The 243,793-nt window shown below is 41.6% G+C and overlaps 13 protein-coding genes across 17 annotated transcripts; 8 read left to right on the forward strand and 5 right to left on the reverse strand.

The window, feature by feature from the left end:
- Window positions 1-21,123: 21,123 nt before the first annotated feature.
- On the reverse strand, window positions 21,124-80,773 carry uvrag (UV radiation resistance associated gene). Its single transcript, XM_079565791.1, has 15 exons — window positions 80,631-80,773; window positions 78,705-78,822; window positions 78,587-78,621; window positions 77,681-77,842; window positions 77,503-77,577; window positions 77,259-77,344; window positions 72,576-72,681; window positions 70,899-71,025; window positions 66,573-66,657; window positions 66,094-66,181; window positions 65,922-65,982; window positions 63,632-63,797; window positions 53,628-53,703; window positions 30,821-30,912; window positions 21,124-23,591 (listed from the first exon to the last, which is right to left on the reverse strand). Exons 1-15 carry the CDS (start codon window positions 80,733-80,735, stop codon window positions 22,781-22,783), a joined length of 2,193 nt encoding a protein of 730 aa, XP_079421917.1. The 5' UTR covers window positions 80,736-80,773; the 3' UTR covers window positions 21,124-22,780.
- A 1,583-nt stretch (window positions 80,774-82,356) lies between these two features.
- dgat2 (diacylglycerol O-acyltransferase 2) lies at window positions 82,357-87,816 on the reverse strand (the record flags this gene model as incomplete). The annotated part of the gene is made up of 8 exons (XM_079566493.1): window positions 87,678-87,816; window positions 86,687-86,815; window positions 86,412-86,519; window positions 85,896-85,966; window positions 83,970-84,174; window positions 83,465-83,639; window positions 82,585-82,787; window positions 82,357-82,511 (listed from the first exon to the last, which is right to left on the reverse strand). Exons 1-8 carry the CDS (start codon window positions 87,715-87,717, stop codon window positions 82,357-82,359), a joined length of 1,086 nt encoding a protein of 361 aa, XP_079422619.1. The 5' UTR covers window positions 87,718-87,816.
- A 2,766-nt stretch (window positions 87,817-90,582) lies between these two features.
- On the reverse strand, window positions 90,583-99,102 carry mogat2 (monoacylglycerol O-acyltransferase 2). 2 transcript variants are annotated; one of them, XM_079566491.1, is made up of 6 exons: window positions 99,040-99,102; window positions 96,070-96,248; window positions 91,750-91,954; window positions 91,505-91,682; window positions 91,034-91,233; window positions 90,583-90,812 (listed from the first exon to the last, which is right to left on the reverse strand). In XM_079566491.1, exons 2-6 carry the CDS (start codon window positions 96,091-96,093, stop codon window positions 90,658-90,660), a joined length of 762 nt encoding a protein of 253 aa, XP_079422617.1. In that variant the 5' UTR covers window positions 96,094-96,248; window positions 99,040-99,102; the 3' UTR covers window positions 90,583-90,657. The 2 variants fall into 2 exon arrangements, with proteins under 2 accessions (XP_079422617.1, XP_079422618.1); XM_079566492.1 differs by lacking the exon at window positions 99,040-99,102 and adding an exon at window positions 98,374-98,620.
- A 303-nt stretch (window positions 99,103-99,405) lies between these two features.
- On the forward strand, window positions 99,406-115,998 carry map6a (microtubule-associated protein 6a). Of its 3 annotated transcripts, XM_079566261.1 has the most exons (5): window positions 99,407-100,443; window positions 109,401-109,611; window positions 110,152-110,366; window positions 114,735-114,845; window positions 115,775-115,998. In XM_079566261.1, exons 1-5 carry the CDS (start codon window positions 99,728-99,730, stop codon window positions 115,917-115,919), a joined length of 1,398 nt encoding a protein of 465 aa, XP_079422387.1. In that variant the 5' UTR covers window positions 99,407-99,727; the 3' UTR covers window positions 115,920-115,998. The 3 variants fall into 3 exon arrangements, with proteins under 3 accessions (XP_079422389.1, XP_079422387.1, XP_079422388.1); XM_079566263.1 differs by lacking the exon at window positions 114,735-114,845 and having other exon boundaries at window positions 99,406-100,443; window positions 110,152-110,329; XM_079566262.1 differs by lacking the exon at window positions 114,735-114,845.
- Window positions 115,999-121,159: 5,161 nt separating this feature from the next.
- Window positions 121,160-136,185, reverse strand: umodl1 (uromodulin-like 1; the record flags this gene model as incomplete). The annotated part of the gene is made up of 16 exons (XM_079566766.1): window positions 121,160-121,353; window positions 122,109-122,199; window positions 122,319-122,475; window positions 124,069-124,305; window positions 125,525-125,673; window positions 125,758-126,023; window positions 126,127-127,397; window positions 127,460-127,877; window positions 128,624-128,761; window positions 128,865-129,084; window positions 129,189-129,301; window positions 131,145-131,442; window positions 132,860-133,002; window positions 134,773-134,956; window positions 135,718-136,043; window positions 136,176-136,185. The coding sequence occupies 16 exons, from the start codon at window positions 136,183-136,185 to the stop codon at window positions 121,160-121,162; spliced, it is 4,215 nt and encodes a 1,404-aa protein (XP_079422892.1).
- A 3,178-nt stretch (window positions 136,186-139,363) lies between these two features.
- On the forward strand, window positions 139,364-144,977 carry zbtb21 (zinc finger and BTB domain containing 21). The gene is made up of 2 exons (XM_079565822.1): window positions 139,364-139,508; window positions 141,281-144,977. The coding sequence occupies exon 2, from the start codon at window positions 141,283-141,285 to the stop codon at window positions 144,310-144,312; it is 3,030 nt and encodes a 1,009-aa protein (XP_079421948.1). The 5' UTR covers window positions 139,364-139,508; window positions 141,281-141,282; the 3' UTR covers window positions 144,313-144,977.
- Window positions 144,978-145,007: 30 nt separating this feature from the next.
- atg101 (autophagy related 101) lies at window positions 145,008-147,480 on the reverse strand. The gene is made up of 2 exons (XM_079565823.1): window positions 146,789-147,480; window positions 145,008-146,716 (listed from the first exon to the last, which is right to left on the reverse strand). Exons 1-2 carry the CDS (start codon window positions 147,038-147,040, stop codon window positions 146,312-146,314), a joined length of 657 nt encoding a protein of 218 aa, XP_079421949.1. The 5' UTR covers window positions 147,041-147,480; the 3' UTR covers window positions 145,008-146,311.
- A 1,973-nt stretch (window positions 147,481-149,453) lies between these two features.
- On the forward strand, window positions 149,454-158,334 carry c2cd2 (C2 calcium dependent domain containing 2). Of its 2 annotated transcripts, XM_079565889.1 has the most exons (14): window positions 149,454-150,279; window positions 150,531-150,626; window positions 151,437-151,556; window positions 153,754-153,855; window positions 153,941-154,057; window positions 154,171-154,279; window positions 154,402-154,510; window positions 154,579-154,643; window positions 154,820-154,935; window positions 155,017-155,185; window positions 155,301-155,542; window positions 155,616-155,883; window positions 156,106-156,142; window positions 156,650-158,334. In XM_079565889.1, exons 1-14 carry the CDS (start codon window positions 149,992-149,994, stop codon window positions 156,816-156,818), a joined length of 2,007 nt encoding a protein of 668 aa, XP_079422015.1. In that variant the 5' UTR covers window positions 149,454-149,991; the 3' UTR covers window positions 156,819-158,334. The 2 variants fall into 2 exon arrangements, with proteins under 2 accessions (XP_079422015.1, XP_079422014.1); XM_079565888.1 differs by lacking the exon at window positions 156,106-156,142 and having other exon boundaries at window positions 156,650-158,332.
- A 430-nt stretch (window positions 158,335-158,764) lies between these two features.
- Window positions 158,765-170,387, forward strand: prdm15 (PR domain containing 15; the record flags this gene model as incomplete). Its single annotated transcript, XM_079566767.1, has 23 exons — window positions 158,765-158,863; window positions 159,391-159,430; window positions 159,499-159,592; window positions 159,931-160,084; window positions 160,164-160,316; window positions 162,397-162,505; window positions 162,699-162,875; window positions 163,927-164,136; window positions 164,209-164,303; window positions 164,373-164,460; window positions 165,422-165,589; window positions 166,809-166,903; window positions 167,006-167,137; window positions 167,500-167,640; window positions 167,712-167,875; window positions 167,949-168,028; window positions 168,108-168,227; window positions 168,306-168,437; window positions 168,614-168,697; window positions 168,775-168,950; window positions 169,027-169,119; window positions 169,193-169,405; window positions 169,549-170,387. 23 exons carry the CDS (start codon window positions 158,765-158,767, stop codon window positions 170,071-170,073), a joined length of 3,342 nt encoding a protein of 1,113 aa, XP_079422893.1. The 3' UTR covers window positions 170,074-170,387.
- A 4,421-nt stretch (window positions 170,388-174,808) lies between these two features.
- ripk4 (receptor-interacting serine-threonine kinase 4) lies at window positions 174,809-181,628 on the forward strand (the record flags this gene model as incomplete). The annotated part of the gene is made up of 8 exons (XM_079566464.1): window positions 174,809-175,081; window positions 176,930-177,221; window positions 177,763-177,911; window positions 177,992-178,041; window positions 178,711-178,869; window positions 179,418-179,533; window positions 180,058-180,298; window positions 180,382-181,628. Exons 1-8 carry the CDS (start codon window positions 174,900-174,902, stop codon window positions 181,626-181,628), a joined length of 2,436 nt encoding a protein of 811 aa, XP_079422590.1. The 5' UTR covers window positions 174,809-174,899.
- A 9,512-nt stretch (window positions 181,629-191,140) lies between these two features.
- Window positions 191,141-202,979, forward strand: cUnh21orf91 (chromosome Un C21orf91 homolog). Its single transcript, XM_079565855.1, has 5 exons — window positions 191,141-191,148; window positions 192,434-192,567; window positions 199,540-200,016; window positions 201,197-201,259; window positions 201,445-202,979. Exons 2-5 carry the CDS (start codon window positions 192,441-192,443, stop codon window positions 201,612-201,614), a joined length of 837 nt encoding a protein of 278 aa, XP_079421981.1. The 5' UTR covers window positions 191,141-191,148; window positions 192,434-192,440; the 3' UTR covers window positions 201,615-202,979.
- A 568-nt stretch (window positions 202,980-203,547) lies between these two features.
- On the forward strand, window positions 203,548-205,763 carry btg3 (B-cell translocation gene 3). The gene is made up of 5 exons (XM_079566885.1): window positions 203,548-203,607; window positions 204,389-204,594; window positions 204,672-204,809; window positions 204,899-205,091; window positions 205,186-205,763. The coding sequence occupies exons 2-5, from the start codon at window positions 204,422-204,424 to the stop codon at window positions 205,384-205,386; spliced, it is 705 nt and encodes a 234-aa protein (XP_079423011.1). The 5' UTR covers window positions 203,548-203,607; window positions 204,389-204,421; the 3' UTR covers window positions 205,387-205,763.
- Window positions 205,764-207,087: 1,324 nt separating this feature from the next.
- Window positions 207,088-243,416, forward strand: cxadr (CXADR Ig-like cell adhesion molecule). The gene is made up of 7 exons (XM_079565850.1): window positions 207,088-207,276; window positions 226,918-227,087; window positions 231,524-231,728; window positions 238,676-238,831; window positions 240,008-240,130; window positions 240,553-240,691; window positions 241,466-243,416. Exons 1-7 carry the CDS (start codon window positions 207,228-207,230, stop codon window positions 241,770-241,772), a joined length of 1,149 nt encoding a protein of 382 aa, XP_079421976.1. The 5' UTR covers window positions 207,088-207,227; the 3' UTR covers window positions 241,773-243,416.
- The last annotated feature ends 377 nt before the right edge of the window (window positions 243,417-243,793 follow it).

The following is a 243,793-nucleotide window of genomic DNA, read 5'->3' on the forward strand; positions in this document are numbered from 1 at the left end:
TATTGTTTTCTTTTTTTTTTTCCATTTTGTCAAAGCACTGCTGCGAGTCAATCTGAGTCAGTGGGGGCCAGATGGGCCAGACCCAGTCCTCTGCTTCCTGTGCTCCGCCCATGCTCTTAACTTCATTTCTGACTGTGAGACGCAGCCTTACACCGGTTTTTACAAACACGCGTGTGTTGGTAAATATAAACTATATACAGGCACTTTTATCATTTGATGCCAAAGATACTTTTGGGAAATGCCCCCCAAAAATATGACAGAACCTCCAGTACTACAGGAGGTAAAAAAGCATGTGCCTGATGATTACTGAGGATGGAAAATCCACTTGGCACAAAAACCTGATCTGATATAGAAAAATGAATGTCATTTTCAGATTCTTGCTTGTCATACTGCACAATGAATATAAACAAGACCATTTTAATGTGATATTGTTTTGCACACACTTACCATAGTCCAGCTGTTACAATTTTAGCATTTCAGTGGCAAGATGGACAAGTTGAAAGCTAGCTTGGAACATTAAAAAATGTTGACAAAGAAAATACTTTAGTTGTTCAAGACAACTAGAGCTGCACGTGTTTGTAAAGAATCCCTTCCCTGGTAGAAAAATGATGATGTTCAGTTTGCTAATGCTAATTACTGTGCGCTTTACGCATGGCTTTACTTCCGGTCTCATCGCCCCTAGTGGACACGTTCAGACACTACGCCACTACCCGTAGATACTACAACTACACCCACTGCAGATAATAGGCCTCTGTTTACAAGTATTCTAATAACAGGCTATATTTGGCTGACTGAGTTTGAGATTTCTATGAAGATTGGGCAACACTCGGTAAACCAAACCATTTTGGCCCTTTATTTTCTGTCTGTGTTTGGGGTTTGTGTGTCTCGAACCAGAAATGCAAAGTGACAGTCAGGATGTTGGCTGGCTTCAGGTTGTCATAGCCATTTTTCAACAGAACCACTAATATCCTACTGTAAATCTAACCCTAAAATGCAAAAACTAGCTTAGGCTGCAGTCATTTCCTTTTCACCAAAAGATGATTATGGAAATACTATCTGGCATCCGCTATATAATATAATAAGACCTGAGAGGGGTTTGTTATGGGCTTTCCTTAAGCTTAGGGGAAATGATATTGTTGAAGGCTTTGATGGTGTATCCAGTTGCAGGGCTAAATCGATAATAAGAGTAACATTAATAGTGTAATGCCACCATTTTCTGATAAAGTGGCAGTATCCATTTCAAGGGCCACTAATGGACCTCTGGTGTGACGATGCCGAGGAAAGTGCCTGGTATCTCTTTACAAAGACAACATACAAATGCAGAGGCCACACAATGGCCATAGTGACATCTGTGGTCTTCGTGGCTATTGAAAATAAAACACCTTCTTGATAAATTGCAAGAGAATAACCACACGAGGTCAGGACTCATAATAACTGACAGCCGCTGGACGGTTTGTGGACATGTGATACAGAGGAAACACACTCCCACTCCCACCATCTCACGCCTCAGTGTGTCTCTGCGATCACGGTGGCCAGCTCTGTACGTTACATGCCTCCAAACGCCTTTTACCGTACTACAGAACATCTGGATCTTTAACATTTGGCCCACCAAGCACAACATAAATAATTTATGAGAAATCTCAAAATCTTGGTGTGTACACATCGCTCCGACTGCCAAACGTTCGGAGGTTTGGGTTTGATTGTTGTCTCCACAGTAAAAACCGGGCCAAATGATTGCTGAAACAATCTGAACCTGTTTGGCAAAAAGTATTAAATATCAGCCCGTATCTGCAGCAAAAATGCGTGTTAAAGTTTAATAGTACAACTGATGCAGGTTTTTCATTTTCATCCCAGATATTATTAGAGCCTGAATAACAACATTTGGGTTGCTCTGCAGAGGAAGTTGGTCAGGGAAGGTCAGAGTGGTTCTGGCACTAAGTCAGTGCAGCCGCAGTTCTCCAGTCCTGGAACACATTTGCGAAAGGGTCTTCAAAACACACGGCTGCCATGTTTCTGTCCCTCGGTGAAAAAAGCACGAGACCAGGAGGCCCTCTAGAATAACACGGGATGCCTGGAGCAAAAATAATCCTCCCTGTATCACACAATGGGAGTATGTGGACTTTGTCTCCAGCGCCGCTCTGAAAAATGTGCACATTGATAAGAACAGTGCCGTCTTTATCATTAAAAACAAAGTTGCACTGAGCTGCATACACTGCCATCCATCTGACTCCCAGGCAGCCATGTCTCAAACTGCATTCATCACACATAGAGGTAACTGGAACCATATTGGATTGGAGGCACCAGGCACTCAGCTATGCACCATGAAACGCATCAGTGGATATTCACACTCACTTTTTATTATAATACAGGCGGATGGATATTTGCTGAATTCATAAAAAAAGAAAGACCGGATAATCACATCCACATGTTGGATTTTTTTATTGTACCGGACTGTCTTCTGAGAGATAATTGCCATGTCTTTCTAAATTATGTTTACAGTGGAGGAAAGCAGTTTCACATGTACTGCCTTATGGCTTAAAATGACGTTATAACTCAGATGAGAGAGAATGAAAACCCAAAATCAATGCTGACTACTGCAGTATTGACATTTTAGTGCACAGATAATAAAGAGTGACGTGAAGCTTCAACTGGAACTGAAAACGTAGACTGAAGGGAAATACAACTGGGAGTCCAGAGATCAACTCACAGGTTCACAATCTACAAATCCCAAGTTAGAAATGGGGTTTGTTTGACAGAAAAGGAGAACAATGGTATTTCAACCGAGTGCAGTATAAGACACTGAGCCAAGTTGGCATTGCACGTATCACTGGACGCTTAACCATAATAAACGCACGAGTGGAAGTGGAATATTAAATCCTTAATTGCGCCAATCTCATAAGTTTTTCCAATCATAAATTAATAAAAAGTCTCTTGTAAAAAGTCTTGGCATATTATGGACATATTTATTTTTACCAAATCATCCAGAAATATGGCTAATGCTCCGCCCGTTAAATCATGTAACCTTTGGAAAGTTTCTTGCATCCAGATATTTTTTAATAAACGTGGCTAGTTAAATTTTTATTTTTAAGTGACAACATTAACAGAGCAAAGCTGTGTGATCTATAAAACAGGTGAAGGATTTAGTCATATAATTGTCAAGTGTAAGCGCTGACTTGAGCGGCTCATTTTTAGCCTGTGGTAAGTCTTCAGTGATGCGGGTTTCAGTCCGCTGAGCCATGTTTGTCTGTAATAAGACTCCACGGAGACATTATATTTTGTATTATATTTTGTGGATATTAGATATATTAGATATATTGACCGCCTAAATAAAAGCGATCAAAACCGATTTGTTATAGTTGGAACCATTCATGGTGTGACCTTCTTCAACCTGGATAGACTCAAACAGACAAAAGCAGTGATTAGGAAGATTTATTGACATGTACATTAGTTTTGGCAATCAGACCCCAGCGGTATAGACATCGATGTATGAATAGAAGTCAGTATGTTTGAACAGCTTGGAGTTAGGGATGTCCCCCCGGAGCCTGGACACTGGGGGTGGCATGGAAGACCTGTGAAGATGCAGCAGGAAGAAGCCGTGTACGGAAGAGGTGGAGATGGGGTGGAGGTGGGTCGCAACGCAGCTGGGAAGCGAACAAACTATGATTTGCTGGGGCTTAAAAGCGGGACCGAGGGCGATGATTGGCGGCTACAGAGGTGCGGCTCTTACGTTGATGGGCTGAGGTGGAGGTGTGGGCCTCACGGAAGCAATCATTGGCTGGAGGAAGGTGATGCTGAAATTAGTCTACTAGGTTGAATTAAAGGAACTATACAGAGTTTAAAAATGTTAAAACTAAGTATTTTCATCCCCTACATGTTCCAGCCAAGTCCTAATATGTAGAATGAGCTCAGACCTGTTCACCACAACTGCCTCTAAAATCCTGCACTGTCACTCAAAAAGGTGTTAATTCAGGTCCGAAGTGCCTTCATGCACAAACTTAATATAGAAGCTGCAGTTACGCATAAGACCTGAGGTGGCAGTAGTGAGCATAAAATTACTAACTTGCATCTAGCCCCTTTAACGCCTAGGCTTCATTTTGATTTGATTGAAACTCATTTTATCATAAATGATTCAAAAAAATTATTGTGAAAAAAACTATCTCTCTGAACAGTGGCTCAGATGGCAGAACGGGTCATAACCATAAGGTTGGCGGTTCAAATCCCAGCTCCCGCAGGTGCAAACTGTCATTGTGTCTATGGGCAAGAAAGGGCAGCCTCACTTCTGCCAGCAGTGGTTACACTGAGTATGGAGTGAATAAGAATTGTATTTCTGATATATCATGAAACTATCAATAAACTGTTAAAACACTGTATTATCCCACAAGTGAAAGTTAGATAAGCATGAAATCAACCCGTAAAGTTATGACCAAAACAAGTCAGTTACAGTAATTTCTATGCTTTCATTGAAGATAAATATGGAAAGAAATGTTCCCTGGGAAAGACCATTGACCCAATGAAAACAGTTCTGTGACCCACTTTTGGGTTTTGACCCACCAGTTGAGAACCACTGATGTACCACTGTCAATAAAGCTTTATTAAGGACACAGAATCCTGCATAGTATTAAAAGAAAAAGAATTATGCAAATAAAAACAACAGACAGCTACATCATCATTATTTACACATATAGGCAGGAGCGCCAGCGCTTCCAAATTCTTGAAGCAAACCTTGCTTTTCCTCAGACAGACCAAAGCTTGTATAATACAGTTAGACTGATTCTGGACACATAAATGTATAGATACAATGCTTTTTGCCAGGTGCACAAGATCTTATTCCGCAGTTAGCAAACATCGCACTGCTGTGCCTTAGTACTTTCAATAGCATTCTCAAAGTATCGCATGTCCAAAAAAGCACTCTATAAAACTGATGAATTATCATTTTTCCACCAAAATAAAAAACTGGAGCTTCACAACTACAGAGCCCAGGGTTCATTTAAAGTAGAAAAGTATATTTAGGGAGCATGAATTAAAGGTATTACTGCATATCAGACATTTAAATAATGAAAGCCTATAAAAGTTTGGCACTTTTATTTCATACGATGTGTAGCCTCAATATAATTCTAGCACTCTTTATTCAGTGGGGTGACATTTCATTCCTACCCTTTGAATGAAGCGACAGGCAGCCAAACGACAGCATAAGTGGTCAGGTTAAAAAGTAACCCAGAATGCATTGTTCTCGGTCTCCAGGCAACACACTCGCGCATACCTCCTCTTTGAGCCTGATCAAACCATCTGCTCCGCTAAACAAAGATAGCAGCCATTAGTCACTAAACATTAACATTCATGGCTTTAATGACTTAGCCTGCTGCATGTTTAGCCATCCGACAGAGTCCAAAACCCACAGTTCTTATGAGTGATTGTGCTAAAGTACAGCTGGCACAGTTTTATTTGGATGGAGTAACAAGCAGCATGTGGAGACGAGTGACCAGTAACGGGGCAGAGGAGGAAGCGGAACCCCGGGCCACGTTTGTCGTCAAAACCACAGAATTAGGAAGGTTTCTGATCAAAATCTCATCAGCGGGAAAAAAGAAAAGAAAAAAAGGGAGAGGAGTGAGGGAGTTTCTCAGAGTGCACCAGCAGACATGGGCTCCAGCGCTCCATACGTTCTCATGATAGATGTTTTTTAAGATATAAAGGGAAAGCAAAAATATGAACCACAATGCACCTGTACAAAGCTATTTTTCATGTGGATGATAAATTGAATTACAAGTTTTATCAAGTTAGACTGTCCATTGCTAATGAAAAAGAAACCAAGCCTTTCTTTTGTAGGCATTACTTGAGTGGTGAGTATTTGCTTGGACTGGAAAAGGAAGAGCAACTGCAGCATCAGTAACATAAACGTTGGGTCTATAAGCCCAAAGAATGAGACCAGCTTACTCCCTGAACTTCCTGAATGACCAGATTATTCCATCAATGGATTTCTTCTTCCCTGATGGCACGGGCATACTCCAAGATGGCGAGCCCAGGATTCATCGCACTCACAAGGAGCATGATATCATTTTCACACATGGATTGACCACCACAGAGTCCAAATTTAACCCCATTGAGAATCTTTGGGATGTGCTGGAGGAGGCTTTGCACTGTGGACACGCTCTCCCATCATCAATACAAGATCTTGGGAAATCGAGACATTGAAGAAGCTTATTGAAGCAATGCCACAGCGACAGTGTGCTGTAAGTAAGGGATAATGAATAGAACGCTGGTCATTATCGGGAAAATAAGGATCTGCAGGGCGAACCGGTCTTGTTTTGTCCTTGTTTCGCCCTGAATTATCCCGCTTATTATACGGCTATTTGCCAACTGAACACACACAAATAAACTTCATACACGTCTATGAAGGCCGAAAGGTTTAGTTCATGATGATCCGCAGCAAATAGTTCCCAAAAGTTGTGATTCCAGGCAGTGTGGCTAGGCTGGTAGCAGCAAGGCTAGCTACTTATTGCTAGCCTAGCTATTTAGTTGAAGGTGCAGTTGGAGAGGAATGGTGGTGAATCTCTGGGTAAGTTGAAAGTCAGACTTCCGTTAACTTCACGGTCACTGCTGCAGTCTTTTTTTTTTCAGAGGTTCTTGAGAGCATAAAATAATGACTGATAGTACGTTGGAAAATCCCATTCAAGTCAATGGAGCATTTTACTTGCGCCGTATAATAATCCAAGTTTACAGGAATCCAACCAAATAATAGATTTTTTGTGGTACCTTTTTATTTGGTCAGGCAGAGTATAGTGGGATTATAGAGAAGCAGCAAATCATCATGTAGCAATAGTACAGTGCATTATTAAGAATTGCATTTCCAACCAGTAGTTCTATATTTGACAGTAAAGTCATATATATTTCTATGATTTGGACACGTATTTTGTTGGACTGCCTTTATAAATACACAGACAGAATGTATTTTTCTAAATCATCTCGATGAGACCCGATGCTGATGACAGTAAAGGCTACTTCTTTGCTTCGATAAGATTTATAGAAAAGCAAAACAAGGTCAACAATTAATCTGTTCAAGGACTTTTCCTAAAAGGTACAGCTAATAGCAGTCTTGGCAGATTGCAGTGCTTTGGGAGTGATGGAGGAGCAGCCACGATGACGTTAAGAGGCAATTTTACAGAGAAATAATATTAATGTCGATAAAATGTGACTAAAATGAGAATTATTCCACTCTACACCCAAACAGACAAATGTGCACAGCCATGAAATCCAACATTTTGTTTTACTAACTGCAAATCCACCTTGATTTATTGTTACGAATCTCCCTCAAAAGCCAAAGCAGTTCATCTGGAATGCTCCGCTGCAGCGCTTCCTCCTCTGTGTGAAAACGAATAACCAATGGCAGGTTAAGTGACGTTTTTATAGGACGCGACGCACTTTCCAAGATTTTTATGCATTCATTAAAAATGTTTCGGACGGAATCTGACAAATGAGGAGCGAGGCCAGTGCCATACAGCGACCAAAAGCCTCTATTAGTGGAGCCAGCCAACGTGTGCTTGTTGGAGTGCGGTCGGGGAATGATGCCGTCCTCATGCCAGTGGATAAAACAATGGCTTTCCGACAGCCAGCAAAGAAAAAAAAAACTACTGTTATGTGACACAGAGTAAATTCATTGAAGGTCTCTGACTGTTGGCGCGGAGCAGAGCCATACTTTCCCCCTGCAGCTCATTAGGGCCGGTGTTTACAGCAGAACGTATGGGCCGCGGCAGATATGAGTCACTAAATCCAGATATATATAAGCACTTTGGACTCTCACTTCATGCGTCTCGAAATGCAAGGGGCTTTTCAAACACTATTGAATAAACAACGCCACATGGCTAAAATAACACAGAAGCTGATGCATCCCATACTTTGTACAACTTAAAGCAGCATGGAAAGCCGGGTATGCCATTCTAATACTTCGCCGAGTCCTTACAACGAATCCCGTGGGGTCTCGATAATTAGATACAGACTAAATGAAGGCAAGTGGGTTTGTCTGCCTCTGAGCCAATCAGGAAACAGCGAGCCCAGTCTGACAAATAACTAACCTATGAAGCAAAGAAAGCACAGCATGTCCCACCCCTATGGTAGATAAGTAGTCTGATTGGACTGTAGCATTGTTTGAAAGGGAGTGCCAAACCCACCAGTGGACAAAGGTGAAGAGTCTGGCTTTTAATCAATACAGTGATGATTGGCACTGTTTCAATAACCGTCATATCATTTTTTTTCTTGTATAGTTTCCTTCTGGGTTGAAATAAGATGTTCTTTAAAGTTGCAAAAGAGTTCCGCCACATTGGATGCTTGCAAACTAGCACATAGTTAAAGTAGAAGTCCATAAGATTGCAAAATGAGGAGAGAGAAGCAAGGGTGTAGGTTTTGGGGTCAATATTATATACATATTTTTTGTAACTAAGTCAGTCTCCTCCCCCCTGCGGCCCCTCATTGCTGCACTCTTCACTCTCCTTGAATTGCTTTACTAAGAGCAATTCACAAGCCCCTTATGAGAGACCAACAGACCCAGTTAGAATCGTGAGGCCGTCCTTCTGTGGACCCACCACCTGCAGGAGGAGCCATAAGGGGCTGGTGCAATGTGAAACAGCTCCAACAACTGCCCCCACGACCCGGCAACGGACAAGTGGAAGAAAATGGATGGATGGATGCAAGATAGAAGTTGGTTTGACTACTGTAGTTTCAGCAACTCCTGTAATGTTAAATATTATAAATAATATATAGATAATCAAGTTACGGTAAGTGTTGTGTTCGGTCTGTTGTTGAGGCGATCCTTCTGCCAGTGCTTCTTGTTGATGCCTGTGGGATGTTTTATCTGTATTTTATATTTTATGTGGACTTTAGTTAGAATGCTCATTGTGCACTGTATAAACCTGCTGTCACTGCCTCTGGTCTGGGCAACCACACTGTGCAACCTGTCAAATAAATAAACAAGGCTGCTTACATGGATTTGTCAGTAGGGAAAGGGAAAGTCTTCATCGATGTCGGTGCAGGTTTCCTGATCTCGATGGCCTCTCTGATTCACTGTTACTTTCAGCACAGATGATGATATTGTTCCAGTCCATGATGTGATTCTCTTCTTGCGATGGCCATTCCTAATGGTGGATCTAAACAATAATAAATAATAACAAATAACATGTGCTATTGTGTTGCTTTTGGCAGATTCAATAATACAAAATCCACATTTGTTTTCATTCCCCCCCAAAGATCTCACTGCAAACAAATCATTTGCTTTTAATTATGCAGTATCTTGCCTTCCCTACGAGCCCCTATCTATTAGGAACAGGCAAAAGGTGCAATAGTCTTTTACCACTAAAGGATGGAAGACTATAAATAGCAGAAAAAAGTTATTGTTTAACAGCTTTTGTAAGTTACTAAGGCCACTATTCTTATTTGTGGACCTTGTGACTGCGCAGAGTGTGGTTTCGAAAGCAATACTTCATGAAGACTTACGGCTAAATTATAGAAAACACATTCGATTTCATTGCTTTGGTATTTACTATTCCGTTGTATTTGACAAATGGCAAGTTTAAGCTTTTCAGTCAAATGTTTTCCTTACGCTTTCTTTTGTAAGACAATTATAAATCTTCTTCACCAATCCAGTGGAAAACAGAAAAAGATGCTGGTCTGCACTCCATGGAGCCTTCCCCTGCAGTTCTTCAGAGGAACATAAAAGACGCTGTTGAAATAAGCTGGAGTTGGCTGTGAGAAGTAGACCAAGGTGTAAAGCCTTTGATGAGGTTTGATCACTCGTGGGGTTTCCTATTCCTTCTGGCTCCTTTTTTTGAGTCCTAACACTGTAATTCTGGGAGTTGGCCCAAAAAGCAAATATATAAAACCCTATTACGGAGGAAGTCCGGGGATGGCTTGTCAGAAATTAACTTGACACACTGATAAATGGTCTTGCTGAATTCGAGTAACCACAAGATGTGTATCGGAGGAGGGAGTAAGTGTCGGCGGTCAGATGGAGGCTGGATAACGTTAACCGTGAACAGCGCTCGAACAGGCGGGAGGTGAGAATGTGGGAGAGACGGTGCCAGCGTTCCCACGTGCTGCCAGGGAGACATTCCTAGTTCTGACAGAAGAGGCCTTTTATTCCTCATCCAGACAGCTGGACTTTGTAAATCTCCGCACTGGACTGTCCGACCCGCTGCGTCGCCTTGAGGTGAAGAAACCAGGGCCCCAAACGTCATCCATGCTATTTAACGCCAAGTCACTCTCACTCATAACACAGCGTAAAACGAGAAAATTGTCTGAACCGGGATTTTTTCTTTTAAATATTGTGAGATGAATATACAATCATATTTTTGGTGTATTAATTCATGAAATTCCAGAAGTTATATTTCAGAAGTTATGTAAAAGTACACATTTTAAAGCAGAGGGTCCTGTGTTTGCAGATTACAAATAATGGCAGCAGTTACATTATCTACTGGTTATCTGGGGTTGAGTTGCAGAAGTGTTGGCTGAAATTCCCAGACTTCTCTCAACCCACACATTTCCCCCAGTTTTTCTAAGGGGATCCCAAAGTGTGCCCAGGAGGAAAATACTTAATTTTAACTTTTTAAACTCCCTATAGTCCCTTTTATGTATTGGACGGACATGCGCCCGAACATGACGATGAGATGATGATGAGAAGAAAAGAGAGACTACTCTCGTGATTTACATTTATCTAAAGAACCATTTTGTAATTGGGGCAAATTTGGATGGGTGCTCAAGGATTTGGGGGGGCTCAAACACCCCCCAGCAGCACCCATGAGATCGGCATCCCAATCTCCACAGGGGACATGTACGAAACATCTCCTTAAAGGTACTATCCCTTATTTTTTTTCTTTTCTAGTGGATGGATGGAACAACATTTGCTTTGTCCTCCACAAACTCAGACATTTGTGGGGAAAAACTCTACCTCTAATTATAAAGCATTTGGAACAATTTTATGAAGTGGCAAGCTAGTTTTCTAGCATTTCTGAGAAAGTGACCCTGAAAAGTGACCTTGCAAGTTGTGAAATGTGACTATAAACTATATCCCTGTGAAGAATTGGGATGTTGCCAACATCAGTCAGGAATGAGTTTGGACCATAACTAAGATTTTATTTTGTGGCTTCCTCTTTTATTGTTTGCAATCAAACACATCATGTTCAGTATAGGGCCTTTAACAGGGGGGCATCAAGGTGGTCTATGGAACTTATGTCTGAGCGACCTCAGCACCACACCGAGCTCCTCCGGGCTGAGCCGCTCACCTTATCTTTAAAGAAGCACCTAGCCACTGAGGAGGAAACTGATCTTGGTAATCGAAAGCGGTGCTCGAGTATTTTGGAGTAAATATTCTAAATCAAAGTTACAGATTCTATTCACACATATATGTTAAAACCTTAGCTTTCTTCAGGCTTTCTTTGTCAGGGTGTTTTAGGGTGTTTTGATGCGGATACTAATAAGAGAAAGATAACTTTGCAATAGCCTGAATTATGAGGCCCCTTCTCACACTCACTTGCACTTTTCATTCCTGTGCCGTTCCTTCACTTCCCGTTAAGCCCCCTCTCACTAGGAGACAATGAGCATCAGATGTGTGTAATCGCCACCGGGATCTGAGGGCCCGCCTGCACCTGTGTTGTGTAAGAGGCGCAGAATTGCACACATGACAAGGTAATTAGCGCGCGGAACATCGACTCGATTCAACAGCCTTGAAGATTTCCTCATAAAATGGTGGTACCGTCGCGATTATCGGTGACAGTGGCCATGTGTCTCCCATTCCCAGATGAATCGCTCCGAACTGTTAAGATGTGGCTTGGCTCCTGGTTCGAATCCACAATCCTCTCGTGCAGGACGTGAACCTAAACCGCCCTCGTGGGATGTCCCGAAGCAGAGCGAAAAGGTACAGTGCATAACAGAACAAATCTCTCTATTAATCTTATTATACCGCGCGTTAAATGATACCATAATTACCACGTCATAAAGGCCGGTCTGCTTCCCATCACCGCATTGCCTACGTGTGAAATTATGATTAGCCGTTTCATATCTCCAACACAAACGCACGCCTTTCGTTACTTTTTTCAATGTGACTTTTGAGCACAGCATGTGTTATTAATACGAACCATGCAAAAGTTACATTAAAGCACCAAAGAGGACAAGAAGACAGTTAAACAGACACCGAGACTGACAGCGCGGTGACGCAATGTGTCAAAGAGCTGCCACGGAAATAATGAGGGGACAGATGAGCCCATGTGTTTCATTTAGCGAACCCAAACCCGAAACGGACGGATATGTGACAAAAAATGGACATTGTGTGGTTTTGTTTTTGTGTATTTGTATAAAACTATGATGTAATAGCATATTGTAATACTAATGCACTCCTATATAGACGGACAGCATGGCACCTTCAAAGCTAGAAGGTCCCAGGTTCGATTTCCACCTGGACGGGGCGTTTCTGTGTGGAGTTTGTTCTCCCTGTGTCTGCGTAAGGTGCTGCGGTTTCTCCTACCACTAAAAACATGTACAATAGGCCAGGATGAATGAGAGTGTGTTTGTGAGTGCGAGTGTGGGACAACGGATGCAAATCAGCCAAAAGCTGCAATCCAGCCGGTGTGGTGTGTTTACATGCATGAGTTTCTCCAGTTCGGCCTTACCCGAATCTAAAAGCTTCTTGAAAAAAGCGACAAGAACGAGAAGAAAACGAGGATAAAAACTCAACAAAAAAGTGACAACAAAAGCGATGAAAGTGCAACAAAAAAGCGGCAAAAATGTGATGGAAAAAGAACGGGTGAAAAAAGTGACAACATTGCGAGGAAAAACATCCTTTTAGATCAGTTTCGTAGGTCTTAGCTTTCAAATGAGCGCTGGCCTACAGGCTGTGAGCTCCTGTCAAGAAGCTTCTAGATTTGGGTGAAGCCGAACTGGAGAAAATGCACTTGGTTAAAGCACGCGATTTTTTTTACTGATTAATTATCCGTGAGAGTAAATACTACGCTGACAGAAATGAAAAATGGAGAGAGGGATATTGTACATCCAATTACACGATGAACATATTTTTTTTCACTCAAACTTAGCTGTAAACACTGTTTAAGTGACGCTAGCCCGCAGTTAGCTTTGCCCGTTAGCCTGTTAGCCTCTTCTTCGTGATTCTATTAGTGTGTATTGGTGGCTCCGGTCAGGTGGCAGTCAAGTTGCAATTGTGGTTTTCTGGCCAGAGACACCAGGAGGAGGCGAAAGACCCTCCAATCATCCCATTAACACTTGTATTACCTCAGAGGGTCAACGAAAATGATTTATTAAGGTAAACAAGTAACTTAGTATTGCTTTAAGGAGAGGGTTAACAAAGAAAAAACAAAAAAAGTGGTACTTGAGCTTTTTTTCCAGCAATTTTAGCCATAAGAAAGCGTTTAAGACCCGGTTTCATCCAGCCTGGCCAGTCAGATACTCTTTGTTTCTGTTCAAAAGCAGGACACGCCTTTGCAGAAAACAGGAAAAGTGTTTTGTGAGGCTGGCAAGACAAGGTTTAGTCCTGATTTGAACTTGATCTAGGCCTGGTGGTACTTAGCGGGTCAAATATTTTATGAGTTAGCGTGAAAAGTTTGTGACCCAGCAGTTAACCGCGTTGTTCCGCTGATGTTTTGTTTGCTTTTTCAATATTGTTTTGGCTAACGTTACTCGAACTTTGCACCGGGATTCGTCAAAGGAGCAGGTCGAGCTCGCTCCCTGTTGCGCTACAATATTCACATGCACAATGTAAACCCAAATTGCTCTATCTAACAGCTTGATCTGTTCTCTATTGGTGCAGGAGAAATTTGGAAAGCCAAAATAACGTGGAAATAAAGCAGAACTCCAGTGGTGCAGAAAAATGAATAGACCAGTATGTGGCTCCGTTCAATTGTCAGGCCCCTTTCCAAAGTAGGCTCTTTACAAAGACCAGTTTCACGCCACAGCAGCGCGCCCGGCCCATAATGTTCCTGCGAGATGAGAGCCGGTCAGCCAAAGGATGAGCTGTGTCATGTTGAAACAATCTCTCCCCGATGTTTGCGAACATGCAGCCGACACCACTGGTATTTGTTGTTGGTCTTAACTCATGCCATGGTAGCAGCTCCGCGGGATGCTCTTGTTTTGTTTGGGACGCCTGCTGCTCGGACCAGGCCTGTAGTCACGAGATGGAGATGACTGATGGCAAAAAGAGAAAATCAAAACCTTTCTCCAACATTAATAAACATCACTACACAGCGTTACCTTATATTTACAGAGGGGGATGAAATAATAAACTTTCGTGATTTTTGCAAAACACTGAGCGGGTTTGCGTACAGTACAGGTTCAATGAAATATAATGTTAATTTAAAGATAGTTTTTTTACTGACAGATGTAATTACATGTACTTTTGGAGCAGTTAGCGCTCTTGCCTCATAACAACAAGGTCTTGGGCCTTTCTGTGTGGAATTTGCATCATGTGTTCTATCCATGTCTGCAGAGATTTCCTTGGGTGCTGCAGTTTCCCTTGAACTACGAAAAACATGTATAATAAGGTCCCTATGGAGCCAGGTTAAATGAGAATGTGTGGGGCAAGTGCAGCAAATTGATATAAATACTACAATCCGGTGGTGACGATTTGTGTATTGTGTACAGCATGCACTGTCCCAACATTTTTATGAGGCTAAAACTATGACCAAAATGTCTGGATATTTTGTCGACCAAAATTTGACTAAATATAAATGAAAGAGACTAAAATCATCCAAACATCCAATGACAGTTTGAAAGAGCCTCATATCATTTGCATTCACTGCCAAATAAACAGTTCTGTGCTTTATGTGGGAGGAGCTCCATAAAGCTGAGGCTCTTAATTAAATATGATTATAATAAATATTATAATACAGTTTTCTAAATCAAAATCTTAAATTTAGTCGACTACATTTACATCCAATTTTAGTCGACTAAAACTTGACTAAAATTGAAGAGAACTTTTTGAAAAAATCTTGACAAATTAAATTTTCTCAGAGTAAAACTTAATTAAAATATGAGAAAAAGAGAGTAATATATTGTCAAAATTAAAGGGGGGGTATTATGCAAAATCGACTTTTTCAAGCTTTACATCATGTTATTATGTCATTCCCTCATTAAAAACATACCTGAAGTGTTGCCTTAGCACATTCACGTATTTTCGAGTAATCTGTAAAAATTCTGATGGCGGCCATTTTAGGGATAAAACGCCTGATTCCTTCTGGGAACGCCTTGACCGCCTGGAGACGCCCCGATCCTTTCGTCACCAGCCGAGTAACCAACCACTGCTCCTCAGCAGAACCCCCTCCCCGCAGTGCCTAGCCCTAAGACGTAAACAGAGTCATCATGGAGGATTAGCTTCATGTGTTGTGAACCGGAGCAGTGTTTCTGTTACTGAAACACCCAGGATTTAAACCGGTGACAAGAACGCTTATTTCATTGTCTGGTTCTGCGCTGGGAATGTCTTAGGGCCTTGATGATGCACAGAGCCTTCGGAGAAAGCCAATGCTAAGCTAAACCTCGAGTCATCACGTGAAAACGAGAAATATGCACAAATAAAGTCAATAAAACCACCACACACATAAAGAACAGTTTGACAATGATCACACACGGAGCCTGGCTTGTTGAATTATTTCAGATAAAATAAGGTGAAACTGAATAGTATTTAAAAATGACTTTGAAAGGAAAGAGAGTTCAACTATGGGGGTTATTTACCAAACTTGTGCAAAGCGAGTAGCACGTGCAAAGGTGGATCAGCAGCAGACTCGTTTACCCCTTATTTACTCACGCTGCATGGTCTTATTTACATTTCAGATTTGTGGGCCTGATACTCCAATACAGGCAACATCAAGTGGTGGATTAAGCGCAACATGTCCACAAAATAGCAGATTTAAATTTTCAGCTTTTTAGTACCTGCCTTGATAAATGACCCCCTATGAATTTAATCGGGGGTACTTAGAAATAAATAAAAGACTCAAGGGGAAAAGAAAGAGAAAAAGACGGTTAAAACTACTGCACGAGGCCAAGGGTAGGCAAGTTTGCTCGATGGAAGGTCGATTTTCTTCATTGTCAAAAGATTTGTGTAACGCCTCCCCCTGCACAAGGCTCTCTGGGCCTGGGACTGGGCGCTATTGTTGATGACAAAACCCTAACTGGACCACAACAACAGATGAAACCATTTCTCTCAAACTTGCAGTAAAATAATCTTTTTTTTTTCAACAAACCAAACCTATGAAAATCCACATTATGTTCTGAATTCACTCTGATTGGAGTTTTAGCTTAGAACTGTTTGCTCCATTTTAATCCCTTATTTCTCTCTCCGTAATCTCGTCTACTTATCCAGTAAAGATACACGGCCAAAAAACGTTGCAATCCCACGTTACTTTCTGTGTCTATAAAAAGAGGAGGAAAGAACATGATGTTATCCGAGAACAAGCACCTACTTCAAAACATCTTGAAGCGCACAATAGTTACAACATCCGGCCAAAATCTGATCTTACTTTTCTCATTGTGCGTCTTTGTTACCTTAAGGGGGTCGTCTGTTATGCCACTACATGTATACCGTATTTCAGGTGTCGTCATCTGGAGTCACTGAACGGTAACTATAGAAAGCCACAGCGTCTCTGAGCGCAGCATCGAGTCCTCGTATGAATGGGATGACATCAGCCTTGAATTGCCCAAAGCCTGCCCAATAAAACTGTCATCATTTTTTACCCAGATATACCACACGTCCGAGCTCAATATCAATGCGCCGGACGCCACAACTTTTTTATTACAGTGCAACTCGAGCGTGTGAAGAAGAAGGGCTGTAACATTTGGAATTGGCGCAGAAATATTTTAATAAAGAAGACATTGACTGACAGAAAGAGTGAGATTTTACTGTGTTTGTGGAGGTGACCGAAATTGGGCCGGGGAATGAGTTTAACAGCTGAGAGAGGATGACCAGAGCGGCCCGGGAGCAGAACGGTGTCTACTCACTGCAGCAGCCACATCTCCCTCCAGGCTCGTAACACAGTCCCACAATCCCCGTATTATGACTATAATCCAGCCGTAAAGAGTGAGAGTCAACAGTATGAGGTCTCCGCGCGCTAATGAAAGAGCGAGTACTTGGTGTCTTTGTGTTGACTTTAAACCGCACCGTTGAACGCGGGCCAAGGCGGATACCTGAGGCTCAGCCTCCACTTGTCCCGCTGTGACGGGACCTGGAGAGGGACCGTTCATGTTACAGATGCTGGGGAGAGATACCCTGACAAAAACTGAGAAGATAAATGAATAATAATAATGAATGAATTCGTTTAAAAGACTGTACAGTCATTTCATTCAGATAAAATCTCCCACTGAACCACACTCTCAAACTGTTTTTGTTTTGTTTTACACTTGATCCGCAAACTGTGCAGAGTTAAAGAGTTCCTTCCTCAAAAGAGCTTAATATTGGCTTATTCAGTTACACTTTGTGTTAGAGAATGAAATTAAATTCAGAAACAGATCATTTAAAGCGGGCAGGCAAGTCGATTCCGACCCCGACAAGATCGGGTCTGGCAGAGCAAAAGCAGTTCCTCCTTCGCTCTGCTTGACCCGACAGACCTCGGATGCTAAGCAGGGAAGGGCCTGGCTACTTGGATGGGAGACCGTTAAGAAGCCTGGGTGAATGTGATGAGTGAGGTGTTGGTGGTGGTGGTGGTACAGACTGGTTGCTTTGCTTCTGTTATTCTACCCCAGGGCAGCTGTGGCTACATTAGAAGCTTACTACCACCATGTATGGAGTGAATAAATAATGCAACGTAAAGCGTCTTTGCGCGTCCAGAAAAACGCTATATATAAATCCAATGCATTATTTATTTTTATTATGGAGGGCTAAGCCTTCACACATTATCCCAAACTCAAGTTTTGCTCTGTACAAATAGTAAAACAGTAACATTGTTCCTCACATAGACCAAACAGGGTGGTCTTGTGGTCTCCCAAAGAAATCGTTTCTAAGAAGTTGACAATATTTTATGAAGCACATTCCGAACATCCCAATTCTTTACAGTCAGGGACATGTTTATAAGCACATTTCACATCTTTTAGGGACTAAAGTGGAGCTTCACATAAAAATGAGGCACAGGACCTTTAAGGAATAGGCCACTGTTTCTAAATACTGAGTTATGTTCTGACCTTAGCTTAGACGAGTTGATGCAAGACGAGAAAATCGACATGTTTAACTTTGTGTAACTATACTTGGATCGTGTAACTACTCATGTAACCGTATTTAAATAGGGGAAACGTGGAAGAGCTCGGTCGCTTCGAACTTCACTCCCGTGTGGGTCCATAGAGGAGAGAAGGAGAGGCTAAAAGCTAACAACATCTTTGGTACACATCAACTCGTCTAAGCTCAGGTAAGAACATATCTCAGTATGGAAAAACAGTGGCCTATTCCTTTAAGTGTCTTGCCCGAGGACACAGCAGCAACATGGAGCACCAAAGCAGGGTTGAATCATCAGCTTTTGGGTCATTGACCGAGTATCTCCACCAGCAGAGCAACAGATGCCCCTTTGTATATTGATGATAAGAAATAACAGAAATACTTCGGATCGGATCCAATTGGAGGGTAAAGTAGCATGTGGCGACTTGGATGAGTGGATTGTTAATGTTCAAAACATGTTTGACCTCACATTACTTAATGCCTGTGTAGTTGCTTTCAGATGACTAAAAGTGGATGGATTTGATCTGGACCAAACGGCCATGGGGGACGAGATACCGTTTTCAGTTACATTTCATCAACTTATTTTGTTAAGAAAGTTAATTTATTTTTTAACAGGCTAAGTATTTAAAGCCCCTATAATCTCCAGAGACCTCAGGTGTAACTTTAACCACTCGGCCACTGTGCGCCCCAGGTTTAGAGTTCATTAGAATAAGCGGAGGTGGTCTTAATATGAAAGTGCGGGCTCATCCTGTGCAGGTTAGAACGATTTCCCAGCAAGCCCCTGTTTAAATTGAATGTAGGTCGCCATGGTCTATAGCTTTGTTGATTTATGATGTCGAGGCATTAAATAGAGCTGCCTTCCTAAAGCTGGAGGTGCTTTCGGACACCTGATAGCCATTATTCCTGACACCAATGTAATCTAACCATGACATACTCATTGCTTTTTGTCCCCCATTTGTTCACACATTTCTAAAAATAAATCTACATACAGGGTTTGCAGAGGACATGGTGGTGACAGGATTTGGCGGTGAACTGTAGAGGTGGCCGGGTTTAGGTGGACGACAGTATCGGGTGTCTTTGGGTGTCAAGCGGGTGCTCAATGGCTTTGACCCGGTACTCACTGTCAGGCGATACAGCTGCTGCAGAGGTGTTGATGGACCAAGGCTGCTCCGCTCCTCTGTTTACCCTTTCCACACAGTATCTATTCGTTTGGGATTAGGAGGACAGGGCGACTTGGCAGGATGCCTATTAATAAACAACCAGAGTTAATGAGAACAATGGTGCGAGGGTGGAGACAGGGGAAAGATTGATATGTGAATATACATACCGTCACTGTGGAGCTCAGCCAAAGGGCCGGGCCTCCATAGGCAGCAGCACAGATTTGACCGTTGTATTGTACATATGTGAGGTGCCTGTGATGATGAACAGTCCTTCAGCTATACATCTCTGCGCTGGTGAACTCCTTAAACTCAGAATATGAAGACATCTGAGAGAGAGCGAAGCGAGAGACAGGCGAAGTAAGACTGCTCACCCTCACCCATTCAGACATGGTGCAGGAACTACAGAATACAATGGCGTTCAGGCAGGGGCTTGAGCAGACTTTTTCACTGGGGTGGTCCAGTGGGGGCACTTAGCAAGGGTGGGACCCAAGTCAGTCAGAACATTTAAAACAGAAGAAAAGGATAATATCCTGGTAGACTTGCACGCACAATTTGCACATATTTCCTCATAATATGGTGATTGATTATAAGTAAATGACTTTGAGTCCCTCAGTCCCTGGCAGCATTGCACCTCAATGCCATAAAATTATTCAGTGCTTTTAGTGAACGCAGCTTATCCATAGAGAAGTCATCATCACGCTGAACGGCTATGGATTTGATACAAAGCAGTTTTTGTCAAAAGTAATAACTTCAAAGTTCACAGATGTGAGCCATGGCTACAAGCTGCTAAAGTAGATTTATAAGGTATACTAATGGGTACATTGCGCACAGTAAAAGGCTCTGTGCATGAACATCAGGGCACATTCTGTACATTGTGGAGGAGACAACGGCTTCCTGTACACATTTTTCACATAAATCAAAAAATTATATAAGATTAAAAAACTTTAAAGAGTCAACTTGATTGTTTTTCAAGCACATTCGTTTAGATGGCAACTAAAAATAAGCCTAAACACAGATTTCTCCTCCGGTGAAGTGCTTAATCTTTCAAAAAGTTTATCTGCCACGTAGTGATTTAATATGTATTTATTTTGTTAAGGCATGGCTAACTCCCCGTAGGAGTAAGACAAGAACAGGTTTGTTAACACAGCGCAGTATCAGCAGAATGTAAATGAAACAATGTGCATTTATAACCTGCTTAAATAACGTAGAGGCAGAACATAAGACATTCCTATCTTCTTACCACGTTCCTTGAAAGCTCTTAAAATGTAGCACTTTCTTTTTCCATTGCGGAAACGTAACATGCCTCTGTAAGATTTAGTGAAGGACATGTGTCCAGTCGGAGTCTACTGTGGAAATGTTAAAAGTTGTTCCAAGTCGATATAAAACTTCCACGTCAAAAGACCCATCTCACTGTTCTTCTCTGTCCTCAAAGGACGTCTGAAGTGAAATATGTTGTTATAAATCATAAGCACATCAGATTTGACAGAGATAAACGTGTCAGAGTCACCTTCACCTTGAAGCCAAGTTACGTATGTATTGTATGTTTTTGTATTGTATGACCCAAACCCTTACAGCCTTGAGCGAATGAGCCACTCCAATTAAGTATTTAAAAAGCAGTGGACTGAAAGGTTTAATTATTGCTCAATTTGAGCTAAACTTCATGAGCCTGAGTGAGTCACAACACTAAGCACTGATTTGAGTGGTGTAGTGTGACCTAACAGTCAATGTATTACAAACAGCATAAAAAAACAACTTCTCGAGCTCCTTCCACCCTGAGACTGACAGAAACGTGGCTGACTAAAGCTTTACCAAGGAATAATGTGAAAGTAAATCCATTCTTGCTCCATAAAACATTTCTGTGAAACACTATAAAACCCCTCTAAAGCCTTTAAATCCTTAATCGTCCATAGCAAATCAAAAGTATGTTTTACACACAAACGCAGGAAAACCACATCTTCAACAGGACGACATACATTCATGCCATTGGACAGTCTTTAATAAGAAAAGAAACCTCCATACAAAAGTATATTTACATGGTCAATTGTTGGACCGTGTAGCAGTTTATGGAAATGATCTGACAGAGCTAAACTTTTAGACATAACGTTGCACACAGTAGAGATCAGAAGGTCCGTGGAGGGAAAGCCCATCTCAGTCGTGGCAGCTGATGCAACACTACTGTCAGCGCAGAGACCACGCAGACAGGAGACGAACATCGCTGTGACAGTCCGTTTGAAATATCGCGTGATGGAGCAGAAATAAAATTATTGATCCTCTTTCAACCCAAAGAGCGGTGTCTTTTGGGAAATATAAATAATGCATAAATCCAACACCGGTGCAAGAAAGCATTTGGAGCGGAGATACAGGGAAGTTACGTGACGTGGGCCTCTAGACAAACACAGTGATACAGCCTGAGTGACATTTCAACAAAATACAAGTACAGAATTTAATTACTTTTATACAATGATCATATGTCGACATTGAGGTTTACAACGCTGGACTTGAAAACATAAAACCAAAATGGAGATGAATCACGATTGCACAGTAGCCCTGCCATGTGACACTCACATAATCTTCAACTTAAGAACAACCTGTGCGGAGAAAAGGGCTTTTCTGAATCGGCTGAAACTCCCACCTCGCGAGTGCAACAGGCTGATACTCAAGGTCATTGGTGAGATTCGTCAAATTGGTGGTGCCTGCATGCCACCACACTCACAGTCCACAGAAACTCTCTCGCACCATGAGTGGAAGCTGGAAACGTGGATAAAGGCAGCTCAAGTATGGCAGCGGGTAATGAATTATGTTTGGTTTTAGATTGTGGGAATTTTTTTTTAAAGTTTTACTCTTAAGTGCATTGACTGCTGCAAAAATAGGCCTTGGAAACATGGATGTCGATTTAGATACGTACTGCATTGAAGGTTTGTGAACAAAAGTGCTACTCTTATTGGAAGCTCAGCGGCTGAGCGACATGACCATTGTTTATTTAATGGGAATCTTCTTTGGGCCTTGATAATCAAATCTCTGACAATAATTTTAAAATGATTAAATGCTTTAGGCCAGTGGTTCTCAACTGGCATGGTGTCGGGAACCACCATCTCCCTTTATTCAAACCCATAAAACACTTAAATAGTGTGAAATATTGTACTGTATTGTCCTATGTATTATTGTTAAGTTAAACAAAGATCACAGATTCAAGTTGTGTTGTTTTACTTTTTCAGTTGAAAAATGTCAAAAGAAATGGTCTCTGGTAAAATCCCCGACCCACCAGTTGAGAAACACTGCTTTAGGCTGTCCTTATACTTGATTTATTTTAAAGATTACAATAGAAATGTTAATGGTAAGTGCAAATTGGTCACAGTTCCAGAAGAGCTCCTATGTTTTCTGACACCTGCACATACTGTAGGTCCACATTGCTGAGCGGGACGTGCCATCAGTCTGTGCTTCATTTGTCAGAGTTCTTGCGAGGTCGCCTGAAGCTGGACATGTTCTCATTAAGAGCATAGATGCGCCTTGAGAACTCCTCAAACCCCGCCACGTCAAGCTCTCCCAGCACCTGTTCGTCGCACTCCACAGCCACAGCCTGGTCCACGGGGATACAGCGGTAATCCTCCAGTTGGGCCTGGTCCACCAGCCCCACGCCCAGCCCAGTGGCCTCTGTGCCCATGATCTCCTCTGCCTGCTCCACAGAGCAGCGCAGCTCTATGGGCCCTGCAGCAGCCTGTCCTGCCACCAGGGACCCGTTCATAGCACCTGAGTGTTGCGCATCGGACACAGATTTGTCCTCAGGATCCACAGTGTTAGATGAGGCTGGTGGGGACGAGCTGCTGGGAGGGTGAATATCCTGTTCTTCAACTTCACTAATCACTTTTTCAGCACCGCGCTCCACCTCCTCTGGTGTCTCCTCAGATTGCTCTATCTCAGCTTCTTCCTTTTCTGCCATCTCTCCCTCCAGGGCACTCTCTGTGGGCTTGCCCAAGTTTAATGAGGCCATACCAGCATCAAGAGAGGAGTGGTGCTTTGGAGAAGCTGAAGGTGATGCCAGAGCAGGTGGGTGCGGCTCTGCGCACACAGCAGTGCTGTAACTCGGTGGGGGAGTAGCTTTACCCTTCTGCTTGTCAGCTTCAGAGCTGGCACGCTTCCTCAGGGCACGGTCTGGAGAGCCTGTGTGGCCGGAGTACCCGGACTCTGAGGCCGGACCAACACTGAGCTGGGACTTGACGGGCACAGAGATGGAACTGGACACTGGCCGGTCACTGTGTGCAGAAAGAAAGGAAATGTCAGACAACACTTAATGTTTCATTGTGGTTTCCTTGTATTTGCAGCTTGATGTCATCTCAACACCTCCACCCATTCAAAGCCTCATCCTGATAAAGGGAAAGGACAGCTGCAACTCTTTGTAAATCACTACATCTTACGACATTCAGAAAACATTTGTGCAGCCTTTGAGACTACGCTCTCAAACTGCTGAGTGCAACAGCGCAGCAGGCGTCTGCCCAAGTATGTCAGACATTTTTGTCCATAACAGATAACAGACTTGGAATATGGGACACCCCGCTCCACCCTCTATTCAAGCCATAAATTTATTTAAATGGGGGCCTCACCGCCTGCTCCAATAGCCAAGGCCAAGTGTAATTCACCACTCTGCCTTCTCAGGAGTAGACACACTGTTCCCCTGAGGTCCAAGGTTAAGAAGGGTCTCACTGTACCCTCTAGGGATTCACATGTCAGTTAGCACTCGAGGACAAATCTCTACTTGATCGGTTACGCGTGCAGCATAGTAGATGTCCCAGTAAATTTTCCAGTCAGAGGATGGTTTTGCTGCATAGACTGCTAAGACAAATTATTATAGACAGTCGACGCTCCGACAGCCTTTTCAGAGAGCCATGACCTTGGCATCGGCAGGCGCCCTGCTGAGGTGGTCCGAGCAGCTAACTGGGTTAAGAAGGGTCCTGTATAGGTTAAAAAGACTCGTCAAACTTCAAAGTGCTGTGCTACAGTAAATGAGAACCATGCATGCTTGGGTACAATACGTACTAATGGTCACAACCTGTAAATACAAGACCTTGAGTCAAAGATTTAAGCTAATGGTGGTAAATCAGTGATAAAAGCTGTACTGGTCATTTATGGTCAAGGGTAAGAAAATAGTGAACACCTAATTCTCAGTGTCTTTTAAACACTGGGTATCGTTGGCCGTGAACATCCATCACCACCAAAGTCACCACTGCAATAAACTTAATAGTAACGACAACCCATCCATCCATCCATCCATTTTCTTCCGCTTTATCCGGGGCCGGGTCGCGGGGGCAGCAGTCTCAGCAGAGATGCCCAAACTTCCCGATCCACACACACCTCCTCCAGCTGTTCTGGGGGGACCCCGAGGCGACACCAGGCCAGCTCGGAGACATAGTCCCACCACCGTGTCCTGGGCCTTCCACGAGGCCTTGTCCCACTAGGACATGCCTGGAACACCTCCCGCGGGAGGCGACCAGGAGGCATCCGAAACAGATGCCCGAGCCACCTCAGCTGGCTCCTTTCGACGTGAAGGAGCAGCGACTCTACTCTGAGCTCCTCCCGGGTAACTGAGCTCCTCACCCGATCTCGGAGGGTGCGCCCAGCCACCCTGCGAAGGAAACTCATTTCGGCCGCTTGTATTCGCGATCTTGTCCTTTCGGTCATTACCCAAATCTCATGACCATAGGTGAGGGTGGGAACGTAGATCGATCGGTAAATCGAGAGCTTTGCCCCCCGACTCAGCTCCCTCTTCACCACGACAGACCGATACAGCGACCGCATCACTGCTGACGCCGCACCGATCCGTCTATCGATCTCACGCTCCATCCGTCCCTCACTCGTGAACAAGACCCCGAGATACTTGAACTCCTCCACTTGAGGCAAGGACTCCCCACCGACCTGCAGAGGGGAAGCCACCTTTTTCCGGTGGAGAACCATGGCCTCGGATTTGGAGGTGCTGATCCTCATCCCGGCCGCTACACACTCGGCTGCAAACCGCCCCAGTGCGTGCTGAAGGTCCTGGTTCGTTGAAGCCATCAGAACAACATCGTCCGCAAACAGCAGAGATGAGACTCTGAGGCTCCCAAACCGGACACCCTCCGGCCCCTGGCTGCGCCTAGAAATTCTGTCCATAAAAGTAATGAACAGAACCGGTGACAAAGGGCAGCCCTGGCGGAGACCAACACGCACCGGGAACAGGTCTGACTTACTGCCGGCAATGCGAACCAAGCTCCTGCTGCGGTCATACAGGGAACGGACAGCCCTTAGCAGAGGGCCCCGGACCCCATACTCCCGGAGCACCCCCCACAGGGCACCACGAGGGACGCGGTCGAACGCTTTCTCCAGATCCACAAAACACATGTGGACTGGTTGGGCGAACTCCCACGAACCCTCGAGTACCCGATGAAGGGTATAGAGTTGGTCCAGTGTGCCACGACCAGGACGAAAACCGCATTGTTCCTCCTGGATCCGAGGTTCAACTATCGGCCGGATCCTCCTCTCCAGCACCCCGGAATAGACCTTACCGGGGAGGCTAAGGAGGGTGATTCCTCTGTAATTGGAACACACCCTCCGATCCCCCTTTTTAAAGAGAGGGACCACCACCCCGGTCTGCCAATCCAGAGGCACTGTCCCCGACCGCCACGCGATGTTGCAGAGACGTGTCAGCCAAGACAGTCCTACAACATCCAGAGACTTAAGGTACTCAGGGCGAATCTCATCCACCCCCGGAGCCTTGCCACCAAGGAGCTTTCTCACCACCTTGGTGACTTCAGCCCCGGTGATGGGCGAGCCCACCCCCGAGTCCTCAGCCTCTGCTTCCTCATTGGAAGACGTGACGACGGGATTGAGGAGGTCCTCGAAGTACTCCTTCCACCGCCCGACGACATCCCCAGTCGAGGTCAGCAGCCCCCCACCCGCACTGTACACAGTGTTGGTGAAGCACTGCTTCCCCCTCCTGAGGCGCCGGATGGTTTGCCAGAATCTCTTCGAGGCCGACCGATAGTCTTCCTCCATGGCCTCCCCGAACTCCTCCCAGACCCGAGTTTTTGCCTCCGCAACCGCACGAGCCGCAGCACGCTTGGCCTGCCGGTACCTCTCAGCTGCCTCAGGAGTCCCACAAGCCAACAAGGCCAGGTAGGACTCCTTCTTCAGCTTGACGGCATCCCTTACTTCCGGGCGCCACCACCGGGTTCGGGGATTGCCGCCGCGACAGGCACCAGAGACCTTACGGCCACAACTACGAGCAGCCGCATCGACAATGGAGGAGGAGAACAGAGTCCACTCTGACTCCATGTCCCCCGCCTCCCCCGGAATCTGGGTGAAGCTCTTCCGGAGGTGGGAGTTGAAGACCCCACTGACAGAGGGATCCACCAGACGTTCCCAGCAGACCCTCACAACACGCTTGGGCCTGCCAGGTCTGACCGGCTTCCTCCCCTGCCAGCGGATCCAGCTCACCACCAGGTGGTGATCGGTTGACAGCTCAGCCCCTCTCTTCACCCGAGTGTCCGAGACACGCGGCCGGAGGTCAGATGACACAACTACAAAGTCGATCATCGACCTCCTGCCTAGGGTGTCCTGGTGCCACGTGCACTTATGGACACCCTTGTGCTCGAACATGGTGTTCGTTATGGACAAACTGTGACTAGCACAGAAGTCCAACAACAGAACACCACTCGGGTTCAGATCGGGGAGGCCGTTCTTCCCAATCACCCCCTCCCAGGTCTCACTGTCGTTACCCACATGGGCGTTGAAGTCCCCCAGCAGAACAATGGAGTCCCCAGTCGGAGCACTATCTAGTACCCCTCCCAGGGACTCCAAGAAGGCCGGGTACTCTGCACCGATGTTGGGCCCGTAGGCCGAAACAACGGTGAGAGACCTGTCCCCGACCCGAAGGCGTAGGGACGCGACCCTCTCGTCCACCGGGGTGAACTCCAACACGTGGCGGCTGAGCTGGGGGGATATGAGCAAACCCACCCCAGCCCGCCGCCTCTCCCCGCGGGCAACTCCAGAAAAATGGAGAGTCCAGCCTCTCTCCAGGAGTTGGGATCCGGAACCCAAGCTGTGCGTGGAGGTGAGCCCGACTATATCTAGTCGGTATCTCTCCACCTCCCGCACAAGCTCAGGCTCCTTCCCCCCCAGCGAGGTGACGTTCCATGTCCCGAACGCCAGAAGCTGTGCATGTGGACCAGGTCGTCGAGGCACCCGGCCTCGACTGCCACCCAGTCCTCTCCGCACCCGACCCCTACGGATCCCTCTGCGGGTGGTGGGTCCACAGGAGGGCGGGCCCACGTCGTCCCTTCGGGCTGGGCCCGGCCGGGCCCCGTGGGCAGAGACCCGGCCACCAGACGCTCGCGTTCGGGCCCCAACCCCAGGTCTGGCTCCAGGGTGGGGCCCCGGCTGCGCCATGCCGGGCGACGTCACGGTCCTTGTATAGTGTACGTCCATGGGGGTCTTTTGAACTGCTCTTCGTCTGACCCGTCACCTCGGACCTGTTTGCCATGGGAGACCCTACCAGGGGCATAAAGCCCCAGACAACATAGCTCCTCGGATCATTCGGGCGCTCAAACAACCCCACCACGTTAAGGTAGCAGTTCATGGGGTTGGCAGTAACGACAACCACAAAATGTTTTTGGCAATTCCCATCTGTGAATCTGAAAATGGAATCATCTGAAAGTGTTTTGGGGGATAATAAATAATGCAGCCATGATGAGTGGCAAGTGGATATGCTTCTTCCTCTTGAAACAAAACAAAGATTAGCAAATAACTACATACTAATGTTGCTTCATTGAACACAAATATAAATAAAAGTGAGAAAACTGAGAGGACAAATCAACTTTAATGATCAGACTCAGTCGGATGTCATTTTGCATCATGTCAACAGAGAAGCCACTGTGTGCTGACAGCCCTGTGCCGCAAACAAATATTTGTTTGATAATCTGTCAGTGACTGAACGAACACACCAAATCAATAACCCCATGATGCACTGGTGTACGTCATGTAACATACCGTGTATTACAAAAATAACAAAACTCACAAATCAAGCATTACCGTTTATTTCAGACGGGGTTTCAGGTCATAAAAAACAGCAGCCACTCTTGAGCTAATACAAATAAGTGTGCCATTGTTTAAAAAGGAGAGGCTTTCTCAGCAGCACATGGCTCTGGTTTGAGTGGTACAGCAGCTTCACATACCACAGCGATGGGAAAAAGGCCTGTTGTAGTGAGAGGTTACCTCCATTTACCCACGTGTGTCTTTAGGTTTCACTGGGCCCCAGTCTCTGGTGTGCTCCACTGACAGCACTCCGCTGCTCTCAGTAAAGCGACTGGGAGACCGCTGCCTAAATCATCAAGCAGAAAACCTGACAACCCAAGGCAGAAAAAGGCCTCACTCCTTCACATTATTTTGCCTGCTATCCTCCTTTCCACAGCTGATGTCAAAGCTGGCATATTTCAGGCACACTAAGGAATTCACATCGCTAAACCTCTACTCCATCCAGTCCCAGACAAACTTCACAGCATGCTCTTGTTCCTACCCAAACTTTCTAAGAGACGCCACTTTCAGGCCAAAACAAATAATGCCAGATAAGACTTGGACGTTTGATGTGGGCTACGACAATCCCTGTGGAACCACTAAAGCAAATATCACTAAAAACCTGATATGCTCAACTGAGGAAGTGAAGCTGAACAGTGAACACTGCTATCCTTTTCACCGTCTAGACTGAAAAAAGTACATCAACACAGTGCAGAGGGAGCCATAGAGAAGCTGCCCCTCAACAACACATATAAAAAAGATGACCAAACATGACCAAAACCGACCATTTTTCAGGTGAAAACTATTGGACACATTGGACACCTTTTAGCTCAAAGTTGTGAATAATATATGACATTTTCATTGCATAAACTTAAGCCCTGTATATTGGGAATATTGTCATTGTTAAGTGCACTGTGACATCATGCACCTCCTGAAATACCCGATTTCAGGTACACATCTGTAGTGAGGTGTATCCTCAAATTCAGAGACTATGAAGTTATAAATAAAAAGTTACAATTGTGCTCAAAAGTAGCCTGGAAGTCCCACATGGGATGTACTTTAACGTTCCAACATGACAATGATCCAAAGCACAAGGCCATGTCGACCTCTCATTGGCTAAAGCAGAATAAAGTGAGGGTTCTGAAGTGGCCATCTCAGTCTCGTGACCTCAATATCATTGAACTCCTGTTTGGAGATCTCAAACGTGCAGTTCATGCAAGACAACCCAGGAATTTACAGGAACTGGAGGCTTTTTGCCAAAAAGAATGGGGCGCTTTACCATCCGAGGAAATAAAGAGGCCCATCCAGAGCTACCATAAAAGACTCCAAGCTATCATTGATGTTAAAGGGGGCAATACAGAGTATTAAGAATGTAAACTTTTGATCAATGTCATTTTGGCCATTTCAATTATCATTATGATTTAAAAAGAGCAAACTCAGTTGTTTGGCTTTGCACAACCACGAACTATGAGTGAAAAAAAACACCTTTTGTGTTATCTTTCATATTCCCTGGAAATCAGTAAAAGAAAAATCAAAAATTCTGCCAGGGTATGTAAACTTTTGAGCACAACTGTATGTCTCGATATTTGTCCTTTTGTCCAAAATTATTTCAACATAGGATTGAATGTCAAGCAGCGCCTGTGGATTTCCAGGCTGTGGACCTGAGGCTTAAACACAAATCTTCAGAAAACGAAGCTTGCAGATTATGGGGTGGACAATATGTCAAAAACTATCATGAGCTCTTCGTATCTTTATGCTGCTGAAAGTTCACACTTCACTGTCGTGGTTAAATTGGCGTCACTCAAAGCATCACAAGACTGAATAATAGGAGGCGAAAAAGAAATAATAATAAAATAAATATGTAATATATAATATTTTTCCTGTTGAAACTGTGAAATTTTTAGTTTTGGTCCAAACTGTCACAATCCTTCCTGCACAGTGAAGCAGGGGGACCGACCACAAAATAAAATGCACTTATTTAGATTCTGCTTCCGTCTTCCTTCTGCTTCCGTCTTCCTTGGCAAAAAGACATTTACTCTCCAACAACCAAAAGGTGCCCCAGCTTTAAGTCCTAGTGCGCCTTACTTTCATCTCATCTATCTGGAGGCATTTCCATTCCTCATTACGGGATTGTGGGTGTGGAGAAACCAAAGCTTTTCATGGTTTCTTTTCTTTCAAAACAAAAGGTTATTCAATTAATGTGTGTAATAAACATTATCCCCTCAGCTGACCCTGGAACAGAAAAAGCGATCAAAGCCAGGGCAGAGTCTTCTGAAGCAGACCGGCTCAAGGGTCACTCACAGGACAGACAGTGGACATAGAGGCGCACAGATGTTCCCTGAAGTGGACACATCTCAATGGTAATTGTCACGTAGGCCAGTGCTGTGCTGCTGACACCGCATGTTCTGTATGAGGTTTGACCGTGTGTGCTGCCTCTCACCATCGGACCATCAGGCCATGCTCCAGGAAGTTCTTCAGGTTGGGCAGAGTTTGTTGCAGGTCTGGGGTGGTCAGGCCATGTTGATATCTCAGCTGCAGAGAAGAGAGCACACAGTATATTATTAACCTCAGAACAGCCTACCACCATGGGCTGTACGTTAAGGTGCGGTGGCGGACATCTCCATGTTTGGATGTCCTCTGCAGAAGAAATACCACCTACAGAAGCGGCCTGAGGTCTGAATTCTTTCCCCGTGATCTATTTCTGCACTCCCTATTGGACAATCACTCTTTCGGACACACAATGAGCATCTCTCCCTGATAACAGCCATGTGTTCTCATGTGGTAAGTGCGTGGAAAGGCGAGGTATGAGACGCTGGCGGTGGCTGGAGAAAACTCAACACGTTTCAGAATAAACAGGGCAAAAAAGATTATGTTAGAAACACTGTGACATTTTTCCTCTCCTCGCTCTGGACCCACTTCTAAATTTGGCCTTCCATGTTTCCTTCCTTCTCCCACAGTACTCTAATTCATGACGACAGAATTAAACCCACAGGAAAAAAAACTAAAAATCAACACAGCCACCTTTAAACCCAGATGCCAGGAATAGCTTTAGAGTTCAGCCGACTCAAGACGCAGATAAGTTCAATTAAGTCATTCTCTTGAGCAGCAGAGGAGCATCACGCCGCACGTCCAGCGTTTATCTGCCGCCCCCCTGTCACACAGGCCGCCAGCACCCGCGCACATCTGTTTTATTTCCACAGGGGCGTTGGCAACACCCCTTACAACAAATACTCCGGTAGAAAGGATGAGGCACGTCTGACCCCGACGTATCAGTCACCTGCGCTCGAGCAGTTATAAAGACATAATGGATGGACGGCATGTTCATAAAAAGTACTACACGTGTTTAAAAGTACAGGTGAAGGGTCAGGGAGCCGCTCTGTCTTCTTGTAGTTTTGTATAACAGTGAAAAAAAGGGATGGTTAAGTGCCAGGATGCTTCCTTGCCAATGAACTTCATGACCTTGCGCTTCAAGCTGGATTGTTTTTGACTTTGCGTTGGCCCTGCTGGTGGGATGCCCTCATGAGGTGGCAGTTTAGCAGTGCTTGAGGGTAATTCATATTTTTACTTGTTGACGTAGTTGGAAAAATGTAATGTATGCGGGTACATATTTACAAACGCAATCAAACTACTAAACCCTGTGCTTTGAAAAGACTGCACTTTGCCCAGCCCCTGGTAGGATGTGGGGTCGATTTCATAATCACCAGGCTTTACGGACATTTTTTTTGGCAGAGTTTGGATGAGACAAAGTAATTATTTTTTTTTGCTGAGGATTGTATAAAAGGGTATGTATAAGTTAATGAATCAGCTACATTTATATACTTTTATAGCCCAGCCCTAATACCTCACTGCAAATATGCTCTATATCAGAGAGTGATATTACTATATTAGATTTTGTATACTTGAGATTGAACCTCCCGCCTTAACCAAGTTCATTTTCTCCAGTTCAGCTTTACCCAACTCTACGAAACTCATCTAAACGGATACATTTCCTCACGTTGTTGCCACATTTTCATCTCTTTTTGTTGTGTTTTTGTCATTTTTCTGTTGCTTCTTTGCCACATTTTCCTGTTACTTTTTGATCCTCATTTACTTCTCATAGTTGTTGCCGTTTTGACACTGTTTTCAAGAGGCTTTTAGATTTGGGTAAAGCCAAACTGGAGAAAATGTGCTCGATTCAGGTGGGGGTTAAGAGGTTAAATGTTGTACCTAGTACCTAGAATTTATTCCTAAGAGGTTCTGCTTTGGGTGATGTCATTTTTGTGTACAGACATCACATATTTTAAATTGTAAAGCGAGTTTTTCATGTAAAAAAAAAAAAAAGGCTTATTTTTTCTGACCAAAAGAAGACAGTTTCCAATTCTAATCTCACAGTAGACTCTTCTACAACATTCAGCGGTGTATTCCTTACTCACAATCAAAACTATGCAGTGCACTCTATGTATAGAATATCAGAGGAGGTCTTTATCAGAAGAAAGGCGCGTCTGCCAACGAAAAGAGACGAATTCTGTGTGAACATAGAAATTCATTCAGGTCAGACAGCAAACCTCCGCCGCTGACCGAATGACGGTGATGTGCTGTCCACAGAGCTGGTTAACGGAACTGGCTCTGACACTGCAGGCCAAGATCAATATCCCCACAAACCCAAAGCACGTGCAGCCAGCTCCTTCAGACATGAAAATGCCCAGCTTCACGGAAATCAGGCCATATGAATCACTTCATCAGATACGAGTGGAGAAATACTTCAACTTCAGCAAAGAATACAACACAACGTATGCTTTCTCTGATGAATACCAAAATAAATAACGAGAGCTATTCCTGAGCACCATTTGTCACCCTGAGGTCTCAAGCGTTTGGAATAATAAATGCACCACGTGTCGGACAAGAGCCGTAAGTCAAATTATCCTCAGAGCAAGAAAGAATTCAAGAGTGCACTCGCCTGTTATTATGCATATCTTACCAAGTGTGTGGAGTGCTAGAAACTCAATATGGTGCAGACAGGCTGTGATGGCTGAGGTCACTCACTTGCTTGAAGCGAGAGTTCTTTAATGACAAATGCATTTGAGAAGCATATTCGATGAGCCAGGGGTGTGAGGCAAGTGCGTTAAAACAGTGACCTAAGTTTGCCTAAAAGATAGTCATGAAAGATCTTTGTAAAAATGTTACAAACTTGACATATCTGTGTCCCGAGATACAGTATGACGACGTGTTTAAATCAAATACTGGTTTCACTGATAACAATTGTAATGTTGATTTATTCACAATAGGTTCAGTGCGCGGAACAATAGGTTCAGTGCGCGGAATGTTTTTGGCAAACTTCCTGTTGGCCAGTGTAGGAAAACGACTACTTCCTGTCCATATTTTAAATTAAAAAGAAAATAATACCAGAATACAGCTACATTGTGTCCGCTACTGACGGTTTAAATATTGATTTATTTCAACAAGACATGGCTAACTCTCCATAGTAACCATGAAGAACGGGAAGCAGCCATTAACCCCTTAACCCCCAACTGAACAGAGCACATTTTCTTCATTTTGGCTTTACCCAAATCTAAAAGCTACTTTAAAAAAAAGCATTGAAATAGCGATGAAAACGAGGATGAAAACACAACAAAAACACAATGAAAATGTGATTAAAAAAAAAGCGATGAAAAAGGAACTCAGAAAGCCACAAAAATGTGACAAATGTATGCGACAAAAGAGCGTGAAAGAAAAAAAGCTTCAAAAACGTGACAAAAATGGGTAAATGTGCTTGGTTCAGGCGGGGGGTAAGAGGTTAATCTAGGAAGTCTTGGAAGCTAGGCAGGGCAATGCAAGTCTATTTATACCGTGCATTTCACACACAAGGCAACTCAATGCGCCATCATCATGTTGCTATGGAGTTCGGGGCAGAAACATGCAACTGTTGGATAATCACTTACAACAAATCAAAAATTTAAATTGTAAATACTTCACCGGAGGAGACTGGGTTTATAAATGTAGATGTTTTAGCTAAAAATATCAGCATCAAGGCTAAAACTCAAGCGTCACACTTGGCGTGATACTTGCGCTTTCTGCTGTTTCTAATTTTCATTTTCATTTAAAAGTGTGAACCCAAGGATCTCGGGTCAAAATGGCGTCATGCAGCAAACACTGAGCAGTACTTGTACTTTATTGTCTGTGTGCTGAAGTAAGTGGAATACATTAACGCTGCTCGAGCAGGTCTGCAGTTGACCCAAAGCCCAGCCGCCAGACCATCAATATTCATAAACTGGTCTGGCACTCCCCCGTTGGAAGCCACATTCAGTTTGCTCTCTATGTACTGCATGTGAATATAGTATGTGTTGCTCGTGGCCTGGGAAGCCGTATATTCTTGGACGCGACCTGTCAAAACGTTCAAACATGAATTCCCTCCTTTCTTCTCAGCTGGTTTAAACCAAATAGAAAAATATTAGTGACCCCACGGTGTCTTGTGGAGGGGGAAAAAAAGGACAGGAACGCTATGAGGAGAAAAACGTGTGAGTCAACTTAACGATGTAAAACTGAGTATGATTTCCAACAGTCGGCGCCGCTGAAAGCCTTTGGATGTCAGCTGGAAACAAACAGAGCAGTGGGAAGGTTTAGATTCTGGTCTGTAAACCTAAACGGTTCCTGGGGAGAGTGTTGCAACTCGCATGAGACAGTCTGTTGCAACGGACACGATGTAAAACACACCGACGGTTGATTTTTGTACAGGAAAGTGAATTAGCACATGGAGCCGGGTAGAAATCGAACTTTAATCTTTGCACAAACACCGCGAACAATCCGAGTGTGTGTCTATGTCAACAGCGTCGGAGCAGGGTCACACAAATCGCTAAAACTCTGTCCACGGGAGAGCGCTTGTCAGTCCTCGTTTCCCTTTCAGACCGGCCGTTGATGAATGCAGCTCTAGTCTCTTTTTATTTTTTTGCGCTTGTGCGTGTGCTCGGCCTGGCCACGGGGTTCTTTGTAATGGGGCTAACCAGATCGTGGTGAGAAATTCCCAGAGCCCATTGAGGAGGGCTGAAAGGTGAGAGGAGCGGGCTGCAGGGGAGGGGTGATGACATCGTGAAATGGATCGGGCCGGCGCTGCAACTCGCTGCTCACACCTTTGTGCCTGGACACTCCCTGCTTACACTCTGCGCCTCCTGGACAACGGGGTTCTCCTGTGCATTTCGTAGTGGTCAATCAGCTGCTCTGACTGGGGATGGCGTGTGAGAGCATGAGCTTTGGGTCAGACGCGTGTGTTGCAATATAGGGCTGTGCAATTAATCGAAATCGCAATGGTAACTTGGTCAATGGTAAATGATCTCAACTACTGTACATGTTGTCCACCTACAGAAGTCACTTTACGGAAGGAACCACTCACTCTCATTCATACACCAATGTACGCAGACACTGGAGGAAAGGTGGGTGAAGTGTCTTGCCCAAAGACAAAATGGCAGTATACACTTCGAGCACCCGACCTTCCGATCATGAGACGACCAGCTACACCATCTGCGCCACTGTCGCCCCTCTCAGTTATTGTATTGGGCCTTTTTATGAGTCAGGTTTACAGCCAATTCAGTGGCAGTAACAGCACCTGCTTTGGAGTTTGGAGGACTATAACTACATTTTATTTGTTTGTTAAATCAATAGTTCTCAGCATTTCCATGGAAATATTTCTTTCGAAATGTATCCGCTTACAAGGCACACACACTTTCCTGAGCTTGTTAACATTAGTTCTTAATGCCTATTCAACAACACACAGGTTAACACAGTATTTCACATTATTCATACATCAATTCTTATTTAGGTCACAGGTTGTCGTAATAAATTGATGGTGGGTCATTGCCAATAGAAACCATACTGGAAAGCTTTTATTTTCTGATTGAGATAACATTTCAAAAGGCCTATCTTGTCTATGTCCATGAATTATCATAGCTATATATTTGTTTGTTTTTGCAACAATCAAATCAAAAGTGCAGGATGGATTAATATAGGGATTGCCAAACCCCTTTTGCAATAAGGCAGCGAGTTTAAGCACAATTACAATTTGAATGGCCACATCCTCCAGTCTCATGTGTCTCACTTTGTGTGAAATCTGCTAATCCTGTGGTTGAGCTACAGTCATGTTCTAATCCCTGTGCAATTCAAGCATAACTTTGCTCTTCACTCAAAAACTGATGCGCCAGGATGTTTTCTATTGAGCACTGTGAACTGAATTTGGATTTTAAGAACAAAAATTCAAATCTAGTCCCAAATGCATTACTGGAATTAGATATTTCTCCAAAGGTTTTCCGCTCTGGTGCAATAAATCTATGACTGTGCATAAACAAAGACATGTCAGGAGCGCCAACAGGGACAGGTCCGTTTACAGAACACGCCATCCATCATTTACCAAAACCGTCTTGTTTGCCCGGAGCTCCGTGCAGCGGCTAAACAAACACAGTCTGGCTTATGCCATGTATTACCGTTTCCCTGCATTTGTCAGTACCAATCACCCTCAGATGGGATCGCTAATGTGGGCGGGCTGTGCTCACTTTTTGAGCTTGATTGCTGGTGATTGTGGTGCGGGAGGGTGGGCCAGGTAACAAAGCACGCCTTCCCCCTGAGCGCCTTTTATGCAATGAGTTCAGTATAAGTAGACATCAGTACAGTTCAGCCGGTGCGGAGACCTAGCGTTGTTTGACAGGTGAGCCCCCATCTTCAGCAGAGACGTGCAGCGGAGCAAAACGGGGACGCAGGATATTTTCATCAAACATCATGGGGTTTTGTGTGTCAGGAGGTTAAGAGTCTCTTTTCTCAAACTCGGGGCCATCTCAAGCATGTCCGACCCGTATCACGCACAATTATCCTGTGATTAATAATGAGCTGGGGTTTGTCCGCTGGGGTAAAAATAGAAATACTTACCTCTACAGCACACAAAGCTACATAGAGCCCCCTTTGGGAGACAATCAGGAGCTCGTTAGGCTCTATGACGACTTAGGTTCGATGGCTAACCAGGTGTACTCCCCCCCCCCTCCACGACATAACGGCAAAACTGCCAAGACCAACACAGGCAGCGACCAACAAAGCTTGACCACGAGGTAAATGGAGCACCCAACAAAGCGTCTCCAAACCAGTGGCAGAGAGCGCCAGTCCAAAAGAGTTGCTATTTTTCATGTTTTTTGTCAACTGGTCCACTACACGCAAGGGAATGAGGTATGAACAGGGTTTGAACAAAAATGCATATCAAGACTTTTACATCATTAACATGTTTTCCAGTGGTTGTCTGTACTCTGCTAATGTATAAAAGCTAATTTTGTCCACACAATAGAACAAGGGTCTACAAAGTCAGGTCTAAGGTCCCCGATGATATTGATAAATGTAATGGAATTGAATGAATTGAATAAAGGCAAGGGCAAGGCATGTTTATTTACTCTCAATGCCTTGGACTGACCTAAGGTAGACCCTAACTAATTACTATTATATATACTGTACCTACTCTATTGCTCTAAGCACCTGTAAAATTACACCAAAATAACGCCTGAAACGAGCACATTTTCTCCAGTTTGGCTTTACCCAAATCTAAAAGCTTCTCCACTGGAGCTTGCAGCCCATAAGCAACGCCTCATTTGAAAGCTAAGACCTACAAAACTGATCGTGACTTTTTTGTTGCCACGTCATATTTTTTACTTTTTTTGTATTTTTTTTTGTCTTGTTCTCCTCCATTTTTGTTGCTTTCTTCATTGCTTTTATTCCTCGCTTGTTGACTCTTTTTTCGCTTCACTTTTTAATCGTGTTTTTGTTTCTTTTTTGGTTGTATTTTCATCCTTGTTTTCGTCTCTGTTTTGACATTTTGTTGAAGAAGCTTTTAGATTTGGGTGAAGCCAAACTGTAGAAAATATGCTCGGTTCTGGTGGGGGTTAAGAGGTTAAAACAGTGGTTCTCAACTGGTGGGTCGGGAGCCAAATGTGGGCCGCCGGACCGTTTTTAGTGTGAGCCTTTCCAGATTTAATTTAATATATGTTTAGAATCACTATTTGAGTCTGTGAAAATGACTGTTATCTGGTTGTTTTTTTATTATAATTTCAGACTATTTGAAGTTATATTTTACAAGTCTAAATCATATTTTGGTCACAGATTGTCCTCCTAGGATGATTGTGGGTCCCGACGCTAAAACCAGTTGAGAACCACTGCTAGGACAACTATACCCCGGTCCCATTATGTACAAGATTTTGCAATTAAGATGGTTAAGAGTTTCAGTACGCTGATACTTCTAAAACCACCACTAAACACAGGTATAAAGCTACACCTGAAAAATTAGCTCTTTCATACAAGTAAAAAAAAAGAAAAGTTATAAATTCACATATACAACATTGTTCACTGAGAGTAAAAATGAGCACTATAGTGTTATATGGGGTTAGACACATTGTATGCACAGGAGTAATTGTAATATTTGTTTATACTGATCAAGAACGTATGTTGGCCATTTTCGGAAATATTAGTATGTCTTGCCAAGTGAAACAAGCAGACCTAATGAAATGAAAAATTCTGTTGGCTTATGAGAACAGCCCTGGGGCATCGACGTCCTCTGTAAACTGCATAAAAACCACACATCAATACAAAGGTCAGATTGTGTCCATGACTCAGGCGACACAGCCAAATACTTCAGCCAAGACCGCTGCATGATGCTTCGCAGAGGCCAGAATCGCCCACAGCGGTACATTAAGTTTTCATTGTGTTGCCTAGTCATACATTTGTTTGTCCCAATTTGTATCTCACACAGTGGCATATCAATCAGCATTTTAAATTGGTGTTTACAATCTGAGAGCCCAATAAAAGTTTGTCAACTTTTGATCGACATCACCGTTTGTTGGCCAATAGGGCGGTGTTTGGCCAATAATTCAAAAATTTGTTGCAGTTTTGCTAAATAAACATCACCCTCGACCGATACAGAGCACACATTTGACGGTTATATTTACATGCACTGGCATCCGCTCTGATCTTCTGTTATGACTGCGCCATAAACAGTTTAGCTCATCCAACAGACTACAGCATTACCTTTTGCAGCCAAAGTGCAAATTCAGCCAGAGTGCATGACTTTCTTGTTTATGGCACAGTAATCATGTCTATAACACAACAAACCAAACCAGAACAAAGCCTCACTTAAAAATGAAAACGATAGCGGCTCATTACCTTCTCACGATAACTGTGCGTTCTCCGTTTTACCAGAAACATCTCCGTTTTGTGGGCTACATCGCATGCTTCAAACTAACACCAGTTCACCACAGTGTCATGTATCCGGTACACAAGATTGTCAAATTAATAATGTCTGTGATGTAATGGTTTGCAGTCCCAAAACTTTATCAACCTTTCACTGGAAATCACAAACGAGAGCTTTGGAACAATTAACTAAATAAAGTCTGACAAACCCTCCCCAAAAGCGATCATTTACGTAGATGAGAGAAAAGCAACAATACACGTGGGCTTTGGCTAGATTTTACACAAATGTTACTACACAGAGGATACATCACCCAATAAAAGACAAATGCTTGATACTTTGCCATGGAAGTGACAAAAAAATGAAGAACTTACTCACTACTTGTGGGGAAACAGACCAAATCCATAGAAAGTGGATTGAAACATAGGATATGTTTGTTTGTGAGATGGTGTATAAGGGAGAAACAATCAAATGGTCAATTTATGGCAGTAAATCAGAAGGTGGGATTATGGCGAGTTAAACTTTGTGGATTTGTAAAGTAAAGCAGAGAACATATAATCCTACTTGATTAGTCAAGGAAAAAACATGTCTCAATAATTGAACACTGAGCCTCGACTTTGTATACGCTTCATGTTCATCATCGTGATCATCATCTGGTCCCTCAGCTTCACACAAAATCAGGATACATAAACAGCAAACGCATCTGTTTACAGCAGACAAGACTCCCACACACCCACAGTGAAGCGTCAGCAGACAGGCTGTGAAGGTCAGCATGGGATCGATTCCTAGCATTAGTTAAAAGCTTTGCAATCAATTCATTAGCTTCCTCCACCTCTTACCCACCGCCTTTAACCAAGCACATTTTTTCCGGTTTGGCTTTACTCAAATCTAAAAGCTTCTTGAGTGGAGTTTGCTGCTGACTGTTGCTTTTCCGGCACTTTTCTGTAGGGCTGGGATGATCCACTTTTGTCACGATCCGATACGTATTGCGATACAATAAGTAATTATGATTTGTAATACGTTTACCTTAAAATTTGTGAAAAGAAAACAGTCATAAGTCCAAAGTTTATAAAGCCAATGCCATTTGTTTTTGAAGTGTTAGATCGAAAGCGCATTAACATAAAATGCACAAAGAACTGCAGGATAAAAAGGCCTGCAAACACAAGTATTGAAAGCATCGATACTTTGTATTGCAGCATAAAGTATTGCGATCCAAATCCGATCCGATATTTTATCCCAGCCCTACTTTTTTGTCACTCTTTTGACTCTTTTTTCAAGAGGCTCTTAGTCTCTTACCTCTCGCGTGAACCGAGAGCTGTTTCTCCAGTTCAGCTTTACCCAAACCTAAAAACGACAATGATCGCCGCGTTCTCTCTTTTTTGTCACTTTTTGTTGCATTTTCATGAAGTTTTTGTTAGTTTTTTGTCATGTTTTTGTTTTTTTGTTTTATTTGTTGTTTTTTCGTTGTGTTTTTGCCACGTTGTCGTTACATTATTGACACAGTTTTGTTGCTTTTGCGGCACATTTTGAAGCCTTTGTGTTGCATTTGTTTTCATCCTCGTTCTCATTGTTTTTTTGTTTTTTTAAGCTTTAAGATTCGGGTAAAGCCAAACTGGAGAAAATGTGCTCGGTTAAGGCGGGGCATAAGTTCATTGTTTATTGGTGATTATTATGTGTTTTATTGCAACACAGATTTCCTTTTAACAGTTGAATCAATTTGCATTCAACATTAGACATTACGTAGCACTGCATCTGCCTCATATACACAAACGGTACGACCCTGAAACTGAAATATTCCTCTGAATGAGTCATCAGCAGTGACTTGAAAGGAACCACTTGTGGGCCCAACAGAAGTTACAGGTTAATCATCCGGAGTCAGCTTCTGTCATCCAAAGCTCTCCAGCAAAGCGTAGAAATGTAAATGTGGTTTGGGTAAAAAGTACAGAAGCTTTCCATGTCTCCAATTTATGATGCCTTTTAAGGTGCTTTGAAATGTACTATACGCTACTTTTCAGTTTACCTTTGACTTGCCGTCTTCTGTCAAGAAACTCGGGCATTTCGCTCTCATAAACAGATCCATACAGCGAGCCCATCAGATAAGAGACGTTGAAAAGGTATGTTTAAGATTATGGTGTTTGACCGTAATCTTAAGTTAAGTTATTGACTTTAGCAGAGGCCATTGCTGCCTTTAGAACCGAAGCAAAGCCAACCCTCACGTGGCTTTGAGAACAGGCTCACAGCTCACTCCACACGTTAAGGCACTTCCTTCACAGGTGAAATGTAATATACCATGTACTTCCTCTCTCTGTTGCCATTTCAAACAAGCAAGTCGTAAAAGTGTTTTAATATTGCATACTATGACTTTCCTCACTTCATTTACCATCCCTAACCTGCGCTCGCTCTGTCCGCTTAGCCCCCGTCCCGTCTCCTCCGCACTGTGCTAATGTAATACAGGTGTGGCGTGGACCGGCGCATGAGCCCGCCATTCAAAAGCGGCCCTAACTCAAACCAGACTCTTCCGTCGCTTTTACTTGTTGTTACACTTTGCTGAGTATCGTATTGCCGCCAAATTCAGTCAACAGATTTACATAATTACGGGAAAAGCTGTGTGAGGGGAATAGGAAATTCAGTTAGGAAGACCACCGGTGCCAGAGGACCCGTGTTACTCTCCTCTGACCCCCATCACCGCGCGGAGCCTCCGGGGTGGGTGCCGCCATGCTTACACTCTTTAGCACATGCGTGAGATTTGGTCTGTGCACGGCAAAGCGAGAAGCCGGAGGTGGAAAAAGGACAAATTGTCACATGTCCATTTATTAAAAGCAGGAATATATTATGTGTGCGAGTAAATAAACGGAAATGCATTGGATTCTTGTATTGTTTCGCAGCTGTCTTCTTTCCATGATGTGTTTAAAAAATTCCCTTAATTGTAAAAGTCCAACTGTATCGATTGATTACTTCATAAATCTACCTGGATGTTAGAGGATTTCTGCTCGTTTAAGATAGTAATTGCAAATCTAAACCAAAAACTTGTCTGACTAGTCATAATCAGACATTTTTCCAAAACACTGCAGCCCAATTTTAGGGAGAGACCTCCTTTCACTGAGTAGAGGAAGCAGCAGTGACACCTATTGGAGAGGAATGCCCGTACCCCAGGGCTACTGACCCTCTGTACAATTACACTGTAGCCGGGTAACCCAATCCCTGCACAGGCTGTACCCCATTTGTGAAGACTAAATGCAGGGATCCACTTCCTGTTGGTAGCACTGGCCTGCTCAGACGTCATTAGTCCTTTCAAGTGGCTTCTGTTTGAAAACACACCTGCAGAAAACAGCATGTGCATTTGAACCTCTGTGGTGTTTCCATAAGATCCATGTGTAAAGATTAAAAAGATGAATGTGTGTACCCCAGGCACGTGCCTAAAGCCTTGGATGAAGCTGGCGACAACTTCTCCCTAATCCCTTCCTCTATTTCCGAATAGAAAAAAGAGGGGAGGGTTGCAGCTGCGTTGTTGGCCTCAGTACAACAAGAAGGCCAGTTTATCTTTTTACTCTTTTCCTCACACAAAGTCTTTGTCTTATGTCAACATGAAGCAAGTCTGAACTTCAGTATGCTACATCTGCGCCTTACGACTAAAAATAAACTTCCAACACTTTGATCAGCTGCTCGACTCTTCTTTGGATCAGTTCACAAAAGGAGCTGTGGGGGTGAAAAGTCGCGGGTTGGGGGAATCACATGGGTACTGATAAGTGCTTGGTCACTTATCAGTACCCATGTGTGGACTCGAGAGCACACACAGTCAGAAGCACGTGGCGGGTCCTGCAGACGGTGATGATGAAGGGTTGTGTCACCGTCTCCACTGTTGAGGCAGCGTACAGGCTCTCACTCTTTTGCAAAAGCTGAATTTATTTATTTATTTATTTGGTCGGGACAGTGCATGTTAATGAACATACATGGGTCTATCTCAGGCATGTATACACGACACGCCGGATTGTAGCTTTAGGCTAAACTGCATCTGTTGTCCCCCACACACTCTCATTCATTCTGGCCTATTTAGTGGTAGAGGATAGAGGAAGAGGTAGAGGAAACCTACGCAGACAGGGGGAAAACATACAAACTCCACACAGAAACGCCCCATCCAGGTGGGAATCGAACCCGGGACCTTCTAGCTTTGAAGCACGAGCTCTAACCAATGAATGATGTGGTCCTGATCGCCAGGGCAACAGACAAGAGCCCACTCCAGACGCAGCGTATGAATCAGGTTCATGTGATTGATCCCAAGGTCTGTAGCAAATATAAACTTAACTTTAGACACAATAATGCTACTAAATGCTGATTTTCATTCGTCTTCCGTTGCTATGTTGTGACACCATCTGCATACCCTCTATATAGCATTGCTACACTTACACCATACATATGAATGGGGCATTGGGGGTCATCAAAGTCGTCTGAAATGGCATTCCTTCCCTCTTTGGTCTACCCACTTCTGAGTGCACTGCTTATTTGAACTACCTTTTAGAAGGTACACAGCCATCATAAAACAAAGGAATAAAATAATATTTAATTTTGGGACCCTATAATGTTTCATTGCCCAACGATAAAATGTCGGCATCTGGCAGAAAGTGTAAATCTTTTTTTTTTTAAGTTTCCTGCGTTATAACAGTTTGTCAAGAGCGAACACAACACTGATGACAGTAAAATGACAACATCTGGCATCTGGCGAAGCTAACGGGCCAACTACATGTCCTATCAAAACAGTAAGCAGAGGGCCCAAGATTAAAGCTCGCTCGTACAATATTTCACAGAGTTCAAAAGGATTTTCAGACAGATCCCGCTGCTATTCCACTGGATAAAATATGCTGCGTTAAGCTGCTCCACGGAAGAATCTGGTTTGCCGGGGATAAATGTAGAAAAGGCAAACAAAGATGTCTGCTCTATAGATCCACATTAACCTGATGTGTTATATGGATAAGAAACAATATCCTGCACCATATGTGTCCATACATTGAGTGCCCTGTGAATTGTGTGGTTTGAAATTCCTCTTTGAAAACATAAATTATCACCAAGTGTCAGAGCTGCGAGATGCTTTCCTTTACCTCCTACGGTGGTTTGTTTTATAAAGTTATAGAAAAAAGGTATAGATTAAGCCTGATTAGTTTTCTTTTATTGAAAGTGTAAGCACTCAGTAGTAAAGTAACAGCAGTGGAAGATTTTTCTTAAGCAGTCATCTGGAAACGTATTCTCCTTCTGACAAAAAAGTTAAGTGATTGAAATCTAAGAATATTGAGCTGTGGTGCGTCTCTGGTGGTGCATGAAATGATTTCTGGGCTGAGGATGAAAAAATTCAAAACAGCGTGACTGTGGAATATACAAGAAGAACCAAAACACTTGGCCCCTTCGCTGTTGGCAGCTCGTACCACATTAAGAATCTCCACGGTATGGGAAGAGTATGGGCTCATGTCCGGTTTGCTTTGGAAAGCCTGGAGCATTCTCTGGTCATCTGGGTTCATTCAGCTGTGACCCTGCACAGTGTTAAGGAAGTTTAAACCTTTTGGGCAGCGGGTCGAAACACTTTTGATGAAGAAAACTACATTTTCTTTGGCTGTTTGGTTGATATGTGGCTGGAAGATATTTAAGTTGGTAAACAGGACAATCTTGATCATAATACAATACTTTATAAGCCTTTGATTTAGTCATTTTATTATATTTTTCATATACAATGACAATATTTTCTACCTGTGACCTAGACTGTTCCTCTCAGTTGAAAATGTCCCTCTAAAATATTTGTTCCACTGTATATTTTCAGAGGCGTTGCTATGTCTCCAAGGCAAATCGAAAACATCCCATGAAAATGTTATTCCAAAAACACCTGATTATTGGGTCAGGTCAAAGAGCGCCAATGTATACATTTCATTCTTTCTCATATATTTCAGACAATATGAATAAATACACACCAGACTGCAGGGATTTTCCAAAATTGCACCCTAATTCTCAGGGTTCTAAATCGGATTAGGACTTAAATCGAGGCAGAGACAGAATTGTCAAGAAGAAACAAATAGCTATTGTGTGGTCAAGTTTTTTTCCTATGCACTTTTGGTGGGCAGCTATGCGGAATGTTCCATTAATTTGGTGCAAGGGAAAGAGTACGAGGCGGTGCTTGCGGTTTGAGAGTCTTTAATGAGCTGGAAATAAGCCATGCTTGAATTTTAAGTAACACTGAGCCAATGCACAAGTGCAGCCGGCAACAGTCAGTACAAAGCAGGCTGACACAATTCAATCCGACTGTGATACAGTGGCCTCTTGAACCTGGAGAACCAAAACTGATGTCTGTGGCACAGCGACAGTACAGATGGTGAGGACTTTGAGGAAAAGCACACTTTCCTGTCAACAGAGGTGAAGAAGATAACCTGCGACAGAGTTGCTGACAGTGAGCTTTACAGACGGCCCTCCTCCTCTCTCCAAAAATCCTCCAGAAGTGCTCCCACTGTGTCTGTACGCTCTCCAAACGCATAAAATCTATACACGTGCACCATCTAAACGTGATTACAACATGTGTGCTTGTATTTGCACTTGGCTACAGAGGCAGGGTGCAGTTTTTTTGTGGACAGCAGCCTAATTACTATAAAAAGCAACTCCACAACTTGGCCGAGACATGATGTAGGCTAAAAGGGGTAGTTTCCTTGGAAACATAAACAGTATTGGCAATAATTTCAGCACTAAAACTTTAAGGATGTCCACGAGGCGTCATCACGGGTGAGTGGCAACTGGAGAGCAACAACAAACAAAAGCTTTTGGTATGCTGAGAGTGACACGCGCAAATACATGCATGATATACATACACGGGAAAGAAATTAGCACCATCTGCTCGCTCCATACACCGGGATTTACATCAGCCAAATTATCCGTCATTATTATAAATAGTATGTGCAGTTTGCACTTTTATTTTATTGGCATGTCTGAACCTAAGCAGCTATGACACACAGCTAGTAGCATTGTAATATTCAACATACATGCGGTAGAAGGGTCATAACATTTTTATGGTTTCTTGGAAAATGGGTATTTTTTTCATTTTAAAAGGCTGAGAAACGAATGGTGACGTTTGATTAAGTTTACAGAAGAAGGAAATTATTTTGATAGCTTGATTCATTCATTTGGGTTTTTTGGAAGAAGCTTTATTGTTGGCAGGAGAGTTCTTGAGGTCTGTGCTTTCATAAAAAAAAAAAAATCAAAAACGTCTATTCCAGTGTAACAATCACAGCAGCGTCATCCCAACAACGCTATTCTCTCTAGTGGGAGTAAAGGCTTAATGGAGGACATTTTAAGTGCTATTACGACTTAAGACAAACAAAACTGAACCACCACAACCACAGCCCCGGCCGTTTACTTAAGAGCCGCTTTCCGGACCCACTAACCCACTTCTTTAAATGATTAGACAACCTGAGTTCATCACAGACGCTTCATTAATAAAGACAAAGCTGTGGCGGGACGACAGAGGGCATGAGGCTCACGTGCCGACGGTGTAAAACAGCCTGACATCAGGGCTTTCGCACACACTGGTCTAATGAGGTGAGGGAGAGGAGCGCCTGACTGACATGCACAATAGAGATACCAGAATAGAAGAAAATTAGGAGTTTTGATAAGCACATCTAAAAGTTGTTAGTGCAAAGCTGCGCTGCTAATCCTGATTAAAAGCTGCCGATTGGCTGGAGTGCAGTGGAAGGATCTGAAATAGAAAGCACATGTGCTGGATGGAGGAACTATCCGATATTTTACTGACCAGATGAGGCCGGCGTTGTTTTATAGAAGGGCTGTTTAATGTCAATGAGCAGCTATAAAGGCCCGTGCAAATGATGGAATGGCTCTAGAACCAAATAATCCAATAAAAGCTTTTGATGAATTAATAAGAAAAACAATTTTATAAACTTGCTAACATGGAGGGTGGCTGCTCTTTAATATTTGACAAAGAGGCCTAACAACTAAATATAAGAAGCGGAAAAAGACATAAAAAACTAATAATACTTAGGTTGAAATGTTAAAGCTACAAACAGCAGAGACAGACTGTAGTAATTTTACGCATGTAGAACTAAAAAGTAATAGTTCAAATATTAACTCAAGTAGGAGTACAGAAAGAACTTCATAGTGTCGCAACTTGAGGACTGGGTAATTGTTTGAGCGCAAAAGTCTTTTAATATATTATAGTATACGTATATTTTAGTAGTGACGTAATATGACTGATGTATCAACAGGAAGCTTTGTCACTTACAGATTTACTTATGGTGGAAAAAGTAGATTATTACTTGTAAAGCTAGCAAACTAACAAAACACGTAAATAAAACAAAAGTCTGGTGTTTAGCCTAAACAAAAATATAACCTCTGGAATACCTCTACTCTGAACAATAGCCACGGTTTACTTAAGCTATAAAAATGTAATAGCCTCCATATACATTTCTCCCTCTCTCACAGAAGTGCCATCATTGACTTTAGCCGTACACTCGGACTGCTCTCTCCTCTGGTGCCTCTTTGTGGTGATGGACAAACCTGAAACTACCAACCGCAAAATGTGGAAATTCAATTAGATGAATTTAAGTGTTTCATAAAGTCATAGGTGGCTGTCCAGAGGAATGCCCATAAAAGCTCAGAAATCGGCTTCGCTGCTGACACTCACGCCCCGTAACAGTACGCCGCACAACAAGGACCTAAACTTACAACAGTGTGAGGCCTTGCTTATAAATTTCAACTCGTGCCGGACAGAAAGTGGAAGCTTCCTCTCTTTGAAACTATAGTCTTTGCATTGGTGAGCTCTGTAGTTTGCATTAGACGTCGTGCTATCAAAAACAGACCCTGGTTCTGGGCAGCACAGCAAACAGACGCAGCTCGCCAGCTAATCTGTCTGATAAAAAGCTAATAAAAACTACACAAAAAAAACACAAGCTGTATCCAACAACACGACGCTGTGATGGAAAACAGCGGCCACACAGTCAACTCGGAAGAAAACTAAAAGGTGCACATAATGGTTTGGCTTTGGTTAATAGCTAGCTTGTACAAGGAGTTTTGGGGACCACAGGATGACTAAACCACTGGGTGTTACTTTCCATTTTACCGAGACGCTTTTTTCTTTCTTAAAAGCAATACACAGTAAATTAAACTAATTGAGAGCTTTCAGAACACACAGAACTTCCTCCCCAGCGGAACATACAAAGTTAAAGATCCTGTGCCTATTTTTTCCTCATTTCCCAACGGAAAAAGGGAACTACTTACGTTTAACCTCCTCCCAACATTTCCTAACATCTTGATTCTTGCCATGGATTAGTTTATAGCACTTTTCACTACTTTCAGGAAGCAAAGAAGTGCAGTACAACAATAACTATCTTTTTTTTTTAAGCATGGGTGCAACTTTTGGCTTTACAAAAGATAAAAATAGTTCATACACTTGCACACAGATTTTTTTTCTATAATCATCGGCAAATACGATTTACTCCAAGGAGATCATTTGGAGTACAACGAGTGGAAAGGAAAAGAAGCCTTTAAAATACTACACTATATACAATAGCTGTGAATTTCTCCCCAATCCGCAAGTCTTATCTTATCAAATACAGCTTGAAAAACTATCTTTAGGGAGGATTCTCTTTCGGACAGTCTGACAGGTCAACCAGCAACTTCCATGCAGGAGGTAAGTCTATAATATCCTGAAATTATACACTAACAAATAGTCGTCTTGTATAACATTCGATAAATGGAGTGCAGGATATTTCACTGGTCAAAGTAGATAACAGGCTGCAAACTGTAAGATTATTATGACAGGGGCAACCTTTTCCACTCAGTCACTTGCAGAAGTAAGTGGAGTCAAGCAAGAATTTTATCATGCCTTCAGGTCAAATAACTGTTTTACCCTGCCATATTTCAAGCTGTTAAAGCTGAAATATGTGACCGAAAGAAGTGTCAGTGAGAGAGGGAACATTTTTTTCCAGATGATAAAGACAAAGTTGATGGGGTTGGTGTTCTCGCCTCACAACAAGATGCAGAGTTTACGTTCAGGACCAATGTGTGGAACTTTCTCGTTGGAGTTTCCATGTTCTCCCAGTGCATGGCGTTCCTGAATCAGACCAAAGCCGCCTCAAGATCGGAGATGGGTCGCCTGCTGCTTCTGACAGGTTGCCCCGGTGAAGGAGGGGTCAAATACACTGAATAAACTTCCCTATGTGGACAATACCTTAACCCTTATTGAAACCTGGACCTTTAGGAAAGACTAACATGGCCAAGCAGACATCTTTCAGACAAAGCAAGCATTGAATTAAATATTGATCTTTCCTGCTCTAGAACAAACCAAGAACAGATATGTTTATGACTCAGCCTGAATGTGAACTTCTCTTGGCGCCTTTATTTATAACTCCCTAGTTCCTGTTGAGGGTGAAAGTGCGGTACGTTTTGGGACTGGGTGCCTGTCTTGCCCATTGCGTATTTTATCATATCAATCCCTGTAAATGCAGAACGGATGTGGTTGTTATGGAAGCATGAAGACAATGAGTGGCAGCAGGCAGCAGAGGCGGCTGATTAATTCCAGGCCGCGTCTGTCTTTGGGTAGAGGTAGTGGCAGAGCCCGGAGAGTCGTGGTCCAGGGTTCAGGCAAACAAACAGTGTACAGTGGGCTGCATGACAATTTCTTAACAGAGGAGTCTGTTGGCAAAGTAGGTGTTTACACACGGACACAAGAATCTCTGCAGCTATTGAGAAGGGACTTCTTAATCACAAACAGGGAACTGAAAAGTAAAAAAGTAACAGGGAACTGAAAAGTAGCATGGGCCATACCATTTTTCGTGGCGTTTATAAAGTCAGTGATGAGCAGTGTATCAACTCAAATAACAGGAATCAGGAATTAGTTTGTTTAACAAATCAGACTGAAGTTAGGCTGGAGAAGCTGAAAATAAAACTGCAAAAAACGTACTCCAAGACAAAGATGTTGCTCTTGAGTGAAACGAACAGCACAGAACCGAGTCTACCCTCTTATTCACCCCTCACTCCCTTCACACAGGAATCCCTCCAGTGGACCAGCTCCCGTTCCACTTATTGCCACCTTCAAATACCACTAAACATAGAAGGTTCAAATACCACTAAACATAGAAGGTTCCCCAGTGAATCATAGCTGTGTTTTATAGAGCCGCAGTCTGCAGGGTATGGCAGTCAGCTCTCTGACGTCTGCAGCAGACCACCACTGTGGCACTGTGCCTGCACATCACTGGGAAAGGGCTCAGAGATTTGGAAGGTGGGACACTAAAGCCAACATTGAGGCAACACAGGCAAACAAAAGTGAACCCGGCGCTGACCTGCTCAAGCCAAAACACGTTTGTGTCCATTAATTCCCAATAGTGAGTTTCCTGTGCCTGAGGCGCACTAAATATGATACACCTTGTTCTGTGGCTCAGAGCTAATTGTTGTACCCTTGGCCTTAAAGAAAAGATTTTTTGTAGAGTCAGTTGTCATATAATCATCCCCACATGCTTCTTTCACAACAGTGATGGCCGAACGCAGAGAGTTTGCGCAGAGCAAATATAACCCATGGCAACTCTCCAGACTAAAAATGACTGCCTTTTCTTTGGAGTCAGACACACAGGAAGGGGGCAGGTTAAAGTGTCTGTGCCCCCCTGTGGACGGACTTTAAAATGGCATTAGCCAAATGTACCTTACTTTTATCATCAGAGTTTATTTGTCAAATCTTCCTCAGAGAATAAAAATCATTACACCAAAAAAAATAAAAACTATGCAGATGATTTACTCATTCATCTTTTGGGCATATTCTTGTGAGGAGTTAAGTCCAGGTTGTGTTTGCATCTCTGGCCTACAAAGCCTTAGTCACTTGGGTGATGGTTTACCATCTGCCATCTCAGGCGCTGCACACTCTGGCCTCATGACAAAGGGCCAAATTAAAGCAAACTAGTCCCCTCCACATCAAAGCAGAGTCGACCCGCCGCTGTCCTGATCTCTCGCCAGCTTCCCTGTATCACTTTCAAACACAGCCTCGCAGGACAATTTAATAAGGGATGGACAGCTAATGTCTCCCACCCAGGTTCCTGTTAGCAAGCGGCCAATCAGCCAGTCAGGCGGGTCAGCTGTGAAACCCGATCTCCCGCTTTCTATTCCCCCGCAGACACCAGACTAGCACTGCTGGGAGCACATAACCAGGCAGGCTTAAGCACACAAAGGAAAATATTCACAACCACAAACAAGAGAAGAAGAGTCAATACTAATTTAAACACAAATCACAACAATGACCCTCGCACAGGTCACGCGAATGCTGAGCAATGACCTACAGAAAAATATATGAAGCAGCACAAAGAGAACCACCTTTTTACCAATAAAATTAGATAAAAGCTACCGAGATTTACTGGACATTCATGAGGAAGATAAAAGCGCTCCACTGCTTTTGTACTTCCCCGTGTTTTTATCCTCAAAATACAAGCATGTGTGAAGTGTAATTCAAGAAACGCAGCGATCCGCCACGCAGGAGTACACAGCATCGTGCGGCGCGCAGGAATCGCCAAACAAGGTTGAGGAAGCTCAGTTTGCGGCGGGTTCCATTTTATCGACTGTGACATGTTTACCACTTTTGCAGTTCTTCAAACAATGCTCTATTATCACAATCATATGGAAATGGACTATTCCTGTTGTACTGTCGGGAGGTTTTCAAGTCGACCTGATAACTCTTCCCCAGTATGGACGCATTAAGCCATAAAAAAGAAATAAACCATAGAGCCATAGAAATAAACAGGACTTTGAATATATAACTTCTCACCCCTATTTACCTATTCATACCGAAGCTAGGACTCAAACCTGCAACAGTGTTTCATAAATTTGCAGCTCCTTAACTACGAGACTATAGGCTGAAAGAATCAAAACTTGTAATACAGTTTTCATGGAAGTAATCTAGTTTCAAATTGATGTCTCTAAATTATTTTCTTTTACAATTTACATAAGCAAAGGCTCAAATCTTTAGGACCCGAGTTAAATTGGCATTCAGTATTTTGAGCAAGTGCCTAATATAAATGTTCATTGATATTGCATGTTCTCTAATATATATACCTAATTTATGGAGGAATCATGTCCTGCCTTTCAGATGTCAAACCTATGCCCTGTCTACAGGTACATGAAAACGCCCAACCTACATTATAGTTCCTCATGTGTAAGGAGTTGAAATTGCATATTCTCTTTATGGAACAAGCTGCATCTGTCTTCTATCAGAGGTCAAATTAAACTTTCAGCAGTGTGTCTGTGCAGAGCGCAACTTCTGATAGCATGTGGTTCGGACTGTATAAAACAGAAATCTCACAAGGCTTAGATCATAATGGGAGCCTTTGATAAAATGACAATGGGTGGGGATTATGTAAGTTTATAGGTAGGCATATGAATTCCCTGTGTGATGCTTACCAAATGTTCAACAGAGGAAAGACATTTGCTGTTGTCAGACTGGGATATACAGTGTCTCTGGGCCAAATAAAGCATGTTTTTAGAGTGATTATATGCTAATTGCTAGGTTTTCCATCCCATTTTGGTAAATTCAATTCCAATCCCAACAATGCGTGATTACGTTTTTTTCTAAGATGTTGTCAGACTTACAAGTAGTAAAACGTACATAGTCTCCCTAATGCAATGCATTGACGTCAACCACCTGTTAGCGCTAATTGCTAAGTGTTATCCAGAAAAGCCCTACTTTTGCTTCCTGGAAGAAGTGGAACAGGGACTGGAATGCAAATTGTTAACTGTTGGAGCTAAATGTCTTGGGGATGAATGGAGGGAGTCACCCAGGTCAACACATTAGGTGTACTTTAATAAGCACGGATAGGTCGAGAGTTCAACCCTCCCCTGAGGTGAGAGCCATGGAAGAGAAGGAGAATCTGCCTCCTAGCATTAATAACTCAGAGCCGAGTGTGACACTACTTTTCTCCCTATCAGCTGGGATATGTAGGCTCTGACAGACAAATGCTTTTTGCTTCCTTTAGTCACATCTTTTTCATGGTCAAAAAGACACAAGATGTTTTAAAGGGCTCTAAAATTTATGTGACACGTGCTGATTTATTACCTGAGCAATGTTCTTGTTCAGCAGGTAGACGCCGTATTCGAAATGAAATCGCTCGCCCCTCGGGTATAATGGGAATCTGCAAGAAACAAAAAGATCACTTTGTTACGTGAAAACAAATGTGTGGGATATAACAGACACAAGCTAGAAAAAATGAAACACAATTTAGTCTGTGATAATATAATAACATATTATACATATGTAATCCCTTGATATGAAGTTTCTAATAAAGAGAGTATGGATAAAAAGCTGTTACTTTAACTTACACATGTTTAGGCTGCTACTGCTTTGTAATAGTTGATACAGACATTTTATCGTCAAAGCTGGTCGCTGCATACTCTCGCTAAAACTGCAGATGCCGACAGAAAGTAGAGCAGATTAATGATCCCACTCTGCGGCCGTCTCCTGATTTTTGTAAACTAAAATATTAAACACCGTGAAACAAAACATTTCCTAGCTTCAAAGTAGAACAAAGTTTTATCCTGCTGGCACGAAGAGGAAATCCCATCAATGCCCTTCAGGTGTTTAGGTCAGAAAAACTATAGGAGGAGATCTTAGCGACGGACAGCCCCAGGTGTTGAATCTATTCCGATGCAGAATCAAAGCTGCATGATTGTTTTCTTTGATAAGCTGCTGGTAATATGGATTCTGAATTTGATGACCACAAACTTCTTACTTTATGAAAAAGGGATCTTTAATAAATTCCTTCCAGCCAAACCCCTAACTCCATCTCAATCCACTGTGCATGTTTAAGCAATCCCGCTCAATTTCTTTAAAGAAACACAGTTAAACACAAACACAACTCTAAAAATGCAAGTGGAACAAGCTAAATGGTGTGTGACCGAAGTATGACCAATCCTCTAAGCTGCGTGCTTCTGTTATTACATGACGGCACTGCCAGAAGCAACAGATGCACTCAGGAGCGGACTGGGCCGAGTTTGCAGACATGTGTGTTGGACTCTTTGAACATGTTTTGTGTGTGTGTGGAACTGTACATCCGGCATACATCCTTCCTGAGTGTGTTTGCCCCCCGGGGACTAGGTCATGGTCTCCCTTTAATCCTGGGTGAGAGTAGATACGGGAGCCTTTATCCTCTCTGACTCTGACCTGCAGGTGCCTGAAGCAACCAGACACTGCGGCAGAAAAAGCACCTCCTTAAAACACTGACAATTCGCTGGCCGCGGCTGCCACTTGGAATCATTACTGCCATCCAGAGCTGCCTCGCTGGCCGGAGCAGCAGAAAACGCTAAACGTTTCAGAGAGCAATTGATTTAAAGGCTTGATATGTCAGGAATAAAAAGCAAAGCCTGACACGAGTTTTGAGTATTTTGAGCAGTAATACAGGCCAGAGTTTGGTCACACAGTCATCCTCTGTATCATATTAGTTTCATCTTACACAAATGTAATGGGCTGCCTGGAAAACAGAGATGTATTGTTTTTGAAATTGTGCAGCTCTCTCTTGACAAATCTGCAAACTAAAAGCATTACAAGAATATGACCCTAAAGATTTATAGCAACAAAATATGCTCTGGATTTTGAGTTTTCCGATGAAGAGAAGAGTTTAAGAAGTATGATGGATGCTAATCGGCTAAGTAGTAATTTATGACAATAAAACACACAATTTAAGGTAATAATAATAATAATAATTATTATTATTATAAGTAGAGTATTAATAGGAATAAAAAATGTTATAAAAGCATTTGGAATTTTGATTTTCTTAGATGAATTACACAAAGATGAGAAGTCAACACAGCTAGCCAGTTCTCTGTATATTTGATTGGGAATTAGGGCTGTGCTCAATATATCATATACGCAAAATATCATGACCGCTTTTCAGAATAATAAAAACCTTCATTTTGTGCACCTATAAGATCTTTTTTTCTTTAAATTGGGAATATATCTCGTATTATGCACATTTTCGAAATACACTTCAATTGTAATACTTTACATATCGTATTGTGAAGTTTTTGGCAATAATGTGAATTTTACCATTGAGGTGGCCAGGACTGTGGAGCTCCAGAGACAAAGTCAGGGTGTGAAATTATGCCACAAATATTAGCCCAGATTTTTTTCTCCAATTAAAGCCTAACACAGACTGAATCGCCATGACACGCGGCCTCCTTTATTTTCTATGACAGAACGCACACTAGGCTGCCGTGACGCGTGGGACGCTCAACCCGGCGCCACAATTCAGATCTGTTGAATACAGATGCGGCGCCGCGGAGGAAAACACAGGCTTTAACCTCCTGCAGAGGCACAGACACGGGTCTGGCCTGTGACAGACAGGGAGACCACCGTAAACTTTGTTTGGAGGGACGAGAGAAGCCGCGGAGACAAAGAAGCCATCACCAGGGCTAATGCTAATTCAGGGGAAGCATGTTAAACTTGTGTCTGTCGCCGTTTGCACTCTCTCTTACAACACGGACATACGAGTCTTCTTTTCTTTATGCCAAATGTATAAATCACGTGTTTAAAGCCCCGCACGGTTTGAGAAAAGCCTCTGAAGAGCCGTGACGTGGTGTGCTCCGGTGTGTGTTGAAATCCCACATGGATGCGCGTCAGAAGACGTGCCGCGGCGCGCTGCGTTCTGGTGTGTGTTGGCCTTAAGCAATCTCAATTTTCAGGTGATTTTTTAACCTCTGTTACACTGGCCTATAGGCTGTAAGCTCCAGTCCAGAAGCGTTTAGATTTGGGTAAAGCCGAATTGGAGAAAAGGCGCTCGATTCAGCTGGGGGTTATGGGGTTAATAAAGAAATACATACCATAATCGAGACGGACCTTTTAGCTCAAACAAAATCAACACATAAATCTTCCATTGCGCTCATCCAAACTCCAAAACTAGGTGCTGTTACTGCCAAGTCCTATGACAGTGAGTGAGATTGACCAACATTGATATTTCAATTCAATTTTGATGAATTGCTCAGGCCTAGACAAAGCTACTAACCAATGCTCGTTGTCCTGAGAAAACGGCGTGCCAGAGAACACATCTGAGCACATGGAAACCGAGAGTGAAACAACAACACAAACGCCTTTTCCTACACAACCCTAATATTTCCTCTTGAACAGATAGGACGGCCTTTTTTTGTTGTTTTGTCGATGACCGTGAACGAAGAGGGAAACAGAGCCACTTCCAAAACACACACACAAACACATGAGCACGCACCGGCTCCGTCACAGCGCCGTGATTAATGACCGCTGTCCACCACCTCCGAAATCTCACTGAGAGACTCTGGTTCACCAAACATGTGGAATTCCTCCCGGGGAACGTCCAGTAAAGTCAAATATTTTATTACACTGCAGCGGGGAGGACAGGGGAGGAGGTCTAGGAAGGAGGTCCCGCTGGAGTGGGCTTCAGGGGGTATTATCTAATCAGACCAGCTTTGTGACCGATCCATCACGCATTCCTCGTCAATGTCAGAGCACGGAGTCACCTTGAGTAGAATATGTTAAGATGTAAAAGGATTTGGAGAATGCTCAACATAAAATACAAAACTAAGAAAGAAAAACAATAGGACTTGGTATGAGAAATATGTAAATTAGAATTATCAAAAAATTTCATCGTTATTGGATTCTCTCGCACACTGCCTACTGCAACACCAGTGTTCTTTTATTTAAGGCTTTCGTCAGGTAAAATGTTTTTTATGATTTGTATTTTTGTCAATGGAACACCATTTTTTTTATGATTTGTGTTTCATTCGAATGGAACATATTGTGTTGAAATGGTTTAGTGAAATATCGCAATAACATGGTTATCGCAATATTGGACAGCCGCATCACATATCGCAAGTTACTTACTAAATCAAACTTCAAATGCGGCCTCCTCCTCATTCAAATCAAACTTCATTTATAAGCGCTTTTCATATCAAAAGTATCACAAAGTGCTTTACAGTTTACATTACACACACACATTCAAACTACACACACCCCCTCACTCACTAACTCACACACACACAGAACAAAATAAATAGATATATGAGGCTGGGTACAGATGGGATTCGAACCCCCAACCTTCCGATAAGACGACCCACTCTACCATCTGCGCCACTGTCACTCCCAAATAGATGTCAGTTAAAAGCTAAGCTAAAAAGGTGGGTCTTGAGCCTGCTCTTCGAAATCTGAATGAAACTTCCGTATCATTCAGATACAAGGAGTGAACTCTGTTTGTGTAACGGCTGTTTGGATCAATGCACGTTTGGAACGGGAGAAAAAACTTTGGATAAACTGCAACAAGAAGAAAATCCTCAACGTCTACACAGGTACAGTCATGTTAAGTACATTTAAGAAAATATTTTAGTGTTTAATGAAGCTCCTGTCGTGACAGTGTGCTCTGTGATTGGATCAATATGAAACTTTTCAGAATTCAAATCTGATTGGCTGTTAGCAAAGTTGGCCTGCCTGGCCTGGCAATAAAACGACTTGGCATCCACAGCTTTCCTTTTTGCATTATTACTCAGCCAGCAGCAGTACCATAACTCAAAATGTAAAATAGTGTAGAAATCGTTGACATAAAACCATTTGGACACTACAGTTTGTTAGATGTGTTTATCAGCAGTTAAATACATATGTTCTGCAGTTCTATTCTCTCGCTAATGTCAGTCTACAGTAGGGCTGCAACTAACGATTATTCTGTAATCGATTAATCTATCGATATTTTTACGATTAATCGATTAGTCGCTTGGCTATGAATGGTGTAGGAAAATTTTTATTTTTTCTATTTTTTATTCACATAAAGCTAAAGTGGATCTAAAGTTAAAGCTAAAGTGGACGTGTTGATGGAGTAAACGTAAAGTAAATGTTTGTTGGAGGCTCTTGGTGCTAATTCTGCTTCTGATTGGATGAGACACAAACAGATGAACATGAAATTTACAAAGTACAAAGTGTACTACATACACTTACTATAAAAACAAAGTAGGTTTTCACCAAAAATACTACATTTTCATGTAATTTTTGTTCTATTTGAGTCTGTGTGAACCAGAAAACGATTAATCGATTACTAAAAGAGTTGTCGACTATTTCAATAATCGATTAGTCGTCGATTAATCGATTAGTTGTTTCAGCCCTAGTCTACAGACAATACAGCAGAGTTGAAATCATAATAATATATCGTATTAGAGCTGATATGATTCGTGTTATGGTACAATAACTATTGCAACTATTTTTATCTTCAAATGAATTGAGAGGAAAGTACAAGTTTCCAAGTTACAAACCAGATGTTGATTTGCCATTTGGTAAAGTATTTTTCCTGGTATAAATCAAGACCACGTTTGGCCCACTCAATAGTAAAATCTGTGAAATCAGTGGAGTAGAACTCTTTCTTATTAAAAATCGGTGATTTTTAAGATAACTTTCTGTTTATACCATGCGATTCCAATAAGTTTCCCTCCAGTTGGAAAATGCTCTGTATCCGTTTGTCAGTCAGCGTGTAGGGCAGGGGTGTCAAACATACGATTTAATCCGGCCCTGCCCTGTAGAGCATAAATTCCAGAGTATGTCAAAAAAGAAAGTAAGTCTCTAGCCCATTCCTGTGCGGAGTTATGCATTTTTAAAGAATAACCAGAATGCTCATTCTAGCCACTAGGGGGCATTAAATAAATAAAAAAAGGATAGAGTTCCACACGTGTCCAGCAGAGGGCACTGACATAATAAGAGCTCAGGATATGAACAACACATTATATAGCCATGTGGTAAATGGACAGTCTGCCCCAGGGCGGCTGTGGCTTCAATAACAGTTTACCACCACCAAGTGAATGAATAATGACTACTGCACTTTCAGGAACTTGTGACACAGGCTTGTAAAGTGCAATACAAGTGTGAGCCGTTGTCATTAATGAAGCTACAGTCAAGTTGGGCCTTTGATCAAATCACAGCTGATTATTATTCATTTATTGGAAACATTTTCTCTATTATATGTGGCCCACGACCCGCCGTGGGAGCTGAATTTCGGCCCGCGACCCAAAATGAGTTTGACACCCCTGGTGTAGGGTATGGAAATACGACCAAATACAATTAAGTTTATATTGCATTGAAATGACTTTGGCAGTTGGGCCGTCCCTTTCCCACACTTCTTTGTTTAATTTTGCTGTACTCTTCTATCTAGTCAAATCTCCATCCCAGCAGCCTCCCTCTCATTTTTCACTTTGCCTAATCAAGATGTTTCTTCCGTCCGCACATCCCGCTCACGTAAGTGGCAGATCCGTCGAAGGGTCGTGTCCGTGAATTGACAAACACCGAAAACTCAATATGACAGGCTGCGTAATCAACACACAGACTCACGCTCACATCCATTTACGTAAAAAACGGATTACTTAAACTTGAAGTCTGCTTCCATTTAACCAATCTTCCTCACAGCAGGCTCCGAACAGAAAGATGAACTTGAAATGACAGAGAAGTGACAGGACGAGTAAATCTTATGCATTCTTTTACGCTCATAAAAAAATTACTTCTTTCATTTCTTCTCATCGCGGTTCAGAGCGCCACAGGACATCTTAGCGTGCCAGCAGTTAGGGCCATGTGGCAATGCGAAAATATGTAATCAATAAACAAGGAAACATTATAATGATGCATTTTGCAAAAGTCCCTCATTTTATGAGGCAGTGCATCGAGACCCGGAGCTACAAAGGGCTGGCAGCTGGTGCACATTCAGGTGTAGGCACCGCTTCACCAGCAGCTATAAAACAAAACGCTTATAAAAAAGGGACTTTTGAGATCAGCGACTACGATGAGATGAGGTAATAGGAAGTCCACCACCCACACTTTCTTTAATAAAGCCACTCCCGGCCCGGCCTCTTCCTGCTGAAGGACCTGTGAATAGTAGTTTGATATTCTTTCATGTCTGATCATCAGGCATCTCTGTGCACTGTTCTGCACAGTCATAGCCTCCGAACAGGTGTCACATCACTTCTCCCACAGTCAATGGCTGAGACAGCACAAATGCTGTTACTATGGGGTTATAGTCTTTTAAGGATGCACACAACCAATTTGCATTTTCTTCTTAGTTAAAGTGGCCGTTGTCTCTGCAGGAATCCTCGTTAAAGCCGACTGATACATGGCAAGGACACAAAGGTCAGAGCGACGTCTGTTGTGCAAACCATTACAGGCAGGTACTGTATGTTAAGCACTTTATAGTTTATTCAACACACTCAATTTCCACTGGGTCCATTGTGCTGCACAATGTTAAGGAGGACACAGCTGTGTGGGTGGGTGGTCGAGCTCGGCTTTATTAGCTTTGTAAAAATATGGTGACTCCTGAAAACGGGCTAAGCTCGTGCAATGTACACACAGATCCGAGGCTATGTGTGTTGCTGCCTGTTCTGACGTCCTAATTAAGAGTCGGCCTGGTCAGAGCCTTCACCACTGTTTTATGATGAGTGGTGCTGTTGAAATGCCTTTAATGAGCAATTTCAACAACATAAAACAATAAATGATTAGGTTTTATTGTTAAAACACCGGCTTATTTTAATGATGATTGTGCACTTGACCCCAGTGCGACCATTCCACCATTTTTGTCTTAGCTTTAAAAGTGTCTCTCGAGTAATGTTGACAATTGTGAACTGTCACACGTAGTTTTCATCACAGCTCTTAAGGATATCCAGGAGTGTGCATTCTCTCTCATGTTGCCATTTGTTTTTCACATTGTTTTAGTCAAAATGAAAAAGCAGAACACAATATGACCTGCTTCTCACCCAACTCTAAAACAAATATATTTTTCCCACAAAATAAACTAATACAAATCATTAAAAAAAACTCTAACAGGAAACATGGTTGTATTTACTTGATAAACAATATTGAAACTTGAAACTGAAAATGCATATATTATTATCTCAATTATTTGTAACCTAAGACCACGTTATTACTGTTCAAACTCAGGCATACCCGCTTCGTTTCAGCACCGCTATGTTTTGCCATGTTATTTTGTGCAGTACAAGAAAATCCTCGTCATAGGTCGTACAACGCCATGTCTCCAGCTGGGTCACTTATGAGGCTCACCTGTTAACCTCCAACAGGCCAGGTCTTCGGTTTTTCTGGAGATATTCCAAACATACCCTCCCTGCTATTGTCTGTGAGTGATCTGGATTAGAACCTCAAAAGACAAGTAAACATTCTGTCCCGTCCTGACGGGCCTTTGAAGTCTGACATACAGGCTTAAATAATGACCTATTTGCTCAAATGTGATTCCATCTCGGGGGCCCAGGATAACAGCTCCGTCATCTGTTTTATATAGAATATTCTAACTGCAACTTCCTTGAATTATGAACATTTGAAAAGCGATATCTTGAAATGGGCTATAGTTCCCAGAAACTCCCGCAGCTTATCTTACAACTCTCGGTTTCGTTTGTTAGATTCTCAAGACACTCACAGGTTCTTCTTGTCACAAACTGGCTTCGTTCCCAGATCCTCAACATCTACCAACTGTTTAAATTCCTCATTACATTTTTTTTTCTTCCAAAATCCTATTACGAAAAAAAATTGCATTGATGCTTTTGGCGCTGGACTATAGTAGCCAGTGCTTGCCATTTAATGGTAGAGCTCTGGTCTCAATCAAACAGTGGACATCTGGATTGCATCTCCACAGCACTCCCTGTACAATCAAAAACACTGAATCTGGGCTCACCAACAGAAAATGTAGGTGCAACATGTCCAGAGTCCAACTCAGACCCGAGGCGAGGAAGTAAAACTGAAGAACAAACCAGAAACTAACAAATACATGTATAATTTCAAAGAAGATCAAGGGGGAGATTTAACAGGATGCAAGTCTATAGTAGAAGTCCGTAAGATTGGAAAGGTCATTCTATTTAATTTGTATTACATTTAGACTTTCTCTTTAAAACCCTGTGATGAGACAGAAACTGTGTGGACAGGTAGACCACTTAGGAGCCTATAAAGCGTAAGGTTTATATGGGTGGACATTATAACAGACTCATCTAATCTAAGCGCACATTAAGAAACTTATTCCACGTCACCTCACTAATCACCACTGGTTGCCTCTTTGCGACACTTTAATCACCCCTTTTTAGTAACTTTTGGAGCTCGACGAGTTGCTTTCCGTCTCCTCACACATCATTTTGCTTTGTACTGGGGCCTCAGAGGTCACAAACATGCACAAACAAGGGACGTTTGCAAGAGCATTTGGTCCCAGTCAACACCAGCTAAGCGTGACGTTCACTTGTTCTGCTGCAGGATTTCAGTTGGTGATAAAATGACGACTTTTTTCCCCCTAATTAAACAGCACAAACATCAAACATTAAAACTGTCTACAGACTGGGATATCAATAGTTTTATTACTAGTCCTACTTCTTTTTTTAATGTGCAGTCTTAAATTGGACGCCATACATATAATTAAAGTGTCAAAAAAACCTGCTAAGTTCACAACAATAATACCTTCCTCTGCTGTTAATATCGTTTGCAGTGAAAGATCCATTGTCTCGAGTTTGTGGACGAGTGCGAGCAGGACTCGGGACTTTCTATATTTGTGGGGAATGTGAGATCAATGATGTTCAGTTTCGGGGGGCAATCTTATGTGCCCACATGCACAGTCATTAGCACAGCTAATTATAGCATAACCTTGAGTTTATCATTCCTGCTGAAGATGGTAATGCATGAATGGGATGCCAATCTGTGTATGTAAAGTAAAACGGCAGCTCAGGAACATGCAATTATCCTGACAAAAGCAAGAATTTTATTTCCTGAGATGATGCATAGTTACAAGACCACAACACACTAAAATAATAATTTCATTACTTGCGCTCGTGTGGTTACTATGCAGGTAGGCAAAAGGCATTTTTTTTACTCCAACAAATTATTTCTGGGTTTTACAAAGATTATTGCTACTATCATTTCTACTATTATTTAATTAACTCATCAACATTCAGAAACTAGTTTATTCAGACGCCTGACACAGTGTGGTCTTTCTATCCCAGGTTTCCTGCACTATACATAACAATACACCAGTGCGTATGTGCATGGAAATTGTGGTAAAATAAAAGACGCAAGCGGCTCCTGTTACTTACTCTCTCTCCTTCTCTGTGAGTCTGTCAGTGATGGTGTCTTTGATGGAGGAGCGTGAGCCTTTGTGGATCACTGGATACCGAAGAGGGATCTGAAGGAAGCAGGAGATCATCAGCACCAAGTGCGAAGTGTATCCCAGGGCAACGGCCACGCTCCCATCATCTTTAGCTGGAAAACAATGCAAAGCTTTGTTTGCACTTGCTGCAAATACAGTTCTTTGGTGGAAACAGTTTACACATGTGGGTAGTAAGAAACAAAGTTGACAAAAATATCAGATTAACGATAGCAAAGTATGACTGGGACAATTTATATATTTTGAAATTCCTCTTTGTCGTCGTAAAAATGTTTTGAAAATCCAAATCACAATGTTCTGATGTACGGCTTTCACAGTCAAAAGCCAAAAGTGATCTCGAATTCTGCCGGGACAGGAGTGTGCTTTACTGGGACACATATTTCAAAGGCTTGTGATGGCGTCAGTGTAACTGGGGGACAGTTTTTCAGTTTGTTTTTTTGTTGCCGTCAACGTTTCAGCAGCGCTATGTTTTGCCATGTTATTTTGTGCAGTACAAGAAAATCCTCGTCATAGGTCGTACAACGCCATGTCTCCAGCTGGGTCACTTATGAGGCTCACCTGTTAACCTCCAACAGGCCAGGTCTTCGACTTTTCTGGTAATATTGCAAACATAACCTTCCTGTTATTGTCTGTGAGTGATCTGGATTATAACCTCAAAAGACAAGTAAACATTCTGTCCCGTCCTGACGGGCCTTTGAAGTCTGACATACAGGCTTAAATAATGACCTATTTGCTCAAATGTGATTCAGTCTCGGGGGCCCAGGATAACGGCTCCGTCATCTGTTTTATATAGAATATTCTAACTGCAACTTCCTTGAATAAATAATATTGAAATATATTTCAAAGGCTTGTGATGGTGTCAGTATAACTGTTGGACACTAAAGATTGTGCTTTCTTTTACTTTTTAATTATTGAATCACAATAGATCATAACCAAAACAAGTTGCATTGTAAAACAACTTGTCTAGGACCCTCTGTACGGTGACAAAAGCGCATCGTCCCATCCCCTCAAAGGGGATGAAATTAAACTATAGCAGACATCCAGCTCAATGCATGAGTATCAGAGAACATAGTGAGAGGAACACTGGGTGTAGTAATGATGAATTCAAATATGTGCTTAAAAAGCAAAGGCATGTGATCCAAGTATCCAAAAAAAAGCATAAATGTCTTTTAGGTTGGAAAACGTGACGCCTGGGGGAATGTTTCTGTAAAAGCACAAATAGGAAGAAAAGTTTAGTAGTCAACAGACTATGTGGTTTAACATTCTCCAGCACCAGCGGGACACTGCTTGAGGCTGAGATTTAAAGCTATCATGGTTTTTCTCCTAATGTGTTGAAATAACACACCATGGCAGACGGGAAGCACAGCTGACTTTCAAGACACAGTATTTCATCCTGATGCATTTCAGTTCATACCATAAGAAAATCATGCCTCGTCTTCCTATAGTAGCATAGTATGGCTCTAATATAAGGTCAACAAAGGGACGTTTGTCCAACACCGCAGGGTGCAACTGAAGACTACACATGCCTTGTCAAAGGAAGCTGATAAGAGAAGCCAAGTTAAATGTAGAAGCCTGATGGACTTGGGGACAATACCACTCTGACCTTAGAGGGATTAGGATCCAGCTACCCCTAACCCTGACTTTTTGTGAGAAAAAATCACCCTCGAGGATGTTTTAAACTCTCTTTGACACCAGTGGAGACAATTCAGGACTAGATTAGGGCCACCACTGTGTATCTAGACCTCACACAACTCATGCTGCAAGTAATTTTTGAAACAACAGCAGATACACCACTCCCTGAGAGTGGAAGTGAAATTGTGGAAATACATGATTCAAGCAGCCGATGTTCTGAAAGCTATGAGTTCTTAAAGGACATTGACAGGTGAGATGTGAGCAGTTTCAAAGCTGCATGAATTACACCTCAAACCCCAAGTCTCGCTGGCAATGAGAAAACAAAGCCCACATCAACCTCAAAGCCCTTACAGCGAATTTTGTAATTTTTAAGACGAAATGGCTTATGGCACTTATGGTGATCACATGAATAAAGCTAAATGTTCATAAAATGTATAAATGAAAAATCAACGCCATCACAGGAACAAACTCACCCTAAACATGGCCATCTATAGTGTTAATATTGTCTGTTATGTTTTGTTATGTTTGACGCTACGCTGATTTGACAATGGAAAACTCTTCTGATCAGTAAAGATCATAAAGGTTACCTTGAAAATCCTCTGAGTTGGGCAGCTTCACTCCACAGATGACATAATCCGTCTGGTTTGTCTGTGGATTCAGGTTTTGGAGACTTGTTATCAATGAGCTGATGTCGGTGACCAGATACTACTGACAAAACAAAGAAATACTGCCATTATGATGAACACACTTTTTACTTACCACATCAATGGGGTAAATATATGAAAGCTCAGAGAGAAGTTGACGACAACGGAAAGTGAGCTGGGCATTCGACTTGAGCAGCTGTTCTCTGCAAACACAACAGAAACACAGTGAAAAACAGATAAAATTATGTTTATGATCATATCTATATTTTGGATCCTGTAAAAAGATGTTTTATTGTTAAAGCAGTTGTTAATTGCCTGTTTGTGGCATCTCCTGGTCCTGCTTTGGTTTAGTCTTGGTGATGGTCAGGTACGACTTCACCTCTTGGGGTAAAGCTATTTGGCATTTTAAGACGGCATACCACTGTCTACTAAGGAAACACTAATTAGACAACGATTTTTTATTCTAAAATGATGTTGCTGTAATATTGCAACATTGTGCAAGATAAATAATTTGATGCTGAATTGACTTGAAGTTACATCGAAGTGTTGTGTATGCAAACATAAATCAACACTTAATTGCAGGTTTCTACAGACCTTTTGGCAGTGCATTCCTTCTGCAGCTTGGTGAGCGATTCTTTCTCGAGCTTCAGAGTGTCGTGTTGAGCTGAAAAAATCTCCTCTGAAACGAGAACAGGAAATTTTACTGGTAACAGCCACGAGACTTGTATTTAGCGCCTGCCATCGTCCATTCAGGCAGGTCTTTTGATGACACCATCAATTATTTCCTTTGACACAACAAAAAACAACAACATATGTCTAGAGATTACAGGATCCTCCAGACGAGGTAAATATAGAGCTGGGAATGAAATAATATCAGATACAGCAACAGTGATGATACAGCAGAGGGAAGTTGTCAAACCACAAAACAGTCAAGTTCATGAGAAACCAGTGTAGCATAAAACGGAAGGGAATCAGACATCATTTAGGATTACGCTGTAAAAGAACAAAAACAGATTGCTACAGTATCACAAAACATCATCAGAAATTGAAGCCTGATGTTGGTGAAAGATGAGTGAATTTGACTCTTATTGGAAAGAAAATCAGCCAAATTCTTTTTCAATTTGTTTTTAATCCAACTCTAAAAATTACATAAGTATTTATTGACTTTTACCAAAAAAGGAATTATCTTCATAATGAAATAAGTCTTGTTTGTTTGACAGCTCCTGCACACGGGTTAAAAACATGGAGACTGATGATCAGGTGGGACAGCGTTTGTTTAAACAGGCCTCAAAAGAAACATGGAGGACTAAAGACACACAAACCTCAGCTGTGAGTGCCCGGACTCACAAGTGCTCATATTGTGACTGTAAACACTGGTAATGAGCCGTCCCCTGCAGCGGTCGACACAGCCACCAGTGACATAACAGTATGATATTAGTTAAACTAGTGGTTCCTAGTGGAGATCAGGGCCTCCTAGTGGGCTGCACAGGCTTTGCAAAAGGGTCTGAAAGGTTGTTTAATCACCAATCAAGGATATAATAATTTGTAAAACACCATGTTGAAACAATAAGTAAAATATATTTTATTTCCACAGCTTGTTGCACCGTGTGTATCCAACAGGCTGCTCAAGTTTTAACTACTTTTATTTTGATTTGCTTTAAAGTGACCTGGTATCTACAGACCATGTTTCTATTCCGGCAAATAGAGGCACAAACAGTCATCTCCATCAGATTAAGCCCAAATGCAGATCAGAGCTCAGACAGGCCATACATCAGTCAGAAGTGATGACAAGAAAACATATTTTAACAGTAAAGGTGTGGGCCTCCACTACACTCTTGCTTTCATGTTGTGCCCAGGTCTGCCCTATCTGTTCTGCCGATCCATCTCTTCATGCTTTCATCCTGAAGCTAACCCATTCCAGGACCATCAGGGGCTGGAGAGAAAACCCTCATGGTATGGTGCATTACGTGCAGTGCTTGAGCACCTGCTGTGTCAGGACTTTATCTTGTGCTCTGCAGAGGCTTTGGAGAGACTTCTGAAACATGTGCAGCGGTAAACAACATGTATTCATCTTCAGGAAGTGAACACATCTCATCACCTATTTTTATTGCATAGGGACAAACAAGAGCATATCTTTAATTAATATGCAAACGTATCGTAAAGGAATTGTATTTATTAAAGGCACTGTACCTGATCTTTTTTTGTTCTAGTAGTGGAACAAAGCATTTTTTGTCCTCCCTAGTGTATTGTAGTAATGTGGGGAAAAACACTGTGCATCTAATTATAAAGCATTTGTATCGGCATCATGAATCTACAGGCAAGTTTTCTAGCATTTCTGTGAAAGTGACTCTAAAAAGCTTGCTGAAGCTCCCCCGAAGAATTGGAACATGGAACTGATTCATGACACACCTTTCATACAAACCTAAGCTCAAACAAAAAGATACATTTTTTTTCCAGTAACATTTAATGACAAAAATCTCCCATTGTCTCATCCAAACTCCAATTTCACTTAAGTTTTGATTATTACCCATCCCTATGAGGCACTAATTACTGAGTTGGACATCACTTTCAACCTCTTGGCCTAAGTCAAAATGGCAGCCAGCTGAAGAACGCAGAAGCACAAACCTGTTGCTAACGATGATGGCTTTAACATGAGACCCGTGCTCGGAGGTGACAAAAGCTTCACGGTCCCGTCCTGCAGAGCACTGTATTTCCTAAACCTTTGAACGTCAACCACTGACATTTATTGGCCGGCCGACTTGGCTGTGTTACAGAGCGCGAGAATAACTACCGTTACTAAGTACAATAAACGCCGTTCACAGCACTGATTTATGTGTCTGCTTGAGGTAAAGGAGGGAAATTAGTGAAGGAGGAAATTTTGACAGGACTGTGACCCCACAAAAGTCCAGTCCATTCATCTTACAGGAACAAAGGGTGAACGTGGATGACACTGTTCTCCAAAGTTGTATGAAAACCTAGAAATACACAGCAAAAAAACAACAACCCTGACACGCTCACCTGACTGGGCTGCAGGAGTAGATCGAGCTGAAGACCATAAGGCCAGGTACACACAAGATCCCATGAGCGTGACGATGGGTGTAGACGGACGGTGCATATGGGCTCTCCTTTGGGGATTTGCGGCATAGCAATGTACTTAGACCAGCTATTAAAACGTCAATAAAAGGCAGAGAGAAACCTGCATCCAATACACCAAGGAATGTGTGAAAAATATAGCCTGGCAGTTTAGTCTTTTCCACTGTATTCTAAATGGAGAAAGCCCGTCTGGAATCACTGCTGAGGTGCTTGATTTACACAAATCAGAGCCAAGAGGCGGTTCAGAGACGCAATATTAGATTTTCAAAAAGAGCCAAGATGGCAGCTGCCTAAGATCAACTATTTGCTGCAACCTTTGCTTCCGTTTTGAATAAAGCAACTAGCAGCTATAAAAAAATACATGCCATGCTACCGAACTACCAGTCTGTCGTATTGAAGGAGATAAGTCCCTTCAGCAAAGATCCTCCAAGATGATTCTGAGAAACTGGATTGCCCACAACGAAGATCCAAATACATGTTTAAAAACGTCTAAAATATGGTCTCTTCCTTTAAAATTTTAAAGGGATGCCACCAAAGGCCTCCCCGTTAGGCCTATAATGATATGCAACTTGTAAAAGCGGTACATGATCATCAACTAGACGTTCGGCCCTGGCAAAAAAAAATCAGCCCATGTCCCATCCTGTGTGTACCTGTACTCACTAACCTGTAGCAAAAGTTCAAAAGCTCCAGAATACACTTTTTACTGCAGAAAATGTATAATTGAACAAGAAACACAGCGTGCAATGAGCAGGCTTTGGGAGTTTATAGAAAAATAAAGATTCACTGAGTTATGTCGCTTCTTTTCATGATGATTAAGCAAGTGGGTTTAACCAGCTTGAAATTATCGTCTGGATTGTGCATTTTTATATTTAGTATTTATTGGATTGACTGCACCAATGCATGGTCGGATGAGAAAGTACTACCCCCTGGGATGAAAAAGTTCCTCCAAAAGCAGCCCTGGCAAAAAGTGATCAAAAGGGAGTCGCAAAAGGTTCCTGTGGTGGGAAAACACAAATGGCACAACCCTTTTCTGTCCTCAACAATCTGCTGATTGTCTCTCCCCAATTATTTACCCTCTTTTATTCTGTGCCGTCTTGTCTATGGGTCAAAAAGACCTAAAGTCAAGACACAGGTTTAGGAAACATATGCAGTAAAATTAAACAATATGGAGAGCAGAGCAGAAGACAAAAGCATCCACATCGCCTCTGAGCCTGGGGACACAGCCCTGTTCTGCTTCAGCATTTCTAATCCGCTACCTCCTGTACCCGTCCTGTCTGGAGCACGGCTCAGTGGGATGTGGAAGTGCAGTATAGTCTTGGCAGCAGACAGCGTGGTGACATGTAAAGAGCACGAGGATTAACAGTCCTGTTTCAGGGTCACAGTACAAAGGAACCTTGACCCTTATTATGGCTGTTTCTTTTCTCAACTGTGTTTGTGCATCTGATTTTCAGAAAGTACAACTTCTATCACTGAGTGACTGAGATCCTTCTTTTAGTCAAATACCAAGGCTTGTTTGTGCGAATGAAGCCTTTGAAAGCCACAAAGAAGAAGATCTCATTAGTGTACCCAGGTAACAGGACACTTGGGAATGTTGAGTTTACAAACAGAAACAAAAAAAACAAATCATATTATCTACACTGTAACATAGACAAAGAATCAATTGCTTAATGTGGTGTTTTCATGTTGGGGCCTCGTGCTGCTTGTCTGGTCGGTTTAGTCCATCTTAGTCCAGTTGTGAAGTCTAGTCGAGGGGTTTCTACTTTGTTAAGATTCAGAAAACTGTTCTTTTACAGTCAGTGAACTTGAAAATTAGCCTCAGCTCTTTACCTTTTTTCTGAAGCTGTGCTCTTTCTTTCTGCCGCAGGTCCGTTTCCCGGCCCAGAGCCTTGGTCTGTCGCTCCAGTTCACTGCGCAGAACAGCGAGGCGCAGCTGCATACATTCTCTCTCCTTTTTCTGCAGACACAAAAATGTATAGAGTGTTTATTACTTCTCATAAAGACACCCAAATTTTCATGGGCCTTATGTAAAAGAAGTTATGCTTTTACAGACTGATCCCACAGCGCATTGATTTCATACATATCTACAATGCAAGCACTCACCACCTGTATCCTCAATCCATTGTCAACAAATATAACAAGAAAGATGGAGAACATGTGAGCTACTCAAAACATCTCCTGAACCCTGAGATTACTGTAACTGCTGATAAGCTAAAGTAATGAGTCCATGTCATGGGAATGGCAGTCTGCATGTTCCTATATGGAGGCCTGGACATTGGCTGCTCCAGTTTGTGTGTCTTTGTAAATTAGAAACTAAACTGTAAATAGACAGCATCTTATACGTGTAATAATTAACAACATTTATTCTAATTTCTCAAATTCACTAAACAGTGGACACGCACATTAAGTCTGTCCTCCAAACATGAGGGCTCCTGACCAAAATACTGTCACTAAACTGTAGATATCGCAGTGGCATTGTAATATCGATCAAATACAGACCCACGTGGCTCTTTGCTAAAGTCTTGAGGTGCAGTAACATGCCATGACAAATGTAGAAGTACAGAGATGTGCGTCAGAGCTTTGTAGCTAAAAGCGTGAGGGTAATCTGTGTGAGGGAGAAGGCTGATACAGCCTTCATCTCTCCAGTGCATCACACCCTTATGCTTGCATGTTAACCACCACTGGCTTTGGCACGAACCAGGAGCCTCCTACACTTTCACTGAAGACTGTGGCCCAGTTGACATGTGGGTCAGAAGAGTACAAGTGTGTAGGGGCCTGTAGCCCAGCGCAAGAGCCCGTCTGACTGAAAGGACATCAAACAGCAGAGGGTCAGCTGAGTAAATAAGCAGCCAGTCTGGGGGGCAGCCGGTAAGCAGCAGATGAATGGCACAGAGTGGGTGAGAGGGCTCTGTGCTGGGCCTGGTGGCCTCCAGAGTGTCCTGCTTTGATCCTACAACACAGAGAGGAGAGAGGCTGCTCCAGAACAGAAAAAAGCCTTACAATGGTCACACAATGCTGCCATCTCTTCAAGGGTCCACACTGCAGAGAACTTATAGAAAGGTAAAGGACGAGGATTATGTGATTTATTATCTGATGGGAGCCTTGAAAAGATTTCAAAGAATCTTTTACTGGGAGGAAATATCTTTTTCAAAAGAGTCTTTTGTGGTAGAAGAATGTTTTTGTGCAAAGTGCACAGAGGCCTCAGAAGAGTTATAGAAGAGCGGTAAAACATTTGTATCAAAAGCTGACAGAAATAGCTAATCAACATAATGGAAATAAACCTGAAGACTGACACACAAAGCCTGGGTATGTGTTGTGTGTGAAGTGAAGTCTACATGGAGGATCAAATGCACCACGTCACCAACTCTGGCTTTATTACAACACAGAGAGAGGGGCCTTTCGAAAGGGTGATGACAATAAACACAATGTCGAACCTGGATCACTCAAGACTGCCATGTTGCTCATATTATGGCCATAGATTTCTTTTTTTGTAAACTTTTTGCTTACCCGCTCAGTGCAAGATGCCGTCGTCCTCAACTTCTCTTCAATCTCCTTCCCGATCTTCTGCACCGTCACTTGCGTCTGCTTGATGGCCCTTTGAGCCGTGTGAAGCCTTCAAAAGAACAGCAGCCAAGTTAATGTCCACAGCATAAAAAAATACATTATGTTTTGAATAGCTCTCTAAACCCACTGGTGCGCTAAATTTAAACATATGTATTCAAACTACTCAAATGAAAAGGAAAACATCAGTATTTATATCAACCAGATGCTTTTACTCTCATAAGTTGGTGACTGTGGTACACAAAGAGTGGGAGCGACTGGGTCAAGCCGGGGCGATGAGAAACGGCTTTACCTGTGGAATGCACCTAATTCAGGCAGTTCCAACACAATTACCTCTTTTCCTCAACTTAAAAAAATTAAAAATGACAGAGATACTTTATATTTTGGACAAACTCTTAAGTGACATCAGGGTAAATGTGTTTTGTTTCAACTGTTTTGGTCGAAGTGAAAGGAGAATCTGATAGGGCCTTTCCCCAGGTGAACACTTTTATCTCTCTTCATGCATGTCTGTCATCTTATCATTTCCCAGGTCCTGGCAAACGCTCTGCTCATCAAGGGGAACTCAGATCTGGATGTTTGGGACGTAAACACATTGTCCTACAGATGCCATCATTGTCACTGAGTCTATTGCATGGCCAAGAGACAGGTTTTATTCCCAGGAAGTTATGACTTAGACTAATAACTAATAAAGGATCTACAATTTTTATCAGGAAAGAAGAACAAATACTGACTCCACAAGATGTTGCACGGCGTGAGAAATTAGTTCAACCTAATAATGATATACGCATGGAACAATTCAACGCAATATTACAGCAGTCTTCCATCACTTTCATATACAGCTTGCTTATTTTATCTTTAAATAAATATTTACAGCCCGATTTGGGTCACCAGCCACAGTCTGCGTTGAATAACACTGAGCCAGCATGTGTGCCATCTGGCTTACAGAGATAATATAAAGGTACGAGAGCCAAAAAAGACAAGACAGCACACAAACATGTGCAGCTGGAAAGCCAAGGTCATACATCTGCACATGAGCTTGACCCAGTCACTCTAATTTTGTAAATTTTGTTCCGAACGCCACAAAAAACTACACACTATTAATGTTTTTATCTCAAAGGCTGTAGGCGGTGCTGTGCAGTGTATCTGAATGCATGATCTTCAAACAGCTAAGGAAGTGACACAAAAGATGATCCAAACTTAGAACAGGAATACAATTGTTTTGAGAGTGCTGAGTTACGGTTAATTGCCTCCACACAAGTTACAAATTATGAACAGAATAACAAAGCTACAGCGCAGACAGCTATGCGCTCATACTCCGCTTCTACTTTATAAAAGGTTGAAAAAAACAAAACATGTGCTTCCTCATAAAAAAAAGAAAGGCATTAAGGCCCGACTGATGCATTACACGGTGAAACAAGGGTGAAAATATTACCGGTAATCTAATGTGAAATGAAGTGTCCGACAGAAGGAATTTAAGTTGAAAGTTTACTGAAACAGGCCTCGAGTCTAAGAACAAAAACAATACTTCATAAAGTCGGTACATGGGAGCCCTTTGTGTTTTGTGCCAATCCACACTAGACACGTGAAATGCAAACAAAAGCATCTACATCCGCACTTATCTGTGCAAGTGAGTGAAAGCTTAGGTGTTAAGCCCACTGCTGGTAAGCCCCCAAAGACATTGATCTAGCAGCCTGCGAACCAACAGGTGAACCCACCTCTGCAGCAAGGTATTCTGGTTTATAAACCCCAGAGGGCATGAGAAATCCCACCAAGAGCTCAGATTTGAGCTCGAGTACTGCTTCTGTTGACACTCACTGTACAGTCTGTACATGGAGGTCGTGCCAATCAAGTGGAAAATTGTTTTGCTCTCAGCATATGGCTCTTATTCATATCAAACAGTATAGTTTAATAATGGGGTGGGCAAAATGAAAAAAAATATATGTATCATGATCTTCTTAGTGAGTTTAATTTTTTATCATGATTATTGTACAAAAGTATCCTGATAACACAGAGCTGCATTAAATATAAAAGCACTACATCACAGTTTGATAATGTCACCAAACAGACATCCATGGTTTCAGTTTGGTAAGCAGTGATGTCAAAGCGACAACATTGCAACTTCTGTCCAAGTCCAAAAGGCTGTAACTAGCCCGTTAACTATGGGCTGACTTCACATATAGTATGTGAGATCTATCTCATAAGATGCTGAAACACTTCATATGAAGACCAAACCTTAGGCATGAAGGTTAAGGTGTAGTGTATTGAACTTGTAGAGAAATTCGTTCTCTGCATTTGAATGCTGTGAATGGACTGGCCCCTCAGTATATCACGGACCTCATCCAAATTTACCGACCCCCGCGTGCACTGAGGTCTGAGGGCAAGTTCTAGCAAAGACGAAACGTAAAATCATTGTTGGCCCTGAGCTGTGGAACGCTCTACAACTCCATGTCCGAACGGCCCCCACAGTGGAGGGTTTCAAGTCTCATCTTAAGAACTGCTTTTATTCTCAGGCTTTTAACTCAGTGTGAGTTGTGTGGTGCCCTTATTTAGTGTTTTCTTTTATTCAGATTTTATTCTTTAAACATAATGTATTTATTTACTATTTTAATGTATTTTTTTATCATTATTTTTTTTTATTGGTTTTAAACGTTGAATAATCTGTAGATCATAATTTTTCCTTTGCAATACATTTATTTTTATTATTGTTGTTATATTTTATATCGTGGATTGTGGAAGTGGATTGGAGCCACCCTTGAATGCCGCTGGGGCAATCTGTAGGAGCAGTAGGCAAGCTCCACCTCCAGATATGGAGCCAGGCTAACGGTCAGAATCACCTGGCTGGAGGAGCCACCTATTGTACATGTTTTTGGTAGGGGAAACCAGAGCACTCAGAGGAAACACGGGGAAACCTAAATAAAGTTGAATAAAGACGGCAAAATAGCAAACAAACCATGTCTATGAAAAGATCAGGCTGCACAAGTACCGTGGTTCTAACGCAAACATGGTGCTTTTGGAAAACAAGTGTAGTTTATATTGGTTCACACGTGTAATTTTACTCACAGAAATGCAGTGGAGACCTTCATAATACTTCTAATGACAGGATCACTGCCCTATTCTGGATGGCTCTATTTTGGACCATGAAAGTATACACTTATTTTACAGCATAATGAGACCGTGTTTTTAAAGCGGGGTTTCCTAAAGGGAAGCCCTTGTTAGTTTAGAAGTAGTGTTTACATTTTAAACCTGGAGATAATGGAACAGGCCCGTTTGTCACCCGATTCCTACTTTGAGCAGTGACTGCAAGTTAATTCTTTCAAACTCAAGGGATTCCCTGTGTCTGGTTTGTGAAGCTGTGTCTCCTTCTTGTGGACAGTAACTGAACAAAATCTAACTAAGCCAATAGTTCTTTAAATGCTGTCTGCTGTAGAACTTCACAACCACATTGCCTTGTGTTAGGGATGGAAGATATGGCAAAAAAATAATAATTAATCAAGATTTTTACTCATATTGATCAATCCTGAAGAAAAATAAAACATGTTGCTAATTCATGAACTTAAGGCATACCTAATATACAAACCTCAGCTTATGTAAAACAAATGCTTTCCTCCAGTATCATTTAACACACAAAAATCTTCCTTGTTCTCATCCAAACTCCAAAACTAGGAGCCGTGTCTGCCACAGAAATGCCTGTAAACCTGCCGATTATGAAGTTCCAAAACGATAACCAAGATCGACCAAAGTAGAGATTGCGATTTTGATTACATTTCAATTAATTGCCCAGCCCTACCTTCTGTGCTTCCTGAGACATATAAGCAGTCTGCATGAGACTAAAAGCTAATCCTCCTGACTTTAATCTTGTTCTTTGCATTCATAATTCGATTAAATAAATAAATGAATAATATGAATCCAGCTGCACCTAAAACTCTAATGACATTTGGTCAGTAATTGTAATTTAAAAATGAGCAGATCCATTTTACAGTAGCTCTGGAAGTAACTAAGATGGTTAGTTTAGTCTTTGTTTCAATTTTTCATGTGGCGCCATCTGCTGGGGAAATTAAATATTGTGGCAGAATATTTTATTAAAAAGGTGCATTATGCAACAACAAAAAAAGTTGATATTTGTGCGAATTTGACCTTGTAGTGACCCAGCGGCTGTATGAGGGGGCAGCATGGCGCATTTACTTTCGATGACAGTGGTTTCTACAACAGCTGTAGAAATCAGCTGTTTTGTAGGTTTTCTGGTGAGAAGCTCCATCAGCAGTGACCTTCCAAACAATCGATCCTGGACCGTCCTAGAGACCACTGTGATGGAAAGTAAAGACGCCATGCTGACCACTTAAACAGCCGCTGGGTCACTACAAGGTAAAATTCACACAAATATAAACTTCTTTTTTCTACATAAAAAGTTAAAGCATAATGCACCTTTAATAAGGGCTTGATATTCCAAGTAGTATTGTTTAGATGTCATGTTGTTTCATGATATGTGGTTTGGTTTTGGTCCAGTTACCCTATGCAAGTACTAACAATAATCAAAGTACATCTTTAGCAAGAAAGATCATTTACGTTTTAATGATGTACGCTGTGAAGTGGCCTCGGACAAGATGGAACAAAAAAAAACAGATTGGGTACCTGAGCAAAGAGAAGACACTGTAGGAGTTTCTGACCGCGGTCTGCTCGACCTGAAGCAGACTATTCTTCTTTCTTTCCGATGAGTCCTGGAAATCAATCAATTAATCAGTCAATCAATCAACCCGCTTTACAACAGCACCTGCTAAACCAAAGTGCTTTCCATAAGCACAATGTAATCAAAACAATTACCAATGAACACAAGAGTAGTTAGATGATTAATTAAATGATTATATAAAGTCTGTACCTTATGGTCAAAGTCAGCTGCATAGTAGCCATCATTCAGTCCAAATATGATCTCATTTGGATATCGAGACCGAATCTGTGAATAGAAAAAGTGCTCAGAACAAAAATGCTTTAAAACCAAAACACAGGACTTTTAAACATTTGCAGGAGCATTAAGTGCAGCCGTTAACTTTATTTACCTGCTGTCCTGTATATCTAAGACCATCCAAGTTCACTTTCCACTCAATAAGTAGTTGATAATGTTCCTCTTGGCCTCCCCAAATTCGAACCACGAAACACGACACTGAGGTGTCCAATAGGTCCGGCAACATGCCAAAGTCTAAACTTCGCCAAGTGGGATTCTGACAAACACAATTAGACAATGCATTAACACTTAACTAATTAACGCTTTTATTATAACCAATCAACATTACAAAGGAGATCTCTATATTAACATTTTGCATCGTTAGGAAAGTAAGAATGACATTACTTGGAATACACAATGCAAGGACTTACAGTAGGGACTTTAACAGGGAAAATAACAGGAAATTAATGAATGCTACTCAGCAAAACCCAAAAGCAAAGTGGACAGAGCTTAACAGTTGAACATACCACTTCCTGTGTCTACATTGATGACATAAGTTGTGAAACTATTGCCTCAGGGGCCAGAGAACTCCAAACAAAAGGGAAATGCAAAATGTTAAAAAGGTTTAATCGTATTCTCATGGGGTCATAAGAACGTCATTGTGAGATTAATTTGCTGTATACAATCTAGTAAGCAAATATGTAATGGCAGGGGTCAGCACCCTTTTTTACCTTTTTACCTTCTTTTATGTATCAAAAATAGAGAGCGACTCAATGCTTGTATAAATATGACTTAGGTGGAGCTGCAGCCAAGATTACATTTCAACACAATTACAGAAAATGTCTCGACTTTCCACTTTATACTAATACTATATTTACCTAAATGTTTGGAGAGTGTGTTCAACATGTTCAGAATGAGAACATAATAAAAAGTAGAAAGTCTTTGGGGAACTACCTAGAAAGGGCTACTGCTTGGAGATCCCTGTTCTATGTTGCATGTCTGGAGAAATGCTTTTACTTACCAGTGAGTCTCGAATGACTTCACTCTTGTAAAAATCTGAAAGAGAAAAAGCGAGAGAGTGGAGTTTGAATACAGAGATGACTGAAGTGACGTCATTATTCATTATGTTACTTTCAAACCTCTAGAAATGCGGTCTCCAAGACAGAGATGAAGGGTGAAATATGTGTCCAGCAAAGGCGACCCATTCTTGTTGACAATGTTTCGAGCTGCAATGCTCCGGAGATGCCGTAGTCGTCTCTAAATCACAAAAACAATCGTATTGGTGTGAGGTTCTCCTCTGATTACAAAAGCATTATTTGGCCTATGGGCTTTATTATGCAGGGTACAGGGTGAAAGGGGGTAAACAGAGCCATAAGTGCAACAGCCTTAACCACTAGATCATCGGGTACAACGGGCTATTTAATGTTGACTCTATTTCACTTCTCCTCCATAAACTATGTAACACTATGTGACTAAACTATTTAAAACATTACAAATGAACAGAAGCGACACCAATGCCCTGGCAACATCTCTGCAGCAGTTCAGCTAATAGTGGCATGACCTCTTCATGCTCGAAACAAATGAGCGGCTAACTTGTGAGGGGTGATCCGTCATGACAGTCACATGAAAAATGTTTTCACTTGCACATCAACAATGATTGAATACATCAGATACAAATCACAAAGTGCTAAACTGCTTAACATAAAGACGGCGGAACATGTGACTCATAATAAACAGTAATAGTTTCAGATTTTTGACATGCTCTGTTAGCTACAGGTGATCTTAAATGCTATGGTTACACGTTGATGCGAGTCTAAATAAGTTAAAGTATGCATTCTATATTCTGAAGCATACTGCCAATACCATTTCTACCACTCCCTTAAACAGAAGGAGGTCCTTTCGAGAGCAGCCATACTGAGACTAAATCTAAGTCATGGGATTCCCTATAAGATTAACAACTGTGGAAACACAAACACTGATTGTTCCTCTTGGGCCTTTTCGCCCTCCACTGAAACACCAGTGCTCATGAGCGGAGACTGAGATGACATCAAATGTATTCATGGAGGAGAATGTGTATTCAGACCAACACAAAACCTACAGTGAGCTGGACCATTCAACGGATATGCAAAACAAAAGATCCAAGTTGCATTTGACATTGCTGTATAATTTTAGGATTAAAAGGTTTCCATCACTGAGGATTAGCAAGGTGAAAGAAAAATTAACCCGCCAGTGGTCACAAGTTTAAAGCTGTGTATGTACACAATGTAATGTAAAGGCACAGAAAAGGAGACCAAAGGGAGGTGAAACATACATAAATTAAGGTAAAGTAGTTTGAGATTGCACTTTTAGTCCAACTGTTTAGGCTTTACCTCAGATAAGAGAAGAAAAGAAGCTGAACGTGTCTTTCTGACATTTGTAATCGTCAAAATCTCTACAGCACATGGATGTATTTCAGGTTTTCTGTACAACAAAATGTTAAACAGGAAGGCTTTATGTTTCAGTTATTACTAACAAGCCCCACTCAGAGCTGTAGTTATTGCCAGTTAATTAGTGCCACAGGTGCGGCAGGTGATATGACCTGCGTGGAAATGATCAGAGCCACGACATTCACAGAGTATGTTGTATGAATGGGTGTCATCTTTATTGAAAGAATGGCTGTTGGTACAAATGGCCGGAGTAAACAATACTAAAGTGACCAGATTAAAGTGTACAGTGCTAAAATAAAATAAGAACGATAATACTGCTGTATGTGCAGAAACCAAAGTTAGCAATGACATTAGCAACACAACAGCATTAGCTTCTTATATAAAGCCTAATAATATGCTTTATAATCCAACACGCTACTTAAGACGTGCAAGAATTACATTTATATCAAACTGACTACAAGTGCATTCGCTAAAATAACTTTATACGAGAGCTAGCTGTCAAGTAGCATTGCCATGCTAACCTATTAGCTAGTTTGACAGGCCCGTGGGTCCTCAAAGCAGCAAGTTTGTGCACGTGTTTTCCTGGGTATATTTCAAAGTGAATCTGCAGACAAAGGCTCTGACATCTTGTATGTGTACCTGCTGAGATGTGAGCTCCACATGTAAAGCTCGGGAAGAGGATGCTCCAGAGTTGGTGACAGAGGCGGCGGGGATGGAGAGGACCCGGCCGCTGATAGAGTTCATCCTCCTGTCGGCATCTAGCGCAGACTCTTCATTCAACAAAATACGCCATGCTCAGCGCCCTGCAGTCGGTGTAATGTCGCCTGAGCCTGACGTGCAAAATGCTAACAGTTTTTACAGTAGTTTGAGCGCCACAACAGCTGTCAGCTAACCAACGGGACGTAAACAAAGTACAGCTCTTGCGCTACGGCTGACTCGGAAATCCGTCCCGGAAGTGAGGCACTTCAGCGAGGACTCTGATTGGCTCCATGCAGTGCCCATCACGCAACGACACCGCCCATTTATAAAAGTAAGTGTTTCTATTGGTTAATTTATCTGTTTATCTTGTAGGATGGGCGGTATTTATAAAATCTGTCAAACCTGCAGAATTCAAGGAAGTAGCATAGTTCAACGTGACATGCAGGAGATCAGTGAATATCCGGAGTAATTACTTCGATATACATTGTGCAAATTGTAAACCACTTCTAAATATTGGTACAAAATAGTAACTTTACAGCTCATTGCTTCCATGTAATTGTGGTAGCCAGTCAAACATGTTATGTGTTAAACGTACAATCTTTTCGGCATTTCTGTGTCAGTTTCACATTAAAAACAATGTATTTGCTTTTAGCCTGCCATGAAATATTTGGACCTGCAGTGCATTAAATGACCACAAGTGGGCAGTAATGACATGCAGCAAGAGACTCATCCCAGTTTGCTGGGAGGTTCATATTTATTAAGGTCCGTATTGTGTTGCATTCCCGTGTATATAGTCTTTATTTGTATTAAGCACTCAAAGCACATCAGACCACACACACACTTTCTGAAAATATACAAAAGTTTAATTTCAACATTGATGAACAAATGCAATCCAGCATTTTTTTGTATATATATATATATTTTTGCTTGCAGAAACTTCCCACCTGTCGACATAAAGCAGCAAATCCCTCGTTTCTTTGTTTTAATGTCTTACATTATTTTGAGTTTGTGCACATATGACGTCATTTTTATACAAGTATAAACATACTTAAAAACTTTCTCCTTCCAGTGCTTCAATACTTAGCTTTTCACATTTGTTTTATCCTGTGGGTACAACTCATAGGCTACATAATTATCTTCACAGCTTGATCTGCCCAAAATCATCCAAACTGAGACACTTTGGCAAAAGTAATCAACAGTACAAAGTGCATTGTCAGAATAAGCAGATTTTCCCACTTTATATGTAGGTGCAATTAATACTTTATGGCAACATATTTTCACAAGCACATATTGATAAACAAAATCATACAAGGAACACTTGCATAGATCTATGGCACATTTAACATTTTGGTATTACCGTTATGTCTTAAATGTATCTTTGCATTGTTTGTGCTTTTTGTAATGTGAACAGCTTTATATAGATGTGAAAGAAAGTATTTAAAAGCCTTCATGATGTACGTACATTTGAGCTTCATAGAGTGCACTGCATTCTTAAAAAGCTTAGATCCAACTTAGACTTGATGTGGGTCAGAATCTTCTGTGAAGTCTTAAGAAACCCCACGATCCTATTTGACTCCTCGTCTGACAGTATGTGCCACAAGAGCACATTTTCTTGGCAAATAAAGTAGTCACAGACAAAGGAAAATATGGAAGCTATCCTTCGTTCTCATTGGATGTGCAAAACATCACTTTCTTTAAGGCCAAAGCGTGTCTTATACTTGTCAAAAAGGCACAGAAGCGACTTGATATACATTGAATGGTATAAATCTACAATATCCTCAGAAGGATCTTCAATTTTTGGCACAGTGATTGGCTCTCCAACTGTAATGAAGCAGACAATAATAGATTTAGAAATAATAAAGAAGAATTATTTTGCTGTTTGTGTAAAACTTACCTATTGTTGTGATAGGTTTACAATAAGGCACAATTCCCCAAGAGTCACCAAATATGAGGCCACATCCATGAAAAACACAAGGAGCAAAGCCTATCAGTTTCTGTAGCTTCTTCTGGACTGATCTCCACCAGGTCCCTTCTTCAAAGATCACCTGTTTATAGGCATCATTTTCCCCAAAGGAATAGACTGGAACCAGGTCAGACCTGTGGACGATAAAGATATAACAGACATTTTTAACACCCGTCTGGGCTGTAGTAGCAAGCTTTATGCTCTATGACCCTGTGATCTCCCCAATATGTATGCATGTGCCTACATCATTCGCTCTAATTAAACCGAGACGTTGCGTTGCTCCTGTCCTCCAAAGACACAAGCCTCTTCTGTCATGGTTGTGAGGCTACGCGTCAGTCTCCTATACATACCATGCATGAACCTGACCTGGACTCAACTCATTTCAGAGCAATAGTAATCAAGTTTTCATGAGTACAATTCTGCATAACTGAGCGTCTTTTCTAACTAGTAATCTTCTTTAGGGATGGTTCACAGGGTGAACAACCACAAATTATATCTTAATCTTTTTGGATTACCAAAAGACCCAGACAAAGTAGGGCCATGACTGTTTATGTCATACTTTGTTATGGCGCAAATTCCAGAGGGGAGAGAAGTATAGTGCCAGCTCACACGTCTGGGCATTCTACCTTTGCATACAAGACGTTCCATTTATAGAAGATTAGAGGATTTAATCTTAACCTTTTAGTTAGCAGAAATCTAAAGTTTAACCTTATCAGTGAGTTTTAATATCAAATTAATCCAAAATCGGATTTGGATTCGTAGTGTTTTGTCAGAGAAACGTGCATGTCTTGGCAATTTCCCCACTACTCACCCTTTCTGAAGGGCCAACTTGATAAAACCTTTGCGGTTCTTCAGGGTGACAGAATTCATGCCTGGAGCACAATTCAAAGACTCTGCTGCCCCTCCAACTACAATGATAACTGCATTGCCTGTCCCATTACATGACAGCAGGTAGTCAATGGAGTTCTTGTTCACTGGACAGATACCTGAAAAGCCAGATAAAAACAGATTTCTATTGTCAGAATATAGTCAAATTAAAAGTTACAAGCACAATCAATATATTGAAATTATCATATTGGAATCTGGAGTAACACGCTTGTGCATTATCTATCAATACACATCTATAGAGCTTCAGCAAACAATCAGTCAGAACAGCGTATGAGAGTGAATCTGTATAATCAGCAGGTCGATGCAAACAGAAGCTGTTTCAGTTATGCAACAGGACAAAGGTTGTGCTCTAAAGATATAGACTTATCATAATGTTATCAGCACAGTCAGAACCTGAGATGGGACCACCCGTCTCCTCACACACTCACCTCCAGACATCAGGTAGTCTCTAAGAACGGGCAAGCGGAAGTTTCCAGCCAGAGTCGCCAGCGAGGGCTTGATGCCTGGGAATTTTTTGGAGAATCCTGTTGCTTCAGTTCCAAAATTGCAGAAAGCCCCAAAACAGAGAATCCCATGAGGGTGGTAGCCGAAGATGTAGTTTCGACTTGGCGGCAGGTTGTGCGTTTTGATCAGCTGAAAGATATGTTAAATAATATTAGGTGTATTTACGCACTGCATAATTTACAGTGAAGAACCAACAAAGTACATCTTATCAGTTTATCGTGACATGAATTCCTTGTTGAACAGTCCAATAGCACTTTGAACTCGCAGCATTATCTCAGCTCGTCTATAAGCCTACACACACACACTACCTGACCAAAAAAATTTCAAAAAAAATTAAAAAAAATTAAAAAAAAGAAAAAGAAAAAAGAACACACTCTGATATTTGGTTGGACCACCTTTATCTATCTTTTAACACAGAACACATTTGCTTTGGCATGGTTTCAATTAACGTTTGCAATGGCAAAGGATTCAGGGTTGCATTCATTTTTCACCAAGATCTTGTATTGATGATGGGAGAGTGTGACCACTGCGCAACACCTTCTCCAGCACATCCCAAAGATTCTCAATGGGGTTAAAATCTGGACTCTGTGGCGGCCAATCTATCAATAAAAATGATGTCTCATGCTCCCTGAAGCACTCTTTCACAATTCGGACCCCATGAATCCTGGCATTGTCATCTTGTGCCCGTGTTGTTCGGGTTGTTCAGGTTCCGCTGATCTCAAGACCTGACTAACTGCAGAAACCCCAGATCAGAGCAGTTAGTTTTTGGTCAGGCAGTGTATGTATGTTAGTTTGTCTGTTTTTTTTGGCTTGTAAGCTTTATGGGAGAAGACCGCACAGGGTGAAAGGGGTGATGAGCAAGACCAGACATCAAGTGAATTGTCTGACCCAAGACTCGAACCTGCGACACATAGGTCGGTACACTGTTCTATGTACATTGACTACAAGACTACTGGCTGGGCAATTATTAAAAACTGGAACCCCACACAGAATCAGCTGCCGACGTTACAAATCTCAATGCTATAAGCACCAAGATGAAATTCTTGGACCCCAGTAAAGGAGCTCAGTCATTACATAAAAGCTTTTCCTTTCTGGGTCTCCGTTGAATGTGTGTGTGCCTCCACATAACAGTTTTTATAACATGCATAATGCGGAAAAATCCGCGGACTAAAGCGTACTAATTTTTGACAAAAAGATTAGAGTATAATAAGCTTAAAACTCAAAACAGTGGAACTAATTAATTAAATATTCATTTCACTGTTCCCCACCGTTACATTTATACAGTATAAACAATAAAACCTTGGAAGCTGCATCAAGGGAATAAAAAATGAGTGACAGGCACCAGCGTGATCACTAGAACAAATCAATGGCGGGGGCAAAGTCTTTGCAAACAAACTCAAACTCTTTTTCTACATTATAGATACCTTTACTTTAACTTATTGTTGTAGATTATTACTTATAAAATATCAAAATCCAATGTTTGCCAGTTGCTTACAGTCAAGCAGATGGCTCTGTAAACAACAGGATGATAAGAAATCTTGCATTGTCTGACCCTTAGATGGACTCGTCTAGTAATGCAAAGAAAAAACAAACCTGGGATATCAGGGAGGACAAAGTCTAAAATCCTCTCATCACAGTAAAGCATAGCAATCAACGAGGGACAAGGACCGACACGGAGCTCTCAGCTGATACCCAATCCACTTGATAGCTAATCAACCACTGATAAACCATGAGCAAGCTTAAAGGTTCAGCATTGATATATCAAGTGGGAAATCCCTTTCTCTAGTTTAATACATTTTGCAGTTTAAATAGATCACAAAATACAGTTATTGTGTGATTTGTCAACTTACTCTGATCGGGAAGTAGTCTCTAAAGTAGGTCCACACTGTCCAACTCCTCACCCAAGAGGATCTTCTCCCACCTAAAATGAAATCACACACTCAAATTTAGACAGTACCAAATTATTCTTATACGTAAACCCTTTAGTGTAATTGTTATATTTAGTGGCAAATAACCAACTTTCAGTATATTTTTTTATGCAAGAAAGAAGCTGCCATTAAGAAGAAGGGGCAGCGCAGCTCGTGCTTCACTGCAAGAAGGTGTGGAGTTTGCCTGTTCTCCTGTGCCTGTGTAGGTTTCCTCCAGGTGCCCCCGTTTCCCCTACCACTAAAAACATGCAGTGTGCGGACATGCACAGTGTGTCCTGAGGCAGGTGTTTCTGAACATTAGCCTGGAGGTTCATGTGGCTGCCCACTGCTCTTTACTGGTTGCACCAGCGACATTGAAGGATGGGTCAAGTGCAGAGAACACATTTCCCTGCATGGACCAATAAAGTAAAGCTTAAAAGTGAAAAATGTTTTAATTGCCTTGTTTTGGTGTGTTCCAGTCAAAGATGAGCCAGGCGGTGTAAACAGCAGCAATCAACCAGCAGTCGGTGAGGAACATGTACAACAACAGAACAGTGCACACAGCCCCTAAGACAAAGGGCAAGAACATTATTATTAGGCCACTTAAAGATAAATGCACTGCAGTGACATGACCCACTTATGAAGCTAATGAGACTTAACACCAACTCGTGTAGTTTCCTCTCATGCTTCGGCTTATCCCAGTAATAGAGGGGTTCCCAGACACACCAACTCACCGAGAGCCATGAAGCTGAGGACCCACTGCAGCACAGAGATGGCCTGCAGGTGTTTCTCCATCTTGGCGCGGCAGGGCCACAGTGCAGCAGGCACGTCCTGCAGGGCAGAGAGGAAGCTGGAGCCCCTGCCTTGGAAATAAAGTCATGTCAACAATTAGACGACAAGTGGCGAAAAGAGCAGTCACTTTAAAATCAATTACCTCAGATAAGGTGATAAGATTTAGGTTGTGTCCATGCATACAATCCTTGAATACCATCAAGTAAGCATAAATCCTGCTCCCAAGACATGTGTAAGTCTACAGAGCAGCGAGCACACTGACGAACTGCAGTGCAAACGAGGAAAACACCGTCTAATCCTCTCTGTAGGCCAGAAATAACCATCTCCATGTTGGCTCAGGCAAGACCTGCGAACCCAAGACTATCACTGCTTAAGCCTGTTCTACTGACCGGGCAAATTGGCAAAAATTCAATTAGTGAGCACAGGCTTATGATGATCTTAGTGACCTTAGTGGAGTGTGGCCAGTGGATGTCCAGGACAGAAGAAATGGTTAACACAGAGAATAGATGATTAATCTCCATTTGCGGATCTATTTGTTCAGCGCAACCCGGAATTCAAGAACAATCAACAAAAGCACTACAACAACTGCAAATAATGTAAACCAGTCACTGGCAATGTACCACTCATCATGGGATTACAGTACATATTAAGTTTTATGAGCTTTTAACAACAAATAATTAGCCTACCCTGTCATGTGTTTAAGAAACTTTTATTAACACTCAAATACTCAAATACTAACTTAAGGCCCACGTTTTTCCAAGGCTGAGCAAATGTATTTAGTTTGAACTTAATTTGGCATTCCCTTTGTGACTAATCCAAATAAAAAACTCATCACGCTCACGTAAATCAGGCTCGTTTTGAAGTTGCTGAAGGGTTTCTGGACCACAGCTGACTACAAGAAAAAGCTGCAGTTCTCCACAGGTTGACTCTTACCCTTGAGGACGCCAGAGTAGGCAGCCAGAATAGTCTTCATAGCCGCGGCTCCCTCGGTTGGTCTCAGCGATTCCAAAGAAACTCAAGACTTGTGGGCTCTCTACAGCGTGGCGTCCCCCGGCCTACAGCTCCTCATTCATGATTCTGCACCGGGGCCGACGTGCGCTGCATGCATTTAAGCGTTATGACTGGGAGGAGCCACGAGGGCGCAGGCAGGGGAGAGATGCTGCACGAGTGTCCCGCTGCAGGTGAGTGGGGTGGACGCGCGGGGCTGGGACCTCTGGACACGTCTGACCTGCCCTGTGACTGCTTGGTCTTTGAGAGTCAGTTCCGCTGTATTTAAAGGTGGGCGATTGGTCACGTGGTTGGGGAAACACGGAAAACAGGCCTCGGGTGCCAGAATCTCCCTCAGATTCGAGGGCGTAGGTTTGGTGTCAGTATTGGGGGACACTGCACCCCTTAGGTCCATAAGAAACAATGAATAATAAACAACAGAAAATATGAATGTACAATTCTATAGTTTTTGCATTGTTTATTGGTGGATCTGGGTCTAGTAGATACTGTCAATGGTAGAGACAAGCAAATGATGAAATATTACATTAACTTATTTGCTATTAAAATTATTAAAATTGCTAATGGGAAACACTATGTAAAAAAAAATTTTTTTTTATGAGTTTAGTGTCGATTTCCCCTTTAAATCTGGTGGTTCAATTTACCCCAAGACCTGGTTCAAGTTACTCTGCTCCTGGGGTAAAAAGAACATCTTTAAAACCAAACATTCCAGACGTTATTTAAAGACGCAAACAACTAGAAAACATCCCATAATGTATGTAAAAAATACAATTTTGTATGTATTTTATACAGTTTTGACACAATAACCACCGAAGCAAAAAGTGGCTCATTTTACCCCACTCTCCCCTACCTATTTAGCTTAAAACAGTAGGTTTTACTGTTTTACTAGAGGTGGGGAGGGCACCAAAGCATTTTCTCAAATAGAGTAACTTCACAGTGTAATAGGCTACTACTGAGTGAGTCTGAAGTTTGAGGGTTGAAGTAATTACAGAAAATAATACAATTCTGATGTTTCCAAAGAATACACTGTATACAAAAGAAATGAAGATATGATGCAAGAACATTAACATAAACACATAGATTCATTTATGTCAATATGAAGCTTTGGTCTCTTCATATTCACCCACCAGGGAAGACTATGAAATGTTTTACTCGGGTACAAATACTGTATTTATTTTTTACTCAAGTGGAAAGAAGAGTATTGTGATGAAGCCTCCCCGAGAAGAGCAGTTGCCTTAAAAAGTCGTGATGACTATGCTCTAGGTCCATAGTTCATTGCATGAATCTAAAAGACCTTTGTTGTTCACATTCATCTTTCTGGAAATGGTCTCTTCAAATTGTCATCTGCTTTACAGAACCTGCTGTATCTTTCATTATTCTGCATTGTTTTCCTGTCTGAAGACGAGAAACTTGTTTTTGTTATGAAGAAAAAAGAAAGATAAGATAGGATCCAGAGAATCCAGGCCTCTGCACTTTGACCAACACCTTCAAAATAAGTCAATAACATCGTTGCTTTGACCTCGCACAAACACGGGCAGATGTGAAACAATTACAGGAGCTCAAACTGTCAAATAACAAGCCCCCTTTACTACTATACAGGATGAAGATTTGTTGATTTTACTCACAATATATTGATTGGAACTAGACATTTAACTTGCAATAATCGGGTTCATTGTATCTCGGTCTCTATTAGCTTAATCTCTCTGTACATTGTCCCTGATAAAAAGCAGTAAAGAATTACTGCTTGAATTTATGTCTGGGCCACCTCTGGCACTGGACCTGGCAGTCTTATGAAACAGCAGAAACTTGACAGATTTTGTTAGAGTCAACAGTACATTTCTCCAAATTACAAAGTACAGTGTCTAGACCGTGTTGAAATGTTGCTGGGACATTGTCCAGTGATTTCAAAATTTTATTAATGTGGCTGCCAAAGGTCTCTGATTGTGCCATCTATTAAGGTCCAACATTGGATAACAGATGTCAAGGAAACAAGAATATCGTGGGTGACTGCACGTCGGTTGACCTTATGCTTACTGTAGAGCATGGGTGCCCAAAGTACGACCCTCAGACCTATTTGGTGGCCTTTTTAAAAAAAAATAATGCACACTTTACTGATTTTCTTCTTAAGCAGATACCAAAACAAGTATACACAAAACACCACGCCAACCTTTTATTGTTACACCAACACATTATGGTGTAGTCAGCCAGTTGGTAAAAGCGGACCAAGTACAGTCATATTGATGTAGCTTTTGTAAAGTGTCTCATAGGATTCCAGTTTGGCCAATGTTGATAAATACTCCTCATAGGGTGGAGATAGTTTTTTCATCCAATGTCTTAACAGAATCTGTTTTGCTGTTGTGAGAGTGAGTATAATCAATTTCCTTTCAAAGGATAAAATCTGGAAGTTCTGTGGTTAAACCCAAAATGGAAGGTTTTGCAGGGATGTTAAATCTCAAATAAAAAAATAAAAACAAATATTTTGAGAAAGAGCCTAAATAAAGGTGCTGGCCTTTTTAAACCTCTGCTAAATGCACAAAGTTGAACTTTTCACTGCATTGTCAACTGGTCACTGGCACTCTGTATTCACTTCAATATGCGACCCCCTGTAGAGTCTTATAACCAGAGGGTTGGCTGTGTCTGTAGGTGAGACACTTCACCGAACTCGCCTGTGTATGAATGTGTCAGAGTGAGTGGTTGGTGAGGGTATGGAGTGAACAAATAATGCAATGTAATGTGAGGGCAATAAAAAAACAAAACATTATTATCCAATGAACATATAACTCTCATTGAAAAATACAGAACTTTCATTTAATTGTCATATTACAGAGGTGTGTTACATGGTGTTCATTTTCTTTGAAGTATAAATCGATATGAGATGTTACTGTTCTTCATTGTTACGTGAGTCCATTTAGACAAAGTTTAGATGTGTGTCCTTGTCCACGCCGTGATCAGCTTTGTGCTCCTCGAAGAGATTGCTGAGTTCATCCATGTAATGCTGGTGGAGGGCATCGAGTTCTTCTAAAGTTGGCTTTGGGTTCTTCTCCACTCGGATGGGTCGCCCAACTGCAAAGGTGACAGGACAATACACTCAGAGTCAGTTTGCTTCATCATTTGCAATATGCTGCATCCGATGCCAAACGATGTGGGTTTATCTACAGCATGATGAAAGCGAATGTAATGGCTGTGTGTCAAAGTGGATAGTGCCAAAATCAACACAGCTTTTTATGGAGAGAAGTGAAAATTTATGGGTATGAAACAAAAAAATGTCTTTGATGTCCACTCACCTACTGTGTGGATGGGTTTTCTGTAAGGCAAGAGGCCAAAGGAGTATTGGAAAACGCCACGGGCATGGAAAAGAGGGAGAGAAATTCCCATGATGCCTTGCAGCTTTTCTTGTGTCCAGCGAAGCCATGTCCCCCTTGGGTTTCCCACTTGATCAAACACTTCATTTTCCCCAAATGAGAAGACAGGCACCAGATGAGCCCTAAGAAAAAGCAACAGTGTTAAATTGAATGCCCGTAAATGCGAATGTTCTGTACTATGCGTTTATTTCTTTCTACAACGATCTTACAACAGACTATGTGCTTTCCCAAGAATTGCCACGGGAATCACTGAATAAACCTCTGTTTCACTTCAGCCACAAGAACCTTTAAATAAATCGTTAGACAGCATCATTTCGAGAGTCACAAGAGTCTGGAGAATTAGCTGTAGTTAATTGAGAATTTGCTCCTTCCCCTGGGGCCCTGTGCTCTCACCCATGCTCCATGGCCATTTTGATGAAGCCTTTCTTCTTAGCCAGAAGTACATTGAAAGTCCCAGGATGTGCGTCAAGAGCCTCTGGAGCCCCACCAACTGCTATTACAACAGCCGTCCCACCACGGCGGCGGCGTTGGAGCGGGTAACTGGCACTCTCTTTGTCAGATGGGATCAGTCCTGGGATGATGAAACAGTAGAGTGAGAATAGTTTGAAGGTCATGTCAGTTTAACACATGTGTCCCACCTGCACACATGATATAGTCCCTGAAGAAAGGAGATCTGAACCAGAGAGGCAGCATGAGCATGTGGGTTGTGATCCCAGGAAAGAGCTGCCTGAAGCCTGTGGTGTACACGCAGAAGTTGGTGAAGGCTCCGGCCACCAGCACTCCATGAGGGTGAAATCCCATCACATAGTTGTTGTTTGGGTTCAGGTCTGCTGTTTTCACCAACTGTCATAAAACAAAGGGTTGTGATGACTGATTATGTACTATCTAAATATAATATACTTTCACTGTGAACATTCTTGAGTCAATATTTTCTTAATATTGTAGTTTCAACACTGTCCCTGACCCATGAACCCTCACTCATTGGTCTCGTGTCGACTGTTTGCTCACGCTCGAAATCCTGCCTGCTGTGGAAAACTAAAAAATCTGAAATCTATTATTACTCATCTTGATCAAACAATTGTTTAAACACCTTTGCTTGAATATACGATGATGAGTTTGAGTATATAGATAGACCATCTGCAGTTTTAGTTTGGTTTACACCCAGTTTGGACTTCATTTAGTCCTGATTTCATCTTGATCTGGTGGTACTGGGTGTGAGAAGTTAGAGAACCACTGGTCTAGTGTCTACAGTAATTGTGGTTCAGATACAGAGGTCATTAAACAAAATATTGTTTCACACTTTGTAGTTTATTAATGATTAAACGCCTGGAGGATCTGTTCACAGGCCTCTACTGTACCACATCCCACTTCTATGAACCATAACAACTGCTTTTTTTTTTAATAACTAAAAAGTAAATGACAAAAAGTATTGGACATTCTTGTATTTTGATTTTAAGTATTACTCTTAAACTAAGTATATAATTTTTGCTTTTGCTTTTGCAGGAACACTCTGATGGTCTTGGGTTAATCATTAAAGCCAAATGAGCCTTGAACAAGTGCTCTCTGACCAATCAGAGCCCAGCACTATTTTTTGGTTATTGAAGTGAGCAGTGTTTCCCAACCAACAGTACGGATACCACTGCGGTACTTGAGCATTGAGTATTTTGTAGGAAAAATAATCATTTGTGCACACAGGAAGGGAGAAAATTCACAGGTTATGTACACCTGCCCAAAACAAAACATCTTCACTTGAGAAGACAACAGAAAGAATTGGCAAATACAGACTCATATAAAGCGAAGCATGAGCCTTCGCTGCCCAGCATATACATCATTTAGGATTGTACATATTATAAAAAGGGACAGAAAGTGCTTAAAGTGCACTTAAAGGGGCAGGGAAGGGGATACAAAACAAACAACTACAACAAATAGTTGCGGTACAGGGAATCGTTCAATAATTAAACATTTACCTGAGTAATATTGAGATTGTTTGAACTGTATTTTGAGCATAACACACTACTTAATACTGATCATTTAGAATTTAGTTGATCACTTTGTTAATATTTGTCAATATCCTCAAGCTAGGGGGTACTCTGAGTTTACATGAGGGCAGGCGCTTACATCATGCGTCAAAACAAATAACTTCTGTTGCTCTATCGCTATTAAATGCCTTGACATCAATTGCATAACCCCTACATATAAACAAAATATTATGTAAAACTGTAAAACTTCTCCCGACTCACTAGAGAGGAAACTTAACATTTGAGCTCTAGCTGGTGCCATTAGAGACGGTGGTTAACGACGAACCAATGAAACAAATCAAGGTCTGAAAAGCACACAGCATCACTTAGGATTCACATTGACTCTTTGTCTGGACTTAACCTGGCGTACAGTCAGATGATGCTGCAAATGACTTGCTCAGAGCAACGAGAGTTACACCAATCCAAACCAAGTCTTGTAATGACTACTATTTAACATCACATTCGATTACACTGACTGACTACGGACTTATACTCGTGATCATTAATAGAACCCTTTCTTGGCCTTCACTGCCCTTATATTAGTTTATGGTCCAGCGTTTATTGTACTGGACGAGTTACTGCATGTTTTGGCTCTTAATGAAAGATGAGCGCACACAGGGACTGGCCCAAACTTGTATCAGTGCTCTGTCCTAAAACCAAGCAAAACGGATATGTTTTTTTTTTTTTTTTTTTACATTTGTGAAACCAGGAGAATCCCATTGATATTCAGAATCTCTTTTAGTGGAGTTCTGCAAACTGTTGAAAAACAACACTGTAATGTTGCTGAGCCAATAACCCAAATTAACAGGAGGTAAATATTATTACAGCGTGCTACTCTTCAACCTAACATTAAAATTAGATTCATTATTAAGATATGAAAAGACTTAATTCATAGGAGAATGACCTACTTAATGCCTATGTATCTAGTGCAATGTTCCTTTTGTGGGTGTGAAATGTTCTTCAGAAAAATAAACATGTTTATTTCCTTTTACCGTCTTACTGTACAGTGTGTGCTGTGCAGGCAGTGTTTTGTCATCCATGAAATGCTAATCACCTGTAAACAGTGTAAAAAGTGTCTGATTGTGGAGTTGGGGCACAGAGTTCAAAGAGAACATCAATCCTGATCAGTTTCGCTACGCCTTATTGAACAGAAGGATAAATATTCCCTCTCAACAAAAAGTTCATTATGTTTAAAGGTCTACTAACCACAAATACACACTGCTGATGTAAAATGCAGAGTTTTGTAATAAGCAAAGGAGATAATCAATTTCACAACAACATGCACCTCCTGCGTGTGACCACAAGATGGACACAAATACCTGAAAGAGTTCATCGCACTGGTTTACAATAAAAACAGACATTAAACTATGAATTAATCTAGTGCTTCTTTAAAAAGCACTGAATACACAGTATCTATCAGCATGAAATTGTGACAGACGATAGTTTGAGTGTGTGTCCAAACAGATTTTTAACAACTGTGACTGGAACTAATTTTCTCCCACGTTTGAACCAAATGTCTTGTGTCCATTCCTTCATAATAAAAATGACCACAATCTACGTAGTTGGATGATGACACAAAGCCACGAACTGACTTCAAAAGCAAATACAATAGATAATTTCCTGAAAACAGCCAACTTTTGAACAGCCAAGCTTTTTCAAAACATGGTTTATGATTTTAACAAGTGTGTTACCGTCAACTTTACTTTTTTGTTTAGGCTATTTGCAGATAAAGTGGCAGTGAGATGCAACACAATATTATAGAGTAATAAAACACAGTGCGTGACCACAAATCTGGATTTAACTCACTGTTATGATCTGGGGTGACCGCAGTTGGTCAGGTCTAGGTTCAGCAACAGGAAGAATGAGATCAGCTGACTCCCTGAACATCCTGAATGACCAGGTTATTCCATCAACAGATTTCTTGGGCGTCTCAGTAGCGCAGCGGTTTGTGCGCTTTGTGCCCCCACTAAAACATGTACAATAGGCCTGTATGAATGATGTGTGTGTGTGTGTGCGTGTGTGTGTGTGCGTGAATGAATGGTGGTGGTCAGAGGTCTTCGTCTTCCCCCCGGATTACATGGGCATATTCCAAGATGACAATGCTCGGATTCATCAGGCTCACGTTGTGAAAGAGTGGTTTAGGAGCATGAGACATCATTTTCACATAGATCTTAACCTCATTGAGTATCTTTGGGGTGTGCTGGAGAAGGCTTTGCACAGACCTTGGTGAAAAATGTATGAAAAACTGGATCTTTTGACATTGCAGAAGCTTATTGAAACAATGTGTGCTGTAATCAACGCTAAAGACGGCCCAAGCGTGTGACCATTTTTTTCTTTTTTTTGCCTAGGCAGTGTATTTGACCTTCCAAATACAACCAGGCCTAAATTAAGATCAACTCAGTATTAAACAAGGTTTAAAAGGGTCTAAAATGGGCAAAATGATGTCTGGGAGTTATCACAAAACCATAACCATAATACATTACTAAAGCATGATTAAAATGAATACTGTAATGTCTAAAATTGCATATTTCCCTGAGTATCACCTGAAGAAGCCCCAGCACCACACGCTACAGTTTCAAAGCACTGGAATAATTATAAATCACTCAATATATTATTAAGAATGTAAACATGCTGTGAACAAAATGAAGTTACTGTCCAACAAAATGTCCAGTGCATCCAGAAATGTGAGCAGTGATGTAACAAATGGCTGTAAATGGCTAAAGGGAACCACATTGGCCACAACTGGTCCTTTGCTGACAATGACAGAGATAAGCTGCTCTGCCTTCGTGCAGCTAAAGATCATAGATTAGATCAAATGCACTGAATCTATCTCCTTCTCTGACCTCTGGAGGTTAATCCCATACACACCTGGCCCTGCTGGTCATGTGACGCCTTATATTACGCAGTAAATAAATACAGCCCCGTGTGTCAGTGTCTCACCTTGACGGGGAAATAATCACGCATGTGGTCCCACAGTTTGAGACCACACAGGAAGGGCACCCTGCGACCGCCTCGAAACGGAGTGTCATAGTCGATGAACCACCAGACAGAATACAGCACACTGATCAGCCAAAACCGGGTGAAGAAAAGGTAGAAGAATAACACGATGCATAGAGGTGCTGGAAAGAGAAGAGATTTATTAGGATTATTCCAAGACGAAATCTTTAAGGCCACACGAACATCCCAGGGTAAATGCTGCTCAGAGGGATACAACATTTTCGAAAAGTTCAAAACACAATACAAGCCCCTAATGATAAGCTAGACAGGGACAATGTTTTTTTTTTGCAGGTTTTGCAGTATTTAACCCAGTGGACCCGTTTTCAATGGGTCGCCAGCCTTTCTCAGGGAACTTTTTTGTTTTTTGTGTGTACTATATGTGTTGTTGTTTTTTTCTAGAAGTGGGACAAATTTTGTTTTGTCCTCCTTTAGTATATGGTAAACCCAGACATTGGGGAAAACAATGTCCACCTAATTACAAAGCATTTGTGTCAAATTCATAAACTAGTATTCTAGCATTTCTGTGACAGTGACCCCAAAAACGTGATTGTGACTATAAACTCTTCCCTGAGAAGAATCGGTCTATTACAAATATGTGTTAGGAATGAGTTTTGACCACAACTTTCATATTAATTTTGTGGCTTGTGTTAGAAAATTTCTCCTTAACTTAAATGCCAGGCTTCTCTTGCAAATAAGGGACAAATTCTGTAACAGCTTCCTCTTGTAATATTTGTAATAAAGAATATAGGGCCTTTAAGTTATTTAGATTGTTGTGATTTCTGCTTTATAGCTTTATCCATAGCTTAAATCAGCAATAACCTTAAAATATGTAACAGTTTCAAATTGAAAAGAGTTTTTATTGTTATTTGGGTTGTGGCTTGTCGTCCCAGGGTGATGAATGATGGGTCCCAAAGCCATACAGGTTGAGAACCACTGATTTAAACCTTATGTTTGGGTACTAAATGCTTCATTCGTTAATCAGTTGTTACAGGACTGCTGCTGTTAGGGGGAGTAGGCCAAACCAGTTAGGCTTCTGGAACAGGCCTATGCTATGGAGAATGGTTTTAATAACTGGGATTGTGCAAAGACAAAAGGCTTCAGACACTGCCGGGTGTGACATCGACACCGATCCAAGAGTCTCATCATGCACTTAATTTCATTATGTGCCGTTTATCATACATGTACGTCTCACTGTGCTGCACATCGCTTTGAATTTAGCTCAATACAGCTGCCAGCACTTTTCTAAATTTAGGCACTGGCACAGAATTGACTCACCGCATTCAACAATAACAATGAGCTTGTCCTAATTTGCAAAGACAGAGTAGTAATTTTCCACTACATGATTATACAAAATTATTACACAAGTTCACAAAAAGGCCATGGATTATATTAGTAGAATTAGAGTAAAAAATTGCGCCTACTTTACCTAGTTTGATATTTTTGTGATGTTTATTAATGCGCCTCATTGTTGGAAATGGGCACAGGATGTGGCACGAGAAGTGGCAGATATTTTGCAACAATACTGCACAAATGGGCCATGAGCGAGTCCCAGTTCTATTTCATTTAGCTTCCATGTCATTTATGTTTTCTGATTGACCCTTTTTTGCCTTTTCTAAATAAACTTGCCATTTCACTTGTGCAAAAGGCAAGGCAAGGCAAGGCAACTTTATTTATACCGCGCATTTCGTACTCAAGGCAACTCAATGCGCCTTACAAAAGAAAAAAGGATTAATACTTACTATGGGCATCATCCCATCAAACTATAAATCAATAAGAAACTCATGAAAACCTATGATATACAAGGATGTTCAATACCGGGTACCAGCTTTCTCTAATTTGACTTGAGTCCAATCATTCCCCAGGCTGTTATCAAATAAATCTTTATGGCCTCTTTATTCCATTGGATCAAAAACGTGAGCAGGACATGTCATTTCAGTTTAGTGTAAAGTGGACAAGTAGATTTTTACAATATTAAGTTGAAAAATATTTTATTTTACGACCAGGTATCGACTCTTTCCCATAGACATCGATTGTGAAATTTGGCTCACTAGTATTTGGCATCAATGATTTGCAATATCCCAAGGACTTTGCAGTGAGAACCTATAATGGAGTATTACCAAGGAAATGAGGCTATTTCTAAAGTCACTAAACACCAATTTCCACAGTAAAATAAACAGCCACAATGTGATAACAATACGCTGCCAGGGTTTTACATGACACATAACATACTGCAATACGAGACCTCACCTAAAGCCAGAAAGGAGAAAACCCAAAACAGCACCACAGCCGTCTGCACTCTCCTGTGAAGGGGCACATGCCAGGGGGCAAAATCAATCTTCATAATTTCCACCAGAAAGGAGCGGCAAGACGGAGGTGCTGCAGCCACTGAAGGAGCGCACTGTTTCTGAGTGGGTCCAAAGTCTCATTGCTCCACTCTGATCCTGTATTGACAAGCTTATCTCAACTCAAGAACTGTGAGCTCCATCAATCCATATCTACACATTCGACTTTTGACCCAGCTTGTGAATGGTTGCAGATTTAGTCTTGCAAAAAAAAAAAAAAATACATATTCTAAACTGTTTTTGCATATAAAACATCAAGTCTGTGTGTATAAGTGAGGAAGGAACTATGGATATTTGCATGCTTTTCATAACCATCTGCTTTATAGTGACGGTACACAGTATGACAGCTCCATCTGGTTGAGCAATCAAGTAACAGCATCTCAGTCTGATAATAAGGCTGATAAATGTCCAATTTAACTTATGTTTGTTGTGCAAGTTTAACTTAAGTAAAGGATACACACCACAATAAAGGCTTGCAGCTTGTGTCAAAATGTACAACATGCCCTTTCTTGTTATTAGTATAGCACAGTTTTTAAAGGTATTATTAATGAATGAATGACATTTAAATTACTGATGCATTACTGTCTCTGGCCAGATATTAATTACACAAGATATGCACTATACTTCATGCATGGTTCATTGTGTTTTCGGGACATAGTGTAACACTATAACCCCGACCTGACCTCTGATCTATTGCAGTGTTGCTAAAACAAGCCAATTAAGTTGGTCAAGTTATTGCAATAGCAGTAAAACAGCAGTGCAGAAACACGCCTTCACAATAAAGGTTACCATGTGACAAGAGCCTTTTTTCCCTTGTGCCTTGGCAAGCGGGACGACTATGTTTGTCTAAAAGCCTCCATAAAATTTAGAGCTTCATATTTCCAGCTCTTTTACTTTGCCTCTGTACTGGGATGTAGATGTGGATGTTCTCTCCTTGACTGCTGTTTGCTGTCAGTGGGATGCTGCGCAGGCGGGCGGGGTCGTTTTTCCTTGCAGTGGCCTCTCGTAGAGTGATGAAGCAAGACGCACGGGACAGAGCGGACACACTGAGAGGATACGGAACCGTTGGCCCGTTGGGTCAGTAATAGGGTCCATCACCGATAAATCCCAGCTAATGTCTCACAGAGCCACGATGGACATCTGACTCTAGCGGCTATAGCGGTCCAACACACGGACATCTTGTTTCTCCATCTGAATACGGATACGCGGTGTTTTTGCAGTTGTGAGTCGGGTTTGAGTGCACGGTTGCAGCCCTCACCATGGCCTGGCCCTGTATCACCAGGGCGTGCTGCATGGCCCGCTTCTGGAACCAGCTGGACAAGGCTGACATTGCGGTGCCTTTGGTCTTCACCAAATACACGGATGTCTCCGAGATGCAGCACGTTCAGCTGCAACCGCAGCTGCAGCACACTCCCCAGGCACGAGTCGCCATAGAAACGCAGCCGTCTCATCGTCGTACAACAACGGCACGCACCGGGCGCAGGTGCTTCTCTGAGGAGCGCGCGAGCAGCTCGGTAATGCGCGAGGACTTTAAGCACTGGACAGTGCGCCCCGAGCGAAGCTGTAAACCAAGGAACGAGTACCACGAGCCGGAGACACCGTTCAATAGTGTAACACAGTACCAGAAGGACTACAAGCCCTGGCCCATTCCCAAAAGGCACGACACTCCCTGGATCCCAAAACCCCAAGCGACCATCTCCATTGGAGATGACCGCGCGCCCAACAGGTCACGGTTTGAAAAGCATCAGGCCCAGGTGGAAACGGACACCGGCGTGGAGAAAAGTGCCATTGCCGACAGAGTTCAAGAGAAACAGCTTCTGCAGGGACAGGAAAGAAAAACGCGCACTGCCACTACAAAGCAGGAAGGGCCGAAGAAAGTCATGCTGAAGACTGAAGCGAGCAGAGGCCGAGCTGCGGATGCGGTCAACAGGCAGATCAAACAGGAGCTCACAACCGGACCCGGCAGTTCGTACAGGTGAGAGGGGATTAAAACCTCTACAGCCTAAAAAGAGACGAGGTCACTGGGGTCAGTGAGGGCCAGGAGAGATCATAACATCAGTTAGATATCAACTGAAACCATTGCAAAAGAAATAAAACAGGACACACTGGCATCTACATCTTGAGTAGATATATTGTGTCTAAACTTTTTTCATGTGTGAGAAATAATAGGGCAGCATCTGTTTTCATTATTCCAGGAAGTTCCACTAAAGCATTCTCTATCATGATGAGAGCTCTCAGGAGGTGAATATTGTGTCTGTCAGAGTCTTTGGGCTACAATTGTTATTATCATGCTTTGGGTTAGTGAAGGCTTTCTGAGAATAGAATGTGACAGTGCAAACTAAGGCTAGCAGAGCTGAGGTTATGAGACTGAAGGAGTTCAGAGCAGCTTTGATGGTGATTATATTATTGTTGAAAGATGAAAGTCGTGAGGATGTGGCAGAGCAGTCGGCAGCGTGCAGATGGCAGGAAATGTTCAGTGATAATCAGCTGGTGGAGACACAAAACAGGTCAGCTGTGGGTTAATACCAGTCTGTGCTATGTTTGAAAAAAATATATGATGACGAAACTGTTGTGAAGGCCACAGCAATTGATCCACAGCTCTGGGAATAGTGTGTATTCAAACAGATTCCAAACTCATCATGTCTAATACGTTTCTTGAGAGCAATAAATCAGTCTGCAGTTGTTGAATATAGTTTCTGAACACTTTAATGCATCATTGTTGAGCAATCATCAGACCAATAGAAAATAAAGGGAACTGACTACAAAGATAATATAAACAGGATTAAGAGATCTGAAAACTCTCTCCCATGACTATAATCCTGAAGGTTACTGAAGAAAACAGCCACTTTGACTATTGCATTTCCCAAATATTTAGTTTCATCATTTCGGTACACAGTCTCACAACGACAGAGAGAAGTGAGCTTGAAAAGACCATTCAACGTAAGCCAAAACTACATATGCCAATCACTGCCCAGTAAAAACAGATGAGTTGCAGTAATACGGGAAACATACTGCATCCGTCTCAACATATTTTTGGACTGTGCTTAAAAACAGCAAAGGTAAGGAGGAGCAAAAGTAGGTAATGAGTAGCAAAAAACATTTAAAGACGTGCTGTGTTATATTTATACTGCCTCTCTCTTCGGAGCGGGCATCCACTTAGCGCTTGATTATGTCCCTAAAATAAACTTAAATAACATGCCCCCAGGGGATTCTGGTCGGAACAAAACTCTGCATTGCACCTGAAAAAGCTCCACAGTCACAGATAACCTTCCTTTCCAACTTGGGGCGTTTTTCTAAATGCCATATTTTGCATCAGAATAAGTATAATGCAGTAGCTGGGGCTTTTGTTATCGTCCTTTTTGTAGATGCTGCAAAAGACAAAGCCTTTCTTTGTGCAGAGGCGGACTGTTCCATTATGTGCTCGGTGCTGTCTGATAAAACAATGTTCAGAAAAGTGCAATTACAAGGAAAACTGTCAGAGTGGGTTCAAGTTTAACAAAACGCAGTCCTACTTGCTGTGTCTTTGTCATAAATGGGTCCTTTCTGTCGTGTTCACGCGCAGGGCAGTGATGTTTGCGTTAGCTGTGAAGAGGCCAGTAGATTTGGGTGGATTTAGAAATGATCCTCTTATGGAGTGTGCAAAGCCTTGTTTTTTTTTGACAGCAAGCCACGAGTGCACATCCTGCTTCTTAAGACAGAAGTAATGACTGTACAAAAAAAAAAAGTCAGACAGTTTTTTCATGCAACACCAGGGAGGAGTTTGACAATTTGTGCCTAAATCCTAATCCCTAATTCTCAGAGATCACAGACGATATCCCGTCTACAGTGAGCGTTTGCTGGTGGAAATAACAGGCTTACATAATATGATTAGATCTGATCTGATTCTGGGACTCGGATTTCACTTTGACTATAAAGCGACACACTAATTTAAAGGAAAACTATGTAATATTATTAGAGGGTCACTGCCACAGCTCAACCTTTGTAGGCTTATGGACACAAGTACAAGTTTGTGACATACAGTACCTCCAGAATTCTGTCACAAGAGCCAGTTTTTCCTATCAAGAGCATTACACTTTCACAAGTCGTATCTAAAGGAAAATGTATGAAGTACAATCATTAATATCAGTCACTGGGTCCATATCTCTCTGTACAAGACCAAAAATGTCCTCAAAAACAAAATAATTTTACCTCTATATAATATAGGCCTTCAGAACGCTGTGATGTCACCTGCAAACCAGCAATATAGGGCTTTATTGGGGACATGTGGCTTTGATTTTCAATGAGAGAGAGTTTTTTTAGGTTTAGTACAAACTGGTTTTAATCATACAATCTGGCGACCTTAAGTCTGGGGTTTCTGATGGGATAATTGTGCCATGAACTAAAAATAAAGAACAGAAACAACTTGATATTTATGCAAGTTGATCTAATTCTGATGAAGACCTTGTGAGTCAAAACGCATCAATAAATCCACGCAAATTCAGAGTGCCTCAGGTTTCTCTATACAACTTGATATTTATGTTTAACCCCCACATGAACCGAACACATTTTCTCCTTCTTGGAAAAAGCGTAGAAAAAGCTGAAAAACAAGGATGAAAATGTAACAAAAAATGTACTAAAAAAAGCAATGAAAGAGTGACAAAAAGTGACGAAAACATCATGAAAACAACAAAAAAGTATCATAAAAAGAGAAGAAAACAGATAGGCCTTAGCTTTCAAATGAGGCATTGCACTGTTGCTCTGCAGTCGCGAAGCTTGTGGTTTTGGGTTAAGGTGAGGGTTAAGAGGTTAAGTCGCTGTAAATGTGAATGAATCAACATCTTTGCCACTGCCAGTAAAAAAAAATACATATTTGTGATAAGTGATTACAGTAAGCAGTCATCTATCAATCTGATTTGAATATGCAAATCTGGGAACAACGATACATGTTTATTCCAAAAATTGGAGAAAGCCACTTCAGGTTTGCTGAAATATTTGAAAACATAAACAATTATAAAAAAAGATGTAAACCGTTCTTGTAATTGAGAATCAATTCCCATACAGTTGTTATAAGTTATAACAAAATCAAATTTTCGATACTGAGGCAGGAAAATATCGCGATAAACAATATTATTGAAGACCGTTAATGCCTCAGAAAGTAATTCTAAAGCTTAGGAAAAAGCCTTGTTCGAAAAGTACTTTCTCTTAAAACATCCTACAATAAACAAGAAAAACAAGGAAACACATCTTACTTTGGGTAAATAATAAAGCACTATATTAGTCCAAAAATTACTACTTACAGTATAGTAACTATCGTGACAGCCTTCTAAGTATAATCAGCATTTATTGTTTTAATCAGGAGACATAGATAAATAATGTTTGTAAAAATACTAAACAATAATCCACTACACTTCCTTTTGAAATCAGCATGGATCTACTGTTTGGCTGTAGCAAAAGCATAGCAACTGAGTTCTGTGATCACCATTTTGTGCCTTTCATCCATTTTTCATTTAAGCCACTTTTAATGGCACTCCCGGGGGGGCTGTTTATTGCTGTTGTAGCTGATGGGGGCGGCTGTTTCCATTGAACAGTGCTAATAGGAGACGAGATAGAGATGAAGCCGAGGGTGATCCCACGAGGAAGGCGAGTATTGACCAGGAGGAGCCAGGAGTGCCCCCGCTGACAGGCCAAGAAAACACTGTTCTGAGCTCAAACTACTGTGAGTGGGCACATCGATTCTGTGGGATACGCTACAAAAGAACTGCCAGCTTTTGTCTCTGCTACAGAACAAAAAAAACGGCGATGTTCCGTAATAGTGCAAACGCAGCTTATGTAGGAGGCTATACTTGCGAATTCTGCTACAAATATCTGGCTGTGGTCCACAGTCCTCCAGTGAAAGTGGAGGGTGACAATACCAAGAGCCTTCACTGCGCACCCCTTTGGGCACAGGCTCTCAGCAGGGCCAGATGTCCAGACGCTCAGCTTCAACCACACATGAAGACACAGTGACTCATAATATACAGTAGTATCACAGGAAACATTTCAAACGCTTCAGGTATAAAAAGCTCTTTGGGCTATAAAAACATCAGACAAGGCTGTGAGAAAGAGAATTGTACTTGTCCTGGGCTTCCAAACATACAAGCAATTTGAGTTAATGGGCATTGATAGATTAAAAAAAACTCTTTTGCAAATACATAGTGTCTCAGCTCCTTTTGTCAACCAAGTTTGAACTAAATTAGCACCTTCTTATTCATAATCTTAATCAGAAGATCTTTTAATCCTGCCTTGACTCTTTTGATCCAGCGTAGCACTCACTGCCTCTCGTTTTTTCAACACAAGCAATTAATTATTAAAGATTAAAGATAATATTAAAGGTGTAAAGTCTATATTTGTGTGTATTTGACCTTGTCGTGACCCAGCGGCTGTATGAGTGGTCAGTATCACCTTTACTTTCCATCACAGTGGTCTCTAGGATCAATTGTTTGCAAGGTTTTCACTGCTGATGGACCCTCTCACCAGAAAACCTATGAAACAATTGATCCTGAAGCATTGTAAAGGCCACCAGGACAACTCACACAGCCGCTGGGTCACTACAAGGTCAAATACACACACATATATACTTATTTTATTTGCAGAAAAAGTTGCATAACGCACCTTTAACACTGCAATCTAGAATCAATATGAAATAAGTGATTTTTTTTTGGGGGGGGGGTTTAGAAGAGCATCCAACGAATTTTATTCTATGAAAATACGCAAAATATGCTTTAATTTCACCCTATTCCTTTGTCATGTTCAGCATCTAGTATGTGTGTTTTTTGTGCAAAGACTAAACAAAACACAAATAACTGTTTAAAATCATATGTTTTCGCTTCACTTTAATGCACAGAATAATAACATGGCAATAGCATGAACAACACAATGGACAATGGGACTTATAACGCCCTTTAGACTGGGCCGTTAAGTTAAATAAATTCTTGTAAATTGCGACACTGACCATGTTGTTACTCATTTAGATGCTATCTCTATTCTATAACGATGCTATTACTGTGCAACCCATTATGCAAGTCTAAGCTTCAATTATACTGGATAATTCACATCTGAGGACCCGTGTCTTTCATCCGTGTCAGCCTTCATTCTTAAACCCAGCAAAGGGGTGAAACTTTCAATTGTATTAAAATAAATATTCTTTTCCCTCTAGTGTTCTGTTCCATCTGGCTGACCTTAACTCAGCGCTGTGGTGTGGTACAGTCAAAGCCACCATCCAACATTAAGCAGCTCCCGGGGCTCTGAGCAGTGAGATAATGTGTTCAGGGTTGGATGGAGCCGCCTCCTGTGGCTCTCAAATCCCACTAAAACCCCCTCAGACACTTGTTACCTTTATATTTCACATGTAGCACGGCCACAGTGTGTTAACCTTTATGTTTTGAGCACGGAGTAGGGCTCAATGATTTGGGAAATACATCTAATTGTGATTCATCTGAGAAGTAAAAAAAATGAGGATTAGGTTTGCACATTTTTTTTTTTCAGTACTCGACTGCAATTCAAACATGTCCAGGAGGAATACAGTTTTCTCAACCTCCTAGTCTGAGTAATGTTTTGGGCCAAATTTAGATTTCATTTTTCAATTGCTCTCTAAACACTGCTGTATAGTTATCATGGGCTCCGTCCTCAGCAATGATAAGTTTTTTTTTTTTACAAGCAAAGAAACATCATTCGATCAGTGATCGTCAACCCTTTTCAGTCAAAGATCAACTAGTTTTGTCTGTGAATAGGGCAAGATCTAGAATATTTCACTAATGTTTCTGTTTAGAATGAATGGTGTTTAGCTATAGCGTAATAGGTAAAATATTACAATAACAACTAAATATTAGGTCTATTACTACTGATACCAGATCGATGCAGTGACAATTTATGAATTTATGTTGAAATCTACTGGGGCTGTGCCAAAGATTTACCTGTAGATCCCAATCTAAAAAGGGGTAGGCAAGTTTTCCGGTGCTTGGCTGATATTTTTTCAAGTCAATCTTCATCATCAATCATCATTTCTTCAACGGGGAAGGCTAACGAGCTAGTGGCTAACAGCAAACAGTATTTACAGCCAAGTTTTAGCGAAAAAAAAAGATCTCCATTGGGTAATTGGATGTACAATATCCCTCTCTCCCTGTGTCTTTTCTGTCAGCGTAGTATTTACTCTAAATGACAATTAATGAGTAAAAAACCGCAACATGCTACGACACCTGCAGTGGCGCTTATGGCCTTTAGGGGCATGAGTTACTTAGTTCTGCTTTAAGGTGGCGACTTAACGTGGTGAAGGGGTTTGAGCACCCAAAGGTTTCTGGGAGCTCTGTTGTCGGGGGCTTCGTGCCCCTGGTAGGGACCCATGGTAAACAGGTCCTAGTTGACGGGTCAGACAAAGTGCGGTTCAGAAGCCCCTTATGAGAGACCAACAGGCCTGATTAAAATCGTGAGGCCGTTCTTCTATGGACCCACCAACCTGCAGGAGGAGCCATAGGGGCTGATGCAATGTGATTTGGGAGCTCAGACTGCCCCCTCGACCCGGCAGTGGTCAAGTGGAAGAAAATGGATGGATGGTGTTTGGCAGTTACTAGAGGTCTTACACTTCAGGGTTGGCAGAAAATCTCTGCCTGTGTGATTTTCTAAGTTATTGCAAACTCTCAAACTGTGATATTGATTGGATTGCCATTAATTTTCCAGCCCTAGTACCAAGCACAGGTTGACACTGTGTTGCTGTTGTTCAGTGATATGTCCATGAATAGCTGCTATGTGACTGTACAGTTGGATGTTTCACACGCTGCTCTCACAGTCCGTCTCTGTCTATGTGCTGTGGTGTCATGTGGTTACTTTATGCCCTTGGCCTTGGACATTGTTGTATAAGCTTCCTTTGGATTGGAGCTCCTTGGCCTCAGCGTGGACTTGGCACTATTATGTAATGCCTTTGTGCGGTTTCTCCACCTCTGCTGTGTTTTCTTCCTGTGATTATTATCTTTTCATCATTGGTTTGATATTTGTCTACTTTAAATTCCCTTTGATGTTTTTCCAATGAGGTACCTGTCTGTGAATACCCTTTGTTGATGAACAGCATAAATAATCTGAATCTTTCATGCAAGAACTTGCCATTTGTCACTGATTGTATTATTTATATCCTAATGACCATTGCTTTGTCAGTCAGCAGTCTCTTCAGAGTATGCGTATAAATTAAATTACCTGTCCCTGCATTCACAGCACATTAACAAGGTTAGCATTAGCCATTGTAGTCATGTTTTTTTTTTTTTGTTATTTAAGTATTTATTTGATTTTTAACATAATCAAAGCAACAACAAAAAAACAGCACAGACTGAACAAAACAGCAAAACTATACATCACAAAAATAAATGCAGACTTTAAAGTGTCTGACCTTTCAAATAAGACATAAACACATCCCATACCTGAAAATAAGACTCCTTCCGATTCTGTAACTTGGCAATTAATAGCTCATATGATGTAGTATCTGTCATGGATTTAACCCATTCCCTATAGAGAGGAGCTTCTGGATTTTTCCATTTGCGGAGAATCACTCTCGCAGCTAAGATGAAACCTGTTAGGACCAGTGCAAATTTACTCTTAGATATATTAGGTAAACAGGATCTGTCACCTAACAGGCAAAGTTGAGCAGACTCAGGGATAGGTGTACCTAGCCATCTCTGTATTGTTGAAATGATTGCTCTCCAAAATGGCTGAACCACTGGACAATCCCACATAGCGTGAATAAATGTGCCTTCGTGACAGTTACATTTCCAGCATAGATTATTCTGAAGGATGCCCACATTGTAGTCATGTTGATGAAATGTGACTGTTTTAAGGAATTGCTTTAGTTTTGCTGGAAGTTGTAAGTTGTTGCTTGAAGATTATTATTGCTTCTGAAGAGCATGCACAAATTAAATAAATAAAACTCTGACTTGAAATAAAAGCACCTTTTTCATCTAAAATCGAAACAATCAGGTGGAAGTCAAATTTAATAAAAATCGCAGTCATTTCATTGCCCTGTGAGCTTCAAACTTTTATTACCTTTATTCTTCAGGATATTGTTGTTCAAAGCAAACAACCATCTGACACATTTACAAATTACTTCATGTAGAAAAAAAACAACATTTTACTGTGTTTGTCTCTTTGGGATTGGCAACAATGGTGGATTAGGTTTATCGATCAGTGGGACAAAACAAAGGGAAAGTATTCAATTAAATGATTGTGAAAAGCAGGTTAGAAAAAAGATTTAACTTTTTTCAAGGAGCACTGGTTGAATATCGAGCTGTTTTATAAGGATAAGCATTGTGTTGTTTGATCAAGCACTTTTAAGACAAATGAGTGACTTAAATATATTTTGGTGCAAAACAAAACGTAGTAATAGTAAAGAGAAGATTTATGGACAGAGGGGACTGACTGGATACAGAAGATGAAGCGTTGTACAAATGTGACCTTCAGAAGTGCAGTGCGAGTACTCCTGAATGTCACACTCTGAGCCTGTGGTGCAGAGCTGGGTAAAGCTAAATCACTTATAGACAATACAATACATACTTTCTGTCCTCTACACTCAATTTTAAATACATGATAGTCTAAAGCAGGGATAGGCTTATTTTCTGGACCATGAAGATCATTTTGAGGAATCTGTTATATGCACATGACAGAGCTTTTAAACAATCCAGGAATAAGGAAAATATTGTACATTTCTGGTACATGTCTTGGGGGAGAACCCATAGACCCACTATAGCCTATATGAGAAAAAATACTACTATTTATAGCAGTCCCTTGGTTTGTGCCAATGCCCCCCCCCCCCCCTTCATTTGAATAGGAAATCAAAGTGACCCATGACTGTGCAAACTCACCTGCCCCTGCTCTACAGTTTTTCTACTAATTCCTGCATATCATTCTCATTTAAACGCCATATGTTTGTGCACACAGAACCGAATACAAGGCTTACAAAGATGTGAAACCAGCAAAGATGATCCGGGCCAAGTCCCAGTACCTGCCCCCGGACGAGAAGACCAACCTCGAGACCAGCTACAGTGCCACGTTCAAAGCCACTCCGCTGCGGCCCGCCGACAACAAAGCCCAGGACAGGAGGAGAATACGTAGTTTGTACAGCGAGCCTTACGTAGACCCTTCTAAACAGGTAAGACCCACTGGACCGGCTTGCCCCAAGTCACTTCTACAATAGGTTGCGTTCACGTGACATTGTAACTTTTTGGAGAAGCTATAAATTTAAATTATTGAGGTGGAGGACAGGAAAGAACTCTATGGTAGAATCAAGGTGATGATGATTTTGGCTTATGAACATTCTTTCCAGCACCTTAACATTGATAGTTTACTTTTTATAAGCTAAAATAATGCCAATGTAGGGCTATGTATGTTAGTCAGGATTTCAAGTTGTTCTGTGTCGCCCTCTGCAGGCCACACTAGGAAAGATAAACAGAAATGAACAAAATACAAGGTTTCATTTTAGCATTAACAACATGCAAGGTTTAAAATGTGGCAGTTTAATGTGGCATATTTGTGGATCTAACCCCATAAAACACTGAATCTCGCATAGAGTTTTACAGCCTCCCCTCCTCCATCTGATATTATGACACTGAATCTCGTGAACGCAACCTATTCTCACAATTCACCGAACACGCAGCCAGCATTCTCACCCCCACTATCCCACCATTCTTAGTTCGACAGGTATAGCTCTCCTCGCAGTAAATCCAAAAAGCCGGGAGCCACAGCCGCCGCGGGCCAGAGCAAGCCGGCGAAGAAGCCCAGAGATAAGCAGAGCGCGGCGGTGAGGGGCTCCAAGAAGACGGCCTCGGAGAACAAGCCCGACCGGCCGGCGGTGGGGGACAAGGAGAAAAGTAAAGAGATCAACAACAAACTGGCTGAGGCAAAAGAGTAAAAACCATTTAGCACTACTTTTTTATATTTATTCATTTGAGGGAAAACGCAAAAACAGAGGCTGCAAAATGACCCTTTCCTTTCAGTTCTCCCCTCGGTGTCTTTGTAACCACTCAATCTCTGTCTACTCTCGGGACTCGCTGAATATTGGGCATCTTGTAAAGCTACTCCTAATATTTACATTTTAGATTTTTGTTCTGACTCAAAGAGGAACTGATTTTAACCTCCTGTGTCAAACACAAATAACTGCTGAATGCTCTTTATTATTACTTACTGTATCCTTCCTTTACCATAACTAGCTTAACAATGGGCGATATGACGAACACTGAATAGTGATCAGATCCCTGTGATGATCTGCTGGACAGAATCATAGCCAAGGTCATCTTAAGTTAGGTCTGCCATTTGGTGATGAGCACAAGATGGCGCAGCTCATCCTGAGTTTCTGAATAAGGTAAATACTAAATGCATGTAAATCGTCATGAAATGGAAAAAGCGATCTGGGCTCTGAGACAGTGATTCTCAATCCCACACCTCATGAATTATTTGAGCTTTCAAGTACCACCAGGCCTGGATCAAAATTAAATCAGGACTATACCAGGATTAAAATGGATCTACAATTGACCTAAATTGATGAAATAGTGTGGGTGTAAAGCATGCGTAAACCAGAATTATATCTAACTCAAATTACTACTGATTTGAAATGAATCAACGTTGTTCTTTTCTATGCTCTAACCTGTTTGCTCAAGTTTTTTACAAGTTTAAAAACTTGTTTACACAAACGTAAGGCAGATAGTTAACAGTTAATGGACAAAAATGTGTAAAGAACAAGATCATTGGCAAGTTACATAAAGTTTGTCCCTGTATATGTTACCGTAGTAAGAGTGCAAGGATGACATCACCAACATACACCAAACAATCCATGGCAACCCTAATGCTAAACCATCTCCACTTGGACAAAATGCCCAATATTTAGGAATTCCAATCTCACTCTTTCTACCTCTCGGTTAAATTTATATCTTACGACTACAATATGAGCTGTTGGGGTTTGGACATGTCATTTCTCCTTCCGCCATGTAAAATTCACCATTGCAAACGAGTGGGCGTGCGTCCTTTTTCTCCTCCATCCGCCCTCCATCTTGTGGTTACCATGGCTACGGGGCTGCCTGGCTGTAACCAACGGATAGCTCTCGATGCATGGGCCCATAGACAAGCAATTTGGCTTTGATCAACTGAGCAGATTGCTTTGGTTGGGTTTTTATCAAGGATTTTCGAGTTGGAGTTTTGTCCTAAAGGAAAGATAATCATGTGGCTTTTGTACAAAGAAGAGGTAAAAAAAAAAAAGAAAGAAAAGAAAGAAATCAATCTGGAAATCTTTGATAAATGTCCCGCTTGGTTGGCCACGAGTGCGCTGCGTGCTTTTGTATCTGCTCTGTAGGCTTTTATGCTGTTATTCTTATGTCTGTGTGGAATTTATGACCCAATCACAAAGCTTTGTTCACTGTGATTATGAAAATGTCTCATTTATTATTGCACTTTTATGTCACGCAAGCCTCCATTATTATTTTGCACTCATTTGTAAGAATCCTCTGGACACCTTTTTGTCCCAGTCACCAGTCATGTAAAACATTCATAAGCGGTGTTTCAGCCCATTTTGCAACACTCGATTGCCAACGAGCCATCTGGGTCCCGCTGGAGTTATGCATTAAACGGCATTCATTTGCATTGATGTGGTGCTTGTAGTGAATAAAGCATTTTTCTTGACTTTTTTTTTTTTTTTCACTTTGAAGAGTTACAGGAGAGAAAAAAAAGAACAAAAAATGTGGAGCAGTGCAATTTGAGCACATGATATTCCCTCCAAAAGACCGCACTATTTTAAGCTTTTTAATTTGGCTCTGTGGCCCCTGAAAGACAATAGGTCACGGAGAAAACTGACAACACTGCCATAGAATAGATAAGCTAACACAAACATAGATATTTTTTCACAAAGCATTGAAAATAAGCTAATCCTAGCTTCTACCTTTACACACAAAGCTCTGTTGGCAGCTCTTAACCAGTTTAAGTTTGTTTTTATTTACTCGATTGGTTGGCACTGGGTTTAAGTAAGTATCTGTGTAGACTGTGAGCGTCTTAAAAGTGACTAGAAAAGATTATCTACTGTAATGACAACACTAACTTATTAATTATTTTTTACTATATTGAGCGTGTGTGTGACTCAGAAAAACCTATATCAACAATATCTTTGTGTATATAGCTTTAATGTGTATCAGTAAACCAGGCTGACCGAGGGCCGTCTTGCACTCAACTAGGCAGAATGTTGCACGACGCTAACTTCCAATGGTAACGACGGCTTCCTGTCTGTGTTTTAGTCCTATGGAGAGTTATGCAGTTATTGCTGTCATGCACGAGCTCAATATAGAAGGTGCAGTTACACGCATGACCTGAGGTGGCAGTAGTGAGTATAAAATGGCCAACTTGCATCTATTCCCTTTAAGGCATCGTGGCATCTTTGAGCGGCTTCGACAAAGGTTCAAAATTCTTCAACTTCTAGACAGGAACCGGCAAAGTTACACTTTCACTATTTTGACAGACATGTTTCATGGTAGTTTCACGGAATAGTGGTCAACAGACACTGAGGAGCACGCAACTTTAAGCAGGCTATGTCAAACCGTACACGGCAAAAGCTCAGAAAGCATGGAAAAGCGTGGAAATAAAGTAACTCATTAGAACTCATTAGAACAATCAATTTTATGGATAAAAGTAAAAAGTCAACGCAAAAGCAAAAGCAAAAGCAAAAGCAAAAATCAATACCTCAGAAAATCACTTTAAGACTTTTAAATAGTTATTAAGGGTCTTAATTTAGTAACTTTTAATAGTTTAATACTTTTAAGACCCCGCGGATACCCTGAAACCAAAGTTTAGCTTTTGAGACGCTAACGGAAAACTGAAATGGCTAGCTTAGTTAAACGCTAATCAGTGATAACAAGCACATAAACACAAAACAGTTAAAGTATGGGGCAGAAAAAGCAGCTGTTGAATATTTACTAAAAATTGTATTCAGGATGTTAAAAGTCCGCCGGTGGGAGACTGTGTTTATAACTTGAGGTATTTTAGCCTTGAAGCTAATGGCTAATGTTCATTTAGCGCTAACAAATGGTAAAATAGGACCACAATCCAAACTAATTTATATGATACACACTTGGCTTGACGTTTATTTAAGTTTTCTTCTGTTTTTAAATAAATAATTTACGTTAAAATGTGGACAGGAAGTAGTCTTTACCCTACACTGGCTAACAGGAAGTTGAGTGCCGCCTGCCATTAAGCAACAAGACGAAGCAGGAAGTTAGCTGAAAACATTCCGTGCACAGAGCCTATTACATCGTGCGGTCTTTTTGTTCTTTGCTTATGACAAAGTAGAAAAGATTTATATTTATAACAGAATCCATCGGGTAATGCTTTCCCCGAGTGCGCACCACACATACCTGCCAGTGTCCCTCATGTTTCACTGGATGACTGTGTCCTCTGTCGCCTGAGTCAGCGGCTTACACCTCCTTCGCTGTAGCCGCTGAGCACATGGTCCATCACTAGTATTTTGCAGCCTTTGGTCGGGGAGGTCATGTGTCAGCAGCTGGGAACAGTAATGTAAACGTAAACACGCCGTACACTTGGTGCTATCTCTGTGACAACAAGGCAAAGAAGCAGATAGGGTTTGGATAATGGATATGTTAAATTTTGTAATGGGCACTGGATATATAATAATTGACTGTGACGTGCTTGTGTTTCTATCTGCCTGCTCATATTTAAAGAAAGATAAATAAATGCAAAAAGCAGAAAAAAAGTACAATTGTCTTGATTTTTTTTGTGTTGGGAAGTAAAAGGGGTCAGTGGTTGCAGGTGTCTGTCAGTGTTTTCTGTCAGTCTGTCTTTAATAGACCAAAACATGAACTAGTTCAATCCACATGGAAGAGAACCGTGCTCTCTTTAAATTCATTTCAGTCTGTGCTGCCTCCTGCCGTGAGCTCTGCCATCCTGACCAGGCCCTGCATGTTGCTTAGATGGGAACTGAAGAATATATTACCTTGCAATTTGTGTTGAATATATTCCAAGAACTCATTAGACCTCCTAAGCCACATGTAGTGCACATGGATGTGTAGAAACCTATTTCAGTGTGAGATGTCATGTGCTTTTTAGTCCCATGTAAGTGCCAGCCTTTGCAATGCTTCATACTGAGAAAGCATAGTTTGTGACGCTGTATCACCATTTGATCATTGTTCCTTTCCCTTCACTGTACATGATACCGGGTAGTATGTTGCAGATGCTGTTTCCAGTTTGCTGTGTGCTAATGAGTGGCCTTCTGATTCATTTAAGGGTTGTGCTAAAACAGTACCACTACATACAACTCTGCCAGCCAATCCGAGAAACAGGCTGGGTGCAGACCCTAAAACAACACCTCTGGGGCTGTGCTCTTCCCGATCCCAGGTAACGACTAGAGACAAAGGAGCGCCACAACCGGCAAATAATCATATCCATACATGCTCATAGAGTCGTGCTTTACGTTTGGGTTTATGCTTTGTATTTAACTCGCACAAGTTTATTTTTGAAGCGCCGCATTCTCCGGTCTACTCGTCAGGTCATACCCCATGTATTTCTCTTCCATATGGACACTAGAGTAGGCTGGCTGAATGAGGCCGAACGCCTGAAGCCACAACCAACACCTCCTTAAGACCCCTTTTCTTAAGGAGACAGGTTTTGTTCAGTCACATCTGACCATTGATAATAGCAGCCTGCATGAGTATGAAATCATTCTCTAGGTAGAGTGGAGGTCACAAAAATCTTTTTGAATGCAAATTCTGCATTTCCACATTATCACACTGTTTCATAGTACTTTATCAAGAATTCATTTGGCCACTTTAAGCATGCTTCCACTGTTATCTGTTTGACCTGCAATCCAGTAATTAAGTTAGAGCTTGTGAGTTTTTATTTTTTTATTTTTTTATATATATATAAGGTAAGTATTCTTTGAAATTGGCATCATATAAAACAGAACAGACAGCGGCATGTTCACTCTATTGTATTGCTGTTCTTTTTTTAAGTCTCTTTGCACAAGAACACCCCGAGACCCTCATTACACTATTGGATTGTCTATCCCACACTGTCACAGTAAGTAAATCAAAATCTATGAATTTGACTGAAAACAATAACGTATATTGATTTGAATCAAAACGTAGCCTGAAAAAATATTTACTTTTTCTTTATAATTGTCAGATTGTCTGTTGTACCTAAAATGAGTGGTCACAGGGTGCTCAGCTCGGCAGTCACTTGAGTTGATCGCCTGGGAGAACTTACCTCATCACATGTCCCTCTCTGTCTCCTCTCTTCTGCTGTCTTAACCATGTGCTGCCTCCTAGAGATGCTAAAGACGAGCTTCTCCGACCCAGTGATCATCATTCCCCGGGTGCTTCTGGAGGAGAACCACAACAGCCTCTGCTGGACAGATCTGAGCCACGGAGAAGCAGCGTACGATTCGCCCTAGATGTCCAACAGACTGATTAGAAAGTATAGCACAAACCCAGGCAGCTGCACCTTCCACAGAGGCGGCTGATCTCAACAGTAAAGATTTAGAATTTACAATCACATTGGACGGAATCCCATTGGCACATCCCCATCACAGAAGTCCAGTACTTCCAGTCACAAGGAGCTCCATTCATCTTCAACCACGCATGTTTCAGTAATGGTACAATGACCAAAGTTTCTTCCCCTTAATATTATTGCAATGGTGCTAAGTCATTTTGGTTACCAGAGTATGTCGCCCATCATAGAAACAAACCATAAAGTGCTTAAACATCTACAATGTACTGTACTGTACAACTGACTGACTTTAGTGTAAATAAAATAGTCACAGAACACACTGGGATATTTCAATGTTGCTTTTATCTCTCCTGCACACTAACGCAAACACATACTGTATGTTTAAAGTTTACTGATGTGATGATTGCCAGAGTTAAAGGTCCAATACACATTTTTAACCTTTTTCCTTGCTTCCTGATGACCACTGGAAACACCAACAAATATTCCGGGTTTGGTAATACGATGCATACTGCCTCATTTGGATATCGTACATTTCTGCTTTAATGTTAGGTGCAAAGGCGCAAAAGGATTTTCACTCCAAAACCAAATCAAATGAAGTTGTTTTTCAACAACAGGAATTGCATCACAGGACTGCAACAATAGTGAAAGAAATAACCAATGTAAAGTCCAAACAAATGTAAAGACAGTCAGCAGCAGCAGAAGGAAACGTGCCCCGTGCATCCCCAGTCCGTAGCAAAGGAAAACTCAAAACCGCACAGGGAAAAAAGAGAAACCTTGGGAGAACACTACAAGGAGAGATCCACTCCCATATTAAGAAAGCTAGTTATAGCCTTTAAATGTTACTATTATATCTAAAGCTTTTTCAGACAAATCAGACAAAATAATACCATAGGCAAAAAGGTAATCTAATTAGAATTTATATAATTTTACAATTTTATGAATAAAAGTAAAAACGTCAATGCAAAAGCAAAAATCAATAACTCAGAAAATCACTTTAAGACTTTTAAATACTTATTAAGGTTCTTAATTTGGCAACTTTTAAAACTTCCTAAGGCCCCACGGATACCCTGAAACAAGTTGGGTATCCCTGAAACCAGACTGCATCCAGTGGCCTCATTTGTATGTTGTAAATTTCTGCTTTAATGTAGGTTCAAAGGAGCAAAAGGATTTTTACTCCAAAACTGAATCAAATCAAGTTGTTTTTCTATAGCCCAATATCAAAACAGGAATTGCCTCACAGGACTGCAATAACAGTGAAAGAAATAACCAATGTAAAGTCTAAACAAATGTAAAGACAGTCAGCAGCAGATGGAAGTCAGTCCGTGGCAAGGAAAACTAAAACCGCAGAGGGAAAAAAGAGAAACCTTTAGAGAAAACTACAAGGAGAGATCCACTCCCATAAAAAGAAAGTCAGTTGTAGCCCCTAAATGTAACTAATTATATCTAAAGCTTTTTCAGACAAATCCGACATAATGAAACAGTATGCAAAAGGTTATATAGAAGCTCATCAAATCATTATTCCTATTATTGCCCCACTTTACGGGAGCGCAGGGGGTTAATTATTGTACACAGCGAGCTCATTTGATAAAAAAAAAAAAAACACAAGAACAACCATGAACTACACTCCAGCATCACCACTGTCATAAATCTGTGTGCACTCAACCTATTTGCAAAAGTGGCACATCTCGGTCGAGGCTGGTACATGGAACTTTACTACCTTTCCAAACAGCGCTGTAAACAGAAAATGACTTTCAAGAGGCCGCATTAAAGCCATAAAACAGAGAAGCAGCTATTTTGGGTGCTTTCATGTCAGGGGTTATATTTCTTCTTGTTAGTGTGGTTTATCCTTGTCCATTAGTTTCTGCATTTAACATGGAACATCCCAACACTCCAGCAATAGTTGAATTTGCATAATTGCTACAATTGTCTTAAAAAATATCATTGCACATCTTCCCCACAAGTGATGATACTGTATTTCTTTGATTTACTGTAATAAGATTCAGGTTACAGTGCACATTATTAGACCCAATGGAGACAGGAAGTTTTGTCATCTGCAGATAATATTGTACTAAGTAATTGCAGTCTATTCAGATTGCACATTCATGAATTCAAGACGATTGTTGTTGTTGTGGATGGAGTCACAAACAATTCAAGCCCACACTGTGCTCGCTGCAGGAAGTGAATCACCTTAAATTACAATGAGTGACCATTAAGAAAATGCTGCCTGTCAGAGGCCATTAGCAGAACCGTAAACGTCCCTTTTATAGAAACATTATCAAATTACAAAACTAGTTCATTTCAAGGAGTGTTTATGTATCAATTTTTCACTGCAATAAGATTACATAGGACCCGTCTGTTATGAAAAAACAAGCCACTGTTAGAAGGTCGACCTGCCTTTGCAATGTCAACAACAATCCTGCTGTGTCCATGACTGGAAGACGTCCAATAAAATAATAATGACTTGAGCCCGGTGCCTGCAAAGAGCCCTGTTGAGCTTGCACGCAAACACACAAGCCTATACATGGGTGTGAAATGTTATAAATGACCATGTCTGAAGCTGAACCTGACCCCCAAGAACCCAGGGAAGAAGAGGGGGAGGATGGAAGATGGAGCATCAGACGCATATCATGTTACTACAGTAGCGACTACAGTATGTGTGGCCTGACTGTTTTCCGGACAGTAAGTAAGCAATGTTAAAGGGCCAACCATGCTCTAATGTTGTTACCTTGTGAAAAACATAGGCACAAGGTATTTGGGTAATAGCTGGCAATTGTTTTGCCCTTCAGTAGCCTGTATTGTTATGGCAGAAATATGTGAGAAAATACCTGCGTGCACCAGTCATCTAATAACAATTTAAAATAAATCATTATATATAGCCAGCTAGTTATTGATGTTTACATTAAAGATGTGCAAATAAACTCGTTACTGAAATAGGAACATTACATTTGGAAAGTAAGGAATGACTTTGGACCGCAAATAGCATTTTTGAATTAAGCTATTTGCTTGTTTGGGGGAAAAAAAAAACTCAGGTAAGGCCATTAAAGGAATATTTCAGGATTTTTGACAGTGGGCCTCAGTTATCCAGAGTGTTTTTTTCCTTATATTTGAAGAGTTTAGTGGTGCTAGGCTAGTGCTAGACTAGCGCATGTCTATGGTAACTAGTAGCCTGCATTAAAAACAGACTACTGATATAAATGTCTGTGTTGACTGAATAATTTTGGAAATATAACCATTTTGCATTTAAAAGAACTTATATTTGAGCAGCATCAGCTTCATGGTTGTAAGCTATGCAGCGGCGGAGTGATCTGCTAGGTTACTGGATCTGCAGTAGTTTGTTTACCTGTGGCCGACATTACTCAAGGAGCTTTCTACAAATCAGAAATGGTAACGTTTGGAGGACTACCCAATGATTTTGAAGAGGTTTTTAATGCAGGCTACTAGTTACCATAGACATGCGCTAGCCTAGCACTAGCCTAGCGCCACTAAACTCTTCAAATATAAGGGCTGCAAGAATTTAAAAAATGAAAAATCTTCAGAAATCAACAACACTGTGGATAACTAGGAAATGAGGCCCTATGTCAAAAATCCTGAAATATCCCTTTAACTCTGAAGATTTCAGGATTCATATCGCTAAGCATCATGGGATTTGCAGCAATAATAAACTAATGGAAATTTAAAAAAAAAAGTAAAATACTGGAGTTATTGTTCACATCAAAACACTTGGACTCTTGTGTGTAAGATGTGCCAACCAGTTGTGACTCAGCAGCTTTTTTCTCCACTTTGTATACTGTTTCTTGGCTAATATGAATCTATGAAAAATGTTTGCTAGCACCGACACACATGGCGGCTCTCCATGGTAACAGTGAATTTTTCGATTTTCCTTTTTCTAATGTTCACCTTATTGCTCATTGAATGAACCACAAGCCTCCAAATACTTACTATGCCTTCCTTGTCACGCTTTCAAATCAACATTTCCCCCCGCTTTTCCCCGGGTCCTTTGAAGGCTGCGGCTCACCCTCTCTCTCTTTCTCTCTCGCCATCTACCGCTTTCATCCAGCTCTGGGCCGTTGCCATGGACACGGGTTGCCAGGTCTCAGGCGGTGATGACGCTGAATGGGTTAATTATAAAAGGAGGAGGGGCCGACACACAAACAACACGGCCCTTCCAGATGAATAAAGGCAGGTCTCCGGGGAGCACCTCTCCTTTACAGAGACACAAAAACAGAAAAAGCCTCGAGTTCATCATTAGCATGCGCCACCTCACGTCCATCCAGGAAGTCTATTTTAATGAGCTTTCAATGCATGTTTTAATGTAGCCTAAGTATGCGGCTGCTACATCACCTTTTCATCCTCGCCCTTTCAGATGCTTTCACACAGGAGCGATAAAAAGGCTAAATTTATCTGAAAACGTGTTCACAAGTAGCCGTTTTACTGTCGCTCCCGTGAAAAAGACCAAAACATAGACAATGGCGCCCTCAAGCGGTTGCTCTGATAGTTGTTTGCACACGCAGCACATTTTATCAACAGGCAATACCACTGCTTGTAGTTAATTTAGTATGACTTATACAGTATTTACAAATATTTCAGTACTTTTGACAATAATTCAGCAAAGTATAGGCTAATGGTTGTAGGCTATATCAGAATTAGAATTACTTTATTGATCCCTGCAGGGTTTACAGATATTGCAACACATAAAGAAGAAACTTAACTTTGCGATTATAAAAATATAATAATCATTTTAAGAAAAAATACTATAACTAAACAATTAGGCAAGGCAAGTTTATCTGTAGAGCATAATTCATAATCCATGATCAAAGTGCTTCACTAAATGTAAGAAATATCACTCCCTGATTTTGTACATATACTATTATAAATATAGATTAGCCATGTTTAACAGGTGGTTTTCTGTCTTTTTAAAGGAAGACAAAGGAAAATGACAGTTTACAGCATTTTACAGCTACAACGTTCCCTTTGAGCAGATACACATGACTATTTTCTAATGAAGTATTACAGTGCAATGTCACTGCTTTGACAATGTTGGCTGTAGGCAAGGTTATCATGAGCTGAGACGCTTTTATTACGCTAAAGTGGAAAGAGCGCCCCACTGAGGTGCTTCGTAGCGGTGCAAAAGAAGAGAACGTCCACGTGCAAACTGCAAACATTTCAGTTTCAGCGTCAGGATACTGCAAAAACCCACAAAAAGTCTATGCGCTCAAGGTAAGAACGGTGAAATTCTCTTCTTTGGGTCTGTTGTTGCTGTTGAAGTTGTAGTGTCCAATGCGATTCCTTTGATAATAAAAAAGACAGACAAACCCAATAATGAAGAAGATCGTCAAACCAACACCGAGACAGGACAGTCCGATGAGTGACGCGGTGTCGTATCCCTCTTCAAATGGATCTGCGGAAACAGAGTGCGGAAAAGGTCAAACTTTTAACATATTTCTATGCACATGTTGTATGCATAGAAATATATGACGCGTTTTAAATAAAGCCACGCTGCGGAATAATCCAGGGTGACATTTTCATTGGAGAAAATATAGCCTAAATAAATACAATTAATCCCCGTTTATAATTAGAAGTGTTATTGAAAGAATATAATCTGACGAAAGTTTGTTTATGCTCATGAAATATTTGTTTGTTCAAAGTACTTAGTTATATTTACTCAAGTGATGATGAAATATTTCTTATCTGAATTGATTTGAAATTACATTAGTTTTATTGTATCTTATCCCAAGAATCATCTCTTTAATATAATTTTCATGAGGTACTCTTTGAAAATATTTTTTATGTTTTTGTCTGTCCTATGACAGGGGGGTTTCCAAACATTACAGGTCCGGACCCCAGCCCTACAGCAAAATGTAATTAGTGCTTGTACTAATCTTAAGGCTGAAAACATTTAAAATCAGTGCAATATTTCTTCTTGTTGTGTGTATTGTTATGTGATGTCATTTACATAGATAAAGTGTTTATAAGTATAACATATTTAAATAAACCTCCGTTATTGTTGCAAATTATATCTTGAAAAATTATAAGAATAATACATTTTTGAGCATAAGATTTTAACACTGAAACATTTACTCTACAAGTGGTATTTTCACCAAGTACTGTTTTAGTTTAATTATTTGGCTCTCCACCTCTGCCCTACGTCCTCACCATCTTCCTGCAAGAACAGAGGTCCTGAAGTGGCCAGAGCCCTCCCTACGGTGCTTCTAGAGCCAGAGCGGGAGGTCCTCTGCACACAGTCCTGAAATTGAACATGGATTTTGGTATTACTTCTGAACTCTTATTTTAGATTGGATTTGTCGTGCAGAGGCTGGCAGGGACTGTAACAAATGTGGAGTTATTGGCTTGGTCTGTACTCACGGGCGCGCAGGAGGCCGAGTCGAGCTCCACGCATATTTCCACCTGGCAGTGCAGATAGATGATCCTCAGGTCAACGAAGGAGAATATCTGCACGGACAAGCTGGACGAGCTGGAGTTCCCGTTTGTGATGACCGTGGTGAAAGGGTTTATTGAACACCTGTAGATGGAAAATAGCCGTTTAAGTACCGCAATTCCAGTGTTGACCAAATTAATAAATAGATTGTGTTCATATATATGAGTTAAAATCATCATAGTTTAACCTCTTAACCCCGGCATTTCTCCAGTTTGGCTTTACCCAAATCTAAAAGTTTATGGATTTTTTTCTCACATTTTTGCCGTGTTGTCACAACCTTTTTTGACATTTTCTTTTCATTGCATTGTTTATCATTGCATATTCGTCAAATTTTTGCTACTTTTTCATAATTCTTTTTTTTTTTACTTTTTGTAATATTTTCGTCACTTTATTTAATTACTTTTTTGGAATATTGTCGTCACATTTTTGCCACTTTTTTCACTTTGGAATATTTTCATCACTTTTTCGTCACATTTTTTAATACATTTTTGGAATATTTTCGTCACTTTTTCATCACTTGTGTTGCTCTTGTCGCATTTTCATCCTCGTTTGTTTCTCATTTTAGTCGCTTGTTTTTTCATGAAGCTTTTAGATTTGGGTAAAGCCAAACTAAAGAAAATATGCTCGGTTTTGGTTTGTTTTTTAAATGGAATAAATGCACATTTTTTTCTTCTTTTATGGTCCTTGACAATGAAAGATGTAGTATACTGTATATTCTGAAAAGATATTGTTCAAGTACCGGGTCCAGGACTGGTATCGATAGTATCGAAGTATATCAAATCAAATCAAATTTAACTTTATTTATAAAGCGATTTTCATACCGAAAGGTATCACAAAGTGCTTTACAGATTACAACATTCAAAACAATACGCCTGGCACACCCTCCCATATATATTATATATTAGGACTAAATAAATAGATTTAAGTTAAACAGTTAAAAGCTAAGCTAAAAAGGTGGGTCTTGAGCTGCTCTTAAAAACATGAACGTTCTCTGCAGCTCTGAGCTCCTCCTCAGGTCGTTCCAGAGGCGAGGGCCGTAATATTGGAAAGACGCCTCGCCGTGAGTCTTTTTGTTGACTTAAGGAATAACTAGGAGACCCCTGCCGGAGGAGCGAAGGGGCCGTGAAAGCTCATAAGGTAAAAGCAGTTCTGAAAGATAGGAAGGACCAAGACCATTAAGACATTTAAAAACCATTAAAAGAACTTTAAAGTTGATCCTGAAACACACGGGGAGCCAATGCAGCGATTCTAAAACCGGTGTAATGTGGTCCCGCCTGCTGGTCTTCGTCAGGACACGAGCTGAGCAAAGTTGTAACCCTGATATACTCTTTTTGGGAAGACCAGAAAGAAGGGCATTACAGTAGTTGATACGACTGGTGATAAAAGCATGCATTAGTGTCTCCGTGAATGAAGAACTGGAGTCTCAAGTGCAATAATTTTAGATCACAAGATTAGTATGGCAACAAATTTGATAAGGTTGACCATAAGAGCATTTTAAGTCTGGAGATTTCTTTCAAGAACAGTCAATTCAGAATCAGAGTTGGTTTTATTGCCATTTTCACAAACCTCACACTTGACCTTAGAGTGAGTTGAACACTCCCCTGTCCTCAATTAGGAACTCAAAAATATAAAGCATCATGAACGAAACAAATTCAGCAAGTTCAGCATATTCTGGACCTGTTCTCCATGAAGATGTATCTGGACAGGAGTGAAGGGTTGGCGGTGGGAGTGGCCCAGCACTTGTTGATGACCACTTTGATCTTGTCCACAGAGGTGTTGAGGCTGACCACCACCATCACGGATTCGCTGGGGGACAGGCTGAAGTTGTGGGGCAGAGGCACCGTGCCGTTCATCAGCTGCACGATCACCTGGAACATCCCGGAGCCCGTGATGACGTCCTTGATCGTGTCGTACCTGTGCAAGAGGTGAAAAGCAGAAGTTGGTAGTTTTGGCGGGACACTGCAAGTGATCAGGGAAAATATTTGAAATTGGAACATTTTCCGATATGAGAAAGAGTCTTGAAATTTTCGCATACACATAAGGCTTGTTATGGATGAAAATGTCCAAAACTGCCAATATTTTTGGCAATAAAATGTGGATAATGGATAGACCCCGGTTTAAATTTATAGGGTTTTATTAGGATACTAGGATTTATTTGGAAGTAGTGTAAAAAAAACAAAAACTGCCTCATTGTTTGGGGCACAAAGTTTAATAAATTAGACATTAGAAAAGTTCTTCTGGAAAAAAAAAGACAAAGTACAAGACTAGGAAATATGGTGTCTGCATGCAGTACTCCAACATTATTAGGTGTGTAGAGAATTCAAAATATTTGCTCAAGTAAGCATTACTTTGAAGTAATTGTACTAAAAGTAAAAAGTAGTGACCAAAATAATTACTCAAGTAGTACCTCAGGGGAAAGTGCAACTTCAATATTGTGTGTACCGAGTAACTGTTTGAGCGCAGAAGTCTAATTTATGATTCAGTCGTGACATAAATGATGAGAAACAAAACATGAAATGATGTTAAAAAAAAAAGTCTAGTATTTCCAAAAAGGAAATGCCAGAAAAATATACAAAAATATTTTTTATCAAGCGTAAAGTACATTAACTATATAGATATTATGTGTCATATGAAGCTGTTGCCGATTAAAGATTTACTCACTGTGGAGCGAGTAACTTTTCTCCCCCTCAAATACGAGTACAGATACTTCATTATAATATTACTCAAGTAGAAGTAAAAAAAAACTACTTTTGAAGTACAATTACTTCAAAATATTACTACAGTACATGCACTTGAGTAAATGTAAATGAGTACTGCCCGCCTCTGCTTGTTACTATTAAAAAAAAATCTTATTACAAGAAAATGTAGCACATTTTTTCTAGAAATGTTTTGCACTGAGTGATAAATGTTATCCCTGGGGTTCCCAAAGTCTGGCCCAGGAGCCAAATGCGGCCCTCAAATCAATTTCGGTGGCCTTTGGCTCCTTGTTGAATTGGAACATATTGCCAGAGTTGGTACTGTTTACTATACGTTTCATAATCATACACTAATATAACCTTTTCCCACTGATCACTGGCCCTCCACACTGAAAACACTTCAATATGCGTCCCTTAGTGAAAAGGTTTGGGCTTACCCCATTGAGCCAAAGTCTGAAGTAATGAGACTGCTCTTGTTGTATGTGCATATTACAGGTATCTCCAGCTTTATCTTCGGCGCTTGTATTTTGTTCGATGAGTTAATGGAGTTGAACAGCGTCACAGAGACAGTGTAGTAGCTGTCATTCTAAAAGACGAGAAAAGTGGCGGTTAAAGACCTGCACTAACAATTCCTATTACGCGAGAAGACAATGAAAACAGCGTGACTCACAACATGCTTAAGAAGAGTATTGCAGTCGTCCCAGGCCACGGTCAGCTGGGCATGGGTGGCATTGCCTCCGTTGACACCACACTCCGCCATCCCCAGGTGCAGGGCCGCCTCTGTGATGTAGCTGCTCTGGAGGAAATCCCTGGCCACTGTCACCGTGATGGAAGCCAAATTGCACTTCACTGCGATGGCCTCAGATGCCGAGATATTTATTGTTTTGACGACGAAGGGTACAATCTGACGGGCAGTTGTGGTGGTTGCAGGCTGGGCTGTTGCAGGATCAGCGGTTTTTGTGGTGGAAGAAGCTGCTGTTGCTATAAAAGTAGTGGAAGCTGCAGTAGAGAATGATGTTGGTGAGGTAGTAGTAGTTGCCATGGCAGCGGTGGCGGTTGTTGTGGTCACCGTTGTGATTGTCAGTGGAGGGATTGTCGTGGAAGCTGTGGTGGTTGTCGAGGAAGCTGTGGAGGTTGTCAAGGAAGCTACGGTTGTTGTCAAGGAAGCTGCGGTTGTTGTCAAGGAAGTTGTGGTTGTTGTCAAGGAAGTTGTCGAGGAAGCTGTCGTGGTAGTTGGGGGAGCGGGGGTGGTTGTCAAGAAAGCTTTTGTGGTTGTTGGGGACGCAGGGGTGGTTGTTGAGGAAGCTGCGATTGTTGTCAAGGAAGCTGTCGTGGTTGTCGGGGAAGCTGTCAAGGTTGTTGGAGCGGCGGTGGTTGTCAAGGAAGCAGGCATGATTGTCGAGGAAGCAGGGGTGGTTGTCAAGGAAGCTGTCGTAGTTGTTGGGGAAGCTGTCAAGGTTGTTGGAGGAGCAGGGGTGGTTGTCAAGGAAGCAGGCATGATTGTCAAGGAAGCAGAGGTGGTTGTCAAGGAAGCTGTCGTGGTTGTCAGGGAAGTCAAGGAAGCTGTCGTGGTTGTCAGGGAAGCTGTCAAGGTTGTTGGAGCGGGGGTGGTTGTCATGGAAGAAGGCATGATTGTCAAGGAAGCAGGGGTGGTTGTCAAGGAAGCTGTTGTGGTTGTCGCGGAAGCTGTCAAGGTTGTTGGAGCGGGGGTGGTTGTCAAGGAAGCAGGCATGATTGTCGAGGAAGCAGGGGTGGTTGTTAAGGAAGCTGTCGTGGTTGGCGGGGAAGCTGTCAAGGTTGTTGGAGCAAGGGTGGTTGTCAAGGTAGCAGGCATGATTGTCAAGGAAGCTGTTGTGGTTGTCAGGGAAGCTGTCGTGGTTGTTGGAGAAGCTGTCATGGTTGTTGGGAGAGCGGGGGTGGTCATCAAGGAAGCAGGCATGCTTGTCGAGGAAGCAGGGGTGGTTGTCAAGGAAGCAGGCATGATTGTCAAGGAAGCTGTTGTGGTTGTTGGGGAAGCTGTCGTGGTTGTTGGGGGGGTGGGGGTGGTCGTCAAGGAAGCAGGCATGCTTGTCGAGGAAGCAGGGGTGGTTGTCAAGGAAGCTGTCGTGGTTGTGGAGGAAGCAGTCATGGTTGTTGGGGGGGTGGGGGTGGTCGTCAAGGACGCAGGCATGATTGTCGAGGAAGCAGGGGTGGTTGTCAAGGAAGCTGCCGTGGTTGTGGAGGAAGCTGTCATAGTTGTTGGGGGGGTGGGGGTGGTCGTCAAGGAAGCAGGCATGATTGTCGAGGAAGCAGGGGTGGTTGTCAAGGAAGCTGTCGTGGTTGTGGAGGAAGCAGTCATGGTTGTTGGGGGAGTGGGGGTGGTCGTCAAGGACGCAGGCATGATTGTCGAGGAAGCAGGGGTGGTTGTCAAGGAAGCTGCCGTGGTTGTGGAGGAAGCTGTCATGGTTGTTGAGGGGGTGGGGGTGGTTGTTAAGGCAGCTGTCATGGTTGTCAAAGAAGCTGTGGTGGTTGTCAAGGATTCTGTGGTGGTTGTTGTCAAGGAAGCGGTGGTGGTTGGGGTATTGGTGGTAGTTGTTGAAGGAGCAGAGATGGTTGTCGTGGTTGGAGCAGTGGTTGTCGGGGCAGCAGTGGTCATTGTGGGGGCAGCAACGGTCGCCGTAGAGGTAGTAGTGGCAGTTGTTGGCATTACTCTCTGCGTGGTCGACTCTGATGTTACACTGGTTTGTTGATTAGTGGGATTAAATATTGTTGTCTGTGATACTGTTGCTCCCAAAGTCGTGGTGGTATTTGCTGCAAAGTACAATTACATTAATGAGGACTCCCTACAACGGTACATAATATAGCAGTGGTTCTCAAACTTTGGTACAGTGATGGTATGAGATAATTTCATGTATACTTATGTAATGTCTTTTATATGGTGTTGTAGGTCATATCGAGTTTAGACATCTTTAAGTCCAATAGGTTGCATCCACGTGCCTGTAGCTTAAATTTGAGGGGGTGGATATTGGTGCCTTTCAAAATGCAGATGTTTCGACTTGGTTTATGCATATCCACATAAGACATGGGTTAAATGCAGGACGAGGACAAAATGCCCTACAAGGACAATGTATACAAACAAATAAACAAACAACCATCTTCTCTGTCACCAAAAATGATCTAATCTTCTAATGTCCAATTATTTCCCTCATAAAGTTGTCCAAAAGTGGTGAAATTATTGAAAAACGTGTCTGTGATATTGGCCAATTGAAAGGACTTTGAGCCTTTCATTAACAATCCAGGTGTGGGGACCAATTCCTATGTCAGATTTCTTTCAAAAACAGTGAATCTCCCACAGAGTTGTTTTGCCACCCGTCCTCCATTTGACATTATGATTATCAAATTCTACAACTTGAACCTATTTAGGCCTATTTTAAACCCTATGTAGAAGTAGTCCTGGTGGAAGGTGAAATATTGTATAGTGTTTTATTGGTGTGAAAAGTTTGAGAACCACGGACATACAGGATTCTTGCATATTTCTATAATTATCTGGTTTATACCTTGACAAGACCGGCCAGGCCGTTCTGGGTCGCCATCCACAAAACCCACCAAACACGCACAAGTGTAAGACCCCTGGGTGTTAGCACACGTCGCAGACAGCGAGCAGTCATTTTCTCCTGACGTGCATTCATCCCGATCTGCAGAAACGGGTTAGATGACATTTACAAGTTTGTCATTCGCACAAACGACTTGACAAAACTGAAAAAATCTGGCATTTGGAATAATCATCATGGGCATTACCATTGATCTCTGTCTTGTTTGCGTCCACATCATACTTGGAGCTGTTCATGAGCGAGTTTATCAAGGCCAAGGACACGTTGTTGATGTCCTCGCCTTGAGTCAGGATGAAAACGAGGGTGAAACTGACGACCACGCTGCCCGGCGCAAAGCCTGTGATCTCGATTCTCACTCGGCCCGCGTCCACCAAGGCCCTCATCTCGGGGGAAAGGGACCGGTAGATCTGATGGTGACGTCAGTGTTAGGGCAAGCCACGGTGATGAAACAATGGATATTTTTATAATAGCGTGTGACTCAAAGCGCAATCAGTGCTGTGTCTTTGCTCACCTCCATGTAAATGCTGGCAGTGAGGTTTAAGTAGGAAGTGCTGGAGGCATTTTGTAAGTCACCAGTGTAGTTGACGTTAGTAAGTCGAGCTGTGGCGTCCAAGGTCTGTGCATCTACAAAGGAAGAGACAAGTGGATGAGACATCGCTTTGCCAAAGAGAAGTTAACTCAGAAAAGTCTGTTTTTGCATAACTGCGGTTTATAAATCTCTTTTTGGGCACCTCAAAACAACATCTGTGTTGGGATGAGACATGGGATGCAAAAGGACTTTAACTATTTGTTTCTTGATGCATAGTCGTAGGAAATTACACATCATTAAAAGGAAACACAAGCCGCCATTTTTAGACAAACGTGCAAATGATGACACTATTATCAATGCAGATGGCTTATGTGTGGTGCCCAAAGTGCGGCCTGGGGGCCAAATGCAGCCCTGAAATAATTTTTTGTGGGCCTTTAGGTTATTCTACATAATTATAGCCTCGAAAATTAACATTTTTGTTAATTAAAGGGACTATACAGAGTTTAAACATGTTAAAATTAAGTATTTCCTAATAAGTATGTATAAGTATGTAAGTATGTATAAGTATGTCCTAAGGCAGTGGTTCTCAACCTTGGGGTCGGGACCCCCAAGGGGGTCGCGAGACAAATTTGGGGGGTCGCCAGATCATGTAGACAAAATATACATATTTTTATTAGCGTATATTATAATGTTTTATTGTCGAATGTGTGTGCTATTTTACCAGAGTGCCATTATATGTTCATAATTTGATGAATTTATTTTAGCCATTTGTTTTTTTCTTTGTTTTTTAAGAATTATGAAGGCTAATGTTCCTATTTTTCACAGTGTGACCCGGGCAGGGGGGGTCACGAACCCCTTTAACTGTTGTAATGGGGGTCGCACCTCCAAAAGGTTAAGAACCACTGTCCTAAGGTGTAGAATGAGCCCAGACCTATTGACCAGAACTGCCTCTAAAATCCTGCACTGTCACTCAAAAAGGTGTTAATTCGGGTCCGAAGTGACGTCATGCACGAGCTTAATATAGAAGCTGCAGTTACACGTATGACCTGAGGTGGCAGTAGTGAGTATAAATTGGCTAGCTTGCATCTAGCCCCATTTAAAGGTGCATTAAAAGAACCTTTTAGCGACCCAAAGGGCTGATGGTTAGCATGGTGCCTTTGCTTTCCATCCCGGTGGCTCCTATGATGCTTCAGGATCAATTCAATCAACAGTGAAAACCTGAAAAAACAATTGATCCTGGAATGTCACACAGGCCATTGGGATGGTCATTAAAGGATGGTAAAGGCGTTGTGCTAGCGACCCAAGCATCCACTGGGTCACTGAAACCTTTATGAATGCACCTACCTAAAGCATGGGTAACTGATTTGTGGCCCTTAAAGCCAGGTAAACTTCAATATGCAGCCCTCAATGAAAAAGATTTATTATGGAAACTAAAACATGCAGGAGTGCTGCTTGGATATACTGGTTCTTTCAAAAAATCTAACTTTGGTGCTCTTCAGTGCAGGGATCAGCATTTGACTTTAAAAAGATACAAAACTGAGGCACTCAAAGACCCCTGAATTATGGCCTTTGAAATGTTGAAATTCATTCATGAGTTGTGTTTTCTCTCATTCATGCATATTTGAGGAATCTTGCAACGCCTGCAACCCACTAGCTGATGTCCTGCCTGTGTGCTTTTAGTGCTTCATTGATCTAGTTCTGATCATTTAAGAAAACACATTTCTTTCTATGGCTGACAACTATTGTTTTTAGCTTTATTTAGAGTATTTTCACTCCCAATGCACCAGTAGACGGTGGGTCCAGGAGATATTAAGGTTCATTTAATTTTCCTGATTTTTTTAATACATATGCATAATTTTAAGTTTGGAAAAGGGAAATACCAATGCTACAGAAAATAAGTTCATACTAAGAAATCTGAATAAATCATAAAACCTCCACCATTCTTACCCGTCTTGATAGTCAGTTGTAAGCCACTTCCTTGCCTCCCACATGCGTACGGCGTAACGGTGACCACATACAGCACTCCGGCCTGCAGCCCACTCATCTCCACAATTGTCTGACTGGTGTCATTAAGAACGATGACCTTTGCCCCTTTACTCAGAGCAACTCTGTAGCTCTGGTTTCCTGGGAATTGGCTCGACCAGTGGATACGGAATGACGTGCTGGTGACGTTGGCCGCTCGCAGGTCGGCGATGCGGGGGAGAGCTGGGGTCAATAAGGTAAAGGTGGGATTGGATTAGGAGCAAGGTTTGTCAATCGAAGTTAATTAGGGCGGCAAGATTAATGGCAACTGAATAAAAATCGCAATTTAAATAGTCACAACAACTAGAAAACTGCAAATAATGCACTTTTGGGTCAGTTGGTCTGAAACTGGTTTGTGAACCAATAGAACTATGGGTCTTACATGGGCGGATTCAGGTGTTACTAATCTGTAATAGATTAGACTTTATTTTAATTAGTTATCATTTGATTTGATTTATTTTAATGCCTTTTTACACCTTGGCAAGGGGACTACAAAAAAAAATGTTTTTTCATGATTTTAACCCAGTTTAGACATAATTTTGTGAAATTCAGATCTATTTTCGGCCTGGATTAGTCCAATTCTATCTTGATTTGGTGTAAAAATTTTAAGAATCACTTATTTAGTTATGTGTAAACTCTACAAACAGGTTCTGAAATTACTGTGAATCTCAAATTAGTTTTATCAGTCCATATTTCAGTCTTATCTCTAATGTACACCATGAACCAACATTTGAAACATAAACGTTAAAGTGATGGTCTGTAAGTTTAAATGTATTAAACATTTTATAAAATGTGCAAAATTGACCACCTGGTCTTGCATTGTGATGTAAAGCAACTAATCTGAGTCCAGTATCCTCCCCCGTTGACAAATGAGTTTTTCTTCTGGACCAGCCAATCAGTAGGGAGGGGGAGGAGCTTGAGCGTTTACTCTTGATTCTGTTCCTGCTCACCTCATTTTGCAAACTAAAAAGTGCTTTCTGGTTAAAGAGGGGAGGAATTTGATTGTTAACTTTTAAATTTCACTCTACTCTTCGCACTTTGCAAACTTATCACTCATTTTAATCTCATTACAATTGCATTATTTCTCAAAGGACAGAAAAAAAAATCACAATTACATGATTTTCAAATATCGTGCAGCAATAGTGAATCAGACAAAACAGAGGAAATCTCTTACGGCAAGTGGTTGAGGGCGTGGATGTCTCACTAGTGTAAGATACCGTCGGAGCGCAAGTCATGCCACTCAGAGTTGTTGTGGTCATGGGCGGGAAGCATGTAATATTAGGTGGAAGGGTGGACAGAGCTACAAAACAACACAGTAGTTATTGCATAATCATAATTTAAAGAGCAATGTTTTAATGCAGCTTTACCAACTCCTATTAGGCATGACAAAATAATCCACCCCCAATCCCTAACAATACTAAAACTAGCATCTGGACTTGATAGTCAGTTGCAAAGGTATCATTTATAGTTCAAAGCAGGATATATATGTTTTTTGTAAATACTGTAATGCTGATTTATTCACAAATACAGATAAATAACTTTTTACAAGCAATGCCTCCTGCTGTCAGTGCGTCACCGCCACACGGACAGGCAGTTTTACCTTGGCAACTAAAGGAAACGATGCAAATTTAACCTGTGCAGTTGGTTCCTGGGTTGGTGGAGTCCACGTCGGTGTATCCAGGGCGACAGGTGCAGTAATAGAGGCCAAACGTGTTCACGCATGAGGCGTGAGGTGAGCACCGGTGGAGAAAAGGCAGCGCGCATTCGTCAATGTCTGTAATAATAGATGATGATTACAAAACTAACAATGCAGCAATTCTGCCACTGTGTTTTCTGCAGTGGTTGAGAAAGATTGTTTTTGTTGTGTGGCTTTCACAGCTATTTGATCGCTATTAAATGTTCTCCTAGCAATATTATTTCTCCTACTAACAGCAGTCTGCAAATGTTCTCTTGGTAGATTTACTCACTTTTACTAATATGGTCCTAAAGCATGCAAATCATCATTTATCTTTTGCTGTTGGCTGTGTTAAGGATTTTTTTGGTCTGTATACTTTATTCTACAGGACAGCTCAGGGTGAAGCAGGGGGTGTGGAGTGTAGAGAGACTTTCAGCAAATTGTCAGAGCTTGGAGTCGAAGCCAAGACTCAAAATCACAACACTGAGGACAAGAATGTGCTCTGCCATAAGTGCAGCAGCTTTGACCACAAGACCAGGGCAAGGCAACTTTTCTTGGTCATGAAGATTTCTTTTTCTTACAGTATGATTCATAGAATAGACTAAGCAAGGGGTTTGGAAGTCTTCTTTAGGTACTGATAATATTTTTTGAATATTGTAAAAGTTTCAGTCTCATAACGGGTGCCAGAGGATGTGTACTGGAGGACCGGACTTAGTCTCAGGGCCTGACGTTTCCTACCCCTGCATTGGCTGCCCAGTGTTAGCAGCAAATTTGTCTTTTTTTGCCCTGTTTTCTTATATCTTTACGTCAGGACTGTACAATTATTATTGTTATTTATTTATTTTTATTTTTTTAAATATTCATGATTATTAGTAACCAAAGCTTACACAATGTATATAGTCGAGAAAATCAATTATTAAAATGAGTCTATACATTTCTATAGTAGGCTGTAGGTCTGTTTATTGAGATATGTGATCAAAAGAGGGTCTTTTGTACAGTCTCTCTCCTTGGTGTGAAGCAGGGGGTGGGGAGGGAGGGGTGGAAGCACAGGCAAGGAAGGGAGGGAGTTCCGCTTTCTGATTGGTGGATAAAACTCTTCTTCATACATACAATTTATACAAATCTAATCTTTTATTTTTATGGTTTTGCATTGTTTTGGAATACACACAGAATAATAATTTGATTATACCATAAATATTCGCTCTCATAATGGAGCGGTCCTACGTTACAGTGCATTATGTTGTTCTGAAAATGGCTGCAGGGATGAAGACAAGTGAATACGAATGGAGCAAGAGAACGTATACCTTCACGACCCTCCTACCACTAATGACTCAGACGCACCATTTTCCAGCCTGACATGCTGTCCTCTGCTAAAAATAGCTGATTGGCTTGTGCTGAAAGGGTGAAAGGACACTGAACATTGAATGACTACATTTATTCTACAGAAACTTAAGAGATCAAAAGCAGCCTATATGTCCATAAGAAGCAAAAATCACCCATTGTCCTGCACAGATGAGGGATGGTGGGGATGCAGTGCTCTGGTGTTTCTTTGCAAATGAACATGTGATTGATTCAAGATTGTGTCTGTGCGAGAGGAGAGTGGGCGTGCGCTCGGTGCACGTGTGCGCGCCTGTTCGGGGTGCTATTTTCCGCCATTGCAGGAAACATCCCACATGACTGTCACTCAAATAGAAGTGGTGGGAGAAGGAAACTGTGGTGCGACTGAGTCATTTTTTCCCGAACGCTGTGTTCTCTGCCTCATGAATCATAGCGAAAACTATATAAGAATGTCACTGCTGTGGAGGGGGGAAAAAAATAACCTCAAGAGAGATCTTAAACCTTTTTAGTGAAGTCAACCCAATTGCTCACCTTTTACGGTTACTGAAGACACCTCCTGGACGTGTTTGAGGAGACGATGGAGCATAGACGTGACATTGTTAAGGGAAGGGCTCAACTTGCAGCGTATCATTAGAGAGGTGGCAGTTCTGTACGGGTGCACGGGCTGTGAGCTGAGGTAACGAATGGAGACATTTGACTCCAGAGCCCCAATTACCTACAGCGGAGGAAACGAATTAAGTTTAGTAAATTTATTCTGAATAGCCACTTAATATTAAAGGGTTTCATGTGGTCACTGGGAAAAAAATAAGATATTCTATTCTGTATATCATAGTATTTCATTGTCCCCCATCAGGATAAAACCTGCACAATAGGTGAATCAACCAGCTCGGCACCCTGGGTCTCAGAGCGATACTCCTTTCCCCTGGTTGGCAACTGATCAAAGTTATATGTCCAAGGCAAAATGGCACCTACATAAAGATTAAAGATAACAATAAAATAGGTACCATAGCATAAAGCAGCCTGGTGTGGTTGTGGAGTCCTCCTTCTCTGGACATTAGCTCCTGATAATCAACTTTTATTGTCACTGTTGCATTGAATTGAAGCAGTCCAGGGTCAAAAGAACCAGAGCCTGTTGTTAAATAGATATGATTAATCAAGAGCCTGTAGTTTTTTTTATGTCACAGTATTATGTCGTCACATCTTATTAATTGATACTGACTTGTGGGATCAGCGCAGTCAAAGCAACTCGATGTCTGACAGCACTTTTGCCAGCCCAGACAGTCCATGTCCCATTCACAGCCTTTGCTGCCATAGAGCCCATCAGCACTTGGACAGGATCCTGGTTTGGCACTGATCTCTCTACTCCTGTCCTCGGCTTCATTCAGAGGAAATAACATGTTACAGGCCATATATTAACGGGCAGCAGTGCTGATTATGTGCCCACATCTGTTAAGCCTTGTCCTTGGCTTAACAGACGACGCACAGAATTACCAAGTGCCAGGCTCCGGCGTCATCAAATGTGAAATCATTGATAAAATCAGAAGATGAAACATACTCACTTAGTGCACAGTAATGGCCGATCTGTGTGTAGCCGTCGCAGCACCTGATCACCTGCTCCGTGACTGTTTTATACTCCGTGACTTGAGTTGGGCGGTATTTTGTGATTTGACATGTTTTCCAGGGAATCCAACCACCACATTGCTGTGTAATAGTGTAAGGCACCAAATACTGCACAGTGTAACTCAAAATCCTGGTCTCATTGCTTTTACAGAGATGATACCCGGATTGAGAAAGTCTATAATCTACAACAGAATAATATAATTTCATGTTTAGTGATTACACTTTCAATAAAACAAAGTAACACTCTAAAAGATGAAGTCAATTTTGATACATATTCATATAAGAAGAAGCCTATTGAAAAACACATGCCTTACCTTCTTTCATTAAGAGTTGTCCGTTGCAAAACATATTCAGGGCCCAAACCAGACAAACAAAGAGTATCCAAGTCATTTTTTACAGGTCAAATTTAATCATTTAAAGAAAATGCATTTATTGGCTACATTTTAAGGGCGTGCATTTTGATGAAGTGGCGTTAACTCATGGTTCAGGGTGAACGCAACGACCAAATCCCCTGTGGAGCAGACACTCTCCTCCCCTCTTTTAGCCAGCATTCCCCAAAGACCTGAGTTAATTTACCTATTTTACCGGTTCAGCAGCATAAACTATATTCTATTACGTGTACTATATTACACAAATGAATTGCCAAATAATATCATAAACTGATGCTATATGGTGAAACAATTCCATAGACTGTTTTTTCTTAACTATAAATTGTGCACATAGAAACGTATTTGTTGGACATGAAAATATAAAAGCATCAATACCAATAAAAATGATAGTTCTGAATTCTGTGCCATTTTCTGTGCATCATTTTGACTTGTCTGTGTAAGTAAACATGTTTATGGGACAGAGAGCGGGTGGAGTCTAGATCCCTAATGGCTGGGTTTGCACAGGTATCCATAGCACTGCTCACTCTCCTCCTGACGTTACTCAGCCTGTTCCTGCTATTAATGTCAGCTCATGGGAGAACGATTTATTTATTTATTTTTGTCCATTGAGTAATATTTAAATATTTTGTACAGAGAACAGATCATTTCGTCTTTTTTTATTTTAGTCCCCTTATAATGATGGTGCTTGGGATGCATTCATGCACCTTCTGGCGTAATGAGGTGTTACAATGAGCTTAATTAGCCTGTTGAGTCACTGGGTAATAAAGCATGAAAAATAAAGTCACGCAAGCTTGAGTGGAAAGGCAATCAAAAGAAGTGGCAAAACATCTACTAAAATCTGGCTTTTGAATTAAAAAAGTGTGAGGAGGTGACTTATTGCCGGTTTTAGGACTGCGGTATCAGTCGTCATCCTGTTACCAGGTGATGTTCAGACTCAGGTTTCCAAGAAGATGCATAAACATAGCAACTAGTTCCCTTTGGGTGCCTGTGCCACTAATGTAAAAAGAAAAAAAAAATACAGTGCTGAGTTTGCAATCTTCCTTCACTAATCAGCAGTCATTTCCAGGACTTGGGACTCGAATCTTTCATGTAAAAAGGCTGTTCAAAAGAAGCCAGCAAGAAAACTCATGTTAACACTGATTTCCTCGGATTAGGCGTTTCTTATTAAAATCACTAATGCTTACAGTGGGATTCATTTTCATGCACATTTGTATTAAGAGTAAGATCTGTCTCTTTCCAAAATTGAATCGTTCACTTCAATGAGCTGATTCTGTCACGATCGTCACGTCACTGCTAATGACTCAACCCGGACTTGTTATATTTCTAAGAAGCAGTGACTTGAGAACTTGGATTTAAACGATGAAGCTCTCAAGTCTGTGCTTTTAGAGGCAAATGCTGTCATTTGAATGGACATTGCTTGGAAAATGATAATAAAACATGTCTTAAATGTGCTGGAATTGTGACTTGAGTTGAGTCTCTAGTTGTAAGTGATACAAATGTCTGGGACTGGAATATTCAGAACTTGGAGATGGACATTGACTTGCAAATTTAACACTTGGCCTTGACTAGCCTTAAGTGACTCGGACTTGGATTCAGACTCACATCTCGGCTCATCAGTCATTGATGTAATGAGTTTCACTGGGGTTTGGCCTGGGAGCGAAGGCTTAATCACTTAACTGTCAAAACTTCATTTAAACCACAGGTGCCCCTTTATTCATGAAGTTATCTGTGTTTGACAGTCATTTTGTAGTTTCCATAGTTTTTGATTTAAGATAAGACTTTATTAATCTCACAGTGGAGAAATTCATTTGTTCCATCAGCTCTCAACACTCACACTGGGTGCAAAATAGACAGGAAATGCGTGATAAATGTAGTATATACTGTATAGCAATATATCCACTTACACCATGGAACATTTTGCAAAATAAGAAAAGAAAATGGACAAAAAACAGATTTATTCATCTAACACTATACAATCACTTGTCACAGCTGCTCTTCTTTCACAGTAAGGTGCAGAAATTAAAAATAAAAAGTGCAATGAAACACCAATGATTAGAACAAAGATATATCAATACAAAAAACTTCCATAAACTGTGGTGTCTCTGCCCCGCCTCCTCTGGGATCTCCTGGGTCAGTGTCCTGTAGCTGGACTGCTGCTCCCTGCGCAGACGGATCCTCAAATGGGGTTTCCACACTTGTTCATCTGTACTCAGCCTTATATATCTATTTATTGTAATCTGTGTGTGTGTGAGTTAGTGAGTGAGGGGGTGTGTGCGTAGACGTTAGGGTAAAAGTTGTGTGTGCAACATTTGTATATCTCCGGGGGGATGGGAGGATGTGCCAGACGTATTGTTTTAAATGTTGTAACCTGTAAAGCACTTTGTGATGGCTTTCGGTATGAAAAGCGCTTTATAATTAAAGTTTGATTTGATTTGAAATCTTGGTCGTATAAAAAAGGCACTGCCCTGAACTTCTAACCTTCAGCTGCATGGACACAAACACAAGTTTCAGTATGTGTGAACAACATGCCATTCCTCATTTGAAAGAACCTCCAGCAGAGTTACTGCAGAGTTAATTTGTGAGCACCAAAGTTTGGCTTGATTGGGAACAGGTGCTGGGATTGTGGAAGAAGGAGAGTGTCCTTTTATGTTCATTTCCAAACTGCCTTTAGACATCGGGTCAACCCTATGGGACTCGTCTGCTTTTTGATGGGATAATTGTCTTTTGAACCTAAACAAAAAGTAGTATTCGTAGTAAAGTATAGTAATAGTAGCAAAGTAGTAGTAAATCATATAAACTGTTGCATTACAGTTGTTGTCATACCGTGAGAAAAAGAGCTTTGAAGTTAAATTTCCAAATATCTATGAAGAAACAATGGCCCATTGCAACCGTGGGTCATCCAAACGCCTTGTTTCCAGGTGAAAGTTTAATACAAGAGAGCAAACTGCCCCAAAATCTTAAAATTGCAAGAAGAAAAGGCGGCGGTGTCCCCCCTCGAGGGGAACACAGATAAACAAGAACTTTTCCTTTAATTCAGCCTCCTGCACGGTCTCCGGTGGCTCCGCCCTCACATACTTGAGCCGCCAATACGAGCGCAGCGACGTGACGAGCGCTCCGTGCGATGAGCTCATCTCTGGTGTGGGATGACGTCAAATTCAAGATGGATGGGATCACGAGCCGCGCAGACGAGACAAATCCACACAACACTTGAATAAAGTCCGAGCGCGGGGAGGAAACACCCATACAACGACGGCCCGGGTAAGTCGACGCGTCTCCGGCTAACTTCGCGCTGCGAGGGGGGGCGGCTGAACTGATACATACTTGGTGGAGTGCTTTGAGGAGAAGCCTTTTCCCTTTTCCTCACTGACGTAACTCGAAAGGGGAGAATGTGCTGCTGCTGCTGGAAAAAAGCTCAGCAGCAGCAGCTACAACAACCTGTTTTGCAGCCAGAGCTCGCGCGCTTCACGAGAATAAAAATAGCACTGTCCGTTCTGCAGAAGAAGGACGCGTTTTTTTTTGTACATTATCGCGTGTCTCTGCGACCAATATGTTTTCATTCCTCAATAAAGCTGGCGGAGTGCAGACGCTCTGGGACGACACACGCTTAACTTTTCTCAATAATTAGCGGTGATGTTTGCTCGAGGCATTTCGTCACTACAAAACTGCTATCTGATTCAAAAGCGTGTGTTTGACAAAGGAAGTTGTCTGCCACGTCTCTTTTGGATGCACAGCCAGACGCTCAATCTTTCCACTTCCGAATACAAACCAACATAGTCGTGTTGATGCGATTTAGTTTTCTTAAGATGAGACGTGTGGGCGTGGAACTGTGTTATTATGAATGAATGGCTGTTTCCCTGATTCTGGATTGAAAGCAGTGCCTTTGTTGACAAATGTAAAAAAAATAAACGTTCATAACCCCAGTGTACGTTCAGTCTAAATGAATGTGGCTGGTCCTTTGGGGGTTTACATTCATTCAATTCTTCCTCTTTTTTTCTTTTTTTTTCTTCAACTTTCATCCTGGTGACTACATGTGCTAAAATAGAGCCATTACTCACAGTGTTAGTAATGTGCCTTACTCTACCATCGCCTATTCCACAGCTTTTTGTACTAACAATATACAACCACCGACTGTAAAACCGACTACAAAACATCAGGGGTTTAAACTGGTATTTGATTGATTGAGGTTTAAATCTGAATGTTTACTTCCTGGTGCACTTTTTGCTGACAGGAAACTCCATGCTCTTCTGAATATGAAGTGAGCAACATTAAACATCTGCTATTGTAAAGGATAAACTATAGTGAAATTGAAATACATGTACATTTATAGAGGTGCCAAATGAATATTCCAAACAAAAAAATGGGCATAAAAGTCACATCATACCCAGCTTTTCTGAGATTCAATTCTCAAAGGCCAGTTCTGAAGTAGTGATTCTTGGCTCTTGTGTTATCTCGTATTTATCCATGAAAGTGATCAATGGTCAATCAATCTCCTGTCAAGACATGAAGACAAGTTTACATGTGTATTCACTGGGATGCCAACAGTTGTGACAAAGTATAATTATATATATTATTTTCTGTATATTTGTGTTGAGAAGCTGGTTCTGCCCAGTGTGAGCAAAAAAAGTTAGATTTGATCAGTGTCTCAAATATTGCATTAACAACATTGCAATTTATACTAATCCATTTTAACAGTTCATTTGTTCATTAAAGACTTTGAAATGACTAAATTAGGACAGAGTAAAGCTCGAATGGCTGGTATCAACACATGTGTAAATTGTAGTCCAATGGAAGACCATACTCATATATTGAATATGTCACATAATTGTCAATAACAATAATCTGGTGATGTAGTGTGCAGCTTTATATCCTGTTTTGTGTTTAGTATTTTCATAAATATTTAGAGTTCAACTTTAAAGGGGTAAACTTAAACACATTTCTCACAGCATTTTGCTTTTGTAAAAATGTATCTGGTGTGCCAATATCTTTTGAGGGCATGTATTAAATGTGTTTTGTTCTGTTCTGTTTTTCAGACATGGAGAGCCTCGTGCATTACAGTAATCCCTCCCATGCCCTCTCAGTGCTGGGAGTGCTCAATGAGCAGCGGCTGAGAGGGCAAATGTGTGATGTGCTCCTCGTTGTCGCCGACCAAAAGTACAGTGCCCATAAGAGTGTCCTGGCAGCCAGCAGTGAATATTTCCAGTCTCTGTTCACTCGGATAGACACAGAATCCCCCAAGGTTGTTAATCTAGACTTCTGTGAACCAGACGCCTTTGAGATCGTTTTGAACTACATCTACTGTTCATCCTTATTTGTTGACAAGAGCAGCCTGGCCGCAATTCAAGAACTGGGCTACAGTTTAGGAATCCCCTTTCTCACCAACATCGTATCAGTAAGGCCACATGCATCGTACTGTGTTTCAAGAAAGAGGTTCTCTTTTTCTGAGGGCGATGAGAACGATGTCCAGGCGAGAAGTGTGATTGTACGTCGGGTTAAGATGGACACGGCCCACCCTCCCTACTCAAGTTATCCAAGAGAATCTGAGACAGCGCCAGCCCAGCAGTCCGCCCCGCCTCCTTTAGTGCAGAACTCTTACAAATCAGTAAGGACTTGTGAATCAATTAAATCATCAGCACACACTGAGACCCCTGAGCGGAAGTCTATTCATCCATACGCCTCTATTCTGAAAGGGAATACATCACACATTGCATCAGTACGGCCTCAGCTAACCTCCTCTGTGTCTTTCAGTGATGCTGAAGTGCAGCACATCAGGCTTCAGTCTGGCCAAGACACAAGAGATGACATTGGAGAAAATGAGTCCCATTATCACACTAAAGTGCCCTTTCAGGGTCCTGCACAAGAGCCAAGTCAGACCATTGACCGAAGCGGACCCCTCATAAAAAGTCTTCTCCGAAGATCATTGTCAATGGACAGCCCTGTTCCCGTCTTCTCACCCACCCTGGAGCTGCGGGACCTGCAGCACCGAGAGCAGTCTGTAGTAAAAATGGCATCAAAAGTTGGTGGGCCTGAAGCTCCAGTCCACAATGGTGGTTCAAAAAGAACATCCCCTTTGGTTCTCAGGTCAAGGTGCCCCAGTAGGTATGAGATTGGATCTCAGGTAGAAAGCAGTATAAAAGACGAGCCCAGCAGTCCACTAGCTGACCCCATGGACCTAGTTCGAATCACAGTGGGCGATGCATTGCCTGTTTGTCTGAAAGACTTTCAGAGTAATTATGAGCAAAGCATTAGACCAGATATTAATCTTCCTGTAAAAAGGAAGGACAGACCAGATAATCGCCGCTATCCATTTAAAAAGAATAAAATATTCAAAGAACATGGTCTTTGCTCAGAGGAAAATCGATCAGAAACAGTATCTCAGTCTGCTTGTGCTGATATGGATGAAAACAGTGAGGAGCCACCTTCAGGCAAAATGTTTAAATGCTGGAACTGCTTGAAGGTTTTCAGGTCCAGTGCGGGTTTGCATCGCCATGTTAACATGTACCATAACCCAGAGAAGCCGTATGCCTGCGACATCTGTCACAAGCGCTTCCATACTAATTTCAAAGTATGGACACACTGCCAAACTCAGCATGGTGTAATGCAAAACCCAGCTTCTTCTAGCTCCACTGTTTTAGATGAGAAATTTCAAAAAAAGTTGATTGATATAGTACGTGAACGGGAAATAAAGAAAGCATTGCTTTGGAAATTGAAAAGAAACAAGCAATGCTTGCAGTCTTCTGCACTTAACAAGAAACGATCAAGGACCAACTTTATTTGCCCTTACTGTGGCAAAGTATTTGTGTTCCAGTCTCAGTACAGACAGCACTTAAAAAGCCACCATCCTGAAAGGACTGAGCAGGACACAAGAGAGGACATGTGTCAAAGAGAAGAGCTGCCTCAGGAAAATAATGTGGACACTGGGGTTTACTCCTGTAGACTTTGCAATGTAAAGTTATCCTCTCTCTTCGAACAAGGTGACCATGAGAGGGGATGCCGACATGCCACAGTGTGCCCCTACTGTGGTCTCAGATTCTCAAGTCCTGCTGTCAAAAAAGACCATGAGGCGCACTGCAAATACAAGAAACTAACATGCCTGGAATGCATGCGAACTTTCAAATCCTCCTTTAGCATATGGCGCCACCAGGTAGAGGTCCATAACCATAACATGATGACTGTTAAAGACCAGCTTCAGTTAAAACAACAGGAGAACCATGAAGATCTGAGCAATGAAGAAATGTTCAGAGAGGAGCCGTTCAGTGAAGCTCACATGCACACTCACTTTGCAAGGGAGGACAGTAGTTTCACCAACTCGGGTCAACCCAGTTATGATTCTGAAGACTCTTCGTCGTATGTGCCTGAGGACCTGAGCATGAGCCATCATGGCAAGCTGGTGGTAAAAGAGGAGCCAATAGAGGAGTCTGTGAGTGACAGGGAAAACGCAGATACTGCCAAAGCTGGATCGGACGAGCCTGGTGTGTGGCCATGTGAGAAATGTGGAAACTTATTTAGTTCACGCAAAGACCTGGAACGACACCAGGAGCTGCTGTGCCACATCAAACCATTCATCTGCCACATCTGCAACAAGGCCTTCAGGACCAATTTCCGCCTTTGGAGCCACTTCCAGTCTCACATGTCTACTGCTAATGAACAAGGAACCAAAGAGATAGAACAACAGCCCTCTCCTCTGTCTCCCTCACCCCCATTGACGCCTCAGAATTCAGAATGTCCCTCCACTCAGGCCACTGTGGTGAAGCCGACACAGCCAGCATCCGCAGCTGCATCAATGGGTGAAGAGTCCAGCAGCCCAGAGCCGAGTGGCTCAGTTAGCAAGAGCAGAGGGACGGAGTTTGAGCCTCCTCCCACCAGCCCCATCCCAAGCCCCATATCCAGGGTAAATAGCCTGGAGAATCCAACTGGTCCTCAAGAGCCAGACACCCTGTTCTACCATGCACCCTCTCTCTCTGCTCTGACATTCAAGAGGCAGTACATGTGTAAACTCTGCCACCGAACCTTCAAGACCGCCTTCAGTCTCTGGAGCCACGAGCAGAGCCATAACCACATGTAAACCTAACAAAAGACAAAACTCGAACAATAGAATAAATCACCTCAGTCTAGAAAAGGAAGACTCTGAATGTATTTGTATTTGCCTCTGTTTTATTGAAGTGGTCATGCTTTTACAGATGTAAACGTGAATGTGCAATCAAGTGCTAGATAAATCAAGATTGTTAAGATTCCTCTCAGACTCAGTGATGATACTTTTCGTCTACGTATATATAAATCCGACATTAACGTATTTATTATTGTAGGTGTGTGACAATAAGAGCAGTCTGGTACTCGCTAGTGAAGCCGTGCAATTTTGAAAAGCTACAGTACAAAAGCCCTTGTTTATTTACACGGTGTTTGAAAAGTGCTTTAATAATCTTATGCTGTAGCTGAATTTCATATTAGTGAAGTGCTTTTTGTATCGGAGTAGTATCTATAGGTGTTAATTACATCTTACAATGTTGTGGCCTGGATTATACATTCAATATGCACTTATGGAGTATTTGCTTACATGTAATTGACTTGGATAAAGAAGCGAAAACATGTTGGTTCTCAGGTCCTACACCTGGTTTTTACTTTTATCATTCCATTTTCTTCTCGAGAAATCTGGTATTTTTTTTAAGTCCAAAAAGGAAAAAAAGTAATTAGCTGACACCTGTAAATTATGAAAAATATACCAATGCAAGATTTGTGTTATTGGCTCAATTTTACTTGTGCACAACGTAAAATAGTTAATTAAGAAATTGAGCTGCAGCTTGTGAAGTTTATTCACTTCCGGAGTTGCCAGTTTAGCGTCATCAAGTTTTCAGCTGCTTTCATTGGAAAACCAAAAACGACTTCAGGTTTTAGGATAAGTTGCACAGAGACATACTTTTGTCTACGGAGCAAGCCCAGTTAAGATTATTGTAAATATTTACACATTTGCAATTATTTAGTGAGCTTTACAACACTTTGATTGCCTTATGCAACTTCAAAAATCTTTCTTCACTATTACATTACTTTGAAGCACAATGGCCTATAGCGTTTCACTCAGGCATTTACAGTAATATATAGCTGAAGGAAGAAAGTTCAAGTGAATGAAAGAACTTGCGCAGTACTAAAATATAATTATTAAAGATTGTGGTTTGATTGTATTACACTTTAAACAACTGTATTATTATATTAGTATAATATTAAGTAACTGTATACTTACGCTTTGGCTAAAATAGAAAGTTGATGTAATATACAGTATGTTTATTTGTATATTGTTGCTATTGTTTGAGACAGTTCAGAGTATACAACACACAGAGGACATTGCTTTTGTGTGGGGAAAAAATAGTTTCACATGAATGATTTGGTCTGTGTATCAAAGAATTGTTTGTATTATACATTTTCTATGAAGTTTATCTTTAAAATATTGAAAAGTTTGTTTTAATATTATTGTGCTTTCTCTGCAATAATACTAATTTGTATTAGCATTGGTCTATTATTACTGTGTTTTTTGAGACTTGCAGCTGTTTTATGTTTAGGGGTTTTATATGTGCTTTCTGTAATAAAGAAGATGAGCATTTACATGTGAGTATCCATGATGTTTTTAAGTTTCTGACTGGAAAGTAGGAAGTCATTAGGAAGTGCGGGGTCTCTACTGGAAAAAGCCAAACTGGAAATCCTGCCTATCCCACGAGTCGTGTCACTGGCTCAAAACTGCAAAGAGAGGAAGTCCTAACGGAGCAGGTTCTGATCCACAGTTGCTCAATGAATTGTGTGAACATTACGCTTTGATAAAAGTACATAAGGTTCAAGACATTTAAATAAATTATTTAATGCTTAGATTATTGTAGAAATGCATGATTATTTATACATCCATTTTGTTGTAAATAAGATGAAAACATTTAAGACAAATACTGTAGCGTCTGATCTAAGGAAATATCAGTCACTGGCAATATTGACACAATAATATCAAGGAGAAAAAAGAAATCACTTTAGGTGCAGATGTCCGACATACAGTATTCTCAAAGAACATGGATGCGACTGGGGTTTGCTCACAAGGACAAAGTGTCTTTTATCAGCCTTCTCATGGTGGTGCTCACAGATGTCCCCAGAGAATCTGTGATCTGGTATGTGATTTTGTAAAGGTACGGCTGCACATCTTTCAGACTCGTGTCGAACACATTGTCCACCTCAGACTGGGTAGGCATCTTTGGCAAATACTCATGTCGGTTTATGACTTCAACAACATTGATAACCTTCTCGCCCAACTTCTCTCCGACTTTCTCCCGACAGATCTGTCTCTCTTGCTCATTGGCCAGGTTGACGACGTTGATCTTGATGCTCCACACCTCCCATGGAATGCACTCGTCAGAAAAGGGCCATCGGGACTTCTTTTTCTGGTAAAACTCCAACGAGATCTGCCCCATGCCATCAGAACCAGAAATACTCAGAGCATCCTAAGAAGAAACACATGCAGACATCAGCGTTCAATTACAGCTTGGCAAACATGAGTAATCACCACCACCTACCTTGAACTCTGACACAGCTTTTCTCATGACTCTGTCCAGTTCTTCTGATGACACTCGGACAAAAGTGAAGTCGATGAAGTCGCAGTCTATGTCCTGTGTCCCGACAGTGCCAATGGAGTAGGTGCCTTCCTTTTTGTAGTGGAATTTCCCTGTGCTGCGGTGCAGTAAAATGGTGTGAAGCAAAGCTAACATCGCCTCTTCCACCTGCCTCGACTCTACAGTGACCTCAAGAACTTCTGATCGACAGTTCATGGCGGAAAAAATGCACGTGTAAGGATAGTTTTTAAAAGAAAGGGTAAACAAACAAATGCGTGGCGTTAGCTGACTAGTGCTACTTGCTACACACTTGTTTACCTCCGTTTGTGGGCGTGGCTTGTTGAAAACGACCCCCCAAAAACTACTAAAAATAATAATAATAGTTATTTTACTGAATATTATCTAAAGCATCACTCTACACGCAATAACCAAGCCTAGCATGACAGTTCGACCTGTCAAGACGCTAAATGTTTGCGATTCACGAGAACAACAGAGCTGGAAAAGCGATGACGACAAGAGGACGCACGAATACGGCAAACCATCAGGGACAAACTAGCGAGCAAAACCCATTCAAAAGGAAAAAAAAAAATAAGGAAAAGGGTAAATGGGTTTAGGTATTATTTACCGCATCGGTAAGAAAACAGATGTACAGCCGTAGTTCTAACAAATGTGTCCTGTGGCTTCACCTGGTACGAACTGGCTTGCTAAAATCGCACTGCATTGTGGGAGTTACAGTGCCACATATCTTCGTACTCGCCCCAAACCGCAGAGCCGGAGCAGCTGCAGATCTACGACAGCACACCTGTTTTTTTCTATATATTTTATTTATTTTTAGAGATTAAAAAAGAAAGAAAAAGCAATAACGGAGTAAGCCACTACATTAAAATGGTAGTTGTGGTCCAAACTCAGTCTTAAGTTTTGTACCATAGAAATGCTAGTTGATACAAATGTGTTATAGTTAGATGCACAGTGTTTTTCACCACAAATGTCTGAGTTTACAATGCACTATAAAACAAATTTCGTTCTACTACAAGAAAAATCAGGTATAGTGCCTTTAATCTCAAGGTTTCTTTCTTTCTAACAATTTATAAACACAAGCCTAAGTAACTTTAAAGGGTCAAAAACTATTTCCAAACCAGACCTGGTTAGGCTGCTAGTAGGCCTATTATTATGTGTTCTAAGATTATATATATAGCTTTGTTGTTCGTAAAATGTTTGTTTATTTATGTTCATTTGGTAGGCACAGAACAAAGAGCCAATGACCTAGATCAGTCATTCCCAAAGTTCGGAACATTGCAGCCAAGCTTTCGAGGCCCCAACAATAACTCTATTCAAAGGTACATGGTCACATTTATATAGCGCCTTTCTACCTGCTTTAGGCACTCAAAGCGTTTTACATCAAGGAACCGGTCAGTCACCCATCCACACTCTCATTCATACACCAGTGTACGCAGACACTGGAGGCAAGGAGGGTGACGTGTCATGCCCAAGGACACGATGACAGTGTGTACCTGCGGGATTCGAACCACCGATTCTCCGATCACAAGACGACCCGCTCCTCTGCGCCACCATCGCTCCAAAGGAATTTGCTATTACATTAAAGCAACATTTAACAATGACTAAAGGTTAAATACTGATTTAAAGTAGTAGAATGTAGAAATTAACATTTCCTTTAAAGCTCTTTTTTTTCAAGGTACTTGTTTTGTGAGCAGGCTTTGCCCCCCCCCCCCCCCCTGTAGTTCCTCTGAGGCCCAGACCCAACTTTGGGTACCACTGACCTAGATTTAAAAAGTCAGGTAGGGTCAAGCAATGAAAGAGGAAGGCACTAAATTAAAATGTTAGTTGTGATCCAGACTCATTCCTCACTTTCCTACTAACATATTTTTGTAGCATCCCAATTCTTAACAGGGACGAGTGTATAGGCACATTTCACAACTTACAGGGTCACTTTTCAGGGCCACTTTCACAGAAAGGCTAGAAAACACGCCTGGCAAGGCAAGGCATGTTTATTTATACCGCACATTTTGTACACAAGGCAACTCAATGTGCCTGTAAGTTCATGAATTAACTAGACGTGCAGTGTTTTTTCCCCCACAAATGTCTGACTTTACAATATATTAAAGGACAAAACAAATTTCATTAGAAAAACTAGGGGGGAATTATGTAATCCTGTAGTGCCGTTAAAGGAACAGGCCACCATTTTTACATACTGAAATATGTTCTTGCCTGAGCTTAGACAAGTTGATACGTACCTGTCTGTATTCCTATAGCTCCAAACGGAGGTGAAGTTAGAAGCGACCAAGCTCTTCCACTGGCACGCACAAAGACCAGACAGGTGCACATCAACTTGTCTAAGCTCAGGTAAGAACATATCTCAGTATGGAAAAACGGTGGCTTGTTCCTTTAAATATCGTAGAACCAGTAACTTTTTGCAAAGTGGATATTTATTATGTCTATGGGATGTACCTATATTACAAATATATTCATTATAATGTCAGAAGAACTTATATACGTTGTTTCTTTGTTTGGCACCTGCGCCCGTGTCGTGAATCTGCTGTGGCGAATCTGCTGCGGTGAATCTGCGGCTGCTCCGGTCTGCAGACTCACTCTACTCCAATCAAGCCGCAACTTTGTACAGTCAGTCGGACGGACGCAGCCGCAGAGCAAGTGTAGTGGCAGGCGCTGCTGCATTTGTTTCATAATGTTTTTGTGGGACTCCAGCTCGACCTTTGGTTATCGACCCAAGGAGACTGTTTGGAAATAGTTTTTCACACTTTGGCGGCTTTGCAGACCGGGACGAATGGCCAGTTTATACGAGTCGAAGTGTAGATTAGCCAAGTAAGCTAACACCCATTCAGTAACAAGAGTGAGGAGTGCTCAAATAAGTGAAACTTCTTTTGCCCTTTGAGTACATTTCAGATGTTTATGACCTATCATCCTTCACTCTTTGGGACTTTTAACAACTTTTGCCAAAACAACAGGACGACATGACTCATTTAAGCGCTGTTTACCTCTCGGGGTGTGTGGCTGCCAGCGATGATGATAGACTGCTGCTTGCCTTGTTTGGCTGATCAAATACCATGCAATTGCTATTGTTGAAGTAATTTGCGCAAGGAGGGCGTTCAGCTTTTTTTCTCCCCCCCCCCAACACCCCCCATTTTCAAAGAATGTCCGACTCGGAAAGTTCCAGCTCATATTTTGGCTTGGAGGATCCGCAGTGGCTATGCATGGTCACGCTGTTCATTGCATCCCTCGTCACGCTCCTACTGTATTTTGTACAGTATTTCAGATTAGGGGGTGCCGGGGGGAAAGGGGTCGCTGCTTTAAAGGGCAATGCGGAGAAAGAGGAGGAAGCACGGGAGCTGATGGGATGGGCGCTGTCACTAAAAAGCTGGAAAAGTGTGTGGAGAGCGGCTTGGTGCAGAGCATTGAATAGCGAATCGAGGAAGTGCACGGTGAGTCTTGTGACCGACGAACCTCCTCATCATCTCACGGGGCAGGTGACTTCCATATGCTGTCATCTGATGTAATTCATACGTGGAATAAATGTTGCAGGATTCATGTTGAAACTAATGCCTACATAACACCATTGTTCACTAACCCTGCCTACCTGCTTGTGTGTCATCCCCAGAGCAGCATTACATTCTTTCACTTCTACTTTCATCCATTGCCTGCACTTTAATGATATTGTTTCTCCCCCCTCCAGAGTCCAGTTGTGTTCACTTTTGAAGAAGATGCTCTCGAGTCATCCGAGCTGGTGGTCAGTGAAGTGACGAACTATCAGAAGTCCCTCACTCAAAAGGTACACTTTATTTTTGCCTTAATAGAGTTCAATAGTGTCAGATACCCTGTTGTGTTGGTAGGCGAGGGTGTTTTCTGTTTCCCAAATGCAAGCTCAGGCTGTTCTTTGTTATGACTGTAATATGGGACCAAAATACCAGGTGCACTGTAGCTGAATGCAGGGTGCAAGAGGCTTATTTTCACCCACAGGCTGTGAGAGTGTGTTCATTTTAAGAAGCTTACCTAGCTGTCCGTCTCGGTGCTAAGTAAGGGCAATGAGAGCTGAGTGCTTCAACACCTGCAGATGTGTAGGTATCCTCTCAGCAGACTTTCTACCGTTTTATACTTGAACTAGGATTGTATTTCTCCACAGTTTGCCTACATGATTAATAAATCTGCTGATGAAAGTGTTGGCAACTACCAGAAACTAGAGCATTATATATTAACAATGAAAAAATATTGCATTAAAGTCTAATATTGAGTTCAAGAATTAACCCAAAGCACAATCATTACATATTAACACATAAGTATTATAATATCCAGAAACCATTGTTCATTTTTCCTTCATGGAACAATAACTGGGCTGTTCTCTTGTAGTTAATTGAGCCGTATATTTTGCTGTCGCATCAGAAGCCGAGAGTCATTTAACCCTGAAAACATTCTAATGGACATTGATTGTTGAAAAGCACCACCTGGCATATTGTGCCTTTATTGCTGAGCCTCGTTTCTTATTTGAATGGCTGCTGTGATTTATGAGCTTCCTGGGCCCTAGTCAAATACTTACAACAGGATTTACATGTATTTGTGCATCACTCTCTTCCTCTTCCGACAGGCGGCCTGCTGCAGGATGGTCGCAGAAAAGCTTCAGTTCTGCCTCAGTGCAGCGTCAACAAATTCGGCTGCATCGCATCCCTGCAAATACACAGTGTGCATTGAGCCAGTGGATATGCAGGTAACTGCTCTGACATTTCAGTTTTACAAAGCACTCCTTAGTTTTACCCTGCACTTTATTTGAATGACTGTTTTATCATTGTTCCGTGTTTTGTCCAACATCATTTTAATCCTGGTAAAAGGTCTAAATAAGATTTTTACTCCTCCAATTTCACAACAGATAAACAATATCTTCTAATTGCGATTTTCTCTCTCTCTCTTTCTCAGATTACCTTAAACGATTCTTTCTTTTTAGTTGGATTATTGACACACTGTCAGCCAGGATCTATGGATAGGACGCTGTTGTATTGATAGTATTAGCCTTCTCAGTTAAGCCAATTGTATTACCGCTATTTTTAGACAATAAGCACTTGTCGAGGCATCCGAGCGCATTGCCATAAATACAGCCTCAGTGATGGGTCAAAGGTAGGATTAAAGTGGAAGTGTTTGTTTTTGTTGGGAATCTCCTATTGTTACTGGGACATAATAGAGACATGTTTTGCTCTGTTTGGTTCAGTCTAGAAATGTCTCCAGTCATTCATTTAAAACGGTGACTAGAATGGTCTGGTCAGTCCACAGGAAGCTCTGCAGATTGACGTGTGTGAACATACAGACTAGGAATTATTGTTTTACTGCTCTGTACTTAAAGACACTTAATGCACTGGCAGAATCACAAAAGTTCACCACAGCAAGATTTTTGATTTTTTTTATACAGTTACAATTTTTACAATAGAAAGTTATTGAGTGGCATCATCATTTCTAACACGAGCCATGTTCATGACAAAAATCCTGTAATCCGGGAAACATTTATGACGATGTGCGAACTGGAAGCCTTTGGTTTTCTCTCTGTTTTGCGTCATTCTATTGAACCATCATGTTTTCTCAGGAAGTTGTGATACCAGCCTCATCTGGGCGTTCCTTTCCTGATAAAATCAAAACGTCGACATGCTGAGGCAAGATCTGCCCCGTTAGTTTTTCTGTATCATGCGGCGTCTAGATCTCTGTCTGTTCATCGTTCTGTGAGTTCATGCTCTGAATTAAGAAAATTTCAGCTTTTGTAAACTATAGTAAAATGATACTGGAGTGGAAAACATTCATTATTTGTTTGTTTGAGCCAAGGTTAATTTAAATGGTCCGTCTTGATTATGTGCATGACTCATAATATAAAATCATCATTTGCTGTTAAGTAAATTATAAATGAATCAAGACAAAAATGTCGATTGTGGAAACAGTATGAGGAAATTCATTAATGACACATTTCTGAGCCATATCACCGAGCCCTATTAGGATGTAAAGCATTGTTCTTCTAGTTGCTCAACAAATATTGAATCATTGAAAAACCTGTTACCTCAGACAGATCCTTAACTGCTTCAGGCAAAGACATTTTGTTCATAAAAAGTATCATATTTTGTGCTCCCTCTTTATATCTATTCTCTGGTGCTGAATAGATTTTTACATTCTGGGCTTATTCTTTATCCGACGTCTCCTCCCAGTTTGTGTATCTGCGCAAATGGCACACAAGCATCATATTACACTGTAATTTAGTGGAACTGACTCTCGTACGCTCAACTGAGACACAGCAGGTTCTTGGTCTCCATCTGCTTCCAAAGAAACATTTTTACAGCTATTTATCAAGCTGTTATTAATACCAATTTATATACAACCTTATTTTATTTGTAATTCTTGCAAATGTTCTCTAACAGATGCTGCTCATCAAAACACACTTTTTCACATCATCATAATGTCAACTGCATTTGCTAATATTGCATTAACCTCTTAACCCCCATCTTAACTGAGCGCATTATCTCCAGTTCAGCTTTACCCAAATCTATAAGCTTATTCCAGAGTAACGCCTCATTTGAAAGCTAAGACCTACAAAGCTCAAAGGAAATGGGTCTTTTTCCTCGCCTTGTTGTTTTTCTTGCTTTTTTTGTAAATTGTTTTCACTCTTGTTTCTTTTGGGTTTTTTGTTTTGTTTTTCATCTTAATCTTCGTCACATTTTTGTCACATTTTTTACCTTTTTTTGGTCATGTTTTTATCACATTTGTATCGCTATTATGTTACATTTTACACTCTTTATTTGCTTATTTCTTGCATTTTCCATCCTCGTTTTCATTGCTATTTTGGCGCTTTTGTCCCGAAGCGGTCCAGGTGGGAGTAAAGCGTTTAAATCCTGTCCATAGCGTGAGCACAGATGTATTTTTTCTTTTCTGTTCAGCTTGACCTTCTGATGAGAGAAGCTGGGGGCCAGGTCAAAGTGACTTGGGGTGTTTCCCAGTTGGACTCGGACGAGCTGCAGCTGACGCTACAGCCCGATCAGGTAATGTCTGCGATCTCCCCTTTTGTGACGACGATACACTACATCTGTTTAGTTTATGCGCTGATTGTATCTCCTCTGCTCACAGGGTGCGACCAGCCCTTGCAGTTTCAGCATCGTCAAGGAGCAGTTGTATCAGTTGTTATGCAGGACACGTCCCTCTGTCTCTCTGAGCTGCAGGTCCACTCAGTCTTCGGAGGTGAAGGTGAGTGGAGAAGTCTGCTGTGTCTGGATTGTCCATTCTAAATTCTGGACAGTACAGAAATTGTTACCTAACGTGCATAATATGTGTAATTAACAATAAAGTATATTTTACAGGACCTTCATAACAGAGTGGCATCACCTCCTAAACCTCCTCGTGCCCATGACTGGAAGCTACTTGTGAAAAACCTTCATGCAACTTACAGCGAGGACGGAAATGCTGCCGGTGGGATATTCCTTCTTTCCTCTGAGATGTACCAGCACTATAATAAAAAGATTCAGGGTTATTGACTGGCTGAAGGCTTTTTTTTTTTTTTTAAATGACACAGATATTTGCTCTTCTTTTAGGCAGCGTAAATCCTCTGTGTGTGCTGCAGTTAGATGACCCTCCTCAAAAGTTCAGCACCTCAGCCCTGAAGAACACCACTAATCCCACCTGGGACCAGCCTTTCGTTTTGTGAGTGGGTTTTGGACTCGAAAAACCTCTGCAGCATTTTGTCTAATCAAATGTTCTTGTTTTTTCAGTGAACTGAACGGACGATCGAAGGAGCTTAAAATTCAGTTGATGAATGACGGGCAGCCTCACGATTGTAAGAGCTATTGTAGATTCACTGTCCACTTCATACTTTATATTCAAGTGTGTGTGTGTCCTCTAGTAATTTGTTTCTGTGACACAGAGTCCCAAATGTGGCTTGATCCTGTTTTAGCAGATTAGCATATTTATCATTGATCCTAATCCTGACTATTATTATATTTGCATCTTTAGCCTCTTTGCTGGGTCAGGTGTCAGTGCCTTTCGATCTCGTGAAGAAACAGCCCAAAGGACAGCAAACATTTGCACTCAAGACCAAAGATGTAGTGACTGGATCACTAACTACTGAAGTAGGGATCTTCAAATCATCTACTTTTTAGGAGCATTTCTTATATACAATGTGCTGATATCTGAAACTGTGTCTTTCCTAGTTTACCTACCTGGAGCCCAGTGAGGTGAGGTCGTGGCAGCCCCCGACCCCTGCCTCCTCGAAGAAGGTAGAGATGGACCGTACAGTTATGCCCTGTGGCACAGTGGTCACCACGATCACAGCAGTGAAAAGCAAACCGGGACGGCCGCTGCCTGTGGGACTCAGTATAGGCAAGTGTGGTTCTGAACAATACTGTTACAAATATATTTGTAAACTATAACTACTGAAGTTTTATAATTCACAACTGAAAGATATTATATAAAGTAGAATTATTATTTTTTCCAGATACTTGCCAGAAGGTTGTAGCTAACCAGCCTAAGTTGTCAGAGCGGCGTGTTTCGGAGCAGTCGTCGGTGATGGGAAACGCTGTAAGCAAAGCCCTGTCCTCCTCAGACACGGAGCTTCTGATGCTGAACGGCACAGACCCAGTGGCAGAGGCTGCCATTCGACAGCTCCACCAATCTGCCAAACAGAAGCTTAAGTCACCAGTAAAGAAGAGCACCATCATCATCTCTGGCATTGCAAAGGTATCCATGACTCAAATACATGAGGCCTATTACTGACAGTGCTGTCACTTAAATCTTTAACTTTTATTTGCAGACACCAATGTCACAGGATGATGAGCTGGCTCTAATGGCAGGTTACGCTGCAGCCATGGATGCCTCTATGTCAGACGGCAGCTCCAGTCAGGATGTGACTGCTGCAGTTGCCTCAGGGTCTCTCACTCCCCCAGAAGAGGCAGAAGCTGCAGAAGGCCCCAGTGGGATCGGCCGGCCCCCTGACGACTGGGAGAGCAACACAGGGGAAGAGTTAGACAATACCTCGCTGTCCCTGTGTGTGTCGGAGGCCAGCTGCAAAAAGAGCAGAGGTGAGGGTGGAGGTTCTGCTACAGCGGAGTCCTGCCGAACACTCGTACTTTGTTTGATACTGAATCAAGTGTTGTAAATCTTTGAGAACATGTTTTGCATATTGCTAGAGGCCTAATTTTACAGATTCTTTGTGCTTGGCCCGTTTCACAGCCATCTGTTGCCTCAGTCTGTTTTCTGTTTTCTCTCCTGCTATTTGAACCTTTTGCTATTTGCCATCTTAGAGGAAAGCAGTGCTAAGCACTCATTAAGTCCACATGAGTAAGTATTTGTAGTATTATTAATGTTCCCTGTAGATCGTGCTAGATGCAGAAAGCAATACTTTGTCATTGTTTAGAGCTGTAGAGTCCCAGTAATTTCAAATACTCTGAGCTCAGTCATATAACTCCAAAATTCTGACTAAATCAATAGCTTTGTTGCATGTTAAGCTGCATAATGCTATGTACTCTTTGATCTCAATGATCTGTTTTAGTTTATAGTCAGCGAGTATGAAAAAAAAAAAAAAAAAACAATCTTATAAGGGAGAGTGATTTGTACACTGCTCAGCTGATGCAATCCACTGTGTGTTAGCTGGTGATTCAACAAAGCTTTGCAGACCTAGCATTGTTAAATATTCCTCTTAAACCCTTGTAATAAAATTGTTGACCCTCAAACTCAAAATTGCCAACTAACACAGTATGTGTTCCCTGCTGCTTCGATTTAGATTTAGGCTATGACTGCGCTGTATCTAACTGTAGTTGAAACTGTGGTTTTCCTTCTTTATTTCAGGCAGCTTTCTTCAGAAAGGTGCGAGGCTTTTCTTCCGGAGGCGGCACCAGAGGAAGGAGCCGGGAATGAGCCAGTCCCACAACGACCTTGTGTACCTGGAGTCTCCGGCCTCAGTGGAGCGGGCCAGTCGGACAGCCACCCTCAGCCGCATGCTCAGCCGCAGGAGTAAACACAAAAGCAAGGCCAATGGCTCTGCCTCAACCGGGGAGCCACACGCATGACCCAGAAATACAGCATCCACTGAGGCTTCCAGAGACTGAATCCTGCTCCTTCAGATGCCTGTTCTGCTTACCAGGGCTTTGCATTGTGAATGAGGAATTCTTGCAAGGAAAATATTCTCTTTGGTGCCTTTGATAAGAGGAAACATTTATGCTCTTATTTTTAGCAGCCAGAGAGGATATTATTTTGCATGTTCCTTTTGCTTAATCTTATGCAACTTTTTGAACTTATGAATTGCTTTGTGGCCTTGTTACTGATGGGACGAACTGTTGTGGGCCATGTTTCCTAACCTCATTGTGTTTTGAGGACAAAGATGAATTTGTCCCTGCTGGAAACTGTAAGTACCTTTTTACAGTGGACCAAAGATGAAGAGTGGCTGAATGATTTGCACACTCGTTTTTTTTTTGTTTTTTTGTGCAATGACAGGAGCCAATTATGTAAAAAAGGCCTCTTCTTTTTCTCAGTACTTAACTTAGAAAGGGATATGTGTGCATGACTGGTGAAAGTAAGTTCAGGACTACTTTTCAACACTAAAAAAAAATATCTGAACTTTGGGAAGAATTTTAATTTATGTGTTTGTTTTTTTTTACACTCATCGAAAGGATACTTTGATTAGCAGCTGTTCATAATATAAAAACTGTATGGCAAAAATTGTCATCAAAACAGGACGGTGTGATAGGCATAAAACAGTCACCATTACAGGTTATTGATTATCGACCGCGTGATTTTGGAAGTAGTGCAAACACTGTCACAAGCCTTAGTATGTAGTTACCTTTGGTCTGCAGTGTTTTGAATATTATGCAATTTCTTACTTCTTTACACTACTGTTATCAGCAGGGATGTTAATGTGTCAAAGGAAACTACACGATCCTTTGTCCAGAGACTGTGATGTAACACTTGGCCATATTTAACTGCAGCACGCACTAATGAAGCTTAACGTTACACGCCCATGTCACTTCAATTATTTCTTTCCTTTTTTTTTTTTACCGTCTTTCAGATGTAGCTTGGAACATCACAATAGGAAACGTGTGAACGGCAGCCAACTACTGTGGGTGCTTTTTTATCCAGCAGATGATTGTATTTCAGTTTTGTGAGCAGCTTGATTAAGATGTTTCCTTACGTCGAGGTGACTACCGTTTGGAAAAAGGTGGAAAAAAAAAGCATTTAGCAGCAGCACTGTGCAGCAATAGAGTAAATAACAATGCCTTGTTATTGTTGAAGTAGATTCAGTTGTTGCATTTGTGCCAGATGTTGCTCAAAAGTGTCACAAAAGATTAGAATCAAAGGCTGAAACCGGTTCAATTATGTCTGCGTCATCAGCTGTGTATGTCAATAATCAAGAAGCCTATGCACATAACATATCTTATCAGAGTGTTTACAATGTAACGGAAATAAAAAAGGCACTTACATGCTGTTCATGACAATGTACACTTGTTCTGACTTTTATTAGTTGTCTCCATTCAGAATAAACAAACTAAATCCTTTTCAGTTGGCATTATAAAGTGTTTGTTTTTTGTAGTAGTTTCCTAGATTGATTTGTAGGCCTTTTAAACTACAATATATTCTACACATTATCGTTCTAAGTATATAATATGTTTTAAGGTTTAATCAGTGAAGACCAACTATCATGTGCAATGCAATTTCCATTAATATAGTTTTAAAGAGTACTTTTGAAGGTCATTGATCCTCCACTTTACTACCTTTTCCCCCATAACGATTATTCCATTAAAAACAATAGGCTCTTTCAAAGATAGTCTGTCTGCGCGTGCGTGTTCCAGCTATATAAAGCAAACATTGATAATAACATTAATCTGCTTAGCTAATTATCAATGTTCGCCCGAGAGCTTTGATTTCAATCCTACATCGATAAGCCTACAGCCGCCTACATCTCCCACAATGCCCTGGGCGTGGCCAGTTTCCGGTCCTGCGCCGTCTCTGGAGCGGATTGGAACCCGGAGTCAGGACTCGATAAATGAAGGGTCTATAGCAGAAAAGGTAACATGTTTCTCTACAAATACACAGCAGCATTAGCTCAAATAGCGACACAGCTGTGCAGAAAAACTGCAGTCGATTCGAGCGGCTCGCCCTGCGCCTCCTTTAGCCGCCTCCGCTCGCGACAATGCGGCGCTAAACTACACTGACTCCCGTTTGGTCTGGTGCGTCTCCAGTCCATCCGCCATGCCGACTGTTCTTTGTTACAATCACCAAAGACGAGCAGCTCAGATCGGAGTTAAAACCCGGCTAGAGTTTGGGAACGGCTGAAATCCTGGATTTCATCTCACAGCTGCTGGACTGTATTCATGAAATTATGGCCCCAAGTCAGAGCGAAAACACACAGCTCTGTCCGAGTGTTTAGGCCTGAATGCAGCACAACTCGTCAAATGCAGTACACAGAACCATAATATGGAGAGCTCGTCTTTATTATTAGGCCTAATAAACCTCTATTAACATTTGTCACGAGTTTGTTCTCTGTTATAATGGAAAAACATTACATATTTATTTATTGTGATTTCAGGGTTTAGGTTGACGAAATGGCTGAGCAGACTCCAGATGAGTTTGTCTGTAAGTATTGACTCAGAATACATTATTGTAACAGAATATCAGTGGTTTATAGCAGGTGTTTGTTGCAGGGTGTGATGACTGTGGCCAGTACCATGACTCGGAGTGTCCTGAATTGGGGCCACTGGTGACTGTACAAGACTCTTTTGTGCTCAGCAGAGCAAGGTGATTCTCATTTCTGGACAAAAATGATTTTGAACGGATTAAGATAAGAACATGTATTCTTGTGATGGCAGACATTTTCTGAATTCCTAATGTCTGGTCAAGTGTTACAAGCACACACCTCTTTCATTCTTGTGGACAGAGCAAAGAAAAGCCTCATGACACAGAGAGAGAAAGTGGAGAGGCCCAGCGAAATTATGATTATTTTACATATCAACCATAATTTAACTAGAATTAAAATAAGACAAAATTGTACTATTCTAAATGAAATTCAGGTTTCACCCTATTGGTGTTCTATGTGTGTTCTGTGTATAATATGTGTTTCATTTGTTGTGAATCAGGTGCTCTTTACCGAACAGCCTGGAGATCAGAGAAGTGACTGCAGGAAAAGAGGGAGTGTTTGTTCTGCGACGTCTTGTCAAAAGAACTAGATTTGGACCCTTTGAGGCTAAAAGAGTCTCCCATTTACAGAGAGAGGGACCGTTTCCTCTGAAGGTAGTGCCCTTTGCTTACAATAAAGAATAATCCATGTTGTATTCCTTACTCTAATGTCACGACTCCCTCTACTCATCAGGTCTTCCAAAGAGATGGCTCCGTGGTGTGTTTTGACAGCAGTAATGAGGAGGACTGCAACTGGATGATGCTGGTCCGACCTGCCACAGACCACCACCATCAGAATCTGACCGCGTACCAACAGGACGATGACGTGTACTTCAACACCTCACAGGTAAAACCGATCTGAAAGTTGAAACGCATGTGTCGTCTTTGTGTTTGTGAAAAACTCGATGGTTTGTCCCTCACTTTAAATAGTCTTGGAGTCTCTCATAAGTCGTCTTTCAATCATATGAAAACTATTTCCCGCATAAGCTCGACAATCGTAGACTATAGTAGAAATTATATATCGTCACCTGGACTGGGTTGATGGAGTTGAGGACATTTCGCTTCTAACCCTTTTTGGCAGTTCCCCTTCCCAATTTGGTAACAATATTTTTTAAGCTATAAGCCTGTAGCCCAACACAAACCTGACGTAAAGAAATTAGTCTGTGCGTTTACTTCAACTTGGCTGGACTATTGGAATGACTTGTTCACAGGTACAAAATCAACCATCAGCAAATGGCAATTAATACAAAATGAATAGAACTTAATGGTCCTATACCTGATTATTTATTTTTTTTACATTTGAGTTGTCCTATTTCTAGGCTAGTTTTCTTTCATTTCTGTGACAGTGACCCTGCAAGTTGTGAGAAATTTGCTTTAAAACCTGTACCTATGAAGAATTTGGATGCTACAAATGTGTTAATAAAATTAGGAATGAGTTTGAACCAGAACTAACATTTACATTTAGAAGCTTCCTCTTTCATTGTTCAGGTATAGAGCCTTTAAAGTCTTCTAACGGCTCATAAGTCTCCTATGGCCTCCTAACACTGCATGAGCCCTTTAGGCCCTTGAGGATCCTAGAGCAAGGACTAAATATGGCTTTATTTTCCTTCTATGCGTCCCATTTATTGAACTCACTACCTGAAAATCTTTGTCTTGAGGGCTGGCATTTTAACCTCTTAACCCAGGTGGGGGCACATTTTCTCCAGTTTACCCAAATTTAAAAAAAAAGTGTCAAAATAGAGACATAAACGAGGATGATAATGCAACAAAAAAGTGATAAAAAAAAGTGACAAAACGTCAGAGAAGTGACCAAAAAAGTGATGAAATTGTGATAAAAAAGCCACGAAAAGAGTAACAGAAAAGTGACAAAAAACGAAAAGTCTCAAAAGAGCAAGAAAAAAATGACAAAGAGTGATGAAAATGTGCAACAAAAAAGCAATGCAAAGAAATGTCAAAAAAGCTACTACAATATGAGGAAAAAGATCAGTTTAGATGAGTTTTGTAGGTCTTAGCTTTCAAATGAGGTGTTAAACTGGCCTAGAGGCGATTTGGAGGTTACGGTGAGGGTTAAGAGGTTAAAGGGACTATGAGGAGTGTAAAACTTTTAAAATTATGTATTTTCCTCCCCCTACATGTTCCAGCAATGTCCTAATGTGGAGAATGAGCACAGACCTGTTCACCACAACTGCCTCTAAAATCCTCACTCAAAAAGGTGTTAATTCGGGTCCGAAGCATCCTCATGTACGAGCTTAAAGGGGGGGTATTATGCAAAATCGACTTTTTCAAGCTTTACATCATGTTATTATGTCATTCCCTCATTAAAAACATGCCTGAAGTGTTGCCTTGGCACATTCACGTATGTTTGAGTAATCTGTAAAAACTTTGATGGCAGCCATCTTAGAGATAGGTTTGCCTGAGTCCTCCTAGGAACGCCTCCACCTCCCGGAGACGCCTCCGAGCTTTTGTCACCAGCCGAGTAACCAACTACTGCTCCTCAGCAGAACCCCCTCCCCACTGATGCCACAGACAGCGTGTGGAGGGGGCGTGTCGGAGAGGGTCAGAGGTTCTTATAGAGACAGAGGCCTATTTCAAGACATTCGCTACAGCCATTTTGAGAGAGCAATTTTATACAAGGCAGTTATTCAAATATACTGCATTTACAGACCAACAGAAGGTTTCGTCATCATTGTAGTGAGCTATAGACTGGTGCTATGTGATTGAAAAAAGCATAATACCCCCTCTTTAATATAGAAGCTGCAGTTACGCACAAGACCTGAGGTGGCAGTAGTGAGCATAAAATGACCAACTACAGTATCTTCTCATTATATGTGGTAACTTTATTATTGTGTAGCTGAAGCACTTTGAGTGGTGCTTGTGCATGAAAAGTGATCTATAAATAATATCAACTTTATTTTGTGGCATTTTAGGACGTCCTCCCGGGCTCAGAGCTGCGAGTGTGGTACGGTGCCTTCTACGCTAAGAAGATGGAGAAGCCCATGTTAAAAGCTCCACTGCCGCCTCCGTTACCTCCACCAGGTGCACTTGCAAACCTATGATGTGAAAAAGAAGTTACTTTATATTTTCAAACTATTCATATAACTTTTTTATAATAGAGAAAACAGGACCCAGGATTCTGACAGAGGCTGAACAGCTCGATACAAGTAAGTTTTGTATCTTTAAAACGTCAACACCGTTCTCAGTCGTTTATATCTTCTCTTCCTTTTAACAGATGAAGGAAAAATGCTGCTTCCAGACGATCCTTTCATTGTCCAACGAATGGAGAGTCCTGTTTTTCCAGATATGGAGCAGGTCGGTCTCGCTCCTGCTCCACTCAGCAGGAAGAAGGGACTGTCCCGGGGCAGAAAAGCCAAAGGACGCAGGCCCAACACTCTTAGAAAAAACAAAGGTATGACTATGGCGCGGTTTGTGGTCAGCTACAGTCCTTTCTCAACTTTTACGTAATGTTATTTTGAGGCATCAATACATTTTACTTCCTGCTATGAGTAAAAAATATAACTGATTAAAACTGTATAGAAAAAGATAGTTATTGCTCCTTATGTAAAACTAATCTTAAGGTAAGGTAATCCTGTATTAACTATAAATATCAGAAAGTAATTTTTTTTATGTCCATCCATCCATGTTCTAATGCTTTATCCGGGGCCGGGTCACGGAGGCAGCAGTACAAGCAGATTTTATGTTTTTAGAGTCACATTATATCACAAATAAAACTTAAAAAAGGCTTTTATGCTAAAAACATTGAGTAGTATTATCACTAAATACTTGTCGATATCAGCACTTATATTGTCTTATGTCTTATTTTCTCATGTAAAGCGCTTAGTCACTATGTCTGTGAATGGCACTATATGAATAAAGTTCTTCCTTTCCTTCTTCTTCCTTCCTCTTCTTCCTTCTTTCTTTCTTCTACCTTCTTCTTCCTACTTCTTCCTTCTTCTTCTCCTTCCTTCCTCTTCTTTCTTTCTTCTACTTCCATCTTTTTCTTCTTTCTTTCTTATCCTTCCTTCCTCTTCTTCCTTCTTTCTTTCTTCTTCTACCTTGTTCCTTCTATTTCTTTCTTTCTTCTGTTTCTTCCTTCTTCAGCTTCCATCTTTCTTTCTTCTTCTACCTTCTTTCTTTCTTCTTCTACCTTCTTCCTTTTTCTTCTTCCTTTTTTTTCTTCCTTCTCTTTCTTCCTTCCTCTTCTTCCTTCAACCTTCTTCTTCTCTTTCCTTCTGTGTTTTTCTTCCTTCTTTCTTTCTTTCTTTCTTCTTCTTTCCCCTTCCTTCTTTTTTCTTCTTTCTTTCTTCTTCTCCTCCGTCTCCTCCTCCTTCTCCTCCAGTATAGAAGACAGAAGCATTTTTTGTTGTTGCTAAAATCTCTAAAAAGTTAACATTTTTGATCAGTTATCATTCTGAAAAGCACTTTGCAATCTTTGACTCTTGTCTTCGTCCCATCTGCAGATTTGAAACTCCACAAAAATGGTTTAAATTTGGAGGCGCCTGAAGCGACAGCTGAGGTGGCGTCGGCTGAAGCCATTGCCCCGAGCGTCGACAGTGAACCCGTCCTCAGCAGGCACAAACCTCGAGAGCTCAAGAAGGTTTACCGCTGCTCCCTGTGCAGCAAGGTCTTCCGAAACAGCAGCAATCTGAACAGGCACATCCGCTCTCATGGTGGGAAGCTTGGGAATATCAACATTTTCAAAAAAGTGTACAGATAATAGATGAAGTTTTTGTTTGTTTTAGGGGACAAACTGTTTAAATGTGACGATTGTGACAAGTTATTCAGCCGCAAGGAGAGTCTGAAGCAGCACATTTCCTACAAGCACAGCAAGACTGCGGTAGGCACTTTTACACAGAGCGGTTATTGCCTTTCGTGTTTTTGTTCTAATTCATCTCATATTCCTCAGCCTGATCTGGAATACAAATACAAGTGCAACACCTGTGAAAAGTCTTTTCGTCTTGAAAATGCCTTGAAATTTCACAACTGCAGGACAGGTATGAAAAATGCAGAGCAGATTTGGCCAGAAATGTTCAATTGTGATACAAGCGCCATAATTTAACAAATGCTCTTGAGTGCAGGTCCGAGTGTTTTAGTAAAGACTGTTGACCTCTTACCCCCGCCTGAGCCGAGCACGTTGTCTCCAGTTTGGTATTACCCAAATGTAGAAGCTTCTTGAAAAAAGTGACAAAATAGTAACAAAAACAAGAAGAAAATGCAACAAAAAAAGTGACAAAAGAGCGATAAAAACGTGTCGGAAAAGCAACAATAACAAAACAAAAATACAACAAATACGTGCCAAAAACACAACAAAAAAGGAACAAATAAAGTGTTGAAAAGGAAACAAAAACCGACAAAAACACGAAATAAAACCTATAAAAAAAAGTGACCAAAATAGGTAAAATAGAAACCGACAAAAACACATTAAAAACAACTATGAAAACAGAGACAAAATGCTTCAAATATGTGACAGAAAGTGGTGACAAAAAAGTTGTGATCAGTTTTGCAGGTCTTAACTTTCAAATATGGTGTTATACTGAACTAAAAAGAGTTAGAAGGTTAATTGAAATATGAACAGATTGTTTTGTCTTTTGTGGCATTGACAATATAGTATTTGTGCATTAAATTTGACTTGCTGCTGCCTGTAGAAACACTGTTAATGTTTGGAAGTGTAAAATCAACCAATAAACGCATTTAATTATAATATAGTAGGAGTAGGAGCAAAAGAGTAGGAGCTTATTATGGGTAGAATCAACTCTGAATAAAAATAATAATAATATATGTTTTCAAAGGTCTGGATAATGGAGCCCACATTGAATGTTTTTAGGCTGACACAAATCTGGTGCTTGTATCACAAACGATTTGGCCAAAAAGCGGCGTACGCTTCTCTACTATTGATTTTGTTTTTTGTTTATTTTTGTATCACTTTAACATTGTGTCATTTCTTTCTTTTTCCAGATGATAAAACATTCCAGTGCGATATATGCTCGCGGTTCTTCTCCACCAACAGCAACCTTTCCAAGCACAAGAAAAAACACGGAGAGAAGCTTTACTCCTGTGAGATCTGCAACAAAATGTTCTACCGCAAAGACGTGATGCAAGAGCACCACCGGAGGCACGGAGTGGGTAAGTCCAGTCCTCTACTGCCGGAGTCTTTCAAGTACAAATACTTTACTCTGAAAATATCAGAATAGCAATATCTGGTCAGGCAATGCACAGTATTATTACAATCTTTTTACTACATTTACATATTTGAGAAACAACTTGACCTCTTACCACCCACCTTAACCAAGTGCATTTTCTCCATTTCAGCTTCACCCAAATCTAAAAGCGTCTCGGCTGGAGTTTACAGCCTATAGGCCAGTGTCATGCCTCATTTGAAAACCTGACAAAACCCATCAAAACAAATCTTCTTCGTTGCGCTGTTGCCGAGTTGTCGTCACTTTTTAAAATGGCTTTGATGACACTTTTTTGTTGGGTTTTTGTCATGTTTTCATTCATTTTATTTCTCACGTTTTTGACGCTCTTTTGTTCTGTTTTTATCCTCGTTTCATCCTCCTGCAGCTCGCTCCGCTCCACAACAGTCTTTCACCATCTCCTCGTTTGTCCCTTTTTTGTTTCCTGTAGCTCCTCTTGTGACGCCTCCACTGAGCTGCAGGTGTGGGGGCTCTTGTTGCCTCTTCAGTGTCTCAGGAGAAGAAATTTGTAGTTCTCAAATGGGTTTTGCTGATAAGCTAGCATTGTTTACCTTTTAAAAAGCTGTTTTCTTCAGGACCATTTTGGACTCTCAAAGTAAACACATCCACCAAACCTCCACAAAAACACAGCAAAGACGTACAAAAGTTTCCAGAAAAACAATGTGGAACACAGAAACCACAAGTGCAGTTCGTAGAAAAAGGCAAAAAAATTCCGCTGTACCAGGAGCGAGGGAGGTCACTTCCTGTTTTCATGTCACCATGACATGTAGTACATACACAATGGAATAATGTGTTTTAGTACTTTAGAGGTACATAATGTAATAAGACATAAGACCCTCAGGGTTAGGGTTAGAGTTTGGGTCTTACATCTTATTACATTATGTACCTCCAAAGTACAAATACATATTATTCCATTGTGTATCTAACCCAGGTACAAGTTATTACACATTGTTACATAGAGCATTACATTGTACTAAATGTGGCAGGTAAAACGTATAAAGGGTAGTGTAAGATAAAGGGTTACCGATTTGGGTAAAGCAAAACTGTATTAAATGTGCTTGGTTCATGTGGGTGTTAAGAGCGATGTGTAATTAGTTTATTTTTACTTGACAGTGGGTCAAAAATTCCTTTGGTTTGTCTCTGTCTAGGACCAAAAAACCTGAAGAGAGAAGACCTGGAGGCCAACGGTGAAGAAAGCACGAAGTACAGAAAGGAACCATCGCCTTGTCCAATCTGCGGAAAGGTTACAGCTGCACCACACAAACAGAAAAATGTCACTAATGGCATGAAGTCAGAGAGATGAGATAAGTGCAGAAGCCCTGACCTGAGTGTTTTGTGTACACAGGTGTTCTCCTGCAGGAGTAACATGAACAAGCACCTGTTGACTCACGGTGATAAGAAGTACACGTGTGAGATCTGTGGACGCAAGTTCTTCAGAGTGGATGTGCTGAGGGACCACATCCATGTGCACTTCAAGGTATTTAAAGACAAGATACTACAGCCGTCAGATTGTTATTGCTCATTATAATTAATCCCCTGGAGAAATATTTTGCATATTAGCATTTAGAGTAAACTGGAATTTGAGGAATTCCCCTGTCACATAGCGCTGCATGTCAAATCATGTTCCTTCATTCATTACGTCTTGATGGGTTTTGCTTGTTCGGTTTGATCTAACTTTTTGTAACATGGAGATGAGGCCACTATGTTCAGTATTTTAATAGTGCTATTAATGCCTTTTCAGTTTTTCTCCTGGTGACTTGTAAATCTTAGTGAAAAATAGAATTATGATTGGTTGATACAAATAAATAAATCTGAGTGACACTAAGTTGTTTTTGTCAGGACATTGCACTAATGGATGAGCAGGAAAGAGAAGGCTTCATCAAGAGAATTGGGATTTCAGCTGACGACAGTGAAGAAACAGATGAGGAGGACGATGCAGATGAACCTGAGCAACACAAATACAACTGCAAGAAATGTCAAGTAAGCACCAGTCCTGCATCAAATCCAATGCTGTAAAAGGAAGGAGTAACATGTTGGTTGCTTGTTCTTAGCTGTCATTTGCCAAAGGCAAAGAGTATCTGAAGCACATCATGGAGCAGCACAAAGAGCGCGGTTACGGCTGTGGCATCTGTAACAGACGTTTTGCACTGAAGGCCACATATAATGCTCATCTAGTCATCCACAGGGAGCAGCTGCCTGATCCAGCTGTGCAGAAGTAAGAATTCCACCTGAGTTCAATGAAAATCTAGCTCCTTTGTCGGCTTCTTTTTAAAGGTCTGTCTTTTTAGATACATCCACCCGTGTGAGATTTGTGGCCGCATCTTCAACAGTTACGGAAACCTGGAAAGACATAAAATCATCCACACGGGTGAGCAAACATTTGAGTGTGCCCCTTTGAGAGAAAACCAGCGATACAGACTCACAATTCTGTCCGTGTGTTACTGCAGGAGTGAAGAGTCACAGCTGTGATAAGTGTAACAAATCATTTGCGAGAAAAGACATGCTCAAGGAGCACCTTCGGGTCCACGATGATATCAGAGACTTCCTGTGTGCCGAGTGCGGCAAAGGTAACCTCATTCTCAGCCTCAAATTGTTCCCTTTTCATGCCTATTCTACATTTTTTATGCACTGTGATTGTTTTTAAGGTATGAAAACTAAACACGCTCTTAGGCATCACATGAAGCTTCACAAAGGCATCAAGGAGTACGAGTGCAAAGAGTGTAACCGAAAATTTGCTCAGAAAGTCAACATGCTGAAACATTACAAGAGACACACAGGTGAGTGGAGAAACGTCTGCCCCTTGTCTAAATGACACTGTTTGACTGGGCATGGTTTAAAAGTTCATGGCCATTAGTATTTAATATACATAATGAAAGTGACACAACAACATTTAAAACTGGTTTTAGTCAAAGCACCACTGAGTTATCTTTACTATTGTGCACTTGTGTCTCAGGGATAAAGGACTTCATGTGTGAGCTGTGTGGAAAAACCTTCAGCGAAAGGACAACTCTCGAGACACATAAGCTCATTCATACAGGTTAGATCAATGTTTTCAATATACTACAGGTACTTTGCAGAGATGGAGGATTTATTTATCGATTTCTTATGTTGTAGTTGGTAAAACCTGGACATGTCCAACATGTGACAAGAAATATCTGACGGAGTACATGCTGCTGAAGCATGTGCATCTGACCCATGAGAAGGTGGAGGCTCAGGCATGTGACCTATGTGGGACAAAGGTGTCCACTCGCGCCTCAATGAACAGACATTTACGACGGAAACACCCTGAGGTGAGGATCAAAACTAAAGTGCTGCATCTTCACATTTGAGGACAAGATTAACAAAACAAAATATTACTCATTTCAGTTCAGTGTTAATTCATTGTCTATGAGATTGGACGACTTTGATGATCTGCAGGAACATTCAACAATCAATGAATCGTCAATCACCATTGTGCAGGTTAGAAACACTACCTCTGAATTATGTAATATATTGTATCTTCTCTCAATGTTTTTATCGTCTATTTCCATAGCCCACTCTTACTTTAGCAAAGGACACGACTTTGCCTCCAGCGAGATCCAGTCGACCTCCTCGTAACTCCAAGAAGAAGCGGGAACCAGAACTTTCTGAAGCAGATGATTTTGTTGATTTCACTTCAGCAAGACACGAATCCATCTCTGAGTTCAGCACTGTCATTGTTGGGGACGAGACGGAGACGAGCTCTGCAGTGCAGAGCATTCAGCAGGTGAATAAGTCACATTAAAAAAGATGATTTGGGGAATTGTATTAAATGTTTTCAAGTAGTTTGTAAAAACAGTCTGTGTGAGCTGAAAGTAAATGATGAACTGCAGTCAATATATTAAGCAAGTGTTTGTTTCTTATTTCCAGGTGGTAGTCCTTACTGACCCCAACGTGTCCACAGCCCCCTCCCCAAACAGCTCTGTGGGGCTGACCAACATCACGGTCACTCCCATCACCAGCTCGGCCCCAACTCAGTTCACCAGCCTGCAGCCTGTAGCCGTAGGTCACCTGACCAGTGACAGACCCATCACTTTGGACAACCCCATCCTCACCGTGACCTTTGACACAGTCAGCGGCTCCACCATGCTTCATAACCGGCCCGCGGAGCTCGTCCCGGAGACCGTGGGCCCCACAGGTTCAGCCGCGCCTCAGTCTGTGGCTCACTTCATTAACCTCACCACACTGGTCAATCCTATGAGTCATCAACTGGAGCCCCCAACTCTCGCCTGGAGACCTGTCCCACCAGCAGAGGGCGCAGCAGAGGCCTCAGTGGAGAACCAGGACAGTCAGAGCCAAGAGCTGGGACAATCAGGACAGAGCCAGCCCCCCTCCACTACACAAACGAGCGGCTCTCAGCCCATGTTTAGCTCCGACACTGGGCGCTTCACGTGACGTAACATTGTCTACAATATTAACTGAAAACACAGCACTCCCCAGATGGGACCAAACCAATGGTTCACATATAAACAGTGAAGATCGTACATGTAGCCACTAGCTAGAAATACTCATGTCTTCACACATCAAAACCAAAGCATTTTGATCGATTTTGAGAATCCATCCTGTACTGGACCCAGTCTGAAGCTGGATCACATGAACTTCCCTAAATGGCTGGATCACATGAATTATTATTTTAGAATGTTGTATATTGTACATATTGTTTATCTCTGCCAATAAAACATACTGAACCCCATTATTTTCAAACAAAATGCCACAGTTGTTTTGTGTGTTTTTATTAAGATATTTTATTCTATTTTAGTAACTTTGCAGTGGTCGTGTCAACCAGTAACAAAATGGAAGACGAGTCACTCTATGTAAACTAATGAACATGCTGTGCCACATCCACTAGAGGGCATCATTGAGATTACAGAAACATGTAATCCCGAGCATTGTTTAATTTTGTTTCTTCCCCCTTTCCAAAACCCTGAGAAAACACCGAAATATCTAGGGGAAAAAATGCCACAATTTCAGCTTTACATTCAAATTATTATACTGTATTAAATATATTTAATCATTTTACCTGTTCAACTCCTATTCAACTCCATGACCCGGAGGCGCGTGGGTCGGATCACACCGGACCCTTCTCACCCTGGACTTGGACTGTTCACCCCTCCCCCCACAGGCAGGAGGCTACGGTCGATCCAGACCCGTAAATCCCGCCACTTGAACAGTTTTCCCCCTCCACCATTAGACTCATGAACAAACAACAAGTCTCTATAGCTTAGTTACAGACTCGGATGTAACTTGCACTTGCACTGTGTGTGGTGTGTTCACATTTAGATCCACTGCTATCACACTATCACTTTATCACTATCACTTTATATCACTTTATATCACTTTATATCACTTTATACGGCTACACCTCTGTAAATACAATCCCGCTGTTGTTCAATGTCAAATTGTTGTCTTACCATGTCACTTTTCATTTTATCTTATTTATTTAATATTTGTATCTTATTTTTATCTTAATTCTGTGTTATATGTTTAATGTCGCCAATTTCTGATTCTGCTTTACCATCGTCATGTCAAAAGTCATGTCGATAGTCATAGTTTATTAATTCAGCAAATATAATACTTTGACTAAAATGATCACAAAATATAGAATTAAAACCGCTATGATAGTGAAGTTTTTTGGGCCAGTCGGCTTTATTAGATCGCACTTCACAGTATTAGAGCACAAAATGACGGTTGTTTATCAGGTCTCCAGCGAATAGGGGGACTTGAGTAACTTTTTGAAGAAACTTCTTATTGGAGTAGTTATATCAGTACTTTTTACTTCTACTTGAGTGATAATGTAATGAAGTATCTTGACTCTTATCTCGAGTAGTAAAAAAAAAGAAAGTTACCACTGTGAGTAAATATTTAACTTCTTACCACCCGCCTTCACCAAGTGCATTTTCTCCTCTTCAGCTTTACCCAAATCTAAAAGGCTACAGCTTGCAGGCCAGTGTAGCGGCTAGGTCTTAGCTCATTTGAAAGCTAAGACCTACAAACTGATCTACGGATAACTTTCCTCGTGTTGTTGCTGCATTGTCGTCACTTTTCTGGACTTTTGTTTTCATTGCTTTTTTAGTGCACTTTCATCACTTTTTCATCGCCTTTTTGTCATGTTTTTTTTCGCTCTTTTGTTGCATTTTCACCCATGTTTTCATCTCATTTTGTGGCTCTTTTGACACTTTCAAGAAGCCAAACTGTAGAAAATGTGCTCGGTTCAGGTCGGGGTTAAGATACAAAACCTTCATGTCGACCTTAATTATAATCATTTGTGTTTCGTGTGCGTTTTTCTTCCGACATATTTATTTTTGGTATCTGGTATTTTTTGTTGGACATGTTGGGATTTTTATATTATTCCATGTTTCTCATCCTTTATGTCACGATTGAAACATAAATTAGACTTTTACGTTCAGTTACTCACAGTACTCATTTTCCCCAAGTACTTTTTTCCACTTTTACTTGGGTATTCATTTGAGTCACATTTTTTTTACTTATACTTGAGAAAAATAATTTCACAGTAAAGTTAGTCTTGATGCTAATGTTATCTTATCTTATAGCCAGACCTGTGAGTTCTTTTCGTATCATCATTACTATAAGATCTAATGAACCTAACTGGACTAAAGTTACTCTTACCTGAGTAAATACTGTATTTTGGCTGCTCTATCCAGCTCTGGTTCTTTCTTCTCTCCTTCTTCACAATCCTAATGGAGTAGCAAGAAAAAAAAAGGGGCTTTAAGTGGTGACGTGGAAGGTTTTGTTTGGTTGAGACCAAATCTATTTGATTGTTTTGATTTAGTTAGCATGTGTATCACGTAGCGCATGAGTGAACCTGGCCGTTCACAAAAGCTTTTCTGTATTTATTGCTCAGATCATGATGCAGCCTGGGGACATGCTGATGACTCGGTGACATTTACACTTCACTGGGATGTAAATGAGAGCCTTTTAAATACAATTACAAAGCTCTCATGTACAGTTCTTTAAGTTTCACCCTGACTGTGCTACATATTGTAATTTACATGAGAGAGGGGGGGGTGTTACAGTGAAACACGACCACTTTACTGTTTGTAAATCGCTTATTGTGTAATGCACCTCTGTCACAGACCCAGACTGTCAGGCTGGTTACTCACTCCTACCTACATTCTTAACCTCTTCGGCTCTACCCAAATCTCAAAGCTTCTCAACTGGAGCTTTCAGCCAATAGGCCAGATGAACGCCTCATTTGGAGGTAAAAGTGCTTTGTTCATGTGGGGGTTAAGAGGTTAAAAAGCGTTAATGCTAGATTTTTGGGGTCCGACACCAATATGAAGAAGGTTGGCATGGCCGATAGCTGATATATAGACCGGTATTATAAGTAATTTAATCTGAGGCCTAGCAAGTTGTGGGATCGGACCGAAACGTGATATTGTAAAATACCCAAATATCCGTCGAGCCAGAGTTAATACCAAATTCTGGCAGATTTCTATATTCGCGACTACTTTCACTTGCCACTTAAGCCAGTTGAGGCCTTTGCCCTCCTAAATAAAACCATTCAAGGTAGTTAGACGTTTCTGCTTTAGAGTCTACACCCAATGTCTTATACAATTAGAAAACTAATCCAAACCGCTGAACCACTACAACATTTCCATTAAAACCTTGTATGACCACAAAACATCCCAACTCATAAGTCTGTGGTAATTGAAACATTAAGTGACTAACTGGAAAGCAAAACCCACAGTGGCCATGAGGCAAAAGGGTTTACGCCAGGCCACGGTGCTTAATTTATAAATCGGTGGTTACAGCTTTGAGGAGTCGAATTGGAGACATGCTCATTACACACACTTAAAATACCAAAATACTAAATACTTGCTGGATACTTAACCCTTTGTTCTTTGCAAATGAAACACTGCCAAACCCAGCTGACGAGACACAGCTCCAGCTAAAAAGCCATGAGTTTCCTCCAGTAATGATGTGAAGGCTGGAGGATTAAATCTGAGGACACAATTCCTCATTTGAGAGAAACCCCTGAATTCAGTGACCGAGTTTTAATTACAGGCTTCATTGTGGACGAGCACTGGGATTGTGAAAGTATAGAGTCCCTTTCTGTTCATTTGCAAGCTGGTTTTAGCCATAAGACTTGGGTGGTACAGCGGTTTGCGTTCGTGCTTCACAGCCAGAAGGTCCTGACTTTCACCTGGACGGGGCCTTTCTGTGTGGAGTCTGCATGTTCTCCCCGTGTCTGCGTAGATTTCTTTCCCCTACCACTAAAAACATGTACAAAAGGCCAGAATGAATGGTGTGTGAGTGAGTGGTTGGTGGTGTTCGGACTGATTTCTGTCAGGGCAGCTGTGGCAACAATCATAGCACCACTTTGGGAAACTTGGTAACGCAGGTTTGTAAGTGTGGGGCTCATTCTGCTTTCAGATTGGTTGATCGTCTTAAGAACCCCCCAAAAACAAACAACTTCTACATCATGTAAAACAGTGCTATGATGGTAAATAAGTCAACATTCCAGTTGTTATCCGGAGAGGCAATATTACATGCTCAATCCATACTGTATCTTAAGACACAAAGAGTAGGAAATTTGAAATGTTTACAGAAAATCTTTCATACCCTTCCTTTAACTCTGTGTGGCAGCCATTTGTTAAACACATGATGGTTTCCTGTTACTTCAGAATCCATCCTCCTCATTATAAAGATAAAGTGTTGAAAAGATAAATCCGAACATTCCCAAACCAGACTGCTCTCGGATAACGCCGCTTTTGTCAACGCGTCTTCCCTGTTCTGACCCGAGGGAGCGTTGGCTGGATAATGACCTACAGTGAGACAATAGACAGAGATATGTTTATGAAATAACACATTCCTGAGCATTTGGCCTGAGGCAATATTAGCAAAAGGTTATTTTCTCTCTTTCTTTGCGGGAACACAAGAAGGCACCGGGCTGCAGGCTACAGGCTTGACAATGGTGTGGAGGCTTACAGTGACAGCAGCATGCCTTGTGGCCCATCATGTTTGTCCTCTCTCTCCTCCTCTGTTTTCATATACAGGAAGTTTGTCAAGGCTTTGGCCCCTCCTCCTTTTTACCTGAAGAGAGGGAGGAACCACAGTGAGTAAAGGCAAGTGGAAAAAACAAGGAAGAGCTCACAAGCGGCAGGTTTGTGCTTGACTTAACTCCCACAGATTTTTTTTTCAACTAGAGGGGAAGGAGAGGGAAAAGAAGCTATTACTGAAAACTTTTTTTGAGCTCAAATATGGATGTTCCGGAGTCTCCCCATGGAAGTATGGGGCTTTTACGGACCTTTGATGCCTCTGAGTTTGGCTGCTGGGAGAAGATCGGCTCAGGTGGCTTTGGACAAGTATACAAAGTCCGGCACAAACAGTGGAAAACATGGCTGGCTATAAAATGCCCTCCGTGCCTTCATGTGGATGACAAGTAAGTCACAGCTTTTGCTCTTTACTCTTACTTTTAGGTTCACTGCACTCAGTCATGACACTTCTAGTTTGGCTTATGTTTAACTTGACAACAGGAAAAGGTCCACCCAAACTTAAAGTGAACATACCATGAAACAGATCAACCAGCTGTTTGTTGAAGCCAGACTGCAGCACAGACAAACGCCTCTGTGTGGTGTTTTTGATGTTAAGATTCGCATTCAGAGCTTGGGTTATTATGACTGTATCTGTGTCACATCAGGGAGAGCTGGGAACCCACATTGCCCACAGCCAAAACTGTTTACATACCCTGACAAAATGCCAAACGTTCAACGCTGATCGCTCTCGTAACCACTGGCCTTTGGAAGCTCTTTTATGTAATGTTTAATAAAAGAATGGAGTGTGAGCAGGTGGATGTTTTGTTCAATCTGAATAGTGCACTGGTGGATCACTGCAGTCTGTGTAAGGGTCAGGTCAGCTGGTCCTATCATTCTAATTATTTTGATTCATTTTCTGAAACTTAACAATGGCATAAGTGTTTGGTAAATGGCAACATGTAGCTACTGAACTAGAAGAACAGCTTCTAATGGAAGTTTCCATCCATGCAGGTCATGTATGTGTCGTAATGTCATCAACATTAGATTTGTATCAAACAATTGGAAGTCTCTGTTTTGTTTTTCATGCTTAATTTGGAAATGCTTAAAACAAACTAATTTAAGTGTCAACCTGACAATGCAACTTTCCATTTATTGTTGTATAAGGCTGACAGTGATGCTTTCAGATTTAGTGTCTTTAAATGAGGAAGACAGCGGGAATGATCAATGGCAGGGCAAACAGAACAAGTAGTCACCGTCTCGTCATCAAAATGTGAAATCCTAGCTTTTCCAAATAAAGGCAATCTTCTAAACCTGTAGCTCAAAGTCTTCACTGAACCTGAAGATAGGATGTTTTCCTGCACAAACATCTGCAGAGTACATAAACTGTAATTTGACTGCTACCTTCAGTGACCCGTGCACAGGCGCACACAGCGGCTCCGACTCAAAGAGGCCTTTGTCTGCGTTGGTTGAAGGCTGCGCTGTGTGGCACAGACAATGAAAGGAGTTGTTGAACCGGTCCTACCGGGCCTCGCTATTGCAGCAAGCACATTGTTGGGTGCAATGGAGCTGCCGAGGAGCACTTGGGATTATATAGGTGGGCCTTACTTGACAAGTGTCCGCCTATTATTGCATATGGTGAGATCTTTCTGTTCAGTGTGATGCATTATTCTCCTCCTATAGAACACAAATCCTGGAGAAACCTGATGCAAATTGCACACTAGGGACTCTCTAAACTGTGGACCTCTTTTCATCTTATTGAACACAATTCCCAGTCCAACTCACCTACATCAGTCTTTTAAGTGCCTTCCTACGAATGTAGTCATGCAATAGGTCTATCTCGCTGAGATCTGCCCTCATTAAGAGCAGCCTTTCAAAACTTCAGATCTATGTGCACTGAGGGCATGAATGACCCAAGCAGTTTGTGTTTGATGTATGTCAGCGTGGCCAGTGGACTGATAAGGCAGTTGAGCAAAGATTGAGCAACAGAACAAGAGCCCTGTTTTGCCCTCCTGCATTTTTGTGCATGGTTTCAAAGTTTGCATGGAACGTCCTTGGGCCTTAATGAGCCACTGCTCTGAGGAGCATTCTGTGAGTTAATAGGTTCATTGTTTATAATTTGAAACAATTCTACAAGATTAAAATGTCAAATATTTAAAGATTCTGCAAGATTAAAAAAAACACTTCAGCGATCAAGTATTAAAAAATATCAAATGTGCACAATCCAATTAAATACAGCTGAAATTGTTTCTTTGCAGAGACCGCTCAGAACTGCTCGAGGAGGCGAAGAAGATGGAGGCAGCTAAGTTTCGATATATCCTGCCTGTGTATGGGATCTGTGAGGACCCTCAGGGCCTGGTCATGGAATACATGGAAACAGGCTCCTTGGAAACCCTGCTGGCCAATGAACCGCTGCCCTGGGAGCTGCGCTTTCGCATTATCCACGAAACAGCTGTGGGAATGAACTTCCTTCACTGCATGAATCCACCTTTACTGCACCTCGATCTGAAGCCTGCCAATATCCTGCTGGATGCACACTATCATGTCAAGGTGAAAATGCCTTGTTACTTTATAAAAGCATGTAATAATACATCTATTTCAGTTGCCACAATGATCAGATTGCGTACTGTTGGGATCTTTAAGTTGAATTTATGGCACAGCTCCACATCTCTCAAACTGCCTGCATTCACAGCAGAGGTTTGATCCCTTTGAACCCTTTAAATATGACAGCCCCTCACATGCTCTGGGCGGACAGGTGTTTTACTGTCTCTGTCCAACCTTTTAACAGCCAAACCTATGAGGAGGCAATGGGTGGGAACCATTCATTCTCAAGTGTAATATCTGGATGTAAACACCTCAGCCGGGCCTGTTCTGACATGAGTGTGCTACTCCTGGTAAATCTCCCTCTGTAAATGTGTGTGGGTGTGCACAAACGTGACAAACCTCTCCTTGTGCATGCTCAGACATGGCTTGCCCTCACCATTGCACTGTACATAACAAGAACTGGTTGCCTGTCACACTTATTGGGCAAAATTAGTCATAGGAGTCACGAATAGCACACATTAATAGTATCTCATCTGATTTTTCCTAGATCTCTGATTTTGGCTTGGCTCGGTGGAACGGCTTGTCACGAGCTGATGATATCAGCAGGGATGGTTTCTGCGGCACCATCGCCTACTTGCCCCCTGAGAGCATCATCGAGAAGGACAGAGTGTCTGACACCAAGCATGATGTTTACAGGTGAGATTTGGACAATATTTCTGCTAAAAAAGAAGATTAAAGACTTGATATGACAATTCACATCATGTTATTTTTTATAGCTTTTCTATTGTCATCTGGGGGATACTGACACAGAAGAAGCCCTACCAAGGTAAGCAACTAATCAATACTGAAGTGGGGGGAAATCAATTAGGTTGGTAAACGTAGCAGTACACTAGAATGGTTCAAATGTGGCCATGAACTTAACACACTCAGCATTTTCATTGACCTCCTGACTCTCATTACCTTAAGTCCTGGGTAAGCCTTTCAGCAAGTGCTACATTGTGTATGTTTACATTTTGAATTCCAGAGTAGCAGGTGGACAGGGCTAGACCTGAAGTAATGTGTATTTTCCCAGGCGTATCAAGTAGCAGTCCACTTCAATGAACTTTCCTCTATTTGAGGAGAAACTTCTGATTAAGGGTTGCCAGGCTGGTACTGGCGCCGTTCATGTCGGATCTATTTTAAAGGGAGGCAAATGTTCAAAGATATCCCATCTCATCTACACAGTGAATAATGGTGAAATAGGAGGTTGAGTAATCCTTATCTGTTCTGATCCATTGACTAAGTGATTCTAGTCAGAGATACAGTCTATTCTCAAAGCTTCATGGGAACATGGCTATTGCTTCAGTTTGTTTATCTGAGCATGACAACGATAAAGTGATGCATAAATGGCTGTCTATACAGATGAGCCCTCTCCTGTGAGGGCAACTACTGTATGTCTTCACTGCTTTGCGTCAGTCGTGTTAAGCACGTCCTCCTTGTGCCATGTTTTTAACAGGGGAGAATAACATCCTGCAGATCATGGTGAAGGTGGTGAGAGGTGTCCGTCCTGACCTGGGGGCTGTGCCTCGCTCCAGACCTTCAGCCTGTGCAGGTTTCATCAGCCTCATGCAGTGCTGTTGGGACAACAATCCCAGCGCAAGACCCAGCTTCCAAGGTATGCTATCAATCATGCTGCATACCAAAATATTAATTAAAGCATTTAAGCATTAAAGTGATAGTCTGTAAGATTTCAAAATGAGGAGAGAGAAAGAGAGACAAATTTAGTAAAGTAAACGACCAAGCTCTCCTTCCTCTCCTGGTTGGACCTGACAGGCCGGTTCACAGGAAAGTTTGTCTCATTGGCCAAAGTTTAGGCACCGGGGATTCTCATTAGATGCTGAGAGCAGCAAAGGGAGGGACTTTACAAAAATATATAGTCACATTCATATAACTGGCGTTACATCTAACTGCAGGCCCAGGTGGTCAATTATACACAATCTTTAAATTTTGTAAAACCCTTTATACTTGCAGACTATCACTTTAAAATTCAAACTCTTAACAATAAAACCAAACAACTGGACTTTTAATAGAAAAGCTTATTTTAAATGTAGGTGCAGTAGTTTTGTTTTAATGTTATAAGTTTGAATTCACCACTTGGATGACTGAGAATCTGCATCGTTTCAGTAAAATTAGACTTTATTAAAATGTGCCTGTATTCATTAGAAATCACATCTGAAGCGGAAGAACTCTGCTCCAAACCCCAAGAGGAACCAAAGAGCCCCACGTTTTCTACTTCTGAACCAGAACCCACATCGCCCAAACGGCTCGTTCCTGATGAGGTGAAAACATTATGTAACACAAAACATTATAAAAGATCCTCTCAAACTTTCTTCACCAACAGAGGCAGACGATTTGATCTTTCCACACCAGAAATATATCTTACATTTTATTTCATTTCTTGATTGCTTGTTCTGAGTGAATATCCAGGAAATGTTAAGGCTTCCTTTAAGGATCTAGACATGACTTCACCTTTATGCCTTACACTGAGTTAATGTTTGATTTATAAGTACTGTTGCATCACTAAACAGGAATGTGGACCCATGAGTTTACCTTGCGTCCTACATATTATTATCAGTGTGTACGTGACTGTAAACAGAGGTCATGCAGCGGTTTTTTTTTTTAGCTTGACGCATAAGAAATCTAAAATATTTACTTTCGTAATACAGTACTTTATGTTTTCTATATTATCTAAACGTCAACAACACTTAAGTGGTTCCAAGTGGCAGCTAAATGACAAGGTGTTGATGGATTGGAATGTAAACTAACAACAGCTTGTCCAAATATGCTTATCTGTACACCACAGGTAAAAGACGACAAACCAGTGCGGCCAAAGTCAGCCATGTTGCCGGAAAAGGATTATAGTCTCTCAGAGCTGCTGAGCCAAGTGGACTCCGGGATCTCTAGGAGTTTTGACCGGGTGAAAGAGGACAGCTGTCACAGTAAAGAGAACACGTGCAAGAGGCTGTCAGGCATCTCCTCCGCAGATTCTGCCTTCTCGTCTCAAGACTCCATTACACTGTCTTTTGAGAGGGAAAACACATTTGGTAAGACTTTCTACTTTAAGCACTAATGGGATATTTCATTTGGCAAACTGTGTAGATTTATTCTCTTTTTTGTGGTCTTTCAGATTCTGCAGAGATCCAAAAGCGAAAGCTGTGTGAGGCCATAAGAACTAAAGACACAGCTAAGCTCATGAAGATCCTGCAGCCTCAGGATGTGGACCTTCAGCTGGATGGAGGGGACAGCCTGCTGCACCATGCCATCACTCTGAACAATGAAGAGGCTGTGAAGTTCCTGCTGTTGAATAATGCCAACCCTAACCTGGCCAATGCCCGTGGCTCCACCCCTCTGCACCTGGCCACCGAGAAACATCTGAAGCCTCTCGCGGAGCTCCTGCTCGGCCGCCGCAGCACCAATGTAAACGCCAAGGATGAAGACCAGTACACAGCGCTGCACTGGGCTGCACAGAATGGAGATGAGGCCATTACTAGACTTCTGCTGGACAGAGGCGCCACCATTAATGAGATGGATGGACAAGGCCGTACTCCCGCTCACGTGGCCTGCCAGCACGGTCAGGAAAACGTCATCCGGGTTCTCCTGAGCCGTGGGGCTGATGTTCGAGTCAAAGGAAAGGACAATTGGACAGCTCTCCACTTTGCTGCCTGGCAGGGTCAGCTGAGCATCGTCAAACTTCTGGTGAAACAGGCGGGAGCAGACGTAGATGGGCAGACCACAGACGGGCGCACGCCACTGCATTTGGCCTCTCAGAGAGGGCAGTACAGAGTGGCTCGTATTCTCATTGAGCTCGGAGCAGATGTGCACACCACATCTGCAGGGTCCAACACACCTCTGCATGTGGCTGCAGAGACGGGTCACACCAGCACCTCCCGGCTCCTGATCAAACACCACGCAGATATCCACGCACAGAACACTGCGGGTCTCACGCCGCTGCACCTGGCCTCTCAGCGAGGACACTTGGCCACAGTGAAGATGCTAATAGAGGAGGGCGCAGAGTCCCACAGGAGCAGTCACGATCTGCGCACCCCCTGCCACCTCGCGGCGGAGGGCGGCCACTGTGAGGTCCTACAAGAACTTCTCCATCACTGCCCTGACGGCGGCGCTCTGTCTGACAAACAGGGCCTCACCCCACTGCACCTGGCAGTAAAGGGCGGGCACTCGAACATTATTAAGATGCTCGTGCCACAGGACTGCCAAGAGTTTGTCACAGAAAGCTCGGTGCAAAGTGACTCTGAAAAATTAGCACAAACTCCATCAGTTAAGCAGAGAAAAGTCGTAATTCTCAAACTGACAGAGCACAACGACAAAGACTGTACACATCCCTCCAGTGCCCAGTGTGCCTCGGCTCACTGCTAACACAAGTCTGTAATGTAAGCTAAACTATAGTTCAGACAGTCACACACACACTGCCACATTTAGTTCCGGTTGCAATCTTTTATGTAAATATAAACACTGTATAGGGAGTTTTGCTATTGTTTATGCTATTTGTTTATATTGTTTATAATTAGAATGTATTTTTTTTTTTTTACATAACAAGCATGTTATATATCCGTATAAATCAGAACTTTAATCTTTGGGCCTAGAGACACAAAACTGCTGAATCCTTAAAGCCTGTATGTATGCCAGTAAGTTATTTTGGTCACATGACTTTGTATTTCAACGCCATTTATTATAAGTACTTCAGTGTTTTGAATCTGTTACAAACCTGTGCTGTCATTAAAAATGTCGAAACAAAAATAAATGTGTCATTTTATCTCTTACATAAACTTTTTCCACACATATGTTTGATTGGATGGAACAAACTAACCGTACAATAACATTTGCCAAATCATTGACTGTCCTGAGACTATCTTTCTGAAATGGAGCAAAAACAAATAAGACAGGTGCTAAACAGGGAGGGCAAACTGGAAAATTGATTTTTGGCCGTGTTGTACTTAATTTGCCGTATAAAATTGGGTGCATGACTGTATTCGAGCCCCAAATCTGATAAATGACAGAATGCTGCCTGAGGAAATAATGCACAAATGACTCTGCTGCTGATTCACTTTTGCACGTGCTACTTGCTTTGTAAATGATCCTCTTGTCTGTTAGAGAATTAACAATGGTGTTCGAGAGGATAGATGAAGAATAGGCAGCAGTCGGGATGTCTTTTACAGGAGATGTTTGTTTACCATTGCTACGGGACCCAGAGACATGAACTCGAGACATTGCACTAGTCCTACCATTCAAGTCTATCTCTGCTTCTACAGAAAAGGGATAAATACCCTCCCAGAGCGTCAAACTGATACACAAGCAAACATTCAGTGGCTGAGAGCCTGAGCACCAGAGTCAAGGCTATGACAGAGATAGTACGACTTTACCGCTTGACCCAGTATGATAAATAGCGATTTAATGTTATCCTCTAACATTGTCTACTGGGTGTTAAAACGGAGTCGTAGCTTTTTTTATGAACCACTTTTTCAAAACTAAATTCATTACAAAAGCAAAAACAAACTAAAAAAATAGGTTGACATTATGTTGAATTCATACATGGACAGTGTTCGTTGATTCGATCTTTCTTCTGTTCTTTTGCCATAGAAAGTTTTAAACATTGCTCACACCAGAACTTGCGATTTTGTCGTCAAAACAGTTCAGATTTCTGGGATTGCTGATGCATTCCACAATAATAAAATGTATTTGCATACTGCAGTTTGTTAAATGTACTACCAGTAGTGACACGGCAGCTCATTTAGCTACTTTTTATTTTTTTAATTTACAATCGTCCACTGTCAAATTTTGGAAGCAACACAAAAATGTGGTATAATTTCACACATCAGTTTTAGCTTGAATTGTAAGGCCTCTGGGCATGTTTTACATGAGCTCAGAGAGAGAAGTGACTTTAAACTCATACATCTTATCAGTAGATAATGAGATATATATTTTCAGTTTAATAGAATTCTGTTTTAGAAAACTTGTGTCTTCAGCTAATTAAAGACATTTTTGTATTAGTGTTAAATTTATAACCCTCTACCAAATAATGTAAACATTCTGCTTTTATCTATTGTTCCGATCAGTGTTGTTGGCAGGTTTATGAGGCTGGGCTTTTGCAATGAAGACCTCTAAAGAAATCCTTGGAAATGGTCTCTCACTTTCACCCCACCTACATGTGCGAGAACAGCACAAGGGGCTGATTTGGCAAGTCTGCATCTGCCGGCTTCTCACCTTTATTATTATTATCCTTTCCAGACCCCACAGAGCATGCCTGGGTTGGCACGACTCATGGGAACCAGCCCTTAGGGGGATCTCAGGGTGCAAAATGATGAATGCGATACAAGGGGCGATGATGTTCTACCTGCTATTCCAGCCTGTTGGCTAATTCCTCAGACCACTTTAACTTTTCAGCACTCCTTAAACCAACATGCCAGTTCCAGCGGCTCCAGGGCTCGGCTTTTTGTAACCCTAGTAACGGCCTGTGGGTGGCTGCTGATTCCAATTGTCCTGTTTTTATAGCCGGTGTTTGCTGAGACCCAGAAAATGACTTGGCAAACGTGCGTAATCCGAAGCTTCTTATTGTGTGCACGGAGCTCAGGGACTTCTTTCCTTGTGATATGTCCTTACGGCTGGGATAATGTTATTACACAACCTTAGCTTCTCGCTCATCCGACAGAGCCATTGCCTTTAGGTGGAATTTGCTGTGTAAAGTTCAATGTTTAAGGCTCATGTAAGTGGCTTTTGAGGTAAAAGAAAGAAAGACGAAGAAAGTTACATCTATTTAGCTGTACGACTATCCTCCAAAACCACATCAAAAAGCTATTTCTTCTTTTAACTTAAACAAAAATTATCAAATATTATAAAAGTGGCCTTATCTATTAACAGGTAAATATGAATGCATTAGTTAATCGCAAGTAATTTTGGGCCATAACTAACTTTTTGTTGGGGCAGGGAATCAAATTAAAATCTGGCTGCATAATAGTAAAGCAATGAAACTGGTTTAAAGAGGGACAGATGCATTTAAACTGCAGCCCTGTTTTCATTGCATTAGCAAGAAAACACTAATGTTTTCTAGTAATTTACAGCCTTTATACTGAGCAAGGTATTCAATTCATTCAGGGTTTATACAGGGGCTTTTTAATGCCATATTTAATGCCTTAATACTATATTTTAATGCCACAACCGCAGACAAAAGTAAACGTATTTCCTTTCTTTGCAGGATTTGCAAACATTTCATCAAATAGAGGAAAGATAATTGGACAAAACCGGAAACTTGTAAGCAAAAACAATCAATCAATTTCAGCCAATACTGAAGCTGAACATGTTTAGAACCATCATTTAGGTATTTGCAATGAACTTGTGCACTAAAAATAGTCATACTTCTCCAATAAATTTAGATTTAATGCCAGTTTAAATCAAATTGAATGCTTTTTAATTGTTTTTTGGCACAATTCATTTAATAGCTTACAACGCGGAAACCCTGTCATTGTATTAGAATGCAATAAAACAGAATGATAATTGTGTATCCTGTTTCCACAAGTAATTACCATGTCATTACCATAATATTTCCATCCTTAACCATACTATTACAGTGTCGAGGACTTAAAGTAGAACTAAGTAACTTGTTTACCTTAATAAATCCTTTTCATAGTCCCTCTGGTGGTAATGTAAGTGTTAATAGGATAATTGGGGAGGTCTTTCATCTCCCCCTGGTGTCTCTGGCCAGAAAACGACACTTGCAACTTTCCCTGCACCAGGTCAGAGGCACCAATACACACTAATCTAATCACGAAGAAGCTAACAGGCTAACGGGCAAAGCTAACTGTGGGCTAGCGCCACTTTAGCAGTATTTACAGCCTAGTTTGAGTGAAAAAAAAAATCTCTATTGTGTAATTGGGTTGTGGCACAATGTGCAACATCCCTCTCTCCGTTTGTCTTTTCTGTCAGCGTAGTATTTACTCTCACAGACAATTAATGAGTAAAAGAAAAGCAACATGCTCCAACACCTGCAGTGGCGCTTATGGCCTGTAGGGGCATGAGTTACTTAGTTCTGCTTGTAGACGGAGTTAAAAAGGTGAACATTTGTTATGTATTTTCTTCCCCTACTTGCGCCAGCGATGTCTTTATGTGTAGAATGAGCCCAGACCTATTCACCACAACTGCCGCTAAAATCCTGCACTGTCACTCACTGGCTGAAAAATTTCTCCACCATCATGCACAAACTTAATATAGAGATTGCAGTTACGCGTAAGAAATGAGGTGGGAGTAGTGAAAATGACAACTTCCAACTAGTGTCTTTAAAGGCACTATTTGCTTTGTCCTCCTTTAGTATAATGTAAACTTAGACATTTGTGGGAAAAACACTGTGCATCTAATTATGAAGCATTTGGAACAATTTTATGAACTTGCAGGCCAGTTTTCTAACATTTCTGTGAAAGAGACCCTGAAAAGTGACCCTGCAAGTTGTGAAATGAGCCTATAAACTTGTTCCTTTGGAGAATTTGAAGTTAGGAACTAGTTTGGACCTCAACCAGCATTGTCATTTTGTGGATTCCTCTTTCATTGTTTGTTATAAAACAAAAATCAGGTACAGGGCCTTTAAAAATCCAAAGTTTGCAATAAAACGTGAGTAAAGTGACATGAGAAAGTAAGTCTCCATTTTCCACACATTCTATACATCTTGTAAACTGACCAACACTATTTCCAAATGGTCAAAATCTACCAGCGTTGACTTAGCTAGTGTAGCCAAGCCCTGGGACATCACATTGTGTACTGTATTTCCTGGAGTTGCCCTTTATTCAGAGGGATTTACAATGACTGTGAAGCCAGACAGGGCCTGAGTCACTGCCTCTACCTGCTGAGTTCTTTTCAGGTCAGAGTTCAGATGGCTTTTCAAACACTCATGAATACGAACCTCCTTCCTTCCGCCTACCTTTGTCTTAGTCATAGGATCTTAGGTAACACAGCTCAGCCCTCAAAACACACGATGCAATACAAACATATGGGATGGTCAGGATTGCTCTATAGTATGCATGTGCAATACATGTGCAATATCATAACAAAGTGGTAAAGGTTAACTCTCTTAATGTTTTATGTCACTACAGCAATGTTTCTTTGCAAGATTAATGTAGATATTTTTATATTGCAGCTTAGTATTTTTTATTCTTAGATTGCAAACTGTTTCCATAAGTAATTATCATGTCATTACCATAATATTTCCATCCTTTTACCAAACTATAGGATTTAATTTCTTAGCCCCCACCTGAACCCAGCACCTTTTCTCTAGTTTGGCATTACCCAAATCTAAAAGCTTCTTGGAAAAAGCAAAGTCAAAATAGCAACGGAAACGAAAATGAAAATACAAACAAAGAAGTGACAAAAGAAAGCAACCAAAAGAGCCACAAAAATGCAATAAACACATTTGTGATGAAAAAGCAAAAAATAGAGCCACAAAAGAGCCACATAAAGTGACAAAAAAGTGACAGAAACAGGGTCAAAAAGCAAGAGGAAAAAAATGAATGAAGATCAATGAAGAAAGCGACAAAAACATGGCAAAAAAATCATACGAAAACGAGAACTAAAAAAAGAAACAGTCGATCTGTTTTGTAGGTCTTAGCTTTCAAATGAGGCGTTACCTTGGCCTATTGGCTGTAAGGTAAGGCAAGGCATATTTGATAAATACCGCCCCCAAGACCCCATTTTCCACAAGTTCTACACACATTGTCACCTGATAACCATTTATTGCTGGGTTCCAGGTGACATCACAGCGTTCTAAAGGCCCATAATATTATATAGAGGTACAACTATATAGGGGTCCAGAGAGATCATGGACCCAGTGACTGATATTAGAGATATTTTTTGTAATTCATCCATTTTCTTTTTAGATACGATTTGTGAAAGTGTAATGCAGTTAATAGGAAAAACTGGCTCCTGCCCCACTGGGTCCGATGACATCATCACATTCTAAAACCTGCAACCGAGCAATTGGTTCCTACTTCTTTCCTATCTCACATATTAGAGGAGGCATTCATGTTTATTGTCAAAAAGCTACTAGAGAGCTACTACAACACGATTAAAGAAAATGACTTACCTAAATGTTTGCAGATTGTATTTAAAATGATGAGAACAAAAGGAAATATGTCTACTGTGGTTATATGTGAAGTGTAAATAGAAAAAAAGGTGTAAAGGGCTTGTGAGATACTAATCCCTGGTTAAGCCGTTCACACGTCCTGCATTCACTTGACGAGATAATTATCCTTTATCAATTTATCTTTTTGTCTCGTCCGACGCCAAATTTTGAATGACAAAAATGAAGTCTAATCTCATACTTATCTTTTATCTTGAATTGTAATGCTTCTGGGCATGTTTTAAATGAGCACGGCGTGTGAACTGATTCTAAACTTGTACATCTAATTGGAATACTTGTCAGAAAAGAAGATAATGAGACACTTTTCAAAGTCTCACATCAAATAGAATCGTGTTTCAGAAAGCCTGTGAAGACAGAAGGTATAGCGTGAGGCGGAGCGGCCCTCACCTCTGAGTCTTCCTCCGTGTCACACGTCAGACGCCGCTCGGGCGAACGGCTGGAGCTGCTCAGTTTAGTTGAGTCATGCCTGAATCACAGAACATTCACCTCAGTGTTACAAGTTAGAAGATACAGGAGACAAATGTATCTAAAGAGGTTGTATACGTGGACCAGCATATGAATGGTAAATTGTTTATTAATGACTGTTGATCAAAGAAGTATGTAAGAGGCCACGAGCTGTTATAAAATCAAGGGCAACCTAAGTTGTTTTCAATAAATCTCCACTGGAGCTGTGGGCAATATTCTAATAGCCTATTATTTATATACACATTTCATTTTAAACTAACAGAACCAGCAGAACAAGATAAGTGATCTGTGTCTAAAAACACAGTGCAAGTCTCAACGTGCTGCTGTTGCTGTGGGTAAATGGAGGTGTAATTCTGGAATGACTTTATGATTTATGACGAACACAGTAAAGGCTTGTTTTATTGAAAGTAAAGCGATCCTCCTTTAAAGAAATAGGGAGGGACTGGTTAATGTTTTATTTTGCATTTTGTTGTTGATGATGTTATAAACCGTGATATTTAACAAGATTATTGTTAACTAAACTGTCTGGGACTGTGAGTATTTATAGGTGAGGCTGATAAGGGTTAGCTCGCTGAGAAGAAAAAAGATTTATTATTTTAACAATCATCAGAGTGTCAGCATTTGCTGCCGCGTAGCAGCTTGTAGACACGCCAGGATCTGCTTTGCATGACCTCAGTCTTGGATCCAGCTTTCACTTTTGGCATGATCTTTTATCTTTTGCATAGGGACAAAACTGTGTATTGTATATCCAGAGGTGGGTAGAATAGCCAGAATATTTACTCAAGTAAGAGTTATGTTACTTTGAAATAGTTTTACTGAAGCAGAAGTAAAAAGTAGTGACCAGAATATTACTCAAGCAAAAGAAAAAAAGTAATGGGACAAAATGTTGCTTGAGTGCTGTGTGTAGTGAGTTTGAACATGAAATAACATGAAAGTAGTAATATCATCAAAGGAAATACCTTAACCTCTTAACCCCCACCTGAGCATATTTTCTCCAGTTTGGCTTAAAGGTCAACTATTGTCGAAATAGTGTTGCTGTTTCGGAAAAAGTGTCGGAATAATGTCGAAAGGGCTATTTTGACACTTTCCTAAAATAGTGTCGAAATAGTGTCGAAAGGGCTATTTTGACACTTTTCGATGAAAGCGACAAAAATAAGACGAACATATAACAAAAGAGCGATAAAAATGTGATGAAAAAGTGACAAAAAACACAAAAGAGCAACAGAAACAACAACGCGGCAAACAACATGACGGTTTAAATAGGTTTTAGCTTTATTTTAGCTTTCAAATCAGGCCTGTAGGCTGTAAGCTTTTAGATTTGGGTAAAGCTGAACCACGCACCATGCACTAGGTTAAGGCAGGGGTTAAGAGAAAAGTAGGAAATAAATCATTATTATTATTAAGTAAAAAACACACACACACAAAATACATCTATTTTTCGCGTCAAAATGAAGGTTTGTCACTTGCTCAGTGTTGCGAGTTACTATTTTTTTTATTCAAGTAGTATGGATACTTAATTTTGATGTTACTCAAGTAGAAGTAAAAAATGCGTATGCAAAAACTACTTGTAAAGGTACAATTACTTCAAAAAGTTACTTAAGTACATATAGGCCTACTTGAGCAACTGCAGCACTACCCGCCTCTGTTTATACCATTACCATTGTGTTTTATTGTGTATTATTTGTGTCTATTTATAATGTATTTGCAGGAAAGAGAGAACATTACAGTGCGCGGATGTACGGGCTGTGTCCAGCAGAGGGCGGTATAGAGCTATGTCTGAGTGTCAATGGTTTGGAAAGACTCGGATTGTTGCCTTTTCTTTTATTGCTTTTACTGATTTAAGTGGCTTAGTCGTACTGCCTGTCCTAATTACACAGGTAGCTCAAATTAAAATGTTACTTCAACACTTTGACCCGCCAGCCACAGACTTGAGAACGAGATGTCCTCTTTAATAGCGTGTTTGTTACGGAATTATCCACAGAGAAAAAGAACAAACATTTATACTGTTTAATTGGGGGTTTAGCTACAAAATAATCTGCAACATCAACGTCTGAAGAAAAAGAGAATGCAGGATCAGGTTCTAAATTATTTCAATTTCTTATGACAGAACCCCAATAGTGTTATAATGGTGTAAAAGTAGACCTACCAATGCAATTAATCAGTGTTAATTTTGTCGACTAAAATATTTATTAGTCTTATTTTTAGTCGTGATATTTTTGCTGACTAAAATTGGACTAAAACTAAATTAAAAAGTTTTTCATGAGACTAAAACTATGAATAAAATGTCAGATATTTTAGTCGGCTAAAATTAGACTAAATAAAAATGAAAAGGAGAGACCAAAATCATCCAAACTTCTATTGACAGTCTGAAAGAGCGTCATATCATGTAAATTCATTGCCAAAGGAACAGCTCTGAGCTTTGTTCATGTGGGAGAGGATTAAATATGATTATAATCAACATTATAAATGCAAAGTCGATTAAATTTGTCTTAAATTTAGTCGACTAAATTTACATGCAATTTTAGTCGACTAAGACTCGACTAAAATTGAAGATAATCTTTTGACTAAATCTCGACTAAATTGAATTACAAGACCAAGACTCAAACTAAATAAAAATATTTTGTCAAAATTAACACTGTAGTTAGCATTATTCAACCACATACCTACCAAGAGACTTTAGTTTACTCTTTCCCGGGAAAATCCATGGGAAAATCCCACGTGTGGCGGTTTCGAGACAAAAGAAAAGCAAAAGCTATGTTAAAACAAAACCTTTACATTTTAGTGACGGGCGGCCTATAGGTCCGCACATCTTTATTTACACTGAAACAAGTGATTCTAGGGGCTACATTTAGATACATTTGATAGCAGAAGTTTCGTATTATCGATAAACTTTTTGTCGACTTTTGTTTTGTACATGTTGTTGTGACGCTAATTTGGATTCTTTCATTCGTGAAAAGGGGGTGAGCCAGCAATATAACAAATCCGTATGATCTTAAAACAAATGTAACCATGGCAACAATATCGTGGATTTAGCTATGGGTACATGATAATCCTCACAACACTTAAATATACTGCACTTAGAGTATCTTTATTGGATGTCGAGGGCAAACACAACCTACGCGTCCCCCCACACGAAACTAGTGGTACGGTCCGGTGAGAGCCTCCAGAAACTGCCGTGGGTTTTTCTGCTGTGACGCGCGGAGCAGCTCTGTGATGTGTTTATGTGCAGAGACACGACCAGGAGCTCTGGGGTCTACACAAGAAGACTCTGGCTGAAAATACACAGCGACAAAGGTATGTTCAACACGTATGTAAAGGGGCTCAAATGATTCGCCTGTAGACAAAGCGTGGTTGGATTTTAGCAGGTTACGGACGCCACATAACGGGGTTGCCGTTAGTAGTGGAGGAGGATGCTCACGCGCAGCTAGCTTAACTTAGCAAAGGATGTTTTTATCTTTTACCACGGGGTCACAAGGTGTGTACACCAACATATAGCTTTTAATTAAAGTGTGTGCACTCACCGTAATGTCCACGTAATGAGATTGTAGTGACATGCTTTAGTTTCACTGCTGTAAGAAGTTGTAGCATCTTGAGGACCCCCCAAATTCAGCTACCACCAACTACTAGCTAGCGTTAGAATACTGTTTCCTGAATGTTTACACACAGTATCTGCTATCTAATCGATTTTAACGTAAAACCGTTTGCTATTTTCTTAGGCTTTCTGTCACAAATGTATTTCATGTATTATTTTTACTATATTATTATGTAATTATGTATTTTGTCTTGATGGGCTTTGGTGTTTAAACCCCCCTGGCTATTACAGGAGGACAAATATTAGATCAGAATTTACTTTTACACGCATTAAACTTGTTAGATTGTCTGTGAGAAAATGTACTCATCAAGAGCTTGCTTGGAAAAACGATTATGATTATGTGTCTCTAGATTGTACAGATTGTAGTAAAACAAGTCTCATGGAGTAGCTTTTTATTGCACTAATCTAGATATGGCCTTTTGAAACACTGCTACATAAAGAGAGAATTACATTTTTTTCAACTGGGTCCCTGTTTTTGCGATAAAAGTACAATTTGTGTTGATTGTTTTGAAAACGTTCACAGCAATATAGCTTTGAGATACAGAAACTCAAAGCTAACAGAGGACTTACTCAAAACCAATGACAGAACAGTCACAGTGAGAGACAATGCATCTGTTTTGATCTTAATCTCTCAGTGTTGGAAACTCTTTTGATGTGGGTGTTTTGTGTCATTAGGCTCATATACATGAAACTGGGTATTATTGGCAGCGTGACCTTTCATTGAATGCCCTCTTTTAACCTGCAGTGTCAGTTCTTTACTTGCGACTGTTGCTTTGACCTTCAGGCTGGAGACAAAATGAGGCCAGTGTTTTGCCTTTCTGCAGTTCTTTCATGATCTTATTTACTCCAAACCATGTGTCTCCAGACACTGCCAAAATCTGCATTATTAATATGTTGGTGATCGCATGACCTAATTAGCCAGAAAGAGCTAGAGGCTTTGGGGACAAGCCGTGTAATCTCACAAACTTTTTTTTAATATCTCAACAGAAGCACAATGGATGAAGAGGAGCAGTTTGTGAATATTGACCTGAATGACGACAACATATGCAGCGTCTGCAAGCTAGAGACAGAGGCTGGGACCCTATCCTTTTGTCATGTCTGCTTTGAACTCAGCATTGAAGGTATAGTTTTAATAATAGTACTTTAGATTAATAATGTATATCCACAAATATGTTGACACATGTATTAATTTGTTGTAAAAGATGGAAAGAGCTCCTTTTTGGTCATTACTAGTATTATATTACTTTACTAACTGCAAACAATAAACCTCTAGAGAGCAAGCTTGTTTATTTAGTGTATCCTGTGTGTGGTGGTGGCTAGTTCAAAGAGTTTCAGCACCTATTTGCCATGTGTATAGTGAATTCCTCAAGCTGCTGCACAAGTTCTTAAAACAGCCTTTTAACTGTGTCCTCCATTTGCCGCGCTCCGTGGTTCTTATACTGTTCACACCAAGTTCCACCTCATAAAATATGATCATCTAAGTACCACCATGTCTAGATCAAAGACTAAACCGGGTCCACGTGCTACAGTTTGAGGACCACTGTTTAAGCTATTTGTGATTGACTTAAATTCGTTACTCCCAATCCACCATTCCATTCATGAAGAGCTACAAAGCTTTTCTTATTCACATTTCCCTCATTACATAAAGCTGCATAACAATTTTAAGTGCGAGACGAGGTGTCACTACGCAGCAGATGAGCCCGTTGTGTGCCGTGTGTTTTCGAAGCGGACAATCTCCCCCCAGTTTGATGTGCTTCTCCCACTCAGAAAACAGCCGTTTGAAGTTTTTCATCTCCTAATTAATGTGCGGCCTGTTGGAAGGAGAATGGCATAATCAGAAAGGATTGTGTGAGTGTGTCTTTCATAGCTCAGCTCATTGATCCACAGTAGGGTTTTCTATGCCAGGAAGAGATGCATGCGTTTATTCAGTCGCTGAATAATTATGTACCACTTAAAAGCAGCAGCACATAGCAGACCAAGAGCTCTCAGAGTAGTATATCGTTTGGCTTGCAGCGGAAGGAATTACATTTGCATGAAAGATTTATCTAGGATCGTTCAGATGCAGAGCACAGGAGCTCGGCAAATAGAATAGTGATTAAATGCTAGGCTCTTGGGGTGCAGTAAACAGGCTCTTCAGCTGCTTTTAGGCACACATTTGCACATCAGGTTTGTCCTATCTGTAGAATTGGGCTGATAGTGTTTTTTGTTAGTAATACAAAGTAGGTCTCATGAATGGTAAATGAATGAATGGAAGGCTTTTTAGGGCTGCTTGTACAAAACTCTCTGCAAATATCAAAATCCCCAAATCATGCAGCCTTACAGTATCTTAGACTGAAATGAATAATTAAAGACATTTAATGAGAAGTATCTTGATCATGTTTAGTCTGAACAGGTTTGGGGCATACTGCTTATTTGTTTATTTGTCCCTGGACCCTTTCTGATTCAAGTTAGGTAAAGCGGAGCAGTGAAGCGCTTGTTATGTAACAGATGAGTCTGGAGAGAGGTTTGCAGACGGCGCTTGAGCGATGCTGCTGCTGCTGCTGCTGATGCCTATTTCATCAGGGGAAAGGGAGGGGAGTCTGCATATGGTGACTTAAAGCATGGATGAGCTCAGGCAACACAGAACACCATGTCTGCCAACTGCACGCTTGTCGAGTATCCACAATAGTTGCTCATTTTGTTGCTGTCCATTCATTATTAGACTGAAACTGAATCATTCTCCATGGCCATATGGGCAGAAAATTGGCATTCCATACTATTTGAGTTTGCATAGTTTATATAGTTTACCTGAAATAATTCTGGTAAAAGAGTTGTTTTACATGATATTGTGTCATAATTGTATCATCCACATTGTGGCTATAAACACTTGCGCTTTGGTTGCATAAGCAATTGTTGCAGCATGATTCCAAAACGCTCAAATTTGCAAAGTTCCTCACATATTATTTACACGATATTTTTTGTAGAATCCACCTCCCAAATCTGATCCAATTCGTAAACAATCTTTTCGTGAAGATTCAATCCACACGCTTAATTTCAAGTACATGTGCAATCGCCTGGCTTTAACTGCTCTACAGAGAAAAAACTGAAACACAGAATGTAATAATGACCGTTGCACGACTGTTGAACTGGATGAGTTCAGACTTGTCTGCCTGTTGTTTACATGTCTAGAGCTGATAAAAGGATCTTCAAATGTTGCATTGTACACACTGCTGCAGATTGAGATGAGGTATGAGGTACATAGTCCTGGGCGCACGGTCAACTGAGCTGACAAAATGTATTGTTTATTCACAGGCCTGTGGTCAAAGTGTGTGAAGGCTTTGAGCTCAGCTCAGTCAGATGAACATTTAGGAAGTGTTGGTTTGGTTCTATCTCGATCGTATCTGATTTCCTCCGGAAACCACTTTGCTCTTTAGTGCTGCAGAGTCCTAACATTTATTAAAGAAAGCTCATTTCATAATGATTTTCCCTAATGGTGCAGTTAACTATTGGCAGCAAGACAAGAGTCTCCAGTAAGTTCCATGAATGTAGTCAGTCAGATTGTAGTCTTCAGGGCTGCCACGTTCTGCACAATCATCGCACCGTTCCTAATCTGCTTACATAATGTAGAGAGAATTCTGCTGATGCCTGGTTGATATTACAGCTGGAGCTGGCCTTTTCGAAGCTAAAAACAACAGCCACAGATGGGCTCTTTGGCTGCGGATTCTGACTATAGCGCACTACAGGGGCAATTGTATCAAGCCTCTATAAACAGCCCGTTCATTGCTTTGAACTCTGTCTTCACTCTTTGGTGCTCAGACATAATGACAGATGGTCCAAATTGGTAGAAATCACTGGGATGCCCCAATTTAGAGAAACTGAACTAATAAAAATATTTTAGATCACTGCTGCTTCGACGTTTCACACAAGAGTGCTCAAACAAAAGATATGGTAGCTCCTTTCTCAAACACACTAGAAGAATTCAATTATTCTATCTATTGAAGTACTACAAATACATCGAGCGCTTTACCTCTGTCACCTAAATACTCAAAATGCCCCACAGCTTTGTGGCCTTTGTCTTTGTCCACAGTATAACAGAGTGGCCTGTTGTGGCTTCATGCAGCTGTGTTTTGTCTCGGCTGCTGTAAACAGGTGGTAGCTGTTCACTTATTGTTGACTGCGACCACACGAGCTCCCAGGCGCCTTGTTCGGCAGTTGAAAACACACTCGTCTCTTTGACACCAATAACCTCTGTCCCACTTGCGACGGCTGATAGCTGTGGGCCGTTAGCTCTTCTTGAGCCCCGTATCAAATGTTCTCGTGCTGCTGTGTCAGTTTTCTGAACAAGCAGGAGGACTCTTGACACCTGACGAAGGTTAAGTCAGTCCCTGCTGCTCTTTAGACCCTGTTTAGATCGAAAAATATAATACTTTGGAGAGACAGGGCTGTGCAACATTGCAGAACGGTGTTTTTTCCCTCCCCACATTGACCAATCACAATTGCACAGCCTTTAGAGGAGAGTCCATGTACGTATAGCTATTTGGTCAGCTTGTCAATTTCTACTACTTGATTAGTTAAAATACCTTTGCTGTTTAAAGGGGCAGTGTCAGAATAACCCCAGCCTTTTGAAAGTCTTAATACGTTTCCCTCTTTGTAAGTTAATTCCCGAAGTCTACATTCAGAGCTGAAAAGGGCCCCATCGCTGTTCTTTGTTAATCTGTTTTATGTCTCAGCGTGTCACGGCAGCACAGCACTGATTCACCTCGAGTGAATAGTCTGTGTGTCCGTGAAAGACAGTAGTGCTGTAAGCTGCTTACCCAGAGTGAGGTCTTTGGCTGGTGGTGCATTGCCCTAGTTGAGGCCCAATGCTGTTTTTGTTTGACGAAGTGGTAGCCAGTTGTGTGTGCGTGTGTGTGTGTGTGTGTGTGTGTGTATGTGTGTTGTACTGAACTAAAGACATTCACTGATAGGATTTCAATGGTTAGCTAGAGAGAGTCAGCAACTACCTGTAAAGTAAGCACTGTATGGCAACAGCTTGTTGTGCAATAGTATCAAGTGTGGGTTGGTAGTAGGTACTTTCATTTTCCTTTGCTTGGTGTAATAAGTGGAGTTGTTGAAAGAAGCAGAGAAAGTAAAATCATTTCAAGGTCCTAGTGCCTCATAAGGGCGTGTAACTATGTAATGCTCGAAGGCCAAGTTGAAACATGTTATCCTTCTCTGAAGTATGCAACTGTTAAGCACACAGTTTTATTTGTGTCTTTTGTAGAGTTTGGCTGTAATAATAATAATAATAATAATAATAATAATAATAATAATAATAATAATAATAATAATAATTAAAGCCGCAAGCGGCATTTAGAGGCCCTCGCGAGCAGCGTTGGCCGGTTGGCGCACGCCGTCGCACGCCACCGCAATAACCGGGGGGCGCTGCCGCGCCGTACGTGGTTAAAATGACGCTGCCACCCTTGGTCGAGTTTATAAAAGAGCCAAGGCAAGAAATGCGCCTTCGGCGCCAGACCACGCGATATTTCCCAAAATGGCCGACTTTGTGGGGGTTGCCTAGCAACCACGTAATGTACTTTTTTGTTCGGACGGTCATGACGAAGGTGTGTACCAATTTTGGTTTGGCTACGCCAAAGTTTATTTCGGGTCGTTGCCATGGCAACACGGTGGGAAAATGGGCGTGGCCATAATTTACTTTTTGATCGGAATCACGTGACGGATGTGTGTGCCAAATTTTTTTTGTCTACGACAAAGTTTACTTTTTTTCCCTATTCATTTTTATTCGGTGCTCTGCAGGGGGCGCTATTGCGCCCATTTTCAAAATTCCCATATCAAAACATCCGGGGCCGACGACTCGACCAACGATTCAAGTTACGGTAAAATCGGCCACAGTTTGTGCGAGTTATGACTCTTCGAAGGCGACGGCGAACGCCAAAAACGAACGCCAAATTCATGGCGTTGCCATGACAAAACCGGATATCCTATTAGAAAGTTTTTAATAACTTTTAATGCCCCACATGTGTAGATGATCTGGAGCGACCGGGGAGTCGCTGCGTTCAACGCCCTAGGACGAGTTCGTTCAAATGCGAGGGCACGAAATGGTGCCTTCGGCGCCAGGTCGCTCTTCTGGCCAAGATGGCCGCCATACTGTTGGTTGCCTAGCAACCGCGCAATATCTTTTTTTTTTTGGTTCCATGTGACCAATCACTGTGCCGAATTTTTTTCGTCTACGACGAACTAAAATTTTCGGGGTTTTCGGGATTTTGGGGGGTCTGGCCATAGGCCGCAATGTTAACGTGGTTTTTCCAGGGGGCGCTGACGCGCCATTTTTTTGAATTTTTTAATTTTGGAGATGTGAAAGTTTTTTTTTTCACCTAATTGAATTTTGGGTAAAAACGACGAACTTAAATTTTCGAGTCTCTCCATAGGCGCAATGTAATCCTGATTTTCCAGGGGGCGCTGACGCGCCATTTTTCGACATTTTTTAATGGGATTTATTGACACTGTGTATCGCCGGGATTTTTAATTTTGGGCAAAAAATGGTGACTTTTCGTCGACGACTCGTCGAGTTATTCCAAAAAAACACGGATAGATGAAAAATAATAATAATAATAAGAATAAGAATAAGAAAAACTCTTACAATAACAATATAGCGCCGCCTGCGGCGGCCCATATTTATATCGTCGGAAAGGTCTCACGTCCAGTAACCCACCCGTGAGGTTCATTGTCAAATACGAGCGCGTTGCGCTCGTATTTTACCACTTCTTTGTCAATATTTCTTAATGCGTTTTTTTTTCAGATTTTTGTGCGAGCAACAACAAATATGCCGCTTTCGCGGCAAACACCTATATCATTGGATAGGCCTCAATGCCCTGAGTCACTCTAGTAGTGTTTTGGGCACTGGGGAGTGGCCATGGTCGATGACGAGCGCGTTGCGCTCGTCATCGACTACTTTCTTGTCAATGTTGCGCCTTCACTGGATTTTTCACCTTTTTTCACACGAGCAGTTACAAATGTGCCGCTTTCGCGGCACACGCCTATTTCACCGGACAGGGCGTGGTGCCGGGAGTCCCCCCTATTACTGTCTAATGCATGGGGAGCGCTCCGCGCTCTGTTTCTTGAGCGCTGCGCGCTCTTTTCGCGTAGCGCACGTCTTTCTTCAGTGCGCTCCGCGCACTGCCGTACAATTACAATAGGCCCGAGCCCTGCCAGGCCGCTCGGGCCTAATAAACTGATGGAAACATGGCCGTTCCCCAACCAAAACAAAACATGAACAGTAGGTTAATCCTCCTGCTAGGCGATTCTGTCCATGAGCCCAAGCCCAACTTAAGGTCTGAAGTGGGACTGAAGGCGCTGCCCTGTAGCCGTTTACTGCTGACAGTTTGCCTCAGCAGCACTGAAGAATGTGTGAATGCAGAAGACAAACCAAGCAAACACTCTTAAGATAAGAGAATTATTGATCTCACAATGATGAAATTCACTTGTTATATCAGCTCTCAAGAAACACTCAGGGGACCTGCAAATAGACAAGAAAATGTAATCAAGTAATGGTAACTTGAGGTATCTTGTATACAATGAGGGGAGGGTTGTACACACTTACAGCAGTGGGGAGTTAAGAAAATGGCTGTTCAACCAATCGGGCCACTGTTGTCCCTTTTTTTTGCTGCTTCTACTTTCTGGCCTGCGTTGACCCATAATCCTGAGTTAGATCCGTATTGTGTGTGTAAATGTGTGTTATGATACAGTACAGTATCTGGCATCAATAGCTGCTTTGTGTTTGCGGTGACATAATCTAAAGGTTCTCTATTCCAATGCTCATTCACTAAGCAGCTTTCATGGAGAGATCACACAAGGTCAATCTGTTTTAGTTTGGGCTCAACTTTTCAGTTCAATAGGTCAGTGCTTCTGTCTTCTCCAAACCTTTTCGCTGATTTGTTCTTTGAATAATAATAATAATATTTGGACACATCACAGCACATTTACTTGCACTGGAATTTTCATGATTTTAGTGAAGTGTCTGATGTTTTATTTCATCTTTATTTATGTGGGTCTTGACCTTTTATCTGTTGTTATTTATTCTAATTGTCTCCATTGTCTTCTTTGCTTTGGTGCAGGTGTGTCTTCTGCTACCCTTTTGCACTCCAAATCGTTGCGTGGCCACAGAGACTGCTTTGAGAAATGTCACCTTATCGCCAACCAGAAGCTGTCACGTTCCAAGGTGTCCCGAAGTGCCTACGAGGGCATGAAGCTGGCCCTCAGCCAGAAACTGAACCGCATCATCCAGTATGCCCAGAATAAAGACCCCGCGGCCCCCAGCCGAAGAGGGGCTAAACTGTTTTGTTACAGTCAGCAGGGCGACCGCAAGCTGCTGCCCCAAACAGACGCTCAGGTGCCCCGCTACGCCCCCCAGTGGGACACCAGGAAAAGCACAGGACTGCCCGAGTACACCATGGGCATGCTGGACACAGTGGAGGAGTTCGGACTCTTACAGCACACGGAGAGCGACGTCTGGACCAGCAACGGCAGAAAAGGTCTTCATAATAAAAACGCTCTGACCCAACACGGACACGACGGCCACAACAGAGAAGAGTGTAATTATTCTTCCTCCTTCCTTTTATTCGTCATAGTCTTCTGCACTTTATTAGGCTTTGGATGAGGACCTTTTTGCGCGAACAATAGACACAGATGGCATCTCTGGAATCGCCCATATATGGTCATTTTTGAAAACAGTTAAGGGGGAAAAACAATTTTGAAAAAAAATAAATTTTCTCTAATTCAAAAACAACAAATGCTGAATTATGAATATAGTTTCTACTAAATAAAGATACAAAGACATGGGGAGGAGCAAAGTGGTTCAACAGCCCATAAATACATGAATAACAGAGAATGCTAACTTCATGCTACATGTTAGCATCGGGCTAATGCTAACGGTTAGCTAGCGCTAGCTACAACTGCCGTTTTTTCACTTCTACTGAACGATCTGCTGTGAGAAAATATCCATATGGGCCCGATTTACACTTGACTTTATTTATGTGATAAATAAGTTGATATTCCACCAGAAAATGGCTAAAAAGAGGGAAAATTGTGTTTCTCTAAAGATTCTATTTTCCCCCTTGGCAAAGCCACGCCCCCTTCTATGATGAGATGCCGTCTGTATCTATACAACAGCTTTAGATCGTTACATTGTGTTAATCCAGTCGGTTAATGACTCCTACAGATTACTGGCTATTACCATACAGTCTCCTTCTACACCCTCTCTTAGTGTTAACTTCCATACAATGTAACCACAGCCAGTGAAAGAAATGCCACGGTGCCTTTGCTTTTAATCCCCTTTGTTGTCTGGCTCACCTTTTGTATTCAGTTTCATCTTCGGTATCAAGGGACTTCTTTAACCTCTAAGCAATTATTTGTCAAAAGACATCAGACAAAACAGTGATGCAAGTCTGCCTTCATCCTTGCTCAGCTTGTCCTTCATACTCTCTCCAGGGGGGAGTTCATTTTCTCCATTTTCTCCTAACCTTGGAGATCTCATTTCACTGTTAAACTCCCCTGTGAACATCAGTCAATCAATAAAATGTGCCGTTATTATTTATCAGAAAAGATCACCCGAAAGTAACCTTTTAAAAAGTCAACCTTTCCTCATGCATTTTCATAACATTAAACTTTGCTGGACTTTGGGAGCCACATGTAATCAAATAAAAGCAAATTTTCCACTGAATTAGCAATAATATTTTTCTAAAAGCTCTTCTCTCTTCTTCTGTCCTGTTTCAGTGGCTAAAATGAGTGTCGAGGAGCTTCACCAGTTGAATGGCCAACTCCTCATTCAGATTCAAAGTAAGTTGAACATATTCTTCTAGTAATGTAGAAATGAGGGTGGACAGAGCACTTGGGAGAGCATTTTTAGATAATACTACCATATCAGTGTGAATATGATTCACACTGATATGGTATGGGTCTTCATCCCGTTGACCTTGAACATGAGTTGCTCATTGCTACTTTCTCCTCTTCTCTTCCCACAGAGGTTTTCGAGGAGCTGACGAAGGCTGTACAGGAGAAAGACTCTCTGGCGTCAGAGCTACATGTGCGCCATATTGCTATTGAGCAGCTGTTTAAGAACTGTGCCAAGCTGCCCTGGCTCCAAATTAGCAGGGCTGGGGTGAAGGCCAGCAGCGGTGGCCCTGGAGAGTGACTGGCAGACACAAGGGGACGCTGGCATCCCCCCAAACCCAAGTGGCTGTAGCAATGGTCTTTTCTTTTCTCCTCAGCACAACATTGAGGCGTTCGGTTAGCTTTCTGATTCACTTTGAAGTATTAAGACTTTGTTTTTTGGTGTGACCATTTTTGAAATGTGTGATAATGCAAGTATTGATGGTGGTTTACTATTAGTGCAGCTTTTCTGACCTGAATTTCACTTGTTGGTTGCCCCATGTAAGGACAGTAGAAGTTACATGCCGATTGTAGTCCTTATTTAGTCCTCCTGTGGGAAGAAAACGGAAAGTTGATTATTTCATCACGTTTCTGTGGTTGAGTATTAGCATCATTAATGAAATCAGTGCTTACGTATTTTTTTGGAGATGCATTTTATATTTTTATAATTGGGTGTGCTTCAAAAGGATAAAGCACCCTCTGAAATGATTTATGTAGTTAATGCAAAGATGGTGTAAGGGTTGTGGTTAAATGCCAAAAGTATTTCTCTCTAAAAAGGAATCTTTGTCAATTTAATTTAGTAACTATCTGAAAGGAAATTGCTTTTAATACGTTCTATCAGCAAGGGATTGTTATTGCAAAATAGTTTTACCAAGGCAGAGATGTATAGCCAAAGTATTTTATTATATTTGTTCTCAAATGGGAACACTGATGTTCAAACAGAAAAGGGTCAGGTCCGTGTGGCTCATTGAAGCCGCCGCTGTTGTTGTTTTTTGTGGTTTAGTAGTAAAAAATATTGTTCTGAAGTGCTTTTGCATTTATCTTGGTTATTTACATGTCTTAGATTTATGAGATCAAAGTTGTCAAAGCAATATGAATTTGACGTTTGTTACTGTGCCTCTGAATGAAAGGATGTTGCATCTATCGGAGTATCTGCATCTTTGGACAGTTATTCTTAAGAATTCCTATGCAAGAAGGAGAACGTTTTTGCCTTAAATAAAAAGTTGAGATCTCTGAATTCAGAGCTACGCAAGTATATTAAGCTAGGGTGGACAAAGTTATACATGACATCAAGTCAACTTTGTTCTCACTTGTCTCTTTGTAAGAGATTATGTATGACCCCTTTCGGGTTAAAATATTGACTTTGTTTTTATATCTTTGTTTTTAGTTTGGATGATTTAAATATGCTTCATTTGGTCTGAATCTGACAACAGATTGATAGCTGTTAATGTATGTATACTTAGCTTGCAAGCAAAGCTTTACTTGCATTTTTGTGATTACTCTTGCACATACAGAGATCAGTTTGTCAGGTGTTTTTAGATTTTACTTTTACCAGGACTGCATGTCTCTGTGCTAATGCTAGAGTGGTATTTATTCTGTGCCGATGGACCTTTTACAACCTGTGTGAAATGTAGTCAAGTGACTTTTGCTGTATTTTAATAAAGTCTAAATATTTTAAATTGTCTTTTTGCTTTGTTTCCTTTAACACAGAATGTTGTTGCGACATGTAAATGACGCCACCTTGTGGACAGCAGGCTCCAACAAGTTTCTGTTTTTTGTTTTGTAGCATTTTCGCAGAATAACAAAGAGGAAAGAGTGCCAGGAAGAAACATATTTACACAGCACACAACAGGAAATGTACAACATACAAGAGGAACAAATAAAAAGTAAATGAACACATAGCCTACACAAAACTGATCAGAGGGAGCCCAGTCTTATATATTTTTCATGGATTTAAAAATGTTTTTTATTGTTTTTACTTTTATCTAAGTCTACAGTAGCAAAATGTAATAAAGTTCATGATTTCACTGGATTTCACAAGTGCCACATTTTCACAGCGCTGGTCATCAGCATAATGAGTCATGGATGTGTAATGCACATACTATGCTTTTCACCAATAACCGAGCTGCCTCCTTGTTTACAGCCAATCACACTCGTGCAGGGGCGGATGTTCAGGGCCCTGTCGCGCGCGGTGCTGCTGCTACTGGAATTTTTTTGTCCATTACCCGCATAAATGGTGAGACTCGAAAACCAAGGTAGGACACCAATGTCGTAGATTATACCATGATTAGACATTATTGGCGTCATTGTGATAGTATCTCGGAGTTTCGTCTGTGTATCACTAACTTGTCTTGCTCGTGGTCATGTGTTAGCAGCATAATGTAAAATGTAAATAGTTAAGGCTAGCATCGTGTCCACAGCGTGCGTTGAAGGAAATGTTTTGATGTTGCACGTGGCACTGAACTACATAATATATACTTCAGTGTCGCGAACACATTTGTGATTTTATTTGTCTTGTCCGAAATTGGAAAAAGGAAAAAGGATAGGAGTTAGCCGAGTGACAGCGTGATGCTTCTCTATGGCGTGGTGGAACAGTTGGCGTTAACTGCCCGGAATTGGTGCGTCACAGCCCGCCTTTTGGACACGCTGAAATCCCGAGACCGTTAAGCGCTGTCTGAATATACCAGAATACAACAAAAAAGAGATATATGTGTTCATCACGACACACGATATGATGATCAGAATCTGTGTACGACATGTCTCCTCATTGATGTTGTGTCTGTTTACAAAAATGCTATAAAAAAATAAAAAAGCATCCGGTTGCTATTGACAACTACCATTCAAAGGAAATGTTAACAGCAGGATGTCTATGCAAACGATTGTGGGAAAGTAGCTAGCTAGTAACGCTAACTAACTCTATAACTAACTAGCTTGTAGTTGCAACTGCTTATGTATGGCATAGTTTTATCACATTAGGTTTTGTTTTTGTTTGCGTCTCTTGTTGTGCACTTAGAGTTACTTTATTTTTTCCTACAGAGATTGTCCAATGCGAAGACAACTGTTTACAAAATGAGGAGAGAAATCGCTGCTGCAGTATTTTTCCTGAAAAGGCTCATAAAAAGGAACAATAAATTAGAATCAGAGAAGATTGACCTTTTTGCTGAGAGATTTGCTTTTACACTCCAAGATAAATTCAAGGGGCACTGGTATCCTGAAAATCCCAGTAAAGGCCAGGCATACAGGTAACGTTAATCGTAATCTGAATCAGTTTGTGCCTCGTAATTTGCTATAAGTGACGTTACAATTGCATTTTGTTCAGGTGCATAAGGATTAATGAAGTGCACAGACGGGATCCGGATATTCTTCGAGCTTGCAATGAGAGTGGGATTCAGTACAGCGAGCTTGGATTGCCACGTGAGCTAACAATATGGGTGGATCCTGGGGTGGTGTGTTGTAGGTGAGTTTGTAAATAATTTAAAGAAACTATGTATTTCCTGTATTTTGTTGAATGTTTTGGTTGATGTGTTTGGTAAATTTATTTTTCAGACTTGAGGAGAACAAACCTTACATGACGGTGGCAACTTTGTCCGACGATGATGAGGATGACAAGGAAGTTACGAAGAAGGTCACTAGTGCCCTGGAGAGAGTAACGTCGGATTACCACTCAGGGACGTCCTCTGATGAAGAAAGTACTCGAAATTCCCCACTCACTCTACCAAACCGCCACTTTGATAACCAGGTATAGCTGCTATCTATTAACCTCCCTCTACTTCTACACTATACTACTATAGATGTATCAAATATTCAATGTGTTCAATTGTTCGTCCACGCAGGCCAGTTATGCGGCTCAGTGGAATTTCAGGAGGATGGCAACAGGACGGGGTCACATCTTCCCAAAACCACAGCACATGTCAAGACCTCGGGACAAGCCTATGCCAAGCCAGTTATTCAGGCCACAAGCATGGATTCCTCCCTCACTGAGAAGACCGCCAGGATACTGGGGAATCCAACATGGCTATCAGCAGTACTACTAGAAATGATGGGGATAATTCACATTGGACATTAAACCTAGAAAACCTCTAAAATGACTGACCAACGATTTTCGACTAGAATTTTTATTCCATTTTTATATGTAATAGCATTTTTGCACTTTAGACATTTTCTTATAGTTAGCAAAAATACTTTTTAGAAACACACTTGTACAATTAGAGGATTCAATTTGAGTCCTTTACATGTAGTAATAAAGTGCTGTATTTTTACAATGAGAAATGTTCATTATGCCACTTGTGATAAAGATTTATTTATTCAATGTGTAGGTGTAAAGGCTTAAATGTATGGAGATTTATTAAACACAATTTCTAGTCATGAAAACAATCTCACGTTTACTGGTTTCACCAAGAGGATCTGACTGCAGTTGATGGAGAGTCACGTGATAAGTGGAGCTCCAGACCTCCACAGAAAAAGATGTCACCTCCACTTTTTATCCCTGTGTTGTCCTGCAGACGTAGCGTAATTTCCAACTCCACTGGAACTCCACTGATCATGTGCCCTTCCATTTGCTGCATCCAGATCATAGATCGACCCTTCTTGATTTCACAGATCAATGTTTCAATGTGTTTATTAAATAATTCCTAGTTGTGAAAATGTTCTCACGATTTTGATGTGTTTATATAGGACTTGTTGAGTTAAAGTGCTTATGAAAGCCCCCCCTTATATACCACTGAGGCAATTTTGGAGCAAAAGTAGAATTTTTGTGTTTTTGAACAATTGAGACAATTGAACACTTGCTCACAGTCATAGAAATGTTACCTCTTTCTAACATTCTGTAGCCAAGGGTCAATAATCACATCAAAAATATAAAAACTATGTGAAACAGAACACTCTTAAATTAATGTTATACATGTTGTGATGAAAAATTAGTATGCAGCAAAATGTGTGAGTGAGTTGCCTTTTTTATTGGTGCTGTGATCCAGTGTTAATTTGACATATTTTATTTTAGTTTTAGTCTTAGTCTTTTGACTAAAATGTAACATCATTTTAGTCGAGATTTAGTCAAATAAAACTTTTCAATTTGAGTCTAGTTTTAGTCGACTAAAACTGCATGTCAATTTAGTCGACTAAATTTAAGACTAATTTAGTCGACTTTGCATTTATAATATTCATTATAATCATATTTAATCAAGGTCCTCGACTTCATGGAGCTGCTCCACATGAACAAAGCTCAGAGCTGTTCATTTGGCAGTGAATTTACATGATATGAGGCTCTTTCAGACGGTCAATAGAAGTTTGGATGATTTTAGTCTCCTTTTAATTTATATTTAGTCTTATTTTAGTCGACTAAAATATCTGGACATTTTAGTCATAGTTTTAGTCTAATGAGAAACTTTTAATTTAGTTTTAGTCCAATTTTAGTCAGCCAAAATATCACTTTGACTAAAATTAAGACTAAATATTTTAGTCGACGAAATTAACACTGCTGTGATCAAATATCCTCTTCAAACTTGCGGAAATATGATGACATATAAAAATGAAATATAAATAAGATGACAAAATCATTTGGTTAGAGGGCTGCAATATTAATTTAGAATATTGAAAAACACCACGCCTCTCTTCATTTATCATTTGGCTGTGGCATCCCTGTATGATAAGTGGTTGCCTGTCAGCAGATGGCGCTGCTGCACATCAAGGAGCCTCTGCGTCACGTGACCCGCGCGCGCTCCCACGGCTCTGTGCACGGTGCACCTGCAGAGAGCGGAGGGCTGGAGTTTGGATGCTGCTTCAGTCGAGTAGAAACCGCCGCTGTTCACACGGATTCACCCCCAACTTGTCCGATCAACTTTCTGTACAAGTGTTGGAGTAGTTAGCGGACGACGAAATGGAGCTTTGGACCGCGCGCTTTTGCTGTGTATTAGCCTTCATTACAGGTAAGTTTATCAGACGGAGCTACTTTTAGTGTTATTACTTTTAAGCAAATGGCAGCTACTATTAGCCTACAGTCCTCTCTCACACGCGGTGACCATTGGCCTGTTTTTTTGGAGAACTTGTAGTACAACTTGGGATCTTCTTCGTTGTTTTTTTTTGCTTGCTTTCTTAGAAAAACAGTATTTAGTAAGGCAAAGGCAAGTCTTATCACCCCTGGATAGCCATTCCTCAAGCGAAGGTCACTGTTGAGCCAAAACAAAGATTTTACGAGTAGCTGGGAAGTATGATAACTCTTTAAGGCAATATTCTGTTTAATTGTTTTTTCTTCTTCTTCTTTTAAAATCAGCACTACATCACGATTTCCCCCCATATACATTTTTTTTTTAAACACAGTTGCCGAGTAAATTGGCGTCGGAGGAAAGATTCGCGTGCGCTCTTTTAGTCCCTTCTCCCTCTCTCCAGCAACATAAGGACACCGGCGTTTTTTCTTTTCCTCGTGATGTCCTGTTTTTAATCGACAAGCGCTCGAGTTCAAACAATGGCAAATCCGCTTTAAAAAAAAAAACCTGTGGCTGCGCGACTTCAAAGCGATGCCTCTCTTTCTGCCCATCTGCCTTCACCTCACTCGTCTAGAGCACGTTTGCCTATTTGTGCCATGTTTGATTTTTCTATTCTCTGACCTTAACCTTCTGAGCCCACACACATAAGACTAATATATGTGCATTGGTTCAACAGGGCATCATTTAACTAACTTATGCTTTCTTTCACGTTACGCATATCAGTCCACTTAGTTCCTGTGTGCTGGGCGTGGCTGTCTCAGTCTCCTGTCCTGGTATTTCGACTGAAACTAGCCAATCGCTCCTCCCACTGTGGACAATCATGTGAAACTTTTCCTTTCTTTGCTCTATTTTCCAGTGGTTCCGAGGTGCCATCCCATAGATTTGACATATCTATGCTCTGATTGGCAGCCACAGAGCTGCGTCCAGGACAGTGACATTCCTGTGTGCTGATTAGTGAAAGCCCTTTTGTAATGAAGAAAGCCCTTGTTTTGTGTCTGCTAAACCCCCTCAGATGAAAAGGTCTGGGCACTGGTAGTATATGGTCGGGGAGACAGTGTGCGGTGCGGTGCTGTGCCCTTTTGTTTCCAGATTCACATGGTTGTGTACACTAGTTTGGGCTCATTACCATCTTAATGGCATCACGGCCCTGTCATTTGGAGGCTGTTCCACTTCAGAGCACAAGAACAGTATTTGCCAGACTCGTATCATTTCGGTCTGATGTGTGAAACAATGTATTAACCTTTGTAGAACAGAAATAACACATTTGTCCTTCTTGTCTACTGTTGCCACACATGTACTGTCCATCCTGTTCTTGTCCTTTTTTTTTTTTATACATGAATGGAGTTTTTCAGCAATCTCTCATTTTCTGTTTAGCTCCAGGTAATTTTTTTTGTAGAAAGTGAAGCAAACCTAACCGTTGACACACATATAAGCTTTATGCCTGGGTTTCTGTATAATAATTTGAGTTGATTGCTAGGTGAGTTTCTTTCTTGGGCTGTTTGAGATTTAAAGTTGTGTCTGAATCAGTATTCTCACTGTAACGAACATTCCTTTCTTGGATACCATTTGTTGCCGTACATTTTTGTCAGTCAAACATTTACTTTTCCCATGCGTTGCTTTGAGAGTGGTCATCCCCTTCCGACAGAACAGTCCTGGTTCTCATAGGCTACGCTCTCTCAGCTCTGTGGTCAGGAGGCAGGAGTATCACCACAAACCCAAGACAAACAAAACCTGGTGCACTATCAGCAGGCACTGAATGCAGTTACCTGATAAGCCACGGAGCAAAGGCCCTGACCGCGGCCGTTGCCTGGATACCTTTTGAAAACATAGACGCGGCTTGTCGCGGAGAGCGCGCTCAGTTTACCCAGAAATCCGCCCTCCCCCTTCTCAAATGTTACCTCCGTAGAAGATCCTCTTTTTTTTCTTGTTCTCCTCTTTGCTCGGAAGTTGGAACAATGGAGATCTTTGGTGTGTTGTTTCACATCAGGTTCAGAATGTGTTCATAACATCATTGTCTACTGTAACAATCATTAAAATGCCCTTTCATTGCACACCTGGAGGATAATGTGGCTACTTACGACATAAGGAAAGTTTCACAAGGCACTAAGCATCACGAATCGGGTTATATCTCTGCTGTAAACTTTGTAAGGAAAGTTGGACTTGTTGCTTAATATAGCTTTTTGGGGGTTTGGGAGGCAAACTTTGGACATGTTTTATGTTCAGCCACAGTGGCACAGGAGGTAGTCTTCTCGGCTTTGTTCACCTGCCACTGTGCCCTAGCCTGGCCAGCCAGAACACACCTTTTCCTCTTCTTTATAAAGATGTATCCTGCTTTTAACAGATACAAAAAGCAGCAGTGGATGGCTGGCTAGGCAAAATGTGCCCTCCCTCACCTCGCTAGTTTTTGCCTTTTGAGTTTGTCTGAGAGAGAAGTTAATGTATCCAATTGTGAAGCAACTTTTGAAAAAATGTGCAAGATTGATAGATACATTTGTTATGTATTACTGAACAATATTTCGTTCAATGACAATAAAGCACTCACTTGTATCGGCCAGCCGATATGAGGTATTTTACAATATATGGGCTATTGGCCGATATCTCCGAAACCGAAAGTGATAAAGAGCTCAGTCAGAGCTTTAAAATGTGCCCATAATTTCCTTGGCCTCAGGGGAGCAGAGAAGCATCGTGGTGCAAATTGGTCACAAGTTTGTACATATTTTATACATTTTATGTTGTAGACTTTTGTGTAATTCCTGAACCATAAGAGATGCAGACTTACCGTTTGTTTTGAAATCTACTGATTTTTGACTTTCAAACAAACTTCCTCTAAAGTACCTACTAAACATGAATATAAAAAGACATTATCGGCCTCTGTTAGATATTTCTGTATAAATATGATTGAAACCTTTTACTGTATGAATAAATGTTTAGCTATTGGCTATTTGAGAGATAAACAAAAACAACAGCATCAAATTAAATTACATAAAATATCTGCCTATATATCGGTATCGATATCGGACCCCTAAAATCGGTCGGGTCCTAGTTCTTGTTGTTAAAGGTCCTATAATGATGGTTTATTCAGTCTTTGTATAATTTGGAAAAATGACAAAACAACAAACAAGTCAACTCTTAGCTTCTGAGCTTGTTCCCTACAAGCACAGTGGGACATAAAGCAGTCTAATAAATGAATTGTTTTGATCATTTCAATACTCAGACTGCCGCCATTTTGAGTCCAGTGTCTAAAGTAGACTTTAAATTCCTGTACACAATATGCAGGATGTAGGGATTAACATTATAACATGGTCAAAAAGTCAGCTTGGCTTAACATGAGCCCTATTAAGTACGTTTTCAGGTCGCTGAAGTGCAACACACGGAAACTTGTGAATTTTTGGGCATGTAAATATCCTCTATCACGTGCAAAATGATATTATGCATAAAATGTGTTGCAATAGAAGCTTCTACAGCCTTGAGCTCTTTTCCTTGGACTCAAGCAGACAGCGAGGACCTTAGGCCACAGCTCCTCATGTGCAGGTCAGGATTCACCTGTCACCCCCAGCTACTTGTTGGTCCAACCATGTTGCGCCCACATCCTGTCCTCTGTCCAACAACCTACACACACTGCCTTCAGCCGTTGTCCTTGGAAATAAAAGCAACGCACAGAATGTGATTACACTCCAGAGACACTGTGCTTTGTCCTCCACGTCTGATGATGGAGACGACCGCATGAATATTCACGGCTTGGGACATTAATATTTTAACATGCCAGCGTTGCATGAGCACAGTGCCAACTCTAGTTCACCTTTCCATGGGTGTGAAGCGCTTATCCTGCCTCTGCCTCCCCATATTATCCCTCCTCCTCCTCTTCATTTTCCATCCATTTCATTTCCGAATTACTGGATGAACAAATTGGCTGCTGGAGAATCCACGAGAGTGATTAATAGTGGCTCTTGTTTCAGACTCCTGTTAATGGCGGCGCGGCCGCTCTGTATTCAGAGCTCATTTCTTTTTCACAGGTAGTGAGTACAAGTGCCTCCTGGGCTGCTGCCAAGGCGTTATGGTGGATGATCTATTGGCACCATTTTACTTGAGCCCTGTGGTCATAAAGTCAATGTTACACTGACAGATTTTTCAAGTTCTATGTCTTCTAATTTCTCTAATGCTTTGACCAGAGTATTGACCTTCTGACCGCGAGTCCCTTCAGTGCTATGTAAATCAAACGTACAATAATGTCCAGTGAGTTAAGCAGCGTAGCAGTTTTGGATCAATGAATTAAATTAGTGGCCATTGGGTTAGTAAAGGTCAGGCTTTGTTTAGAGGCCAAGGAGTCGTCACATACCAGCGAGCCTCCGTGCTTCACTGGTTTTCAGTTAGAAATACCAGCGTCATGTTTGGCCGGGTTGTTAGCATGGTTCTGAATGTGCGGCAGTTTCTGCAATGTTCATTGATTGAACAAGGTGAGTACAGTGCTGCGTGTCCCAGCTCTCCGGAGTCCATCAGTCATCATCACAGTGTCGCTCTGTTGGGCCGATAAACAAGCCCAAAGCACATTCATCACTTAGCCACTTGATGCCCAGAACTGCCGCACCCTCTGCTCTTGATTTGTGTGGCCTTGTTGGCATGTTGGCTTCAGTGACCACACTCGGGGAAAGTAGTTATGGGTTTGTTTTATTGTAAACATCTTCCTATCAATTCATGTTCGAAATCCTTCCAGAGATGGCATTACACAGTATAGCAGCATAGTAGCTAATTTCCACCATTGTCTTCCATTGGTTTCTGCTGTGGGAAGATGATTATATTTCCTCTTGCAGCGATAATCCACTGCTCTGCTAAGAACATTAACAGTTAATTGTGTGTCTAATCTAGAAAAAAAAATATGGCTTGGAAAATTAGCGGCCATAAGCAGGGGGCGGGGTTTAATTTGGGAGGAGGAGGGAACAGATGTGGAAGTGCCATTTATAGCTCTACTAGCTCATTGAAAAACATTAAACATTTCCATCTGTGGGCTTGGAGGAAAAGGCAGAAAACATTTGTAAAATCGTAATCGGTATTCAATCTCTCTTGCATCGCGCTGTGGGCTATACCAGTCAATTATACAGTATGTTATTGTGTTAGAATACATTAGGAGTGGGCGATATGCCAATAAATTCATATCACAACTTTTATTCATGAGCACTTAATATTTTTAGATTGCCTTTAAGAGGTAACTTAAGCCATCTGTGGAGGAGTGAGTGAGGAAAGTGTCTGTATTTCACCTTAGAGTTGCATAAACCACTGAATCACAATATGACAATCTTTCCAGCATAGCATGTCAGCACAGGGATCAGATTACAATTCCATTTGTATCATATCACCCAGCTCTTGGAAGTTCAGAAAAGAAGTTGTCATTGACAGTGACAGTGACTTAAATCTTTTTAAGGGCTAGATTGAATATTTACACTTTTGAAATTACTTAATTTTTCAAACATTTTGTGCATTTACTGTCTCCCATTCTTACTGCCTGGAACGTGTAGCGTACTTAATAAAGATACAGATTGGGTAGTCTCAATTAATTTTAATTATGAAATATAAAATGCTCAAGTTGTAGTTCTAATCGGTTTAGTAAAAGTGACGTTTCACAGCTGATCTCCATGGTAACGCAGGACAGTCAGCGCCATAGAAATAAAAAGGAGAAGTGGCGTTCGATCCTAATGTATGGGAACAGCTAGCAGACTTTTTCAGAGACCATTAGCTTTCTCAATGTATTTCTCCTATAGCCGTTAGCATCTGCCACCAAACATAACAAGTTATGAAAACAAGGTAAGACAAGGCAACATTATTTATACCGCGCATTTCGTACACAAGGCAACTCAATGCGCCTTACATAAGAAGATATGCAAAAAAGCAATCCGGTTAAGTTTAGACAAAGCACGTAGATAAAGACATGAGAAATACACAGTAGACGAGGTTTTAGGGGGACAGGAAGGACAACCAGCCATTGGCCGGGGGGTGGAGCTGAGGGAAATGTTTTGAGGCAGACGGGGGCGTGGTTAGGGAGGGGTATGTGTGTGCAGTTGTTTACAATCCTGATAGTCAATGAACAATCCAGATGTTTTCAGCTTTTGTCAACCCATCGACCACATTTAGATGAGGTCGAATTCTAGTTAGAAATCATTAATGAATGTACAGACCTTTTGAGATTTTACTTTAGATACAAATCGGCGTCTAAAAGTGTCCTCTGAGCTAAACGCTAACTCAAATTCAGTTCTGCTTTTTCTCGGGTCAGATACACATCCAGTGGCCACTAAACACATCATCTTATAATATGCTAATGAGAAATAAACCACAGAAATTGTATAAATGCCATGAAAAGGACAAATCATAACTCTATTCGTTACTATGGGTGCTGGGCTTCCCTATTCATTTGTATGGGGATGAAACGTTCAATTTAAAACAGGTCCGGGAGCCGTTGGTTAACAAATGTGCGCATTTTAGGAACAGCCTCAGATAGCTAAAGGCATTTCTGTGATTTCTATGGTCAGTGCCATACTGGAGGATAACAGACAGCTTTCCATAGACTTAAATTAGGCAGAAACTTATCAATATGTATCTCTAAAAGTTTGAAATTACATAACTAAGCGAAATTGCCTTTTTGGCCAGCAGCACTTCCGTACACACTAAAAGTTTCAAACATTATGTTAGAGCTGTAAGCTAATCACAGTTGCTAATCATTCGTTAGCATTTTAGGCAAAATAACATTTAATAATTGCTATTTTTATGTCACCCCATTTTGTGCAGTACCCCGTGGTTGTAGTAATTCCTGTTGCCTCTCTGTGACAGTAAAAAAGAGAGAAAGGCAGGATAGAGGAGCAGTTAATAGCTTTGTGATTTCAATTCGGGCTTAGTTTGACATTATTTGCAGTAGAAACATTATCCAATAAGACAGGTGGCGTTTTGATGAATTGTTTTGATGTATTTAGCAGGAGTGGCCCAGAATCAAACAAAGTTGTTTCACTTAAGTTTTCTCTACCTTTTTATATTGTTCTTTCTGAACAATATTGATGGTGTTTGCGAGATTCCAAAAAGTGTCAGATTAAGCATAAAATATTCCATTTATGACATTCAGTTCCTAAGTCTCTAATATATTAACTTTAGTAAAGCCTTTGAATATTTCTTTGTTGTAAAGTTGTCACTAATCTCTTTTGGCACTGCTGAGGCAAGAAAACACTTTGTTTCATAACAGAGCATTACAAGAGATTAGATTAGATGTAGCCCTCCCTTTAGGGAACGGAGTCATTGTAATGAAAGATACAAAGTTGACTTTATGAGCCCCACCCCGTACAGCCAAATCCCTGTGGTGCAGTTTATTAGTGAGAGGAGTGGATATGAATCGGACAGAAGGTGATGTGTGTATTATTCCACTTGTGAGTTGTTGTGTTTTTACATTAAAATGCAAACCAATTCACAATCTTAAAACACCAAAGGAATGTTTTGCTTTGAATTTAGTCCAATATGAATCGCACATGAATCTCCCACCATCATTTCCTAAGAGTTTACTGTACATCGATTTTCAGTTCAGTTCAGTTTCTCTAATTATCTCCTGCTGCATCCATGTTCTCGTTGCTCTTTTGGATCTATTGCAAAGATGAGCAGTGCATCTGTTAGCCAGCTATGGGAAAGGATCAGCGCCCCAACCACGGCAAGGTCAGCTCGCCATAACAGACATTTAATTACAGTAGTGCATCTCGCCACCGTGTGAGGAAATCGGCAGCTGGCCCGCTCGGCCTCTAGAGAGATGAGATTGCTCTGAAAATAGCCCCGTGGCAGTGGCTTTATGACGGTCCGAATACACATTATCACCAACCTTAATCTGGAGTGCTGCTGTATTAATAAAACCGGCACAAAAGGCTAACTCCTCTCTCTGCCGAGTTCCCCTAGAACCAGCTGTTAAGTGTCGTAATGGGGCTATGTATAATTCATGCGCGCATAGTGAAAGCTTGTCTTCTCTGGCCAGTAATAGGAAAGACTCAGCCTCTTCTGACTCCTACATGTCCGTCATGTTCGCAGCTTTGCCCTCGTCCTCTTAAGTGTAGGGAAATGAAGGGAAGATCAATACAGACATGAGTTATCAGCCATAGCTCGAGCCAACACTCTGCAGCAGCACGCTTTAATGAGCCGCTGATTAATGATAAATCGCCATTTTATCAGTCGACACGTGTCGAGATGTCCCCCGAGCTTTGAAGACATGGACAAATGCATGTCGCCTCAAGTGGGATCTCTAGATCAGTGGTTCTCAAAGTGTGGAATTGGGCTTCTTCAGGGGGTACTCGGGGTCTTCTGCAATTTTAGTCTTACAGATTATTTACGTTGCTTTAATGACTGATTTTTTCGACATGGTTTATACACAGTCGAAGACATAATTTAGTCCAAACTATGGCCCTGTCCACACGAGGTCAAACTCAGGACTAAATACAAAAACATTTTATAAATCCGGCGTATCATCCATCCGAAACTGGCGTTTTGGGGGTTTGTAAACAAACATTTTCCAAACTAGGTCCCAGAGTGGAAAGATCTCAAAACACTGTTTACACCGTGGCTTTATACGGCGTCCCTGCACCTTTTTTTTTTTAAGATGACTTGACCGCGCCAGGGTTGCGTCTGTTGTCCATAATCTACAACATATAATATCCTTTACTGCACAATCCTCCACTTTTCTGCTCCACGGCGAGCCACAGATGACCGGGAGAAAAATTCAGCCTGTGATTTGGACAGACAGTAAAAGTCGCGGTTTACAGAGAAAGTTTCTGCAATTATAATGCTGTATATATTTTGTTTACTGTATGACATGAGTGAAAGTAGAGAGCAAACAAATCACAGTGCTGCTCTACTTTGTTTATCCAGCAAGATTAGCCATGTGCTCCGGGGCTTGCCATCTTTGTATAGACCATTCTGCTGTTTTTGATCTTGGTAAAATATTTTATGAGGTAGTGCTTGGTGTGATTAGTTCGAGAACCATTGCTCTAGATGGATGCTTTTTACTTTCTGTCTGCAGTGTTGTCAAGTACGCTCAGATTCCAACCACACTGATGATCCAGGATGCTGCCTAAGCCCTGTTGCATCCCTGTCTAGACAAGTCAGGGGTTAGACTGCGAGATGCCATTCAAGTCATCAGGGAGTCGGCTTGTGTGGCAGGTTTGAGGCAGAGGCACTTCGCTACATCCACTTAACTTCCACCAGTGAAACGACCTTGGAGTGGTCCCCTTTTGAAGAGGTTATTTTTATTTCAGGATTACAGCAATGTTTGTGCTTTATTTATAACCCAATGGAAATAACCCGGAGATTCAGCTTCGATTGGTGCAATAGGTCAGGCCTTTCATGGTCATTTTTTGTGATAGAAATTTGTTCTGGGCTCATACAAACTAGTGCTGCTTCTTAGATCTTAGGAAATATCAAATTGCTTTTTTCCCTTCTAAATGGCCTGGTTTGAGTCTAAGATATAGGCTTAACATGTTTCATACATAAATCCTAATTGAGAGTAAGACCGATGGTTTTGTTGTTGTTAGAGGTCATATTACTAAATAATGGCAGCCTTTGCCATTTGGGAATTGCAACCAATAAAATTGCAGTTTTCTTTGTGATTGTGATGACTTGTAATTATACAAACTAAGATGTTATATGTTTTGCCAAATTAATGCTCATACACTCGATTACAAAATAGCACACCCATTGCCTTTTGAGTTGAAGTAATTTCATGGTCTGATGTGCAATTTACTGCTGGACCCACATGTTTATGCTCAGTGTTAATCTGTTCAGATGTGTCCTGTCCATGTCCATGATCTACGTGCTGCAGCTGTTTGGCTGTCGAGCACTGGATGCTTCTGGGTCAACATCCTGAAATGCCAAATTAGTCTGTTCACAGTCTTGTTTAGTAAATCATTACTTCCAACATGTTGTGTCCTGGTTTAAATGTGCATTTGTTTTCCTTTCTGCTGGTGGTGGGTTTATTTTTAACTCCTTTCTCCATTCACTTGTGTGCGCCTGTAAACAGGACTGGCCTCCTCTTGTCTGGGTAGAGAGTGTGCCTGTGCTGGAGGCACAAGTTAAGCCAGCGGCCTCTGTTAAACTCTAACAGCCTCTGACAGGGTTTGCCTGTGGCGTCCTACAGGGCTCCGCACTCAGGTGCTCTCTCTACACCTGCATCGGAGGAGCTGAGAGCAACACAGACCCCAGCCTATTAACATCAGACCTGCTCGCCCTGGCCGGAGACAGTGGTGGAGAGGAAAAGGATTATCCATCTTGTTATCTTTTAGCAGCGCTCTTATCTTGATGTCCTGCTGCAGTGCAAAGGACAGGAAGGCCTGTCTGGATGTTCCGCTGTGTTAAGTGCTGTGGACAGAAAGGGCGGCTTTACACATTGTGCTGCTGGAAAAGCATTTGTAAAAGAATTGATGTTTTAGTTGTTATTACAAAGTACTCTGTCAGTAGGCCATTTCCGTCTTTCCCCAGGGAGCTTTCAGCAATTATTGGATACCCTTTCAAAAATACTACTGACATACTCCGTACTTTGTACAACTGTATCAGGACGATTCAGGAGACCACTGTTATGTGTAGTGTCCTACAGGTCGTACATCTATATTTAGACCATTTTCACGACACACATCAGGTCGACTTCTCTTGATAACATGAGTGCCTGGATTTCCTTGGGCATTGGTCTTGAGATGCAGTGACCAATGAAATCATGCATTACTAAAATAAATAACTTTAAATAACTTAAAACACAATCTAAACCTCAAAGCATCCAAAGGTATTATCAGTACAGATGCAAAGTTTCAAAACAGGGATTGCTTCATATTGAGAAGTGAAGGAGGGACGCAGGAATGTTGAGGGAGGCTCTGTGGTTCTGCTCGCTCTGAGTCTGAACTGTCTGTAGTCTGCCCTGGACTCGTACTATAATCCCTTTGGCTGTCTGGCTATGATCCAACACACTCTTTACCTCGCCTGTTGACTTGACATACATTAGTGTTTGTCCTGGAGTGCATTGAAGGTACATAAACACTGAGGTGTGCAGGAAATCTAGTGTTTTTCTTCAAGATGTTAAGTAGAGTGAAATACACTTTGCCTTCCCTTGACATAACAGAAATGTGGCACTTTGTTTTTTTTTGAGAAGCCTAACTTTGTAACACTCCTCGTCACTAATCAAACTGAAGACTGAAATGGTTCCACAGAAAGGCCATTAATCCCTAATTTACCGCTGTGTTTCAGGGGGAGCACATTCACGCTCTGCTGCTCTAAGCCGACTTACTTATGTGTTCATTTCTGACATAATGAAGCTGCGGCCTGGGAAACCATACTTTGCTCTGTTTCTGCCCTTTCTGTGCTGAGCTCCTACAGTGTAAATGTGTGTTCTACTGCAGCAATAAGATCCTGTACACATCACATCTTCTGCAGTTTGAGACTTCTGTTTGTCTGTGGATGTCTGAGTGAAGTAGCAGCTCTAGTGTTTGATCAGCGACACTGCCTTCTGATCACAGTTGGCGTTCGGCCCCGGGGCTCGGACAAAGGCTGAGCTGGGGCCCTGGTGGGGGTCTGCTCTGTATCAGAAGCTCTATTTGTTTTGGGGGTTGGGGATTGGACTGTCAGGAGACCGTCTCCCCACAGAGACATGTGGCTTTCATAGACTGATGCTGGACTCCTGCAGGCGTTGGAACTCAATACCTGCTGCTATGTGTAACACACTCAAGGTGTGACTGAGATTTTTATCATTCCTAATTTACTTACAGATTTTCCACTTGTTGAGGAAAGTATTACTGCTTAGGTATTGCTGAGAATAGGCTGATCTGATCATAAAGCTAAATGGCCTGTGTGCTTGATGTTCCTCTCTGACATTGTTCTGAGTTCTCTGCTACGTCTGCAGTCATGTGAATCACTAAATCTATCATTACGACACTCCATCAGTTTTTATGCTTGCTTGTCATTTCCTCTTTAATATCCTCTCCAGATGGCTGTATTGGCACATTTACGGCTGTTTCTCATGAGGATGTTTATCAGCTCGCTATCAGTGACTGGCGTCTGTCCTATCAGCTGTAGAGCACATTCTCAGCCCTCGTCTCTGTCACCAGCTCAGTGACTTCAGCAGTTCCTGAAGGACACGGCCGCTCAGCGCCTCCGCTCCCCTGGACCACTCTTATCTGATATTCAGGGTGCGTCAGATATTAGTCCCTCAGTTTGTGTGGGGGGGCGATGTTGGGTTCAAGGCAAGGCTTTATGACTTGCTCCAGAACAGTTTAACACAGGGCTTTTGAGGAGCAGCAGCTGCTTAAATCCACGGGCAGCACCTTGTAAAATGGTAATGAATTCTATAAATAAGGAGGACAATTCCCAAAGCTGAGCGCTGCATGGAGATTATCTTCAAACCATTAATAAAACAAGACAAAAGTTCTTTCTGGTCACTCTTTCTTTGTAACATCAGATAATCAGAGAGATGTGGACTCGCTGCATGCTGGCCAGACAATGTGGGATCGAGTCGGGTTCCATGATTTTGATATATTTTCTGTCTCGTCTAATGAAGTGTACAAGCCCGAAAAATGGTGTAAAAATCACACCTGACCTCTATGTATAATCTGAAAGAATGACGACTTGAGACAACAGTGCTCTAATTGCTGTTGTTAGCAAATTTTCCAGCCTTCTCATAATAAAACAGTTCATGTGCTCCTGTAATTATCATATTGTCGTACATTGCAGCAGTTGAGCGCAGTTAGGTCTCCACATTAGCAGCGGCATAAACACATCCCCAGTGGGCTCGTCTACAATGTGTCAAAAGCCCAGGCGGCAAACCCAAATGCCCATCATTCGTCACCCCTTCATCATTTAATGCTCAATTATGTCGGAACAGCCCGGGGTCACGCACACTGGGAATTGGATGCGTGGCAAGTGGAGCTCTCAGGCTGCATTACAGTACAATCACTATGGTTCAGCAGCGACGGCCCCGCGCTACACTGAATAAACCAGACTCCACCGGCTCGGCCCAGGAGCCCGCGGTCCCGCAAATTGAGTAGTTCCAGCAGAGCCACTGGGGCAGGAAACCAGTTCTGAGCTTCGGCTGCGCCGCTCCCTCCGAAAACATAATCATGTTCTTCAGTGTGGTCACAGGGGACGGCTCTGCATGTCTGTGATGTGGAGTTTTAATTTGCTCATTTCAAACCCCCCAGCTGTCATTTTATCATAATGAAACCCTGTTAACTCCCATCGCTGTCAATCCCAGAAAATGTGCCACGTTCTTCAAAGGCCCTGTCATCGTTTTGAATCGCTCTGCTTTCTCTGGAACAGTTACTCATTGTCTTGTGAGGGTATAAACGTGCTTTAATGGTTTCGACCATGTTTATTTCATTCATGCGTGTTTTTGTATTCCTGCATTTTGAATCTGTCGCCTTCTCACGAGTGCAAAGCGCTTTCCCCCGACCTGCTTATGTCAGAGGGTGGTGTGTCTTTACTGTCCAGACCCCTTCACTGGACTGATTCTGATCACTTCAGCTCTCAAATTGCCTGTGCTTCAAATCGTTCTCTGCTGAATCAGAGTGGAGAACTATTGGAAGTAGACTGTACATTTTGAACACTTAGAAATTCCCTTCCATGAATATTATTTTGGGTTATATATCGTAAACTATGCTAAAGAATCCTATTACTGAACGATATTGAAGTAACTTTCGATATCCGATAACGATATTATTGCGATTTTTACTTTTCAACTATTTCAACGGTTTGTTCCAGTCTAATTAAACACAAATCGCAAGTAACTCATTTTTCAACAATTGTGTCAAAAGAAGACTTAAAAAAGACTACATCAGGACCAAAACAAGACTAAAATTGAATGAAGTTGGTAAATGTTCAACTAAAACTGAACTTTTCCACAATTATAAGTTCAATGCATTGTTGGGTTTGCAAAAATTGGCTGAGTTTGCAAAAAAAAAGTGTTGATCTCGGTTAGATGAAGACTTTAATGATGTTGTTGCGATATATTGTGACAATACGGATATTGCATCATCTATTATCGCGATACGATATGTTTTGCGGTGTATTGTGCAGCCCTAAATCCTATGCTTTAGAAGCCTGAATAAACATTTTATCAAAGCTTTAAAAAAGCAGATTATATTTGTTGTTCAAGGACAAATGGCTACACAGCGAGCATCTGTTTGTTTTATTAAATTAGCTTAAATACTACAGTAATGATATGCTGCTCCTGGGGCTTATGGAGTACCACACACAAGGCTAATTGCGTGAAGAATATGCAAATCTTCTCTCCGGTAAACTGGAATAAACCCAACGCGATGTCATTCACCCCGCAGAGTCTTATCTTGTTGCTGTTTTTCTTGAGAGCCCAGAATAGCTTCTGTCTTTTACTCCCCTACGGTAAGATGTGGCTTTTTAGATTTTACTCGCAAGGATGCTCTGGAAGGTGAAAGGTCGGTGAACCCCTAATCCGCCTGATTCTTGCCCGACCCGCAAGACGTTGGACATCTTTTGCACGGTCGCCAAAAGGGTCACAACAGGTCAACTTGTCAAAATGCTTGTGGTTTAACGGAGCATTTCGTGGGTTTATCACTTGTTGTGGAGGGATTTGCCACCCTATACAATAATGACTTGTGCATAATAGTTTCGAAAATACTTGCCATCTTTCCTTGTCACAACACTTTTAATTAGGCAGGCAGTCCTCTGGAGAAGGACCATTAACTTTATAAACCCTACGCTGCATGCAATGTGCGAATTTTGAGAATACTGTACAGTTTCCTCATCATTACTGTGTTGTATTTGTCAGCCATTTCATTTACAATGTCCATAATGAGCACTCATAGAAAATAGCCTGAGAAATAACATAACGGTGCCTGCATTAATGATTTCGCCAAAACAACGAAAACTTCAAAAAGTTCCATTTAACGCAACTGAACAAAGAAGCAATTGTCACGTCTGGAAGCCGCCAGTCCCCTAAATGATCATTTTAATTGGCACAACGATTGGGAGCCAAACTGTTCCATTGTTGGCTCAGGCTTTAGACCAGCCTCTTCTGGATAGTAAAGTAATGTGACTTCCCATTCACCGGTGCCCATTCTGCAACCACCTCCTCAATCTTCCTGTATGTCTTCTTTTACCTCCTATCTCCGTTCTTTCTTTCTCTTCTTTCTCCCTCTCCTGCTGTCGCCCGAGCACCCCGGCAACCTTCTTCTCTGAGGGATTGGTTGCCAGGAGACAGGATTCGCTCCCCATTGTATATGGCGATCTGCGACAAAGGTTGGAAGGAGGGGGGGAAGCGGTGGCTGGCGGGCCATACAATCAACAGGCTGAGGGAGAGAATTGGACAGGCCTACGATGAGTGCCCGCCCTCTCCTCGAGCACGCCTCCGCCGCGAGAGGGTGGGGGTGTGGGAGGGTAGCGCGGGAATGGACATCGGCGTGAATGAATAGTAGCGGGGGGGTGGTGGACACTCCAAATTCCTGGCGCTTATTCCCGGCGTCTCAGAAACCGCAGGATGTGCTGTGTCAGACTGTAGCGGCGACTGTGAAAGGTTATTAAGATGGACTTTTTAATTAGCCAGCGCCCACCCGCCCTCTACTAAGGACTCATGCTTTGACTCTTGGGTTGAGTTATTGCCTTTTCCCACTAGTATGTGCCTGGCTCTTTCGGCTCTCGTGTATATCAGCTTAGTGCTAAATAGTTTTTAGTACAGCTTCCCTTTTGGGCCAAAGTGGGCAAAGCAAGAACTTAACGTGATGTGTTTTGCAAGTTTTGTAATGCAATCGTTTACAAAGCACTTTTATGGACAAACCATTACATTGTGTATTCACTCTATACTCTGTGGTGGTAAGTTCTGCCCTGGGATAGAGCAATCTCACTGTCTTTTGCCCAGGCGCTGGTTTTGTGTAGAAGTGTCTAAAAATCTTCCTCAGGTGCAGCAGATCTCAACGGAGCTCAAAGCAAACTTCATGCCACTGGGATGATTGTTTGTGTTCCCTTCGCATTTCACGTGCTACTGGCAAATGCTTTGGTCCGACATAAACAATCAGTGCTGTCTGATGATGTCATCAGGCCGCACGCTTTGTTTGCTTGGGCAGGTGTGAGTAAATGCCAGCGGGGGCAGGTTAGACAGGGATCTCTCAATAGGGGATTAGTTTAGAAACGTGAGGTATTTCTAATATGATTTGGGCTTTTTTAATTGTCCAAAGAAGATATTTAGATTTTTAAAATAAAGATTTAAACAGATAATCGATCGTGATTTAATTTATTACTAAATAATCGTGAATATTGTTTTTTCTATTATCAAGCAGCCCTACCAAAGAGCCATTTTAGCTCGTCACCGTCACACTGTCATGATGAAAAAAGGGCCAACAACATATTTTTCACCATCGACATCATTGACAAAAAGAACACTGACTCGCTGTTCATGAAGCACAGTCTGAAAACAGGACCTATAATCCTGTCCTTCAGCTGATTTACTGCTCCACGTAAAACTCTATTTATCCAGTGTTCCTTTGTGGTCAGTGTTAACTTCTGTGTATTCAATTTTATTATGATATATTAAACCACAAAGTAAGATGCAAACACTGTCTGTTGTTATTGTTTTTTGTTTGTATTTCGGGCATTGGTGCGAGGACCCTAATCCCCTTTTTCTGTTGCATTACCGACCTACGGTCAAGCAAGGTGGAGCAGGTATTGCGCAAAATGCTACTCTTGGAAAATGCTTGTTAGTTTCTGGTTAGTGTCTATATGCCAAGCAGAATAAACTCCTTTACTATTTTTCATGGCTTTCATCGGACACTGCTAATGGTGTCCCTTATCAGCTCATTATATTGGCTCTGGAAGAGGACGGCCCGTTTACCCAGCAGTGCCATTACTCTAAATAAAGCTTGTCTACTACACATGCTGCAGGCGCTGGCAGACTTTGAGCTCGCTAACATTATTGTACGCTTGCTAAATGTTGACGGTTAATGATTACCCGCTAGCAGCAGGGTTGCTTGTGTAGGAGGATGTGTAAGCCTATGCTGTGGTGGCGATCATTCATTTCTACAGGCCGCTTATTTCCTCATTAATTCTCAAATCGGTTTGTGGGGTCGGTAATTCCAAATGAAGACTGCTGGATGGTCACACACACGGACAGGACTGGCTGGAGTCGCTAGTATTTGTTTTTTAATTTGCATGTTTCATTATTGCTTCCTTGTTTGCCTTCACATTTCAGCCTTCTCATTAAACGTTTACACGGAAAGCAATGCTGGACAGCAGAGGCCATTTTATTCTTTTGTATGTATCGCAATTAGCAATCCAATCTTAGATAACGCACTAGTATAGACATTATTTCACACTGAAAGGCATGTAGGCTTTATCAGACATGGTAGCACAAGGTAAAGGGGGTGAAGAGCGGGGAGAGACTTTCTGCAAATTGTCGATGCTGTGACCAGAACAGCAGCCTTAACCACTGGGCTATCAGCTTTACATGCTTGTATAGACTTGCCAGACAATCATGAAGCAGCTAATAAATGGTTTAAACTTTTTTAGTTGTCATGGAGTTTTAAATTTATATCTGTATTTGACCGTCCAATATTATGCATTATTATTATTATTATTTTTTTTAATGAACATTGAATGATGCTTTGTACTTGCTTTACATTATGTTCTTGAGTGGAGGTTGGTTGCACAATGCTGAACACTTTAGCATTGGGATTTTATAACAACCACCTGATGACATCAGTGTGTGAGAGCCAAGTGTTTTCGCTTTTGAGGAGATGACAGATTGAGTTACGTTACATAACATGAATGAAATAAAAATGTTTTCATTTGGAACATCATTACAGCATTGTTGGTTATTGGTCTAAACACAAAAGTCAATTAAACAGAATATTGTAGGCCCTTTAAGCTGTCAGCCTTCTGTTTTTTGTAAAGAATTTGTTTCATTTCTCTCTTTGTCCCTCGCTGACACTGCTGTCACCCGAGCCAGCAGTGGCTCACAGCAAGCAGCTCTGGAAGAGATGATCTGCTCAAATGATGCTTGGTGTGTTTTCCCACTGGTGAGCTACTAAATGTAATGGGGCTGTGGCTGAGCTGTAATTTAAACAAATGCCTGCTCAGGGCCTGACGTCTGTCATTGATCTAACAGCTACATCTGACAATGTCCCTCACAACCTGTCACCGCAGCGTTCACTCAGTCTGATAAACGGTTCCAGCCCAGTACTTTCTCTTCTGCAAGGCAATTTTCATCTCTTTAAATGCAACTTTGAAAAATGCCCCGGCTCCTTTAAGTGCCTGATGAATTGACACAGCTTTCCGTCATGCACATGCCAGGAGCAGTATCCGTAGTGACATTGATCGACACATATCTTGCCTCTCTCTCTGTATACGGCGCCCTGTTTCTCCTGCTTTTGCTGATGGCGACGTATCACGCTCTCATCAAGGCCGTCTGTCAAAGTCTGTGGGCCGAAGCCAGCAGCTGCCGCCCCGCGAGCCACACAAAACTAAACTACACCCCGGTGCTTATAGGCTCAGACAGTGGACAATGGAGGGAGCGTCTGAATGTAAACCATAAAGCACGCACATACAGTCTCTACGCCGTGTGCGTTTGAGGCTGTGTACAGCTGATGGACATGAGAGCCGGCAGGGAGAATAACCTGTGTCTCATGTGAAGCCGTCTTTGGGCTCTGAGGCTCACGAGACATTACCATCTATGAAAGCCAAGCACAATGCACACTAGTATTAAAACTATATAACTTCAAATATCAGATTACCTCTGGGCTATTAACTATTGCAGCTCATCACTGTCTGTTTAAGCTGCTCTGTGCTTAATAAGATGCATATGAATATAAAAACTACAAACAACAGAGGGGCTTTTGCGATGCTTGCTGTCATTGCTTTGTCGTGACACACATTTTCAGTGTTTCAAGCAGTAACATATTGTGGTTACACAATTTGTTTTAAAGCTGCTCCCCTCGGCTTGCTGACTGGAAGGTGGCAGGCTGTCAGAGGGATTTTAATGTGTAGAGGCAGCATGTGACAACTTCATTCTCTACGGATGGTGTGTGCCTCGCGCCTCCAAATCCCATGAATGGAGAGTCTGAACTCGGTGCATGTCAACAGGAAGTAAAACAGTTGTTCTAAGAATGAAAGTGTAACGCCTGCTCTTTATCATGCTCAGCGGTGTGTTCGCCATAATTATCTTTTCATTTGGCTCATCACTCTTCTGTGTTTATTGTATAATTCTTTATGTGCTTCACTCAATGCAAGATTTAAGAAGCACTTCACGCCGTGCTGCGGCTAAACCGGGACATGGTTATTTCATGAGAGAAAGACTGAAACACTTCTTAGGTAATTTGACAGCTTACTAAAACTTTCATCTGTTATGTGTTGCAACAAACAACATAAGTAGGGCCGAACAATTTATCACAATTGTGATTTCATGGCAAATGCTATTTTATTTGATTGCTTATTTATTGTTTTATTTATTATTGAAAATTGCTGATAGCGTTTGTGCCGTCAGGGAGGCTGTCTCGCGCTCCACTATAGGCTTTCTTTGCCTCAATGGACAGAAATGGCATTAATGTACCTTCAATCCTGTCTTTCATCCCTGTGCAGGTTTGGCGTGGGGTCTGGACATCACACCGTCGGGCCCAGGGACCATAGAGAAGGCCAGCGGAGAGAGTGTGAAGCTGGACTGTCAGTTCTCTGTGGCGAAAGACGACACTGGACCACTTGATATCGAGTGGAGCTTACTCCCTTCTGACAACCAAAAGGAGGACACGGTGGTATGTTGAAACTCATATTTACACATATGCACGAGCACGACCATCTTACTCACAGAAATGTTGCCTACATCTACAGAAACACTGAAAAAGACCAGCTGCATTGGTATTGGGGTTAGTGACATTTGCAGGACAGCTATAGTACTCAAAACCACTGTAATCTGAGCTGTGTCTATAACCATGTGTCTCTGCAGTGTTCCCCCAGACAAATAGAGCACAGGGATTTTTATTGCATGTGCTGTCTTTGCTTTCAGCGTCAGCCTGGCCTGCAGCCATGGAAAGGGAACACTTGAGTGCTAACAGAACCCAGCAGGATCCTCCCTGCCTGGGGCTTTCACCATCATCAAGCTCAGAGTGCCACTGAGTGCTACTAGAGGTTCAGTGCTCAGTTTGGTACTGCAAAATAATTTGATGTATTTTACCTGGGGGCTCCAACTGTATGGTTAAAGCAAGATTATCTACCACAAAACAATATAGAGCTCAGGACAGTGTCGTCAAAACTGCCAAGTATTCATGGAAAAGGACACTATTGTTTGTATTTTCCATTAGTAACCCAGCTCTTCTTTGTTGTTTGTAGCTAACCTTAGTCTATGGACAATATTTGTACCTTTTAAAGTGGTGCATTTCTATGGTAATGTTCAATTAATAACACTCAATCCCAAACTTTATAGAGAAGATGGCTCTTTTTTGGCCCCTGCCTTCCCATTTTAAGAAAGAATTTTCTGACAATCTCTGCCCAATGACAAATCTACATGTATTTAGACTCAAGCTCAAAACAGGCAGAAATGCAGATCTTTCAAATACATAGCAAGTAAACCTAGTTCGTGCTTTGTTAGGCTTATGCCCAGCGTAGGTGCCACCTCCTCTCTGTCTCTGTTGTGCTCAAGCAGTGGACTGGCTGTAAATTATACCTCCCTGTGTGTTTGGCCTACTTTATCTCTGCTCTGAATCATTACTTTTGATTATTCAAGTCTACGTCATGTTGTTTATCCTTAACCATTTCCACAAAGCGTCTCTAATTTATTTCATCTGAATACACAATTTTCCTGCAGCACATTGCGCAGTTCCTGTTGCCAAATGTTGGTATGAATTTAAAACGATTTGGACGACTCTCACGTGAACATGTTTGTTCTCCTTGACCAGATCAGATCTCGCTAGAAGTTCACATTTGTGTCTTAACCCAATCACATGCATTGAAATGTCTATGCAATGATATTATACGGTCGCTATTTAAAAATGCCTTGGATCTACGGATGTTGTTGCCTGTAGCGAAAAACATTCAGTTCAATTTATAACGTTCGATCCCAATCTCTGTACAACAGGTCTGGCAGGCTGGACCAGCGCTGCACTTATCAGCACCGCAGCGTTACTCACTTTGAGGGGGATTTAGAGAGGAATCCAATAAGACAAGTATAAGCAGCAGATGCTAACAGTTCAGACAGGTCCACAAGGTCATACAGAGGCTCTTAACCTGTGTGTGGAAAGATAGAGAGTCATATCAGTACAGATTCATATATTTAGATATCCATCCACACACATGTCACATCATCAAGGTCTGATGGAGGGCGTTGAGGCTCAGCTAATGCTCATTGTTGTGGAAAAAGCATGTAATTGTCTGTAAAAAGAAAATCTTTGAGACATGTTCTTTGTCTCTCTTGCCCTTGAAGGCTCTGTTTATTGAAGCCATTGTAACGTGTTGACACTGAACGTTAGTGTGGACGCCTTGGTTGGCATTGACGGCTCGATAAAGCATGCCGCGTGCAATCTCGATCCAAGTGTTTGGTTACGTTCTTTGCCTTGAAGGGCACTCTTTCTGTCTTCAAGTTTTTTTGTTTAGCTCTTCTTCCCTTTAAAAGCCGCCTGCTTTTGGGCAGAGCTGTTGTTCTGAGCGCAGGAGCCCACTGTAGGTATGCACTCAGCTTAAAGCACTCACCGATAAGGCTGCTCTGGCTGACAGGCTGTTTGGAGTACAGTGCTTTCTGCTTTGCCTCTCAAATGATCCGCGGCTCCACTCCTCCACGTCTGTGCAGCGTGAAGTCATCTTTACGTGTATCAGAGGAACACAGGCCTGGGCTACAGCACATCTGCGGTGTGTCTGCTTAAGCCCAGGTGCTGATTGTATCACAGTGCTGCGTCCCACCTGTTATTAAAGAACCACACGGCTGCTTTTGCTTCTCTTCTGCCTCACCAGCTTGTCTAGTCATTTGCCCTTTTCATTCCCACTCCCCAGGCTTTTTTTTTTTTTATTGGGTCAATGATTTTCAAGGGTATTGCATTGTAGTAGTGCTGCTTTGTGGTTTCTCAAATGCATGAAAAGTTTAACGATTTTTCTGGCAAGTACACATTTTAACCATTAAACGAACAGGCCACCGTTTTTCCATACTGAGATATGTTCTTACCTGAGCTTAGACGAGTTGATGCGTACCTGTCTGGTCTTTAAGCGTGCACTCAGTCACTAAAAACGACCAAAGATGTTGTTAGCATTTGGCCTCTCCCAATGTATTCCTATAGCTCCAAACGGGGATGAAGTTGGAAGCTACAACACTCTTCCACGGGCAGTCGGGCACGCACAAAGACCAGACACGTACGCATCAACTCGTCTAAGCTCAGGAAAGCGGCTAGCAACAGCATGCTAATGCTAACGGCATCTAATCAAAGCTGGGACAGAAACTATGATTGGTTCGCCTAAAGTAATCAAATAAAATCGGCCGCTGCTGGAGCCACCAAGTATTTACCTTTCTATAGGATTATAGACCAGACAATTTGGATGTTCGGCCAATAAAAATCCCCAAAAATCTGCTTCAGCCTGAGAAAATCCCATATCGACCTCTACTATTCTTCATGACGATGTTCCTGCTTTGCTAGTACAGGAAGCTAAACATGATCCTGCAAAAAGAGCACTCCTTTAAAGAGAGCTTGAGATTACTACAAGAACCACATGCATTTCACAATATTGTCATACAGATCTCAGGATATCTATGTTCTATTCTAGAGGTTTTTAATATAATAAAACCTCATATTAATCGTCTCATGCAAAGTAACAAAGTCTGCAGTGGTTTAGGTCACATAACTCTGCCAACAGCATATCCTGTCTCCATGGGGTCTTACTAAGTCTAAAAACTGCTTGCCCTGTACTGTGTAGACCTCTGCGAAATACATAAGGCTCTTGTATTAGTTTAGCATTTCATATGTCAGTCTTCTCTCAAATGCTAATATTGTGGATTTGCAACCCTTCAAATTGCAAGTTGGAGTTGATATCGATTTGCAATTCCTCTCTCTGCCCTTGTTAGAGGTGTAGCCTGTGTGAAATGCTCCGAAGTGAGACTTGTCTAGCGTGAGCTCGGGGCAATTTAATTTCCTCCTCTCCGCCGTGGTCTGCTCTTACATATCACTCTTGTTATTGCTCTTGTCCAGATCCCAGGTGAGTTTTGAAAGGGAGATTTCCTTCCCTCGGGACCCCAAGAATTTTAACCCCATTAGCTGCGAACATGACTAATATGCCCAAGATGTGAGCGCATCTGTTCAGGGCGAGCCTGTCGTAGAGAAACCAGTCGAGCCGTAAGTAGAGCAGGAATATTTGAATTTAGAGGAGCGACGCTGACTTGTGAAGCTCCTCCAACTCTTTTGTGTCGAGTCTGAAATGATGCCTTCATTATTCTCCACTCCGAGTCATCTTTCGTTTCTCTTTTCCCCAGCGTGCCCAGGGGTATTGCTGTACATACGTCTGGTAGTGATCACGGTGCAGAAAACCCTGGTGATGACGGTCTCTGTGGAAATAAAGCGAAATCTAGTGTCGCCGATGAAAGAACTTCCAGCTGTGCCTAGTTTACATTTCCTGTCATTTCCCTGTACAGTGGGCTTAGGAAATACACTTGTCCATTTCCTTCTATTTACTCCAATGCTACATAGTTTAAATTTTCCACTAAAAAAATCATTCCATTTTATTTTGTTGTTCCCAAAAGAGTTTTTTATAAAAGCTTCATTATTTCAGCGTTATCCATAACAATAATGTGTTTGATTTCAGTATCCGATTGCTACATAGTGAATATAAGAGGCCTGAACATTTTCTGAACCCACTTAAGTCGTGATTGCAGTCATTGTGGAGGTGCTTTCGGCTGCACCTGGCCTTCATTTAGGACATTTTCTTGCAGGAACGGTTTGTGTGTGGGGTTATGCTCCCTGTTGACACAGCAGGTGTTGATTTAGGTCCACAGTGGCTGCATTGTTTGTGCCGCCTTCATTCTCTTTATGCAGAGAAAGGGCAAAGCAGCGAAGGACACTGCAGCGATAAGACGATTCTTATATTTTGTTTACGTTTATAGAGCAGCAGTTTGTTGTTGAAGAATGCACTGCTGTCACTTCTTCAAGGCTGTTTTCGGGGGTTTTACAGACTTTGTTGTGTGCATCACTCTGAATGATTTCTCCTTTAACACATCCAGGTGCTGCTGTACTCCGGGGACAGAGTCTATGAGGATTACTACGCACCCATAAAGGGCAGAGTCCACTTCAACTCGGCCGACCCCAAACTTGGCGACGGCTCCATCACTCTCACCGGCTTGAAGTCGTCGGACTCGGGAACGTACCAGTGCAAAGTGAAGAAGGCGCCGGGCATCCGCAGCAAGAAGATGCAGCTCAGAGTCATGGGTGAGTGGCAGCTCTTTCTACCGTGTGTCGCATCGTCTTTAAAGGAACAGGCCGCCGTTTTTCCATACTGAGATATGTTCTTACCTGAGCTTAGACGAGTTGTTGTCTGTCTGTCTGATGACCTGTCTGGTCTTTGTGCATACCCGTGGAAGAGCTTGGTCGCTTCTAACTTCACCCCGTTTGGAGCTATAGGAATATGCGGGGAGAGGCTAAATGCTAACAACATCTATGGTCGTTTTGCGTGACTGAGGGCACGCACAAAGACCAGACAGGTACGCATCAACTCGTCTAAGCTCAGGTAAGAACATATCTCAGTATGGAAAAACGGTGGCCTGTTCCTTTTAAAGGGTTTGAATTCTTCCTGTGCTCTGTGGGAATACACTGCCTCACACGGCCTTTGCCCTTCTTGGCTGTTTTCATGTAATCCTCCAAAAAACAGGCTCATAACCTTGCTCAGAGCTGTGGAGCATTGTCCTTTTTGTTAGAAGTCACTGTCCACTCTAGCCCTAAATACAACCGAGCAAAACAGTCGGTCAAACATTAACATTATTTCACGTTGCTCATTTATTACATAATAATATTGCTGTTCATAAGTCCTGCTGTTGAGGTTTGTTGGCTGGTAAATAATCTGAGCAGTGGTGAAAATGACGTCACTGCCGAAACCAACCTTTTGTTATTTGCATAGGTAGAAAAAAGGAGTTTCAGCAGTCACGGAGCTGTTATCTGAAATGGTTTGCCTTCCTGAACACGGACGGACAGGGCTTCTCAAAATGGCTCCTGCTCATGTTGATGTAATATTCTGAGCAAATGTCACCGCTCTAACTAGTTAAACCAGACAGACACTGCACACGGAAAACAAACACTGGCGATATAGCTCGGCAGGTGGAATAGTACTGTCGTCATCAGCTGAGCTCATTGTTGATCCAAAAACACTCACCAGGCACTACAAGGCATTTACTCATATGTGGTGTTTTAAAAGATAATTGACTTTGACAATAGAGCTGCAAAATTAATTGCAATTGACTCAAAATGTTCAGTGTTCGCCGTTAGCCAATATAATATCCTATGCAAAGAGCTAGATGTCTCTTTCTCCATTGGGTCTTGCTATGAAACCTCCTTGTCCTATAGTTTAGTTTAGTTTACCGGGGGTGGGCAACGTCTGGTCCCATAGCGGAGAGACACCAATGCACTCAACAGCCTGTTAAATATTCAAAAAATGCTTAAAATATTAATATAGTGAAAACAGAGTGGTGCTGGTAAAGTACAATACAAGTGTAAGCCATTAAGTGTTTAGGGTGTTCACTACCACAGTGGTGAAAATATGAGCTTGAAGGACAGCGAAGGCAAGACAAGAAAGCATCATCGCTACTGCTGAAATGGCAAAACTGGACTTCACTGGTCGTGGACGAGCGCATGTCAGTCGTCTTCCAGTTCTGGTCTCAGGACAGAATGGGGTGAAGCTGCTGTAAATTCCAAAACTTCACGACGGAACGGGAGATACTATCTCACAGGCAGTGACTGAGAGCATACATGAGTGGGGCCTGAGCTGATACTAGAGCTGCACACACTGGAACAAAAGGTGGATGTTTTTTCAGATCCTTTGTCTGTCAGAAGAGTTCATGCAGTCTGATCCTAGTGAGTGTGAATATCAGGAGACATATCAATTGAGTTAAAAGGTTGCTCTGTCTGTGAAGGGTAATCAATGACCTTACTGAGCGTGGAGTTGCTTTGATGTAAGAACAATAAAGAGCAAAAGCTATTTTTGTAGTAGATCACCGAAACAAACTCTCAGCACCTACAAAGTCTGCAGCTACGGGTTGGAAGCAGTCCACTTCATCTGCTGACGTGAGTTAGTGGCACTGACTCATTCTGACAATATAATGTTCATACTCTTGCTGTGAACTACAGAGACTGTCACGAAGAACTCGATGAACTGTAAAGTTGTAGAACTAACATGTTACATCAATACTGTAGAATACATACATTTTAGATTAGATAACAGGAAATCTGCATTGTGCACGAGTCTAATACTATTCAGGTGGATTGGGTAAGTCCTAAATACTATCATTTAATTCTGCTAATGCTTTTAATACAGCCTATTTACAGGCGCTAAAACACAGTAGAAGGTTGGTCAGCACATTTCTAACACTTAGGGAACACCCTAATGCTCAGTGCTCTATGGACTTATTCATAATATTAAAGCGTTAATTGCAAATCTATTCTTAAAGGAACAGGCCACCGTTTTTCCATACTGAGATAATGAATGCATGTATGTATATGCATATATGTTCTTACCTGAACTTAGATGAGTTGATACATACCTGTCTGGTCTTTGTGCGTGCCCGTGGAAGAGCCTGGTAGCTTCCAATAGGAATGTGTTGGGAGAGGCCAAATGCTAACAACATCTTTGGTCGTTTTGCGTGACTGAGGACACGCACAAAGACCAGACAGGTACGTATCAACTGGTCTAAGCTTAGGTAAGAACATATCTCTCAGTATGGAAAAACGGTGGCCTGTTCCTTTAAGTACAGTAGAGGTATGTACCAGCTATCGGCCGATATCTCCGGAACTGAAAGTGATAGCGACTTCCCGTGCCTGAGGGGAGCTGAAAAAATAAACATCATGATGAAAATCAGTCAAGTTTGTCCACCTCGGATTGTATTTTAGGTTGAAGACTTTTGCTTAATAATTTCGGAACCATAAGAAATAGTGATCTCCACATTTTTGTCTTTAAAATGAGCTCCGTCTGAAGTGACCACTAAACATGAATATTGTGAATAAATCAGCCGTATATGCCTCTAATAAAGTGACCTCTAAAGTACAGTGCCTGATATTTCCTCCAAACAAGCCCTGTGTGACATTGTATGAAAATGCTGATATCTCAGATTACTGTGTGTGTGCCCGCATGTGTGTGTGTGTGTGTGAGATGGCTCGAGGCTAGAGAAGCTGACAGACTGTGGGCGATTGACCCAGGGGGCAAGGGTGTTCCTCGCAAGATGCCACGGTGACAAGGAGAAGGGAGGACATGTTGCCTGCTCTGCATTTTACCTTCAGCTTGATCTTGTCCCGAGGTGGAGGTGGCAGAGACCAGGAGACTGTAATGAATACCTGCCCGGGCCGACTTCAAGGCACGTTTGTCGTCGTTTTACCCCACTGCAAACGTGACGACATTCGCAGTTTGCCGTTACACACAATCCAATGTCCAGGCGGTAAATAGAACACCGTTTGTTGTGTACTCCTCTCTTGCTGCTTTCAGACAGTGATGTTAACCAAAGGCGAGAACCGACCTGCAGTGTACCGCCACACGTCCGCTGATCTCACTATCATTTACTGAAGGGAACTGACTCCATATTTTCCTCTCTGATTTAGAGCTTTGCAATCAAATCGGAATCGCAATTTTAATGGTTGCAATTAATCTCAAAGACTGCAGTAATGTAGATTGTATTAGCACTAAACAACAAAATATCATGTGGCCTTGAGGTCTGCAACTTTAGACTATTTTCATTTTCATTTAGCACTTCTTGCTTTATACTACTAGGTTTATCTGGTTTAGATTTGGTTTGCACCCAGTATAGACAAAATCCAGTCAATTAAGCGCTATTTTAGATCCATTTTGGTCCCGATTTAGTCCTGATATGATTTGATCTTGGCCTCTGCCTGGTTTTACTTGGGAAGGTCAGATATCTTGAGGTGTTACCACTGCTCAACACCTCTCCGAACATGTGACATTAGCAATTCATATTTATCTCTTCTAAAAAAACATAAATTGCAGCTCTCCTCTTATCTCCCTCCAGCCAATCCTCCTTCACGTTTGGTGCATGATCTCGCTGCACAGCTCAGCCACCAATCTTCTTTAATCCTGCCTGCCTAGCATTAGCGTCCAGTTACTTTTGTCTTTCAATTCACTATTCAACAATTGGCTCTTCTGACCACGAAGAGAAACCGCAGCCACACTATCCATTACGCCTTATCTTGTCCTCTCTATAACATAGCCCTGTGCAAGTCATAAATCTGAATTCATTGTTCGTTTAGCATAGCCAGGTTAGCGCTATCTCTCTGCCCTTTATCTCCCAGGGGGCCGTGCAGCCTTTTGTCGCCGTCTTTCTTTGACCTCGTCTTTCAAACAAATAAATCTGTTCATAACCGAGGCCCAGTGTGACGGAGTGAGCTACAACTGGTGTGTGTGTCCAAGCGACTCTCACCTTATAAAAGACGCTTTCAAAATGTCATAGCACTTTGACATTTGTTCTCAGTGTGTGTCCACTGCAGTGAGGAAGCAGCACAGCCTTGTCTGACGATCTGTCCATCAGCACTGACTTCATCATTTCACTTGTAATTAGAGCTTGATTTTAGCCAGTGGTTTATTTCTATTTTGGCCGCAGTAACTCGCACAAAAAAGGCTGCACAAATATTACATGCAAATCTAAATTTCAATTTGAATGGTTGAAATGTTAAGACTTTGTTTTCGTCTTTGCACTCTATGGGATCTTTGTGTTTTAAAACCTGCTGCCCCTCATAGCTTAGACTTTTGCAAAGATGTTCAGAAATGTATATGATCCTTTTGTTCGTTTAGCTGTGGATCTTAGGGATGTGTTTTAAAATGTGCACTGTGAGCCTAATCTAATCGCTATACTTGTCAGCCAAAAGCCCTGCTTTGATTCACTGCATATCTGTATGTTCGAGATAATCCAACATTTCTGCTGCGTTGCGTGAGTTCACGCCCTGTCACTCCCCAATTTGGGTCATTTCCTCGATATACATCCAACTTCAATCACTGTATGATCTTGTTTACACTTTAAAGGAACAGGCCACCATTTTTCCATACCGAGATATGTTCTTACCTGAGCTTATACGAGTTGATGCGTACCTGACCGGTCTTTGTGTGTGCCCTCAGTCACGCAAAACGACCAAAGATGTTGTTAGCATTTGGCCTCTCCCAATGTATTCCTATAGCTCCAAATGGGGGTGAAGTTGGAAGCGACCAAGCTCTTCCACGGGCACAAAGACCAAACGGGTATGTACGGGTATGTACGGGTATGTACGGGTATGTACGGGTATGTACAGGGTATTTACCGGGTATGTACAACTTGTCTAAGCTCGGGTAAGAACTTATCTCAGTATGTAGAAACGGTGGCCTGTTCCTTTAAATACACAGCAGTTAAATATCTGCCTAACTTTCATGGCAACAAGTTTAACACTCTTAAAAAAAAAAGCCTGAGCTAACAGATAGATCAGCCAAGCAAAGCATAGAGCAGATCAGTCATTAAAGCTGCCCTTTATGAAACATGCTTTACCAATCTCATTAAGCTCTCTACATACATTTTAAAATTGAAAAAGTTAGGCTAGCGGATAAACATGATTGACTCAATTCGGATTAAATGACTCGTATTGGATAAATGATACCATAAGGAAATGAAATCTCTTATTCTGTTATACACCTATTATCGACCTCGGTTTATTATATTTTATTGTATTTGATAGATCCCCTTCACAAGACTGGACATATAGACCTTTATTGATATTAGAAATTATATGCAATAACTTCACAGCTGATAGCATTGCTGGTAGAAAACAACCCTTTTGTGAAAGACGTCAGCGTGCAGTTCCAGGTGGTAACATGAACCCTCGAGTTGAATTAGTCAAGAGTTGCGTCTGCCAGTCGACTCATAATCCTTGCATTCTGCTTGATAATCCCACCACAACCGCGCAAATGCCTGATTCAGCTCTTGAGGCATTATTACCTCACTGCACATTAGTCCTGGGTTTATAATGTGGCTTAGTAATCTCCTGTTTGTTCAACACCTGCCTGTCCGACTGTCACAATAATTACAGTATTGACCAATTCAATAAATCAAAGAAGACGAAAATTATAGTATTTTTGGGCTTCACATAAATCGTCTGATGTTTTTTTTGATTTTCACTTAGGTTTGATTGTGCTTCATATTTATTTCTACTCAAATGTTAATTCATACATGGGTGTCTGTGTGTCTGTCTGGACGTGGTCTGTCTTTAATTTGGGATTATTTGTTTTTCAAACCTCCCCCTCATATCTTTTAGTGTTTGCACAGGTTTCTCTGGAAGATTTGACTCTAAACTCCATGCGCTCGTGTTTGTTGTGCTGCCATTATCGTGACTGACAGTTCCTATAATGACGGCAGCTGTATCAATTACTCTGATCACCATTTCTCATTACACTGACGTCTTCTGAGAACCAAACATAGAACTCGCACAATATCTCTAGTGGTGGAGCAGATTAAGCCCATTTTTTGCCAAATCGTTCACATTGTGTTCTCAGGACCTGGTGTTTCAGAAAAGCCAATTAGCTGCCCCAAAAAATTCCACACGGGCACCGTTTTCTAAGAGGGTTTTCAGTAATACCTTTTGCTGCAAAATGGAGCACACTTCAGGTCTCTCATAATGATGTTTTTGTTTCCTCACCTTACCTTAGCTTACAAAAATCATGATCTTTAGTTCCAAATCACCCTCGTTTTCCAAAGCAGTGATTCTCAAGTGGTGGGCTGAGACCCTAAAGTGGATTGCTGAGCAGTTTTCAGTGGGTCATCGGGTTGTTTTTAATCATAATTTCAGCGTTTTTGGCTTATGTAATGTATATTCAACAAGTATTTTGGACACTATTTCCCGTCCCAGGCTGATTGTGGGTCATTCTAGTTGAGAATCACTGATCTAAAGGACTATGAGGAGGTCATACACTCACACTTCTCACAGAGTTGTGCAATTTGAGACACAAATTTTTAGCCTAGGGAAAAAAAAAAGGTAAAAATGACCATCAAAAACATGAAAAGGTTTGACCATACTGAATGTTTTTGGCAGGTAACAGGTTTTTCTGAAATGGTTGGATCCAGATAATATTATACCAATTATCACACAGTGAACCATTTTGGCCATTGGTTGTAAGTGACAATGTTTTCTACTCTTTGTGTCTGCAGTGAAGCCGTCTCGACCCCGGTGCTCCACTGAAGGCCCCACTCAGGAGGGGAAGAACGTTGTGCTGAGGTGCGTCTCCAGCGATGGCACCAGCCCACTGAAGTACACCTGGGAGAAGACCAGTGGGAACAAGCTGCTGCCCCCCACCGCCACACTGGGTGAGACATTTTCACATACTACGGGGTCAGGAAGTATCTTATCCCTGTATTTATTCCTCTGTTATTCACATAAAGCCGGAAACCTTTCTGTATCAGGTTCAGTGAATCTTCCACAAACAGCAAGAGCAATGGGATGGGTCTCGCTACAACTCAACTTTCATGCAATTAAAAAGATTACCAGCACACACACATGCAAATTACTTTCAACAAACTAGGTATAAGGTTCATTATAGGCAGTTTTTTTTCCCTTCGAAGCCTCAAGGTGAAGATTTTCCAGTTGCCAGTTCCATAATTTGGAAGTATGGAGAGAAAATTAGGCTTTCTCATATTTAGTCTATACTCAATACAGGAAAAATTACCATATCGGATATCGGATACTGAACCGATACCAGTTTTGGCTCCCAATGCCTTAATACACCACTTCTACCACCTAAATCTAAGTGAATATGGGCATGCTGTGTATCATTTTGAAGAATTCAATCGCTGAGTTAGTTCTAACCTCTGCAAATGTATTTTTGATCGCAGCGCAAAATGCTGCGGTTAGCATCAGTATGCTAAAGCTAGCGGACACACGCTAATGCTAATCTGGGTCAGAAACTATGATAGAAATACCTAATGTAGCCTAGTAAAGTAAAAAAGGCCACTGCTGAAGCCAATCACTTCATGTGAGTTGTTTATATTAATGTAACCTAAAGCCTGTCATATACCCAAGGATATTTAGTGTGGAAAAGTCCAGTGATCCTTGTTAAATGTTTATCCAAGAGTTTATCATATCATATCATATAATTGATAATTGATCTGTAACATCATGACAATAAAAATATGACTTTATTGATCTTGAAATGGAGAAAAGAGTCAATTAAATTTTTCACTCAGAGACAGCTACTTTTAAGAAAGTCTCTTGGTATCGGTAAATATCGGATATCGGCAGATACTCAAACCCCGGTATCGGTATAGGGAGCAAAAAAGCTGGATCGGTGCATCTCTACTGGGAACCACCAATATCGTTTGAATACTTCTATTATATCTATTGCTAATGTGTTACTGCAGGATAATCCATGAAGAGTTGTAAGAAGTCTGAAAACTTTCTAAACCTTTTGTACAAGTCAGTTGAAGCCTGTTTTCGTCACAGACCTTCCCGTCTAACAATGCCGTTGCTCTGATCCTTTGCTCTAGATACAGCTGGAGGAACCCTTACTGTCAAAAATGCATCTGTCGGCGCATCTGGCACGTACCGCTGCACTGCCAGCAACCGGGTCGGGAGTGACGAATGTGTGCTGCAACTTAATGTGACGCCTCGTAAGTATCCCGCTCGCTTTGGTCCGACTGCCTCCAGGACGGGTCACACTGACCTGGTTTGTTTACATTCGCTTTGTAGTGTTTTATGAGAAAAGTCATCCGAGATTATCCTTGTTTTAAACTGATGGATTATAATCCTTTTTTGTTTAACAGCTGTAGTTGTAGTTATGAAAGTGCCCAAACCAAGAGTGTGATGTACAAATACTTGTTTTTTTGTTTTCAACTTTAATCTAGAAATGTACAGTGATAAATGATAGTAGTTTATTGATCTTTTGCTGTAACAATGCTCTTATTACACAATGCTTCCCTACAAAACACTGCTGATTTTCAAAAGAGGAAAGGAGGTTTATTTGGAAATGCAATGTCTCAAAATATCACATTTCCTGAAACTAAATGTCTTCTGTTTTTCCCTGTGTTTTTAGCTCCCAACACAGCTGGAATTATCGCTGGATCAATCATCGCTGTGCTGCTCATCCTCCTCATTATTGCAATCATCCTGTTCTGCTTCTGCCGTATGCGTCACAAAAAGAAGTACGAGAAGGAAATCTGCAACGAGATCAGGTACGAGCGCTAAAACTTCCAGAAATATTGCTATTTTTTCCTCAGGAGCCGAGGTATGAACAATTACACTTGGCCTCAGCAACCCCTACTACGCCCACTAAAATGTATTTCCACCCTCAGCATTTTCTTTTTAGCCCTCCTCAAATAAACAGCTGTGGTAATCAGTTTGAAAGCTTTGTTTGCTCTGTGGACTGTGTGTCATGTCTGGGCTGGGTGCACCCCCCCCCCCTCTCTGTCGTGGTGCGCCTGTGGCCTGCACAAGCCCAGGGTTTAGCATCATTCTGCTGTGGACCAAATGTGTCTCAGACCACAGTGACTCTGCTAACAGTGTGGGACAAAGAGGATTAGACCACTGCTCCTGTCTCGTACACACGCTCTAATACCAAAACACCACAGCATGAAGCTCTGCTCTGCACAAGCCCAGGCCCCTGCGGCTCCGTCTGATCGAGCGTCTAACTGGATTATTACTGCTTATTAGCCGTTAATGTGGTGGCAGAGGGAGTACGGGGCATTGCTGTGTTTGGTAGCTCTTCAGTGACTGCAGGCCTGTAAGCAGCGACTGGGCAATGGCTGCACCCTCAGCCACAGTCTAATTATTACTTGGTCTTTGTTGAGTCAAATGCTGCCAGTCCTAAAATAACCAATGCAAGGTACACCCCTTTCATTGTGTTCGGCTGAATTACAGTAGACAGTATCTTTTACCTTTTACAAATGCATGTGAGGAGTTTCTAGTGTTTGAGTGAAGAGAATAATCTCTGTCGTCTGTGTTTTCAGAGAGGACGTGCCGCCTCCTAAGAGCCGTGTTTCGACAGCGCGCAGCTTCACTGTGGGCAGCCAGCGCTCGTCCCTGGGCTCCATGTCGCCCTCTAATATGTCAAATAACCTGCATGAATACGTCAAACCTCAGTATGACAAGCCTCAGTATGACAAGATCCCCTCTTCAGATGAGTTCGAGAGGCCGCCGAGTCACGCGGCTCTGCCCCCTCCCACCGCCTCCAGGATGGCAGGGCCCAACCTCAGCCGCATGGGGGCCATCCCCGTCATGATCCCGGCACAGAACAGAGACGGCTCAATTGTCTAGCACTGCCTTCTTCAGGAAGAGACTGTGCAGCACAAAGGTGGATGTGGGGAGTATAATGAAGATGTACGGGAGCTGGGAGAGGCCCTGGTGAAGTGGATTGTAGCTGGTTACAACAGAGGTCTCTCTGTTTATGAAGACAAGGCTCTGCTGTGGAGCTGGACAAATGTGTTGTACTGGAATCACAACAGAGCACATGAACCTTTTTTATCAAATATTGAAGTTGAGTTGATATACTCCTGGATGGTAAATATACAAACAATATTGTACATAAATGAATGCATGTTGTTTTTATTAGATGGCCCTTACTGTAAAGTTGCTGTGTGTCCAGAAAGGCCTTTAATTGGCCAACTGTACAGCTGTATGTGTGTGTACATAGTACTGTGTGTAAAGGAATGGGAGATTGAAAACTTTGCATGTATGTCTGTAAACCTATTTGAAGGAGAACCTTAACATTACACATTTAGTTGACTTTTAGTGTAATCTGAAAACTTGGACTGTTTGAATTTGTTCAGTCCGGGCTGTAGGCAACAGGATTGGCCGGTCGTGAAGGGGCGGTACCTGCTACAGCTCTTGTGATTGGGTGGATTCTGCTTATCAAAGACAATAGGCCAGTTTCTACCCCCTTCCTGCCTCAAAAATAACAGGTTTGACCTAATATTAAGACCAGCTGGACTTTAGGCTTCATTGAGCAATCACCTCTGATTAAGTTTGACTGTCGGGAGGAAACAACCAACAGTGACCACAAGAGGGCAAATTGCTGCTGTATTTAAATGACAGACATGGCAGAGAAAAAGCATCTTGTGATAAAACAGATTTAAATTCACTAAAGAATCTGGCTACCATCTTTGCCTTTTCATGATATGAATGTGCCATAGGGAAACAAATGTTTCATCTGAAGCTGGATCATTCAATGAAACTACAAGAATCACTGAATCCATTCAAAAACAAGCTCTGAGAAATCCATTAGTTTTGCCTTATGCTAATCCTTATTGAGCCTTAGCCTCTTTGTCCTGCCCTCGTCCCTGGACCCTCACAGCTGGACTTATCTTGTGCCTTTTTTAGCCCCGTTCAGTTCTGTTCCAAAGTGTTCGGTTGTTCTGGCTATTACACTGCCAACAACTGGAAACAAGTTTAGGTTTACCTTCTTTATCCAGCACCAATCTGATCAACATGTTCTTATGATATTGTTTTAAAGCCTTTTATTACTTATTTTTTATCTCATCTCGTTACGTTGTATGAAATTACAGAAATGTTTGTGTCCATAATGATATGAAGAAGTGTGTTTGATTGAACTAATTCCAATGCAGCTGAATGACATTTTTTGAAAGTGACTCGCTGTATCCTTGCTTGTTGCCGTGCTGTGCTTGGCGAATGTTAAAAGCTGAGGGTTACACCATTGTCAGTACTGTGTCACTGCAATGGCGGCCTGGTATCTACAAACTGGGTAACACTACATTTAGTCTGTGGGTCTGTTTGGGAACAGCTGTACAGCAGATGGCACATTTTTCCTGCACCTGTTGATGAATTGTAGCAAACATTTAGGGAGTCCCTTTTAGCTCTAAACATTCACAAATATTACTAACAATGTTAATTGTAGCTTGAATTGGTGTGCTTTTATTGTACGAGAGATATCCTGCTTTTTTCTTTGTGTATTTTTGTGTTGTACTTTTAAATAATAAAACATGAATGAAAAAAGAAAAAAAGTTTGTTCCTCCTCAATTAAAAACAATCAATGGCATTCCTCTGGTCTTTAGCCGGGGTCACTCCTCACAACCTTAGCCCCAGCGGCTCTCGGAGTGTGATTAATTCTAATCTGCTGCTGTAGCGGCTCTTACACTCAGGTGAGGTGACTTTCTAACGACTTAATGACTGTAATTAATCAATGAGGCGAGCAGCCACAGTCACGGCCTGCCACGGCCAATGCTCTTCATTCAGCCCCTGCACAAACATGCAAAGGTTGTTAACCTGGTCATCCAGCCGCTGAGTTGAGCCATCATTTCTCCCTGTATGGCTTATTGACT

Source organism: Gobius niger (genome assembly GCF_951799975.1).
Source record: "Gobius niger genome assembly, chromosome: 11".
In the NCBI taxonomy this organism is placed as follows: Eukaryota; Metazoa; Chordata; class Actinopteri; order Gobiiformes; family Gobiidae; genus Gobius; species Gobius niger.

What these genes read in the sequence shown, in the direction of transcription:
- cUnh21orf91 (XM_079565855.1), top strand. Translation starts at nt 192,441, where the DNA reads ATGGATGAAGAGGAGCAGTTTGTGAATATTGACCTGAATGACGACAAC. An exon ending in CTTTGAACTCAGCATTGAAG is followed by an intron (nt 192,568 to 199,539) that starts GTATAGTTTTAA and finishes GCTTTGGTGCAG; the next exon opens with GTGTGTCTTCTGCTACCCTT. An exon ending in ACTCCTCATTCAGATTCAAA is followed by an intron (nt 201,260 to 201,444) that starts GTAAGTTGAACA and finishes CTCTTCCCACAG; the next exon opens with AGGTTTTCGAGGAGCTGACG.
- map6a (XM_079566261.1), top strand. Translation starts at nt 99,728, where the DNA reads ATGGCCTGGCCCTGTATCACCAGGGCGTGCTGCATGGCCCGCTTCTGG. An exon ending in AAACTGGCTGAGGCAAAAGA is followed by an intron (nt 110,367 to 114,734) that starts GTAAAAACCATT and finishes GATTCATTTAAG; the next exon opens with GGTTGTGCTAAAACAGTACC. An exon ending in TGTGCTCTTCCCGATCCCAG is followed by an intron (nt 114,846 to 115,774) that starts GTAACGACTAGA and finishes GCTGCCTCCTAG; the next exon opens with AGATGCTAAAGACGAGCTTC.
- btg3 (XM_079566885.1), top strand. Translation starts at nt 204,422, where the DNA reads ATGAGGAGAGAAATCGCTGCTGCAGTATTTTTCCTGAAAAGGCTCATA. An exon ending in AGTAAAGGCCAGGCATACAG is followed by an intron (nt 204,595 to 204,671) that starts GTAACGTTAATC and finishes CATTTTGTTCAG; the next exon opens with GTGCATAAGGATTAATGAAG. An exon ending in CCTGGGGTGGTGTGTTGTAG is followed by an intron (nt 204,810 to 204,898) that starts GTGAGTTTGTAA and finishes TTTATTTTTCAG; the next exon opens with ACTTGAGGAGAACAAACCTT.
- c2cd2 (XM_079565888.1), top strand. Translation starts at nt 149,992, where the DNA reads ATGTCCGACTCGGAAAGTTCCAGCTCATATTTTGGCTTGGAGGATCCG. An exon ending in CTGGATCACTAACTACTGAA is followed by an intron (nt 154,936 to 155,016) that starts GTAGGGATCTTC and finishes TGTCTTTCCTAG; the next exon opens with TTTACCTACCTGGAGCCCAG. An exon ending in CAGCTGCAAAAAGAGCAGAG is followed by an intron (nt 155,884 to 156,649) that starts GTGAGGGTGGAG and finishes TCTTTATTTCAG; the next exon opens with GCAGCTTTCTTCAGAAAGGT.
- atg101 (XM_079565823.1), bottom strand. Translation starts at nt 147,040, where the DNA reads ATGAACTGTCGATCAGAAGTTCTTGAGGTCACTGTAGAGTCGAGGCAG. An exon ending in AAGCTGTGTCAGAGTTCAAG is followed by an intron (nt 146,717 to 146,788) that starts GTAGGTGGTGGT and finishes GTTTCTTCTTAG; the next exon opens with GATGCTCTGAGTATTTCTGG.
- zbtb21 (XM_079565822.1), top strand. Translation starts at nt 141,283, where the DNA reads ATGGAGAGCCTCGTGCATTACAGTAATCCCTCCCATGCCCTCTCAGTG.
- uvrag (XM_079565791.1), bottom strand. Translation starts at nt 80,735, where the DNA reads ATGAACTCTATCAGCGGCCGGGTCCTCTCCATCCCCGCCGCCTCTGTC. An exon ending in TGGAGCTCACATCTCAGCAG is followed by an intron (nt 78,823 to 80,630) that starts GTACACATACAA and finishes TTTGTGATTTAG; the next exon opens with AGACGACTACGGCATCTCCG. An exon ending in CGGCATCTTGCACTGAGCGG is followed by an intron (nt 71,026 to 72,575) that starts GTAAGCAAAAAG and finishes TTGTGTCTGCAG; the next exon opens with AAAAAGGAGAGAGAATGTAT.
- cxadr (XM_079565850.1), top strand. Translation starts at nt 207,228, where the DNA reads ATGGAGCTTTGGACCGCGCGCTTTTGCTGTGTATTAGCCTTCATTACA. An exon ending in GCCCCCCACCGCCACACTGG is followed by an intron (nt 238,832 to 240,007) that starts GTGAGACATTTT and finishes CCTTTGCTCTAG; the next exon opens with ATACAGCTGGAGGAACCCTT. An exon ending in GAAATCTGCAACGAGATCAG is followed by an intron (nt 240,692 to 241,465) that starts GTACGAGCGCTA and finishes CTGTGTTTTCAG; the next exon opens with AGAGGACGTGCCGCCTCCTA.
- mogat2 (XM_079566492.1), bottom strand. Translation starts at nt 98,467, where the DNA reads ATGAAGATTGATTTTGCCCCCTGGCATGTGCCCCTTCACAGGAGAGTG. An exon ending in TTTCTCCTTTCTGGCTTTAG is followed by an intron (nt 96,249 to 98,373) that starts GTGAGGTCTCGT and finishes TTCTCTTTCCAG; the next exon opens with CACCTCTATGCATCGTGTTA. An exon ending in AAAACCCATCCACACAGTAG is followed by an intron (nt 90,813 to 91,033) that starts GTGAGTGGACAT and finishes TCACCTTTGCAG; the next exon opens with TTGGGCGACCCATCCGAGTG.